This window comes from Zosterops lateralis, assembly GCF_965231275.1.
Source record: "Zosterops lateralis genome assembly, chromosome: 2".
Taxonomy (NCBI): Eukaryota; Metazoa; Chordata; class Aves; order Passeriformes; family Zosteropidae; genus Zosterops; species Zosterops lateralis.
The window spans coordinates 22,124,505-22,412,862 of record NC_139763.1 but is presented as its reverse complement, the minus strand read 5'-3'; the positions used below and the strand labels follow the sequence as shown (position 1 = coordinate 22,412,862).

Below are 288,358 nucleotides of genomic sequence, written 5' to 3'. Positions count from 1 at the left end.
AAGTGGTTCAGAGCTTAGTCCATCCTGAAGCTTACACAATCCTCCAAACCATTTTTGCCAGCAGCCTGAATCAATGCCAAGTATTGAATGTACCTAAAGCCAGAATCTTCCTAAAGCACAATCAGATATCTGATTGTGTTACTCCAGAAAAGTTATATAAGTAAAACATAAAAATTTTCCACTGCAATTGTGAAAACAAGGAAAGATTCCTGCCTAACCAGAGCTAGTCAAATGATGGGACACTTCTTTCTCTTCAACTCAACACTGGCTTGTGTATGGTAACTGCCTTCTAAAAAATCTTGGCTAATATACATACCTTGTGGCAACAAGACATCTAGATCATGGCAAAGCCAAAATGCCTTCAAAGACCTGGACTTACAATATTATTTCCACTAGTTTTTTGGTGGCTTTTTTTTTTTTTTTTTTTTTTTTTTTTTTTTTTTTTTTTTTATTCAAGTACGTGTTTCACTTGATTTCTGAGCTTTACTTGGGAGCACAGGAAATTATCATGTCCATTGAAGATTCTGAAGCTTGAGACTTTTGATACCATATACTCCAAAATTTGGTTCAGAATTCTGTTTTGTGACCTCCATTGATAATAAATTGCATTCTGACTGACAAATAGAGCAGCTGCTGTTATGGCTTAAACCCAGATAGAAAATAAATGCCATGAAGTCACTTATTCCCTCCAACACCAGTGAGATGGAGAGAATCAAAAAAGTGAGAAAACTTATGGGTTGAGGTGAAGATAGTTTAAGAAGTTAAGCAAAAGCCACACAAGCCAGCATAGGAAAACAAGGAATCTATCCACTGCTTCCCACTGGCAGAGAGGTGTTCAGCCACCTCCAGGAAAGTCAGTCTCTGTCACACATAATTGTGAATTGGGAAGACAAAAGACAAATGCCATCACTCGAACTGTGTTCCCTCTCAGTTAATTTTTCTTCACACAGATTTATATGCTGAGTATGATGCCATATGGTATGGAGTATCCTATTAGTCTTTTGGGGCAGGCTGTCCTGGTTGTGTCCCCTCCTAGCTCCTTGTGCACCCCCAGGCCTCGCTGGTGGGGTGAGGTGAGTGGTAGAAAAGGCATTGATGCTTTGTAAGTGCTGCTCAACAATAACAAAAGCGTCCCGTTGTTATCAACACTGTTTCCATAAAAATCAAAAACAGAGCTCCATACTAGCTACTATGAATAAAATTATCTTCATCCCAACCAAAACTAGCACAGTTACTTATGTTAACTGTTTTAAAAGTCTGTCATTCCACTTACTGCAGTGAAGTTAGGTCCACAGATCTTCTGGTTCTCCTCTACTCAAATACAAAATGTGTATATTCTGATGTTAAAAATATACTGCAGGCTGTTGTGGCACTCCAGCTAGGTGAACAGAACACACTTACTGTCCACTAGCCCTTACTGTCACTTACTTGTGTTTGAAACTCTCCTGGCATTTTACAGGCAATAGAGAAAGTAATGAAAATAATTTTCTGACAGATCTGCTGTTTTAGGGGATTCGTTGTTTAAAAGAAATGTTTGTCCTTTGTTAAAGAAATTATAATAATACATCTTTTCTACTGTACTTTGACTATTAGTTTCAACATAGACAATGAAGACTACAGACATGACAGAAACTTGCAAGTTACTAAAATTTTTCTTTTCATTTAAACCTTTCATTTTTATGTATCAGTCCTTAATGAAGCTCAGGAACTGGTCAATTAATAGATGCATCATATCAAGAACAAAACATTTTAAGGAATGCTGTAAACTAACAAAGTCATGGGTTGCATTAGTTTCCAGAAAAGGTTTGAATCAGAAGAAAATTATGTTCTGCAAGCAAGTTTCAAAATAGTCTTAACTTACCAGATGTCCTCCATGAATTGAGGATATTTAAAACTCTTTTAGAAATCTAGGGGTATTTTTTCATCTAGGAACTGGGTAAATTACAGAGTAGAATACTCTCAATTTACTAAATATCTGATAATTGTATCTCATCTGATTAAGCACCATTGTTTCATGTATTTGTGTCCCATTTTCAGTATATAACATGATCAATGAATTCCTCTTTTTAAATTATTTGATACATTGAGAAAAAAAAAGAAAAATACCTTGCTTTAAAACTGGATGATAATATATAGGTTTAAGAGACAGAGAATATCAAAAGAGAGGGTGGAGGAGTGGAAAAGTTGACCAGGCACAATTTGGTTATTGTTATGGATGTTGTGCTTAATAGCACTCTAAGCTATTAAATTCTGACAGCAAAAGATTCTGACTTTAAGTCAGTCATGATTTTTAACATGAACAAATACAAACAGAACAACATCTAAGTTCAAAAGTAGGTTAGTGCTATTTACCTGTAGGTGGCAGAAAATGGTATCATAAATCTTAGACTTTACTTGGCATAGCATGATGACTTTCTTTGTGTTGAAATGCAATGGGTTTTGTGAGCTACTTGGATTTTAAAGTATTTGTACATGAGCTTTGTTTCCCTGTTTTTGTTTTGTCCTCAGCAGAAGTTTTATTGTGTGTGTGAGCATCTCCATATGAATGAAGTCAGGCAGAAAGTACAAATCAGTGACTTTGAAACAGCAGCAGTCTCTCCTGAAAACAACAGGACCTGAGGACATATAAGTCTCTAAAGACACACAATCACCTTCAAGCACAGCACAGAATTCTTTAATGCTTATTCACTGAAGTTATACACTTCATATGATGACTCAAAAGAATGATTTGGTGAACCGAGACATAGATTCACTAAATAGACTGATAGTGTCAGAAAATTTAAGTTCTTATAGACTGGTAAGGTCAGAAAATTATAAGTTCTTAGGCAGAATGTATAAAATTGACTTGAAAGTTATTTGGCATGCTTCCTAGTACCAGGCACTTCTGTAGGATATTAAAGAAATTAAAACTAAGTAATTAATAAAATAGATTGTGAATTTTAAAAAATAAACCCACAGAATGGTCATTATTCTAGACACTATGAAATCAATGTAAACCATTCCAACACAAAACTGCCCCAAACCTTTCAAACTCAGATTGTTTTGTGGGTGTTCCCAAGGCATCCACTGAGACTTAACCTTCTCAATAAATTAAAGCATTATTAAAGGTTCACTAATTATCTGTGTGCTTTCTGTTGCATATCAAGAGATTATGCCCTTTAAAGCAAAATAGGAAAAAAGACACTTTGCTGTGTCAGGATAATAAAGTCTTCATTACATTCTAGCCCACTTTCTCTCTCTCTCTCTCTTTTTTTTTTTTTTTTTTTTTTTTTTTTTTTTTTTTTTTTTATGGGGAAGATATAGCAATTTTTGCTAATGTTAATAGGCAGTGGAGAGACTTAAAATAAGCATTTACCCTAAGGACATGGATTTAAGAACAAGCTCATGCATTTTTTACCCTAGAGGATGTGCTCAGTTTGTGGGTCACTGATTCAGCAAGACTGAGAAAGAAAGAGGTGACCTAAACACCACATCTTTCAATAGGAGAGAGAGAGGTTAAAGGTGAACTGTAGCCTTTACAACACTAGCTCCAATACACAAATTATGTTAACAAAACTTCTTCCTGAAGCTGATGACATTCAATGTCATTGCTGTATCAGTGCATTCTCCTTCCAAAATAGCTGGAATTTTGGTCTCTAGCAACAAACCAGACTTTTAGTTTGGGTTTTTTTCCACCCCAAAGGATGGTTTAAAAGGCTAACAAGAGGGAACAGTTGCCACATTGCTGCCAAGAATGTTAATTTACTATGGCTGGAGTCTGCACTGGGGCCTTCATGTCCTGGGCATTCTTCCCATAGCTCCCTTCTAGGAGCAAGAGTAGGGCTTCACTCACAAGTATCTTAAAGGTTTCCTCAGATTTCAGTGAGGATAAAGTTTAAACTTTTAGTTTTTGTCACCTTGTAGTTAAACTTTTTTCCAACTTGGGAAATTGGCATTTCTTGCCTTGCCCATTAACTTCCTCAGGTTTCTGAAAAGCTGCTTGTGAAAATATGACCACAAGCTTTCCTCTTGCTCTCTTATGTCTTCATGTGATATAAGAGAAAGTCTGTGAATGTTATTGTGAGATATTCCTTTCTTAATAACTCTGCTTTGGATGCAGACAGCAATAAATAAAATTGAAATTTACCTATAGTTATTTAAGATTTTCAGAGCTTCTAAACCAAGACACATAACCATCTTTTTAAGAAAAACTGATAATTTATTCACTATGATCTTCATTTTTTTTCAGAGGACAAAAATGGCTGGAAAACCAGGGAAGCCAAATCACAGAATCACAGAACCAGAGAATATTCTGAGTTGGAAAGGACCCACAAGGATCATCAAGTCCAGCTCCTGGCCCTGAACAGGACCATCCCCAAGAATCACACCACGTGCCCAAGAGCATTGTCCAAATGCTTCTTGAACTATGTCAGGCTTGGTGCTGCGACCACTTCCTTGGGGTGCCCTTTCCAGTGCCCAACCACCCACTGGGTGAAGAGCCTTTTCCTAATGTTCAGCCTAAACCTTTTTTGACACAACCTCATGCCATTCCCTGGCCACCACAGAGCAGAGATCAGTGTCTGCCCCTCTGCTTCCCTTCATGGAGAAGTTGTAACTGCAATGAAGTTTCCCCTCGGTCTCTTCCAGGCTGAACAGACCAAGTGACCTCAAGCTTCGCCTCCAGACCCTTCACCATCCTTGTTGCTCTCCTTTGGACACTCTCTAATAGTTTAATGTCTTCCTTTTATTGTGGCACCCAAACCTGCCCCCAGCACTGGAGGTGAGGCCGCCCCAGTGCAGAGCAGAGGGGACAATCCCCTCCCTTGCCTGGCTGGCCATGCTGGGCCTGATGTCCTCTGGGACACAGTTGGCCCCCCTGGCTGCCAGGGCACTGCTGGCTCATGTTCAACTTGCCATTGACCAGGACCTTCAGGTCCCTTTCTGCAGCACTGCTCTCCAGCCTCTCATTCCCCCATCTGTCTACCCAGGGTTGCCCCATCCCTGGTACAGAATCCAGCACTGCTCTTTGTTAAACTTCATGCAGCTGGTGATGGCCCATCTCTCTAATTGGTTGAGGTCTTTCTGCAGGGCCTTTATGCCTTCAAGGCAGTCAACAGCTCCTCTCAATTTACTATCACCACCAAACTTAGTATCCTGTCAAGTCCGGAGCCCATGCCATTTATGAATCTTGCTGTCTTTTCCTGATCTTGACATCATAATACTAGGGGTACTGACTTACCTCTTCCACAGTAGAAAACAGTGGTTCATGTAGTGTCTTGGAAGTCATCACCTCAGCAATATTGGAGGTCTCTCTCCAAAACCCCTTCAACTGAGATACTGAAGCCTCTTGAGGTCAGACATGAGTAAATTAGTGGTTGACAGAGCTTATGCTGGAACACTGGTTATAAAGACCCAAACCAAAGCAGAACGCCCTGCTGGTTATGAGGGAATCGAGCAATAGTTTTTGGGTACTAACAGATAAAAGAATAAGAAGTGAAATATTGAAGTAGTTAATTGTTGTAGCTCCAAAACATTAGATTTTATTCATGTTGAACTGGAATTACTTTGATGAACAGAAGTTAAGCAGTAAGCAATAATATTGCTAATTAAGCAATAGATTCTCATCTTCTTACTGCCTTAATAATTTCTCTTAATATTACTCTGTAAATAATTTTATGTGAAGTAAATTAGTTCCAGTGTAAGTCATGCAAACAACCCAGAATCTTTTACAACCCAGTTGGTAGCAGCTATAAGGAAGGAAAAGGCTTCAGAGACGAGAAAAAGGTAATCTTTGTAATGAGTCTCCAGCATCCCATTCTAGTACGATAACAACTAAGTTGAAAGTGGAAGGGGAGATCAGCTCCATATTTCTGATGTGGCATGGAGTCTATAGCATTAAAACTTAATCATGTAGACCTAAACTTTTGCTTTTGCTAGATTTGCCCGGGGAGGGGAGGGGGGGAAAAGTATCATAGACCATTAGATTTTAAATTATTTAATGATCAAGAAACAAATTTTGGAGTGAAGCAAAACTTCTTAGTTTCTTTCATTCTTTTTAGGTCTTCCTGAATATTTTTCACACAAACCTAACTTATACTGCCAGTAGTCTTCATTGTCATTATTCAGAGGGGGGAAAAATCCATTCTTTCCCTATATTAAATTAACATTCATAAAGTATGGTCTTTTTAGGTCAATTTAGCTAAAATATTTATATAATTTCAACTTTTTTTTTTTATAAGAAACCTCAAAGTACTGTGCTTCACATTTGGATTAGAAAGTGATGAATATTATGGTATTCTTCTGTGTCTCTAAACAATGAACTCCATTATTTTATTTTAATCTCCAAAAATGTGATGACTTACCCTCTTTCTCATGAAGTTTGGTACTTATATTCTGAAGGTCAGAGTAACTATGACTCTGCTCAGTCAACAATTGGAAAACACTAGATGAAACATTAAATGTGATTCAATGTTCTTCCTATAAGGAGCTGTTGCCAAGAGCACAACCGTGGGTGTAGGTATTTATTGTGTTCAGGCTTCAGTAAGCTTCATCATGATAATTAATTCATGAGATAAGGAAGGTATACATGATTAAGGTCATTTCATCACCAAACAAAAAGTGAGAAGTTGTCTCTTAGCCCTGGTGTTCGTGCTATTTATAAGTCTAAGTTCAGAGGGGAGTCTAGAAACCAAAGGCTGCTTTGATGATTTGTGCGACATGTCTTCAAATGAAGAAGCAAATATGATGGAAAGCTCCCTAGGGGGTTTCTTCTGCCTGCAGGCATAACCTCTTTTTTTCCTTGGATTTAGTTTCAATTAACTCCTCGTCAGCTATGTGCTGAGCTTAGCAAGGCACTAGAGCAGTCAACAGTCTTCATAAATTGTGACAAAAAAAAAATTAATATAATCTGAATTATTTGTCAGAGTCCATCATATCCTAGCCTTTCTTTCATGTTGTTTTGATAACCATGGGTATGATGATTCAGTATTACTTTGCATTTTTGTATGGTTATTTATGGTCCCATACAGTGCAAAAGATACTTTCTCTAACATGATCACATTTTGCATTCCTTTTTTTCAGTCACAGTGAATGGATCTCTAGATATTTAGTTTATATATTTTTATGGTCTACATTGTTTTACTTTCTACCTTTCTTTAGGTTTTCTAAGTAACATCTAAATCAGTGTATCTCCAAGACAAGAGGTAAATCACTTCTTACAGGTAGAGTCAGCAACTATTTCTATATTTTTTATTATAAAAGGGTTTGACCCAGATGACTAATTTAAATGCAGCCATAAAAGAATGTTTATCCAGAATAAGGTACATTTTAGGATGCATTTGAAAGCTGTCTGGAGCTGACTGACAAAAGGGACATCTTTAAATATTACTTCTAGCCATGATTTGATATTAAAACATGTTTTATGTACTATACCTTGATAGCCAGCCTCTGTTTTGCTTTCATAGTTTTGTTCACTATGTCAGAAACTGTGATAAGTGACACTGCCTAGGCTGTAGACTTCCACACAAAAACAAAACAAAACAAAACAAAACAAAACAAAAAAAATCAGTACTTTATCCAAGAACCTGATGATGAGACAAACTTTCTATAAACAAGCCCAAAACTAATCAGAAGGGTGTTGGCATACCTGACCTTATCCTAGCTGCTTAATGGAGTGAGAACTTAAATAAGTACTCGTAGTATAGGAAAGATAGTTAGCTGAGAAATTACTACAGAAGGCCTTTCATAGACCTGTCATGTTCCTACAGGCAATGTCCACGCATAAATTTGGCATGAATCTTCCAGAAGTCTGGTAGAAATCATTATGGAATTCTTCAGTATGTGTAGGTTTGGTTTTCTTTCATGATTAACACTTGGGAAGGTCTTAAGGAACCTAAGTGGTATTCAGCTTCTGCTTACATACCAGCTTCTGCTTACATACCAGGATACAGAGAAGTTATTGATTGAGTTGTAGAGGTATATTATATATAGATAGTTCAACTCAGAAAGATCAAAATGGAAGATGGGAACAACATGTCTCCATTCAACAACACTTCTTTTAGTAGGCAGTCTAAAATACCATTTCCCTCCAAATATTCTTTTCATTATACTCACTGTACAACTTAATGAAAACTTAATAAAGTAATAGGATTAATAATTTCTAAGCATGTTTATTATTACCTGTGCATGTTACTGCTCAAAAGGTTGAAGGTTTTCCACCATTTTAAGTATTAAAGAAGAATGCAAACAAATCCAGACTGGATTTTTTATTGGTGGTGTGGTTTAAGTCCAGCTGGAAATTAGGTACAATGTGGCTGCTCACTCAACCCTCCTCTCTTCCTCCCATGCCAGTGGAATGGGGAGAAGAATCAAAAGTAAAGCTTATAAATTCAGAAAAGAACAGCTTAATAATTAAAAACAAAGTAAAACCCAATAATAATTGTAAATAATAATAATAATAATAATAATAATAATAATAATAGACACAAACAAACAACTGATGTGCCATACGATCACTAACTACCCAGTGATCAATGCCAGGCCCCTGTTTCCAAACTGAGATCAGTCCCCCCTTCTGGATAACTCCCCTCATTTTATTTAATGGGCCTGACTTTCAATAAGGTGGAGTATCCCTTTGGCCAGTTCAGATCACCTGTCCCAGATGTGCTTCCTATCAGTTTCTTTTGTGTATGTTCTCATTGGAACAGCATGAGACACACACATAAAAATGTCCTTGATTTAGGATAAGTACAAATTAGCAAAACTCAAAAGATCAATGTGTTATCAACATTATTCTCATTCTGAATCCAAAACACTGTATCAGCTACTGGGAAGAAATGAACTATCTCAGCCAAGAGCAGGACAACTGGCTTTTGCCTAACATAGCAATGAGGATATTGTGTGATGAAATGTGGCTTAAAAAGAACTTTAAGCAAGAAATTAACATTACAGCTTGTCTTTGAGAATTTCTGCAGACCTGGTAACACCTCAGATGCCTGCAGAAGGTGCCTTGAGGATGATGGCCATTGATTTCCTATTAAAGGATTATTTTCTAAGAGATGTGTAACAACTCAATGCTATGGTAAGGGGAAGGAAAGAAGCAGTGAAGCTTCAAGATATATTTAATAGTAATAGTAGTAGTAGAAGTACCTCCAGCAGCAGCAGCAACAAGGGAGAAAATAAATTAAATTGTCTAAGACCAAGTACCACATCTACTAAAAGTGATAAATATTGGTAGCCAAGTGGCAGAGCAGGATCTAGCTATGGCAGGACTATGGATATACTTTTTTGGGGGTTTTTTTGTTTGTTTGGTTGGTTGGTTTGGTTTGTTTGTTTGGTTTGGTTTGTTTGTTTGTTTTGTTTGTTTGTTTTGTTTTGTTTGTTTTGGTGTGGGTTTTTTTATTATTATTTGTTTTGTTTTGTTTTGTTTTGTTTTGTTTTGTTTTGTTTTGTAAATCTGGCAGTGCTCAGTATTTTCATTAAAATGCCTGGATAATGGAGAAAATTATGAGTGAAAATGTTAAAATCACATTGATCAGAAAAGGAACTCAGGCTCTTTGGAAGACAGCCTCAGAGTTCAGAATGGTCCTTTGCAACTCACCATGATCATCAGTTATCTTGATACTCATGGCATCACCAAACAGATAGTACTTGCTAGGTAGGCAAGCAAAGGGGAGCAGGATTGTACTGAGGTGCATAATGAGCACTAGTAGCAATAGAAAAGCCTTTGATCTGTATAATACATTAATTTCACAAGGCATTGATGAAAAGTTTAGAATGAAAATGACATAATCAACATGACACCAAAATTACTTTGAAAATTTGAATGACAAGACAGGTTAAAGGAATTTGCCTTTGACTAAAAAAGACTGTGACTGAATTTTTCAATATAAGAAGTTGCTATAAATGAGCATGATCAATTGTTCACTATGTCCCATGAGTGCAATACATTAAGTATTCAGCTTAATTTACAGCAAAGAAGTTTTGGATAGATCAGGAAAACAGGCTTCTTAATATAAGACTAGCCAGAATAGGTTGTTAATTAGCCTATAGAAACAGTATAATTTCAAGATTTAAAAGAAGTCACAGAAGTTTCTGACATTAACAGGCTGGAAATGTTTGAACTGCCTCAAAAAAAGAAGGTAAATCATCTTTTAAGGTGAGGTTATTTGTTTTAGTTTTGGCTCTGCCCCCCCGTCCCCCCCTATTGCCATGATTTTTCTGTTTATAAAATTTAGTACTTAAAATATAAAGTTTATTTTTCTGCCTAACATTTCTGCCTAACTTTCCAGAAGCCCATGAAAATTTTTCATGTTCAAAACATCACATCTAGTTTATCAAACAATCTGGGAACTATTAGTCTTATAGAAAATTCCCAGTATCTTGCTTAGCTGCTCTTGACACAGCAGTAATAATGAAGCCAATATGCTAAACCAGATTTCTGCTAGATCAGCTACCTGCAATCACTAATGCATAGAAAGATTCTAAACTTAATTATGAAAATAAATCATACAGATGATAAATTGTAGAAATGGGCAAAAATTACATTACTAGTATATTGAACTCATTAATGAAGAACTTAGAGAAAAGGTGATGTAGAACTATGCAAAAAAATCTTTAGAAAAATATTTTGAAACCCCATAAAAACTACAGCACAAATGATGTCAGCCTTTGAAACAATACCTGAGGAGGAATTATATAACCAGACCATCATGTTGCCAGCTGGTTATCAACAGAATCTGAAGAACATATTCAAGAAGGAAATAAGCAAGCTTTAGAACTACATGCAACTCTTACTTAAACCACAGGTCATGGTAAAGCTCTTGGAGGAAGAAAATGCAGACAAAGAAACTGTGAGTCTTCCATAATGAAAGGAACAAAACAGTCCAGCTTCTGAAAAAAACCCCACAGTGAACAAGTTGGGCCAGAGACAATGACTTAGAAAGGCACCCTGAGATAAAGCATTAGAGAGGATCATTGTGATTATAGGAAAAGAGTGCGTCATATCCACCTGTAAATCTTTAGTTGAATAGGAGTTGACCAATAAAGCTGGCTATATCAGCTTAGTCATATAATAACTCGGCTGATCTTACAAGCTAAGAAGAGCTGTTTTGTCCAAGAAAATACTGGTGCTGCCTCTTTTTTAAGTTTCTATGAATCAAAAGGGGAAAAGGGATCAGATACCTTATAATACTTATATTTCCTATTGAAATCACAATGTTGTTTCAGCCAGATTCCAAAATATTTGTAATATGCAGGTAATAAAAAACGTTTGCAGTCTGCTCTTCTGATTTGTATGAGGCTAACTTATTCCTGAGGACCTATGCTACAACTCATGTTGGTAATATTAATTTCATTAAAATAGGTTGATGAATGAGAAGATAGTTGGAATGACTGTGAGAAGGCAAAAGCTGAAAGAAGTAATCATAAATTCAGGGAAAATAATTTAAAAATTGCAAAATCTAAGTAGAAAATAGGTCTCAGGAGAATGCCATGCTGACTATGTTAGACTCATATTTCTAGCTAAGTTCCTTCAGGAATGAGTATTCAGAAGTGTAGTCAAAGTAATAATACTCAGCTAATATTGCTAAATATGAAGCTTATGGAAGTTAGCATTACAATACATACATAGAAATTGGTCCCATTGCTGTTTTTTCATTCAAGTTTTTCCCATTAATACAAACTGTAATCCTCCTGTATTCTCAATCTTTTAAGTTTATCATTTAATATCACCAAAATTGAATATGTAAATGAAAAGGTTTTGTGACAGAAGAAAAAATGAAGCCAACCAAACATGGACTTAGATCTTGAGGGAAAGAACTGGAAATTTTAAACTTTATCCTTCTATAGGGCCTTACATGTTCAAACTGCTGTATGGCATTCATTAGTGAAAAATGTCTCCTTTCACCATCTCACACCAATTACTGAGAGAAGAAGCAAAATTTTAGTAGCACTAATGTACACTACACAGTACCCTGCCATATATTAATTAGCATAAGAGTAGGAAAGAAAACTGTCTTTAGGAAATATCCCAGGAGCGCAAAAGGAACAGGGAGGGTTAATCCTGTTTCAAAGTACTTCAAGGTAAGAAGAAAAAAAAGCAAAAAAATAAAAGCAAATCTTAAGAATAGATGTGATAGCAACGTTTTGGTTTTTTTTTTCTTTTCAAATTGTCATGGTGAAAGGGGAAGTATCTTTTTAATGATGAATCTTTATTCATTCTGACTTATCCTTTTGCCTGTATTCATATAAAATAGTAACAGTCTGCACCTCAATTAAGTATTATAACTAAGTCATCTTTGATTATAACCCTGATTGTTCCCCAGAGTGAGCTTGTACATCACACGTTGAGCACTGTGCCTTCCTCGGATGCCCTGCAGGGTGAAGACTGATTTCTCAAACATTTCTTGGATTCGGTCTCTTCCCCTAGGCATTCTCCTACTGGAATTTTAATGTGATTTTCCACTGGTGTGTTCTGTTTTAGAAGTCTGTGGCAACATTTCCTATTTGTTTTAATCAATTTTCCCAACTATTTTCTTTTTCAATAAGAAATGCAAAACTTCGCAATACTTTGAGGAAAAACATCTGTTCATTTGCATGGAAAAAAATTATTTTGTCTGTTATTTTTCATTCCACTAGTAATTGACAAGCAGGGAGAATTGAAGTATCTTCTGGCAGAAGGAAGAGAAATAAGAATTATTTTTTCTCACATGTATATAAAGTGAAAGATGTTGTATTTAAAAACTTTGAAACAAACAACCAAAGCCAAGATATTACAGAATCAAAGAATCACAGAATCACAGAATCACCAGGTTGGACAAGACATTCAAGATCATCAAGTCCAGCCCATGCCCTAACACCTCAACTAAATAATGGCACAGAGTGCCACATCCAGTCTTTTTTTAAACACATCCAGGGATGGTGATTGCACCACATCCCCAGGCAGACAATTCCAGTACTTGATCATTATTTCTGTAAAAAACTTTTTCCTTATATCCAGCCTATATATCCCGTGGTGCAACTTAAGACTGTGTCCTCTTGTTCTGTCAGTTGCTGCCTGGAGAAAGAGACCAACCCCCACCTGACTACAGCCGCCTTTCAGGAAGTTGTAGAGAGTGATAAGGTCACCTCTGAGTCTCTTTTTCTCCAGGCTAAACAACCCCAGCTCCCTCAGTCATTCCTCACAGGGTTTGTGTCCCAAGCCCCTCACCAGCCTTGTTGCCTCCTCTGGATGTGCTCAAGTGTCTCAAGGTCCGTCCTGAACTGAGGGGTCCAGAACTGGACACAGCACTTGAGGTGTGGCCCGACCAGTGCCCAGTACAGGGGAAGAATGACCTCCCTGCTCCTGCTGGTCACACTATTCCTGATCCAGGCCAGGATGCCATTGGCCCTCTTGGCCAGCAGGGCACACTGCTGGCTCGTGTTCAGCTGCTGTCACCAGCACCCCCAGGTCCCTTTCTGCCTGGGCACTGTCCAGCCACACCAGCCCCAGCCTATAACACTGCAGGTGGTTATTGTGGCCAAAATGCAGTAAATAGTAAAAGTAAATATCATTGAGAAATATCCAGTTTTTTGAAAGCTTGGGAGGAGAAGAGCCAAACAGATCTTATAATCAGAATTTGGACTTATTAAACTTCATCTTATTGGACTCTGCCCATCCATCCATCCAACCATTGCAGGTCTCTCTGCAGAGCCCTCCTACCTTCCAACAAATTAACACACACTCCCAGCTTAGTGTTGTCTGCAAATTTACTAATGAATGATTCAATCCCCTCATCCATGTTTCAGTTGAAATATTGAACAGAGCTGGGCCCAGCACAGACCCCTGGGGGACACCACGGATGACTGGCTGCCAGCTGGGTACAGCACCATTCACCACCATCTCTGGGCCTGGCCATCCAGCCAGTTCCTGACCCAACAAAGAGGGCTCCTGTCCAATCCATGGGCTGCCAGCTTTTCCAGGAGTGTGCTGTGGGAGACAGGGTCAAAGGCCTTGCTGGAGTCCAAGTAGACAACATCCACAGCCTTTCCTGCATCCACCAGGTGGGTCACCTGGTCGTAAAAGGAGACCAGGTTGGTCAAACATGACCTGCCCCTCCTAAACCCCTGTGCTGGCTGGGTCTGACACCCTGGCCATCCTGGAAGTGCTGTGTGATGATGCTCAGTATAAACTGTTCCATTACCTTACAGGTACTGAGGTCAGACTAATTGCCTGTAGTTACCAGGATTCTCCTTCCTACCCTTTTTGTGAATGGGTGTCACACTGACCAGCTTCCAGTCATCTGGAACCTCACCAGTGAGCCAGGACTGTTGGTAATGATGGAGAGTGGCTTCACATGTTCATCTGCCAACTCCCTCATCACCCTGGGATAGATCCCATCTCGTCTGTGACCGTTCAAAAATAATTTGCTCCAGAACAGTCATTTTCATTAAATAAAAATAAGCATGGCTTACATCCCTCAAAGCCACATATGGAAAGAGCTGTTAAATTTTTCAATAGCATGAAAGCTTAGTCCAGTAGGAAGTGTCTTTTCTCCCATCACCTCTTTGAGGCTTGAAATTTTTATGGTATGGGATACTGCTTAAAAATGTAATTCACATCTGGCTTCCGAAAATTTTAGGCATATGAAGAAAGAAAGAATATCCTAGCAAAATTCAGAGTTGATTAAGAGAAGACTGCAGCCATGTGGAAAATCATATTACCACATGCGATTAAAAAACATAGATGAAAACTTAAACAAATAGAGCAATAATTTGATGTTGATTTACCCACAGGTTCAAGGATATGCTTGAACACTATAAACTAATTCAAGGGACTAATACTGTATGCATTACTTATGCACATTCCTTCTTAACTGATTTGTAAGAAAGCTTCTTCCCTAGGAAAGAAAGTTTTTCTTTTTCTAAGAGTCCTTTACAGTCTCCTTCATATCTTTGTTAGCAAAAGGGTAAATTTGATGCCAATTGCTCTGATACGTTTTTTGCATAAGTATTTCGTAATCTGTCATTTAAGGGCTTTCTGACATAAATATTTTGAAAACCAAAAAGCAAAAGCAAGCGCAGAGAGTTCCCTGTAAAGCCACAATGCATATCTATGATATTAGACAAACAAATGATGAAAAGCAGTTATCATTAAAAAATGGTGCTTGTTGATGAATATTTCTATGTATTTCAAATAATTGAATTTTGGATGAAGGTCTCTGTGTTTTACAATAAGTCTATAGGGTATGGAAATAGCTGTGGTATTTTTTTTTCCTCTATTAATTGTCTGTTTTTCCTAGCATAATCAAAAAATCATCTCCACTTTAGAAAAAATATGAGATTACATGGAATAAGATCACAAAGGATTTAGAATTCAATATTCTGTTTTTAAGTTTACTTTGTTGCACAAACCTCACACATTTTGACTTGACTAATTAAAGAAAAAAAATCCAATAGGGATACTTTTCTTATTTTAGGTAGCAAATATTAAATCATATTTGAATTCAGAAGTAAAATCTCAATAAAATCAACAACAACAAAAAAATCAATTTGAAAGTATTTTTTCCACGTAAGTGTTTGAAATTGTGAATAATTTATGAATATGTTTTATTCTGGCATATTCAAAAACTAATTATATACTTCTAAAATCTTAGGTTTGTAAGTTTCAGTTTTCTGCCCATAAAATATACTGGTTTACTGCTCTGAGTCCTCCTACTACTGTAGCTAAATTATATTTTGCATGCATGTGAAAATACTTATTTTCAATATTTCAGTCACTTTGTCAACAGTGAAATTTAGAGCTTGGAAGGCAGCAAAAGAAACAAGTAAATTAATATATTTAGAGAACATAATCTTCTTCATTTACATCATATATAGAGGTCTCACTTGTATCTTATAGTTGCTGGTGGTATGACAAAGCTCCAAATCATTTTCTTACCTGAAAGTGAACATTAAAATGTGTCAGTGATAATCAGGTGAAACACTGAAGACTTTTTCATTGCTCATATATTCAAAGAACTGTATAATTTAAGTCCCTTGTGGAGGTGTTGGTCTGTTGTTTGTTGGTTTCGGGGTTTTTTCGTCTCTTGGTACTTAAAGGAAGTTATTTCAAAGCAATGAAATAATAAAATGGGTATATTTTTTTCCTCTGGAATCTTCAGATTTGTTTATTTAAAAGTACATATATATATAAATGCTATGAGGATATGGACACTATTTTAACAAGACTCAAGAAATATATCTAGGACTTCATGTGACCATCAGTCTTACTGTCTGGAGTATTAAAAACAGACACTTTTTGTATTTGGAACACAGGCAATGCTAACTCTGGCATTGCAATTCTGTTTGCAACCAAAATTGGTTGTTTCAGTCAGAAAAGCCAAGCTGAGAAAGTGGCAGCATACTGATCATTTCTTAATGACTTTTCATCCCAACTTCCTCAGGACATATGAGGGAGGAAAGGGACTTTGATCAGAAAGACAGTTCCTGCACAGTTGAACCTGAAAAGCAAGTTTTCACTCAGCTCAGCCATGTCATCTCCTTTTGATCTGGGCATGTGGTGGATTCAATATGCTGGACTAAAAAGCAGTGGCAATGGAAAACTGAATGTGAGGATGCTCAAAAGAGCAAGAACGAGATCCTTGTTGCGATTGGGTTTCTATGTCCTGTTACACCATATGCAATTATGCAGAGAACTAAGACATATCTTAAGATCCACTCAAGCTGTTCTAGGCTGGAGCAGCAATTTATTTAGATTTATAGAAAACATGTTAATAAAGATATCTGGATGTCAACTAGTCTGTTCCCAGAGGCAGGGTCCACTGAGAGGAGGCAACAAGTGGAGCTGGTGTAGGCAGTACTGAGCTGCCATCTGCCCAGCATGTCAACATCTGCTCTGATGTGAAGAGCAGAGACATAAAAGTCTAAAAAAAAAAAAAAAAAAAACCAAAAAAAAAAAACCAACGAAATTCCTTCCTGCTGTTCCTACATTTTGTTCTTTCTTGAGAAGTACAGTCCCTCATCTTATTGGTAAACCTTACTGTCACTGCAGTTCATTGTTAGTTACATCTATCCTAGGAAATTAAATCTGGCAGAAGCACAGTCTGAAGTACAGGCATGAGAGCATCTCATGTAGAGGTCAGCCTGCTTTCAGGCATGGCTGCAGCTTGTGCCAAATAACCTCTGTCTGGCTGCTGTTCAAAAGATAGCACAAGCCAGAGATGCTTCCCAGTATGCAAACAGTAAAACCAGAGGAAACACGAAGGTTTAGTCACACAGACAAACTCTGCTGTGCCAGGGCCACAGAACAGGATCTGGTAGGTTTTCTTATATGAGTAGTTATAGTCACTAAGAAAATGAGCCAAAATTAAAATTTTCTTTCAACTTTTCTGATCTTTGGTGATCTGGGATTGGTCATGTCCTACTTTTGGATCCGATTTCCATATTTACTGTTGAAGAAGCAGGGATACATCCTTGTCCCTCTATCAACACATCTGGTATCACAGAATTCAGGGGTCAGAGATTTTCAGTACTTAGACCAGAAGAAAAGGAGGTTCACAGCAGAACCTGAAGCTGGGTCCATTTTTTTGGAATTCTATACCAATAACTAAATCTCAGAACAGTCCTTTTTGTTACCTAACAAGGTTTATTGTTTGATTCTATCTTCATGGCATTTTGTTACAAAGGTGATGTTGCATTTGTTTCCCAAATCCCTTAGCGTGTTCTGAAATCTGTCAAATCAGTCATGATTCCATATTCATAGCACATTATAAACAACCCAGGCCAGCTAGATGCATGAATTACATGCCAAAAAGGCACAGTATAGTCACCCTAACATAGACATAACATTTCTCATAAAATTGACTGTAAACTGGAAGCAAGCATAGTGAGTTGCTTATTAAAAGAAAATTATACATTGGGATAACGAGATTGTTCATTATGTATATTATATGCAATAATTATATTAACATTGGAATCTGTTCCAAGGAGTTCCTTTTTACACTTGAAAAACGTCCTCTAAGTCTGGCATTGCCCTTCTGAATTCTTCATAATGTTGACTTCTTTCTACTCAATGACATAAGACACACTATCATCAAAATACAATTATATAACACTCCTATGGCAAATGAAACAACTACTTACATGGAAAATTAATATTAGGAGAATAACACATTGTTTGCCATCTTCTAATACAATTTTGCTCTGGAAATCTCCAAGGAAAGGTACCACTGTGAGCTGGTGCAGCTCCTTGTGGCACAGAAAAAAATGCTCTTTGAAACAGAAGACTGCTATATTAAGTGGCCACTAGGAGCCTAATTAACATTTTTCGGTCAGTACTGCTTTCTTAATCTGAGAGCCAAATCAGATTTCTATTCCAAGGCATTGCATCTAAAACAAAAAATCAAAATGAAATATTGCGTGGCCATCTTCAAATGGGCCGCTAAATACTAGTTCTTCCAAAAACTAGAGATCAGAATCACTACAAACACAGGGGGAAAAAAAGTATAAGCTTTGATCTGTGAGTATATTTTCTCTACCTACCTGCATTTTCTATTCTTTCTTACTGTCATAGCCATTTTCAAATGTCTTGAAGCACTGCTGAGGAACAAGCAACCGACAAAGATGCTGAGTAATCTTAATCTAAAATAAAACAAAATCATTATTTTTCAGTGACTCAAGACATTAGTCCTCACACAAAACCCTCTAACACTGACCAACCAGCCTTGGTATGTGCTGATTTAGCAGCATTGTGCCATTTTTGTGCTGATATCTAATGCATTATGCATAGCAAAATTTGGGGTGCATGCTGGCCCTGATGTTGAGTAGGCAAGTATATGTTCCAACAAACTGTTGTCTGACTGTATTTTTGTAGGTTTTGTGTTGTTTTTTATTACCTAGTAGCCAGGCACCTTAGAAACTCAACCATTTACTTTAGCATTTAGGAACAGCTTTTAGATTTGCTAGTCCCTAAAGTGTCTGGGGTCTTCTAAATTAATCAAGTATTTATGATAAATAAATAGTGTATTATGTGTGTGATAGATGAATTTTTCTCTCCATTTTTGGCCAGTCTAGGAACTGAGGACTGCTGTTGGATGAAAAATAGATATTGCAATACATTGCCTGAAGGGGGTTATACCAGAGAATGAAATGAGGGAGGACCTTTTCCATGGGTAGTCATACAAATGTAATTTTTTTTTTCGAATATTCTAACTGTGGGAGCTAATTTGGTTTTGAATGTTATTTGCATTTAAATACTAAGAACATTTTTCCTTCCATAACTATTTTACTTGCACAAAAATCTACATTCCATAAAATATCTAAGGATAATATTAAAATCTTTAATTAATATAATAAAGCTCCACTGCCATGGATGAAGTCACAGTGGTTGACATCAGCTAAGAATCTATCACAAAAATGAGATGTAGCTAATGGTTGTGAAATGCACTTCTTTTTGCAAATTGTGGAAGACAAAATGGGATATTTTTAGAAGCAATATTTTAAGAGACAACTTATGCATGCATGATATTAATGGCATAAGACATTAAGCTCTGAATGATTGCTTTTCCTTGATGCAGACCAATGCATTATTTTATACTTAACTGGTATCTCTGATGGCTATCTCTTCTTCCACTCCTTTATTTATGTAAGATGTTTTCTCCTTTTTCTCTTTTGCACTTTTTGTTTGTCTTGTTATTTTTAGGGTCTGAGCATCTATTCTGAAAATAGGTTTTGTCTGGAGAATGAGTCATGGCCTATCTCCTCCTCTCATCCATACAAGTGCACATGCGGAACTGAAATGTCCCTTATGTCTTCAGAGCAGGAAGAGGATCTCTTGGCAGCATGTAATTTATTTCATATAATAGAGCTCTTATCATAGGTGTGCAGTGAACAACAGCTACTTTTGACTTGTTTACAGGTGAGTTTCGTTTTGGCTTGTTTTCTTTTAAATCCCAGTGGTGATAATCTCTACTAGATTCACACTTATGACCTGCAGACTAGTGCAAAACTGTTGGGTTCCTTATTGTTTAAGAAAACACATATTTATTTATTCTTATATAGTTTTCCCCTGTTTATCATATTGTGATGTCAATATTCAGTGCATGGCCATACATTATTTTATAGACAGTGTGTTTTATGTCTCCACTGAGAACTTATCTTTCATGCTTTTTGTTGTAACAGTGAAGTTTTTGGTACCATTGTGAATTTTCTTTGTAGGCAAATAATATTTTGTTGAGTTACATCTCCATATTTCCTTTAAGCTGAGATGTGTTCATGATGGCCATCAGTTATGGTAATTACATTATCTCTTGCAATTAGGGTAGTGATCCTTTTGCTTCCTTGACACATGCTCACACATGCGATGAATACATGCATCATACATACAGGGAAGTGGCAATTCCAAAAGAAAATTTCTAGGAATATATTGGATATATTTTATAAGTAAGTGTAGCTATTTTAATCAGCTATTTTGCCTTTTTATAGAGATATATTTATGGATAAAACTTTACATTATGGATAAAACTTCACATTAAACTAGAGTTATTGAGAAGAATTAGAAAGTAGGTTTCTTTGTATAATTACATCAGCATAACCACTGTAAAGCCTAACTTACTCTTTTTAAAAATTTCAGTCATGGCCACAATATGTAAGATAACTTTTTTTGTTCCACTTTCAACTCCCACACTTCACTCAATATTTCTTCTTAAATTTGATTAGAATCTCTCAAGTAGAAGCAATTACCTTGGTTCCTTAAATTCTCAGTCAAAAAAAAAGAAGGTCTGTGAAACACAAGAAAGGAACAACTTTCAGGATGTTTTTTCTTTGTTGTAAAATCTGTCAATCACTTTCCAGGGAGGAACTGGAAAGAAGAGGAGGACATGAGGAGGGAAATGAAAAAATATGTCAAAAACAGTACATGCACTCCTGTTTGTGTTTTACATTTTTAACTTTATGGTTAAAAGTCCAAAACTATAATTATTTTAAATCTGAATAATTTGTGATCTTTTAGTCCTTTTACTTTGTCTGCACAGATCTTAGTGAAGTAAACTCTTGAGAACATTATGCTCAGCCTGTGTAAATTACAACAGTAATTCCATAGTGGATGTGTGAAGTTTGTATGCAATTATATTTTTGGACCTTAGAGTCACAGACATACACTGAAATAACAGATATGTAAGGAAATATAGCTTGTAGGTTTCTTAAAATATACAGATTTGTCCAGTGGTTCTAAGTGAATTTGAGACTAAGTTTGCATCAATTGCATATAGAAGGATCAAGACAGAGATGTAGAAGGAAAGCAAATGTATAATGCATATGCAGCATTTCAATTTATAAAAGGAATCTTATGAATACTTTATAAGCCTAATTTATAAGTGCACCCTGACTCTCTCAGTGTGCTGTTTAAATTAAAAGTTTATACATCCTGTATGGCATTCTCAGATTGTATCAACACCTCAGAGTGCTTTTTCTCATTCCTAGCAATGGAATGTGGGGTTTGTGCAGAGTAAAATGAGCCCTGATACTAAGATACACAAAGAGAATGTGGCTGTGAACTTCAAAAGTGTGTTGGCTCATTTCCTTCAATTCTTCTAATTGCTTAAAAATATAATGCATATGGGAATATTTGTCAGCTTAGTTTTAACACTACTGCTAAACACTTGATGAATAGGTTGCAGATGTCACACACAGCTAATGAAGGCCAAGACAGAGCAGTTGGGTTAAAAGGACTACATCAGTGAATGTATGATAATTTAGACCTACACTGCCTTCTCAAATAATTGTTCCTGCAAAATGAGGAGAAGGACAAAGATGATTTGATTTCTCTAAGAAGTGATAGGATGAACATCTGTCTTTATGGAAGAGTGAAACTTCAAAAATCTTAGCTTTAGAACACCTCCATTAGGAATGGCATGTTCTAAAATGTTCTAAACTCAGAGTAAATGAATTTTAAACTCCTCATCCAACAAAAAAAGCTTAAGTAGTGCCTAGAAACTTACACAAATGCATAGAATGCACTGAGGCAAGGACATACAGTATTATGGGCAAGTGTATAGATCTGTACATTCATCAAATGTCTGACTTTAGGTTCAGACATGTAATGAAGGAATCAAGGACCATGAAAACTACAGACTATCACTGAAGTTAACTAGTGTGTTTACAAAAGCACAAAACCCCATCTGTTTTACTAACAAGATATTCTGTCAGCACAAGTGACCAACAGAATGTATTCCTTTTATACATTGAAGAACACATCTTTCCAGATCTTTTCCAACTGCAATGTACTATTATAATTACTTTTAGATTTAATTTCTCTAAACTTAAGCATATCAAAATCTGATTTATTTTAGCTTTCCAGTCAAATTACTTTTTAAAGTTTTTATACCTTTTTATTTTCTTTGCTATAAATTCTAAAAGTAAATTTTTATCCTAAGAAAATTTCAAACCCTGGTTATCTTTTTTTTGTATTAAAATGGTTTCATAGAAGGTTGTTTTATCCTGTTTTCCAGTGTCTACATCTTCAACCAAATTTGGCAACATAGCCTCTTTTCTAAAGAAACACTGAAGAATTAAATTCTTCATGGGCATGACACTACAAAATCAAGTTCATATGATTCAAATAAAGTATATTTGATTGTGAGTCTGTATTATTTCAGTTACATAAACCAGCAATAACACTGACCTTTTTCCTCTTTCTTCACTTTTAAAAATTGAACAGCAATGCATTAAATGAAGGTGTGTTTAATTAGGAAATGTGATAACAGGAGCAAATATAATTATTTTAATCACTGAAGCATTGTCTGTCTGGCTAGTAAAAATTTAATTGAAGATTTGGGCAAATCTGGGGTATGTCTCAACAGGAAGGGAAAATCTAGTGGTGGTGCCTCTAGAATGCTCCCGAAGAATAAGCAAAGTAATGCCTGTAGGCAAAGGGAATAACAAACAAGAGACAAATGTACAGAGATTTGATGCCAAATAAACACTGTGATGATGATTATTAAAAGCCTCTAAAGAGAGGTATTTGAGAGTAGTCTGTGAATTTTTCTTATAACACAGTGAATAGAATAGTCCCAGAGCGGTGAGGTAATAAAGCTCCTACAGAGCAAAGGTAGAGCCTGGGTTCTCACCCCTGTGCAAACTAAGTCACGTGATTCCCAACACACAGATTCAGATCTCTGATCTCTCAGCTTAGGGAGCTGCCACCAATGAGGATCCTTTAACTGGTTTGGACTTATGAATACTCAAGCTGCAAAGTCAAACACCTATGGTAAAAACCATAGGTCTTAGAAGATCCACTAGAGATAGTTATATTTTATGTTTCTACTGGTGAGAGTAAAAGCAATAATTTCTATTTCATCAAAATGTAGAGAAAGATCTCTCAGCTGAATGTTTTTGAGTCCATAACCCTTTGGAGGAAGATGACATTTTCTATGGAAATCTCTGCTACACTATTAGATTAAAATACATGAGGCAGGTACATACTGAAGGACATAATATATGCATGATAGAATAAAAGAGAAATGTCACTGTAGCACAAAGAGGTTACTAGAGGTTATTCTCTTAAGATCTTTCAATCTGGGGGAGGTGGAGAGAGAGGCAACTTTTATATCAAAAGGTCATTTTGGTCTAGAAGTCTAGAGCTATTCAGCTAGACAACCTGTTTTCCTCTCTGTGTTTGTTCCATTCTTTCAAGCCTATGTCTTTAGCACTCAGGACCATTTGGAATGAAATGTTTACTTTTGAATGTCAAATAATTGCTTTTTTCCTCTTTAATGAATATGGATAGATATATATATATATATGCAAAAATAGATATATTATGAAAACATGCATGCATATAATGCATGCATATATACATAGAATCACTGAGGTTAAAAAAGACCCTTGAGATCATTGAGTAAACCCAGAAATGCCAAATCCACCACTAAGTCATGTCCCTAAGTCCCACATATCTTTGGAATACCTCCAGGGGTGGCAATTCCACCACTGCCCTTGGCAGCCTGTTCCACAGCTTGACAATCCTTTCAGTGAAGAAATTTTTCCCAATATATAATCTAGAGCACCTCTGGCTCTAATTGAGGTTCTTTGTCCTGTGTTATCACGTATGACCTGGGACAAGAGATTGACCCTGACTTTGGCATATTCTCCTTTTACATGGTTGCAGGGAGCCAATAGGGTCTCGCCCAACCCTTCTTTTCTCCAAGCTAAAAAACCCCAGCTTCCTCAGCAACTCCTTGTAAGATTTGTACTCCAGACCATTCCCCACCTCCGCTGCACTTTTGTACACATGGTCCAGAGCCTCAATGTCTTTCTTGTAATGAGTGGCCCAAAACTGAACACAGCACTCAAGGCGTGGCCTCAGCAGTACTGAGAACAAGGGGATGATCACTGCTCTGGTCCAGCCAACCACACTATTTCTGACACAGGCCAGGCTGCCTCTGGCCTTCTTGTCCACCTGGACACATGCTAGGTCATTTTCAGCCATTGTCAAACAGCACCCCCAGATCCTTTTCCACTGAACATCTTTCCAGTCACTCTTCCCCAGCCTGTAGAGTTGCATGGGGTTGTTGTGACCCAGTGGAAGGACCTGGCTCTTGGCCTCATTGAACCTCAGGCAATTGCCCTCAGCTCACTGAGGCTCATCCAGTGCAGATCCCTCTATAGAGTCTTCATTCCCTCCAGCAGATCTACAAACATCCTGCCCAACTTGGTGTCATCTTCAAACTGACTGAGGGTTTACTTGACCCCCTTGTCCAAATCATTCATGAAGATGTTACACAGGACTGGTCCCAACACTGAGCCCTGGGGAACATTCACCACCACTCTCTGGGCCTCAGCATCCAGCCAGTTTTTCACTCAGCAAAGAGTATGCCTGTCTAAGCCATGGGCTGCCAGCTTCTCCACTGGAATGCTGTTGTAGAAGATCAGGTTGGTCAAGCAGGACCTGCCTGTCTTAAACCCATGCTGACTGGGCCTGATCCCCTGTACATGCCATGTGATGACACTCAAGATGAGCTCCTCCACGACCTTCCCTGTTACCAAGGTCAGGCCTTTAGTACTCAGGATCCAGCTTTCAACCCTTATTGGAGGTTGGTGTCAGTTTTTAACATCCAGTCAACAGACACCTCCCTGGTCAAACAGGACTCCTGGTAAATAATGGAAAATGGCTCAGTGGCACTTACACCAGCTTCCCCAGTACCTCAGGGTGGATGGATCCCATCCAGTCCCATAGACTTTTTGGATTATGAGGGTTTCATGCTGGTCCCCATCTATCTCATTCCAGCTCAGGGGCAGGGTAACCCAAGAACAATTGCTCTTACCGTTAAAGATTGAGGTAAAGAAAGCATTAATTTAACTCAAGTCTTTTTCTCATTCTTTGTCACTATAGTTGTGGTTTTCCCCCACAACCAATAAAAGAGGGAGATTTTCCTTAGTCCCTCCCTTTTTTTATTTTTCTGATGCATTTACAGAAATGGTTTTTATTGCTTTTTATGCCAGTAGAGAGATTAAGTTCGAGTTAAGAATGGGCCCTTTTAATTTTCTCCCTGCATAAACTCTTAATATCCTTGTAGTCCTTTCAGGTTGCCTGCCCCTTCTTCTAAAGAGCATAAAACCTCATTTTTTCCCCTGAGTATATAGATAATATTTATCTTGTACCTTGAATTAATTTAATTTATTAATTGTTATTTAATGTTATATTAACCTGACTAATTTGAATACAATACTGTGAATTTGATAGTATTGAGAAACAGGAGTCCACATTCATCAAGATTTTAAATATCATTATGGATGAGCTATACAAAATATTTTCCTCTTCTCAACAACTATTGTATGACCTAATGCATTTTTTAATTATATCTACTGTAATAGAAATAAATATGGGGTTTGGGAAATTTTTGCTTTTAAGCAAAATAAGAAAATTATCCCTGGAGTCTTTGCCTTCCCTCCCTCTGGTCACACTTTTCAGTTTTTGTTAGTATCCTATTAAAAGCAACAGCAAAAGGATTAATATTTTCATAGTGCTTTTATGTAAGTGCTTACATGAGATCACTAGGGGTGCAACTCTTTCATTTATATTTTCATTTCTTTCTTTTTTCTGAAATGAGAAATAATGGTTTGTTTTTCTCTAGGAAGGCAAAGTTGATGGTTATATTGCTATCACAGTTCTCAGCATTCTTGTGAGAAAGGATTTGTCTGAAATTCCTATTTAGACAAACAAACCCCACAAAACCCAAAACTGTGAAAATTCATTTTCAAGGCATTTCCCAAGAGAGTAAGTTTGACATATTATACTCCTCTACCTTAGGAGATTTAAAGCTGAATCAAATTTGGAAAAGTGAGGTTGTATTTTATGGTGAAAATTTCACAATACAGCCATATGTCCCTAAAGTCCTTAAAGAATGATGGTTGTCCTGATAGCTATCTTATGGTTTCTAAAAAATGATTAATTGCTTTTGAGATTTATACATCTGGTACTAAAAATGCATGAAATGTTATGTCTGGCTGTTTTTCGTTAGAAGAAAACCCTTCTCTTAGCAGACCTGGACATGATGTAAAACAATATTGCAACTCAATGTTTCAATGGCATGAAAGATTGGAAGCATTTTTCAGCTAGGACCTAACAGCTCCTAAAGCTTGTCCTCACAAAGTATAAGGTAATGTAAAATTACTGTCTATGGTCTTCACATCTGAACTACTTTTTGACAGACAGTTAAATATTTCCCCAAATTAGGTCGAACATAAATTAAGCATTTATTGAAAACAACAACAACCACCATATTTAAAAAAAAAAAAAAAAAAAAAAAAAAAAAAAAAAAAAAAACTTTCTAGATTTGATTTCAACATTTTGAGAAATAATGAATTCACTACATCAATTGACAAGTTGTCCTAGCAACAAAATTCCATTCCAAACATGCATGCTTTCTCATTTGAATTTATCTAGCTTGAAATTTAATACTTCCAGATTACAAACACCCTGCCAAATTGAAGATCTTCTGGAAATTTCCTTTATCATAGAGGTGGCATCAGAACCAAGCATAGAGACTACTCTCTGCTTCTACTTGACATCCCTCTAAACAGGTGCACAAGACTGGTTCTCACACAAGACTGGTGCACAAGGGAGAGCTTCAAGTACAGGTACCTTTCTGTACACTGGGAGAGCTAACCTGGCAAGTGCCTTCCAGCCTGGGGCAAAGGATACATCTGCTGGAAATGAGGACATGGTTCTCTCACAGGTCACCAGAGAGAAGAGATCAGTGCTGCTCCTCTGCTTCCCCTCTCGAGGAAGCCGTAGACTGCTACAATGTGTTAGGTGTGTTCCTAGTTCTGGCTCAAAAGTTAACATGTCTAAAATTAACATGTCCAAACTGAGGATATTGTCTGGGTGTGTGATAAAGGCTCTTGTGGCCAGCCTGGCTGTCTAAGCCCAGCTGTGGGAAAGAGCCTCTATGCTGACATGTATTTCTATATTCTCAGTAGCCAACCCTCATCCTGCTCAGGCAGAGTGGGACAGGTAGGATGAGTCCCTTGGCACTGCCTGTGTTTGTATGGGGGTTCTATATGTCTGTCTGCATTACCTGTGCAACTGGCAGTTAACTGAACAATAATGTACTGAACAATGTGGTGTGCATGTGAGGTGTGCAGGCACACTCACTGCTGGTTGGAATAGGGGGCATGCCTCCTGTCTGCAAGATTTGCCAACTCCAAACCAATATGTTTGCTTCTGCACCAGAAACTCATTTACTGTGGACCCATCCCATATGATCCCAAATGTTTTCAAAGCTGTGGCTTACCAGGACAGTTTATTCTGTGCAAAAGGACTCTTTATGTTTGGGTGGCACTTAAGTGACTCTAGTCACTTTTGTTACTGATTGGTGCAAAATTCTCTCACTTTTCTCTCAAAGATACAGTCAATAAAATACAGAGCAATATCCAGGGAGGAGTGGTCATATCTTGGACAGGGTAACTTTGGGATGGAGGCGTCGATATTACAATTAGATAACAATGAACAAAGCTCATTGGAGGAGAACAATTTTACCACAGCTGCTGACTCACCAGCAGGCCATCTCCCCTGTCTGCCCTGGCTGATAGATGCTGGGCCACTTCTCAGCTGCAAAGAAACATTGAGTTCCCCTCCCTGCAAGGATTTCAACAGAGCTGGGCCACGGTGTCTCCACTCTGCTGCTGTCTCTGTTTCGTCCACCTTAGCAGGTGCTATGGATGCAAATCATGGGTGTGAGGAATCATCATTAAATAGCTTCTGAGCATGCAAACTGCATTCCATCCAGGGACCAGCAACTATATTTTACCCTGTAATTCTTGTATCATTATAACTTCTGTTAAGATGCAAATATAACTTCTCAGTTTCCTCTAATTTTATCCCCAGTCCATTACTAGGAATTTAATTTTTTTTCTACGTTTAATTTTATCATGACAAGCTTATACTAAACAGGTTATTCTATTTCGTCTTTTTTATATATTGGCACAACATTAATTTTTGTTCCAGATGTTTCCTGAACATCCTCCATGTTTCAATACTTTTGAAAATCAACCTTGACAGTGTAGAGAACTCCTCTGACACTTCTGTTATAATTCTTTGATGCAAATTACATAGACATGTGGATGTTACATCCAAGTGAGAGGGAGAGGGAGAGTTTAACATCTTTCAGAGTATCTTTTGTAATGGAAATTTTTTTATCATGAACTATGAAGGGACTATATTATCTGGATGTTCCTGAAAAGAGAACAGAGACACTGAAGGAAACCTTTTACTTTGTCCACTGATAACCATTGTGGATTCATTATACTTAATTTTATTCCATGTTCAAACACAAAGAAGCTATGCTCCAAACAGAAAAACTAACCATATATTTTCCTTGCTTATTTGCTACCCTGGAAGCATTGTGTCCATAGCTTAGGACAGTGTGTTGAAACAGCTTTGCCGTGATGGGCATGGATAGGAGAATTCCCAGGAGGCCTCCTGATGCTCTACAGTCACATTAACCCACAGAAAATGCGCAGCAGGAAAAAGCACAGAGACATTAATTTCACTAAGCAGCAGAAGGGTTGCAATACATTTTTCATTTTACTATGTCTTTACTTTTACACGGTGATTGGTCATATTTACACTAGAATAAAAGTGAAAAAGAAGCGGAATCAACAAAATCTGCTTGATGGATATCTTAACCCTACTCCATACACCGTAGACCTGATGTAGCCATTGCTCCCATGCACAGTGTGGAAAGATAGCACAAAAACATTGCTTCCACTTACCCTGGCTTAATGTAGGAAAAGTGATTTTTTTTTTTTTTCTCAGTCTGTAATACTTGTTTATAATTCCGAGATGCTAACTTCTTACTGTGCTGATCAGAGGGAGTACATTTAGTAATCCTGAGTTATTAAGCTTCATGTTTGAAGGGATAAAAGAGAATGAGGGAAAAAGAGAAAAAAGGATAAAAGAGTAGTCTCTTCTCTTTGTAGATTGAATGGACAGCTAGAGCTTTGCATGTATTCTATTTAGGACCCATTTCTTTGTTCGTTATTACAGGTTTGTTTTACTTTATTTTCTCTTAATTTTAGATCTTAAACAGAATTTTTTATTGGTAAAATATACAGCCATAATTGTAAAATTAAATTGGTAAAATACTGCATTTTTGTAGGTCTTCTTTTCAATGGTCATTAAGTTGTGCAGTTCTAATATTCCTGACACCAGTGGTCTTTTAAAAATAATTACAAACCCTATACTTAAAATATCATAATAATAAAGCAAATTTCCTTTAAAAACCTGAAATACATCACTGATACTTTTCCAATATTTCAAATGCTGTTTGCACTCTGGCTTGTATGTTTTAAACTTATCACAATTATACTTTTTTGTTTGTGTTTTGTGATTAATTCCATCTGCAAAGCTCACGTCTGCTGATTGTTTATGTCTGTAATCAGCTGTGCAATCAGACAACTAAAAGAGTTGAATAATTCAACTACTTTGCATGCATTTCCAAAAAAACATTGCAAGTATGGAGCAGTGTGGGGGGGGACCCGACAAAATATCATCCTATCATTAGTGAAAAATAATCAAAGACTTCTTAGCTTTTCTCAGCATTGGACTTTAGAAAAGGATAAGGCTTTGCAATGGTAATGATTCTTACTCCAAGCATTTTGAATACCCAAACAGTTCTGCATTCCTGGAGCAAGGTTCTCTGGGCACTGAAGGTGGCTCCTGACACCAAAGGGGATTCAGTGAGGTCTGAATTGCCATCTGGCCACTCTGCAGCAATCACGTGATCACTGATCAGATGCACATTTTGCTCATGCTCATTGATACCTTTTTCTTATCTTTCCCTTGGGATGATTAATGTCAGCTACTTTATGGAAGCTCTCCTAGCTTACAATAGTTTAGTTATTCATCCTGGTCCATGCAATGGGTTGGCTTTGCATTTCAGGAATCCTAGTGAATTAGCCTTAATCTTCAACATCAAAATGGATTTTTGTTCAAATCACTAGCAATAAGTGTGCCAGCATGCCGGCTGTAAACTGCGAAATACAAGGAAAAGATTCATTGTAAAACAAAGATCTAGATGGTGTTTTCCCATAAAAATCCTTGATGAGGTGATAAATTTTACCTTTTGACAAATAAAACTCAGATTCTTTTTCATTTAATTAATAGAATGCACATTTTCCCTCTTCACATTTGAAGTAGCTTTTGTGTTCCCTGGGTATCTTTTAGGTCAGAGTCTGTTACCAAAGATGAGAACTCTGTGTAATTAATAAATGCAAACAACCATGGGAACTCTGAATTCTTGGGCTTTTTGGTTTTTAATGGATTATATAAAATTTTATCAGACATTTCTTTGGATATTTTAATTTTAAGGAGAAAAGTTACGGAGCAAACCAAACAAGAACAACATTTTTTTTCTTTTTCTATGGGTACAAATCTCAACTATTAAAATAATATTGACTTGGCATGAATGGTTGAATTTTTTTGGTTATCATGGCAAATGACATTAATTCAGATATCTAGCTATACATTTGAAGAGAGCATTTTTCTTATTTCTTTTTATGTAAACCTAACAGAACTTAAAAATACCATACCAAGAAAGACACTTCATCCATGAAACCCAGCAGGGAAGATGGCATTTAATCACCAGTATTAGAGTCACATATGTGTTGAGGACTTCTTATCTTCAAAGATGAAAACTCACATGATGCATAGTGTTCAATTTTGCCAAACATATTGATCTATTGTTAGGAATTTAAATATATGTTATTCCTTGCATTTAACTTGAAGCACACACTAAGCCCAAATGTTTATACCTGGCAGAGTGACAGGAAGAGGAAGGTAACAGGGGAGAGAGAGATGGGCTAAGAGGAGATTGCCTGACTATACTTGTGTGATGTATAGCCCATTTAACAGAGGATTTTATGAGCTGCAATTACCCATGCTTCTCATGAGAGATATTTTTCCTTCATTCGAGCCATCCTAGTCAAACAAAAAATGTGTATGGCACACTTTTAGTCTTATCACTGCCACCAAAACAGGTAGGAAGTTGCTCTCATAATTTGTCATAAATCATTATAGTCTGCAGTATTTTTTAAAATTTTCTACAGAATTGCTCACATCAATTAATTGCTGATGAATTTTGCCTAGCCTGATGGCAGAAAGTGGATTGGATATTTAGCTATAGAACAAATTCAGTGCACAGAACTAATGGAAGTCTTCCAACAGAAGACAACCCTCCTAAAGCCAGATGTTTTTCTAATCTCTAATGCTAATTTGTCCTTATCAAGGTCTTAGAAACAGCACATATGAGAAAAAAATCTTATTCTGCCCTGGTTCCAAACAAGGGTTAATTTTTGCAGGAGCCAGGAGGGGGCATGGCTGAGATCCACCTCATGTTATTTCTGGGAGCAGGAGGAAGGGATTTTCTCTTCCAAGGAGAAAGTGTTTCTTCCAGTTGAGAAAATGTGGTGCAGTGAGGCATCCTATATTTTCTATTAACAGAGATTTTTTCTGTGTGAATAATACCTTTTTTCTTATACCATTTGTTATTAATATTGTTGCTGTTACTGTTTGTTTTCTTGTCTCATTGCTGTTGCCGGGAAATTGTTTTTGTCTCAACACATGATTTTACTTTTTGTGCCTCTAGTTCTCATCTCCCACCCTCTGAAGGAGAAAGGGAGTGAAAAATCGGGTGGAGTGAGTGATAGCATGGGTTTAGTGTGAGCACTAAATTGGAGAATACCATTCCTAAACCATGACCACTTGCATGTCCCTGAAGTGACTATTTTGTTTGGCAGTTACTTAACTCTTATAACCAAATGCCAAAAATGAACCAAGCAACAGCAACAAAAAAACCCCAAACAAAACCAAACCCCCCACAATACCAAACAAACCAACTAAAACTCCTATTAAAAATGTATTTTAATAACAATCAGGTTTAAGAGAAGGAAAAGTGTAAGCAGAAAGGTTTGTAAATTAATGAATTTAGAATGCAGGGTATTCTGTAAAAATAACAGGCAGACTACAAGCAATAACTGCGAGACCTCTCAAAGGATGGTCTCAATCACCTTTGTAAGAACATATCTCAGATACTCAGTGTGCATCGCTCCCATATAAGCTGTCCTAAATATGCAATTCAATTTTTGGCATGCTCAATATATCAACTAGAAGCAGATACAATAGAATTACAGATAATTTACAAATTAGTTGTACCAGGTACTGATACTAGCACAGAAGATTAGAGGTAGAGATAGCTCTAAATCTTAGTCCATGCCTGAGGTAAATGTTAATGCAGTTAGCTTGCTCTGCAAAGGATACTCCAGTTGGGTGCTGCTAAACACCCGTCTAGGTAGCCTACACCTGGAATTGTCACTTACACTTTCACTGGAAAAGGAAATGTAAATCTCCCCATGGGGTGCTCACATTACGTGTTTAGTCGTTTAAGCAGTGTGTCTTTAAAGCAAAGTTTATTGTGATAATTCCATTTTCTGGGAAAGATTGGAAACAAGCATCACAGAATCACACCATCACAGAATGACTAAGTCGGACGAGACATTCAAGATCATCAAGACCAACCCATACCCTAACACCTCAACTAAACCATGAGTGCTACATCCAGTCTTTTTCAAGACACATCCAGGGATGGTGAATGCACCACATCCCCAGGCAGACAGTTCCAGTACTTGATCATTATTTCTGTAAAAACCTTTTTTCTAAAATCCAACCTATATATCCCTTGGAACAGCTGAAGACTGTGTCCTCTCATTTTGTCAGTTCCTGCCTGGAGAAAGAGACCAACCCCCTCCTGGCTACAGCCACCTTTCAGGAAGTTGTAGAGACTCTGAGTCTCCTTTTCTCCAGGCTAAACAACCCCAGCTCCCCCAGTCATTCCTCACAGGGTTTGTGTCCCAAGCCCCTCACCAGCCTCGTTGCCTCCTCTGGACGCCCTCAAGCATCTCAAGGTCCTTCCTGAACTGAGGGGTCCAGAACTGGACACAGCACTTGAGGTGTGGCCTCACCAGTGCCCAGTACAGGGGAAGAATGACCTCCCTGCTCCTGCTGCACACACTATTCCTGATCCAAGCCAGGATGCCATTGGCCCTCTTGGCCAGCAGGGCACACTGCTGGCTCATGTTCAGCTGTTGTCACCAGTCCCCCCAGGTCCCTTTCTGCCTGGGCACTGTCCAGCCACACCAGCCCCAGCCTATAACACTGCAGGTGGTTATTGTGGCCAAAATGCAGTAAATAGCAAAGTAAATATAATTGAGAAATATCCAGGTTTTTTAAAGGTTAGAAGAAGAAGAGCCAAACAGATCTTATAATCAGAAATGTCTTCTACATCAATCAGCAGTGAACAAGCTAGTCTTATGCTCCTTCCTTCCTTCCTTCCTTCCTTCCTTCCTTCCTTCCTTCCTTCCTTCCTTCCTCCCTCCCTCCCTCCCTCCCTCATCCTCATCCTCATCCTCATCCTCATCCTCATCCTCATCCTCATCCTCATCCTCTCAGCAAAATTTCACACGGGTGTGAATTTCCCTAAGGATATAGCACTCTCTGCTGAGGTTATAAGGAGTATTAATTTCCTATCAGATACAGAATTGGCCTTAAGAAGAGCACAGATGACAGCTGTGCACCAGCTCCTTTCATGTAGATGTCAAAAAGTCCTTCGTACAGGAACAGGTTTGTAACCTGTTCCTGATATGGTTGACTCTTCACTAGGAAGTCAGAACTGAAAGGAGCCCTTTGGACAATTTCAGAAATCAAATTACTTCAACCAACAAAAATAACAATCATTTGATTAATGGAATGCATTTAGGACACATGGAAAGTGTTTAGGACAGTCCAGACAAAAAAACCAATAATTTTAAACATGGATTTCAGTCACAAATGTACTGCATAACATTGATAAAATCATTATTAAGAGTTACATAGCATAGGTTAAGGAAATATGACAGGATGAAATTACATGATTAATAAATCTCCTTACAGTAAGATTTTCTTTAAAGAGGGAGAAAATCCAGTCCACTGTTTTCCTGTCTCATATTGCACTGAAAAATATAAAATCAGTTACCTAATATGTTTGATCCAAATGCCGGGGGTCTTGCAATGTTTCAGGTGCAGTCATCTGAAATAAGAACAATGTTCAGGGCTCTAATGGGTCAGTTTACAAGGCTGCAGTCATAGGCCTCCAGGAAATCCATTTTGACTTAATCAGCTTTCCAATTTTTCAGGTAAAATATAGCAGTTATGGATCATATCCAAGAACGAGGACATAGTAATAAAAAGATTCAAAACATTTTGCATAGTGCTCACAATTTTAAATCAAGATATTATTTTAGCAAGTATTAACACTTGTTTTCCCTCATGTTCCCTCTTCCTCCCCCTTTTTTGGTACTATAATAAAAACTCTTCTCCCCTTGCTTAAAAGCACCTTATGATATCCATGTCTCTGCAGATATTCTGCAGCAAATTAAATACATGAAATATTTCTATGTGACAAAACTACTGTTTGCTGAAATTACATTCTGCTACAGCAAAAAGACACTTCTCAAGGTGCAGCACTATTAAATGTCTTTCAGCATCTTCTGAAAAGGAAAAACATTCCCTAGTGTAGCACTTACCTTCTCTTTTTCAGTGCAACTACCATGGTCCAGTGCTTGACCATGTCTCAGCTGATTAACTCAGAGCATGAGAAGCAGCAGCTGAGATAAACACTGAGAACAGAGGCTGCTCTAGTATATCACAAAGTCACTTCTCTGCATTTCTGGCAAAGTGTACAGAGATTTTTCTGAAAGTTAAGCCTAACTGTATTTCACATATTTTTGTTTACCTCTAAAGTTCATGTGCAATAGAAAAAACTGAAAACAGATATAAAACTTGTGCATTTCTGAATTTGTTTGGTTAACAGCTAGAAGGACTCATCTCATTTTCAAGGTGTCAGGCAGAGAATCGGAAGAGGCTCAGAATGATTGATCTGTGTGTGTCTTCCTCTTACTCCTATATATTTTTACTACACTGCCTTTGGAAAAAGTCATTGGGAATAAAAGTTTTTTTGTAGAAACACCATATTTACTTTCTTCTCCAAACAGGCTGCACCATTTTGTGAGGAGCTGGTGGCAATTGTATTTGTTAATCAGTTGTAGATCTGTGTGATCTCCTACTAAACACTTCCTTTTCACAAAAAGTAAGAGGGTTATCTGGACAAAGAACTTCTAGTTTGAAATTCCTAATGTTTTTCATTTTATCACATTGGAGGGTAAGATAGCAGTTTTACCTGCAGCCATGCAGTGATTTCGATTGGATACTATTACTATTAGACACATTGCCCACATTCTAGGTATTTAGGTAGAAGTAATAAATTAAATTACTAGCAAGACATCAAGATGATACAGCGGAAACTGCTTTGTCAAATTTACAAGAAACTTAATTAATCTTGGTTATCAAACTTCCAAAGTTCTCTAGATGAGGAAAAGTTGTTTCTGTCAAAGAAACCCATAATACACTTTACTCAAGTAACCATGATAGCATGGATGAAATGCAGTCAAAATCAGTATCTCCTCCTGTAGGCAAATTGCTCTAGTTGCCATAGGGGCTGGCTCTTATCTGTAGAAACCTGTGTTTCATAAAAGAGTGTCCTTGCATATGTTTTTGAGTTGAATTTTGCTTCTATTAATGCAAAAAAAATTTCCTGTCATAGTTACTGCTTTTACAGTTTTGCTAAGGACAAGTGGTAGACTTTTCTGTTTCTCTTCTTTCACTTCATTGGAGTGCTAGATCCTAGATGGTTTATACCATGGGTCAAAGTCCTGGTCTTCAGCTCCTTTCTTCTACCATTCTGTTCTTCTCCACTAAGTAATGCCCTCTCTGCTACTTTTTAAATCATAGGATGGATATTTGGATATTAGCAATGATCATGTAAATGCTTTATTTCATGTTCCAGTTTCATATTGCAGATATTCCGAGTAAAGTCACCAAGAGACTAGTGAGAGCTGGAATGTTCTCTCTCTCTGCTGAAGCTTGCTTTAATCATCAGTGTGAGCCAGCACCTACATTTTGAATATGATAGCTTAGAGCCCATAAATCAAAGGGCTGAAGAGCAAAAGAGACCAACAGACTTTCTTATGCTGACCCCTGCCCTCTATATATATGTATATTTTTTTTCCACACTGATGTAAACACAGCCCCTGGCATATGCAGTGAACCCTCCTGCCGGAGTTGGCTTCCTTGTCTCATAGAAGGGGCTTGTTGGGGTTTGGGTTTCTTTCTTGCTTTTTATTTATAGAATTTTTTTCCCCATAAGTTGCTAGGAAACTAACTACTGAGTACTTATGGGTACTTAAGAAAAAACAAAAGAAGCTGCTAAGGTAGGGAGAGGAGTGTAGCACCTGGCTAAACTTCTTTTGTCTCTTGAAGTGTCTCTCTTGGGGCCAGGTAAAGGACAGGGTGGGGGCAGCTGTGCTCTTACTCTTGACACTGGAAGGAGGAGGGTCAAGCTGCTGTTTACTTCAGGGAGAATTCACTGCCACAGCCGGAGTCCAGTCCTAGGGACCTACCACTATCTGCTCTTGTGCCCGGGAATCCTGAGCTCACCTTCTGTCCTGCTGGAGCCAGCCCCACTGTCCCACCCCCATTGCATTTTCAGCGCTGCTCTGGGTCTTTGCTACACTGCAGCCCCACACCCCCTGCTGTGGGAAGACAGATCTCTATAGTGCTAAAGGCAATCCTGCCTCTGATACATTGTAGCTGTGTTAATTATCAAAGAGTGGGAACAGCCTTGCCCTCACAGCTGGGTGTGATAAAAGAGTGAGTTAGTTGGTAGGGAGTCAGTTGGAGTCTGTTGGCTGTGCTATGAGGAGGAAGGGACAGGAGGTTGTGTGAGGGACAGATAAGGTATGAGGGACAGGCAGGGTCAGGTGGCCGTGCCAGGGATAGGAAGCAGTGAGCTGGAACTGCGGGAGAAGGAGAGAAAGAGCCAGAGCTGTGTGGAGCTGCCCAAAGGATTGCTATGTAGAGGAGGTATGAAAGACTTCTAGATAACATGGTGCTGATACTTGAGGCCTTCTGAAGTTTTTATTGAAGCACTCTGAGTGCAGTAGCCATCATGACTATAATACCCTGCCCTGCTAGGACAGGGATCTCAAAATCTCAGCTACCACCATGGAGCTTCTGGTACATCTCATCCACCAGCCTGGGATTTCCGCTCATTCCTGCCATTCCACCTTGGTGCACCTTGGGGTCCTGCAGGGGCACTGGGAACAGACTGCTTTGGGGCTTTGTGAAGCAAAGCCTCTCCTCCATCCCTTCCTGTCTTGGCCAAGAGGCTGTCATGAGTTTCCTGGTTCTGTTTTGTTGTTAATGCCATAGTTAGTGTTGTTTGTTTGCCTTGTTATATATACTAGTAAAGAGCTGTTATTCCTATCCTCCTGTCTTTGCCTGAGAGATCTTCAATTTCAAGATTATTATAATTTGGAGGGAGGGGGTTTGCATTCCTCATTCCAAGGGAGGGTCCTGCCCTCCCTTGCAGACACCTGTCTTTCTAAACCAGGACAGGCTTTAGTTTGAGTCCTTGCCCTTCTTCTGTCCTTCATCATAATAAGGTAATTAGACCCACAACTTAGACTTGTTGGCCAAAGAGGAGGTTAACATAAAGTGTTGATGAGAGTCATATTTCCCCTGAGACAGAGAAGTGTTCTGAGAGAACTCCTTTTCCTCTATTCCACTATTTCCATTAGTTTGACAAAAAAAGTAGTCCTACTTCTCAGTGCCAAAACACAGTAAATTCAGCGAAGAAACTGGTTAAATTAGGAACAAAGGCATGGAAAAAAATTATTTGAGAAAAAAAGGGTTGCTATATTTTTATTGTTTAGCATTAATCTAATATTAAAAAATCAGTAACAAATTTTTGATATGGCCTGTGGAATTTACTGTCTAGCTAGTGTTCTTGGTGTCTAAATTTTTCTAGATTTAAAAATACCACTAGATTTCTGCATGGATAACCAATATCTAGAGCTAGCAAGAAAGCAGCAAATTTCAAGCTTCATTCTTTGTTTGTTAAAGATACATATGAATTTTAAAGTAGAAGAAAATAATTGCATTTTTTCTTATTATGAATTTTCTTGCCTTTTTTTTTCTAATTTGGATTCTACTGAAGATATTTTTTGGAATATATGCAACATGACTGAGTCTGGGCAGTGGTTTCTTTGGTTTAAGTATAGCATATTTTAGAAAGACATCTAATCCAAATGAGGAATGAATATCTGAGCTTTTTTTGATCTTTATTTGTAGAAGGCAAATGCCAAGCTTCACAGAAGTCAGGCTGCATTTTAAAATTAATCCTGTTCCAAGGCAATGAATTTTTATTTGAATATATTCAATGAAACCCCATTTATGTATATCTTTGCAACCTGGAAATTCTACCAAAATTAATCCCATTGAAGTTCCAGTAAAATGTAAATCCTAATTCACTTGTGAGGTAGAAAGGAGTTTAAGTTCCAGTACAATAGTTTGTACTTCACAAACTTGTATTTTTTTCTTTTTTCTTTTTATTTATTTATTTATTTATTTATTTATTTCTTGACTGAATTTAGCTCCATTTTGCTGTGCTGATCCTATTTTCCAATGGTAAAAACTTGGTCGTTAATTTTTGCCTTTATTTTCTGGAGGCTGGAATCCTTCTCAGGGTATGCCTGAAGCACATGTTCTGTATTAAACCAACTAAAATTAAATGTATCCTTAAAATTAAGCTGATGCTTATTCTTTGCTTAATAAAAATGAATTAAGCATGTGTTAACTATTTACTGGGATTGAAATCTGCATGCTGAGTTAGAGGATAGACTTTTTGGATTAGTTTTTAACAGTCCTCTTCATAAATACACAGATGGAGCATTCAAATGTCCTGATTGCTCACATGTTCTCATGATCTGTAGCCAGGATCTGGTATGGATTTTTTTCAGTTCAGTCAGAACAGGACTTCATCTGGAAAGCAGCAGATGGAAGGAAGGGAGGGAGATCCAAGTTTTTAATCCTTTTTTTCTTTTTTTCTTTTCTGAACAGATGTTGTTGAGATGATCGAGCTACAGAGCCACAAATCCAACCAAAAACTGGATAAAGAAATATATACAAACATATGTTGATACTTGGTACATGGTTAATCAGGCAGGCTACACTCATCTACTGGTGACATGAATATCTCCCTTGAATATAATGGAATTGACAGGATTTTTAGAGCTACTGTAGAAGAAGAATTTAATTTTCTGTGCTGTTTTGATTTGTCATTCAGTTGAGAAAAGCTAACAACAGTCAAAATTACTTTAGTAACAGTTAAGTGGTTCAGCACAGGACCAGGAAGTTGGTGAACAACAAGCTGAAAAGTATATGGAAGAAATTTTACCAGAATGATGGGAAGGTTATGGCATATGGCTCAGGTTCACAGACTTTGGGGCCATAATTTCACTGCCAGATATCAGGTGGGTTACTAAATAAATGGAAAAATAATTGTATGTTATAGGGTTTGCCGATGACTTAAGGAGTATTTTTCTAATTATTAATTTTCATAAAGATAAGGCTATTAAATTAGAACTATGCTGATCTTACCATGGTGGTCATGATGAAGTAGTTCTGATTTTGACAGGGATATATTTATTGCATCTATGTCTTAAAAAAAATAAATCATTACTTCAATGATAATTCCTTCAAGGTAAAGTATAAATGAGACATCACTTCTATTTTTTTGCAGAACTCACCAGTTAAATTAATATATGCAAAACTTTGAAAAAGTTACTAATTACAGCTTATTAAAGCTTCTTCTACATAGTAACTTCCTTGTCGAAATTCAGTAATTATGAATGAAGGAGATCCCAACAGGCACCTGTTTTACACTTGAAAGCTCAGAATTACTGCTCTACAGTTAGATTTTGTGCTATGTAACATAAGTCGAAGGAGGAATTATACAACAATAGTTCTGTTAGCTTGTCTGGGAAGACCAGAAATGGAGTTCAGGTTAGATGGGAGAGGTTGTTGTCACTACACAAAGTTACGACAGCAATATCCATGGCCAGAAGAAACAATGTAATATGGAGAATACTTACACTTAATCAATATTTACTTTATTTTGGAAAAAATGCCTCCGGATCCTTAAAATAGAAAGCATTTAACTGCAAAGCATTATACTATATGTATAAAAAGATTCTGGTAAAATCTAGGTCATATCTGACTGACCGTACAAAATAAAAAGAAATGTCCTCAATTTCTTGAGATATGAACAGACTACTATAAAAGAAAATAATTAGAGTCTATATAAAAGATGTAAAAATTTGAGGTTTTTATAAATACAGAAGGAAGAAAATCTAAGCAAATTCACCATGAATATTGAAGGGTCTAATTAATTAATGTTCCTGACAAAACATTGTGAAATCTAAAACAGTTAAACACCAGGAATGCCTAGAAAATAGTTTTGTGGGGAAAATCATACACAAATGTATAGTATTAAAAAACCCACAGTCAGAGCAGCCTTCTCATAATACATGGAAATTATTTGATTTAAAATATTTCAGGCCCCTTGTCTTTATGGAGTTTGATATTTTACAAAGACTGTGAAGTACCTACCTCATGGGTACTCATTAGAAATGTAGAGATTTAAGTGCTGTATACAATAATTAATTTTATAAAACTGTCATAAAGCTATATAAATACTATAGTTTTCTTTAGGAAAGATAAAAGATATTGCTTCCATCATGTCATACATGTAATTGTGGACTCCACCAAAACCTGCCTATGTATTTAGCATTTTATAAACAGGCCCTTACCCTTGTACTGATAAGATACCAGAAAGAGACAGAAGTAAGAAGGACAGCTGACAATATAAACATTTAATGGAAATTATGGTAGCCAGAAAAATAAATTTAAAACTTTTTCTCTTAACCAAATCTGCAATTTCTGCACTTTAAAAATATATAGCAAAACTCTCTGTAGGAAAATTGGCAAAAAACAAGGGCTCAAGCACAAGATAAAAATGGAAATTAAGGACAGCCTACAGAAAGCTATTTGAATAAAGGTCTTAGGGCCATAACTTTATCAGAATTGAAGCCCTGAGACAAGACACACTTACTTCACAAGAATGAAAGAGAAGGGTGCATGACACATAGACCGTAAGAAAGATACAAAGAAATGAAATAAACAAGATGCAAAGCATTTTGGTGAAATTCTAAGATTGTGTAACTGTTGTAATCTGTTTAAGTTGTAGTGTTACGGGACAGTTCTGTACCCCTTGTTGGGTCTGAGTTTGTGGCTTTATCCCAAATGTCGTTTGCTCCCCAAGAACTGTCAGTTCTGTTAGACTCCAACACTTTTTTCCTGAAGTTTCTAAGCCACTCTTTAAATGGACCAATCTCTGTCAGAACCAGTTTTGGGGATTCCACTAAACTCTGGCATGTCATTCACCCACATAATTTGTTTTCCTTTCACTGATTTTCTATTAGTTTGAGGCTCTCCCCTGTTCTCCCCCTGCTCTCTCCTTATTGGTCAGAAGTTGCTTCTTGCCCCTTGAAACCTGCCCATTTTTAACCTGCTGTGCCCAGCGCTGGAGGTCTGTCTGTCATTGGTGATTAGGGGAAATAAATCTATTTGGCTCACACAGAGCAAAACTCTCTCTCATTGGAGCATGTTAGAAGAGCTGCTGAGAAAGCTTTGATTGCAATGCCTACAAGGGACCCCAAATTAAGTTATGTTAATATTAAATGGTCTCCTCTAAAATAGTTTTTAGATTTTGTAGAAAGGCTTTGGATGGCAATCGAACAAGTGGAGAGTTGGTTGGTGCAATTAGAAGTCATGACAGAGATGGCACAGGCCAATGCAAATGACACTTATAAACAGATCATATTGAGCTTGCCAATGGACCCGCCACCCACCCTGGAAATGATGGTGTAGGTGTGTGCAAAAAGAGCTGCCATTCTGGAGCCACAGAAGAGAGGAGAGGGATCACAAAGGATGGTTGCTGCAGCAACACCTCACAAACAGCACAATACACCACTCCATTGTTTTATTTGCAGACAGGAGGGACACATTATTATATTTCAGTGGGACAAGGGCCAGAGGGACCCCCTCTTGATTATAGAATGGGTGTTCCTCAGTCATCTACAGTCCAAAAGTATCACAAAGCCACAAGAACTGGTGGCTCAGCTAATCAGAAAAGCAAGAGGAAGGCTATGTGAACTGGTGGAGCGTGACATGGCATATATTCACTTGCCATTCAAATATCAGCAGGCAAATTACCAAAAGAGATGTTGGAGCAGTTGCTCCAAGAAAACGAGGCTCTGCAGTTTGCTTTAGATAGCTACCCTGGACAAATTTCAATTCACAGTCCAGCTCATAGATTTTTTCAATTTGGATTTTAAATTGGTTCCAAAAGAGAAATTGAGTAGGAAGCCACTTAAAGCACTGACAGTTTTCACAGACGTGTCCGAGGATCCCACTGGTCTGTGGTAACCTGGAAGGATCCTCAAACTCAGCGGTGGGAGTCAGACGTTGAGGGTTCTCCTCAAATTGCTGAGTAGCCAGGGCACTTGATAGGTTTTTCAAAACGTTCAGTTTAATCACTGATTCAGCATATGCAGCAGGGATAGTGTCTGGAGCAGAAAATTTTGTTTTAAGAGAGATCTTGAACCTAAACCTCTTTAACTTGCTCTCAAAAACAATCTATCTGATCTCTCACCAAGAGCAACCATAATATGTGATGCATGTGACATCACACACAGATCTGCCAGGCTTCATTGCAGAGGCCAATCAAAAGGCTGATGCCCTAGCTGCTCCAGTGGAAATGGCCAGCTTACCAGATCTGTTCCAGCAGGCCAAGCTGAGTCAACAGAACTTTCCTCAGAATGTGCCTCATCTGATCTGCCAATTCCATCTAAGGTGAGATGACAAGGTCATGATGACAAGGCCATTGTGGCATCATGTCTTAATTGTCAAAAGTATGCTGTCCCATCTTTAGGCTCAGGGGTCAATTTCAGAGGACTTAGTAGTTGTGAGGTATGGCAGACCAATGTCACGCACACATCCCAGTTTGATAGATTAAAGTACATGCATGTCTCTGTCAATACCTTCTCTGGAGCAGTCTATGCCTCTGCCCACATGGGGCAGAAGGCCACGGATGCCCAAAAATACCTGGTGCAAGCCTTCTCCATGCTGGGGATCCCCAAGGTCATCAAAATAGATAACGGGTCCACGTATGCCTCCAAGGCATTTGATAAGTTCCTGCAGCAATGGGGAGTAGAAGATAAAAAAGGTATCTCCTAATTCTCCACGCATCAGGCTATAATTGAAAGAACACACTAGTCCCTGAAGAGAGTCCTTGAGAGGCAGGGGAGAGTGGGGTGCTAGCACCATAACTGAGGTTGTGTAAAGCCCTTCACACTGTCAACTTCCTGAACTGCTCTTTTGAAAACCTAAACCCTCCAATGGTCTGGCACTTCAGTCAGAATATTTCCTTGCAACTGAGAGAACATCTTCCAGTCATTGTGAAAAACCCAGAGACATGGGAGGGAGGTAGAGGGCCCATATGAACTGGTAATCTGGATATGTGGATACGTGTGCATATCCATGCCCTCCAGCCTGAAATGGGTCCCTCAAAAATGAGTAAAACCCTATCTCCCCAAAACATCTAAAGGGTCAGCAAACCAACCTAAAGACGTGAGAGTGGCTTCATTAAGGAGATGCTGACGGGAAGAAGTGGAGGAACCTGAGTCCTGATCCTAAATCCATCCATCAGATGTTTTCAAGTTGTTATTGTGTAACTCTTTTTTCTTTTTTGAGGTTACCCCATCCCTAAGAATGCTGATGTACGTCTTATTGCTCCTGGCAATCTTCGTCCATCTTTGGAAGCGCGGATTGTCCCTCAACCCCGAAAGAACGTGTGGGTGACCATGTCCAGTGCATTGAAGCAAGATCATCTGTGCATGCCAATGGCAGCAGTTGAAAATCCTTTGTCGACTTGCCTGGTGGGGATCCTTTTAAACTAACCCAATTTCCTGAAAGTTTATTGAATTTATTTTCTAACCCACACCACCCTTAATTCCCCAAGAGCACCCAGTATTAAATCCTTCCTCGTACAATCCCCTCCACCAACTGATTCCATGGATGAAAGGACTCCTAGATGCAGATCAAGAGCCTCAGGAGTTTGAACTCCTTGGCTCTGCTCATGCCATCTTTTGTATTAATTTAGATTATTTACCCACTTATGGGCCTCAGAGGTTTAATAAAGTGGCACAATAGAAAAGGAAATTCACAGCTTCCCAATGCTGTGCTGCAGTAGATAAAGTTGCTACCTTCTCTACTGATGTTCCCAAAAAGCTACCCAAAGGGAATTTCATCTGTGGGGACAGAGCATGGGCAAGCATCCTCTCTCATCTTTACCTCCTCTCATGGGAGGCCCATGCACTGTAGGTCAGTTGTCTCTGTTCTCGCCTAACCAGGCCAAAATTTTGAATTGGAGCCAAAAGAAAAATTTGACCATCCAAAAAACGTAGTGTTCAACAATTAGATGAGAACTGTGACCCTGAAATTTTTCATTGGTCAAAGTCCAAAAGGGTTGCTGTCTCAGTGTTTTTGCCGTGGGTATCAGCAGCCAAAGCTCTAGGTGAATTGGGCCACCTAGAATGCTGAGTTATGAAACAGGCCAATTTAATATCAACTGCACTTAGTGACCTCCTTAAAGATGAGGAAATACCAGAAGGCCATGTTACAAAATCGAGCTGCCATTGACTTTCTCCTTCTTACACGCGGCCATGGGTGTGAGCAATTCTAGGGTCTCTGTTGTTTCAACTTGTCATCCAAGAGTGAAAGCATCTACGCTTCCATTAGAAAAATGAAGATCCTGATTGGAAACATCAAACAAAAAACTGAAGACTGGATGAGCAATATCTTTAAAAATTGGGGACTTTCGGGATGGGAAGCTTCTATTGTTAAATCAATTGTATGGTTTCTGGTAGTTGTGTTTCTTATCCTAATTTTGGAACCTTACAACTGATGGTGATAGAAGGTTTAAAGAATACTCCCACTCATATGTTGAACCATGTAGTGGTCCCAAGAGAGCAACCATGGTGGAAAGAAGTCTACTCAAAAGCTTAAGAAAGGTTCCAAAATGCTTCTTTACAATGCACTCTCTCCTTTTAAAAAGAAAAGGAGGTGATGTTGCAGTCTGTTCAAACTGTCATGTTATGGGACAGTTCTGTACCCCTTGTTGGGTCTGAGTTCGTGACTTTGTCCCCAAAATTTTTTGCTCCCCAAGAACTGTCAGTTCTGTCAGATCCCAACACCTTTTTCCTGAAGTTTCTAAGCCACTCTTTTAGTGGACCAATCTCTGTCAGAACCAGTTTCAGGGATTCCCCTAAACTCCGGTATGTCACTCATCCACATAATTTTGTTTTTCTTTCACTGATTTTCTATTAGTTTGAGGCTCTCCCCTGTTCTCCCCCTGCTCTCTCCTTATTGGTCAGAAGTCACTACTTGCCCCTTGAAACCTCCCCATTTATAACCTGCTGTGCCCAGCGCTGAGGGTCTGTCTGTCGCTGGGAATAAACCCATTTGGATCACAGACAGCAGACCTCTCTCTCAGTCCTTGCTCCCTGCCTGTGCTGGGTAAGGATGTCAGAGCCATAGAGCCAAAAAGCTCTGAGATGCCCTGCCCGCCGCTCACTTGGCGGACGTGTTCCATACAAATCGTTCCATTGTGGTGACTGAGCTAGCTTAAAGGTTCTGGCAATGGCAATATATAACCTTGTATAGCTCCTAGAGGTGATCAAGATATCAGAAAAGATAACAATGGAATTGCAGAATAATGGAGGTTTTAAGAGATATCTGGAAATCATCTCATTCAGTCTCTAAGAAAAAAAAAAAAAAACAAACACAGAAAGTACAATAGAATTCCTGTCACAAAGAAGTGGGGAAAAAAAGAAGAAAGACAACAGAATTCAAGTGGAATAGATGGGCAAATATGGTGATGCCTTAAGGTTTTAACCTTTACATTCTTCAAATCCTGTGCTGCATTAGTGCATAACTCAAAACTTCATATAAAGTATTAACTGCTGTCTTCATAGTGTGGCCAGACAAAACAATTCCTCTGGGCCTGGAACCCAAGGACACCCTACAGCCACAGGCCGTGAGAAGTATAAACAAAAATGAATTTTGTGTGGGAGAGTGAGCTGGGGGAATATGACTTCATTACCTGAAGCTGTAATTGGACAGTTAACCTCTGATATAGACCAAATAGACCAAACTTCTATCTGTCTATAAAGCTCGTGACCATTGTCCACCTTGGGTGTAGCCTCTGAGAGGCTTTTGACCACCCACGGTTGAAGGCCTTCATTAAACATCCACTTTATTCTCTTAACTTTGTCTAGCCTCTGTTCTAGGTAGCCACTCCAAAGCGTCAATGTGATGAGGAAAAGAATAAACACATTGATAGCCATACTGGTGTCAAAAACATTTTAATGGGATAAAAGGCAATCCAGAACAGATTTCTGTTTAAGATGTAAACAGTAAGTAATTCAAGTGGAAACAGAAAAAGAAGCTTCCAGTGCAGTTACAATAAATCCTCTAAATAATTCCATAGTATTCCCAGAAAATATTATGATGTGAATAGAAAAAGACTGGATTCACTTAACAGAATCTTTAACTGCTTTAATTCAGCATTTATCAAAAGGACAAACCATAAACATTCCAGACAATTTATCAAAGGTAATGTGTAAAAGACTGAGTGTTAACAGGATTTTTGTGCTCTAGTTTTGAGGAAGAGAGTAAAATATGAAAAGCAATTATAAAATCAAAATAAAATTTCATTTCATTTTTAATTTATCTCCAGTCAAGAACATGTTCATAGGCATTAGGCATCAATCATATGCTGGTAAACCAAACAGTTCTGGTCGGAAATCTTCCATGGACTTCAGCACCAGTGTTGCGTCCTTTTTAAACTCTGGTTTTAAGTTTTCATCTGGAATCATAACTGCTTGCATTCCTGCTTCCCGGGCTCCTTTGACTCCCTGAGGCGAATCTTCAAACACAAGACACTGAGAAACAAGGAGGTGAGGGAAAAAAAAAATTATAATGTTATAATGAACTTCTAATAGCTTGCTTTAAAAGAGAGAATGATCCTGAATGAAACTTAGTAGGAAAACTAAATTTTGTTCTTGGCTTAGACACCCCTAATTAGAACAAGAGCAAACCTCCCAGTTTGAACATCTGCATGGTAATTAACCTTTAATTAATTTCAATTCTAAAAACATCAATACACTTACTTAAATCCCAGAAACTGGTTATCCAGATGTTCCTAAGTGCTTTTATAGGGATGTGTTTAATCACAAGCTTAGAGTAAAATTAAGCAAGTGCCTAAATACCTTTATAAGCAAGCAATTTAACTTTTCCAAACCAACTTTACAACCTGCAAAATGGCAAAATCAGTGTTTTCACTCACAGGTATGGGATCATAAGCAAGGTATGGGGAACAATAAACTACCTAGGTCAGCAGTAGGACTTTGGATGAGTGGGGACAGACACTACTTATCAGAAGAGCGCTGTCGAAGTCATACTCTATTTGCTTAATTATTCCAAAGCAATTATGAGAAAAAACCCAAGCTATTATATCAGAAGGTTACATTTAGAGGAGGGAGAATTTAGTCAGATACAACTTCCATGCCTTACAATAGTCTGAACCATTCCAGATTGCAGTTTGGAAGCAAAGCTGTTAAAAACAATCATACATTATTTATGTGGTTTTGTAACTTAATGTCAGAATACTGAAAAATAAATAAGATAAATATATAAAAATCAAATAATCTGAAATTTTATATAATGAAAGATAATGTTTCTGAAACTCATTCCAGAAGTTATATAATGAAGCATCTCTTCCTGTCCCTTCCTGTCCATGACATGCAAATTCAAGTTTGAATTTTTGGTCATGGATAACCCAAAGCAACTTTTGGCATCCAAGGACCTGAAAAAAATCTGACCTATACTGACACATGGTTTCTAATACTTCTCCTATTCATACTGCATTTATTATCAATATTATTAGCACTGCTACTACTACTAATGCCAAAATCACTGCCACAAGTAATTTTAGTAATTGAAAACAGATGTTCGTATGGTTAGGGCAATTTTCCTCACATCTATAATCAGTGCTCTCAGGCACATGGTGTGATTCCTGAGGCTGTCCTGTGCAGGGCCAGGAGTTTGACTTTGATGATCCTTGTGAGTCCTTTCCAACTCAGAATATTCTATGATTCTATGAACATTCAACATCATACTGCACATTTTAGGTTCTCAAACACATAACTATTTTACTGCAGAACATAATGGATGCACAGTGTTTGTTTCGGCTATGCTCTAAGGGATCAAAGTGGCAACTTGCAAAAGCTTTATTACATTCAAAGAAAAATTTTTTGAAAGATGTATTAAATGTCTGCCCTATATATATCCATTTATCAGAGACTGTGGAAGGGGAAAAATGAAAGAACCTTCTCCTAATTTCCTTTCTTTTAAAAATATTGATTCTTGCCTTTCAACATGTCAGTAACAATTTGGAGTCTGCCAAGAGAAAAGTAAAAGGCGCTTACTACCTTGCATGTAACCTTGCATGAAGTAAAACTTAATGATTTTTAGTGAGCCAAAGGAATCACACCAATCTCTTTTGCACTCATTTCCTTCATACAGTCACTGCATTCCAGTTTGAATAATGTGATACTTTCAAATGTTGATCATTATCACTGTTATTAACTACAAATATGTAACCAGCTGATCCTGGAAAGCTTGGCACAATTGCTATTAGAATGGAAGTATGGCTCTGTCTATAGGTTTTGTTCTAAACAATAGCTGAGTTAATGACCTTAAGCACTCTAAGGACAATAAATGAAACTCTGACAGGCTTTGCTTTTTGAAGAATAAGCTTAAATGTTGCACAGAAGAGCATTATCAAGGCCTTTCAGAAACCTTTTCTGATCCAGCTCATACAAAAGAATGTACTTCATTGCTCTGCCTTGAAAGACCTAATTGACTTCCATGATGTCACTAAGCTTACTCTATGAGAGGAGCTGATGATTATGGAAGGCAACATCCATAATGGGAAGCTTAACTAATTCCCGGGAAGTAGACACAATTAAAACTCTTAATTACCAAAGAAACCAGGCAAACGACTCATAATTACAGTGTGTTGATTTTACAGGAAATAAGTGTACTAGGTTTTCCTTAAGTCTTTCTTCCTATTGAAACTTATCACAGCACAGTCACATTTTTAATGGATGACAAAAGGTTTACAAAGGCTCACACACAAAACAGATTTATTAATACATAGAGATGTTATAAAATCTTCACTGTCCTCGACCACCCACACACTAAATTTAGAGATTTGAAAGCAGCCAAGTTCTTTCCCATTTTGCATAAGTATTGCAACATCAGCATCACTCCAACTGAGAGACAGATGAGATTTATACAGACTTCAGCTGAGATTCTGGCTGCTTCTGTGCATTATTTCTAAAACTTGTGTCACTGATCAATACTACTCCTATGAGATCTCTCAAAAGGTCATACTAATATAGGTCAGTTCTCAGTTTGGAATGAACTAAATGCTTAAAAAAGTATAGCAAAGTATATTAATTTATATTTTACTCTATGAATCTAGAAAAAGAAAAATTAATCACTTTACCAGAGGAAGAAACAATATTACTGCAGCACCTCATTACCTCATCCTCCTACATTAAATGTAAGTAAGAATATAAGAAGAGAGTGTTAGTTAGGCTCTTGGTATGTACAGCAGGCCCTCTCTACCCTATATACTGCAAAAGTCTGGATGGAATAATTATGTGTCTAACAGAGATATCCATAAGTGTTATTGTGGTTAGTGATAACCAAGAAGGCTGGAAGGATGAAAGATTAAAATCAGTTTTAAAATTAAGGTTTTGGAAGACCTGTGAATGTAATATATATGCATAAGGAGTGCTTATCAAACAAGTATCCCTGACCACATATGACACTACTATATCAGCTTTAAAAGAGACTGTAGGATGAAACTAAAGATGCCATGATTTATATGCACAGAATTCATCTGCAAGTTTAACACTACCATCTATTGTTCTGTAAAGAAAGAATGAAAAGAAAGTTTTCATTATCTGTCTTCAAATGGCACAGAAACATTTGGTATCAGAATGTGACATATTATGTTTTGGGCTTCTTATGGATTGCATCTTAAATTCTGTAACTTCTTTATTTTTAATTGATGTTTCCCCTTTCATAATCTAATCAACTGGATTCAAAAGCATGATGGGTGATTTGTAAAATTTGCACTGTAGAAATATTTGGTACCCTTATACATTAATTTATGTATATATACACAATACAGTCTTCTGTAAATGTTTAAGGACTAATTTAAATATCATCATATCTCTAAAAAAAGCCCCAAGACAGGCTGCAGGAAGAAATTCACCAAGTACAGCCAGATCACTTGGATATCAGAATGACACTTGATTTCTGTAAACCAGGAGGTGCGCAGGCCTTTCATTCACAGATAACTTACTGACTGTTCATTGCCAGAAGTATTTTTACTTTTATCTTTGTAAAAAAGTAGCTCATACTATATGGTTAAAATTCAAAACTAAGTAGCATCTAAGAAGTAAATTATCAGTCTGAAAGATATTACTACTGCAATCATGTGGTTTGTGGTTTGTGGTTTGTTCAACAAATTTTCTAATTTTTCCTTGCTCAATTTTTTAGATTTTCAAAATAATTCCAGTACTAGCCAAGTTTGTTAGTCATGTGAGTGACCCAGAAATTTTCTAGAACCATAATATAATTCAGAATACAACACAGATCCACCATTTCCCATACAAAATGTTGAGATGCTTAAAATGTCCTGTTTGTCATTTATGGGAGGTGGTGGAAACTCACAAAAAGAGAGAGGAAACAACAATTTTAACATCATAACACAGATGTTGGACTATTTTTTAGCTCAGCTTGTGTTTTCTTCTTTCCTATGTTTTGATTTTCCAAATACCTGGGAACAAGGGGAAAATTGACCCATTTACCATCAGAGTTACTTAAACATTATTGAATGAATCCATTTTAAGCAGCTGCAATATTTGCAATTTTGGTCTCCTACTGTATTAATTCTCTGATGAATTAAGAAAAAACAATAATAAAATAATGTGATTAATGTTTCTCTCCTAATCTTTGGATTTAAACTCCTTCCAGAAATAGTTGGGAAAAATTCCAATAGTGAATACAATAATGAATCACATTTCATTTTATTTTAAGGATGTGCCAATTTGACCAGCCAGGGATAACAGAATCATATTAAATATGCTGTTAAGAAAGTAATGCAGCTTACAGCTCCACAGCTTAGTTTCATTAAGGAAAATGAAAAGTAAGCCAAGATGTTTTTAAATGTTATAACAAATGAATAAACTGGAAACTTAAAATAAAATTAATTAAGCACCAGAATAGTCAGCATACTAACTACAGCCACCATTCTTTATGAGTCAATGATTCATATTAAGAACTGTTTGGAAATTACATGCACATATGCTTTTTAATTCAGATTTTTATTAACTCACTACTAGGAGTATATTGCAGACCAATATAAAAATCAAAATATTTACCATAAAACTAACAAAACAAAAATCATTAGGCATAATTTCAAGAAAGAAAAAAGAAAAAAAGTGTTACATCTGCACATAGTTAGATCACTCTGGGTTTCTAGCTCTTACATAAATGCAACTTTACGTTTCAGACCACACTAGCAGTTCCTCTTTCACCAACCAGTTCACAGAATGTTATCTCAAGGAAGGCCAGAAGGAATAAAATGGTTTGGATCCTTGGAGAAGAAGGAGGAGAAATATCATATTTCTTGCTTGTTTTCAAGACTTGACCAAATGAAAGGAAGTGTTTCTGTGAGTGACAGTCAGCCCCAGACACAGCAGCTCTGTGAGGCAGGGAGAAGGTCACATTTACATGTGGGGTTACTCTGATCATTCCAGATGGCTGGAAAACTCTTTTCACAGAGCACTGCGTGTTTAGAGGACAGCACACTGCGAACTTTGTATGGTAACTTGTGTTGCAGGCCTCAAGAAATTCTTAGGCATTTCTTAAACAGTGTCCAATTATCCTGGCAGCAGAAATCTAACTCAATCAACTGCAGCTTGGATTAGCCATAGAGGGGTATTGTTCTTATATGGAGGACACAAGGCAAATACTCAAGATGTTCTCTACTGAGGCTACTCATATTGCATAATATGCTGGAGTTTTATGTCACTTATCTCTAAAAGTGGACTAAAAGGTAATTCTGTACAATTAAATGGTTAATTTGTGCTGCCTTTCCTTCCACATAGAACTATCTTTATCAAACCCACTGACCTCCTTGACATGTAATACACAACATATTCAAGCAATGCACCTTGCACGCAGAACTCAGAACTGTAGGACAAAATACACTGAGGGGGTTCCTGAAGGCCATTTGGAAACACCGTATTCAACACATGTCCAGACAAAGCAGGTCCTTGGCCAGGTGAGCTTTGAGCATTTCCAAGTATGCAGATTCCAGAGACCTCTTGGACACCTGTTCCCATACAGTGAAACCATATGGTGAAACCAGCTCTATGGTAAAAATGGTTTTCCAAGAATCTAGGAGTTTCTTGTGTTCCACCTTCTGCCTTTTGCCTACTGCATGATCACTCTATACTTGGAGAAGAGGCTGGGCCCATCTCATGAGCAAACACATCAGAGACACAAAACAGGTACACCCAAAGGAGGAACTGTTTTGATGAATCCAAATTTGAAGTCTCAAACTGAAACTGGAAGTAGGCAGCAAAAGTATTTCCTGAATAAAAGCAATGAACTTTTTGCCACAGGGAATGTGGACAAACCCACACGTGCAGTCTGCGAGAGCAGGTACACTTCCTGTTTGTTCTGGGTAACTGGACACCATCACCCATCACCATAACTGCCTCAGCAGGTGCTGCAGAAGGCACTTGATTCTCATGGACCAAGCTAATTTTTTAAAAATCTATTTTGGCAATAGCTTGTTTTTGTTCTAATGCCTCCTTGAGCAGTGTTATTTTCCCACACAGAAAGATCAGCCTGCATAGTGACATTTACATGAATTTTATCTAAACATTATTTAATCACTGTATAATCTTTGATGAAAGTGTTAATGACAGCCCACATATGCTTCAGACATAATATCATTTCCTAATTTCTTCAATAAAGAGAGAAAGGGTGAGAAGAGGCATTAACCTTTAAAGAGGTTTTCACTGGGAGTGCAAAAACATTATGGAAAAGGTGCTTTTTTTTCTATTCAGTACAAGCTTCTCTCTGAACTATACACAAGAGTGTCACCAGTCTGGAGTGACTTGGTGAGATATAGCTGTATTACACTTCAACTCTTCCTGGTCAGGAGGAAAAGAGCCTTTCTTTCAAAATTCAAAGCTGAAAGTTATTGTAGAAAATACTTAAAATTATTAGCATAAAAATCCAAGCACAAAGCCAGAAAATATCACCTTTAAATAAAACAAACAAAACACTAACAAAATTCTAATAATTATTTTCCATGTATTTCAACTACAGAAAAAAACCCCAAACCCAAAATTAAAAATGGCAATTCTCTCTTCTCAATATAGATTTTCACAGGAAAGCAGAAAAGAATGTACAAAACTAAGTTGGAAAAAATATTAACTCCTAAAGTTAAGAAGAATATAAATGTTCCTATTGGGCAGTATCTGAATCACAGAGGTTCATCCCTTCAGCCTACCATGTTATACCTGGCATGCCTGCCTAAAGTCAATTGTTGACGTAAACCCACAGAATGGCTGTGCAACTACTCACCTGTGGGCATTGGATTATGGTTAAGAATATCATAAATCCATAATTTATTTTTGCAACAGCATTCTAAAACTACCACATCTGAAATGAAAAGCCTCATTACATCAATAACCAGTAACTGTCCTTGTGATTTCAAAAGATGATTTCTCAGGATCTTAGTCTGCAAAGCTGCTTTGACTCTACAAGCAAATGAAACTCAGAACTCAAAATTTCTTACATAATTCTCTTTGAGTAATTATTTGTGTGCTAAATATAGTATTTCTAAAGAATGTGAAATCTACGACCAAAAGTGAAAGAATTAATTATAAAACTGATATTTCTACATACACTATGTATGATATACCCTTTTAAAACTATTTATTATGAGAAATAATTAATTCAATGGACTCACCCTCCTAACCCTGAATGAGGAATTAACTGTAAGTGCACTCAAGTTCTACTAGACCAATACATGATTATTGGTAAAAACAAAAATTTTTAATAAAAATATACTATGTATTAAGAGGAAAGGTTTTTTTAAAAAATAATAATTATTTTTTTTAGGATTCCAGTAGAGAAGTTGTGTTTTCCACATTAATCTCTAGCTTGTTTTTATCAGTTTCTTTTGTTTATTTTAGGGAAGCAATAGTTATTCAGGTATTTCAAGCTATGAAAAATTCAGAGAAGGGAAGCCAGTAAATATCAAGCAGTTTTATGTGAATCAACCATTAAAACAGACTGCTACTCTAGAAAATTTCTTTATAGTGTAGACTCCAAGCCCAAATATTTCTGTAAATAAGAAAATTAATATAGTCTTAAAATGAATTCACATGTAGAAAATTATTTAAGTCTTAATCTCAAAATATTCCAACATCCTTTTGTCAAAATTCCCCTAATATGATCTAGCTATTTTATACACCACATAGAAACACTTTTTAAAATGCATTGATGACACATGGTTATCAAGCTGTGCCTATTTTTCTATTAGGACAGTTCTACCAGATAAAAGAATGGCAACAGTCACTTCAATCAAAGGCTCTTAGCTATTATACTCAGGCATGCTTACAGGAAGAAGGTCATTTTCCATGAAAGGAAATAAGGTGTGCACATGAATCAATGCATAAGAGTAAACAATGAACAAAAATAGAAAATTGTGTTTATTTAACTCTGTGTATGCATGCATGTGGATAAATACATGGTGTATATGGTCTCCATACAGACAGTCTCTCTCCCTGTGGCATAAGGCTTATTCACTTTAAGATATATATTAGATCAGTAACTAACAGAGCTGTGACATTGGCTTAGCATGAACATTACTCTGGGAATAACAGCCATGGTATCAGCAACTAGTTACTATGCGTGTCACATAACTTCTGCCAGAGCTTTCTTTGGGTATTCAGTTCTTCAAAGAAACAAGTTTATCAGTAACTGCGTTCTCATCAGCTTTTCTCACTATAATTTTTATCTAAAACCCTCCACCATTCTGTATATTTCAACTACAAAAAATGTTCAGATTCAAGAGGGTATAAAGTTGACAGATGGCAGACTAATTCAAAAGGAAAACTACATATTTGCCTGTAAAGCAACCTCTCATGGGCAAAGTCCTCAAAATACTTCATTAGGCCATATGGTTAAGTGAAAACTATTGTTCATCCAACACAATAATGATTTTATATTAAAAGTAAGAATCACTTAGTGAATCTGCTGAAGTATCCTGCATTTGCTGACCTTCAAGAGTTAGAGTCTTTAGAAAAGGGATGAGGGTTAATTTCCAAATTAAATTGTGTCCACATCTCTGAGACTGTTTGAATTATTACTCTAAAGCTTGCTACCACATTATTCTGCTAATTATTAACTACTTATTGCTATGTAATGGACCCCACATAATACACATATATACACAGAAAATAAGCAAATTATATATAAGTATTGTATAGACTCAGAATCACATGATTCCAGGATGGCTGGTTACAGTGTGGTGTTAATAATGCCAAGGTTGTGGGTTTGATCCCTGTACTGGCCATTCACTGAAGAGGTGGACTCATGCTCCTTGTGGATCCCTTCCAGCTCAGCATATTCTGTGATTCTGTGATTCTGGGACTGAGACTGGAAGCAACCTCTGAAGGTCACCTGGGCCAACCTCTTGCTCAAGCAAGGACACCTACAGCCCAGAACAAGATCCAGACAGTGTTTGAGTATTTGAGTATCTTCAAGGAACAAGACTCCACCACCTCTCTGGGTAACCTGCAACAGTGCTCAGTCACCCTCATGGTGAAAAAGTGTTTCCTGATGCTCAGAGGCAATCTGTCTTTCAGTTTGGGTCCATTGCCTCTGGTTCTGTCACTGGGCACCACTAAAAAGTGCCTGGCTCTTTGCCTGGCTCCCTTCAGGTATTTACTTATATTAATGTTCCCCTGAGCCTTCTCTTCTCCAAGCTCACTTGGCCTTTCCTCAAGTCTGGTATGCTCAAGTCCCTTAATTATCTTGGTGTCCCTTTGCTGGACTCCCTCCAGCAGCTCAATATGTCTCTTGTACTCAGAAGTGCACAATTGCACCCAGTATTTTCCAGGTACGGCCTCACCAGTGCTGAGTAGAGGGGCAGGATCAATTCCCTCAATCTGCTAGCAAGACTCCTCCTCATCAGCCACCTTTGTTGCAATGGCACATTGCTGGCTCGTGGTCAACTCACTGTCCATCAGACATTGTAATTACTTTTTTGTCTTACCACAGGAAATCAATTGGGTTTTCTTTCCTGTTCGAAAGTGTGCACCCAGATCCTTTGGTGCACGGACAGATGGCACTATAAATGGAATTTCTAAATTTAAAGGTCTGAATGACAAATGTGAAAAAAATACAGACAAAATGTATTGCTAAGTGACCATTAGAAAGCCTATGATAAGAATATAAACCACTCTATTAGGAAGTGTCTCAGTCACCCCACTACCAATATAAACACATTTCTTCATAGTTAAGTCAAAGACAAATTGTCTTCCCTGCAAATGCCTGCAGGGAAGCACCTAAATGAGAGTTAATTTGCTTATAACACACACTTGTTTGGAACGAAATCCAAATTGTCTCTGTGTAAACACAGTCCATTCTGCTTTTCTTCTATTTAAAAACAAAATGCTCAAAGTTCTGTTTGTTCTTTCCAAGGCATCCTAGTCACCAGACTAGACATGCTAATTAAGTCTGTCTTACTCTCGTGAATCCCCACAAATGTGTATTTATATATTACTTAAATTACCATGGCATACCGGAAAGAGTGATTTTATATTGCTCTAACCATCATAACACATGACCTTAAAGAAAGTACCTCTAATACAGTAATATAATCAGTTCAGGAATAGATGCCAAGATATTGCCAAGAATCTGGACAAATTGACAAGCAGCTGAGTGCTACAAGCAGCATTTTACTGATAACTTGTAAGCCTCGGCACCCAGACATTATATAAAGATTCCCTAGGGAAACCAGACTGCAGCAGGTGTGTTAAGGTGAAAAAGTATCACTGCCACACAGTCCACTGAATTATATGTTCTGGCTAACAGGTAATATATGCTGTGACTACAGAAAATAAGAGGATAGGCTGCCTGTCAGATGAACAAGCAAAAGAGAATCTCAAACTTTGTGATTCAGTACACAGGAAATGGCTCAGGTGATCCTTTCTATCCTTTCTCTCTCTCTCTTCTTTTTTTTTATTTTTTTATTTTTTTTTTTTAAGAAGTTGTAGTGGTCTATGATATTCTATTTCTATTATATTTGAAGTCTTTGCTAATTGATTGTAGCTGCTTCTAGTGAGTTATAGGTAAGATTCATCATTGAATGGAGAAAACTGATAAATCAAATAGTAAATATGTCTAAAGACTGAGGATTGAAAATCTCATCCACACATAAAGACTGGCTCTGGGATTTATGTTCTGGGTCTGCAGGTGTTGAAGGTGTGCCTAAAAACACCTGTTTCATAGTCTTCAAAAATTTGTACTTTCTAGTCTTAGCAAGCAGAACAGTTTGAGAAAAAGTACTAAAAATTATTTTTTCTCCATTGACCCTGCATCTGCAGAAAAAAACCACTTCAATACTTTTAAAGCCAGAAAGAACAGTCTCCTCATTGACAACAAAAGTAGGAATTTAACAGGTAGTTCTACCTGTTAAATAACAAGATGATGAGTTAAAACTGGAAACAATTACTTTGTCTAGAAATATTGTTATTATATGCTCAACTAGGTCACATTTTAACTGTGTTACCAGAAGTAACAAGAAGAAAATCTTACAAAATTAAGTGACAATTGTCCCTTTGAGCTAGTTCACATAGACACTCAGTATCTTACACCTTGATGAAGATGTTGTTCACGACATTCAAAACGTTTTTCTCAATCAGATGTTCTTGTGCTTTGCAGTGGCACTGCCGCGGGCTTCCAGCCAAGGTTCTTTCATGTTTTTCTACTTCCCCTATAAACTAAAAAAGCTTTTCTCTCTGCTTTGGTTGCCTTCCTGACTACATTCCTTGAAGAAAAGGAATGCAACTCAGGTAGGCTGATCTTAATTAATAAGAATCTTTCCTTCCCATGGTTATGAACCATCATATTACTACTAATTTCAAAGAGTATGTTTGGAATACAAGCACTTAAAATTGCCAAGTTTCTACAGAGAGGGATCTGTACATTTTCATATGCAGAAATGTATACATATATTCACACACACATCAGTTTATATGATAGAAGTGTACAGGGGAAGAAGAATGTTAGGAAAAACAAGGGCTGGTGGGGGAACCCTGAAACACCCTGGGCCAGCTTCTCCCAGACACACCCTAACAGTCACACCCCCCATCAGCCTACCAGAAGTTCATTCCTGTGCTGCCTGATGGGACAGGATGAGCCCTAGCAGCCCTGTGAGGCCCTGGTCCAGCCACTCCTGGTGCCACAAGGCCAGACCCACACAGACATGCCAACAGGAGAAGCTCCATGGGTCAGGGCACCCTGTTGGGAATGTGAGACGGAGGGGGCTGGTGGGGTATCAGTAGGGGCCATCTGTTCTTGGCCATACCTGCATCAGTCTGTGTAGTCTGTCCTGTCTCCTCCAATTAAACTCCATTTCTAACAGCTTTTGTGGGCAAGGGCTTACTGTTGTGCACACACATGTGCATGAAGGTCTCAGTTTCAGTCCTGCCATGGGACCAGGAGTCCCACGTGCCCACGGTGCAGCAGTGCAGTGATGATGGTGGGCAAGTGAGGGTTGAGGGCTAGCAAAGAGCATGCTGGAGTAGCTGGTAAGTAGTTGAAGTGTCCTGGAAGCCAGGCATGACCCTATGGGCAAGAGCACAGTCAGTTCTGGCTCTTGGAGGGACGGGGTAGTAGGCACAGGGCAGCCTTGGCCAGCTGCTGTAAAGACTGTGGCATCTGGGGCTGCCCAAGAAATCTGTGTGTGCACAGGAGAGACTGTGTGGCATGATGGAAGTGCGAGACTGGGATCCAGGGACAAATGAACATCTAAATTCAGCTGCTGGAAGGATCCTTATTGCAGGGTAAATATAGGGTAGGCTTATCTCATATGTCTATGCATGAAAGTATCATAACAGTAACCCCACATGATCAACATAGGTATATGTTTGAAAACACAGATTTAAATTCTCTAAAATTCCTAGGGTTATTCATAGCTGCAAAAGTTAATGGAAGGTGTCTACACCATGAACATGTACTTGTTGAAGAAGTACAGCATTTTAAACATTTGGCAATTAAGGTGACTTTGGTTTATGTTTTCCACACTAAACAAACACACAAACAAACAAAACCCAACCAAAAAAGCCATACAAACTGTGTGGAAGACTCACAGACAAATATCTTTGCAAATAAAATGAGAGCCATGGTCAGTTAAAATAATACTGAGCGCTTTGTTGTATTTATAAAGAAATGCAAAAAGATGGTTGGCTTGTTTGGTTTTGTCAGGCAACACAAGCTTTTAATATCTCTAGTCATTCAGACCTTTGACTAAGATTTATTAACCTGTCAAACAAAAGCAATTTTACGGCATATACAACTGCAGTTCATTTTAGAACATTTATTGCTCTGTAAACAGAAAATCCAGATTCTGCTTAAACAATCTATTCCTTTTGAAGCAAGAAGGAAGGCAGGGTAGTAAGAGAAATTCTAAGTGAAAAAGAAAGAAGTATTTACAAACTTTTTTGTTCAAATATATAAAAAGAATAAAGTTAGAAATTAAAACAGACTTTCTCGGTGACTACCTCAACTGAGAAAACGTCCCCCACCTTTGGGCAGTATGGAGAGGGGAAGGGGAAACAGAATAGGGGCACAGGTCCATGTTTACTTTGCATATTTTCTGCTACACAGCTCAGATCAAATGGCTCCGAGAGATGTTTAGAAAGGAGGCAGTTTATTAGGAGACTGAAACAGAAGGAGCATGATACTTACCTGGAACATAACCAGGTTATCCAGTCTCCCTTTATAGAGACAAACATATGATGCTAGAAATGGGTTATTGCTATTTGGGGATAGAGCCTCATCTAAATAGCCTGACGAAGGGGAGGCAGCCACAGCTCCATGCCCCCAGCCTAAACAGTAGCAAAGCCAAGTACACATGTCCCAGAAGGCACCAGCAAACACACACACACAAATCAATCAATCAATCAATCAATAAATATACATACACACACACATACATATATACACACAGATACATATACATATACACAAATACACACACACATGCATATATATATACATATGCACACACACACACACACATAAAGCTAGATACACAGATCAATCCAGTTATACTCAGCGCTCCCAAGGACCCATAGGGTCCTTCAGCTGCCTCTTCTCTAGTGCTCACACATGTGAGCCTCACTCTGCCTGGCCACTGGCTCTGCAGATGCCTGGGCTGGGCCCCTATGACTCGCAGTCCCAGGCTGTGGGCTGGCACCTCATTTTGCCCAGTTGCCAGCCCCCAGATCCATGCTCACTCCTGCTGCTGGCACCATGAACACATAGTCACACACAGAGAGACCACAGACCAGATGCCCTTCAGCCAGGAAGAGTTAGAAGTGGAATTTGCTAACACAGGACAGACTGCACTGGTAAAGAGCTGTGTACGGCCAGACAAATGTGTCACTTGTTTACACATCCAATGTTTGTTATTCTCTTATCCCTCTATTTCCCTGTAATAAATCCTGATCAAACCCCAAATTCTCTTCCTCTGTATCACATATTGAGTGCTATGCCGTAGGCAGCATCTCCCCTCAGTCCAAAAGGATTGATCCAGCATTGATTTATCTTGATAGCACTTCTGGAACAGCCCTGGGAAGGCCCCAACAGGCTGTCCCTCCCTTTGAGTCCTTAATCTGAGCTTCTGTCTACCTTTGGGACTCTCTGCTGCCCTGACCATATGGAGATGGGCACCCGATGGGATGATGACTTCTGTGAGAGGCATGGGAACTGTTGGGAAAGTGTGATTTGGGATTTCCCACCTGCTGTCACCTCTCTCAGCTCTTTTGTGGGCCTGCAAATGAGCTTTTAACACAGACCCCAACATCTGTATCTGGTAGCGAATCCTCCTTAGGATCCATCCAATTCTATGCAAGTTTATGATTCTTAACATGCAAGGCCAAGAATCAAAGTACTTTCTTTTACAGGTCTTTATAACCAGGTCTTGACATGCCATACACTACGCTAAATATAGAAATCAATAGAAGAAGAAGCAATGCTCAAATCAGACATCCTATTTTTCCTTTCTTCTCAATGCTGCTATTATTCCAATGTTCAGTTTGATCCTAAAGCAATACACCACAGCATGTCACAAGCATTATTATGTCTTTATACTGCCGAGTAACTGAAATCCTTTTATTAAAATACAGCATTCTGTGATGGATTTCTTCATCCTTGGACTGACATTGAGCCTGAAGCTCTTACCAGTAATCACTTTACTTTACACAAAACCAGATCATACACTCAACTCAGACAGAGAATCTAAGGACTCAATTGACAGATTTTTAAAAATGGTGTGAAAGCTGGTGAGACTGAATTGTTCTAGCAAATAATAGATGCATTTCAAAATTTCTGAGAAAAACTACACTGAAGGCCTTTTCTAAGTATTTGACTTAAGAACATTTCATTCACCATTCATCAGCACTGTATTATTTAAACAAAATCAGAGAAACAAGGAAATTACTGCACTAAATATTAATCATCTTAAAGAAAACTAAGGCTGTCACTTACTAATATCAGCTGTAAAGAGGAGCTGTAAATATGAACATATCACTAAAACAGTCTTCTACCAGTCTACTCAAAGTCAACAATCATCTTTCAAGCATACTTGCTCTTCAACTGATGGCTAAGTTGATAAGGAAAAAAAAATAAATCAATAGACAGGAGAAAGGGACAATAATAAATTGTCCAAACACTTTAGAAGTACTAGTTAATGCAATACTAGAACAGAAGATGAAACTCTGACATCAGTGTTTCTAAAGAAAACCTCTTTACTTTGAGAGACATGCCAAAGTGCACATTTGTAGCTGACTCTTCTTTCCACTATCTTCGTGAGATTTTAAATTTAGACTCTAAATGTTTGAAGAGTTTTCCTTATAATGTTAGGTCTGTCACATCATCTACCAATCCTCCTGAGACAAAATGCTTAGCCTCAAAAAAGTAAATGCTTTTACTGTTTCAGTATATACATCATTAACTTATAGACTATCTCCTCACTCTTCATCTATACTCCCTAAAAAATGCTTGGGAAAGCCGTAAGGACAAATGGGCTACTGCACACTATTAACTCTTTATTATTTATAATGAAGGTATATAGATCACTTACTGTAGTTACAAATTCAAGTTTTCATTTTCACCTTCAAGGCCCTATATTTTCTTACCCACAATTACTTATGTCTTGCTTTTATTTCCTTCTACTCCCTAGACATCTTCTACCCTTTCAGTTAATTGCATTCTTTATCTCTTTCTCCCACTTTCAGCTGTACGTCTTATATCATGCTGACCTCTGTGCCTTGTACAATCTTCATGCCTACATTCTTCATCCTTCTCCAGCAGTATATTTAAAAATACACTCTTTCAGGAATCACTGGTACATGCTCTTCTTCCTCCCTTTCTTAATGCTGGGCTATTAACTGAAATTTGTCTTGTTTAAATCGCTTTTGCTTCTTGTCAGACCAGGGCAGCAGAGAACACAGCTGAAAACAGAGCTGTCTGATTTACTTCTTATTTCTATCAGGAATGACCTCTGTTAACTCTAGCTCTGAAGAGAATTGAGGGACAATACTTGCTTGCCATCTAAAATAGGAAATTGGGATCTTGTGCACTAAAAAAGCCACATTGTTCATTAAATGGATGCCAATTAGTGTGTGGGTATAGTGGTTAGCTTCTACGAGCTACACCTGTACTTATAGTCTTAGATATTTACATTTATTTCACAGTGCTCCAACAATTGTAAAGGGCAGGCTCCATGCCTGTGATGAGCATACATGAATATGATAAGTTTTACTCCCTCATGGCTTAATGTGTACTTAAATGTAAATATGCTGACCACACTGAGCAGCGCACAAACGTCAGGAAACCAGGGAAGCATTCCCAGATGTAATACTGGTGATAGTATCATAGAGTCATAGCATTATTCCTGACTTCTAAAACACCTGGCTACAGGAATTCCACCTTTCCAAACTTCAAATACATACTCTACACAATATTAATCTTCATGGAATTATCATATGACCATTGTACTAGTTATTATTATAATTCAAAAAATATTATCTTCTGAGGAACATCTTAAAAAAAATACAAACATTTTTTGCTGAAATGCAAAAAAAAAAAAAATCTTCCCAATGAAAATTTTTGGCCTGGAAATTTAAAAACTCACATCTGATATCAATCTTCAAATGATATATCGTAGCTAATCTAAAGACTGCAAATGCATTCTATGGTCCTTCCCAGCTTGTCTCTCCAGCTAGCTCTGCTCTTCAGATACCATACAAAAGAGTTAATCCTTTGGGTCCAGATTTCAGACAGAGATGTGACCTTGCTTGGAAGAAGTAGTGGCTCACACTTGGTGTTATTTAGGAAGGTGTTTATTCAGGGCGAAGGCCCAGGTGGTCAAAGTGTGAGTGCCTGTGAGGGTTCTTGATTGCCCTTATCAACATGGGCATTATAGATGGAAATGAGGGGGAGTGGTTTAGGTACAGGGGGGCTGGACTTTGCCAAATAGGGGTAAAAGGGGTGTGGATGATACTTGAGGCCTTGGCTAAGCCACCTGGCCTGCTAGAGCCATCAAGTACCCAGGAGTGTTCGAGATAAGATACAATAGGTCTACAGTGGCCTAGGCCAAGGCTGTTAAGAAGATACAATGGGCAAGGCCAGGCCTATTATGTGAGTTAATGACAGCGATGAACGGAAGCGAGGTGGGGGTGGATGAGCATTTACAGAAACTAGGAAACAAAGTTATACAAAAATTGAAAAACCCAATTCCACACCACTACAGCGTTCTACCTCAGGTACATGATCATTCTTTCTAAAATGAAAGGTTCTGTTTTAATTTGCTTGGGATAACTGCATTATTGAAAATGAAAAGCAGTAAGTTACATACTATCATGCTTTTTGCCCACGTACTTTTTTGAATCAGTAATATTTTGAGTCTGTAGTAGTTCTAAAGTTCAGGGTGATAGGCAATCTCTAATGTCTCCAGTCTGAGCTACAGGATGCAATAGTATGTTCTGGAGACAAACTGAATGGATCACTGTGACCAGGCATCTGCTCAGGAGAAAGAAGACAATTTCCTACTGGAGGAAAACATGTTCTGTATCAGAAGATATTTTCAGCAATGGATTAAATCTCATCAACTAGTCCTTGCTAGTCAGCAGACCTTGAGGCTTTGAAGCAACTAATCTATGAAGTGAAGAAAATACTAACATCAAAAGCCATTCCCATTACCATGCTACTGTCTTAGAAAATAGTTGTAGTTGCATTTTAAAATAATTCTGGTGCTATTCAGGGAAGTATTGACTAGTAATCCTAATCTCTATACTTGGTAAAATCTGCTGATAAAACAACATTTTGTAGGTTATCTGGGATAATATCTGTAAGACCTTTGGAGCGACAAAGTAGCCTACTGGTCAGTCAAGTGTCAAATGAAATGAAATAGTTAAAAAATGTGGCAGCACACATTATCTGGAAGAAAATAAATGACATATAAATTTTCTAACATTTGGTTTAAATACTGGACATCACTGTAAACAGCTCAGTGAAAACTCAGAACTTGGGAGACCAGTTCAATAAAAACTTAGAGTTTGGGTGATAGTGTTTATATTCACAGACATATATACAATGGTCTCACCTGGAATGCTCCATGCACCATGTCCCACAGACATTATTCTATGTTAAAATGCTTTTGATAGGAAGAGTCTGAAGAAATGTAATCAGAATGCTTATGAAGACAAAAAACCCCAAACAACCAACCATATCACTGCCCCCACCCCCACAAAAAATCCCAAACACAACCCTTTCAGATGGTGAGGTTTTGAACACACTCTAAAGAGCTTAATTTACGGAGCAAAAAATAAAAAGGGATGTGACAAGCAGAATTTACAACACTGAGTGGCAAATCAATTACTTCTTATCTTTCCCACTCATAACATATAAAAAGCTGACACTGGAACATATGCAACATATACAGAATTCACTGTCCCAGGCACACATCGATATCAAGAAAAACCACAGACCCTGTGAAAGGGTTACTATAGCCTATTTTTTTTTTGTCTGTTTTTGTTAAAAACAACTTGATATGGGAGCAATAGAATTTAAATGGATAAATTAACTCCCTCTAGCTAAAAGGTGATTATTAACCTGTGATTATTAGCTGTCATCAGAGATGGTACCAAATAAGCTGGACACTGAATCTGAGCATGAACAGCAATTTCTATCTTTAGTTATCATTTAGACAAAAATGAAAAGCCTTTTTTTTTTTTTTTTTTTTTTTTTTTTTTTTTTTTTTTAAGGAATAGGAGGGTAGCATTTCTACCACCACTTGGAATTATATTCTAGTTTAAATCAGAACCACTTCAGTCTTACTGAAGTTTAACTTGAACCATTTCTTTCTAAGCTTTGAATTATGCTATTATTCTAAGATAAAAAGATGCTGAAATGGAAGTGTTAAGCATCCTTTTTTAGCAGACAAGTCTTGATGTCTTCAGTTCTTTTGTATACTACAAGGTCTTTTATCTTTATAACACCTATCACAATAATAATGAAAAAAAAATCTCCAATACTGCTTTATGGAGTACACTTTGTAATCACCTTTTAAGTGCACTTATTTTGTGATGAAGCAATGAGTCTGAGCAAAAAGCTTTGCCCTGTTTAGACTATAAATATTTTACCAGTGTTAATTGATGGTTCTATATGTAGGTTTTCTGCAATCATGCCAGAAAGACAGACTCTTACAAATTCTTTATCACACAACAGAATAATAAGAACCCTACCATGTAATACCAACTCTCTGAAAACTGCCTACCACATCTCCGCAAAGAACAAGCAATTTAAACAAAGAGCAAAAAAATAAATTCATCATTCCCTAGCCTTAGTGCATTAAAACAACATATAACTGACTGCAGTCTTTCAGAGGTTTCCAGAGGTTTCTCCATGACAGTAATTTACAAAGAAACAACCAAAAAACATTGCCAACAATGCAATTCCTTCTTTCAAGTCTTCATTCCTTGTCCTGAAACCACTGCTTGTTACAACAAGCTCTAGGTGATTACAAAGGTAACTCTAGATACAGAGAGAATCAGTGCACTACATCTTATTGAAAGAGGATTTATTCATGCTTGCTATAAACTCTAAAGACATTAAAAAGATTTTTTGTGAAAATTCTTGTTAATTAAAATCTAATTATTCAACAACTGCTGTTTGGCATCTCTAAAAAAACACTCAAGGTCTTGAAAGTAAGAAAAGATAACTCAGTGAGCAAGTTATCATAAAACAGGGATTTTCCCCCTCGTTTTTCCTACTTACCATGCATAATTAACATGTGATAATACCCATAATGAGTTCCCTAAAACAATTAGCAACGTATCTCCAGTGACCTGCTAATCTGAATATAATGCTTTTTGAATTTGGAGGTGCACCAGTCTCTTTGTGCTTACACACTCACCTCACGTAGAAGCAAAGAAGGCTGCAGAGCATAATTTATTATTCTGCATCACATTTCATCAAGTCCCTTAGCAGCTACTTGATACATTATCAAGACAAATGCAAGGGAAAAAAAAGTATTCCTACCTCTCCACCCCCCCAAGTAGAGTACCCCAAAGACTAAGAACTAATTATAATCCTTCTTTCCTCTTCCACTCATTAAGATACCTTTAGCGAAAGCAAACCTTGACCAGGTTACTTTTTGCATGGAATTTCAATGACTTTTTTCATCTCCATAAGATAAATACATCCATAAATAAACATGCACTGCAGTAACAAGGGCAATGTCCAGAACACTTAAAAGTTAAATTACTTGCAAACCATACAACATCTCATTTTTCTTCCACAAATATATAATAAAGACTGCCAGCATGGGGAGAGGTAGGTTGGGAGAGTGGGTGAGTGCACATGTGAACACACAAGTACACATGCTTCAGAAGAAAAGGGAGAAAGTAAATCAACCATAGGAACTGAGCGCATGATAATTGAAAAAAACCCTGAAAACAAACAAACAAACAGTCTCCTTCCTTTAATTATCTTTTTAGTGGCCTATTATGAATTTAGAGGAAGTATGCCTGTGTACAGTAGTGCAGAGGACCAGACCTAAGCATGTTTTGTCTCAAATATTCAGAGTTTTGCTACAGTAATTGTGATCAGAGGAGAGGGTCACATGGAGGTGGAGCAGTGCTGTCCTGAGCCAACTTCCTGCTTGCCTTTAAGTCTTGTGCTCAGTTTCCCCACCCCAACTCATTACCTTTGTGCAGTGGTGGAGTGGTGTGTTTGTGAGCCAGCACCTTCTGATGAGGTTTTTGTGGAAGTTGTGAAGTGTATTGAACAAAACTAAGGGCTTGTTAGCTGATGCTTTGTGTAGAAATGTATTGTAAGAATTTAAGTTTGTGTTAGCCAATACCTTTTGAGTGTAAACATTGGGCTGGTTGCCATAGTTAAGAAAACTGTATAAGAAAACATAAGAGTTCCCTGACATGTGATCCAATGCCTTTGTTCTACCTGTCAAGAACCTATAACCAACATCACACTCTCTATCCACGGGTTGTGACAAGTAGATCTTCAGAAGTCCTAGATTGTGAGACATGGTGAAATACCTTTTGCTTTTTTCTCTACAGTTGGAAAGAAAGCTTCCTAGCAAGAGACCTCATCATCCAGCCTGGGAGACACAAGGACTACGTGCTTAGACTATGTAGCAGCTGAGGAAGGTGCAGGATTCAGTCACAGGCTGTTAAACAATGTGTCACTATAGATGTACATTCCACTGGAGTTCTGTATTTTTGCATCCCAAGCTGTAAAGCTTCTAGAAATATATATAAAACTATATTGTCCAGTACCTAATTACTTTAAATTGCTTAGTACACAATTAAAAATTATAATTTATTAATAATTTATTCCTTTAAATTTCTTCAGTGTTTGTCTGATATCAATAGCTTCCCCAACAGGGAGAGGAACCCATAAAAAAGTTATGCTGTTTATTATTTTTGCAATGCCCCATAATAGCAGGAATTCAAGAACTAGTTCAGCAACATATACTAAATAATCAAAAAATTACTTGCCATCTAGAAATGCCTTCAAGTCACATTGCAGAAAAAGAAAATTAAGTCTTCAGGAATTCAGGAAAAAGTTCTAGCCAAGAACCTTTCTGAGCAGAAAGCTGATGCATCATGTGGTAGCTAGGACAATTCCCAAGGAAGCCCAAATGTTGGGAGACTGAGTTTGTCAGGTTCAAAAGTGCGCAAAAAGATATTTTCCTCCATTTTTTCAGGAAGTAGTCCACACAGTGGACAAGACAAGGATAAAACTCTCTTCTGATCTGCTTTAAAAGGAAAGCAGAAGTTCCAGATTGCTGTTGTGTTCTCTATGGAGAATTTTTCTTGGCAGTGTAGAAATGTGCTGGAACTACTTTTCTAATTATGCTTTACAAAAGGCTAACTGCTAGATATTTTTAGTTCCTGATAAAAAGACACAAGCTATTAAGACTGGGCAATTTTGGATGCATACATAAAAGCAAAAAAACACCATTTCTCCAAAAAGCTACAAAATCAGAAAAAGGGAGGTTCCTTGGACTTGGCACCTCATCTTGGTTAGAAGGCAGACAAGTTGAAACATTCTGTTCCCAAGTCCATAGATACACCCTTTCAGATTTCACCTGCTATCCACTTTCAGCACTTCAGGGCATGTTTTACATGACAGAACTAAACTAATCTGGGTACACACAAATGCTGGGACATAGTTAATTTGCTTTTTAATCACTATGTACAATAAGAGTGAAACCTATGTAATCTAAATTTGTTAAGGGAGTGAACTCTGTTTTTGCTGCAAAACATTTAAGCAAGGTGTGTGTACTCAGCCTCTTGTGTGTACTCAGTGGTTTCAGCCTCTTGTGGCACTGAATCAGTCACCACCTCCCAGGGTGTACCATCCCCAGCATGACACAACTCTGCCATGGGAGAATCTTTACTGTGTTTGGAAGCTGGTCACTGTGTAGCACAGGATGCAAGGCTAACCTAACACTGGCAGAGTACAACCCTGCAGATGAGGGACAACAAGAAAACAACACCCCAGAAACACTCCAGATCTTCATTCAGTCTACTAACCACATGGCTACACTGGAGTTGGCATCAACTAATCAGACAAGGCAAGAAGTTATTTCTCTAACCCATCAAATGCCTAATTAATTAATGAACTGTAATAGACAAGAATGTCCAGTGGCTCCTGAAAAGAAAGACCAAATTCTGCTTTCTACCTCAAAATGCACCTTCAGCCAGAAAGAGTTGAAGCAACATTGATCCCCCCTCATAATAATCAGCCACTGTCATGTGTTGTATCTGCCTCTGTCAGACCACACTGTCTGAGAACAACAGTGATCATCTATCTACACACTCTTTGTCATCTCTATTCCTGAATGCAGCCTGGCACTTTAAACTTTACACTCTGACCATTACCATCACAGCTTATATCCACTGGAAAAAACAAATATCTAACACTATGCTAAAACAGCTGGTAAGAACTGTGAGTCCAAGGAAATAAGACAGCAGGGCTTGAGTAAATCAGAATGGTTTATATCATGAACAGCTATTTTGAAGGCTGTTTCAGATGAGAAAAAATTGATAGTCTAGGCTTATGCAAAGAAAGACTAGAGCCTAGTCTGAAGAAACAGCCATTGATGTATATTTGAGCTAAGCTGAAAAATGTCCGTGTTTTTACATTTAATGCCTTTATTTCTAAAATAAAATTGTGAACCGTAAACATTCAGGAAAGACTATAAGCCAATTAATTCATAAAATGGAAAAGGGACAGATTTATGGTGACTAAAACATTTGATTTGAACAGCAGGGATCCCAATTTACAGCTTACTGCACCATCTAGAATGACTGTTTGTAATTTCTGTACTTTAAATAAAGTACTTCTAAAATACATTAAAACTGCAGGTATATACAAGGAATAATAGCAACATCACTAATTAAATACCTGCTTATCTGAAAACCATAGTGAGTAAAATATATACACTACATGCATACACTAAAAATGGAGGAGTTGAGCGGGGGAAAAATAGAAGAAGTTAAAAAATGAAGGAGATAATACAAAAAAATGGTTTTAGCATGCTTTTTTACAAAAGGTAACAATAAAAATGGCCCCATTAAGTGCCAAATCAGACTTCCTTATCCTGTTTTATTTGTACAATATAGAATAAAATTACAAAATATTTGAATGTCATAATGTTCTGAATCTACTGTTCTTTCCTAATATCTTCTAGAGCAAAAATGTCTCAGAAAATTTCTCTTTGAACTTCTCCATTCTATGACAAAATGCCCACCGAGACTCATAAATCCTAATGCCATTTAATCAGTCTGAAAAAAATTTAATGAGCTCTCTCTAGATTTGGTACGGAGATTATTTGTAACTATGGGATCAATTAATTAATTAGAAATGGAAGAAACTGCAAAGAAATAGTGTTTTAAATTAAGGCAATGATTTATATCACTTGCAACTTTTTAAATAGAACAGATTGATTTTTTATAAGAGAATTATGACCATTTGTATTACTACAATCTATCCCTCTGTTTAAAAAGTGGATATAAATGGATTTATTTGCTTTTAAACTACTACTAATGTCCTTGATTTTACAGAAAAGCTATAGGCAAATCAACCAAAATACTGGAAAGAAATGCCTTAGCCTTCAATGTCCTTAAGGAGGAAGTTAATTAATCTCTGCAGTTTTGATGACAGAAGTATATTTGAAATATGTATAAATGTTGGCATGCGGATGACAGAAAGCCTCTGATTCAGTGCCATATTTAAAATAAATTTATTTGCATATTTTTTTTATTATGAAACAAAACTTCTTCAAGATACCACTGAAAAGTTATAGTTGATATATAAATATATATATATGTATAAATTATAAAAATACACACAAATGGCCTGGTTGCTATAAACTCTTTTAAATCAAAAATAAATCTTCTAGTATTTCAAATTCCAAAAGTATGATTATAAATAATGTGAGCTCTATAAATTAAAGTGGAACAGAAAAATATTTTTTCATTCAAAAGTATTTTTTTTCCCCCCTCAGATGACATTTGTGAAGTTAATCACTGAATCAAAGGATGAGTGAGATTGGAAGTGACCCCCGAATTCATCTGGTCTAACGTCCTCTGTTACACAGGACTGTGTCCAGATAAATTTTCAAAATCTCCACAACCTCCTGGACAACCTTTGTGCTTGGCCATCCTCACAGTAAAAAAAAACAAAACAGTGTTTCCTTGTGCTCAGACAGACTCCTGTGTATGTCTGTATTCATTGCTTCTGGTTCCATCACTGGGCACCACTGTCTCCTTCTTCATAACAATCTCTTCAGGTATTCATTTGTATTAATAAATACCCTATTGAGCATTCTCTTAATTAACCCCCACCACTAAAGATGTTAAACATGGTGAAACCTGTAAAACCAGGTAAAACCAGGTGCAAAACCCAGTATTCACCCCTGGCACACACCACCAAGCACTGGCACCTAACAAGATTTGTGCCACTGATCATGACCCTCTGGGCCTGGCCACTCAGCCGTTTTCAAACGATCTCACTGTCTGCTCATCCATATCATATGGGTGAGAGTGTCACAGGCACTGCTGTAGTTCAGGTAAACAACAGCCACTGCTCTCACCATGTCCATCAAGACAGTCACTTCATCAAAGAAGTTAATCAGGTTTGTCAAGCATGACTTTCCCTTGGTGTAGCCATGCTGACTACTCCTGATGGTTTGTTTGTCCTTACTGTGCCTAGAAATGCTTTTCATGACAAGTTGTCCCATCATCTTTTTCCAGGGATCGACATGAGGCTGAGAAGCCTCTAGTTCCCTGGGTCATCCTTCTTGCCTGGCTTCAACACAGCAGTGGCATTTACTGTCTCCAGCCCTTGAGCATTTCTGCCAATGGCCATGACAGATCAAAGATTACAGAAAGCGGTCTTTCAACGTCATCTTCCAGACCTCTCAGCACATGAGAGTGCATCCCATTAGGGTCCTTGTGTAGTGGTGTGTTTTTAGTTTTATTAGTTCCATGTATGCATTTGTTCCATGCTTTCATGCTGTTTTATGTAAGCTGTAGTGGTTTGTTCCTTGTACCCCCATTTTTACCCCCTTGTGGTTTACCCCATTTGCTGTCATCTGTCCATCACCTGTTATGTAACCCCCAGGTCCTGTCAGTCACTTTGGGGCCTCTCCCTGGGTCTGGAAACTTCCAGGGAGAGAGTTGAGTGATTGGAAAGGATCCCTGTTATTCCCTCCTTTGCCTTCTTGATTTGTTCTACTGTCTGTCCTTTATGTACAGAGTCATTCCTTCCATTCCCCTGGTTGGTCCCACACTGTACCCATCCCCTTGCCCCTCCCCTGCATTTAAGGTGCTGTACAGAGATGATTTGTGCTCTGTTGGGCAGACTCTCTGGGGGTGAGGTGGTCCCATGTGGACCTCAGTAAACCCCAGCTGCTGTTCACCCATCAGAGTCATTCCTTCTTTCCTCGTCATTGCTCACACTGCAGTCACAGCAAAGTCCTCACAGGATGGGGAAGGTATCCCTGGATACTGGACCCGGATACTCTCACTGCGGCCACTGTCAGGGCTGGCCAGGCAAAGTGGGACAAGGGTCCCTAGACACCACAACCACCACATCCTTGGATTTAATAATGTCCAGTTTGTTTAAGTATTCCCTGACTGTCACAATGGAGTCGAAGACAGGGATGCAACATACACATGCTTGAGGATCATGTGGCAACAGCCTCTTATTGTCTGGCAGCCCCTTTTACAGGCTTTTACAGGGTTTTTAAATTTCTCATGCATACAGACATGATTGGCCAAGGGTCTTAACTCTGCCCAGCTCACTGGCCAAAGATAAGGGTGTGTCGGTGCTTCACAGAGATTGGGTGAGGTCCTCTGATTGGATTTGAATCCTTATCCTTGTAATGTCTAGGGACTCGTTTACTTCAAGCTAGGCTGGTCGAGCTGGTGTCTGTTAAGCCAAATCATCTATGCAGATATAGTCTAGCTATATCTGTTATACCTGACCAGAATCCAAACAGAAATAATGCTACGAAAAGCGTTTTTCAATCATCTAAATAAAATATATGAAAAAGAATATAGTGTTTCAAACTCTGTGGCCTGAAATTTCTATAATATTCAAGAACACATTGTTTCTACACATGTACAGCTCCAGATGGTTTTCATACAAGTTGCATCTGTGCATTTGAGAGCAGAATTTGGAATATATATATTTTTTAAAAAAAATTATTAAAATACAAAATTTCTACTATTTAGTTTTCAGATCATATTTTGATTACCTGACTGATTTACCTAATTACTTATTTGACTATGCATTGTTGCTAGTGTTGAAAGTTCATATGGTGCTTCATGCAGCACAAGACAGGAGACCGAAGCTGAATTTGCAGGATGTATCTTTTTTGAAATTCCTGTGCTATCATTTTATCATTATGGTTATTAAGTTCCTAATTAACCAAAGACTGCAAATCAAAAGGTCAACATCTAAGAAATTTCAAGATGGATATTTATGACATCCTTCAATGGCAGCAAAGCAGATATCATATCCATTTATATATCACTTAAACACTTGCAGAAGTATGCCTACATAGCAAAAGCCACTGGCTGATTTGACACTACAGCTAAATTCTGGATTTGGTTTTCTATGCCTACATTGTATTTTTTGCTAACAGCAGCAACAAAGTTTTGAAACAAAGTTTAAAGCTCTCACTTTGTCCCTGATACTTTGTTTCACTGGGTAGTTTTGGTATGTACTAGGTTGCTCTAGCAGGCAGCTCCAGTGAAAGTTCTCTGTAGGCACTCATCAAGCAACCTCCAATGTTTAAGAATACATAAAGCTCCAAAGAACCTTATCTCGGCCTGGGATCACAGTAAATCTAACCCAATAGAAAACATTCAAATAATATACAGCATAGGTCTATGGACCTAAGCACCACCTATGATGCTCTAGCAATCTGTTTTGCTTGAGTACAATTATTTGCTTACGTGGGCATCACCTTTACCTCCTGACACTTGGCTGCAATCTTGCATGTTAATGATAAAACACTGCAGATGACACCATTACACTGCAACTGGTCACAAATGTTTTGGATAGTTTTTCATGTACTGTTTCCATTTCCTCTCTCTTGGGAATTCTGTGCATGTGTGATTTTCCCACACTTTAACATTTGTGACTTTTGTACATGAAACCAAAAAAAAAAAAAAAAAAAAAAAAAAAAAGTTATGCTGAATTATCTGCACTAAAGGAATTTGATACTGTAAACTTCTTACAAAAGAAAAATATGGATTCAAACATCTATGCCCTTCTTCAAAGAAAAGTTAACAAAATTAAAAATACAGAACTACCATATAACAATCTGTGACTTTGATTGTCTAACATACCTTTAGAGTTTAAAAATATTAAATGGAATACAGATGCTAATATTTCTTCATTTATTTTTTTCAATGCTAACACAACTAAAGGATACAAGTATCTACATAGTGTCACCAGTTCACTAGTTTACTAGTTTTGTTGCTTCCTTTTGGGTTGTTTTTTAATGTTTTTGTAGTTTTTAAGTATTACCACCTTCTTGTGGGTTTTCTGAAATAGAACCACATAAACTAAGAGTTTTGGGGAAGTGTTCTGCTCCTCCCATGAAATTATAGTTTAATTTGCCATTAGCACAGCTGACATTCAATTTCCTTGGTTATGTACATTTGGTGTATCATTTCTGAACGTGCAAACTAAGTAGATTCATATATACAGAACATCAAGAGAAATTGCAACAGAAAAAAAGCAAACCAAAACCCAAACCCAGTTTGGTTAACTCTGTTCAACAGTAAACCACTCTGCAACAAACTTAATTCACTTTGTATTTCCAGGCAATGAAAATACCATTCAGACTCTGGGTGAAAACTTGAAGTATGAATGGTGAGGAATCTTAGCTAATGATTCCATATGTATTTGTGTAGCCTTTTTTTCTCAAGAATTCTACTGAGAGAACAGTAATCACAGTCTACCTAATTCTTTTCCTTAAAATTAGCATGTAATGCATTTTTCTGCAGTAATGAAACTAACTCAAAAACTTCAGAACTTATGTTCCACTTGGGACAGAGAAGAAGTGAGAAAAATATTCTAAAGATAAAGGCAGTTTAATTTAAAATAAAAATGAAGACAATATTTTAACTAACTCTCAGTTTATGTGAAATATTCTTCCTACAGATTTCTACTTCAGAATAGTTTGTAAAGTTATATATAAGACAGGAAAACTAAACACATCTGCTATTTGAGAAAGATTGCTCAAACTGATAGTTTTAAATTGGAAACAAGAACTATGATCTCAGAGATTTAGACTGGTAGTGGAAAGATGTAGCTTCAGCAAAATATATGTCCTCTTCATAAAGAACTATATTTAATGTTTTGACACTTAAGAGGTAAATCAGCCATGAATGTATGAAAAATAAACTGATCTATGTTTAAATAATTATTTCCAAACCCTGAATACTGAAGTTAAGCTTGCAGATTTATGTGTACAGCAGAAAATCATTACAGTTTCCTGTTACTGCATGCTGCCACATGGCAAATCAGGGCAATCTGCATAACAAACTCTAGAGGTAGTGGGGGTAAATCTCTCTCTTTGACAGCACAAACATCTTTGAAAACAGGAGTTGCTGAATTTTATAATGTTTATATTAATCTAAGTCGTTATCACCTTAAAAACAAAATCCAAATACAGCCCAAACAGAAAATTCACAAATTTGTCTTTCCCCTCTTACCTTCTCTGGTGATGCAGGAGGGTCAAATCTCTTTGCACAAAGTAAAAATGGATCAGGATGTGGTTTGCCACGCTTCAACTCAGGGTCATCTCCCATCACAATATGATGAAAAAGACTAAATAATTCTTTGTGTTTGGTTGTTTTTTTCTGAAATGACTCTTTAAGGGAGCTGGTGGCAACAGCTATGGGTATATTGTGTTTGCGTAAATGATGGATCAGCTTCTGGACTCCTGCAAGACAAATATATACATCTTAGTTTTTATAGATATGCATGTAAGTTGGTATATGCATTAATGTTTATACCCAATTATAAAGCATTTAACACTACTTCAACAATGTTGTCTTACTGAATGTAATAAACCTATTTCAAACAGTCAGTGTAAAAGAAAATTCTTGCTATATCTGAAATGTTCCTTCTACACTCAAAAACCATGGAACATTCTATGTAAGTTATATACATACTTTTTCTGTTATCAAACAATGCTTTTCTCAAAATATGCCAAAATTGTGATTAACACCACTACGTAATGAGACACACTAGAAACTCATTAAGCAATATCTCCACATTATGTAAGTTTATTAGTTGAAACTCTTAGTTTGGGAGAACATTTTCTTTCATATACAGTTATGCTTCTGGGGAAAAAAAAAAATCAAAAAAATATATTCTTCTCACTGGACTGCAGAGTTTTAATTTCTGAAGTAGGTATCCAGGGGGCTCAAACCAGCCTGTAAGAGAGCTCAGTTTCTCACTTTTGCAATTACTAAAGCAAGTATCACTGGCCAGAGGAGAGCAGCTGTCAGTCACAGTTAATACCAGAGCTTTATCTATTGATGCTGTGAACCCAGAGTAATGAACACCTCAAGCCTAATGAGTAGAAACTTGAATCTGATCCAGTCTTCTAGGGAAGGTTAATGCAGTGAACAGTGAAAACACAAGCAGTCTGTGTAAGAGGGAAACATACTTTGTTATTCGGTTCAAGTTTTGAGTTTTCTCTGAAGGGGTTTTAATGGTCCTTTGCTGAAGCATTCTAAATGCTGGAGACCTTTCCCAGAAAAAAACAATTAGCATTATCTAATGAAGAACAAGTGTGGATGTCTGATTTTATCAATTCACAAGAGAAAATCCTCCATACCTGTAAAATAATTTTAGCTGCGCTTTTTGTCACTAATCCCAACTGTACTGGACACAGGATATTAATTTCAGGTAGTTTAGGTTCAAGTAGACTCCAGATGACTGGTTCTTTGTAACAACTTGAGCACAATTTTCTTTTCATCTTCCAATTACATTAATTCTTATCCTTTTCATGTCTGGTTATATAAAAATAATCTTATTCTCTTGCTCCTGATTCAGTCATTATTGTATCTGTATCTGTATCCACTCCCTTAAACAATTCCTACTCCACCTTTGCCACTTCACCACCTCTGATTTGTATTTCCCTTATGATCCAGCCATTCAATTCTATAATCAACAATGTTATCTGCCATACATTATTGCCAAGTATAGTCATATGCCCAACTTTGAGAAGTTATAAGTATTACTGATAATAAAGTGTGTAGATTAATGAATAGTTACAGTAACTAATCTACCTGTCTGGAAATAGGACTGTAGGTATGAATCTCTGCAGATTTCTCATTTATTCTCCAGAATCTAATCAAACAATTAATAACTGACATTTCCAGCTCCATGCTTGTATTTGAAGATGGCCTTTAAATACATGCACTTCTCTAATGTTAGATTTTGAGATGGACAGACATAGCAAACACTACTGCTCCTATAAGGTCAAAACATCAGCCATTTAAAAGCCTTCCTATGCTCCCTTAAGAGGTTAGACTGAGCACGTGCCCTTTTTCCCAAATGACGGTACTATGTCCTGAAATATGATGCTAAATACATGCCAGCTTTTTAGTCCAGATAGTTTATATCTTCATTCTGAATTATGTGAAGTGAGTCTATATTAAATTAATGGAAGCACTATGATTCCTTAATGTAAAGCAGTAGTATAAGTGTCTCTTCCCTAAAAAAAAAAGCATTCATGCTAAGGAATTTAATAAACTGCAATGTTTAGCAAGGCTAGCATACAGATGTGTATTTTTACTTATGTCCAAAGATTACAAGCAGAAGACTCTTCCTATCTCGTACACCCTGGCTATAATATGGTTATTTTTCTCTAATGTTGTGCTCTTTTCAATAACTAATTTTTTTCAGTCCCACTGCATCACAGCTTCAGTTCATCTCTCACTGGGTATGTTTATTGTATGTTTCTATTGGAGGTAGCCAGCTACAGAAAAGCACTGTTGCAGAAAGGTTATTTCTTCAGAGTTCTCTCTTGTATTCCTCGAGCACATCATGATTTTAGGGTGTAAATGTGTATGCATGTGTGTTTGATTTCTCTTTTTGGCTTCCCTCACAACAAGGGAGCTAAAATACAGTTGTCCCTAATATCTCCAGAGAGAAAATATTTACATTATTCAGAGAATATGTCACTTAAAAAATATTATTTGCATACATGTAAAGAGAGCAAGATAAAAAAACCCCCAAAAAACGCAGAGGTCAAATCAGCTGCCCAGAAAAAGAATTAAACTGCACTTGGAAGAATATCTAGCATAACTTTAGAAGCTCAAAACAGCACCATCTGAAAAATATTTTCATTCCACGTTTGCTTTCCTCTGTGTAAAAGCTATAGATCAGGAAAATCCATTTTTGTTTGCATCAATTACCACCAGCTTAGCTCTAAACACTTTGCCACCACATCAAATTACTGACACAATTATTGTACTAATTCAGCATATACTTCTTCATTAAGAAGATAATATCTTCCTTAGTATCTTTCTAATGCTTTTTTTAAAAGAAAACATCAACAGAAGAGGAATTGCGGATCTGTAAGAAACTTCCTCTGGCAAATAAAATGTCATTATATCTTCTATAGCTACAAGGATTTTTCAATGAAATGACAATCAAACCCAACCAATTCAAAACTCAATGGCTTTGAAGAAGTATACTTTTTCAAAGAAAATTCCCGTGATTGATCTCCCTAACTTCTAACTCACTTGTGGCTACCACATAAGGGAACAAGGCCCTTCCGTCCCAGAGGGACCCCTCTGTTAGGCTTCTTGGGAGTACCCTCCACCTCTCCTACTGAAAACTTAGTCATATAAATTAAGAGAATAAAAATTAAAGAAAGATCAAAATAAATAAGGATCTGCTTTTACAGCACAAGAATGCACTCCAAATGTGGCACACAGGCAATAAATATCTTACGCAGAACCATATAAATTCTTCAAGTAGTTATAAAAAAAATAGGAATAAATATCCCACATTGCTATCTATGGTTTATTCCCAAATGTACTCATTTTCAGATAGTCAGAGGTAAGTACTGTATCTTTATTCTATCTCTTTAAATAACAAGTTTTAGATCAACACAAAAGCTCAATATATACTAACTACAACAGTTAAGCACCAGTGACCATTGCACAGAAAAATAGGTGAAAAGAATTGTAAGCAGCGCTTCATTACAGAAGCTGCAAAGAAGGAGGACCAACTTTAAATGTCAGCATCTTTAAAACCCAATTAATCACAAATGTCAATGAAGTTACCAACTTTGAAAAAAAAAGAAAACAAATTAAACCAACGGAAAGGACCTATTTCTTCTGAGACCAGACACATTTAAAAGAAAGAGATAGGCTCTTTTGTTCTGAAAATTGTGGAAAACCATATATATTTTATTTTTTTGAAAAATGAATTCTTATCCCTCTAGTAGACTCCAGATGGGGTATTCTTCTCTTTAGATTCAGCTGATATCATAGTGACTAATATACTGGATCAACTGAGAAACTAAAAATAAGACTTATACAACAAAACCCTTGGGCTAACTGTCACATTTTCTTTCTAATTGATTAATACAAACATGTACACCAAGAGTTCAGAAAACCAAATAATGTTACACTAAAATAATCTCATGAGAATCCCAATCTAATTATCTACATGTTATTACAACACTGTTTTCTACATTATTCCTTTTAAGCTATCACATTTTATAATCAAATTACATTATTGATCATGAAGTGAAAATTAGCAAGATGAAACCCCTGAAAACTATCTCAAATTGATGGAAAGCAAAGGGAATTTTTATTTTCCTTTTAGCTTTATATAAATGTGATCTCTGTGTCATGTTAAAAAGTTTAGAACAATGAACAGCACATACATTTTTGTTACATTTTATTTTATATAATTCTAAATTTTTGTACCATCTCTTTTCTTGTATTTATCTATCCCTGAACTATTCTTAACTTGTATTGTTTCTGTATGTCGAGATTCAGATCTATTTCTTTTGAAATGGTTTCGGATAAAGAAGGAAAGACTATAAAGCCCTACTATTTTTTCAAATGTTAGTCTCCAACCAAAGTTTTGTCTATGAACATCTTACAGTAGTATACAAGAATGTTCTTCAAGATAAAGAAGAAAGTGATCCCCCTGATAAACTGGGAAAACCCGAGGGATAAGGAAGAGAATTATAGATGCTGCTTCAGGACTGAACCTTAATTTCAATTTCCTCTGTTCCCCAACTGTATATCTGGTGTGTTGCATATAGGTAAAAGCTTACAAAGGGAAGGCCTTGTAAAAATCATGGCTCAGGTTTGCTACTTTGGCTAAGTAGAAAAGGACTTTGAGAAATAGACACAGCTGAATTAGGGGTAGAAAAACAAGTCATGTAACCACTGTGTGCTTACATCACAGTTATAGTGGTTGGCTGAATTATGTTTGTTATGGTTTAAAAGTATGTAGCTGATAATGGGCTAACTGCTTAAAAAGGCCTGGATTTTTCAATAAAGCAGCTCTCCTTTGCACCTGCCTGAGGACTCTGCATCACTACAGACCCTCACTCACCCACACTGGTGTTTATATTTCTGCTTCCAGTTGATTCATTTGAAGGCACAACATCATCATAAAATCACACAGCAAGCTCTGACAGTACCTTAGCCTGAAAATCCACTATCTGATGGTCTTACGCACACTGCCAAAGTCCCAGAGTCTTCCAGCTTCAGGAAAACAGCTGGTTTCTTACTGTCAGCACAGAGTGCAGGATCAAGGTCACATAAATGCTCAGGCCTACACAGACAGCCCCCCTGTCTTCTCTATTGTCTCAATCTTAAAAAGATGAACGTAAGCTATATAAGAAAAAGCCCTCAAAAAGGAATTTCACAAGACCTTCTCTCAAGAAAATGTATACTCTGCAAATAGGACCATAATAAGTTAAACACCTAGAATTTATAAGGTAGATTCTATGAAAACTAAGCTTCAAAATTACATTACAGGATCTCCTACATGGCTGAGAAGGCCTCAAATAAACTGTCATTTTCAGTGGCATATTCTTTCACAAACACCACAGTGTACTATACGCTCTTGCCACTGCTTAGTTCTTCCCTGAGTGGCACCTAGGTGCCAATTATATCTTATTTTTAATTAATAGTATTTTATCAACAATGAAATCCCAGAAAGAAAACCAAGAAATCAATAGCTAATAGAGAAATAGCAAATGTGTGTGTGTATTGTTGCTCTTAATTTATCTGAAAGCTAACATTCTCTGCAAGGAAGGACACATAGCAGACAAATACTCATTTTCCTCAAACAAAATCCAAACAGCTCACAGCATTTTCAGATCTGCCACAACCAATGTATATTCCTTTATAGTTTACAACTAGCTAAAGTGTTAACTAACTGAAAAACATCTTGAGCAGGCTGGAAGAGAGAACCATGATATACAGTAATATTTCAGATTCTTCCAAATGATCACTGTACTTATTAAAGCAATGACAGTGTCAGATATCTAATAATCTAAGAAACAATATAACATAGGATTACTTTAGTTCAAGACAGGAAATACTAATACATATAATACCTCCATACAAATAAAACACCATAAACAGTGTATTTCTTATCCTAATTAAATGCAAGCACCAAGTAGTCAATGAAATCAGGCTATATTGTGAAGTTTCCATAGATTCTGTGTATTCCTCAGATTCAAGTGGAAGTTCAAATAAAATTATCACAGAGACCTAAAGGCTACACGTATGGAAATTATAAAATCTTTACCTAGACTTAGAGTAACCTTTTTGTCTTTCCCTCCATAGTTGTTTTTTTCAGAAAGTAAACACATGCAACTCTGAAAACAACTCAAAATAGAACATGGGTATTTTAGAACTGATACGAAGATGACTTACTATGTTCAAAAGCTTCTCTACACTTTAATTAGTTTAATAAAAATACTACTCATTTCACAGTATTACAGAATAGGTTGAGTTGGAAGGGTTCCACAAGGATCAAGTCCAACAACCTTTACTCACAGAAGCCTCAAATAATTCTGATTAAAGTAACCACTTTAGTGCTGGCCACTGCTGCTGGGTATCCTTTGACATAGTTTTGGGGACTACAAAAATACTTTATAAAAAGTGAGGTATTTAGGAAATTTTACAGATTATGTCTTATCCCTCTCCTCAGGTAGTTACTGTCTTTTTGGTAAGTGATCCAGTTACAATCCTGTGCTATATTTGTCTGTATTTTATAATCACAATCATTTGATTGCCAGTTAATTTTTGTTGTTGAAAAGATCCTCATTCTCTTTATTTATGTAAGTTATAAAGACCACTTCCCCTTGTACTATGTACTAATGAGTACTAATAGTCATATTTATTTTATTGTCAACTGTAATTATAAGCCAAAGGAAATATTTTCTTCCCGAACCTTTTGATAAGAAATGTGGTAGTTTGAAAAAATAGGAGTATGGAAATAGGTTAAAAAAATATTTTTAACAGAGAACAAAAACTGCATTTCATGGGCAACCAGATCTTTCCTTATGTGTATTTTGTTTTATCTGTACATATTTATGCTTTCTTGGGAGGGGTAGTTGGGGGCAGTGTAACTTATTTTTTTTTTTTTTAATCATTCAAAAACATCATTATTTTTAATTTTATTTTCATATCATGTTTGACTAATCTGGTAATCTGCTACCTCTTTTATCCTGCTTCCCTTTTCCTTTGCTGATGTACATGTATGGTTTGTTTCTCTTTCCCTACTATACTTTTGGAGCTTGTCTACACCATGTAGCTTGTGCTAATACAACTACACTTGCTAAGTCTTGTAGCTAGATGCAGCATATTCTGAAGAAGAAACAACATGGGCTATAGCCTCTTAAAAAGAACACTGTATTGATCAACAGATTTTCAGAACTGTGCACTGAAATATTTGTTGGAAGAACTATACCAGTCACCATATCTTTTCTTCATGTAGTTTGTGCATGAATTCATAGAATGTTTTGCATTGGAAAGGACCTTGAAAATCATCTACCTCTAACCCCCTGCCATTGGCAGGGCCAACTTTGCTAGGTCAAGCTGCTCCAAGCCCCATTCAGCCTGTCCTTGAACACTTCCAGGGATGGGACATTCATAGCTTCTCTGGGCAACCTTTTCCAGTGCCTCACCACTCTCACAGAAAATAATTTCTTCCTAATATCTAACCTAAACCTACTCCCTTTCAGTTTGAAGCCATTCCTCCTTCTCCTGTCACTACATGCCTTTGTTAAAAGTCCTTGTCCAGATTTCTTATGAGATACCAAAAGGTGCTATCAGGTCTCCTGTGAGTCTTCTCTTCTCCAGGCTGACTGATCCCTGTTCTCTCAGTCAGCCTTCAAGGAGAGATGCTTTATCCCTCTGATTATCTTTGTGGTCCTCCGTGAACTTGTTCCAACAGGTACACATGCTTCTTATGCTGCGTGCCCACAGCTGGATGTAGCACTCCAGGTGAGGTCTCAGAAAGAAAAGAACAGAAGGGCAGAATTGCCTCCCTTGACCTGCTGGCCATGCTTCTTTGGATGCAGCCCAGTTCACAGTTGGCTTTCTGGGATGTGAGCACACATTGTCAGGTTCTGTTGAGCTTCTTGTCAATCAACACCCTCAAGCTTCTCTTGCTAGGGTTGCTCTCAATCCATCCTCTGCCCTGCCTGTATTAGTGCTTGGGATTACCTCAACTCAGGTGCAGGACTTTGCACTTCGCCTTGTTGACCTTCATGAGGTTTTTCTCGACACAACTCTCTCTCAAGCCTGTCCAAGTCCCTCTGGATGGCACCTCTTCCCTTCAGCATGCTGACTGGGCCACACAGCCCAGTATCATCAGCAAATCTGCTACGGGTGCACTCAATCCCACTGCCCATGTTGCCAACAAGAATGTTAAATGGCAACGGTCAAATACAACTTTGCACTTTTCTCCACAAACATTCAGTACTCCTGCACATACATCTATCATAGCACTGCTATTCATTCACCACCACTGTATAGAGTTACATTTCTACTCACACTAAGCAGCACAAGAACAGAGGACAGCTGACTCTGTGCCAAAATAGAGGCTCTTTAGACACCCATATTCAAGACCACTTAATTTGCTGCAATGTAACACAAAACAAGCTGTCCAAGAGTGTTTAGTGTATATTTGGAAGAACAGATTCACTGCTGAGAAAAAGACTAAAAGAAATCAAAGTGGTCCATACAGTGTTTAAATTAACTATGCATACATTATACATGTCTTGATGATTTATGTCCACTTGTACACAAACTGAAATCTTAAGGATAAATATAGCTTCTGTATTAAAAAGACTACTCTTTTTTTCCAAAATCATTTACAGTTCCCACACTGAATGTGATATGACACCACATGAATGTGGTAGAGCTTTTCAAGATTTCATCACTTTCTTTAATCAAAAGAAAGTTAACACTAGTACTCAGAGCTTTGTCAGGTTGATTAGATTTCTAACCAATTCCATGATAATCCCTAAGTTCACAAAAACAAATCTATGGCAAGAAACCTCAGCAGTCTCTGAGCACAAAAAAGCACTTAGCAAAACAAAACAACCTCACTTAGAAAAAGAAGATAATGTTTGTTAACATAAGTAACAAAATTATTTTAAAATATTTTTATGTAATCTGGTGTGCTACAACAATGGCAAGCCAATCACTGGTGCTAATAATTTTATACACTTGCTCTCAATCCTGAGGCAAGGTCAGGATTTCTGCTGTGAAGGTGTCAGTGTGACAGAGGTGGGGTTTTCCACTGCTTGGTTTAATTGCCATGAATGCTTTAACTTGGTCAGCCCTGAACAGGCAGTTGGACTAGATGACATTTGTAGGTTCCTTCCAACTGAAAAAGTTCTATTCTATTCTATTCTATTCTATTCTATTCTATTCTATTCTATTCTATTCTATTCTATTCCATTCCATTCCATTCCATTCCATTCCATTCCATTCCTGAATCTCATGAAACTATGGAAACACAACTCTCAGATCAACCCACTTCTTTATTTGTTATGACATACTGTTTTAAAGTGCTTTTTGCAATGGTATATCATCCTTTCATGAAGCAACAAAAGTGGAGGTAGAAACTACCAGCCTAACCACGCCCCCCCCCCCCCCCCCCCCCAACTTTGGAAGGCCATGGCTATTAATAAGGAATTTTGTCTACTCATCTTATTGCTCCCTAAAAAGTATCAGAGGTCCTTCTGGTCAGAGAGACTTCCTACTCATCAAACCATTACCCTCATTTTAATCTGGACATACTGACACATGCATGACCATAGAAGAAATGTAAGTACTAAATTTTAAAATCAAAACCTGCATCAACTGTGTTGCCGATTTCCTGATAAAAAGCATGTTTGGGATGCAGTCCTTTAGGACTTGATGTAAAGACCAAATGTTTGATATCAGCCAAACAGGAAGAAGCATCATTCCGAGTTTGCAGAAAACTGGCTGATCTCTAGGGGTTACAGGCTCACTGAGCCCAGCATGGACTCACCAGAGCTTCTCACCATTAAAGCAAAAACAGCAAGGAAAAGAAAAGATCATGGTAGCAAGTCTGTTTAAATTGTCAAAGGCACAACATGAATCAAGGAAGAAATAGTTAAGCAAAGTAGACTGTTGGTTGAATGGAACTACCCAAGAAAAAAGAAATTTGGAGTGAGTTGTCACTGAAATTCGAACGGTTATTCTTTCTACTCTGTGCTTTCTGACTGGCTTCATTTGGTACTAAAATGGAGGTATGAAATTATGTCCTCCTGGCTGCAAGGGACAGTCACCTTTGAAGTATTTGAAATGGAAAATAGTTTGCATATCACATTCTGCAGTGGCTGAAGAGGAGATGCAACAACTAAATCTCAGCTATCATGAAAACAATCAGGGAATGGAAAATGCCTGAAAGGCATACACAGCCACACAATCCTTAAAGATCTGTGCTTTGTGATAGTGATGATCAGCCAAAACTCAGAGACTACAGTGAAAGAATATCAGTAGTTTCATAATCCTGACATGATTATAGCAACTGTTGGCAGTTGTATAATTTGGAGTCCCGTTTTTCTCACTCTGTATATAGTCTAGGTTTATGCAAAAGCACACCTACACCCACATAGGTAAGTATACATATGCATGGTTTTCTTCTGCTCTGCTTGTCATTTCCTCATCTTCTGACTATGCACTTCCCTGCAACATAGAAATGCCCAAAATGCATTTGCAGAAACAGAAAGCCTACTGCATTACTCTTGTAGATAACAATGTCTGTACTCTGACAGAAATATTTAGAAAAGCAGCACAGTGGCAGGCCTGTCATTTTGTAAGCGTCATCTTGGATTAATTTTTCTCCACAGAATCAAAATTACCATTCCTTAGGTTTCTTTTAGAACTAAAAATAAATCTAACTGTAAAAAAATTCTCAAATAGTAAACAGAAAATTCTACATTAGAAATGGATGGAGCCTCTTCTTAGATGAAATTTGTATTTTGACCATAGCCTGATGTATTGAAGCTTGTCTGTCAGTCTGGCCATACTGAAATAGCCAAAATTTTGTCTTCAGCCACTTATGTCTCAGAGGTGTTGTACACTAAGCGGCATGCCTGTTATATAGCCTGTGCCATGGTTTAACCCCAGCTGGACACTAAATACCACACAGCTTCTCACTTAGTACGTGTGTCCTACTTGGCGGGTCAGGAAAAATAATCAGGAAAAAAAACAGCTTGTGGGTTGAGATAAGAACAGATTAATAATCAAAACTAAGTAATAATGATAATATTAATACTACCGGTTGTAAAACAAAAGGGAGAGGGAGAGAGACAGATAAAATCTAAGAAGAGTGATGCACAAAACAATTGCTCAACACCTGTTGACTGATGGCCAGACCATCCTCCAGCCACAATTGGTCCCTCTCCTGGGTAACAACCCAGTGTCCTTGGTTCTAAGGCTGGAAAAGGATTGTTCTGTTTAACCAAACTTGAAGAGAAACTTGCTAACACTTTATATGAAGTTCAGAGTTATACACTAATGCAGTACAGAATCTGAAAAATTTGAAAGCTAAAACTTAAGGCATCAGTTTCATCCAAAATGGTCCAGCTTCAGAGAGGCCAAAATTAACTGTTTGAAGGCAGGAACATAGAAAACTTTATGTTTCTTTTGGCTAATCTGTTCCATCACCTTTCTAACTCTGTTCAAGCCAGCTCAGCCATATTATCACAGTCTTCAGCAGACATGGAATATCCACTTAACAGCATCAATTACTTCTGTTGTTTCTTTGCAGCAACTCCTCTCTGTGCCACCTAACAGACCTAATGCCAGTCTGTTCATCTGGCATTTTCCAAACCCAGATCAGGTTTTTTTGTTTGGCTTGCCAAAGATATGTTTGAAAAGTCAGTCCCAGAAGCTTGAGATGACAAACAAAAAAACCCATCAATCCAACTTTCTTGGTTTTTTGGAAAATTCAACTAGGCTTTCAGCTTCAGGTAGATATATAAGTGAGAGAGATCCAATTTGAAAAATCATTCATATAAAAGTCATTAGTGTGATAATTAAGAGGGAGAACTAGGTTGGACACACAATATACTAAAGTTTTTTAAGCAGCTGAAAATCACACTTTTTATTTTTGCTACTTGTTATTTATTCCTAACATAACACATATTTTTAACTTTCATCTTCTTAATGCATTATGAAACAAGGTATAAAAAAATCTAAAAATTAAAATATTAATGTGCTGTAGAAATTGTCAGAACAAACAAGCACATGTTCGAAAGAAAAAATGATAACTATTAAACTTGTACGGTGACGTGCAGTTATTTCACTTCTAATACTTTTTTATTAGTTCTCTCCTGGTTTGTTTTTTTTTTTTTTTTAGTGTTTGTTGGTTTGGTTTTGGTTTTGGGTGGGGTGTTGTGGTTTTTTTGTTGTTGTTGGTGTTTTTTTTTTTTTTTTTTTTTTTTTTTTTTTTTTTTTTTTGTTGGTTTTTTTTTTTTTTTCTCCCATCATAAATTACTGATATTTGCTCCAGAAACAACATTGTACCTAAAGTTAGCAGCATTCCTAGCTTTAGGTACTGATTGTGTTGCACGGCTGAAGATTTCTCTCTAAGCATTTCAAATGTAAATGTAATTAAATATGATAGAATGCTTTCACACTACAGGTAAGATTCATCCTTCATCCCCTTATCTTGAGTTACCTCGTTGAAACTACTCACTTGAGCATCCTGCACAATCACTGGTAAAAAACACATATCTCTTCAGAAGGTAAGGAAACTCACCTGTCTTAGGATAACCTGAGAAACCCTCCTTCTCCACTGACACACTCAGATACTGTACTTGAATTACAGTTTTTGGGTTAGGCAAGATTAATCCCAACAAAAAGAACCCATGGCCCAAATACTTTTAGATGTGCATGCAAATGCATTTATGCTTAACAAAGTCAGACTATGCTCATAGCCAGGTAAAACACAGCTGACAAGAACAATTATAAAGAATGTCTAGTTTACCAAACAGAATTCATGAACAGGTATCTAGTCTTTGTTCTTTTAAAACACGAAAAATGTGTTTTTGCCAAGTAAACAGGGGAAAAAAAATTCTATCAACTTTAATAGGTAAAATATTCTTTTACACAGGCAAATAAACAGGTAAATTTAGGTAATTTTTCTAAAACAAGAGCAATAAAACAATCTGTAAGAGCAACTTCTTTGTGGAAGGCGGATTACAAATTTTTACCTTGATTAGCATTTAAGTAATTCCATAAAGAGTTTATAAATGCTGCAAACAAACATACCTGGCATCAAGTCAGCACTAGGGAATAACTTCTCCAGCTTCGTTTTACTTTCAAGGAATAATTCTTCTTTGGTTATTGGAAGATCTAGAGTATCTCGAATAAGCGCTGCTGCATCTGGGGCTTGTCTACCTAGAACCGCAGATTTCAAATCCCAGCTGTAGGTCTTTCCATAACGCTCACAGATCTCACCATACACTATTGTATAGAAACCTTCAGTATCTGTAAAAAAAAATAAAAATAATAAATATATATATATGCATGTATAAATTAACATATGTACAAACAAGTAGGCAGCTGATCTTGCTAAGAGACCAGAGAAATGGTCAGAGCATGAAAGCCAGGGGCCAGAGAGCATATAGCAAAGTGGATAAAATGCCTCCTTTTATTTGCAAGGGAGAACCAAGGCTTCTACCACCACCTCAGAGGTACCCAGATTTTTCATGTTATCATTTCTGCATTAATAAAAGATAACTTAGAGTCTCAACAAATAACTATCTGGACCTGCTCTTCCATCACCTTTCTTTACTATCCAGATTAGCAAGCAATGTCTTAATTAAAATATTCATGTTTTTCATGTGAAAGAAAAGAAAGGAAAGAAGGAAATCTGGTACTTGGGGGTATGCCATTACATAGTCCATGTAAATTGAAAAAAGAAAAAAGATTTAATTATTTAAGAGTGTCTTTGAGAGGAAGCTTCCAAGTGCCTTCAAAGACATTATGGTCATTATTACAGTGCTGCTGGCACCACTGCATTTACAAGAGACTACTCAAGGAAAACACACTTTTATTTCCAGGGGATTTTAGACAAGAATAAACTTCAGCCTGAATTTTGGCAGTGATACTATCAGTTTATACGTCAAAGGTGGTGTTACATTTAAAGCTATTTTTTTTTAATTCAAACAAACAATTCGTCCTTTCCTCTCCTCCTCCCCCTACAAATTTTTGAAAAAGAAGGTCATTAACATTTATTTTAACACTAATATGGAGACAAAATGTCCTTCCAGCTCTTGTCCTAATTTCAGTAAAGATCTCAAACACTAGCTTTTCTACTAGTCTGTTTATCTCTTTAAGTAGTCTTCTCTGAAAAGTCAGCTACTACTGTTAACCATGCATAATTTCCTTCTCATGCATATCTGCGCCTCCTGTAGTTCTAAAGATATGTTTATTATCATCACACTAGAAATGGAAGGCAAAAGCAAGGAAAGAAATAAGATGTTCTTATGAGATTTACTTAGAGAAGCTAGGGACTTCATTTATCAGCATGTCCTTTGACATATAAAAATATTTTTAATGGACATAATAAAATAGTGAAATTATTCATGTGGATACTGTATCACTTTCTGAGTACATAAGAATTATGCAGGAATGATTAAATTTTAAGCTTTAAAAAGATAAGATGAAGAAAACAGTCTGAAGAATGAAGCACAGAGCCCATGACTACAACACATGCCAAGACCCTCCCTGCAGTCTGACAAATGCTCCCTACTTCACCACAGTAATCCTGAGATCAGCAGACGACTCTGAATGGAAAGCAAAGTAGAAACACAGGGGCCATTTCACCATCATGTGAACATTGAGCAGTGTAGAATACATTCTCTGCCACCTGCCAGAGCACTCTAGTCCATGTCTCCTTCCAGTAACTAGAGGGGATGTTGGGCCAAAAGATCAGATGAAGAACCAATATACTCATCTGTAATGTTTAACAGAGCAGCAAAGGGTTCACAAAAACCTCTTACCTTAAAAATAGAGGCAAAACCCAAGCCACTAGTACTACTCTTTGTAAATACTCTTTAAACAACTACACTTAAGGGAAAAAAATTACAAGTGATCTTAGAGACACCTCAAATATACAGGAAAGGTATCATAACAGAAACACAGGCAAATGGGCTCTGAAAAGTGTTCCGCAGGAAGAAAGGAGAAAGAAAAAAGAACAATAAAAACAATTCCTCCATTTTGCTTAAAAATGCCAGCTCGTACTCTCTGGAAGCTAGGAAGGTAAATTAAGAATACAATTTATAATATTCACAGTTCTCTCTCTCTCTTTTTTTTCTTTTTTTTTTTCTTTTTTTTTTTTTTTAATAAACTAGGGTTTTTTTTATATCAGACTCACTAGGTGAAGGGCATAAAATTCTTATCTTAAGTTTAAATTTGAAACTGAAAATCAATCCTCATCCTATTAAGTAGTATATATCAAACCAAGCAGAATTAAAACAAAGCAAGGAAACAAAAAATCTAGATCACGAGAATTTTCCTATAGGTCTCTACAATAATTACACGTTAATCTATTTGAAGTGAAAGCTTCAACTTTATAGCTAAATATACTACTTTTAATAGCCTCCTGCATTTTAAATATTACATGGCTGACTTGTGAATGAAATTTTATTTATTTTCCTTAAAAAAAACTTAACAATGCCCAGACTGCAGACCTAAGAGCAGTCTTTTATGCAATGTTGCAATTTGTCAATGGAAGAGCACTCATGAACAAGTTTGAGTCAAACTTATTAAAACAGGTTATTTATTCACACTGTGTTAGAATGTAGTTTTGTAGGTGCTGAGAAACAAAACAAAAACAATCAAGCAAACAAGAATACCCCCAAATTAATCAACACATTTGAATTCTACATTTAATTTAAATATCTCTAAGTCCCACAAAACAATATATATACTTCAACAAGCAGGATGCCAGAGAGCCTTCTTTTCCTTCCTCCTCTGATTAATTATAATTAAAAGACTTGGCTTACAACACCTTCAACTGTTCTTTCAAAGAGATCATTTTCACTCTGCCTTAACTCAGCATTTGGACTCTGGGCATCAACATAGTTGCAATGAAAATTAACATAGTTTCAAGATTCACAACCTTTTGTAAGATTCTACATATTTGCATTGCTTGAAAATCAACATGATTTTAATTTTCATGAATAGATGACAAAAGCATGGGTATGGACATTTAACTTGCTTAAACAGATGTGCTCCACTACAGCACATGAATAAATGAAATCTGAGGGAAAAAATTATGCACATATACACTGTAAAATCTAACTGGAATTGAGAAGGTCACTGCTGAAAAGCTTTATTTACTACATAAATGTTTAACAGATGTTAAATGTTTCTTTTGGTTGAAGACAAAGGAAAATCTATATGTTCCCCTAATAATTAAAGATCAGTAATTAAATACTAAATAATGATACAACTTCAAGATTTCCTATGGGAAAGAAGCAATCTCAAAAAAAAAAAAATAGGCTATTTTTTCATCATTGTAACAAGAAAGAAACCACACACAGTTCAAAGGATTGATCAGAATTTAAATATATCAGTGAAGTATAAATTCATACTGCTATAAAACTACTACACAAAGTCTACTACACAAAGCCATTGATGAAATGAAACAAGCAAGAAGAATTAGAAGTTCAACTCAAGTGCCTAATTCTAGGCACCTACTGATATTTACTGTGGTATGGCCAAGACATCCACACACATCTAATGTTAAAAAGTTAATTTGGGCAAGACCCACATGTAGGCATGAAACATTCTTTTAGCCATAGCTCATCTCAATCACTAGTTTCTAGTTCCTTGTTTGTTAAGCAACAGGTTTCTTGTGTCCATACCTGTAAGGCAGATTCCTATTCACATGTACAAGAGAATCATTTTCGGTATTCAACTTAGCCAAATTTAGACAGAGTCAGTCATTTTTACCAATATTTTGGTCCAGGGCTGAGAGAGACTCATTAGATTTTGTCACCATCAATACTGAATGAACATATAGGTGACTGTGATTTTGCTTTCCCATCAGTCTTTAACATTATTCACATAATCTATTTGGACTATGCAACAGTGTAAAAAACCATACAAATTACCAAAATGCTCAGCTGGGATACCAGAGATAAATATAATTACAAACCAATATATAATTATAGAAGTGTGAATTTTTCCTTTGCTTTTTGTAACTCATTTGGTGGCATTTAGTACAGTATAAATTGTTAACTTGCAAACAAATCTATCCAAGAGCTGAAATGTGGACAACTGGGACTAGATCAATCAAGACTGGATATTTCCTGTACATATAGAGTTATAGTAATGACATTCACATTTTCTCTCACTTCTGGATTAAGATTTAGCACAGGCCTTTGTGTTTATTCTCTCACTGTATCAACTGAACAGTGTAAGAAACATGGGATTTGAACACAGGAGTAGCAAAGCCAAAATAGTGACCTATTTCAATATCAGCAAAATCATGTACTCAGAGTTTTTCCTCTCCCTCTCCCAAGCACACAGAAGACATGGCTGACCAGCTCACTGACCAGTTGTGTCAAGCCTGTGAGACTCAGGAGTAAAACAAATGCTGCAGCACTGCATGAAAGCCAGGGAATGGATGTCTTTCAGCTATGTCTCTGTACTCTAAAGAGATCTCTCATCAATCTTGCCATTCTATAACCTCTCTCCCCACAGACAGTATCTGCCTTAGCTCATTCAGTTACTCAAATGAACCAATTCTTGAAATACATGGACTTCAACAACTGAGGATGTGAGTATCAAACAGTGAGCCATTCAACACATATCCAAATGGTATATGGACTACAACAAATTTTAGGAAGCACTACTGGCAAGATAAAAGCCACATAGATATCCATGAACTTGCAAGATTCTATTGGTGGTTTTGGTAAGCAGGAAAAAAGAAAAGAATGGGAAACCAATGGCTTCTGAACAACAAACTTAGAATAGTACAAGGAACATCCTCTCAACACAAAGAAGTCAAGGTATTACTATCCACAATTTATAAATTACAGCTCCACCTCAAAAAAGGCCGAAAACCCCCACAGAACAAAAAACCACAGAAATGGTAGTTGAGGGACCATAGTCTATGCCACTGAATAAACGTTTGTGCATAACTCATTCCCTATTCTTTTTTCTCCCTTATTTCTTTCAGAGAGAATCTGAGACTTTCCTCTTACAATATCAGCAGTCAAACAAGACAGATAAAACCAATGTGAGCAATGCAAAACAGTAGCAAGTGTACAACTGGCACTGAAACAGGTCTGAAATGGCAAAAGTTAAACCACCAGAATCACTTAAGAATTAGAGCTGAAGCCTCCTGAGTTAGCTATGCAAATAGAAATTAAAGGAGATTTTTTTAAAATAAACAATCTACAGTAGACAACAATCTTGCAATTTGTGTCAAAACATCAGTTTTGCAATGCTCTCCCAACATTCTTCCATTCACACTTCCATTACTATGAAGGCTAGTTTAAAAATGCATGACTACAGTTACCCATGATGGCTAAAAGGAAAAAAAAACCCAGCAGTTTAACAGCTGACCTTGAAATCACTTACAGTAGCCCAGTAAAAGTAGGGATGAAGAAGGCAGGCAACAGAAATTACCTTTTGTTTAATAGCCTAACTGTTAGAGCACTAGCTCAGTAAACAAAACTCAATCTTTCAATCCATCCTAAGGGCCTAAGGCTGTTTTTCTAACATAGCCTGATGTTTTTTATGCTATTATGTTATGTACATATATACACTTTTGTACAGATAAACCATTTGTATGCTTGTACATATATATAAAGCATCCAGGCATTTGTTTTTATATATTTACTTATATATGGTGTATATATAGAAGTGTGTTTTACAGGCAAGTGTCTTTTAAAGAATAAACTCAGGATGAGTACTAGCCAATGAATACAAATAAACCTGGAGCCTCTTGACTTAATGGCTCATTATTAAAGGAATGTGGTTCAAAATACTTAACACTGAAAGTACACAAGGAAAAGGAATGCTCTATTCTTTACTGTATTATTCCTCCATTCTTTCCATGAACTTGTTTAGGAAGAAAAATGAAATCTAAATTTATCATCTTAGATACACCAGCGTCACAGGAGAAAATAAGCACTGGTTTCATGCATGCTCAAGTGAAATATTTGAGCCATGCCTAAATGTCAATGCTGATGTACCCAAACAGGCAAACTGAACCTAAAGGCAGTCTGAACCACCAAACCAAGGGAAATGCTGCTGCCATATTCATGTCTTATACCTTTCCTCTGATCTACTCTCATAACCAGAACCACTTAAATTCATCTTATTGTTCCCTGGAAGTTAAAGGAAGGTGAAGTATCTATTAAAATAAACATCAAGCACCAAATAATGGCTACTTCAAAATCATAAGCTACTTATAAAGAGCAAGTTATTTAGTAAATCATTTTACATGATTGATAAATCATAACTTCCAAAGAGAAAAAAATTATAATAGTTGAAAATTAAAATTACTGCTTCCAATTTAATAGAGTGATGATTTGTAAATCATTACATTTTTGATTAGGACTTAGAAAAACTCACTGAAAAGATCCATTATTCATTTTAGTAAGGAGCAGGTATAAGTCTATTCTGAAGCTTTAATTTTTGCAAATGTACTTCTTATTTTCCCTTGTACTTGAATATTAATATAAGTACACTTCAAGGTAGATGAACATGTTACATTGTGATTAGTTTACTAAGTCCAGAGAAACATGCTGCTACTGGCTAATTCAGTGCTGTTTGCTCTTCTCTGAGAGATCCTACCATGAATTGAAGTTATTGCTAACAGGTTTAAAAAGGAAGTAAATTTGATTCTCAAACAACAGCAGCTGCATGAAACTGTTCACAAATGAGTATCACATATCTGCCCCTCTGGGCTTATATTACTGGGAGAATTCTTCAATGGCAGCTACAGAGGAAACCAATTTCTCATTTTATATGCAGAGAAACGTGGTACTTCTAAGGAGGAAGGAAGAAGCTTCTGAACAAATTCAAAAGGCTTTTAGTTTACATTAATACAGCAGACATATCTAAATGCTATCTTGTATTCACATATACATCTTATCCTTCTTTTTTAATGCCCACAGTGAAGTGAAAGAAACAGATCACGAATAAAGAATGCAAACAGTCCTGATGTGAAGCTGTAAATAAATACTCTGGCACCAATGCAAAACAGCACACGAAAACGTAAAGACAAGCCTGTATTTCAATTCCAGAACATGAGGGAATCGAACTTTGAAATATAAAGGCCACATACCTAACAATACAAAGCATTCTAAAACCGTACTTATTAATCTTATACTCATCTATGTGACAGCATATCTTTAGTTTAAAAATAGAAAAGCTCTTGATTCATAGAAACTGCCTAATATGCTTTCTTAGGCCTTAACTATTAAAGACAGAACTACACAAACAGTAGTTGATATGGTGCCCATAAAACCCTGCTTGTTGGGTGGAAATCCACAATTTACAGAGAGACAGCTTCTTAAATGTGTATGAGACAACTCAAGTCATGAGCTACTATACCATGGAAATTTATAAAAGCAATGTTCTCAACCAGAGGAGCAGTTACCAGCTCAGAATACCTTATCAGCTTATGGTATATTTACAAGGATGAATTTCACCAAGGGTCTACCTCCTCTTCTTCAGATGTTGCTGATAACTCAGAGGAGCAGTTCACTGGACCAAGTGGACAAGACACAATTTGGGGAAATTAGAGCAATGGAATAAGAAATAACACCATATTTAAAAAAAAACCCCTTCCTCTACACCTGTCCCTTTTTCCTGGGATTAACTTAATTCCTAACTTCTCTACCTCCTCTCCTGCAGCAGCACAGGTAAACAGACAAGAAGGGTTGTGGTCAGCTCATCATACATCTCTGCTGCTCCTTCCTCTGCAGGAGAAGGATTCCTCCAGCACCTGGAGCATGCCCTCCCCCTCCTTCTTCACCAACCTCAATGTCTGCAGGTTTCTCTCACATATTCTAGCTCCTCTATCCTGGCTGCTGCTGTTCAGCAGGTGTTCTTCACCTTCTTAAATCTGTTACTGCAGAGGTGCTTCCACTGTCACTGATGAGCTCAGCCTTGACCAGAGGCAGGTCTGTCTTGGATCTGGCTGCCATTGGCTCCATTGGACATCGGGGAAGCTTCTTGCATTTTCTCACAGAAACCCCTGCAGCCCACCCTTCCACCCAACTCCTCTGCTGCCAAAACCTTGCCACAAAAAGCAAAGTACAAATACATACTTTCTCTGGGAAGAGTTATCTATAAGAAACATAACCTTCCTTAAAGAGACATCACAGAGCTGTTGTGTTTAATCCACAACCTAAAAGAGCAACAATGGAAAAAAAAAAACCAAAACAGTTATGAAAGGGAGAAAAAGTCAGGAAACTTTATTCCTTCCTCAAAAAGAGAGGCAACAAAATGAGGCCATAGGAAAAATTCTCTTCAGCACACCACAGGTCTCTCTTAATACCAATTTCCTTATTCTTAGAAAGCTTTCATCTTTCTAAAAATATATTCATATATTCTCAGAGTGATTATACATACATACATATATATATATATATATATATATATATATATATATATATAAAGTTTTGATCAAGCTGTAGATTCAAGATGTTTGACTTTCAGTGTTACATGTTCCTAAATCACTTTCTGTAATACTGTCAAAACGGCCGTTTCCTCAATAGTGGAAACATTTTAAAAGACAGAGTGACTTCAGTAGAAAACAAAACCATTACTTTTGTACTGTGCCCTCACACAATGTTCTAAATTTAATGGTGGCAACGTGTCAAACATACTACCATGGAGAAGGCATATAGAACTACAGATTAATAAAGACAATCTCTTCTGTCCACTCAAAAGTGCCTAAAACTTTTGTGGTACATCTCTTGATGAAGTGGTTTCTCTGCGGTGATAACACCAAGAGCAGAAAACCAAACATTATCAAATAGCTTGATTTTTCAAGAGTGAGGACATTTCATCATGGCTGACTATCTACATACAAGAGCAAAGCTACAGAAATACTGCAGAAGACCTGGTCACAATGATTCTTTAATAGTTGTAATACCAAGAACATCTTATACTAACTATAATCTAAAATACAAAAAAATAATCAGATCTTTGAGATTTATGAGGCAAGTACGATACAGCAAACTGAAAACTATGTTTTATGAGCTGCAATGACTGTTTGTTTGAAAACTGTAGAAGAAAATTTGAACCCATTATATAGATACCAATTAAAGGAATTTCTTATACAACACAACAGGGAACTTCTACATAGGTGAGCCAGAGGCTTCTCTTAAGATACATGACCACGGCCCCCACCTCCCATGTGAGACTGAGGATCAGAATAGAGGGCTATCCTCACACAGTACTGAAAGGCCTCACATGACAGCAAGAGCTGTCCTGCCTCCAGACTTGGCAGTAAGCCAGAGGCTACTCCCAACTGAGTCTCAGATCAAATACAGCCTGCAGCCCAGAGAGGGACCACCCAAAGTTAGAACTGTCACAAAGGATGGTCTTTTCGTTTCCCAATACCATTGGTAAAAGCACAGAAATACTGGAAGACTGCAACTTGCTTTAGAATATAATCAGCTTTCTTATGATTGTCAGGATGAAATAAAACTTATATTTGGCCATAGGAACTTTTAACTAAGCCCCGTTGAACCCAATGAGAGACAGGTACATAAACCATAGAATGGTTTGGGTTGAAAGGGACCTTTTAAATACAACCTATTCCAATCCCCCTGACAAGGAGGTAGGGACACCTTTCACTATATCAGTTGCTCACAGCCCCATCCAACACACAATGCTTTTGAGTTTCTGAGGTAAAATACCATTTGTATTCCAGAACCCAAATCACAAGCTGACAGATGCTGTGCCCCAAGAACACCTCATGTGGCAAAACGAACATCTATTCACAGGAAATTAGGCCAGTCTCCTTTTCAAGTGCAGTATTATACTGTATCAGTACTAGGTCTTTGTAACAATATACCCAATAAACTGCTACTTACAGAGTTTAGTACACAATAACAGATTTTTAACAGCATTCATTTTCTTTACGAGTATTTACACATGAATTCTCAGTCCTGCTGCTGAAGACCTGCATAGTTTTCATCCCAGTATGTATCTGAAATTTTGCTGTAAAGCTTTAGCCTCTCTGCAGACATGTTTTAGTCTACCTAGTAATACTAGTACAGAATTTATACTAGTTAGTTATTGGTATTAATTCTAACTATAGTTCTGTAGTTAGAATTATGACTAGTTTAGTTATTATATAACTAAAAAAATAGACTGAGTTAACTTCCATTAACTGGAAAATCTTACCAGAATATTTTAAATTAGCCTTCTGTCATGAAAATGATTGCCCAAAATTTCTACCTCCCATCATATAAAATCTCTACTTAATATGGCAGATGCAGATTAATTAGGAAGCCTGAAAAACAACAGCAAATACAAGGCATCAACTACAGTTCCTGTAAGACATGGAAGAAACACTTCAAAATTCAACATCTGATGCAAAATACCTGTGAAAGGATTTCAAATCACCTCAGTTAGAAACCACCCCAGAGACATTCATCTGCAAAATTTTCATCAACCTCTATGCTGCTGTAAGGATTTAAGAATTATGGTTGCCCGCCTCAAACACTGCTACCACTGTTACCATTGTGGTAAACTGTGTAAAGAAGCAATCACTCATCTGCAACCACTGAAGGTGTCTCCCCCAAATATACCTGCATTGATTCTTGGAACTTCGACTGTAAATTAAGCTACCTGACTGGAACCTGAGTAAAGATAAAGGTAGTACTATTGTCTGAGTGTTATCTCAGACTAGAGGGAGGTAAAAACAACTGGGGGGGAAGAATGCATCACTGATAATGGAGAAGGAAAACTAACTGAACAATACTGCTAAAATCAGCTCAGACTTAATCTGGCAGGGGCAGATCAGAACCCACTGACTCAAGAAATCCACTGACTCAAAACCTAGCAAGACTGAGCATGGGATTAATTAGTATTAGAAGTGAGGGAATCATTTAACCAATAGAATAAGAGAACCATGTAGTCAATGAACATCAATTCCTTTCTTTGCTAAAACCTATAAATAGTGAAAATTTTTCAACAACTTTGGGACACTCACTACCAAGAAGCCCAGGGTGAAGAAGGACCAATGGGATGCTGCTGGATTCATGCGTGGTGACTACATTCTGCTTAATCTGTCTGTCAGTCCGTTTGTCTCTCCCTCCTCTCTTTTTTTATCTTTCTACCTCACATTTTACTGTTAAATAAAATCTATACTACTGATTCTGGTTTATGATCCTGCTTGCACCTTAGTTCAGATAGAGGCATCTCTCAATAATCAGATTTTAACAACTGCACACAATTATTTTATTGTAAATAGAAGTGACACAGACAACACTGAAAAGTTTGGCACACGTCAGGTACCTAAAGGCTGAAGTACTGGATCTCACTTTCAAGTAAAGTATTTTAGCTTTTAAAGCTTTTCTAAGTGTCACTTTCTTGGCAAAGAGGAGATGATCAAGAAATCTTAATTCCCATGCTTGAGTCAAACTGACCTTGTATTATTTTAGCACATTATGACAACTTTAAAGTAGCATAAGGTCTTCAAACATCAAGTTCTATTTAACCTTAATACTACTATCTCTTGTTTAAAACAGGGGAAAAATAATAAAACAGCATCAGAGATGTTTTATAAGAAGACATAAAACTTATTCACACTACAATCCTGAAAGAATACTGTAATCACAAAAAGGTTCAGAGACAGAATCTCACTAACATGTCAGTGAACCCAATTCACATGAGGACTACAGGAAAAATAGAAAGCTGGAAGGAGACTCTCTGACAGTAGCTATTAGGGTTATATTTTTAGCTATCTCAAATGGGAGAGGGTGAATCTTCTTTTGCTAGAGAGTGGTTCAGGACATAATGGAAATATTATGTTATGACTGTTTTGAGTGTGACAGCTTAGAGTTACAAGAAACACTGCTGTGTATCCTACTAAATGAAATAAAAAATATGTCTTCAGAGACTCAAAGAGTGCAAGAAATTTCAGACCATCATTTCATTCTTCCATATGTGTAATATGATAAAAATAAAAAGAGATACTGAGAACCGAACTAGAAGTCATTCCTCTTTCCCTCAATCTTTCTACCCTTCTTCCTCAGTTCTGCAAGCTGAGGTCAAAGTTTACATCTTGAGACAGAAACAGTTTCAATCTCCAGTGGCTGAAATTTAATAAGCCTGACACAGGAGTTACTACGCTGGGGTGTGCTTAGTTTTGTTGTAACAGTGCTTGCAAAAGACAGGTTGGGAAATTATATGCTCAATAAGCAGATAGAAGAGATTTTAAAACATTATTTACAAAAATAGCCTAAACTTACTTCACTCTATCTAAAAACTAAAGAAGGAAAAAAAATCCAGGAGCTTTTCTCCTGCAATCAGGAAAAGTGTCTGATTTCTTTACTGAATACATTCAACCGAGCCACTGAATTTAATGACTTTTAGATAACAAGTCCTATACTTTTTGACGTATTATGTTTTTAAACTGTTAGAACATATCTTAGTCATATTGTTAGAGCTGCATAACCAGCTAAAAAGGGTAGCTTACATGTTTCCTAAATGTAAGGAAAAATAACTATGAGGTGTACAAATTCAACAATAATAAAACATCTGGTCAAACAAACACCTTTCTTTTCTGCAAGATGTGAACACACTCTAGGCCACATCTTTCTAACACCATCTGGAAAGTACTTTTCAAAGAGATTAAAAACTTTGCACAAAAAATGCAAACCTCATAATCCTTTTAGAAATACTTTTTTTTTTTTTTTTTTTTTTTTTTTTTTTTTTTTTTTTTTTTTTCTGAAGAGCAACTCTAACTATTAATAAAAGAATCCAACTGTCTAGAACATTGCAATCAGAGAAAAGAGAACTACACACTACTGACTAAGGGTCCTGTCTACACTCTCTAATACAAAGGGTTGCTTTAATCATTGACCTTGTCATAAGCGAAGAGATTGGAGATTTTCTCCTTGTGTTAGGTTGACACAGATCATGGTGGTATTGCTACAGGGCTGTGAGCCTCTCATAATTTCTGTATTCTATACAACTTTAAACTTTTGGCACTAACAAATAAGATTGAAATTACACAAAAAAATTACAGCTTTTTTCTTCAGGAGAGGGATTTCTTCTTGACAGTACTCTCTACCCTAATTATTAATTATAGAAAATCTAGCAAGTCTCTTGAGAATTTAACTCCCTACACTGGACTCACAGAGGAGTTTAAGTAGCTCTTGAACTGGAAATAGGAAGCATCTCCACTGTCCGTACTAAAACCATTAAACTGCATCATCATCATTATTTTGTGAAAAAAGAATTTCCTTGGTAGTCTGCAATTCTTTCCAAGGCTCCACTATAGACAATTAAAATGAGTAATATATTTTCCAAAATTAGACTGCCATTAAGTACAGTTATACAATAGGTGTAATCATAGATAATTATAAATTATTTTGTTGAATATATGATTTATATGATCCATGCTTCTGGGCCTACATTATCAATACCACTTTTTTATAGCTTGAAGGAAGGAAGTAGCTACTGTCATTTAAACAGAACTATAGGATATTGTAATCACTTCTTTTATTTCTACCCATGGGAAGTGCAATATCTGTAAGGTACTCCATATTGCACCTTTGATATCCTACACCTCCTAGGTACTGGGCACCTTGCCCAAGTCATAAATACAATCTTTCTGAATTATGTACTTATATGATGCTCACCTCTAAGAAAAAGAATGGCATAAAGAACAAGGGGTTTGGGAAAAGTTATTGATATGCACTATCAAATCTGCCAAGTCAAGACAACTCAGATAAAATGAGAATTTCAAGACAGTAGTAAGAATAATTTCTAGAAAAATCAGATCAAATCTCAGCTGAACCTAAATTTACAAAGGTTTGGGTTTTTTGTTTTTCTAAAGCAAGCTTGTTTTTAATTCACAACACAAGAACACTTTAAAGGAACAGGATGAGAGAAGAAAAGCACACAACATCCAACTCTGAAAGAACAAATGGGTACTGAAAGTATTTTTCATATTTTAAGTCTCCTGAGCTATACTTAGGAATGTTAGACTATCAATGTAGTTTCTCATACATAGAATTAGAATGTAAAGCAGAGAGCTGAAGTCCACAGTTTCAGTATGTAAGACAGTATGAAGAGAAAGGTAAACTAAATAACTACCGAAAAGTACCCAAAGGAAAATAGGTACTATGCCTTCTTTTTTATTACATACAAATACAGAAATATCTGGGTCAAACAGGAATACTTACATTAGTCCCTGAAAGCTACAGTTATAACAGAAGGAATAAAAAGAAAACATTAATCTATTCCATGTTGATCTACAGTATTAGAAAAGAGAATGGGATAAGACAGGAATAACTTCACAGTTTTGTGAATAAATTTAAGAATATTGGTTTTCCCCTCTAAATAGAAACTTCTAAGTTAGTACATAGAACCCCTTGTCAATTAACCAGGGGAATGAGGAAAGAAAAACTATGCTAACACACAATTTAACATCTCGTATTATTGCCTATGGGAGAGGCAGGGGAAATACAAGGATTTATGTCAAGAGTACTTTAACCAGTATAATGCAGACAGGTCCCAGCTATGGATCCTGAAATGCCAGCTCTCAAAGACAGGAGTTTTGATTAAAACTTTCAAACTTTGTTTGAAAAAGAAGGCCTAGTTTAATAAACATAAGCCCTATAATCCAGTTTTACTGTTAGCTCTCCACTATGCCAAGAGACTTCATCAAGAAATTTTTGATACATCTTTAAGGCATTTTTCTTTGACAATTTCAGAGTTACTGAAGAGCTGCTCATTATATTAATGAAAGAATCATATATATATAAATTGAAAGAATCCTCTCCTTTGTATATACACATATACACATGAAAACTGTGTCACTCTATAGCTTTATACAGGAATTGTATGTGGGATTTCTGGAATTGTTTTATAGGTTTTTAGTTATAAGTTTAGTATGGCTTGAATTTTAACCCTAGCTAGGTAAGGGCTCCCTGTCCTGGAATGTTCTTATCAGAAGTTGATAAGAGTTTCCAAGACAACCTAAGTCTCTGCCTGGAGACTGGTCTTCCCATTGTCTTTTCCCCCATCCCAATGTATCTTCTCCCCCCTCCTGTCCATCAGTCTCCCAGGCCCAAGACCTTATGAGAGGTGTCGGCCAGTGGTTGGTGGATCCCCCAGAGACTCCACCCCAATTTACCTGATTTGTTAATGTTTGTGTATTGCGGTTGGTATTAGCCACCTTGCTTTGTTTCATTGGTTTGCAACTTGTACCCACCCCTGAGATTTCTGTTGAACAAAAACCCATTGCAGACCAGGTCCTGGGTCACTCTCCTGAGGCACAGGCCTGGGACCAGGGACTGCCCCTGTGATCCCCGAATAAAACCTTTGTTCCTCGAGCCTTGAGAGTGTCCCCTCTTTCGAACCCCGTCCGTGACAGCGAAGGTAAAAGTGCTGCGGAGCCAAAGACCCACGCAAAGGTCCTGTTGAGGCGTATCAGAGCTAGCAGGGTGGTCCAGCCGACCGCTGGGCTGGCCTGAGAGACAGATATGCGAAGCAACAATTGTAGAGTCTTATAGTGCACTGGAAAATTTCCAAGCATAAGGAATATTATTTAAAGAGTTCTAGAGTATGTAAAAGAAACAGATACCTAGAAAAAAAATGAATTAACAATACAGAAAGCCTAACACTATAATGAATATATAATTCAATATAATTTCAAAGACCTTCTATTTATGAAAAGTATTTGAAACAAAAGCAACACTAACATAACATATCCAAGGTATGATATCGATATATCCAAGTCTGATATCTGCAGAATTTAGAGCAATCTTAGAAAAAACTAAACAATAAACATAAAATAAAAATAATTCTAATGCTATGACACCTCCCAAGAAGCAAGCAAAGCTAAGACATTCCCTGGGAGACCAAGATGCCATATAAAAACTGCTGTATAAAGTGCCTTTGCATACACGTGTAAGTATAAACTCTTAGACACTGTAAATGCTGCCATTAATAAGTGTAGTTACTCCTTGGAGTCCAGTGTATAGGTTTTGGAAATCACAAGCTATTTCTGCATGCTAGGACCTAGAAACACTCATGTCATATGTTATTTCAAGTCTTGTCCCAATATACGTGCAGACTGCCACCCTTCTGCACCATCCTGCTTTCCCTAGGAGAGGAATGGTCTGGAGGGCAGCAGTGGTGCCACAGCAAACTGCAGGAAGGCCTCCTTTGATGGCAGGTCAGGGTCCAGCTTGGGCAGGGGAGGCTGTGTGTGACAGCTCACAGCTACACAGAAATTTTGCACTGGCACAATGTGAGCTTATTGAAAGATACAGATGTTTCTAAGGGTATGAAGACTCATGTAATAGGCAGCTAAATCATACATTCAAAACTTATTTAAAACTTTGAATACAATTAGCAAGTAAAACTTAAACTATTTTTTTAATCCCTAAGATAGAACTTTAATTTTTTAATTATTAAAAAAATACTACAACTGGCACTTTATGAAAAGAGGTGTAAAGATGCAAAACTTTATTTTTTAACCTCAGAACCTAGCATTTTATCTTGTTACTGTTAAATCCACATACTAATTACCTGCTCTCTATAACAAGTTGCAAAAGAATGAAGGGGAATAGTTCATTTCCGTTTTGAAAAAGGTAAAGCCATGATAAACAGCAAACTATGCCAAATCAACTGACACATAAAACATTTGACATTTTAGAACATACAAAACCAGAACAGCAACATTACTTCCTGCTCTTTACTCCTAGATGCCTTCATTCATGAAAAATGAAAACATTCAAATTAAAAATGGTAGAAGGATAAATATAATAAAAATATGATCTACAACAATAATAACAGTGCAAGTTGTTAGGCAGCCGAATAGCAATTAGATATACTACAATACCTTAGTGGCCCAAATACTTTCATTTTCCTGAGACATGTTCCCCATGAAACACAGTTTTTAATTTTTAAAGACTAGAAATTTATTACATTGTGATAAGTTCTTTATGGCGCTATCTCCCCTGAGCCATAAAGCAAAGAACATTTTGTTAGTCCAGTAATAATATAATGCTATAGAGAAGACTCAGTCCTAGCATGAAAAGATCTACCATTTCACACGGTGTAATTTTTTGTAATAATGATCTTGCAGCAGAATGCTGACTTTATCCAAGGTTATGTCACTTTACAGGCATGCATGAGTATACTCTTTTGCCCTGGAGAGACAGGTCAGAGGAGGTTTCTGCATGTAAATTACAAAGCAAAGAAAAAATCTTTACCATAGAAAAATTTATTCAAATTAAATATGTCTCAGTATACTCATGCTCCACCTTAAACCATGGATTTCTTGTACTTCAAACCTTCTGTTACACTAATCCTAATTTTTTTAATTAAACATACATTATCTTTCACTTCATTCTTCTAGTACTAGTGTAATTTTTTTCCTCTTGCTTTGAAATGTTCCCAAATGACCAGTACCAGTGTCAAACTCATAAAACATCCCCACCCAAAAAATATAATCCCACTTATTACTGGGCAGTAATGAAATAAAGGTATATTCTATTAGTTTGGATATGTACTCAGTGTCAGTTTACATTGCACACAAATGGGCCGATTAAAGCAGAACATAATTTTGAAGACACAACGTTCCAAAAGAATGTCCTGACATAAATAGGCTATTTTCTGTATATGGTGGCACTGTGAAAGAGAACCCGAGTGAACTCATATTAATGCACAGCAGACAATGCATGCCCAGGGCTGAGCAGCTTGGCAGCAAACCCAGTGTGCACGAGTGCAGCACGTGTAAGCACAGGGCTGCTGTAAAGGCCTAGCACGAGCCCATCCTCTGGAGAGCAAAGGTGACACGGGGCCTATTACTGCAGGTCAGCGAGCACGCATTAATGAGCTGCAAGAACGAGACACTGTAACACTCTCCATATTATATAATTACAAAGGTCATCAGTGAATTCACATCGACGTTAGACAGAAAGACTGGGCTGACAAATAATAAAGTGGGCTTTTCTCTCAAATGCCTCACATCACCCTGAGACAAACTGCATGTGATACTTATCCAAAAGAACCACACACAGGAAAAGGCAATTCAAAAACAAACAGCAGAGAAAAAAGCAATGTTTGGAGTGCTAACCCGTAAGTGGTGCCCTGTAACGACTGAAGCACAGACTCAGACTGGCAGGGAATCTGAATCATTTATTTAAAGAAATGAGCTTTCTTTGTTTTATAACAAAGAAGGAGAGAAAAGTTTTATACACTTTTTCAAGGCACAGTATTTCCTTGGTAATTCTCACTACGTGACCCATGCCAGGTTACAATATCAGCAACACACGTGCTGTTCACTCGTCTATCAGCTTCTGGCAGGCTCCTCTCCCTGGGGCTCTGTGTGTGACACCTCCTCCCCCCAAGGTCAGGTGGAGACAAGTCTCTCTGTGCCACCATGTGCTTCTGCAGGTGTGTGCCACATTCTGTAACTCAATTATATCCTATCTCTTGCCACAGTGCCCAAAGGAAATCATTGATGAATTAGAAATAAACTTTTTTCATGAGATGCAGTCTATTAGTACTCATTTGATGACTTTTACAAAAATATGTCATATATCTCTAAAGGAAAGGAGGAAGAAAAGTAAGAATACATTTTAAAAAGAAAACAGCTATTATATACAACAATATCTTGGGAAAGTACTTGAGAAAGAGTGATGTACACTTAGACAGAAGTTTTTCCAAAATGCAGCATCAGATACTGCCAAACTACTACTGAATATGGTGTCATTGTAAGAGGAATAAAAAATTACCAAATCCTCCGAAAGAATAGAAAACATACATGGAGACAGCAATAACTGATACTGTCAAAAGGTATGCAACCCTTCAAGAAACAAAATATTGGAAAAAAAAAAAAAAGCTGAAAAAAGTTTAGAACCAATAAAAAGAAAAGAGCCACAAAAGATATATTCTTCACCAGTTATTGAAGCAAAAGAAGCAAAAGCAGAGATAAAAAAATACAGAATGGTTTTCCCCTAAGTACCAAACAAAATCTTGATTAAAGTAAACACTACCTCAACAAATCTCAGGTCAGAACAATGATTTTCTTATTATTATTATCAAAGGGGGGCGAAAAGCAGTAAGTCAAGGTCAGGAGCCTCTGAGCCATTGTAAGCTACAAAAAATATCTTGGTTATATAATTCTCAGTCTTGTGAAAGAAATTAGTATCAATCCAAAGATGTACATAAAAATGTAATAGGAGCAGCAACAATCACTAGCAGCATCACCTTCATGCCAGAGATGTCCATAATGAATGCAATAAAGTTTGAAAGGAGAAGATATTTGGCTTAAGACATTGATTTTGTATTTTTATTTAACATAGCTCCTGGTCTTAAAAGAGCAATGTCACAGTGTAAAATTTATCATCTCCATTAAGGTCCGTTGCCAATATAAAATAAAAATTTTAAAAATAGTAACAACCTCCCCCCCTCCCCCCATTAGAAGTATAAATACCAGTATTCAAGAGCAGGTCTGTGCCTCAGAAAAAATGTAACAGCAGAATTCAGAGACCAAAAACCACCCTGTCCAAATTAAGATGTTCTGAAAAATTCCACTCTCAAGAGCTCAATTAGCTTACTCACAACAAAGCTACATGAATGAATTACAGCTACTCAGAACAAGAGCTGCAGAGCTGGACCCAAGATGGTACATTGTGTAACTACTGCCAGTATGTAGAATAATAAATCCAGGGTTTTTAATGCTATTTTTCTTCCTAAGTAAGAAGAAAATTGGAATAGAGCAGCTAGAAATTGTGTTATTATAATGGAAAATTCTATGCACCTTTTTTTGTGTGTGAAATTCTGTTCCATTTATGACACCTTATTATTTACATTCAAAGCAAAATAATTGGAACTTTCTACACAAAACAGTTTATGTATGCAACAAATCCTTATCATCTACAAACAGATTTGAAAATCTGCTTTTAGGCATAAGAAGAGACTAATTTTTATAAATGGTCAAACTGCTGTATGCACCTCTAAAATCATTAAACAGAACCTTTACACTCTCAGCATTTTCAAAACACACCTCTCCCCTTACTACACACTCTCTATACAATTGCAAGTGTGTAGCAGTCAGAAGACAAAAGATTACTAAAAGGGAAAAAAGGGAAATTTTTTGAAATTGGTAGCCACTACAGAGATCAAAACCAAAACCCACAAAACCCCCTACCCTGCTGAATGCTGAACTTAGTTCTGATTTTGGATTATTCTAACCACAAACAACAAGCAACCATGTGGATGGGCAATTTGCAAATCAATCAAGGGAATAACAGAAGTCAGACTCTGGGTTAGTACGTTTGTTATATTCTTGCCAAAATTTTTCTTGCTGTTAAATTAAAATGTTAGCTTTCAAGCATATGACAAATCTTATTTGCTGTATTTATGGTTAGTTAATTTTCAATGAGGAGCTGTTTTACTTTGGTCCAAGATTCGCTCATGAAGCATCTATAGGGTATTTTAATCTAATAATCTAATATCCTTAATCTTTTCAGTTTTGCAATGGATTACAAATACTGAACATAGGGGCAAAAGAATAGTTTCCCTTCCCTCTTTGTTCCCAAAATCAGACGGAAAGTGAGAATGACAAGAAACTAAGTTTCTACTATGCAAAAGCAGAAAATAGGCTTACAAAGATTGTCAGGTTATAGCCTAAAAGATTAATTCCTGCACTTAAGGCATAACATAGACCAATCAAGAGAGGGCTGATGTTTAATTGAATTGGTGTTATTTGCTTGGATGCAGAAGAAATAGGAAGCTGTTTTAAATAAAAGTATGCACATAAGCAAACTCTAGTGTGGAACTCTCATCAGTTTTCTTTTAACAGCCATCTCCCAGGAAACTTGTGCAGTAAAATGAATGTAAGAGTATATTTTTGACTTCTGTCCTTGTGACAATGAGTAGGTAACACTGGGAAGAAAGAAAACATGCTGAAATTCTTGTGAATCTCACAACACTATGACAAATTTAATTGCAAGCTAATTTCTTCTATATTATTGACCAGAGATGACCTGTCTGGCCAGACATGCAGGAGTGTCCCAGAAGTGGCACAAAACAGAGTGGTCTTCACACAAAGGAGACCACAGCTATAAAAGCAGTAACTTCTGATCCCAGTTGCCTTAACTACTTTTCATCCCTCTAGAAAAGGTCATAAGCTGGCATATCTGTGCCTGCACAGCCCAACATGACTTTGAGTTATGGCGAAGGTATCTTGCAAAACTAAGCTGCTTTAGGAACCATCGCCCATACTTGAACACACTGACTTATCTCATGTAAAGAAACGGTTTTCCAACACTAAGGGGCACTGGCAAGGATAAAAATTTACATAAAACAATCCCTACACCTAGCAGAAATTTAAACAAAAAAATAAAAATACATGACTAAACTTCCTATTCTAAAGCGTCATGTTCTTTGCATGTTAATATAGTTCTAGTTCAGCTTTAAGCACAATGCTAATCTTATCTTCACAGCCATTTTCCTAAGTTCATTTGTCAGTTGGGAAAGGTTAATATTATACATGCAGCTTGTAGAGAATTTCAAATGTTTTCAGCCCCCTATAAGTTTAAGCACAGATCAACAAAGGCAACATTCAATCCAATCCTCTTTGTGTTTTGGTAGTAGGGTAGCTACTTGTCGTAGCTTAAAAAAAACCCACTTGTTGTAGCTTAAAAAGAAACCTATGCAGTAGGTTTATAAGACAGATCCTGGGGGGTATTACTCTAGTTGTACATTTTGTAGAAGTAAATAGACTTTTTCTTCTCTATCTTTAGCATTGATTTTGTATGTTTTTACAATGTGCTAAAATGCCAGGATCCAAACTGTATAACTATAACAACAGGACTTATTTAGGTATCAAATAACTCTAGCTTCTGTTGTGGTTGTTGTTGCTATTATTATTATTATTATCTGTTAACCCTGTACTATGTGTTGGATAAATGTACACATAAGTAGGTTTAATAATTTTAACTATACCACATACTAGCTGTTAGAACAGTACTCTTCTGTAAGAACAGACTACCACATGTTAAGAAAAAGCAATCTACTATTCTGAGAATTTAATGTTATTATTTGTTGTAGAGAATCAAGTAGAAATTTAACTTAAGAAATGTACCACTTTAATTGAAGTATTGGGGGGTGCTGTTACATTTTTGCTGTTGTTGTTATTTGGGGTTTTTTTGAGAAAGTACAGCAAGTATAACAAAAATTAAGATGTAGTTATTCATTTTCCTCTGGTTTCTACTGTACAGTGCAGCACTAATCAACTATGCTAATTAATGAGGCTGCATGAGAGGGTGAACAGTCACTGGAACAGGGTCCCCCAAGCAATCATCATGGCACCAAGGCTGTCAGAGTTCAAGGAGCATTTGGACAAGGACATTAGTCCTCTATTTTAGTTTTCAGAAGTCCTGGAAGGAGCTGTACTCAATGATCCTTGTGATTTGGGAAGAGATGGGATGCAGTTGAGCTGTGGGCTGCGGCACGTGCCTGCAGAAGCACATGGCAGCACAGGGCTGACCTGACCTTGGCAGGAGGTGTCATGCACAGAGCCCCAGGGAGAGGAGCCTGCCAGAAGAGTGAACAGCGCGTGATCACGCCATAGAAGGACATTCAAAAAATGTGTTGCTGATGTGGCAACTTGGGATAGGTCATGTAGTCAGAATTACCATATAAGGAAATACTGTGCCTTGAAAAGTGTATAAAATCGCCTCGTCTCTCTGAACAAATTATTCTGATTCCTGCTGGTCTGAGTCTGTGCCTCAGTCATTCACATTACATGTCCCTTTAACCTGAGATATTCTAGTATTCCATGTATTACAAAGCAGGATGCAAATGCTGTACATTAGCACATTTTTCTGTTACCGTGGAAGTTTCCTACAAAAAAGAAGTCCTTCAATTAATTTTACATATTAAAAAATGAGATATCTAGAGGTGGTGTCACATACTTCAATTACCAAGTGAGTGCATTGCTTTACAGTGCTAAATTCCTGGCAACTGGAACAAAACTAGGCAAAACCCCTAAGATTTCATCCAAGAGCTCAAAGGGAAAGATTAGGTAATAATAAAAAAATAAAGGTATAGATTGCATTGATTAGAAATCCAACTAGAAAAAAACAATGTTAGATAACCTTTGAAACAATGATACAGAAGGACTCAATGAAAGGGTCGAAGTATCTCCACAGGCAGTTTAGAGGCAATAACTTCAGCACTAAAAGTAAGCCGATATCTCAAGGTGGGACCCAAGGACAACTTAATCAGTCTCAATTATGTTAAGAGAGGGAGGGGGAAAATAAAACATCAGTTGATCAGACCGAGCAACACTTTCATACATTAGATAGTAAAGTATAGGATGCAGTTTCTATAGAGTAACGCCTAGATTGTTTCCAAAGTCAAGAAACTTGTGGACACCTCGGACCTCATTTAAGGATTTTACACTCACAAAGGTTTTGGAAATCTTTCTATCAGATGGTATCCTTACTCAGAAGCAAGTATGTCAATTACAGAAAGCAAGTTCATGGTGTGTTACATCAGATGAATTTAATGCTCAATTTTTCTCATCATTTTTAGATCAAATTGTATTTGTTCTACAAAATCATTGAGTTTAGGTGAAAACATCTAAAAATAGTCATGTACATTTGCAGACACTACTTTGTTGGGAAATTTTTTTGCAAAACCTGAAACTTCAGATGCTAAAAATTGCAACCAACTATGGAGGCACTTAAAAAAGTTAATAATAATAGATATACAATACCAAAACTTTTATTTGGGCTCTTTGAAAGGAAGTAATTTTTGGCTTATTTTTGTAACATCTTGAAACATGTATGTTATTCATTTTATCACCTCCAATGAAAACTATATGACACAATAAAATTTTCATAAGAAAATTATGGGGTTCTTATATAGGTTAACATCAATATGACCATTTGTCTCATTCAGAAGATTTACAGTAGAGCAGTTGGGCAGAATGAATCTAATTTGTGCCTTTTATCATTCTTTCCCCCAAATTATTCCAAATTTCTTGAAACATTTAGGAATCTTGGGAAAGCCCAAGCAGTCTCCTGACTGCCTTTTTGCCTCCCAAGGGTCACTGCTCATCATGAAACAAATGTTTCACCAAAAATGTTGAAGGTTTTATAGTATTCAGAGGCTGAAACATACTGAAGTCCTCTGAAATTAAGTGCACATTATGAAAATTACCAAGGTAGTGTCACTTTTACTCCTCTGTACTCGAAGATAATTTGAGTATTTTCAGTCTAATTCCTTGCAGCTGAAAGACTTCTGAAATACAATATACATTTTGCATGTATTTTTTTTTAATAGAAGAAATCATATACCTGTATCATTACCAATACTGTCCTGCTAAGGTGAATATTGTCTGCGTGAAGCATATTTCCAGCTTCTAACAGAGCAGTAGTAACTAAAAAAAACACACCTCAAACTTCTAAGAATTAAATTAAAATAACTGGTTCTGGATTATGGGATTACACACACACAAACCCGCTGTTTCCCACACTCCACACCCGCTCTCCCCGTGGTGCTGTCAGCACCACCCGCCCCTCACGGCTCTCCCGGCCCCGCTCAGCCCTCGCCAGCCACAGCAGGCGTCCCGTTCACGCTCCGCCCGGGGCTGTTACTTTAAGGCGAAATCTACCCCGGAAAGGCAGCAAGTAGCGGAAGGAGAAGAAGGAACTAACTCGTTTCCTGTTGCTTTAATCCCCTCACTCTGGTTTGAGCAGCGCCGCCCGGGGCGTTTTGGCTGCTCGCCCGGAGCGAGGAGACCCTGAAAGAGCAGCCACAGCCTGGGCCGCTCAGGCTGCGGGAGGCGGAGAGGGAAAGGAAAGGAAAGGAAGGGAAAGGAAAGCAAAGCAAAGCCTCTTGGCTGCCCGCCGCCAGCCACGGCCCCTCGCTGTCCGGGCAGGCGGGCCGGGCCTGGCAGCGCGGTGGGACCCGCGGGCGTGGAGGGGAGAGGGACTCCGGCTACGCACCCAGCAGCAGCCCGTCCATGTCAAAGATGATGTGAGTGACCGGGCGCAGCGCGGGCGCCGGGGAGGAGGAGGAGGCGGCCATGGCGAGGCAGAGCAGCGGGAGAGCAGCGGGAGCCGACGCGGATTCAGCCCGCGCGGTCACGGGCGGCGGTTTTTGGTGGCTCCCGGGGCGGGGCGGGCCGGCGGCACCTTTGCTCTGCATGGACTTTTTTAGGCAAAGTCCATTTCTCCCCTTGGGGCTTGTTCTCTTGCAGAACAGCGCTTCTTGGTCAGAGAGGTTGTGGAGCCTCCCTCTCTGGACATACTAAAGAACTATTTGGATGCAGTTCTGTGCAGGGTGCTCTGGGGTGACCCTGTGCAGGGTGCTCTGGGATGTGCAGGGTGCTCTGGGGTGGTCCTGTGCAGGGTGCTCTGGGATGTGCAGGGTGCTCTGGGATGGTCCTGTGCAGGGTGCTCTGGGATGGTCCTGTGCAGCGTGCTCTGGGATGGTCCTTTGCAGTGTGCTCTGGGGTGACCCTGTGCAGTGTGCTCTGGGGTGACCCTGTGCAGTGTGCTCTGGGGTGACCCTGTGCAGGGTGCTCTTGGATGTGCAGGGTGCTCTGGGGTGGCCCCGAGCAGGGTGCTCTGGGGTGACCTCGCTGGAGCAGAGAGGTTGTACCAGTTGACCCATGGTTGTCCCTTCCAACCAGACCTCTTTTGTGATTCCTAAATCCCGTTTGGCACTGCTGGTGGGAAAGACAGAAGATTTGCTCTCAAGTTGACACATTAGACAGTGTCTCTTCTGTGTGCCTATGTAGACATTTACAGGGGTAATATTACCACCAGACTGTAGTTGATGCAAAAAGCTGTAAATCTGTATAAAACGGTGGGGGAAGAGTAAAGTAGGAGGGGGAAAAGTAAAGTAGGGGGAGAAAAAAGTCTGTGAGGAAGGAGTAAATCTCTCTTAGAGGTTGCTGATTGCAAGAATGGTTAATTGAAGGCTGGTTTGAGTGTTGTGTGGTGTTTTTCTGAAACATTCAAGAAGTTCTGAAGTTCAGGAAACAAGACTGTTCTTGAGTTGAAGCAGAATCTTCCTGCAGGGACACATCATCCGATTTTTACTGGGCAGCTGGGAGGGCAAGAGGGCATTTACCTCATCGGTTTTCCCTTTGTATTTTTTCATGCAGGTAACTTTCCACTGGGCATCAAGATCATTGAAGCACCAGTTGCAAAGGCAGACATGAAAAGAGCTGTATCAGGCTCCCAAGGTGACATACTGGCTTGAAGACGGTACTGCTGTGCCATTCTGTGTGAGGGCAGTGGTTAGTTGCAGCTTCACATAGGGGAAGTCCTGTCTCACTTGTAGGTAGGCCTCGAAGCAATTATTTTTTCCTAACAGTGCTTTTGTTTGAATTGGCAACACTTCACCATTTTAGCAAGTTAGTGGGGGCTTTTAAAGCCTTAACTGTAGGTGTCACATAGCTATATTTGAATTTTAATTTAGCCTCTTTAAGCATCTTACCTACCCCCAAAACCTATCCCTTCCAAGTACACTCACCCTACATTTGTGTGAAATGTAGACACAGAATTCTCCTCACACCTTCTCCTGTTTGGGAAATAAGAAGAGAAATAAAACATTCTTGGCCTTTACTTGTACCTTTTGAATAATAAAACTTGACTTTCAAACAAAGTTTTTTGAGTTTTGGGTTGGTTTTCTCATGTTTATCCCGTCTCATTCTGTAATGATAATGCTGTGTAGGCCCTGTCTGTGTAGGCTAGGAAAAGGATTGTGCTCAGTACCTTCAATGTCTTTTAAAACTTCCACATGTAGTCATGGAATTGGTTCCTGCGTAGACTTAAGAAAATGACTCCTGAGCTTTCAGATCTTTTTTTTCGTAGCATTACAATATATGAGTATTAAAAATGCCCATGGCTGTTTTGTTTCTGCAATAAACACTGTGCAACAAGTCAATATTCCAGTTTTGTTTCCAGCAAATGTTTATAGTTTCTTTTGTAGCACACTTAGGTGGGAGCATAGCTAGAATCAATAGAGGTAAAATCCTAAATACAGTATGTCAAAAAAAGTGTTAACCTCTTAAAAGGAATTTGAAAAATAGTAATTTCAATACTTATAATGGTTGTGCTGTCCTAAGAAAGAATGTGATTCTGCTGTAAGAGTATACACTTGTGACAAATATTTAAAGAGGGTGGGTAGTGATGGTGTATGACAAGAGTATGTGAGGTAATTTATCAACTTTCTAATTAGCAAATATTCTAAAAAGCTGTTTTTTAATTGTATATATGGTGACAGAGTAAAACCTTTATTTGTTACTCAGAGGACGTAGCTTTTTCTTATTACCTTGATTTATTGTTCTAATTAGAAAAAAGTAATTGATCACAACTTCCATTGCTTCTAGCCTCCTAAAAAGAGGAGAAAATCACTATCTTTAGCATGTAAATTCCCAGTTCATCTGAGAAAACAAGGGTTTTGCAAATCTTCTGACTATTTAAAGTGGAAATAAGTCATAGGCAGTGTATATGAAAGTAGCCCACAAAATTAAAGTGTAATACAGAAGCTGAACATTTTTAGGGTTTAATGATCTGGCTTACAAATCCTATGGTACACATTTCAAGACTGTCACATTGCTGACAGGCTGATGACCTCAATTTTCTTTGCTTTGCTGCGGCTCATCAGTGATAATCAGTGTGATGTTAGCTTACTTGATTCTTCTAAGCTGTGTTCAAACACAGGGAAATCTTCCCAACATAGACAACTGTTTAAGCTTATTCTGCATGACTAGGTCTTTTTATGAACAGTGAAATGAAGTAAAAGTCCAAGCAACTTTTAATTCATAGTGGAGCATAGTTAACAGATAGATACGTACATAAGTAAGATAAGGTGCTGATCAAAGTTTTGTTTGAGCTGTCTTAAATAACTGTATCTAATGACTCACCAGTAGTTGGTTTTGTTGTTGGATTGTTTTTTTTTTTCTTGAAAGGGAGTGAAAATTTGATACTGAGAATTTGATACTGAGAATTGTGCAATTGATTTTTTTGTTTACTACTATTTTTTATTACTTATTTGAAGCTGACTTTGAGTTATGAGGACTTCAATAACTTTAGAGTTGTGGGAAGAATATTTTAGTTGAGGTACAGTAACTATGAACACCAATAATTAGTTATTTTCCTACAAACCTGATGTATACCTATTGAGAAGAATGAACTTGGATGTAATAACTAAGATGCAATTCTGTAACTAGACTTAAATCCTGGAAAGTCTGAAGAACACAATTAACTTAAGGTACATTTTTAAAATTAATTAAATGCTATCTGGGCATACACCAAAGCAGATATATCGTGTTATATGGTACATATATCTGGATGTCCAGGTTTTTCAACAACTGTAAATTAACTGCCTATAGATAGCCCTACTTAACACCAAACAAATCTCTTTTCTCTGGTTTCTTAATAATATGTTAAAATCTCATTGGTTTTATTGTTCTTGAATGTGAGATAAAGTGAAAATACTCAGATGCTGTGGGGTTGTTAAGTATGCAGCACAATATTTTACATACTCAGTCCTCTTAACCTTTTTTTAACTACTGTATTTGTTGGAGTTTTCTTTACTTTGAGGCTGAAAGCTTTGTACATCACTGAAATTTATGTGACTGAGTCCTTTCCTGGAGAGTAAAAGGTTCAGAATATGCTTAAGTGTTTTCATAGATAATACATTTGATTCAATAATTGCAGTTTCCTATTTCACTATTTCATATTGTGCTCAAAGCATGGATTCACATACCTATTTTTTATGCCTTTTATAGGATCATCATGCACTATGTGTTTCACACAGAAATGACTGACTTTATTTTTTGTTTTCTGCAGGCACCTTGACAAAGAGGATAAACAGATTATAATCCATTTTGGTTTGAATATTAAAAAAGAATTGAAAGACTTGAATAAATCCAGTAATGTAAAAGCTTTCATAATGATTTACATAAACAGCTGTTAAACCCACCATTAGTAACAAATTTCTTGGAATGACTTAGAATTAAATGTAAATTGAGGTATCAGCTAAGATTCTCAACAGTTGCTGTGGTTAAGCCTATAAGTCTTTAGAAAATGAAACCCCTTTCCGTGCTGGATGTCACTAAACATGAGCTTTTCACCTTAAGATTATGAATTAGTTGAATTGTATTGTTTCACTTCATGTTTTTATAGATAAAGAATGGAAGATGACCACATGTCTTAAAGCAATTAAATAGTACCAATAGCAACTCCTGATCTAGGTCATGTTTTATCGATTACGTGAGTTAAAAGGGTGTATATGCTCTTTTGATCAATCCCATGTGTCTTCTCTCAGCCAAACAAGCAGAGATAGGAGAGCCATCTACTTTCTAGATTTTGATACTGACCACCAGTTACGAGTGTGTTAGTTACAAAGGCAAGGAACTTGATGTGTTAAGCTGCAGGAGAGTGATGTGTTTCTCATATGTGTTTATCTCAATAAATTTAGATGAGGCACTATAAAAAGATTCTTAAGCAGCGATGAGAGGTAAAATTCTGAAAAAACTAACCAAGCACACAAGGAAGAACAAGGGAGTAATGCTTTGATATTTTTACATGTCAATTGCTATATTTATTGAGGGTTTGTACAACAGAACAAAGTTTCTGAAGCTGGAAAGGAAGCCTTAATATCATGCTTTAGGGCTATTTTTGCTTCTGTTAAGGTCACCATTTATTCTCCTTTATGGATTGTGACTTAGCTTGTTGACATACTTTTTGGTCTTCTTATAAAATATTGGCTGCACACAAGCAAACTGTTGAGGTGATTAGCAACGTTATTATAATGAAAATCCTGATGTGAATGGCTGGATCCTTGCTTAGCCTTAAACTATCAGAAAAATTAGTACAGAGGAGGTTGCATCCCCATATGACATGTTGTATCCTGCTTTATTTTTCCTGTGATAGGAGTTTGCTGTGTAACTTTATTTATCTAACTTCCCATTGTTACAGGAACCTAAAATGTTTGTTATTAACTTGGTTTTATTTCTTGTCTGCATTTGGATTTGATTGCTTTTTTGTTCATTTTACTGCAGTTTGATTGTTACAGGTTATAGAAAAAAATTTGTATTTGTTCTGTCATGTGGAATACACATTCCGTGAACATTTCTGAGCAAGTCATCTATCACTTGGTTGCTGGCAGTAAAGGTGAAACTGAATGCAGTCACCCTTCCAGTGGTCCCTTTCAGTCTTGGGTTCCTAAGCTCAACCTTTTCAAAGGCTATGGTAATTAGATCTTCAGATGGAGAAGAGAGAGAAGGAATTGTGATTCTCAAGGTCACAAGGTCTCTAAGTCACTGATCTGTAATGCTGCTCCATGTTCCAGTTTTATATGCATGTTCCCTACTTGGGATGCGACAAGCTGGGGAGTTGAATCTCCAGAGCTCAGACATTCTGCCTACTCTGTGGCTGTGTGCCCTTAAAAGTTTGTATCTATCTAGAAGAGTTGAGTAGAAATAAATGAATGTCTGACACTCAGCCCAGAATGTCTGCATGATCAGGGAGAACATGGTGACAGCCTGGGGAGTGCAGGGAGGCAGCTGGAGGCCAGCCATCATACAGTGCTGTGACCTTTCTTTCTTTGCAGTAATTCTGGTGGTCTCAGCTTCTAGAACTATCTAGGCAGAAAAGCAGTAGTACTGTGCTGATACATATGAGGTAGCATCTCTGATCTGGGAAGCAGAAATGGTGGATAGAGGAGAAGGGGCAATGCCAAGCACAGTTAGCCAGCTGCTAGAGTCCCCATTGCACCAGAGTTGTATTAGACAGCCAGACCGTTCCTCACTAAGGAGTCAGGACTTTTCCTTGGCTGCCAGAGTTAGTGCCTCCCAACCAAGTCATAATTCAATTTTTTGAATTCTCTTGCCCCAGAAATTACTGCCCTATTCTGCTTCTCTCATGTACAGACACACAAACACGCTGGTAGTATACCTCAGAACACGCTCTTGTGCACAGGCAATGGCAAATACACTTTGTGACCACAGCTGTGTAAGGCACTGATTAATTTTTGGGTGATGAAATAGTCCCATTACTAGACCACTTACTTTAAATTCAGCTTATGTTTACCTACCTTAAGGAATTAGGTTCAGTGTATTGTAACAAAACAGATGAGGAAATGATGTAGCTTTATTTCATATTTTAGCCATTCAATTGAAATGTACTTTGTGGAAGACCAGTAAGACCAGTAACGAATACTTATTGTCATAAAACTATTATAAAACAAGGAACACCAGTTGTAAATACTGATACTGTTAAATATTAGGGATGCCTAGAAGAATGCAATGAAGTTCAAGGCTGTCAAGCCAATCAAGCCCTGACCTTTTTCCCTAAGACAAATGCTCCATTTAATCAGATAATCTCAAACATTTCACTCTGAGTTCTGTAAGATGAATGATTACTTACACTAGGACTGCTTGAAAGTCCTAGATTTCCATTTCATGTACTTACATATAGGTAAGACCACAAGAGACATTCAAGATCTAAATGAATTTTTGTGATAGAATTGTATAGGCTTAAAATATCTGTCCAGACATAATGCCTAAATTTTTCTGAATCTTTCAGTGAATCTTCTGCTCTGCTAGGATATCCTGTGTTTTTCCTCTACTCTGTCTTTTTATTTTACAAATTTTATTTCTTTAATCTCTTGTAAGTTAAGCTGTCTGAAGCTTTTAGCATTTTGATTGTTCTTCAGCATTTTAGATTTTCTGTATCCTTAGAGAACTCCAGCATGCAGATACATTCGTTGTAGCTGTGGGTTTTATAAATGACAAATAGAAGGTCATTTTTTGCTATTAGACTGTCTTTTTAGTCCCAGATAAATCAACACATTTGAATTAACATAAGAGCTGAATCACTGTCTTTGCCATATTTTGTTTTTTACTGTTGATTAGTCAGGTTATTCCCCATGTTGTACCAGGCCAAAAGATCAAAACTTTTTGAAAAGCTCCTATTTGAAAATTTAATTTTCTTTATGGTTCACTTCTATGTGTAGTTTTACTAATTACGAGGAGTCAGTGTCATACTTCAGTGAAAGAGATCAGGGACAATATCTCTAGCCCATTAAGAGCTTATTACTTCTTCATACAGTTCAAAATCTCTTTACACATTTTTAAGTATGAAAAACTGCTATCTTGCAAGCCTAATGAGGCAGATATCTGCAAGAATCTGTGCTACAGAATGAATTGTTGTATCCTTAGTTTCAAAAATGTTGTATGTGTCATTTACACCAGTGACTGCTACAAGCAGAAGGGAGTAAGTATTATATTAGTGACTGTGTTTGACAGCCTGACTCCATAATCTGTTTTTCACTGACTTTTCCTTTTTATGACAATAATTACGCTCTCATCTGGAAAAATTAGACTAATGCAATTTTCCAAAAGCTATTAACATGACTTTTAATATTAAGATAGCTGTATATCCTAACGTGCCATGCCAAAACTGGGCTTCTGTTGTGGTCATGAAATGGGGAAGGGTTAGAGTGTAATCTGGAATTGCAGAACATGGAGGAAAGCCTTCAGGTTTCAGGGGACACAGAGCTTCACTCAGGACGTGGCATTCCTGTCAGCAAGTTTCTACCAGCTTTAATGAGGGTGATGTTTGCACCAGTACTTTCTGAAGTTTGTGGAAATAAAGTAAAACCTTGCCTGATTTCAATTTTTCAGTATTTGGATGATTGTTGATTCTTGAAGGACCTGACAAAGTGTGGGAACCTGTGTATCCATATGCTTTTTCTGACTTCATCACATCCAGGAAATAAAATAAATAATCTTGTAGATCAAATGAAAAATATCTTTCCCACCTGTTCAAACCCATCTTTCTTTAAAAATCCTGTTCATTTATGACTTGCGATAGCTTAGCCCAGTATTATTTGATAGTCATTGGAACTATGGTTATAGGAACTACAAAACCCGAATCTTTATCCTTGCATGGCATAGCCAACACATTCTTCCAGCTCAACTCCTATATGGAAGTCTTAACAAAAGTTAATCACAGCCATTAAAAAAACCTTTAGACCAAAACCTTTAGACATTGTTATAGAGTTCTATGTCTAAAAGCCTTTGGGACTTCCTCAGGACTGTATAAAGTCCTTTGCAATCCACAGATACCTACATGATTACAGAATTTTCAGAGGGAAACTTCTCACTGTTTTTTTAGATTTAGCTGAAGAATGAAGTTTAAGCATCTTTTTTCACTAAAGATTTGTTAATATTCTCTAGAATCCAATACCATTGTTTGTACAAAGTGCCTAGAACAGCAAAATAGTTCTGTTTAAATTCTAGGTATCTTTCAAAAATATCATTTGAAATTAGCTATATTCCTTGGGTTTCACTATGATAAGAGAAGATAACAAATACCCTTTGTTTCATTGTATCTCTGCTGCTGATATGTTTCATTTGTATCTAAGTAAAATACAAGTTGTTATCCAATTTATGTGGAAGCAGAAGTATTTACATGTGCACCACCATCCAGGCAGGTTAAGATAGCAGTGTATCATGTTTTGTTTTTACCAAGACAGTGTACTGTACATGGTAGAGGAACATTTAGTGGCGTGGTAAAGTTGGATCCCAAACTTCTAAAACTTTGGCAGAGATGTTTTGATGAACTGAAACAAAGGGTCTGCCTTGCTGTATCTCTGCCTTACCACTAAATTCCAGTAAATTGTCATGCATCCTTCCTCCTTTTCATCCCAAATGCTAATTAAAAACATAATGTCCTTTACCAGTTCAATGAATTGAACTTTTATACATATGAACATCCATAAATAAATTGGTAGACACCGACTCCCATTGTGACCAGAAGTCCAAAGTACCTGAAAAAAAAGTTTCTAATGTATTACGAAAAAAAAAAAAAAAGAACTCTGTGTTCATATCCATGTGGAAAAAGAAACCCAAACTACAAAAAAACCTGTTGGCCAAAATGAGTAATATAATTCATTAAGTAACATAGATCATTGGAGAATACATTACTGGGTAACGTACTACTCTATTTGCCATGGCTAAATGCAGCCTCCCTGTTGGCATTTCAGTTTTCACTCCTGCTCAAGCTTTAAAGTCAGCAAGTAATAGTCACTTTAGCCCCCTTTAGGGATGTTTAATCAAAGACGGAAAAGAAACCCAAACAAACAAACCCCTTCTATTCAGTCTTCGTTCAGTACTTAAATTTGGATATGAGAGGATGTTTATTTTTCACTCATTAACTCATAATATTTTTTCATACTGTTATAGTTGGAATGAATAGTTCTTTTTACAATGCCTTTTGGTTTTCCATATCAAATGCCTTGAATTGTCATGCTAATTAGCACAGACAAGTCTGCTTTTCATTAATTTTATCTATATTTCGTCATATAAATCCTTGTTTTATCATTACTTTCTTCTAATTTACATAATCACAAGGTTTTGAATTAATGTACCTTAATAATAGTTTGTTTTAATAAAATTTAAGTTAATTTAATTTATGCATTTAAGAGTTCGAGTGTATGTACACAAGAAATGGTGTTTTGCCAGTGGGTATTGCTTTTCATCTGTTGTATCTTTAGTATTGCTTCTTTTGTCCATATACAGGGTTTTTTTAGTACCTTTTAAAATATTATTAATCTAAAAACATTGTTAATCAAAGGGATTAAAAAGTGGTCATTTATTTTAGAGAGACTGACAAGATTTTTTAAGTATTGTCTTTATATTCACTTGTTAAAGCTTTGAATGAATGCAAGACAATAGTGCAGTTTTTCAAAGGCTTAACGTAGGGCTAGAATTTCCTATCAGTATTTGAGATAGAGGAAAGTTGGTAATTTAAAATTCTTTCAAAGTTTTTCAAGTAGAATACTATTTTTAAATAGACAGAGAAAATGCAGAAGAAAGCTCAGGACAAGATGTACTAATTTCCTGAACCACAGAAAAATGTAATTTAGACTTTGAATTTAGGCAGCTGTTCAAAAATCTTGGTTCAATTTGATTTCTCACAGTCATTGTGAGCTCTTAGGTTTTGCCTGGAAGAAAAGTCAGATTTCATACTTAGGTTGTAAGGCTTTGATTCCATTAAGTTTCATCAGTGGTGATTGTCACACATCTTTGGACATCCATCTTTCTCTTTCTGATCAAATTTCCTTGTGACAAATACATAAATTGGAATGAGGAGGACAATAGCTGAGAAGGAGGTGATATGTCAACTAGCTAGGACTTTTTGAAGTTTAATGAATGATTTTTCACATTAGGGTCCTTGGGCTTTCTAGAAGCAGTCATTTTCTGGAAGCACATATAGTTTCTAAGACAATACATATTAAAGAAACCAGGATGGGCTATAGTGTATGGTATTTATAAAAAGAGAATCTCAAAGTATTTTGTGCCTCCAATAAAAATGTTTGAAAAACACTGATCTGAGATTTCTAAAATACTTTAAAAGTTGTTTCAGTGCAGTTTGTCCAAAGTTGCTATGTAGATATTCTGTAGGAATGTTCCCCATGTGTACAGAAGGCAGAAATATACTTGAGATTCTGGCACGGCCCTTGTTTTCCAAAAATGCAATGCAAATTCACCAAAAAGTCTAACAGGAGATCTTGGTTAGGCATATCTATATATTCATTATAAGAACATGCTGAGATTGTTTCATACTAGTGACGCAGTTTCTTACCAAGAAATCCTGTCAGTTTTATATAAATTACTTTTTCAGTATTCTCCTTCTGCCCCTCCACCCTTGTGTTTCACTTTACATGGCTGGACTTTGTACCTATATACTGATAAGTGCACAGCCATCTTGTTTGCGTAGGAGAGGCAAAAACTGAAACAATTCCGTGCTGCAAGGTAAAACACCCTTTCTGCCCCAAAGTCTGTCATTTATATATAATTTAATTGTAAACATTGGGGTAATATGCAGTTGGAGTTCATATTCTTTCACAGCTCTAAGAAATTCTTCATGACAGGAAGTTAGCAATTATGAGCAATAATAACATACTCAGTGTTGTCTTTTCTGCATTAACTTAATACAATGTCTTTTTTACAATGAAAAGGAGATTGCTGAAAACATACACTCATGTCTGTAAGATACTATCAAATATAGTGGCAAATTATTTTGTAACAGAATGCACTTTGTTATCAGGTATTGCAATGGAGTAGAACATTCCCTGCCTTGAACAGATTAAAAAGAATATAAGCCTTACTTGAACTGTGAAAGCATTTTGAAGAAAATAGAAAGCAGGGTCTGTATGAACTTGAAGGTTTTCCAGCTGTGCCACAGCAGTTTTTTCTTAGCACTTAAGCTCTAGTTGTTTAAAAAGTAATGTTACAAGTGTATGTAATTTTGATTATGGAGTCTGTTTCAAGGATCAAATGGAAATGAATTGTTAAATAGTTTTGGAGCAGGATAGGTGCTGAAATAAGCTTGTAGTTTTGAAGTCACTGGTTCATGTGCAGTGTATATAATCTGAAAAAGTCCATTCAGTTCAAAGGTGGAAGCCTGCAAGACTTGACTTTTAAAGGGATATTAAATCTAATATTTTCCTTTGTAACCTCATACACATTCAGCTTGCAAACTGGGAGTAAACACAGCTACAGAGGGGAGAGTATCTGTAAGAGCAATCTCTAAGATAGAAGAAAATGGCAAAGAGTAAAAGAGGAAGGGAAAAGGTAAGGAAAAAATCATCACTTCTGGATAGGTTGTATCTGCCAGGCTTAAACAAAAACTTGCATTTGAGCAACTATACTGAGACAAGAAGAAGGAAGATGAAAGAGAAGCCTGTGTAACCAAAACAAGTGTTGGAACAGAATCTGACCATACATATTGTTTGCTATGCAGTTTTATAATGACTCATTAATAATATGTATTCCATACATCCTGTTTTCTCACAAACATGTTTTGCTTTTGCCCTTAGGATGCTCTGTAGGTGGATTTTAGTAGGACTCATGTTAAAGGCCCATCAGTCCAAGACCTGAGGCAGCTCTAACAGAGGGAGAGAGCCCCAGTGGCCAGTAGGGAGCACTGTGTACTGCTGGCCCGTGGAAGAGCCTATGTTGAGGGAAGTCATGGAAGAGGCAGGCAGCAAGGCACAGCAGCATTGGGACAGTGACTAGAGCTAGAGAGGCAGTGACAATAGCAGCACCCGGGCAAGCAGAATTGGAGGAGTCGAGCCACGGCATCCAAAAGGTATGTAGCCTCAGTTTACATCTATGGCACACTGATACGGGATTCTTGAGTAAGAAAGGATTTGAAATATGGGTAGGGCATAGTTTAGAAAGATTAGGATTGCAGAAGAATTTGTGGAGTGGCTTCTTGATTGTATGAGTGGAAGATTGGGGATGAGGAGGAATGAAATAAAAGTAGTTTAGGTGAGAAGTTTAGTTGAGAGGAGGACTACAGGACAATTGAGATGGCTTTTTAAAACGTGCTTAGCAAGAATTGTGACTATGATACTCAAGGCTTTGAACACACAAGTTTGAACAGCTTCAGGTATGCAATGACACTGATTTTGGATTTTTTTGGATTTTTTTGCACCCTGGATGAATGTTTCAAATTTGGGGCAAAAATGGCCTCTTCTTTTTGTCTACCATGCTAAGAATCAGTTGACTAGCCATATTCATAGGGTACAGAGCTCAAACAGGTCTGTTTTTCCCTGTTATTGTTTATATCCTGCACTGCTGACAGAACTGACTGTTATGATGAAGAAAATTAGAAGCCATTGACATGGGTTAGTCACTTACAAGAGTAACTCTGAGCATCACATCTCCAAGTCCTATATTATTATAATAGACAACTGGGTATGTTCTCTAATATAGCAGATGTCTAATAATAGCAGCAAAGTATTGTCCTGAAAAAAGGCATTTTGGACAAAGAAACTGATATGTCCTTTCTCATTGATGAACAGAATCCATCCTTCAAAAACATAAGGTTGTATTTTACCTAAAGGCACAAAGCAAAAGAAAATGTATTTTCTTAAAACTTACTTCAAAACATTCTCATACAATTAGAGAAGCACATTATTTGCTTCAGAAATACTGGCAGCATGCTCCAGACCAAGCCAAAAGATAATGAGACCCCTGGAGCTATTACTGAGAAACTTTCAAATGTTAATGGAAAAGCTGATGCTGGTGTACCACAAGCAAAGGTGTGCCATAAGAAAATAGAAAAATGCCTTTTCTGAATACCTTTTAGTTTATTTATCATCTTAAAATGTCTTACAAAATAAGGCAAAAATGAAATAAATTACTATAGTTTTGAGCTACCGGTAATTCATTTTGTCATGTTGGGATTTTACCTCAGCTCTTATGGGCAAAAAAATGCCATTCTGTTTTAACAGCAAGAATTTACAAGTTTCATAGAGTTCCTATGTAAGCAAGGAGTAAAGAACAAGAGAAAAAGAAAGGGAGGAAGGAACGAGCAAGAGTTTCTACTTACACAGGACAGAACAAACCCGGATACCTCTGGCTTAAATTGCTGTTTTTCCTGTATTGCTGTGATACAATATTTGCATTTCTACACTGTTTATTCAGGTATTTTTATTTTCTTTCTCTCTCTCATGATCCACTTATCCTCTTCTTGTATCATAGTCTTATATTATATAATTATAATTTTATATATTTTTAGTCTTAGAATTAATTACTGTTTCAGAAATTCTTAATTTTATGACATTCATTTTAATTTTTATTTAATTTTATGATATTTAAAGTCTATGCCTCAAATATTTTGTCAAGCTAAGTACAGTCACTTTTTTTTTTTATTGCTGGAAAAGTCGGTTATTCTTTTGTAGGATTATTGAAATTAGTCAGGGATCAAATCTTTGGAACTGGAATACTGATTTGGTTAATATGTACATGCCTTGTTCTGTAAATGTATTTGCCTTTTGTCTGCCACATTTTTTAGCAGACTTTTGATCTATGTAGTTTCCAGACAGCTATATAGCCACTATGCAACTCATCATCCTTCTTTTCTTAATGGTATAAATGTTCTTTCTAGGGTAAACATTTTCCTGGTTTGTAAGACCTCCTAATTTCATGATCCTTACATATTGTTTTCAATTTTGTTTTGCAGTGATTGTATTTTATTTCTAAGCTGTTTCATACTTTTATTGTTTAGTGAATAAAGCTAGTGGAGTATCTTTTCATTAAAGGTGGTTAGAAAATTGCATACCATCTAACTCCCCCTCTCCCCCTTTTTCTGAAGATCATTTTTCATTATGTTATTTGGGTGGAAAATAGAAATGGTGAATGGATAATTCAAAAGCTATTATCTTTCTTTTAATTTTACATTAGATGCTAAAAATTGGGTAGTTTGAGAGTTAATCTTTTGACTCAAGTCAAAATAATGCCGTAAAAATATCTCCCAGCCCAAAAGAATAAAAAAAATTTTCACCTAGAAAGTTCTAAACAGGCTATTTTTCATGTTTAAAAGTAAGGGAGAACAATTTCATTTTTAAATTGCCTCATTTAAAAAGGAAAAAAACTTTGTTTTGGTTTAAACCCACTTTTTTTTTTTTTTTTTTTTTTTTTTTTTTTTTTTTTTTTTTTCCCTGGTGGAAAGACTTTTGTCAAAAAAATTCCAAACAATTTTTTTCAAAACCATTTGCGGAATGAGGACAACATTCCATGAATATTAGTTGTAGGACAAGTAACATAAACCAGATTTTCCAGTTTTAGAAACTGTAGGGAAGGAGCTTGGTCTTTAATAAGCCACTACTTGTGTATTTTTAATTTCTCTTACCCATGCAAATTAAGAAGAAGGTGAAGCTATTTGTTTACGTCCTGTGAGCCTCCTGCTTATCACAGCAACACCATAAAGTCATTTTTTCTCAAGTTGTTTTTTGCTTAATAAGCTTTGCCATTTCTCTCCCTGGTTTTAGATCTAGGTGGATTCAATAACAGCAAAGAAATTTTTGGCTCCTGGTAATCAATGAAAGTAATTTGCCATTGGATCCATTTATTCCTTTTCATTTTAAATGTGGTTGGTTGGCTTTGGCTAACAGCCAAGAACTCAGCTGCTCACTCCCTTCCTTCCTTCCCAAAGGATATGGGGAAAAATTAGTAGGAATGTGAGTGAGAAAACTTGTAGTGAAATAAAGACAGGAAAATCCCTGTCATAGGCAAAACCATTTGGGGGATACAAGATAATGTATTGATAGGTAGCATAAATATTAAACTGGTTAGAGTATTGGGAAACAAAACAAAACAAAAAAGGACAAACATTTAATCTTACAGGAAAAACAGTTTTCCTCCCACTCTCCCAGGTTCAATTTAAGATTCCTCTCTTTTACTTTCCTAGTCTTCACAACTTCACTCCAGACATCTCCTCCTTCTGTGTTACTGCTGTAGGTTGTGCACAATCCCTTCAGGGAGGCACTGCGTGGCCAGCAAGGCTGTAGTCAGTGCTTGGCTGTTTCCCTGTGCTACTCCTTGTTGCCCCATGGACTACAGTGGTTTTGGCCATGTTCCTGATCCAGTGTGAGATTCTTCCTACTGCTCTCGCCTTTTTGTTCTTTCCTCTTCTTCCTCCTCTCCCACTGCTCCTCACAGCTTTCTCTCTGTCCTTCCTCCCCCGCCCCCCCTACCCCAGTATTTTTGACCTTTCTTAAATATGTTTCCATAAGGGCTCACCTGTGATCTGCAGTGGGTCCATTGCAGAGCTGGCTGGAACCGACTGTGTTCATCACAGAGCAGCTCCTGGTCTTTCCTCACAGAGACATCCCCTGAAGTGCTCCTCCACTGTTAAAACAACCCAACTCTTCTTCTACCTCTTATTTGGCAGGACAAACATGTGCATCTCTGTTCCATGATTAGAACAAATGAATTTCCCATGGCCAGATGGGGGTCAGAAGAATGTGTGTGATACTTGTACATGTGAGTGGTGTCATGACTGTGATGTTCACTGTTCATGTGACTTGCTGAACAGTGACCATGGACAGTAACAGTTTTTCTTGCCATGTATCAGGAACTGAAGTGTTTTTTCTTCTGTGCCGGGGACCTCATGAAGGAAGGTAACAGGATCTAGTGATCACTGGTGAGTCATAGGCTGTTTTGGTTGCCTTGTGTGTGCCGCTCACAGGAAAGTAGGCACGGAGTAGATGGGCTTAGCTCACAGTCTGTTGGCTGGTCACCTCTGACAAGAGCGTCTTGGTGTATCATCCTGCTTGAATAAATTCTGTTCTTTTAGAACTATGTTCTAAATAAAGTTTATTTTTCCAATCAGATTTGTGACTGTAACCTAAACATATATTGGCTATAGCTGACTTCAGTTAGAGAATTACCAACATTCCTATAAAAGAATCATTTTGGATCAATCACTCTTGTCTCTCTTGTTTTAGAGTAATGAAAGAATAAAATATTTAAGATGGAATATTCATAATACTGCTATACAGTCTGGAAAGGAAAGGAAAAATACCTAAATGAATCCCTTGGAGGAAAATTTCGCTAATAATACTCATAAGGAATCATCCCTGGTTCTTAAATTTCTAGTAGGAATTACTACTTACAGGATAAGAAATTGTTACACCAGTAAGGTTGATAGAGCACATCATACTAATTGAAAAACTTCATGTTTGTTTATTACAAAAGAGGTTTCTTTTCATATTTCATCCTGAGAGCATACAGGCAACCTATCATCAGGGTGGGATTTATTTCCTGTAACTGTGACTTTTGTATAAATCTAGTCTAGACTAAGAGTTAAGGCTTTCTAGTCTGTGGAAAAAGGTCATGAGCATCCCTTCCAAAATTTCTTTATAACAGCCTTAAGAAGAAACTCTTAAGGTACCTGTATCTTCCTGTATTAATTAGAAAACGCTTAGCTCATTAGCTCAGACTAAATGCCAAACTTAAAGATTAATAAATTCACATGAATTGGTTTGTACCATGAGTCCCTATTTGCTGTGGGCCCTATAGGTACTTAAATTCTACGTGAGTAAAATCACTATTGGTTGAATTTAGCCTTGTCCTAATTTTTCTATCTGGTACAATCAGCAATATTGAGAGTCCTGAAGTGTTATCAAAATGAAAGTATAAATAACAATAGTTATGGTATAAAAATAGCAGCTCTTTGAAAACAAACTAATTCAAATGCCTTTTTTCTTTAAATGAAGCCTCATTTTGGGAATACCATAACATATTGGGTCATTTTGTTGATGTGTTACTTGCTAGCCTTGTAGCCTTAAGAAAAATTAACTGGCCATTTTCCTGCAATTTTCTCTGGTAAACCACTCTGTCAAGAAAAGTGATTGTAGGCAGAGGAATATGGTGTTATAAAATCCAAAGCTTTGATCTTGACAGGCTCCAGAGGATTCCATTAAGTAATTCAGGGGAGAGAGGTGTGTTTTGGTTGAGATTGTCAGGATCTTTTTTTTTTTTTTTCTTGTTTGGTTTAGTGTTTTCCTTTGATAGATATTCAAGGGCTACCATTTCAGTGAAAAGGGTTACTTGCTTTCAGATTGAAGGAAAAAAAAATCAGTGTTAGGTGTTTGATCATGCTACTGTCCCTTTGGTGACTTACAGCAGGCCTTAAATACCAACCTTCAGATCTGTGCACTATCCCGGTGAAGGCAGTGTGTGGATGAAGTTGAGTGTTTTAGTCCAATATTACTTGTAATTAGAACTTCTGTTTAATTTTTCTTTAAACCACTGCAATGAATATGAATGAAAACTCAAAGGAGGCTTGTTTGGCTGCCATTAGGCAAAGGTGAAGAGTTTGTAACCACTCAATGAGATGAAGCTGTGGTTTCTATGTTGTCCAGTTCAAATGAATATAACCAAACTGATAATTTTATGTGTAGGGGTCACAATCTTGCAGAGCTTTACAGTCCTTATCTGCTTGCATAATTCTCAAGCACAAAATTTTAGCCACATAAGTTCTTCCACATGTCTGTTTGACACTCTAGAAGAAGGCATTGTCAAAAATAGTCGTTTCACTCAACATCTGTGTATATTACAAAAACCCTGACACAACATCTTTCAAAACTATTAAGAAAGCTAAATATGATGGCTGAGTTAAGCTAAGCCCTCAAAATATGTAAGAAAGATTTCTTTTAATTGTTTTGGAAACTTATGTCTAGTGTCCAGGAAGTGACATGACATAGTCACTAATAGTTACTCATGATCGGCTTTTTAAAAAATTATTATTCCAGAAGATTTTTTATTCTGAGGATGGTGCCTAACTGGCAGATAAGATTACTACCTGTTTTATCTCGAGGATCTTTCTTACATTACTGACCAGAGCCCATAACCAAAATCAACTTTTTAATAAGCATTTGGCTAACAGAGAATATTGTGAAACAGTAGCAGGGTGAAAATTTATGTGCTCTAATATGTGTATCTAATTATATAAGATTTTTATTACAAATCAAATAATTACATTATATCACAAAAGATTATATTTTACTCCATCCAGGTTATAATTTGCTACCTGAAAGAATGTTTATTTTTTTATTAATACTTTTATTAATGCTTTTATGTTCTGTAATTTAGTTGAGACAAAAGTGGAAAATACATGAGAGACCATTTTAAAAAGATGCCCAAACTAAACTTACATCTGATAGGGGCTCTGTGGCTTCATCTCTATTTAATTCAGATTCAATCATTATTTGCACTCAAGAAACATGATTATTTGTTTTTATGTTTTTCCCAGCTTATATTAAGTGAAATTTCTTTCTTGCAATAGAAAACTTTTAGTCAATTAAATACAGATTTTCATATATGTATATAGTTAAGATACATTCTGAAATATAATAAAAAGTTTCAGAAAAGCAGTTATATTACAGGAAAGATTCAACAGATATTACCAACTTGTAAGAGAGGAGTTAATTGAGAGAATTTAGCAAATCTTAAACTGATACCAGAAAAAATTCAATTATGTATAACATTACTTTGCCATTTCTTAAAATTTAAAAGCTTACCTTTTTTTTTTGTTTATTTCTCACTAAGCTGAAGAATTTCCCCTGTAGACTCTTAATGTAGGGCAGGGTTTTCTCTAGTTTGTTTACACTGTGATGTTTTATGACTAGAAAAATTTTTGGAGTTCGAACATTCAGTTAAGCAAGGTAATTTTTTTTTTCTTTTTTTGCATACTGCTTAAGGATAACACAGCATTTTTAATGAGGTCAATGTCTTTAAATGTTGCTTATTTCATCAGAAAATACTGTACCTTCAAGGATAAAGTATATTAAGCATTTTCTCAAAGGGTTCTGTTACATTAAAAGAGTAGTTTACAGATAAATTGCTTAATCAAAGTTAATAAAAAATGCTGAGATGTTTTAGTTGGGAAGGGATGTTTGAAAGACTTTCATTCAATTGTTCTTGTAAAGATGCATATATCTGTAGTAATCAGATGATTATCTAGCACACAGCTGGATAAACACATCATGTGGCAGGTGAGCAACTGGCTCATGGGTCAGGTACAAAGGGTTACAGGGAATGGGGTGACATCAGACTGGTGACCTGTCACTACTGGAGTTCCACAGGGCTCCATCTTAGGCCCAGTACTTTTCAACATCTTCATAAACAATGCAGGACTGGAAAGTATGCTAAATAAGCTTGCCAATGATGCTAAATTGTGAGGAGCTGTTCGCTCTTTTGAAGGCAGAGAAGCCCTGCAGAGACCTCAACAAATTAGAGGACAGGGCAGTCACCAAGCATATGAATTATAACAAGGGCATCTGCACCTGGGATGGTGCAACCCTGGATGTGCAAACATACTGGGGAAGGAGAGGCTGGAAAGCCAGGGAAGGGACCTGGGAGTCCTGGTCGATGGCAAGTTGAACATGAGCCAGCAGTGCCCTGGCAGCCAGGAGGGCCAACCCTGTCCTGGGGACATCAGGCCCAGCATGGCCAGCCGGGCAAGGGAGGGGATTGTCCCCTCTGCTCTGCACTGGGGCGGCCTCACCTCCAGTGCTGGGGGCAGGTTTGGGTACCACAGTATAAGGAAGACAAACTATAAGAGAGAGTCTAAAGGAGGGCAACAAAGATGATGAAGAGCCTTGAGGGGAAGCTTTTTGAGGAGCAGCTGAGATCACTTGGTTTGTTCATCCTGGAGAAGGGGAGACTGAGAGGAAACCTCATTGTAGTTACAGCTTCCTCATGAGGGGAAGAGGAGGAATCAGGCACATCAGATCAGGCACTGATCTCTGCTCTCTGGTGATCAGTGACAGAGCTTGAGAGAATGGCCTGAAGTTCTGTCAGGGGAGGTTTGTGTTGGATAATAAAAAAGGTTCTTCATAAAGAGGGTAGTTGGGCCCTGGAACAGGCTCCCCAAAGAAATAGTCAAAGCCCCAAGCGTGATAGAGTTCAGGAAGTGTTTGGATAATACTCTTGGGCACATGATGTTACTCTTGGGGATGTGCTGTGTGGGTCCAGGAGTTGGGCTTTGATGATCCTTGTAAGTTCCCAACTTAGGATATGCTATAGTTCTATGACAGCCGTATCTTGAGTCAGTTATGCTGATTTGAAAAAAAAAAAAAAAAAAAAAAAAAAAGCAACTCTTTGACCAGCATTTTTTTAATGCAGAAAATTAAAACTTAAAAGAAGTGTTTGGTGAAATAGTGGATTGTATCTGTTTAGGGCTTTTCTTTCATTAGTTTGTTCTTATATATTTATGCTTCAAGATTTGTTAATTCTAATAGAAAATATGTATTAGAATCCCAAAAATACAATTTGGAGATATGTAGAAAAAGTAGGACTTGTGTATGTGCCCCCACATACATGTGTATATGTGCATATTGACATGTGTGTGTGTGTCTCTGTATGCATGTCTATAGGTTCCTATACAGTGATTACAGTAGGTTGGAATAGGATATGTGAAATACAAATTCTTATGTGGCTGTTGTTGTAGATTAAGCACCTATTGAATCTATTCAATTTGTCAGCACCTTAGAAAGGAAGAAGCTACTTTTAGTTGTGTTATATCATGGAGAAATTGAAGCAGAGGTTGGAAGTTGCACTTATGTGCCCCACATGCAGAAAAGAAGGAAAAATGTTGCCAGAGGAATGTGAAACACAAGCCTTCAAAGCTGATGCCTACTGAAGGAACATCTAAAGAGTGCTATGGAAATAAAAAAATAAAATCATATTATTTCAATGCAAAATACCAAACTAAAACAAAAGTTAATTAATTAAAGTACATTGTAACAAATCTGTGAAGGTTACAAATCCATGGAGAGATACTCATTACAATGTTCTCGTCTCCAAAATGTCTTTAATGCTGACTGCCAAAAGGTAAAAGTGAGTACTAGTAAAAGGATTTTTTAACTTTTTTTTTTTTTTTTTTTTTTTTTTTAATCTTTTTTTAATCTTTTTTTAAGCATTTGAATTTGCCCTGGACAGAGAGGAAACATAAATTAGCTGGAAGCTTAATTTGATTTTGTGTTACCATTTTTGTGTTAGGTCTACACATGCCTGTGTTTTCACCAGGAGAAACCCTGGTGCAATACAGCAGGCCTTCAGCATTCTCAGAGCTTCTTTCTTCTCATGGCCTTCCCTTTTAGCTCCTTTGAATTTCTTTGCTGTTGTCTGTTCCACTCAATTTCATCCATCTGATTTTCCTTGCCTTCTATGCAAGATGCATGAAAATCTGCTGCAGAAAGAGTACACCAGAGAAATCATAGTTGTTTAGATTATTTTTTTTCCCTGTTTCCTTGTTGATTTCACTTCAGGGACATGATACCAGGTGAAGGCAAATAGCTCAATATGTGAGAGTATCTACAGATACCTCTTCAGAACAGAGAAATATCCAACAATGTCAGAGACAACCTTCAACACCTCTACTTTTGGCTGATTTACAAAATGAGAAACGGAGTTATCAAATGAGGCTACCTTCTGTAGGTCTTGCAAGCATGCGACTCTCTACATAATGTCAACAACATATAATGTCCCCTTTTTCAACATGCTCATTGCCATTGGCTTTTGAGACCTTTGCAGTCTGAACATAAGAGTAGGAACATAAGATCTGGCAACAGTTTGTTCCTGTCCTCTTGGGTCAATTTGTGTGTTAATTGTTCTCCTGGAATGCATGGGAAACAAACCACGTTTGTTTGTCCTTTCAGACAAGAAAGGTGAATCAGCACCGTGGTAGGGGCTATACAGCCTCATTAGTATGGTTATTTGATGAAGGATGAGTTAGATGTCTCCTATGCAGAAATGCATTTAGTCTTTTAGACTTACAGTTTGTGTCTTTATTTTCCATGTCTGAAATGAAGTAGATTGCTTCTTGTGGGATAAACAAAATAACAAGATACTGCAGTGATAAGGCTGGGATCTTTAGAAGCTTCTGGCTGAAGTCTAAGCCAAAACTATTGTCACCAAAATGTTCGTAAAACGTACCTTAAGCAGTAAAGAACAGCTAATATACTTATTAGTGTTTTATCTATTTGTCAACTAGCACTAAAAGAGTTAAAGCCCTCTTTGCACTTATACTTTCTGAAAGAACTGCCATAATGAATTTGGGAATTAGAAGTCCAAATCTGTTTTGGTTGATCCCTACTATTTTGATCTCTGCTCACTTATGATAGTCCCAAGTCCTATCTTCCCAGGTTCTTTCCAATCAGTTCTCTCAATTGACTATAATCATAACTCCTCAGCTTTTTCCTCCCAGACATTCCCAGTTCTCTCTCACTTCTGTTCCTCAGTTTTGTTTTCCCATTCACAGTCATCCCTTCCAGTTTCTTTATTCTCCACCGTTTCTCCTCATTTCTGCCTGCAATTCTCATTTCAACTGGTTCTCAACTTCCATTTTTACTACTAAAGTCAAAGTAAATTCTTCTAGTTCTGCCTATTTTGTTTCCTCTAAAATAATTTTACCCACCTCATTTCTTTGTGAATCTGTCTCCCTTGATGTCTAGTTTCTGTGTACCAGGTCTTTCAGTTTTGACTTCTTTATCTTCTCTACAGTTACTTTTATATGCCATAACTCACTGATTTACAAGATTTTTCTTTCTTGACTGACTATCCCCATTCTCTCTGGAAATTATTGTCTCTACCTCCTTTTCCACTCTTTCCCTTACAAATTTCTACCTTAATCCTGGTTTCTTCCACTTCTTGTTCAAGGATAATGCACAGTGCAGGTGTGAACTCATGCCTCACGCCTCACGTGCATTTGAAAAAGGCTGCCTTTATCCAGAAAAGATGGGAATCTTACTAAGAGACAGAAGAGAGTCTCTGTTCTTTTTGATATGTATGTCTAGCACAGTCCATTACAGCCTGAAGGTGCTCAGTTTCAGCCAGGGCATGGTCAGTGCAGTTTAACACAGAGATATCATGAGTTCTGATTAAGGTAAAATAGCATTCAAATCATGTATGTCTGCAAATACTCTGTTTTTGCCATAAAAGTGTATAATGGTATATTGTATTGTGTACAATACATCCTTCTTCTTGTTTTAGGTTGGATATGGCATGATCATTCTTTATAGAACTATCAATTTTTTAAATCGATTTTACTATAGACCCTAGTATTTATGATGTTTGGGAAGAACTTTTTATTAAACACTCCTTACAATAATTTCAAAGTGCATCTTTTCACCCTTTTTTCCATAATATTTGTTCCTTTCCAGAAACTTCATCTTTTTTTCCCCCATTATTGAAGAGAAATTCAGTCATTTCCTTCATTAGTGGAATTGATTAACTTTTTTTTTCTGCAGTGAGCCTTGGAGGTTTTGGTCCTAAATGATTTCAGTTTCTATGTTCCTCAAATAACATTTGTAGCTAGAAAAAACAAAAACAAAGCAAAAACCAAAAACAAGGACCAAAAAAAAGCCACAAAAACATCCCAAACCCCGTGTTAGCTGTTATGACTTATTGCTAAAAAGTGCATGTATATACGCAAAATTGCCACTGAGGTTGTACCTAGTTCTTTATTTGTCTTTTTTAAAGGCTTCATCTGTGTAAAGGAGTGGAAAGAAAAATCAGCCATATACTAAAATATGCATTTTTATTTTTAAGAAGTATGAGAGAGAGAATGTTTTTAAAAACTTTCAAGAAAAAATAAAGCCAACTAGAATTATTCAATCTTTCTTTTTCTCTTTTACTATACAAAGTGTAATAATAAGAACAAATTAGATTGACAATCTATTTATTATATTTTCCACTTGTTCTTACACACCAGGAAGAAGATGGGGCTCCTTTTACTTCTAATAATTTGCCAGTGTGCCATAAATGGTATCAAAACACACAGTGTTTCAAAGCCCAGTATAATTTTACTGATGGCTGATGATCTTGGTATTGGAGATCTGGGATGTTACGGGAACAGAACCTTAAGGTAGGATGATACTTTGGTGGAGTCATAGCTTTATATTTAGTTTTCAATGGATTTTTAATATTAAAAATTCCAGAAAATTCAGAGGTTTGATTAGGTTTTTTTATGAGTAACCAAAGTTAATAACTTTTCCAGAGATTTGAATATTCAATCCTTATTTTCTTTTTTTGACCAAAGACTTAGCAAATGCATTTATGCTGCTGAAAAGTTGCATTATAAACAGAGGATTGAGCAACCAACCAAATAAGAGTAGCTCTAGAGAACTAAAGTATAACCATCAATTTTCTTCTAAAATACACATGACACAAGTACTATGAATTAAACATATTTTGAAGCACTCATGATTTGGGACAAGCTTGTTGTTAACTAGTTGGAAATAAAGAGCTGATATTTGCCATTAATTTTTCTTCATACAGTAGTAAATATAATAATTTAAAAAATGTTAATATACTTGAATAATGCATCAGTGTGCCCTGGGTTAGATGTGATGGTTGTGTAAACAGAGCAAGTGATATCTAGCCATTGTGTTTCAGTGGTGCAAAGTCTTTGGCAAAGTTAGGTAATACATTCAGACTAAAAGCACCGTTCCTTGTTCTTGTTCCTGCTGATGTTACTTAGAAGTAAAATCTTCTCATAACTTAGAAAAAAATAAAAATCAATTAAAGCTTCTGCTTTTAAACAGGGAAAAATATGTACAACACTGATGCTTGGATCACTCCCCTCACAGGCACCATAAATACTCCAAGATCTATATTCTCTGCTGGGAGAATTTGGAATTAGATTTTTGGAATATGATGAATTTTCATCTTACTGATTGTTATCAGTAGGTGACTTTACAGATAGAAAATAATTCCATTGGAAAATTAATGTTTCTGACTATTCAGACTTAGATGCTGGGAGCACTACTGTGCCTTGAGGTCACGGTCATTAATCTCCAGGGTCAGAGATCTATTAGAGCATGCTACAGCTGCTGCCCTGTCTGCATTAGTAATTTTCATCTGTAGAACCAAGGACACAACATTTCTTCCTACAGGAACCAATTTTAATCTGCATGATGAGCCAGATCACAGACAAGTTTCCCATACAGATATGGAAGCTAGGTTGTGCCCCTGGGTCTAATATAGCAGACATAATCATGTCAGACATGTAGATATTGTTAGTATAGAGCATAACACAGAGTCATAATCATTTGAATCTCTTCTAAAAACTTACAGCACCACACAACATTATCCCTACCCCAAAAAGCTTTTGCTGGGGAGAGACAGAAGAGACACTAAGTTGGGAGTAAGGAAGCACAACCTTTCTCTAGTCTCTCTTGCCCTCATTACTGAAGCAAAAAGGTTGAAAAATTACAATTTTGGTCAAGAAATACATTAAAAAGGGTTGCAGTACTGTATGTCCAGATGTTGCAGTTTAACACTGGCCATGAAGAATAGAAGAAAGTGGGGAAAAAGATTTTTACTGCAATGTTATAGTATTTCTATTCAGTATTAACACCTAATGTAAAAATGTTTGATATGATAGTATTTGGAATTGCAGCCCACCACACTTTTCATAATTTACATACAGAAAATTTTAACTGGATTTTCTTGACCCTGTTCTTGCCTCAGATTCTGCTTACCATGCCTGTATCCAAATAATCATCTTTGTGTGTCTTTTTTCACCTGCTTGTGTTTTTCCAGAACCCCTAATATTGACAGGCTAGCAGAGGAAGGAGTGACACTTACTCAGCATATAGCAGCATCTCCACTTTGTACTCCAAGCAGAGCAGCTTTCCTGACAGGGAGATATCCTATAAGATCAGGTAAAATCCCATCACTTCATTTATATATAAATATAGTACTTTATTTACAGTAAACTGTATACAGGGTTTTTGTCTGGCCTTTCTTAATTTGTTTACCATTACTAGGTTAAATAATGGTAAATAATCAATCCTTTCAGTGACTGATCAAGCTCAACAGAGTTGATCTACATTTGAAGTATTTCATATGTATGGGGAAAGTTCACATTTCAGAAGAGTTGACACAAAGATAAAGTTATTTTAGTGAATAAAAGGTTTTTTGTTGTTGTTTTTTTGTTTTTTTTTTTGTTTAAATACTGACAAAGCAATCTGACTGTGGTTATTTAATGCCAACCATATCCTGGACTGCATCAGGCACAGCATCGCCAGCCAGGCAAGGGAGAGGATTGTCCCAGACTCTCTGTGCTAGGGTGGCCTCACCTCAGGTGCTGTGTGCACCAAACCTGACAGAGCTCAAGAAGTCTTTGGACAATACTTTGGGGCACATGGCACGACTCATGGGGATGTCCTGTGCAGGGCTGAATTCAATGATCCCTGTAGGTCCCTTCCAAGTAAGTGTATCTTATGATTCTCTGTGATTCTATGAAATTCCTCCACTATTCAATGACCCAGGCTCTTTGCCTGCCTCCACAGTTGCATTCTGGCTGCTCCCACGGTCTTGGTGGGCAGCCCAAATATTGAATGGCACAGAGATGCATCTAGAAAGACTCAGTGGAAGAACCCAATGTAAATACTTCTTCTCAGACATTTCTACTTCTACTAAACCTTTTTGTTTAGACAAATTGTTGGGTTTGTGTTTTGGTTTCCTTTTTTTTGCAGGGGGGGTGTAGGGGCAGGATGGTTCATTAAGGTACTCAAGTTATCCTCAAAACTGGGAAGAAGAGAGCAAAAAATCTCTCAGCCATTTGAAGTGTTATTTTTGTTCTCTATCTACCCATAGACAGTATAAAGTATCCTGTGAATACCTGCATTTAATTTCTCTTACTTTTAAAGTACCTGATCCAAAACCTATTTGAGTCAATGAAGATCTAGTCTGTTTATTTTAGTGTGCTGGGTCTGAGCCTCTCAGTGCTTAGCCATGCAACTTTAACATTCCCTTAACATCATTTTTAGCAAGGATCATTATACATTAATCAGATCACTTGTTCATTAGTGATAAAACATCCTGTCCTTGCTTCTGGGAATGAAAGCAAAGCAAGACTCTGGAGCCTACTTGATATGTTCTTGCTCACTCAAATCAAGTAACAAGCTTCTGCAAAAGTGCCAGCTAATATAACTTGCTAAATTTTCCATTACATTCATCTGCAAAGGAAAATTTTATATACCTGTTAAAGATACATTGCTATTAATATTTACTGTAGGTAAAGTCACAGGTCACTTTCCATTATGTTCCTTGTTCTTATTTCTGAAAAATTAACACTTGAACTAATTTTTTTCTTCACTGATCAGCTCTCAGACATACTTAATCATTTCCATGTAGGTACAAAAATTGAACTTTGTCCTACTTAAGTTATAAAATTTCTAAATATAGATTGCTTCCAAATATCAGTGAAGTACTAGTAAAGACTTATTATAGAAGACACTAGAACCATGATGTGGAAAAAATGTTAGAAATATAAAACTCCTGCTAATAGAGCTGAAGAAAAAGATTCCAAAACGCAGTATTAGATGAGACACAAGCTTAGAGAAAGGTAATGATGAAAAAAACTAATTCATGCTTCTGTACTTTCATTCTTATAATTAACAGAATTACACTGATTTCAGTTACAAGAGCTTGAAATATGTAAAAATAAATATAAATTAAAAAATGTAGATAAATATATGACTAAAGCTATCAGAAGCATTGACCAGCAAAACTACATGGAGTGAAAAACTAAAATCAGCATTTGAAGGGTAGGTTGAGCTCTCTTTAATAAACCAGTTTAACAAGTTTTTCTCATGTAACCACAAGAGATACCTGAGGGAGGATTCTGGTTGTCTACATTAGTCATGTAACTTGGGCACTGTAATCATCCAGTTGCATAATTTAAACTTCCTGAAGATACATCTGCACAGATTTGCATAGATATTCTCTGTTCTTTCTGTCTATTTTCAGTGCCAGCTCTCATCTGGAATCCTAGTAATCTAATTTTCATGAACCTGAGCTCTCAAGTTCCTCATCCTGAGAGCAGTTTATAAGCTCATTTGTGTTTCTCAGACCCTTAGTATATAGAAATGACTGTGCCTTATTTACATGTTGTCTTGTTAGCCGGTACCTGATGCTCCTTCAGTGTGCTCTCTCTGCATGCATTGGATGATGTGTCTTCATGCCACTGGAGCACCCCATCAATGCTGACAGCTCAAGCCACTTATTTACAGGATCAGATTCTCTCTTGCTGTTTCTGACCTCATGAAATTTATGTGCCCAGCAGTAAGACTGCCCTATTTGAATATGCCTTCTCTGAAAAAACCTTAAGGGCTTATAGAAAAACACATATGAGGACAGGGGAAATTCTCAAAGTAGAACTTGGGAATGATCTCACTTAGTCCTTATCTTCCTTCCCTCCCTACTTACAAGAAAAATAAATTATGCAAGCTCAACTTCTTAAAATTTTGCTATACCTTAGAAAATCTACAGAAGTGGCTACAGCTGTTTATGTGACCCCATGGTTATAAACTCAGAATTTTTTTCCATTCTCAGTTTCTGGTGTCCATACAGAAAAGACCTCACTTGGCTAAATGGATGATCATATCTTGCGACACTTAGTGTCTGATTGTAATATGTCATTTAAGTAATACCACTTAAGGCAAAAAAGACCATGCAGAGCTAATGAATGGAAATTCTTTCTTTGTATTATCCTGGTCTCATTAATTTTTATTGTATTTAGGAATGGCTGCCTTCTCACGAGTTGGTGTCTTCTTATTTTCTGCCTCTTCTGGGGGACTTTCTTCTGAAGAAATAACTTTTTCCAAACTCCTGAAGCAGAAAGGTTATGCAACAGCTCTAATAGGTAAAATTGCAGACATGCGCTGCACTGTTTTCTTTCATTTCAGTTTGAAGAACATTAGCTTCCCATATTGGCTTCGAAGGGCCTGCATTAAGCTTTTATCCCTCACAGCATAATTAATTTATTTTTCTGGAACAAAGCTGAGCACATTCCCATGCCTATGTGAAACACTAGTCAGGTAAGTACATCTAATTCACTTGTGTTGTTATAGTCTCATTTTGCAAGGTACTGAAGAAACATGATGAACAAACTGAAAAGTAGTGAAGCTGTTGAAAAGTTTTCAGTATAAACAGGAGTTTGATTACATCAGAGAGACAATGAGGGATTGATTACAGGGTACGAGTCAGCACTGTTTCACCAGAGTTCAAATTCCCATAAAGTAAATAATGTTTTACCTGGCCTACCATCTTAGTCATCAGACAGAAATGGATATTTCTAGGAAATTTCTCATATTATTTGGTAGGTATTTAATATAAAAATGTATTTCTCTCTTATTATAAAGATAGTTCAGACAAATGATCACAGCATAAATATCCAGTAATAGGCAAAAGGAATCATACTAATTAATATTAAATAGAATTGGAGTTAATATCATAAAAGTATGACATTAAAGGTTTCTGAATTCTTTTTCTTAATTTGACCAGTGACTTATTCTACGTTGCTTATATTTTAGAAGATTTTTGTGAATTTCAAATTGTACCACATAATGTGTTTCTGTACTGGAATTGCCAGGAAATGGTTGTGCAGAGAACATTATACTGGAATATTACTAAATTCATTTAGATGAAGGATGCATGCAATTTGTTTTTTAAATGAAACAGAAACTTGCAATTTTGAGAGTAATTTTTGTTAAAAATACCAGACTATTTAGCAAGGCTAACAATTCATGCCACTGTTCAAAAAATGTCTGTATTATGTAGGTAAACCAGTGTCAGTTTTCTAACTAAAAATCCTACTTAGCTATACCCAGCTCTATAAAGCATGATGTCCTAGAAGAATAAAAATAGAAAACCAGAAATTCTTATCAGAAGTTTATTTAGTGTAGGTGTATTGGAACTGTAGTACAAAAAAGCCATTCATAATTTGTCATGTTTCTTTTAAACTTAATTCCTATTTCTCCATATTCAATTAAAGACTGGGTTTTTTCTGTTTGTAGCAAGCACAGTAATACAACTCATTTTCTGGGGCTGACCCAGTTAATGTTCTTTTTTTAACTCCTTTTGCTGCAACATGACAGCTTGCCACTTAGATCTCCAGAAGTTATCTCCATGATGCTTAATGAACAATTCTTCCGAGTGGCCTGAATGATAGCTATGAGACGATAAAATGTAATATTACCATATCCTTAGAGTATAATGAAGGTTTCCAAAAATCAAGAAGTGCATTAAAATTAGGGATAAAGCATATGTAAATGACAGAAAGAAAAATTACGTAGATTTGAAGGCTAGATAGGCAGTCTGATTCACAACCAGTTCATTTTCTGCTTTTGCTGGTATTCCTATTGCATGATATTGGTCTAGGTCAGGGAGTCTTTGCTTGGTTCAGTCTAACTCAGTAGCTCCCAAACAATTAATTGTCAAATTGTGCACCAGTGATGGATTGGCATGAGGGTAATTTGAAGCCTTTCTGTTCCTCATGCCTGTAGTGTCATTTCAATTTTTTTTTTTTGCCAGTCTCCTCTCTAAGGACATTATTTTTCTTCCCTAGAGGCATTTTTGTTTCTTTTTAATTTTTTTTCTCCTCTGAATATATGCTTCCTTTTGTTTGATATGTCCCAAAATATATTTTAGCTATAAATCTACTTTATGTATACACTTTTCTACCTCATTGTTTTCCCCTGTGACATAAAGAAGATGACAACCAATAGATCTGTCAGGAAAGCACACAATCAGATCTGCAACAAAACGGATGCATAGAATCCATAATATTTCACCAGTAGGAAGAAATGCTGATGTTTTGTTGGAAAGACCTATTCATAATGCAAAAATTCTCCTTAAATTTGACAGATAGTATTTTAACTACTGCTATACTCAATTACAATTGAGTAAAGGTTAATTTTTCCTCACTATTGCTATCCAGTGTGTTGTCCAGGATCCAAAGTTTAAAATCCACCTATGTATCTTATCTCCAAAGCTAAAATACTAATTGATAAGTGGTACTTATTTCTTTCAGAATGAAGTATTGTAATGTTTGGGCACATCACAGTAGTAAGGTGTCCAATTCAAGATTGAATGAGTCTATGGAGTGGAGTTAATACAACAGTTATTTATAGAACAGTCTAAAAGTCTGTCCATGCTAATTCCATACACACTTATAATTTTTGCTATGTACTTCAAAGAAATATATTTCCTTAAGAAAGTATTTTTGTTTGCATTTCACTCCACATCTTGTATCTTGCAATTTATCTGAAAAGCACAAAACCGTTCCAAAAGAAATATATCGTTATATAAAAATCGGTCTTTGTATTGTTCCCTTTTCCACTATCTGATGGAAAAATACAGGGGAAACATGCATTTCTGTAGTGTCCCCAGGATTCTGCATTCTGAGAAATAGAGTTTCAAGTGAAATTTCTTGGCTGAATAGGACTTGCCTCTCACTTCCCCATGCCTTTCATTGAATTGCTTTCGCTCTGCAGAAATCTTAATTGTGTCTGATGGAGAGGGAAAAAAGCCTAAGTCTCAAATTATTATGGTACTCATAATTTACAATTAACAGCATAAATTTCACTCAAAAGCTTGGTAGAATCTGCTGAAATGCTTATGATGCTTGTGTGAAGTGTCCGTTCTATGGAGCATCACTTGGCAAAGAGATGAGAGCATTTTGCATTGCTCTCAGATTCAGAAGGGCCCAGAATCTAAAGCACATTACAGTAATCTGTTCAAGCACTAGCTCAAGGCAGGGGTTATTGTCACAAGGAGTGAAACAAAACATGTATTGTGGACCCAGTCATCACTTGCTTTTTCAGAGTAGTGCAGGATCTATCAAAACCTTCTACCTCCCTAGCCATTTGAGAGTGGCAATTGTGTCATTCTGTCACAGCTGCCGATATAATTTGAACTGGGGCTTCTGTTGCTTTTCCTGATAACCTGATCTCTGCTTTGTTTGGCTTAAGTTGCTTCTCAACAAATCTTTTTCTGAGGCCCAAGTTCATCTTGACATTGAACAATTTGTTGTGCTTGCTAAAGCCCTTCTGATAAAAATAGGACCTATATTTCCCCCTGTCCTGATTTCTTATTGCAAGGTTTTTCTACCCTGGCTTATAGTTGAAATCCAGTTAAAAAAAAACCACTACATGTCATTATAAGTGATCTTGAAGGTATACTTAATTTGTTTGAATTTCCTTTTCATATTTTCTTACTGAATTATAGGTGCTTTGAGATTAACATATAATAGCAATTAAAAAAAAATTAAAGCCTGAAGATCACTTATGTACATGACTATAAGCTCTCACCTTTAAATCACTTATCTAACTTGATGAAAGTTTTTTAATTTTCACTTTGTTACAGATCTGGCTTTATGATTATTCTGTTAAGATGCTCATCCAAACCTGAGAGAAAAATTGAAGCATTTCTTTTCTAAAATCTGCATCTTTGGGTTCTGGGAATGAAAACCATAGTTCCAGACTTACCAAGCCCTTTATAGCATCATTATGATTTCTGAAATTTTAGTACAATGGTGGGTACTGATTGTTTTTTAATTGACCGCAATAATTTTCACTGGACTTTGTCAAAAGTAGTGACTAGAACCATTCTGTTTACAAAAAGCAGAATACCACCTCAGGTGAGGGGCCATCTGACAGCAAAATTCTGGTGGGATGAGAAGGGTGTAGAAGTCTTTATTTCACTGCACATAAGCAGACCTGAAAATGTTTTATACCTACTTTGATGATATACAGAAGTTATTTTTAACTTAAGACCATCAAGAGATGTATGAGGACAACTGCAATCAACTAAACACTCAGATTCAAGATTTCTGCTTTTCCTCAACCTTTGCTAACAGGTGAATTAGCAATAACCTATGAATAGCATTACCTATGAATTTAGGCATATGACATTCTCATCCTGTTCCTCAGTTCTGTTATTTGTGGAAGAGAAATAAGAACATCCAGATAAATTCCTAAATTTAAAAAAAGCAGAACTGATCCCCATGTTCACCTTCTTTGGTACTACAATACTTGCACTTGTCACAGCAGAAGGAAAAAGTGCAGGATGAATATGCTGTTCTGGAGACCCAGGAGGAGACATTCAGGGATGTTTGTATCAGGACTCTATTACAGATGTGTAAAAGCTGGGATGGATTAGAAAAGGGGAGAATTCTGTATATGCCCTTTTTTTTCTATTTTGCATTTTGACTGCCATGTGTATTCTGAAGTCTCTAAAACAAATATTTAGAATTTCTTTGGGCTAAGTTATGGGAATGAAGACTTACTGGGTTTGCAGATTTTCTTGTTTATCTCTTTTATGATCACAACCTCTGAATTATGCTGGTCATGTTTAGGTGTTTGAGTCAGAAAAATAAATAAAGTTTGGCCCAGCAGTATATAATGTCATATGTTTTGTCAAGGCCAGCATGATTTTCTTAAATATTCAGCACATTTTCTGGCTGAGAAGAAAGAACATGTTTCTATCAGTAATCTATCTCAATAACCTTAACTGAATTAGAATTTTTTTTACTATTATTCATTTAGATTCAAATAACAGCTACCAGTTAGGTCTGTTACGCTAAGCAATGCATAAGCATATGGTAAGAGGTTGTACCTGAGTCATAGAATGAATTATCTAGATACTTACCATAATCAGCATGAATATAGATTATACTAGTAAAATGCAAATCAGGCTCAGTGGTTTCTTGTGTCAGACAGCATCCAACATTACTGCAGAATTAGAGTGATTTCGTAGTGGGACAAAATGCTAGGAAAGATAGTATTTGACAACAATTTACTTGTTACTGTTGGTTTTTATTTTTATATATGAAATATATAAATACAAAATAATTGGCCTCAATATATATATGTGCATTCTGAGGGATATTGGCAATTTCAGAGATTTTAAAATAATTTAAATAATAAATTCTTGATTTATTTTCTATTTGTTACTGTTTTTTTCTTCTTTCTTGTTTTTTTTTTTTTTTTCTAACTAGTCAAATTATTTGCCACAAAAATTTCAGAAAAGGTATTTTGTAATTCCATATTAGTTCTTCCTCTTCAATCAGTAGCTGCTACAAAGCAATATTTTCATATGACAACTACACTTGCTTAATTTCCAAAGTTAACTGTCTGTTAGGGCTCCGTTGCTCTTCAATGACCTGCTAGCCCACTCAGAATTTAATGTTCTTCAGCAGCAGCCATGCCAGGCTATTTCTAACTGAGATGAAGAGGCAGACATTAAAAAAAAAAAAAAAAAAAAAAAAAAAAAAAAAATCTTTGATGAAGGTTAAACAAAGAAAGTTTAAATAGAAAATAGGTATCCACACAATAAATGCTAGGAGCAGGGGGATATCAGTCAGATAGTGATGATTTCATATTTCAAATAATGCACATTAAAAGTAAGTTTGATGAATTTAACTACAAAAATGCTCCCTGTCCTTCTCTCTTTGTAGGAAAGTGGCATCTTGGGATGAACTGTGAAAGCAGTAATGACTTCTGTCACCACCCCCTCAGTCATGGATTTGATTACTTTTATGGCCTTCCCGTGACCAATTTTAGAGACTGCAAACCTGGCCAAGGCAGCGTATTTTTAAAAGGAGTTCAGAAAGACCTTGTCATCCCAATCCAAATTGCTGGAATTGCCCTTGTGTCTTTGGCAATAGTGCAGTACATTGGCCTTCTCAAAGTACCCTTCCAAGCATTGGGTTACTTCTTGTTAATAATCACAATTTCACTTGTGGTTTTGATTTTTTTCTTCTATCATTTTCGACACCTAAACTGCTTTTTAATGAGGGACCATCAGATTATCCAGCAGCCACTGTCCTATGAAAATCTTACTCAGAGGCTGACAAAAGAAGCCATGCAGTTTATTGGAAGGTAGGTTTCTAACTGTGTTTTAATTTAATGTTGGCATTTCATAATGGCTTCTGAAAATTGGAAAAAAAAAGTCTGGTGGGCACAAGGAATATGTCATTATATATATGATTGTAATTTTTTTCCTTTCCATCTATGTATCCTGATGATAAAGATTACTTAATCATAAAAGATGACTGAAGTTAATCTTTTTGGTAAGAATGACTGTTTGGTTTTCTCCCATCAGGTATGAGATTAATTTCTCTATAAAAAGGATAACATTTACATTTACAAGCTTCATAATTTATTTTTTTTTTTTACTTCAAAGATTTTAGGACTTTATTCTTAAGAATTTCATGGCAATGGACAAAAAATGATGCACAGGAAGATGTACAGGAAGATGCACAGGAATATGAGGAAGAATTTCCTTACTGTGCAAGTGACAGTGCCGTGGAACAGTTGCCCAGAGAGGTTTTGGATTCTCCCTCACTGGAGATAGTTAGGAACTGCCTGGAAATAATCCTGTGCCCTGTGCTCTGGGGTAACCCTCTTGAACAGGGAGGTTGGACCAGATGATCCCACTGTTGTCCCTTCCAGCTTTACCCATTCTCTATTCTGTGATTCTGTGAAACAAACGGGTGTTTTGAAAACAATATTTTTGATAGCTATCCCATTGGGCCACCTATATATTGGATTTACAAAACCATCCTAAGTTGTTGTTCATTCTTGCTATGTCAGTTACTTTGCCCTAATTGTCACCAAAGGGCTCTTAATGGGATTAAGTCAAAAAAGTATACAATTGTATATTCTAAAATAGAAATCAATATATTTGGAGAAAAAACATTTAATCAATTTAACTTCTAGGGGAAAAAAAAAGTGTATGCATTTTTCTCCACCACTTTTGACACAAGTTGCAGCATTTTAAAAACTACTAAATAAAAGTAAAATCATATTCTAAGATATAGAATTACTATTATCCTGAATTTCTATTCTACATCCCTGAATTACTATTCTCTAAGGAATGTAGCATTAGTTTCTGTGAATATGTACATATGGTGTCATTGCTGGATGAAAACATATACCAAGAACCTGTGGCTAAATTTTCTAAACTTAATGACTCCACAAAGCAGCTGCTTCTAGCTGTTAGCAAGAAAAAATGTTTATGTAAAATCTTGATCTCATATTACAATTTTTTATCATTTCTATCCTTATGAATATTTGATGTGGCTGTTTCTACATATTATACTGAAAAAATGGTTTTTATAACAAATTTCCTTAAATGCGTAAGTCTTCCCAACAATCAGCATTCTCATAAGTATTTATAAATTAACTAAACCATCTTCATTTCCTCTTGGCAATGGGAATAGATATAAAGATTCTTTCTCAGATATATTGTAACTAATTTGACAGTGAAGTACTTCGTTATTAACACACAAACAAACACATTTGAAAATTGTTGAGAGATTACTTGCTTAGTGACCAAGCATTTGGTGATTTCAAAAGACTCTCAAGTACATTAACTGTGTGCTGGTATATTCTTCCATTATTTACAAGTATATAAAATTCCTGTAGTGATACTGTTTTGGGTATATATGAATGTTTCACTGATTTCAATGCAATGACGATAAAATGTTTGCCTCAAAATAGGTGAGTTCAATATGGAAATCCATGGTAGAAAAGTAGTAACTCTTTAAACTATATTAATATGTGTAATGTGCACGTGTTACTGTGTAGATTAGTGTTGTTGTTTGACCCCAGTGTTTAGAGCTGGCAAAATAATGTACCATTGAAGTCAGCATAGCTTTGTTGACCCCGCTGGAGGTAAGTGGCTTTACATCATTTAGACACTTAGCCCCAAATGTCAGTGTAGTTTTCAGACAACAGTGATGTTAAATTGAAGTCAAGGTTAATAGCACATATTCATAATTTACAACAAACTTTGTTACAGGAGTGCTGCAATTACAGTGAGAATTATAACCCAGACTCTTCATAGTCAATGTTATATTGAGAGAATATCCAAAGATGTTAAAGTATTGAGAAGCAGTTAGGGCATTTGAGCAATATTAACTGTGCTCTTTAATGAATCCACATGCAAAGTATATGACCATAAACCTTACTGCTGGAGATATGAGTAATTAGATTAATATTCACTGAGCTGATTTGCCCCATGTATTAGTGTGAGCAACAAAATCAATATTTGCTTTGACACTCTAGTTCTGACATGATAGATTTCATACCTATCAACTCCAGAGCACCAGTAGACCACTGCTTTTATGACTAATCTGCTGGCTTTGGCCATTTGTAGGTGAATGGCCACCAAGAGGTGAAGGACAACAAGGTTTTTGAAAGTCATGGTGCTTGACAGAATTCTTGTTATTCCAGTTCTTTCAGTCCTTTAGTCACAGGCTTGAACACTGAATTTGTCAAACAGTTTCCTTTTCTTTAGCTGATATATTAAGTAGCAAACTCAGTCAGTTATGTACACTGTTAATCCTTGTGCACAATTTACCAGAGTGCAAACAAATTTGAAGTTCAGGTCATTGACTTCCAGACATTTTCTTTTCTAGCTGTTTCTCAGTCATTTTCAGTTCTGTGACTTTTTGCCATGTATAAACATCAAATTCTTCAGAAGGAATAAGCAGAGAAGGAGAAGTGGTGGGTAGACCTTTATGTTAAGGAATGTTTTGATTATCCAGAGCTTAATGATGGTAGTGATAAGTTTTAGTGTTTATGGGTAAGAATCAGGGGATAGGCCAATAAGGTAGACACCATGGTGGGAATGTGTTATGGACCACCCAGACAGGATGAAGAGGAAGACAAAATATTCTATAAGCAGCTGGGAGAAGTCTCACAATTTCTAGCCTTTGTTTACGATGGGGACCTCAGCTTACCAAGGCTGGATATGCAGTGCAGTGGACAGGAAACTGTGTAAGTGGTTTTGGAGTTTATGGAAGACAAATTCTTGACACAGGTGTTGAGTGAATCAACCTGAGGAGGGGCCATGCTGGACCTGTTCTCTGTGAATGGAGAAAGATTGGTGGGTGCTGCGGTGGCTGGAGGCTGTTTGGGCACAGAGATCATAAAATGATAAAGTTTTTGATTCCTAGCAAAGTAAGGAGAAGGGTTTTCAGAACTACTACCTCAGAGTGCTGGATGCTGACTTCACCCTGTGATTCTATATAATCATTATAATTTTTTATTTTAAATTCTTATAATGTCTTCATAGTGCATAGGTATGTGCTGTTGTACTTACATTGGTCTGTTTTTTGGAGAGGTGGTATTGTATTTTATCTTCCTTAGTCCAGTGCATGCATATTATAATTTTTGTTAGTTCTTTAATAGACTGAAAGAGAGCAAATACAAAATTCAATGCCCAAAAATGGCACTGGAGAAGAATGCATACAATTACAAGTGTCAGATCTGGTGTGTGAAAACAGTTAGTAGTTTAGTTGCTTACCCTAATTGTAAGTGGGCAGGTCAGCTCTGTGTATGTTAATTCTAATTGCTTTTTCCTGAGAGGAAGTGTGTTTACGTGTCAAAAATCTATCAGAATGCTCTCTTGATATTACAGTGTATTTGAAAGTCAAGTGGATGCTAATTATTTCATGTTTAATTCAATGTGATTGTTGCTTATACATCTTCAACATTCCCTTCAATGACTAACTGCACAGCAAATCCAATTTTGCAAAATGCCAGAGTCCAGTTTCTAGCGTATCAGAAGTTAACAACACAAAAACATCAGTACGTGATATAAAATGCCTCTCTGAAAAAATTCTATATGTGATCACAAGTAATAATAATATTTTTTAAAAGTCTAATGAAATCTACTTTCTAGAAAACAGTATTTAAATACAAGCATGATAGCATTTAAAAGCTGTGGTGAAGGTGAATTTGAAGAACTTTCTTGACTAGTTTTACCAGTCATAGATTGCATAATGTTCAAAATTTTATTATAACAGTTAACAAGTTTTAATTTTTCTCTTTATCTATTCTATTTTAGTCCTTGAAACATTTCTGCAACACCTATTTAAAATTTTTGTTATCTGTTCTAGGAGATTGTGGTTTAGAATTTTTCATGTATCATTACGTCTTAAGATCTAGCAGTTGTCCTATTGTACTGAAGTTACAGTTCTCAAATCAAGTGTTTTTTGAATCCTACAAGAATATTCCTTATAATTTACAGCAAATTAAAAATTATAGAGAAGAATTTGTGTATCTCTGTATACATATAATGTATATGTGCACATATATTAAAAATGTAGTAACTTATAAAATGTGGCAACTTAAAAAATGTAGCAACTCTACTGGATCTTCATGCCTTTTCTCTCAGACCTCTGAATATGCCTTTTAAACAAGAAAGTAACAGGAAGAAGGTGTGCGTTCAAATAGGGCTTTACTAAACCTTTAGAGCATCTAAAAATGATTTGGGACCTCACTAGTTCTGCAATGAATGGCAGACTGAATGTTTGTGCTTGGGATTGACATGGCTCAGGTGCAGGCCTTTGCACTTGGACTGGTTGAACTTTGTTAAATTCTCATGGGCCAAACTCTCGAGCTTGTCAGGGGCCTCCAGGTGGTGTTCCTTCCCTGCAATGTGTCAACTGCACCACTCAAGTGCACAGAAAAGCAAACAATTGCCCAAGGAGTTTTCAAAGCAGCCAAGCATTAAGAGCAGATTTGCAGGAAAAAAGTTAAAGACTTGTGTTTGAAGCACAAAGTCAGATTAGTTTTAATTGCTCTCTAACCCACTTTATACCTGAGCTGAATCCTTGAGTAGTATAAAGACACCTCGCAATGAAAAAGAACCCAGCACTTTGCAATGCAGAGGAGTCACCAGCAATGTAGTGCTTTAAGATGTTTTCAAGATCCATTAAAAACACCCTGAAGAATATCTTATGTCAGATGTATGTAATCTCTCTAGCTACTCAATAAATTGAAAGAACTGCGTGACTTGTGAGGATAAAAAAATCTCAAATCTTTTGAAACAGAGATTCTCTGTGTTTGGGCTGTGTAAAAGACAGTGGGAATACATTTTTGAAAGGAACTGTTTTTTGAGGTAGTTCAGGAGTTAAGCTGTTATTGTCACATTTCTCTCCTGCCTACTATTTTCAAAGACAGAGTAAAGGTATTCAGTTTTGATTCTCCTCAAAGTGTTTTGGTAGGAGATAAATAGCTGCCTCTGATCTTTTATAGGATATTAATTGGTGAGACACTTCTCCACCTGACAGCAAACTGCCAATGAAAAGCTGACAATTTTAGTAGGAAAAAAGGGAATGATGTAGAGGCCTTCCATATCAATTATTGATTTGATGACTCTTCATGAAAGTTAGATCTTTCTGTGAGTTTAACAAACAACAAACAAAACAAACTTGAATTATTATATCTTGAAAATACATTTGTAATGGAAGCTTTTAGGAAAGCAAATAGGCAGTTACAAGAATGTGGTGTCTCTATGGCACTAGAACATGGTTGTTTGCATGAAAACTAAATTTAGCCTGCAGTGTTAAAAGTACAAAATAATATTTGTGGTGTTTTACCCTATAATTTGTATATTAATCTCAATTCAGTGAACTGTGTTTAAGAAAATAGTCAACAATAATCCCAGACACTAAAAAAAAACAAGTGGTAAAACAAAAATCATCTGCCTTGCAGTGAAGTTCTTTAGTGAAAGGTCAGTATTACATTTATGTATATATTAATATGTAACTTTTAAGTATACATCTTTTTTTACTTCAATTGGTGATATGTCCAGTTATTTGTTGCTACAATTGTGAAATGTTCTCACATATATGACTTTTCAAATAGCAACAAACAACTTTGTTTGTATATCTTTTATGAAAAAAATTGTATATCTTTTATAAAAAAAATTGTCTTAATTTTTTTGGATCTGTATTTTATATTAATAAGGTACTACAGGACTGATGCACAAATGTTTCTAAGAGAATTAATTTTTTTTAATCCATTTTCCACATAAAAAATGTCGTATTTCTTCTGGGTTTCCTTAAAAAAAAAAAAAAAAACAAAGATTGAATTTTTAATGAAGAAAAAAATCTTTCTCAGAAACAGATATATCAAGTGAATAATATGGGTAAAATTTTCTCATTTTGTGTTTGCATATGCCAGTAGAAAAAAAGGCTTGAACCATGCAACTTGTGAAAAAACAGATCCAACCAAGAAGAGAGGAAAAATGGATCATAAATATACTAGATTAAGCGTATTTATTTTTCTTTAAGAGGAAAGTATGGCTATCAGATTAATCTCTTCTTCTAAAAGACTTTGTTTTCAAGTTCTAAATTTTAGGATTATTTTTTTGTTAATTTTGAAGAAATGTTTTTTTCATAAGCATGCCTGTATTGGGCTTCCCCTCTTTAAAGGGTGGATGAACCAACTACTTGAGGAAATACATGGTCTCCCTTTGATGTTGATGTGAATCACAGGTATTATCCACCACAGCTTGGTAAGGGAAAATATGACAAATAAAACTAAAAGTAGTCTGCAATTAGTGTGCTTTAAGTTGAGATCCAGACAAATTTTGTGGGTACTGCTTTTGTGGTTCAGCTGAGATTTACAATATGCATAATGTACTGCAAATGCTGTTAGAGCATATAGCAGTAAATTTGGCTGGTACGGCACAATTTTAAGTAAAGTAGTATAAATAATGCATAAGGAGAAGTACTTGTTTGAGCTGTGCTTTCACAGCCTGCTGGAATTGATCATAAATATCGTGTTGACAGATCACATGAACAGTAAAATTTACAGAAAGTCTATATATTGCACTCTTTCTTTTGTATCTGTTAAGGAATAGACAGAAGACAATGGAGATTGTCTGTTACTTCGAGAAGAAAATATTTTATATTAGTGTGACTTTGAGGTTATCTAGAGTCATATGCATACACATACAGAGCTTTAAAAGAAAAGATATTTGGTCATATACCATAGCCCAGAATAAAGACCCAGGTCCTCGTAACAGTTTAGTTGATCAGCTTCCAGCTTCCACATGACTTTGTGAGGAAGGAAATTGTGTTTCACATAGATATGTAGTGCTGAGGGTATGTTTTTGAGCAGCAATTGTATTCAGGTTTTTAAAAATATACTTGTAAAATGAAGAGAGATGTTTGTATTCAGAAACTGCTAGCTTTCTGCCTTTAAACAAGTCCTTTTTCAATATGTATAGCAAATAGTATTTAGATAGATTTTGTAATTTATTTTTGCTTTCAATTCAGTAAAAGAGTGGCATTTTTACTGGGTGTGTGTTTATTCAGAATTACCCTGTAATCAATTACAGCGTTCCTTTTCATCTTGTTTTGTTTTGGTGTTTGTTTGCTTGTGGGGGGACAGAGAGCCTTTTTTTTTTAACTCTATTGAAGGAAGATTTATTTGCAGAAATCTTATTATAAAATATACTAAGCGTTTGTGGTTTTGGTTTGTTTTGTTTTCCAGGAACACTGATACACCATTTCTTCTTGTCCTCTCTTATCTTCATGTCCATACTGCTCTATATGCTTCAGAAAATTTCAAAGGAAAGAGCAAGCATGGTTTATATGGTGATGCAGTGGAGGAAATGGACTGGAGTGTAGGTATGTTACATGTGCTTCTAACAGCAGTGGAAGGAATTCATGATGACGTGTGTTCACATTCACCAAACTGAGACCAGTAATTTGTATCTACAGTATATCTGTTATACTTGCCCTTTATACTTAGGGGAAAGAAACAGTCATTTAGAAAGCACAATAATCTGAGCTTTTGCAATATCTACTTTATTGCCAAATTTATTGTGTCCTACAAAAGCCCATTCCCTTCTTTGACTGTGAAGGTGGTCTATAAGCGTGGAATTAGCAGAGATATGGACATCTAACTGTGGACTTTTGAAGCTGAGTAGTTAAATTCAATCCTCTGAGCATCTGAGTGCATCTGGCCTATTCAGATTATCCTTATAAAACAATACATTCATTTAAAAAGTGACCATATAATATCAGGATCAAAATATTTTCAAATGAAGTATATAATATGCACTATTGGCATAACTAACTTGTTAATCATTTGCGTTCTCTGAATTACTGAAATCACAAAGATGAGGTCCACTTCTGTTTATGGAGAATAGTCAAAAACAGTGAATTTCCTTTCAGGGCCTTCCATTCTCTCTGAGGCTGGAGAGGAATTGGTTCTTAGATCTTTCAACAGGCTTCCTGTATCTCTAGATGTATTGAAGTGTTTCTCAGATTCCAGAGATAATCACCTGTGAAAACAAGTAACAGTTCATATTTGTAAATAATCATATGGTAGAATAGCAGTATTATAAGTGCTAAAGATGACTTTGTAGTCCTCCTTCCTGTATACCCCGAGTTGATTCTCTCCTCAATACAAGTCAATGCAAATTGGCTTTCTTCAAGAAACCTTTCTGACTAAGTATCTATAAACAGATATTTAGCTTTGGTGCATACATAAATTATGTCAGCATGTGAAGTTGAACATGTATTCTTTCATATTTTGCATCAAGAAGTCTAGCTGCAGAAACACTGGGCAAAAGGCAGTACAGCATACTTAGCGATTTATAATGTACTTACTGCAGTATTTACAGGAATGGGGAAAACGGTTGTGGGAAACTCTGACGTGCTTAGGAAGGGTTTTCAGTGTAGGAGATAACAGAACAATACTCTTGTAAATCAGGTTTCATAAAGAGAGAACAGTTTTGTTTTATTCCAGTTCTATCAACCCTGAATCTTTACCATGTCTATCAGTGGCCACCAGCATTTGGTCAATTGAGCACTTGCATTAGGTAAAAGAATGCCTGTGTTATAATTTCTGTTTGCATCCACATTGTAGCAATCTACTGGGCATTAGCTGTTTTTACTGTCTGTGTTTGGTTTCCTGTTTCTTTTTCTGTTGTGCAATATTTAGCTTATTCCAACCTAATTGGATATTTGCTGCTGCCATTACATTTTGCTGTTTTCTTGTTGCCCCAGAGAGTGTCTCTAGGGTTTAAACAGCAAGTTGGAAAGCAGGGTAGCTGACATGCTGCTGTTTTAGGCTATTTAGTGATGCAGAGGTGGTAACAGATTGAAAACCACTGCTCTTTTCCAGAATGACCACAGGCTCCTAGGAGATGTGTCAAATAAACCAATTGTAGGAAAGAAGCATGCTATTTAAATAGCTTGGGATAAACCAGAGATACAAAATTAATAGTGATAAAACAGGAAATTAGAACAAATTTAGAGGAGATACACAAGATTGCTCAGGTAGTGTCCTTTCCTATTCAATACAGGAGCATGAGGGACACTAGAGCTGGCTTATCCAGGAACAGATTCACAACTGTCACTTACTAGTATAAAAGTGGCAATTTTTCTCAGTTGGGATCTGGTTACTGAGTTTTTCTTATGTCTTGTAAGATCTTGCTGATGAGAGATGGCATATTTGCTCTAGGATGTAGAATATGTGTTTAGTTCCTCTGCTACTTTCTCCTCCATTATTAGCCTGATGAAAAAGAAAGTTATGGCTGTCATTTCCAAATGAATCTGGAGGAATAATGTAGCTTTTCTTTTTTTTTCAGTTGAAGAGAGTACTTACTTCCATTAACCTTCACTGAAAAGTCCAGTGTTAATGCATCAGCTATGTCAGAGAAAGTAGATTGATTCACTGAACTGCTGATGTCAGTAACAAGTATGTTCTTGGAAATGCCTCTGAAGGTGCTACAGTAGAGAAGTTTTAAAAACTTGTCTAGAAAAGATGAAAAAGTGAATACTGTGAGCTTTTCAGAAATGAAGATTTTATCATTTACTTGTCAGAAATTAGATTAATGTAACTTGCAAAAGCAGTAAGAACAAAATAGCCCAGATATAACAATATGTTGCAAGACTTTCTAAGTAAAGACAACACAGTACATGAGGAAAACATGAGCATATTGAAAACTACATTAATGAACAACGTCAGAAATCTTTGACCTTTGGTAGGAAAAATACACCAGCTTCAACTGTTCTAAAAGAAATTTACAGTGTTTTCTGCTGACTGAAACATGTTGTGGAAGACCCTTGTGGATGACTTAAAAAAAAGGAGTAGAAAAGAGTAGAAGTTGCAAGTAGAAGTACTGCCAGGCAGTGATGAAAAAGACATAAAGATTGAACAATGAAATGCAATGGAAACATTATTCCCCATCTGAGAGATCAGATGGAATAAAAAAGACTTTAGGTGCTATTTTCAAGAGAGAAAGCAGAAGCTTTTCTTGTAAGATGGAAAAGTCCACTCAAGACTCAGAATTCTAAATACAAAACAGTTCAATTATCAATGGTAATAATTATTAAGAATCAATGCTAAATTGGACTGCTATTCAACTGTAAGGCAATCGTCATACTAGGAGGTGAAAAGCCCCAAAGACACATGAATAAAATACTTCTTTCAATGTTTAATGTTTGTGACTTGTTAAACCAATACTGAAGAGTATGATCACAATTCACGTCAAAAATTCAAAATACAAAGCCTCCTGATAAGCTTTAGGACCATGCATGTCTATTGCTTTTTCATACGGATGTGTGTATAACAGAATTCAGGGCTGAAAGTATTCAGTTATAATGTCTGTCACTGCATGTGGCATGCCTTAGAGTATTATTCTCTGGCTAATAACATTAATTTTCTTTCAATGTAGGTTAAGCATCTTATTAATACTATTAATTATAATTCATATGAGAGCAGATGAAATAATCTTGCAGTCTAAAAATGGAAAAAATGATGAATGAATCAATGAATGCACTATCATCCTTTTCTTCCTCCCTATATTCCCTTATTTCATTCTTTTTTTCCTGATTGAGTATAGGAAGAAAAATGGATATGTTCAGAAATTGTTTTTGATGTAAATTGCATTACACTAATTTAATCCAAAACAGATCACTGCAAAGAGTTTTGGAGCCCCCTGTAGAACTGCATGCAAGCTGTGTGAAGACACACTAATCCAGCACTATTTTTGCAAATGGCTGGTTATTATTCTGTTTGCAGTAGCAGAACTACATATCAGGTCTTCTTCGTTTGTAGAATAATACCAACTGAAAGGCTTTGATGTAAAAAAGTCTCAGAAATTGTAATCTGGCACAGGCTAGGTAACTGAAAAGTGGGGGCCTTGTCTGGATGTCTTTACTGTATGAATGCCCTGAAAGCTGAAAAAACTTAACTGTCTCTCTCCCATGATCTTTTGACTTGTCTTAGGATAGTGTTAATATTACAAGAAAATATTACAGTCATCCGATGTAGGAGAGGAGAGGAAAGGAGAGGAGAGGAGAGGAGAGGAGAGGAGAGGAGAGGAGAGGAGAGGAGAGGAGAGGAGAGGAGAGGAGAGGAGAGGAATCCCGAAGTATGTTACATGTAAATTTTATTTGAAATGTATTAAAAGGTTTTATAGAATTTTATAGGAAGATTATAGCTCGGTATGTTCCCAGTACCAGAGGGATAGAAAGCTAATGAACAGTGTCCAGCAAAGGGTTATAGGAGAGACTAGAGCATTTTTAAAGAAAAAAACCTGGAGAGCTGGGACTGAAGCCCTATTCAGCCAGGAGAAGAGAGTATCTTATTGACCTACACAAATAACTGGAGGAACAGTGCAAAGAGAATGGGCCCAGGCTCTTTTTGTTTGTACCCAGTGGCAAGAAGAAATGGGCACAAATTGAAACATGTGAGGTTTCCTCTGAACATCAAAGAAAACTTTTCTACTCTGAGGATGATCACACACTAACACAGGTTGCCATAAAGGTGATGGAGTCTGGAATGGTCTAGGTCTCCAAGTGGCCCTGTTTAAGCAGCAGGCTTGCATAAGGTATCTTCCAGAGGTCCCTTCCAACAGCTACCATTCTTTGATTCTGTGAAATGCTGGAGAAAAAAAAAACAAAAAAATCTGTTCACTAAAGTCAAATCATATTTGAAACAAATTAAATGCAACCTTTGAAAACCAGTGTAGAGGAATAAAGGAACTCTAAAGCAAACAGAAGCAAGATACTGTCATGATACTCTCCTCCTCTGCTCCTCTCTATTGCAGTCCCCCCTGGAGTAATGCATTCAGGTCCAGAGGATAGCCACAGAAATAGTCAGAGGTCTGGAAACATTTTTCTCTGAAGAAAGGCTGGAAGAGCTGAGGTTGTTTAGCCTGGGGAGGGAAAGGTTCCAGGGTTATTACTGCCTTTCACTATATAGAGGGGACCTATAAAAAAAGTGGAGAGGGACTTCTTTCCAGTAACTGTCTTCACAAGACAAGGGGCAATGGTTTTAAACTGAAAGAGAGCAGGTTTAGGCTAGCTATTAGAAAGTATTTGTTTGTGATGAGGACACTGAGACACTGGACCAGATTGCCCAAAGTGTGGGTGTCCCATCACTGGCAGTCAGTGTTCAGGATCAGGTTGTACATTGCTCTGAGCAATGTGGCAGGGAGATTGGACTAGATGATCTTTGAAGGTCCCTTCTAACAAGAACCATTTTGTGATTCTCTATTACTATAGTGACTGACAAATTTTGAGGATGTTAATGGCATTCCTTACAAGGAAATAATAACCTATAACCTCTTTTTAACTAAAAATAACTAATTAAACCTTAGATATCTGAAGAAATTGAACCTCACATGAGGAACGTTTATGACTTGTTGAAGTATTTGCAATACTCTGCAACACTACTCTCTGGGGTGACATGTAGCCTATACTGAAATGCAGCAAGGGAGATGTAAACAATACTTCACTGAGGAAGGACAGCTGGGCTACAATCTAGTAGGACTAACTGAAAGTCAGACCACTTTTCAACTGTTTTTGTTTAGTTCCACTGTTATCATTATTAAGAATTGTCTATAAATACATATCTCCACAAAGCACTTTCAAAAAGGAAGAGAAGGGCAGAAGCTCCAGACTTTTGTGAAAAACATCTAATTTATTTATTCCCTAGTGTGATTTCCTAGTGTTGTAAAAGAGATTATATCAGTAATATGTGCAGGATTAAACTGTGCTCCTAATCTCTATATCACCCAGTTGTGAGATAATGAAAACTAGATCCTTACATGCCTTTTATCTGATGAATTTGTGCATGTTTGAATAGTTAATATGCTAAGTATGTGAACTTGATCACATCCTCTACTTTTAATCTTTATTCTACTCTGGAATGATGTAATTGAAGTGTCTAAGTGAAAACCATTCCAATTTAATATAAACTATTTTAATGACCCCTGTGACATCTTTTCTGTTTTAGTAATAGATGTACCACCACTTCATTAATAGATGAAAATAATGCTTTCAGAAACAAAACAAAAGTTGCTTTGGAAAATATAATATATTTAGGACACAGAAAACTGAGTTATGCCCAAAAAGACTCATAGGAATTCTTGCTCTGATGAAAGCAACATAGTCTAATGCATTCACAAAGAGAAAAAGAAGTAATTTTTTTCACATTTTAAAGTAATTGTTTTAAACTTACAATCCTTTAAGCTCTTAAAGTTGACTTATTATTTTTAATTACATAGTAATTAAAAATTAATTTTAATATTTATTTCAAGCTATTCTGGCCTGAACTTACATTCCTAGACATTGAATGTTTGGGGTTTTGGGAGGGTTTTGTGGGTTTTTTAATGTTCTTTCCAATACTGAACAGTAACTATCTTCCTTCTGGTAAACAGCATAGTATTATTAAATTTAATCAGAAAATCAATATTTCTTCTTTTACATACATGTTAGTGGTTGTTATTTTGAATTCTCATGTCTCTGAATCACTTTGCAGTGTTTGTATACTTTGAACCTCTATTTAGAAACTTATTTTATAAGGAAGAACCTAGAAATATACCACAAATCTTCTGAGAATTCTGAATTATACTAAAAATCAAAATAAGCATTATTATTAATATGAGAAGAGAAAAAGGGAAAAATTCCTATTTCTTTGAGGGAAAAAAAAAAAAAAAGAATGAGCTATCCTTAATTTTGTTTTTTCTCCAAGAAAAAATCTTGCACACCAAGGTAAGCCTAATTTATCATGGCTTTTCACCTCATTTGTAACAGTGCAACATCAATTTAAAAGATAAAGCAGAATGATGCCACATGATCAGAAGCAACAGATAAGCACTGAGCTTATCCAGCTACTGTGAATGTGACATAATGTTGGCTGAGTCTGAAAACTTAAAAATAGAATTTAAAATCTGGAGATAGATGCCTGATGCTGATATTGCATTCCTTGACCTTGCTTTTCTGAATGTATATTCATGTACATCTCAAATCTGTAAGATGTAATATTAGGCTGGTTTTCTTATCATAAAAGAAGTTCTGCCAGCACCTCTAAAGAAGGTATTAAGCCAATACAGATACTCTGTGACAAGGACAGAATTTTCCCACCCTATCTTGCCATTCTCTTCTTATCCTAGAATTAAGAGACTGTTTTTTCAGTTAAGACAATAGTTAAGGTCTTGAAGCACATTCACTCTTTAGGTCACATCTGGGAAAACTGTCAGTGTGGGTGCAGATTAAAAACATTCGTGGTTCTGCCTTTTATGATATGGATGCTTTCCAGTTACAGTCTGCTCTAAAAGCCAAACCCATTTCATATGTCACTAAGCAGCAATGACTTTCAGTCTTAACTGAATGGGACCAAATTAAAGAGGTGACTAGGTGATGAAAGGCTCCTGTTTCCCCTATGATAAGCCTCCTGATCTACCTAATCCTCCTTAACAACAGTTTCCTTTTTCTATATCACATCTTTGTATACAGCAAAGCTCTTTCTCAGAACATTATTTACAAGATTACAAGGCACATCTTAAGTGGCCATTTCTGCAGCACTTTTTAATCAGTCATGTTCAAATAATGTCTTAGTACTCCATGATGGAAAAATTCAGTGTAGTGTAGTTTGTGGTGATAGTGCTGTGTGGTTCAAAATTTGCTGCCAGCTGCTTAAGGAGTTTCATTTGCATCTGATACTGCAAGAAGTCAAATTGTCAGCACAACGTGTGATAGGTTACTGTGCATTTTTCTGTACAAAAATATAATCATGCAATATTCAAAACTGTAAAGGCTTTTTGTTAATTAGGAAGCTCATAAAATTTAGTCTAATACAAAACTAGTGACATGACATCTATTATTGTGTTAGATCAAAATGCTGTAATCAGTTGAAAAAAATCAGCATTACTCCTAGACAAGCTAATTTCCATTAGTAAGAAATAGCTCAAAGCCTGTTTTAAACTAGAAATAAGAGAGAATCCTGATGACTCTAAGCAATGAGGATAAATCCAGTCAAGGAGGATAGGGAGTTTTCTGATGAAATGTACAACCAACCTTTTGTTTAGCCTTTACCTCTGAAGTTTAATTTTACATATAAATGATATGGTTGGATTTTGCTCCTTGCTTAAAGTGGGTAGGGAAAACCATTATCAGTGAAATTAAGAACACAGCAAAGATTTAAGCCAAAATTGACCTACAGGAATACAGGTCCATATAGACACAGGTCTGAGTATGAATACTCCGATAAAGGTTGCAATAAGGAAATAAAATGCGGCTGTCTTTATTCAAATTGTAGATAATTTCCAAAGTACAGACTGGAAAAACAATTTTAAGGAAGCTGCTAAAGGTTTTACTCATCAAGTGCCTTTGCATAACAACCTTTTCAGCACAGATACTGTGAGGCTTTTAAGAAAAATTACATTTGCACTATGCTAGAAAAACTCCACATGAATTTAGTAAGCCCATCATCCTGATCGAGGGATCAGGACGTTACTTGCTTTGGCAGAAGCGTTACTGTTGTCAACATTTAACCTTCAGCCCCGAATTAGGAACATGAATTTTGCCATCCTTTTTCTTCAATAGTTGGACACTGAAAGCATTTTTTTATGTAGGTATTAACAGAGCTTGTAATCATGGCTTTATAAAGAATGGGACCGTGCTAGTAGGAGAAGGATGTTGCTGGTAGTAGTTGCATGTCTGTGAAAGATGCCTAAACATGAAACTAAGGAACAGAGAAACTGAAAATGTGTGTTTAAACCTTCTCATCCATGTCTCTTCCTTGTACCTGCAGATAGTTTTGCAGTGGATTACCCAGTGCCTTAACATAGCTGATACAGCCCATAAATGCATATGAACATGCAGAAGGCACAAATGAATATTGTAAGACTATTAAGTCAAGTACTCAAAGATAGGAAAAATCATTCTTTCTATGCTTATGTCTTGTGGTACAGCGTTTTAACATATGCTTACATGCCATTTCTTTTCCCATTGGAATCCTATCTCCTCATCACAAGAGTACCTTCTTAATGAGCAGCTTCTCAACAGTAGGTGTATTCCTCATTGTTAAATATGAATTCTCATGTTTTATTTAACACATGCTATTGAAGTTCTGTTTTGAAGATATTCAAGAAGAGATTCTTTGACATCTCTCATCTTTTCTGTGTCAGTACTTTACTACATTGTATAACAGATTTGCAAATAAGCATTTTCACAAAGCCTTTGTAAGATAGGGGAATCTCATTAATCTGTTTCCCAGAAGGCAAACTGAGACACAGAGATGATGTTCAGTTTTACCTACTGAGATGTAACTTTGTTGCTAGTTATCCACTAATCCAGATGTGGATCTATAGTAAAGCATTAGGACTTCAACTCTGCTGGCATGGGATTTGGGAAGGGGGAAAGATAAGTAATTTTTTTTCACAATCTGGATCCATGTTGGACGCTGAAAATGGTTAGAATGTGTACCTGGACTCAGAAACTCAGGTTTTCTTCTGGTCCTGGTGATTAAGTGGTATTTTTTAAGGATAATTAAATATATTTTCCAATATATGAACTATAATGATATGAACAGTTTCTGTGATGACTCAGGGAATATCTTCCAGCCTTCTACCATTTTTTTCATAGCTGACTGCTTATCAATTAGCTGTATAAAAAAAAAAAAAAAACCATAAAACTGATCATGTGCATTTCAGTTTCAGTGATGATACTGAGAATACTAGAGATTGTTTTAAAATAATCTATTATGTTATTTGGAGAGAGACATGAAGCTTTTTCATGCTTCTTTAGAAACGTATGTTAATTGTTTTACAACTGTGCTGCTTAAAAAAAGGTGAGCTAATTCTGAGTGAAAGCATTAATCATACAATAAAGCTTATGACAATATCAATTCTGTATTGTTCCTCAACAGACTGATTCCTATTGGTGAATTTCCATGCTGAATTTCATACTGCTGAATCACAAGGCTCAAATTGCAGGTGGTAGTAAGCTCTTATTGATGAGGTTTGTAGAACCACCTTTTTATTGAGTCTGGCTGGTAATTTTTCGATGGTACATTTGACTGCTAAAACAACCAAACAATATAATAGGCAGGGTTCTAATACTATTAAAGATCATTATTTTTCTAAAAAACAGTTATTTATATTACATTAAAGAAACCTTTTTATTGCTTTCTGTATAATAAAGAAATAAGATAATGAGATAAATAATGAATTTTTTAGGGCTAGGGGAAGCAATAGAGTAATGATGCAGTAACTAGTGAAAGGCAGGCTGGTAAAGTGGTAATTTTGCTCTGCAGCTTTTTCCCTCACCACTTGATTGTAAAAACAGGCATTTCTTTTTCAATTTAGGATGCTGTTTAAGAAAAACTGAAACTGAATCTTTATTTCTTTTTCCTATCATTCTTTTTTAATATTGATATTTGTGGGGCAGAGGTTGTGTATTTCACAGTGTACTCAGGTTTTACTAGTTCGAATGCTTTCTTTTTGTTTTTGCTTTCTTTTGACTTTGTATACACACTTCTATTTCTAAATCATTCTCTCTTCCTACCCATGAAACTTTCTTTATAACATTTCCTTATGAAAAGCGCATTTCAGTAACCCTGAGAACACCAAACTGATTTTGTATTACAGTAGTAAGCTCGATATCCAAAGGAACACCTGACCCCTAAGGGCTGAGTTGCTTACTTGGGATGAGCAAAAAAAGACTCCATGATAATCAAATTCTTGCCTTAGACCAGCATGAAGTTATATTCCACAGCTTTAGTGGATCTTGCAGCCTTGTGATTCCACGAGAGGGGAGGCAGAGCATCCTTCTCTCCTTTACCTCCTTTTTTTCTAACCAGCTTCCAGAGAAAATAGAAAGAAGGAGAAGGAAAAGAGGACAAAAATCTTCCTTTGTCAGCAAGTGCCCTTTTAGCAAACTACTGGATGGATTTGTCTATAATGCAACACTAATTTTGCTGATAATTAAGTAATTGATTAACTTAGGTCCTTTGGTTTATATGGTTTTATAGTACTGTTGCCCTTTCACTATTGTGAGGGTAAAGGATTTTGGCTCTTTAGGCTCTTGTATCTCAGTGGTTGAGATAGTTATGGGCTAGAAATCAAGCTTACTTTCATTTCTTATTTAGAATAGCATTTAATAACAAAGCAGGAAACAAGAAATTATACAAATGTAACTGTATTTTAATCTTAAAGAAAAGAATGGCTTAGCCCAGGAAAGCAGCATAAACTTTTTCTTCCTGTGAATCCAAATATAACTGAATGCCAGATATTCAAAAGAAATTAATACTTCAGGATGCCTCATTATTTCTAGTAGAGTCAAGGAAGATACTAGTTGAACTAGTGTGAAAAGTATAGCCAATGTATAGTTTTTCTATGTATAGTATATCACTGCGTAAAAGGCGGAAAAGTGCTTCTAATCCAGAGTTCAGTTGATTTTGACATCACAAAATCACAAAGCAGACATTAAGGAAGTAATAAATGAATATTTTTTTATTTACTTGTTTATAAGTCAAACACATATAATTTATCCTTTCCATTTGCAGACTGGACATGAGCCAGCAGTGTGAATTTACAACCCAGAAAGCCAACCATGTCCTATTTTTGCATCTAAAGCAGCATGGCCAGTAGGGCAGTGGTGTTGAATCTGCCCCACTACTCTGCACTTGGTAGATCCCACCTGGAGTGCTGCATACAGCTCTGGGGTCCTCAGCATAGGAGAGATGGGGGCCTCTCAAGGCTGGCCTAGAGGAGGTTGGTGAGGATGAGCAGAGGGCTGGAGCACCTCTCCTATCATAACAGACTGAGAGATCTGGCCTGAGAAAGAGCCTGGAGAAGAGAAGGCTCTAGGTAGAATATATAAAGGAAAATAAATTATAGGAAAGACTGGAGAAAGACTTGATATCAATACTTGTAGTGATAAGACAAACAACAAAAGTTTTAAACAGCAAAAGGGTAGATTTAGATTGGACATTGGGAAGAAATATTGGACAACGAGGGTGGTAAGACACTGGAACAGGTTGTCCAGAAAAGCTGTGAATGCTAGCTACATCATTGAGAGTGTTCAAAGGCAGATTTTGAGTAACCTGGTCTAGTGACAGATGTCCCTTCCTAAGGCAAGGGAGGTTGGAGTAGATAATTTTTGAAGGCCCCTTCCAAACCAACATCAGGACAGAGTGAGACATAATGTAACCAGCATATCCTATGGAACAAGGTTCAAACATCTTAGCAGGATGTAATGAGCAAAGTGCTGCTATGACGGCTTTTTAACCACCACTTTTTAAATAAGGCACAAAATTGGCAATTTCCTTAAAAAATAATAATAAAAAAATCCTAAAACCTTTCTACAGGACACATCTTAAATATTCTTGCCTATTTAGAGCTGGGGTAGTCAACCTCCATATCCCAAATTTTTCAGTCCAACTTTTGTGTGATTCTGCTGCAGTTTGCCAGTCTTCTTGTGCAATAACCCCCAGGTGCTACTCATGAAAAAATAGATGGCCTTGTTAAAGAGAGTTTTGAGGACTTTCTTTGCAAAAAATACTAGACAATAATTTCATATTTACCTCTCAGAATGTACACTGATTTTTGATGAGACATTTAATTACTTCCCTTGTTATATATAAACTTTAGGAATTCACGGTAAAATAGTAGAAATAATATTTTAAATAGGAGGATCTGGTATGTTAAATATATTATCAGGAAATGTATGCAAATACTCTCTTGATAATGATAGAGTTATTTCCTGTGTACAGCCAGCCATACTTTTCTAGTGCCTTCTAGAGCAGAATTCTATTTGCTGGATTGTACTAACTTCTCTCTGCATGTGATACTGAAACACCAGTGTATTACAGAGCTATTAATGTGAAATGTGAAGATTCCAAACATCTCCTGTTCAAAGACATCCTTTTATATATAAATTTTTAACTTTGATTTTTAAGTTCAGAAATTATTAGTTCATAAAAACATACATTAATAGGGAGGAACTAATTCTACCTGCCTGTGTATCCATAGGAATAGTGCTATTCCCATAAGTAAGAAATATGATGCTTGGGGCCTTCAAGTGGTTATTTGCCATCTGTTCTTTGGAGAGTTTACCTTGGCAGTAATTCCTCTCTTCCCCAAATAGTGTCTAATTACTGTTAGACTAATTTGTTTCTGTGTTATCTATGTAAATATTTCAGCTGGTCTCTGGTGTTTTTGTGAATGATCCTTTCTCATCTCACATTTAGTCTTCAGATTTATCCTAAAAAAAAAATTTCACTGTGATCCTTATATGTAAGGCAGAGCCCTTTCAGAATTTTGCCTTGCCTTCACACAGGAAAATATATTGGTCTATTTATGTAACTTCACATTACAATGAAAATGACACATAGAATTCATAATGTCAAATCTTTTAAAACACAGATTAATTAGTAATTTCACATGTAAAACCCTTCATTTTATTGTTTTATTATTATATGAGTGAAAATTAGAGAAAAGCAAAAAAGTGAGCCTAATGATCTCAGGGCCCTCTCTGATCTCATGACTCCACCATGTCTTAGGGGCATCAAACACATTGTGCCCTAAGTAGAGTTCTCAAGTATTTCCAAACCAATTTAAAACAACAATGGCGTATTTCTCTTTCCAGGCCTCAGACCAGAAAAAGGCAGGTTTGCTTTTTCTTCTTCATAGGCATCTGCTGTGCTACTGAATACTACTCTGAAATGTCAACAAAAACTCTTTTTGAATAGGCTGTGAATATTTTTTCAAGAGCACTTAGACAAATTAAGGAATCAAAGTGCCATTTCATGAGATAGTGAGTAATCTTCATGGCCTAGTAATCTATCATCTTCAGAAAGGATCCTCTGGAATTTAAGTGAGCATATATCTGTCATGTTTAACACACATACCAGAGGAAAAAAGCACCAGATCATCAATTATAGCTCTCAATGTATTTGTTTGTGGTTTGTTTTTGTTTTTGTTTTTTTTTTTTCCTGAATTCTGAATATCATCTAGAGAAGACAGAACAGAGTCTACATCACTAGTGGAAAAGTCCTTTGAGGCATTTTCATAGTCAGGTTTGCTTTCTTATTGGTAGTAACAGTGTCTATACAGAAATTCATTATCAGATAACATATTTTGGAGATGGTGATTTCACAGTAGGCTTTGAGTGTCTAGTAGCACTTGGACACAAATTTAGAGAGGTAGGTGAATTAACAAGTGTTCACGATTATCCTCATTTCAAGGAGAAAAAAAGCTGTATTGGAGGTGAATTAATGTACACCTATTTTCACGTTAGATTAGATTTGCACAATTCTAATCAGAAAACCAGGAAATTAAATTTATTGAGATGTCATGATGAATATAATTCAGTCATGATAAAACTCCTCTTAACTATATGGCACGTAATTTATAGCAAGTGTTTAAAATCTCCTTCCAAATTCAGCAAAGATTAAAAAATTTGGCTGCTGAAAAACAATAAATACGTATGCTCTAATGTCATCCAATTTTTCACAGTTTGAATTTTACTTAATAAAAGTTATAAAAATTAAATAAACAGCTGGCAAATACTTTGAGGTTTTTAGAAAAGTGCAGAGGATTAAAATAGGGGGTTAATTTTTTCTCCCTGCTTTAAATTCTTCATAACTCTTCATACATTAGTCAGGTAAAATGTTGTCATTATGCATCTGGCTCTAGGACTAAATACATTTTCAGTTTAAAACTGAGTCTGAAATTAATGTTGTAAGCTTTGTTTAAATGTTTAAAGCTTTAAAGATACAGAAAAGAATTTCCTTTGTCACTCCCCATTTATGTAATCAATCTCAATTGGCATATATTGGATTATATGTAAATACCTGAAGCCTTAAATTCACCTGACAGTCTAATTCAAAATTGAATAGTATCCCTCAGTTGTCACTATTTTTTGCCAAGGTAACACCTAAAGAAATGCCTTTCATAATTTGGAAAAAAACATGGGAGACCTCAAAGTGGGAAGTGAACAATGTCTTTTTCATTATTCATCTTAGTTGTGTGTGTGAAATGGCATCTTAGATATGTGCAGAATGAAGATGCAAATTTACCCAAAAAATTATCACAGCTGTCATGCAAAATGCAAATGCAATGGACCCTCCTAAAATTGCATGACCATCTCTCATATTTCAGCATTTTAAGCAGGCTAAAAATCAAGATTTACATTAGAAATACAGACTTATGTTCAACAGATGTAAGGTCTAAAAGTAAATTTCAAGCAATGCCTTTATTAGCTAATTTAAATACTAATAAGGAAATAGCCACTGATTAGTTATTCTTTTTGGCCTGTAATGATCCATCATTAGTGCTGCAGTACAGGAAACTTTTCCATCCTGCATTGTCTCTATTGCTGCTATACTTGCAGGTCTTCAGATATCTTAACTCTGTGCTTTATTATGCACATGTATTTATACATACCTAAAGTATCATTCCAACTTTCATGTTTAAAAAATAATTTGAACCTATATGAATAAGAAAAATAAGAGATGCGGCACTCATCTTTAGGAAAAACCTTATGCATAAGGTAAAATTTGGTTGATTTATTCAAAGCTGCTAAGCAGTGTGTGTACCTAATCTGCTGTTCACTATGCTGAAAATTTATCCTGAGGGTCTGAAAGACATATTATACTTATAAAACTGTATAAACAGTCACAAGTGAATTGCAAGTTTACAGCTTCATGCCAATCCAAATCCAAATGAAAAGCAAGTTCACACTGATAGCTTAGCTGACTCCACACCAAAGTTGCCTTCTTTTCTGTTTAAAAGACTGCTCTTTTCTGAGCACTTCCACAGTTTTACTTGTCCCACTCCGTGTCTAGGGGAATCAAGTGTTTGGTGTTCTACAGACTATCAGGACCTAAGAACTTTTTATCTGATTTCTAGTGGTAGGTAGTTATATCTGGGGCAATTGCCTTACCTTACTTCATGTTTTCAGAATTTTTGGAGACAAGTTCTCCTGTTAGGTGATCTGCATATGAAAATCTATACTTTTTGCTTTGTGTACGTTGTATGTAAATCCCTCCGTCAAGGTATCTACAATGTGCATAGCTGGAGCTGGATTGTGCTTGCACTAGACTTTCAGTGGAGGATTCATCAATCCTACCATGTTTAAAGCTGCCAACAGTGGCAGATCTGAACTGTCTTCTGAGCTGGAAAAAGACCATCAGCACACCAGAAGAGACAAGAGAAACCCACTTCAGACAGCTCTACTGTGGTTCCTGACTTAATGCCTATCAGTAGTGTGAGTGCCTTAGTTGCATTCCCAGAATTCATCCTTGTATTTAGACTTTGAAAGAAATTCAGGTCATCAAATCTAAGAGGGCTTTGCTATGGAAACATAAATATGTTAATTGTCCATGACTTCATTTACCATAAGTATGTATTCCTGTTACAAATTAAAACACTAATATAGATGAACTACTTTTCAGATGCTAAATTTTTGGCAGAATTGCATGTTGACATTGAGTATCCCACTAACATATCATAGCGGGAGCTTAGCACATTTGAGATTCCAGCTGTGTACTTTTGGAGAAGACTTCCTTGTATGGATTGTTTCCACGGTGTAACTTTGGAAATAGTAGTGTAGTAGTACTGATTTGAGGCTTTGTACTGAATGTACACTCTACTTTCTTTCTGCAGGAAGAACCTTATACCTTTTGTAATTAGTTATGCATCTATTTTCTGTTCTAGTCAGAGTTGTACTACCTAGTATTCACTTTTACTTTTGAGGTTCATATGCTAATGTCCTCCTTATGAGAATCACTTGTCTTCTTAGGTGGATGTGTCCTGTTGACTGGCTAGATAATGTGCCATAAGCATATCCTAATACTTTGTCCCAGGATTTCCACTCTACAGTGGTTGTGTTATAGCTATGAATGTTAAACAAGTTGTGTGCAGAGTGTATGTACTGTTCACCATATGTGCAGCTACTTCTTGTGTTGCTGTCAATGGTTTTATTATTTTCCATCTTTACCTCAAGTGTTGCACTCAATGACTGGGTCTGAAAGTGATAATTACTTCCCCACTGCAGAGACAAACTGATTTACATATTTATCAAAGGGAAACTGGATGGCTCTGAGCATACCACAGGAACATTTGCATATTTATAACCTGAAATATCCAAAAGCTAAAATTAAAATAGGGATGTCTTGATCTTAGTTATAAGCTTGTTTTAATACAAAGGTTTTAGTCAGTGGCTTTTGTAATCAGATCAGTGCATTAGAGTGAAGTATCTTTTCTTCATCACAGAAAATCAACATAGAGATTAAAATGATTGTTAGCTTGTGAATGATGGTATGCAGGAGCTGCAATATTAAGTTTTCATAAGGTGAAAATCTTAGCCTTTGAGCCCTGAAGAGATGATTAACTGTGGAAAAACCTTAAACTGCTGTAGCAGAAAGGGGCTCCCAAGAGGTTTACTATGTAGTAAACCTATGGGTATATAGTTGAAAGCTATCAATATATTTTCTGGTAGAAATGTGGCTTTCCAAATACTTATGCATGTAGCATTAATTTGTAGGATTTTATGCATCTATTCAAAGGCTTGCCACTCACAGAGGTGAATGCCTGGAACTAACTACAGTTTGTGATTCTGGTTAATGATGCTATTCAAAACCAAACATGAGCAGCACTAGCAAATACTGAACAGCAAATAAAAACAATAAAACCCCAACAATAATCAAACTACCTCTTCTAGGCAGTGATGTGATGGCTTATTTTCCCAGGCTGATCTATTGGAATATTTGTTCAATAACTGTCTCAAGCTTGCTGTAAGTTTCTGGATACAAGAGAGGCATGTGAAAGTTCACTGGAGTTGGAAAAGAGTGTTACATTAACAGGAATTTCCTTTACTGTCAGCTGTCTTTTCCCATGAAAGATCCTTAACTGTGATTCTCACACATGTTTTGTCTTTGAATCTGGCAATCTGCTTTAAGGCTTTCTTCATGAGTAGAGAGACTATTTTTTTTTCTAAAGCCTAGATTACACAGAGGTATTCTGTTTCCTCTACTTTTTATTTCACAATTTCAGCAATACTCTAAATGATTTTGAATTAATGCAAATAGTATTTCTTTTCTATTGATTTGAAATGATAGTTAAACTAATTTTTGAATAAAAAGCATTTTTCATATGCTTGCTTGTCTAAACCTTTGAACACTTTTCCAAATCACTAACACATTTGTAAACACACTATTGTTTTTCAGTGTTTGTAACTTGTTTACAATTGAATAGTCATTTTTATAAGCCCTCTCTCTTCATGTGGATGCATACAGTAGGAGCTTTACATGAGTCAAAACTCAGTAATTACAATCATCATTAGCAAGGCTAGTTGAAATACCATTCAGCCTGAGTTGAAGGAGTTGAATAGCAGTGTGGTGCTGTGTTTCCTTCCAAAGAACAGAATCAATTGCTCTTCTCACTTTCATGTGGCTATCACTCCACTGAAATTGGCATTTTGACATTCAGAATGAAACAATTCTTTATAATTTTACACAGCTTGAAGCAAGAATAGAGAGTAGAATATAGAGAGCATTCCTCAGTATATTTCACAAGAAGTTTCGTTTAAATTTTGGAACACTGATGCACTAATTAAAACAAGTAACATCTTAACACAGTCCTCAATCTGTTTTGTATCTTAAAAATATGTAAATGAAAGAAAAATGTCCAATGATTTAACGCCTTTGTGTGCTACAATGTTAGTCACCTACATTGCAGAATACATTCCTATAATTGCAGTGGTAGGAGTAGCTTGCTCTGAAACTCTAGTTGCTATATAGCTGCAGAAATTATGGAACTCTGTCAGCTAGATTGATTTTGATATTCAGAAATGTTGTCATTCCAAATATGTTCTGTTCAAATCAGGAAAAAATGTAACTGGTACCATCCGCATAGATCAGTACAGCAATTAATTTTTCAGACCGTGGCTTTCAAGCAAGGTATTTTAATTTAAACTCTTTCCATTTTTATTGATAATTTCCTACTCTGGGGATAGTAAACTATAGTTGCTTGAACAAAGCCATGGTTTTCCCGATGTTTTGACCTATTCATCCTACAGTTTCATATTCTGTATAAACCCTTGACAGTCAAAAATTCTGTTAAAATTTGTATTGCTTTCTGAACCCTGCAAAAGAACTCACAGGGGACACTAAGCCAGCTGAAGCCCCATTCTTCTAAAAGTTCATGACGTACGATGTATTTCCAATCATATTTTATGGGTGAAGCAATACAATTTTGCCATCATCTCTTATGCAGACATCATTTATCTGTTCACCACACTCATTAAAGTGTGTTGCTCATGGAGCTGCATGTCTAGCACTTTGGGTGCAATTCATCTTACTGTCCTTGATGTCTAATATGAAAGCATTTAGTTTTCAATTATTTGTCTACCTTCTCTTTTTTAGTCAACAGGTAAGAAAGGTCTTTTTGTAGCTGTGATTCACCTCTTTCAAGGCAGATAAAATAATTGCCATTGCAAAAAAGTAAAGGAAATGTTTGTCTTCATGATAGTATTTGCTTCCAAAAATCTTATAATATTGAATATAAAATGTAACTATCCACAGACATCCACAATGCATTCTTTGTATTTTTCTGCTCTGGTTACCATTTAGAAATACCGGTAAGTGAACGTATTTCTCGGGTTAACAGGAGTCATACCATTCAAATGCACTTAAATGAGGCATGTCTCCTGGTACCACACACTTTGCTGTTTATTTACAGTTTTCATTCTAGTAGGTGCTGGTGTTCAATATCAAAATAGAAATGGAAGGTTTGCTTGTGAGTGTGTTGTAACTGCCATACTCTGACAGTACTGTTTTTTTAATTACCACTATTAGTCCATCTGTACTGAAAAATGTTGCTGCTAAGATAAATTGTCATTTTAGTATTCATTAATTAAACCTAATGTAGACTTTTTAAAATTCTGTTTTTAAAAACCCTTTTGAAGGAAATGGAAATTTTACCATTGAGTTCAACAAGTTTTGGATGAGAATTTCTATGCATTTTATATGGCTGGATTTTTTTTCTAAAATGGGAAGCATTTGAGTGTCAGAATTCTATAATTGTTTTCGGAGCAAGTCAAGTTACTCAGCCTTGTTAAGAAAGCCATAATATCTTACATTAAATTTTAATATTAATTTTTAATTTTAAGTTTGATTATCTGTGATAATGAGACAATTTTCATTGCTTTACATATCTTCCCAAATTAATTGGGAAATCAAAGTGGCCATTATTGAATGATTCCCAATGCCTTGATTACCAGAGATCATTCAGTGTTATATACTGAGTGCCATTCTCATTTTATTTTCATTTTGTTTTATATACAAGATTAATTTGAAAGTGCAATTTCATCATGGAACATGATGTATGTAAAAAAATACTGTTGTGCACATCACTGCACATATATTTCTTTGCACAATACTATTTATTATTATTGTCGTTGTATCATAAAATAACAGCTTGATGCAGGTTGAAAGGGAACTCTGAAGGTCATGAATACCTCCATATAATTTCCTAATTTATCTTTATACTTTAATTTTTTATCATTATTGACACATTTCCAAGAGATATTGGAATCACTTAGCAAGTACATTCTCCACACAATTTCAGAAGCCAATGGGAAATTGCTTCTTTCTTTTCTGGCACTAAGTCCACCTTATGCAGCAAGCGCATGGCTTGTCAGATGGATCTGCATGATTTTTCCTCAACCCACCAACTTTAAAATGTCAGCCTTTGTAACAGATTTTCTCAGCTCTGTTGGGAAATTTCAACTCCCACGAGGCTTCAAAATTTACATAAACAAATTCTCCTACTCTTACATTTCATCTTTGCTCCTACTTTACAAAAAAGACCAACAGGTATCTACTTCAATTTAGTGGCTGATGTTCCTTTAATCATAACCCAATCATTTGAAAAATTAAGACAGCCAACCTTTTTAAAATGACAACTTTAGAATTATATAACATTAAGAGTCAACTAGAAATAGTAGCAATAAAGAAACTTAATTACTCCTTATCCAGGAAAAGAGCATGGCAACAGAAACAGTGATCTGAAAATCATGTAGAAGATTCTGTATTTCAAAGTTCTTATCTCATACTCTTTGACAAAATAATTGGGCATCAGATGATGAATTGATTCTTAATGGACAGGTTAGCAAATCAAAATTACCATTCAAATTGGACCATTCTTGAATGCTTAAGTAAAAGAATAAAGATGAAATGGTTGTGAAGACAGAATTATCTTTATATGTTCTGAGATCCCTAAGCGACAGGTTCATTGTGATGTAAAGAATTATATTCTTAAGCTTTGGTCATTTTCCAGGACCAATAATTTTAGATTCCTAATCAGTATAAAATTTACTGGAACAAGTTACAATGAGCAACTTCACTCTCATTCATACAGAAACACGCTTTAAAGAATTCAGTCTAAATAGGTTTTAGTGTAATTTATATAACTGCAAGACCCTCCACAGTGCCAAAGTAGCGTGAGGAGCCCTTTGTGAAAATGAAACATGAGTCCATGGTGCCCAAGAGGTACAAAACATATCCCTGTGGATACTTGTTTTTAGTATGTGCACCTGGGTGTGTTTATTACCTCACACATTTTGAGTTTGGTGGATGTTTTCCTATATGATGAGATATTAAGGAGTAATTATTAGGTTTGATAATGAAACCACACATACTTTAAAGGTGCTACATACATTCTCTTACTTTTTTTGGTTTTTTTCTTACTCTAACACACTGAGATTTTTTTGCTATGCTGCCTCTATAGGTTGCTAGGCAGCAAGGCTTTACCCCCAAACTGTGAGATCCACTCTTCATGCTGAGACTCTTTCCTCAGTATTATTGAATAGCCTCAGTGGCTTGAATCTTCTTGCGAAGAGATTTCCTTGATTGAGAGCAACTGCTTCCAAAAGTCACTTGCTCTCTGTGGATTAGCCCTTTTCTCTGATGTGCACAAATCCTCTCATATTGTACTTCAAGAAACCCTGCAGCAGCTGAGTCATAGTCCCGACTGCTCCAAGCCCTTTGTGGTTGTGCCCTACTGTGTGCTGCATGTGCCAATTGCTATGTTTGAGAGTTGAGAGTTTATGTGAAAGGTGATCACAAAAAGGCATAAGGATGAAAATATTTATGTGTGCCAAAGCTAATGAAAAAGTAATTTAAAGTCTCCAGTGTCCATAGGAGGCAATGAGGCTGGTGAGGGACTTGGAACACAAGCCCTGTGAGGAAAAACTGAGGGGGCTGGGGTTGTTTAGCCTGGAGAAAAGGAGACTCAGAGGTGACCTTATCACTCTCTACAACTTCCTGAAAGGTGGTCGTAGTCAGGTGAGGGTTGGTCTCTTTTTCCAGGCAACAGCTGACAGAACAAGAGGACACAGTCTTAAGCTATGCCAAAGTAAGTTCAAGTTAGGTATCAGAAAAAAAATTCTTCACTGAAAGAGTGAAATTGTCCAGCCAAGGAGATGGTGGAGTTACCATCCTTGGATGTGTTTAAAAAAAGACTGGACGTTGCACTCAGTGCCATGGTTTAGTTCATGAGGAAGTGTTAGGTAGGGTCATAGGTTGAACTTGATGATCTCAAAGGTCTTTTCCAACCTAGTAGATTCTATAATTCTCAAAGTTGTCCTTTTTTTTTTTTTTTTTTTTTTTTTTTTCACCTAGGGCAAATTCTGGATGTGCTGGAGAAGCATAATCTGAGCGATAAAACTCTTGTATACTTTACATCTGACCAAGGGGCTCATGTTGAAGAAATCTCCAGCACTGGAGAAGTCCATGGAGGATACAATGGGATATATAAAGGTGAATATTCTCTAATTTTTCTTGAAAAATGCAAGAAGAAAGCATCTCCTTGAGTTTGCACCAAAACTGTAATGTACTATGTGGCCAAGGTCACAATCTTTGATCTAATCAAAATAAAGTAAGAATGTTTGTTTTTTATTCTTTTTAATGAAATTCAATGAGTCTTCTTGTCTCTTTATGAGAGATTAATTTCTTTCCATTCTTTCACTAGATAGAGGATGTGTAATTTGTTTTCCACTCATATTTCAGGGGTCAAGATCAAATAAATCCAGCAATTTTTGGAAAGTCATTCACTCAACCACTGAAGCGTTTAGTTGTAGAGATAACAAAGTAAATTTTCCTTAGGTGTTTTTTGTTGTTGTTGTAGGTTTGTTGTTTTTTTGGGTTTTTTTGGTTTTTTTTAATATATATAGTATCATAGAACCGCAAAATCTCATAGTAGTTGAGCCTGGAAGGCATCTCCCAAGGTCTGCAGTTCCAGCCCCTGCAGAGCAGGGTCATCTGTAGCATGTTGCACAGGATTTTATCCAGCCAAGTTATGAAATTCTCCAGTGATGGAAACTTCAGAGCCTCCTTGGGCAACTTTCTCTAGTGTTTGGTCATACTCACCATAAAAAACTTTTTCATATATTTAAATGGAGTTTTCTGTGGTTTAGTTTTTGCCCATTGCCTCTTGCCTGTCAGTGGCCCCCTACTGAAAAGAGTCTGTCTCTGTCCTCAGGTAAATCCATGTAATCCCTACAGATGCATAAAATCCTACTAAGCATTTTCTTCTCCAGGATGAGCATCTCTCTCAGCCTCTCCTCATAAACTGAATGCTCCAGCTGCTTAATCATTCATCACCTTCCTTTGAACTCATTCTAGTATGCCCCATGTACCTTGTACTGGAGAGTTCTGTACTTGAACCCAGTGCTCCAGGTGTGTCTCACCCGTGCTGAGCAGAGAACAGGACTTGCCAGAAGCATTATACCTCATGCATCTCAGAGTGAGGTTGTCCTTCCTTGCCAGAAGGGCACGTTGCTGGCTCATGTTCAGCTGGTTGCTCATTAGAACCCTCCAGTTCCTCTCTGCAGGGCTTCTTTCCAGCCAGTTACTCCTCAGCGTTTGCTTTGATAGAGGTTACTGCTGTGAAGATCCAGGACTTGGTATTTCCTTTGCTGAACTTAATGGGGTTCCTTTTGGCCCATTTCTCTGAGTCTATCAAAGTCCCTTTGAATGGTAACACAACCTTACACTCTTGCCAGATTTATATTACCTGCAAAACTTCATAAAGGAAAAAAATCAGGCATATAGAGTAAGCAATAAACCATACAGAGAGAATTTCAAGCAAGAGGACCCTACAGTTTTTAGTCAGCAGGTACCTGTCTGAGAAATGACCCTTATATTTTAAGAGAGCTTCAAAGAAAATGCTACACAAGAAAAACAAGGGATGCCAAAGTTATAAGGTCTATCAGATGGGCCCCCTTGGGCTAACACCAGAGTGAAATGTATCTTGAACATTAGCACATAGGCCTTGCACAGTGATTTAAGTAATTAAGGAACCATATGGTTACATATCTGTAGCCGTAGGCACAGCCTGAGGTGTTTTAGAATCTCTAAAAAATATTTGCCTTCTAGAGTGCCAGACATAAGGTACAGGATAAATTATAAGGGAGAAAAAAAATACACTTGGGAATATGTCTTCTTGAGGAACTTCAATTAAATGGAGTCTTTTCTCTCAAGCCTTGCAAAATTTTGTGTTCATTCTTACAGTGCGGAGAAAAAATTGAACTAGATCTTGCCTGGACTAAGAAGAAAATCTGATTGATAGATTTAGTTGGGTAGTAATAGGGCTTCTTTTTTAAAAAAAGGGAAAATCTTGTGATTTGCTGTTAACACCTGTGCTGACAGATGGGTTAGAAAATAATTGGTGTAAGAAACAAAATAATTATTTGATGAGAGATATTCTTAATAAAATAAAAAGAAATCAAAAGACTCAGGCAATTAGTTGAATATACTTTTAACATTTTAAAATGTTAATTCTGCTTTATATTTCACTCCCTCCATCTCAAAATCATTCCTTAATTTATCATTAGTTATGCATCATTTTCCAAAGGACTTAAGTAGAAATGATCAATTAATTGCATAACTATTTTCATAAAAATAGTTATAGCCATTTTCATACATAAAATTTTATTCATATTAAAAGTCATGTGTGATGAAAAGTGTCTATACATCTCTTGCAGAGTTAATGAGAACCAGACCTGTGAAGCCCCAAGACTCAGACACTGATAGCAATGTGCCTAAAAAAGCAGAAGGACAATCTTTATGCTGCTTGTGCTTATGTGTGCGCACACCAGGAACTTGCTTCCTGTGGTGTGTAGTATAAAAACCTGTGAGACATGCACCTCCTTTCTCCCTCCCTCTCTCTGCTAGTCAATCTCCAATACTTACTTATCTTTTTATATCTGAGTGCTATATGAACACAAATATGAATCAACTCACTTAACCCTCTTGTCAGAGCTGGAGCAGTATGCTCAGCAATAATTGGTTCTGCCCTAAAATCAAAAGCTCTCAACCAATCTCCACAACTCCAACTCACTAATTTCTCTTGATACCTAGCCAAATAAGCACCAATAATAAAATTTAAGAGGGGTTTGGAGAGTTAAGCTAGTGCTGAAAAGCTTGATGTAAAAAGGGGAAATTGCTGTTTGAAGGTTTTATTACTCTGGATTCTAACTACAGAACAGTTCACCATAAATTTGGATAGCCCTTGAAATTAGAAACCAGAGCTAACATAGTGTTTAACCAATTGCTGTTTTACACAGTCTGGTTTATTTCTGGAGCATTCCTCTTTAGAAGACATTATATAGTAATACTGAATGATGGATGAAAATCTCTTTCCAGTGGTCTTTTTCTGACAGTTGGTTATCAGGATCTGTGTAGTAAATAAAATGCCTAAGAAGATACTAATCCTAGATGCAGTGGATCGGCTTTTCCAATGGGTGCAGTTCCGGCCAGCCCTGCCACCACTACATCCAGGGGCTCACTTTGCCAGAGGCGTGGGCAAACTCGACCACGGTGCGGATAGTGCGCAGAATAGAAAGGCGGGACTCTCAGGATGTGCAACCAAGGGATGCGTAGCCCCAAGGCAGCGCTCCGGAGAGAGACGCTGGCCTCGAAATGGCACGGCTTTTTATTGAGTGGGTTCAGGGGTGGGATTGCGTGGGACCAATTACAACCTTTTGCCATCGTATAATGAGGCAATGCACAACTTTTGAACCAATAACAAGTAACTTGGGGAGGAGGAATACATGATGAGGGGGTGGGGAAGTTATATAACTTAAAGATTGACAGGTAACCGAAAAGTGGTAAACAACTATTATGGGATGGGGTTACCAGGACAACCAAGATTTTGGCGGGAAGGTTTGAGTGGGGGGGGGAAGGAAAGTCTGAGGGAAGGAGAGAAGGAGAGGGAAGGAGAGGCCATCTTAAACAATAGAAATAAATACAAAATTATAAAACACAAATTATAAAACCAAACCGGAGCAGTGAAAACCCAATTGGAATTGAATTTAAGCACCACCACACCTAGACAGTATGATCTTGGTTTAAGATGTGAATACTGACAATTTAGATTCTACAAAGATTCTTAACATTAATTATATAATTTTTTTATATAATAAAGATGAATTTCCACTCTGAGTCTTTCTAAAGTCTGAGCATAGCCTCTATCACTTGTCCATGAGAACACAGTGCTTTCATTTACTATTTTTAAATGGGACAGTTGCAAATTTCATGGAACATCTTGAAGTTTAATAACATTTCCTCACTGATATAGCATAAAGGAGGGAAAAGTTTTAAATCTTCTGTAGCTTAGATTTTTTTGTATACTTTTACAGTGCCATTTGCGGAGGCAAAAATCAGAAGATAATTGTCTCCTCCATCTTTTATGATTTTTAACTGATAAAATTATTTTAAACTGATTTTTACTTGTCCCTAATTTCTTGTTATTTTCCTTATGTGAATTACTTCCCTTTCAAAACTGCAGTAAATATGCTGAAATAGTAAGGGGCTTAACATAAGTGTAGCATCAAGGCTACAACCTTACTATTGTTTTGGAGTATTTTTGCAAAGGGTCACAGGCTGGTTTTTTTTCTCTTTTGTTTCCTGACTGTTAGTTAGATTTTGATTTGTGACAATTCTTTGTCTCCTAACCCATGATTAATGTTCCAATAACTTTTCCTAAAGGTCTTGATTGAAACAAAAATTATTTTCGGAGATCCCTTCATTTGATTGGAAGAAATGTTAGATGAGAAACGTCCAAATGAGACATGTCTATTCCATTCACCTGTACAAGAATAGCTCAGATTAAAAATTAATAAAAAACAGTATATGAAACAACTTAAAAATCAGTAAAATAAAGAGTAAAGTTGTCATTGAAAATAAATTGTTGTTCAACCATTTTATAAAATAAGGATTAGTAACCACTCTTGATTGTTGATATTCGTGCTATAAAGTCTAGTATAGATGGGTAGAATAATTAATATATTTGTGTTTCTCTATCATTTGAGCAAATAAATTGGGTTTGAAAGCTTTGTTTTTAGAAGAATGTATGAAGGTAGTATGGTTATAATCCAGTTGATTTAAGAAAGTTATTTAAAATAGTTTTCATTATTCATTATTCATAATGTTAATAGTGATTTACTGCAGAGTTCCCCTTTATATATCATCCTTTGTAGAAGTTCTGTTGCCAGAGTTAAGTAATAGCAGTCAATTTAAACCGGGGGGGGGGGGGGGGGGAAAGATATATTCTTTTACTTATAGTTGAAATGAGGTTAAAATGGAAATTTGACATCATGTTTTGGATGACTGCAGAGAGTTATGCCTTTATTTTGCCTGCTCCTGCAGATTTTTCAGGAAAGGTGAATATAGGCTATTGTTCAATATAACACTGAAAGGTGCAACTACTCAGAAAGTGTAGATAGCTAGGCAGGAAAATACAGCCTGGTGTGTTTTGTGCTGTTTTAAAAACATTTTTAGAGGAATTTAAGAGAACAAAAATAACACAAAGGTAGGTTGCCTAGTGTTTGCCAGGCATACAGGCAACTAGGTTGGGGAGTTTTCTGTTTCTAGGTTGCCAAGTCTGAGCAAAATACAAAACTAACGAGCCAGGTCCTTAAATATCTAGATACTTTGTTTCAAAATAATTATATTTTGTGGACATTCTTTTATTAGCCATTTAGATGTTTGCTACATGTTTCAAGCAATCTTCATTTATTGTTTCTTTAAGAAAAAAAGAATGCACATATCATGTACAAAGTTTAACAGCTAGAGTTTTAAAGATGATGAATATCCAGGGATTTGTAATCATGTATTGGCATAAAGCACCTGCAGTCACTAAGCACAATTCCAATAAAAATGAACACCACGTAAGCAGAGATAATAGAAGACAGTCTTCTGCAATGACCTGTAATTCCTGCCCTGATTCCCTGCTATTCCCAGTCTCCAGACATGTAAAAAAAAAAAAAAAAAAAAAGCTTCAATTAGCCTTTTGCAAAGAAAACAGCAGTCACTTCTTCATAGACATAAGTGAGGAGAAAGCCCTGCTGTGGAATTCATTTTGCTTTTTCTACCTTACAGCAGAGCATCAGTCTGTGGAGTGTTCCTTTGTGCTTGGGTAATATACCATTTTTCTGACCTTTTCTGCTGATTCAAGAAAATTGTACTGTGAACCTAAGAGCTGTGAAAGTGACCCAATATCTAGGTTTTAAGAATTGCAACATGTGTGAGAATCAGATTTACCACATACTTTGAAATATCTCTGTCTTCAGATAACATAGGAGACAACAGTATAAGAAGACTTTATTTAAACATCCAGTCTAGCTAGCACTCTTACTAGGTTCAGACAGGCATAGAAAAATAAAAGGAACCTCATACCTAAAGCTGCCTAAGATACAGATCAACTCTTAGTGTTGTCTGTCTGTTGATACCATTCATCCATAAAGCTGCTGTCATGTGTACACAGAATTAGGATCTGGCTCATGAACTAAACACCTCCCTGGCATAGCTGTTCATTGAAAGTATGTTAATTTGAAGATATCTGTAATTTTATGGCCTTATGCTTGAATTTTTATTTGGATTTAACAACTCTCACTCAATTGGATTTTCTATGCACTATAACTCAGTCAGGTTATTAATTTCCTGCTGTGTAGCACCTAATTCCCAACAAACTTTGAAAAACTTAATCACTGTTATCCAGGGGTAGGCTCATCTTTTCTATAGAAGATGGACACAGCCTATTGACATCTACACTGATCTTGACCCAACAGCATTAACAACTGATCAGCATACTTTTGGGGGAATACTTCCTTCTGCTGAAAGGAGTTCTACATCTCACCAAATAACACTTTATGAACTTATATCTGCATTTTCTTTATATCTACATCTTATATCTACATCTTCTGTTTCAAAAATAGTATTTTACTAGAATGTAAACAAAAATAGGACATGCATCTCATTCTTGAGTTTTAGAATAGGTAGTCACACACTTCATCATGATAATGGAATTACATTTAACTCAGCAATAACAGTAAACTTTTAAGAGTATTCTAGAAGACACTCAACATTCTGTTGAGATCTGATCTTGACACTGTTTTCAAAAGAAAAATTTAAGCAATATTGTTGCTTGAAATAAGGCTGAATATTAGAAAGTCTAACTTTTCTAATGTCAGACTAGATGTCTCTCTGACTATTCAACATTATGAATTCTGATAAAGCCTGTGAAAGAAAATTAAGCAAAAATCTGATATAACAAAGAATCATGAGCTAATGGTCTTTAAGTCCCAAGAAAAGAAATAGGTAAATTTATACTAAAAAGAGTTCTCCATCTTGAAATTACTACTTACCTTTACAAGCAGTGAAAATGCTGCAGAAAACCAGGTGGATTCTGGACCCCCTTTGCTGAAATGGAAAAGATCATTGAGAAGTCAGTAAAATAGAGAGCATGTATAACAATGGGGTCAATACAAAGGTATTGACACTATGACGTGTTTTGAATGTTTAAAATGCCGACGAAACAGAACTGTTGAAAAACTTTTTTTTTTTTTTTTAACTTGCAAAAGGGAGATACAGGAAAAAAATAGTCCTGTAGTGGTTTTGACTGAACCATGAATTACCCTTTGATTAATTTAATGACAGAAGTCCAACCCATATATTCCTGGTTTTCTAGTCATTTTAATTGTATAAAATAATCTCAATTTATTTCCAAATGTCCCTGAACAGGTTTAAGACATCCAAAACCCATCTGTTTAATGGAGGTTTCTTTTTCACATGCTATATAAATTTTGAAGGTCACCCTTAAGTGCTCTACATAGGCACAACTGTGCAGGATATTGGTAATACCATTTGTGATGCCTCTTCATACAGAGTCATGTCAATTATTTATTTAGTAATGGTGAACATGCTGTCAGAGAATAAATCCATTGTCCTTCTGCCAAAGTTGTTGGGAGGACTGGGCAGTAGTTGGGAGGATGCATTTTGGAGAAGCAGTAAATGACTGCAAGTCACTGTTGAATGCAATCAGTAGATTATGCATTTGATGCAACTGTGTTGGTTTAGAATGCAAGAAGTTCTTCACAGCATCCTGAAAGTTATCATCATTGAAGTGAATTTCTTTCTAATGCATTGAATTGGAGAATTCAGTAACATATTTAAATTAGTATTTTATTCTATATTAAGTCATTAGGCATAATTTTTAATAAAATATCGTATACCGTCTCTGGGTTCATACCTGATACATGTAGGTATAACTCTTTTTTTTTTGGATTCCTGTTTTTTGGTTATAGGTTCACATATCTATGGGGCACACCATCTAGACTAATTCCTATGTGAAGATTCCAGTGAAGTGCTTTTTAATCTCATACAACTATTTTTTTTTGTGTGTAATTCAAATGCATTTTATAAGCTCTGTCTAATACATATTAGTAAATCTACAATGAGAAAGTACTAAATAAAGTAGAAAATCTAGAAAATTAAGAATAGGATAAATATGTTTAATGGAAAGATTCTAGCTAGACAGAATCTAGCTAGATTTTCAATTTGGAAATTGAATCTTATGGGGTGGCATTATCTTAGAAAAAAATTGATTTCTCAGCAAACAAAACTCATTTTTTCAGGTGGAAAATCAACAAACTGGGAAGGAGGTATTCGTGTGCCAGGTCTTCTCCGTTGGCCTGGAGTGGTACAGGCTGGTGCCTCTATTGATGAGCCAACAAGCAACATGGATATATTCCCTACCATAGTTAAACTTGCAGATGTACAGTTACCCTCTGACAGGTATGCTTTGTAGTCATCTCTGTTTTAGAGAAAGTGTCATGAGTGTTCTATACATTCTGGTGATATCTATTAAGATAGAGGTGAGAATGTAAATAAGATATTAGGTTTTGTACTTGGAATATTATGTTGTCTCTTCATATTGACATACTGATAATATTTTACAGAAATGTTGTATGAAAATACAGCTTAACTCATAAAGCAAGCCCAAAGCACCAAAAAGATAACAGAATGCCATCAGAGCAATGTACTGTCAAATCAAACTTGGAATTACTTACTAACAGCAAAAATGAATGTATCAAAGAGGGTTCTGTTCTGCATGAGTGAATTTGGTGGAAAAAGAAACTTTAAGTGTAAATTACTTTAAACTTCATTAGCTTAGCCTTGACCTTCTTAATATCACAAAACACATCAAAATACCACATAGGCTTTTCTCACAGTTTTGTTTGGTGTTTTTTAGTTTGTTTGGTTTTGTTTTTTTTTTTCCTCTGTACCTAGTTAGTCAAAATAATCCCATACAGAGTTTTACAGCCTGATAAGAAAAGCCACTGGACTTGCACAATTCATAAGAAGCTTTCCTGATGCTGCTACATCCCCAGGCTTTATCCTGTTTGAGATACACAGTCTCAGTGGCAAGGTGCCTCTGCCTAAATGATGTTGCTATCCAAATCAAGTGGAGAAACCTGTAATACTCATATCTTTTGAACACACTTATGACTCACAAACCACTTTTGAGCACAAAGCATCAAGAATCCTCATAGGAAAGCCCAGTGGTGAGCAGAGTCACTCTTCTAATTTTTGTTCATTGAGTGTTTGAAGGAAATGGCAGGGCAGGACAAGTCTAATACATGAAAAAATTAGTCAGGTTGGTCCTGAGAGATGCTCTACAGGCAGTAATTCTGTCAAACCTCAGAAGTTCTGATTGTTCTTTATGTGGCAGACCTTATGCATTTTGTTTTCATATTGCTTGAGTGAGTACTAAGTACTAATGTTTTCTTTGATCTCCTTTATAGAAATTCAAATATCTTGTGTAACTTCCACTTGTAGGTTGCTCCACTGTGATTCTTCTGTGTTAGGCTGATGCCATAAGTACTGCTTCATCTTAGATCATGGACTAGCTTGAAGTATTTTTGTTCCAGCAGCTAGGTTCTTATAGCTCAGCTGAATTCTTCCTGGGAAATAAGAAAAAATATTATAATTAATATTATATCACTGTGAGGGAGCAGGTTAAAAAGGAGTGGAAGAGATGCTCCTAGTTAATAAAGGAAAATTAGTAATGGAAAGAAAAGTCTTGCATATTCTTCTAAATCCAGCAGCTGTAGTAATGCTTGAGTACTGGAGACATTTTTCTGGAGGTGCCTTTTTCCCCATCAACAGGCTCTACAGCAAAAAGCGTTCAATAGACATGCATCTGTTAATGAACAAGTTTGCAAGACAAGAGCCTGTTACTTCAGCAAAAAAACATGAAAAACTGAAAGTGAGAAAGACTCTGTTTCTACAGAATCCCCACAGACACAGGGATTCATGCAGATGGCAGTTATCAGACAAGATAGCTTTCAGAATTCCAGGAAGTTTTCCTCCCTATCCTTTGAGAAAAGTGCTACTCTAAATAGCTTTGTTGTATACAGCTGCTCACAAAAATTTAATTCTCACATGCAACTTAAAAAAATAAACTTAGTACCTGTCTTGTAGTAATTACACTAATGTGAAAAATGTTTTATGCAATGGTAATGAAATGATACCTTCTTCATGTAAAGGTACTGAAAATCAACGTAGACCTTTTAAAAATTCTTATAAGTTTCAAAAATTTTTATAAGATGTTGCTCAAAATGCTTGAGAAAGAAGTACTTGCTGATCTGTATATCAGGAAAAAGTAATTTTTTTATAAAACTTATTGAAAAATTTGTAATTCATACCAGATCAAAAATGTAGACTGTGGTTTCTCCCCTGCCAGCTGATGTCAGCAATTCAAAGGTTTAATTTAGGGAAACAGTTAAAAGTCTTGCTTATTTTAAACCTCAATTTTTATGTAAATTGACCGATTCCTTCAAAGCATGATCAAATTGTCCAGCAGCATTTAGAGAATTTATATATATTTATGTCTATGTGTGTGTTTGCAGTTGATAAATGCATTTTTAAACAGTTAATTTTAAAATTTAAAATATCACTTCTGCCTTAAATTCTGGCATACATAATATGCTGGACAGAGATATTACCACTACTTCTGGGGACACTAGCACAAAACAACATATCTTCTCTACTTTGGCCAGACTACTCCCAAAAACAGGTATTTGTGAAGGACTGTGTTGTAGCAATTTATTCTCTTATGTCTGTTCACTTTCTCAGAAGTGAAAAAAAAAGAGTTGAGGGAATTATTCATAATGGCAAAATGTAAAATTGTTTCCTTAGGTAATATAAAAATCAAAGGGAAGAGCTCCTGAAGGTTTTTCTCCAAATTGACCAGTTGGAGGTGGCATTCAGATTTGGGGTTTTTTAAGCAGCCAATGAGCAGAGTTATAATAACTTCTCAGGAAAGTGAGGTTTGAGTTATTTTTCTGATTTTGAAATGCTTTCTAACTCAGGATTATTGATGGACATGATCTGCTACCTTTACTTCAAGGAAAAGTTACTCGATCTGAGCATGAATTTCTCTTCCATTACTGCAATGGCTATTTAAATGCAGTCCGCTGGCATCCAAGAAACAGTAAGTAAATTTGCCTGTTCACGTTTTAAATATTTAATATAATTTTTATTGCAGCTTGAAAAGAATCAGGAGGAACCCTTGGGCTATAGTAACAAAAAAGTTGTTTAAAATATCTAGCCTTTTTCCTTCTCTTTTCCTTTTGTCTTTGCTGTTACATTCCTATTCACCATTTCACTGTTTGACATTATTTGGTTGTTATGCATTAATGTTAAATATGAATGCAATACTGAGATCTATGGTATCTGAAAATGCCTTTTTTTTTAAAATCTTCATGAGAGAGAGGCTGTCCAACAGAATGAAGCAGACAAGGTTGACTCTTACCTTGTCCTAAAAATGCACAGGTAATAGGATGGTTTGCTGAATAACAGCACAAGTATGATGCTACCTTAGCTCTTTTTATTACTCAGATAGCAAAACATAGAAGAATCACTGAGTCAAAGTCATAATTATCCAAAAAATGAATATAGTATTATAGAATTCCTTTTCATGGTTTTTATGAATGACATAATTCTACTTTGTAGGCCAAGGTGAAAAGCATTTGTCACTGATTTGCTCTTTTTTAACTAACAGCTCACTGCTGGTAGCACCTTCCACATTAAGCAAAGTATATTTCCCTGTCTATGAAATCTCTGTGCTAAATGAGGTTAAACACAGATTTGTCCCATCTCAGTTGACTTTGGAACTAATGGCTTGTGTTACAGATACAAAATAATGATTCAAAACAAGCTTTGGCTTAGAATTTTTTTATTTAAAAGGGAAAATATTACCTATAATATTTATTTACCATTACTGTGCCTTTATGTCTTGCATTTGATAAATATTCATAAGGAAGAACCAAGCAATCAGACCTAGAACCATTTTGTATCTGGTGCTGGATGAAGTTATTTTGCATCATAATGAGAGAAGTGGGCAGAGAAGCTGTTTTTCTCAAGCATACACCTTTGCAAGATAATGTAACCCTTGTCTGAGGAAGGGTCATCTTTATTATTCACTGAAAAGGGAATATGATGGGAAATTAATGTGAGCAACAATGGGGGACTAGTCTACTGTATTTACATGATGAGCAACAGCAATGTAGAATGTGATTCTTCCTTTCTCCAAGGCACTCAAATTATAAAGCCCACTCAGAACCTGGCAATAACATTTTCATAACAATGGCCTGGCTTTTGTACTGAAGGTTGTTGTGGTTTAATTTCAGACAGCAACTAAGCCTGACAGAGTCACTCTGTGGCTCTTTCTGGGATGGAGGAGAGAACTGGAAAGGTAGAAGTGAGGAGACTCATTAGTTGAGATAAAGACAGTAATAGATAAAGCCTACACGTGTCAGCCAAGCAAAACAAGGAATTCATTCATTACTTCCTATTAAAAAGGCAGCTGTTTAGCTATCTCCAGGAAAGCTAGCCTCCATCACACATAGTGATGACTTGGGAAAACAAATGTCATCACTGAATATCACTCCTTCCTTCTTACTTCCACAGCTCTCTATGCTGAACATGATGTCATTTGGTCTAGGATATGCCCTGGACCAGCTGGGGTCCACTGTCCCAGCAGTGCTCCCACCAAGTGTTCCTTGTGCACCCCCAGCCTGCTCACTGGTGGAGTGGGGGCAGAAGAGCCTTGTCTGCTCGGCAGTACATAAAACATCCCTACTATCAACACTGTTTTCAGCACAAATGGGAAACACATATTAGCTACTGTGAAGAAAATTGGCTCTATTCCAGATAAAACAAGCACAATGGGTTTCTGATATTCTGCCTTTGGAGTCAGCTTCCATTGTAGTGAGAGTAGACAATAGCCAGGAATTCCTCTCTATTGTCTTATGTACCAGTCCTCTGTGATGGCTTCACACCATGTTCACCATCTTCTGCACTTCTCTGGTAATGGGCCCTAACCCAATTGTCCAACTAGGAGTGCTCATTCCTTCATTATACTTGTAGTTCCTATTGATTTCAAAGATGCACTTTTTGAAGAACAAAGCAACAGTAGCTTGGAAGAGACAGCTTACAACTGCTAAGGAAAATGTGATGGATGTATTTATTGATTAAAGTGCAAGGTAATGGTACATATATTGTGTATATGCTCTTATTATTGCATACAAAAATCATATTTCTTATTAAATTTATTTTATGGGAAATCTCAGTTTGCATATCAGTGACAACTTGCATATCCCAATATGTTTTCTAGACACTCAAAGAGTAGTATTAGCTTTAATCCTCAGGAAAAATGCATATACCAAGAATTGAGAGGAAAGCTAAATTCTGCTTAGCTATTTGGTCCCTTTTTAACTCCATCACCCCACAGTTCCCTTAGTAAATTAATCTTTGCCATTATTAGATTTCCAATGTGATTCAGTCCAGACCCCCTTTTTTTGTTTAATTTTTGACCCTTAAATATATACATGAATCAGGCATCTTTCCCTTGCTTGCAAGATTCTATTCTGACTTAAGCAGGCATGTTTCTCACATCGTTCAGGGAAGGTCAGAAACTTCAGAGTGAACAATTACCATTTTGCATTTATGTATTTAGAGGCCAAGAGTTCCTCATAACCAAATCAATACACATCTTCATTAAGTTATATTAGTTAGGCCAGTTATTGCATTCACAATGTACTTTCCCCTTCATCAGTCCTTTGAAGAAGCTTTTAGAGGATATGTGCTATGCAATGATCTTCTCAAACAAGTCTTCAGAATTTAAACCCTGTTCTTTCTACAGAGCCATGAGGAAAATAATCTGTTGGGTTTTTTTTTCTCTTCTCTTCATCTTTCTCAGCTGCAGAAATAAGCTAACACCATTTTTTCTTCATATTGCTTTGACCCACATTTTACCACATGCTAGAAAATAATGCACATAATTCTTCACATTCTGAATTAAAAAAAAAATGAATTAAATATCAGGCAATTTTCTTTTGCCCTCACAGATTGTTCATGCTGATATTTCACAGAATCACTGAGTTGGAAGGAACCCATAAGGATCACTAAGTCCAAATTGCTATAATTGCCTTGGAAACAGCCAAGATACATAGTCCTAGTCCTTGAAGGATGATTTTCTGAATATTGAAAATAAAACAGATGTAGGATCTGCCTTTGCTTTCTTGAGCTGAGCCACTCAAAATTTTGTATTGCTTTCTGTGATGTATGTTAGATGATACTTTGGCCTGTTTTAGGTCTGATCACGTGTTCTTCTGCTTGAGCAAGTTGACCAGTACTTTTGTATTTGCTAATTTTATAATTTAGCATAACTGAGTACTAAAAAACTATCAAGAGCACTGTCTCCAGTATATTACTGGCATATGAATCTATACTATTAAAAAATGCATTGCTATGACAACTTAATTGGAAGGATTAATCAGATACAGACCAAATCTATAGTCGAATGAAACTGCATCTTTCAGGTTTCACTGACTGTGTGGAAAATTTTGATTTGATAAGGAGGAAATATATTGTAATGCTGTGTAATGAACATTGAGAAATATAATGCAATGCAGTCAGTATTGTAAAGAAATAATGATATTCACAGTGTTTTGGTGCTACTGATAAAAATATACTAATGTTTCTGATAAATGCTACAGTGACTTTGCTAGCAGCACTTCACCTTTTCTGTTTCAAAATGGATTTAGTTGTTCAGTGGAATATGTCATTCAATAAACAAAAGAAAATGAGATTTTCTATGGCAAGATCAATTGAAGCAGACTAGACTGCAGCTCCAAAATAGCTTATTGTGCAAATATAATGACTTTTAAAGACAGAAATACAATTAAAAGCTTTATATAAAAATTTCTCACTTTTCTTCACTTAACAAACAAGATACATGTCAAATTGTGTTTATATTGACTTTCTTGAATGTTGTGATCTGCCTCAGTTACTGAAATTTCCGTCAAATTCTCCAATGAGGGATTCTTTATGTAACATCACAGAATTCATAGCTATTCTGATTCCTGGCTATTGCATTGTTCTCCAGCATCCAACAGTATTTCATGAGACATATTTTGTTCTGTGGCTAGGGGTTATAGGCCCTTCGTAGTAATGAATTTAAAAATTGAATTTAAAAATTGAAGGTTAAAAAAACCCAAAATGTAAATGAGAGAGAAATATTTTTGTTTGCGGTTTTCAGACTGAATATATAGGATAAATTTACAGAATAGTGTTTTGGGTCTTTTTAAGACGTTCCTCCAGATTCAGTTTGACTAAAGACATTAGTGTCATAATAAAGAGAGGACAAAGCATGAAAATCTGTTCAGAAGGGTCATCTGCTCAACTTTTGGTTTGGACAAGTGCAACCTTTCTTGTGAAATTGTGTAAAAATAAGGCCTCTTTCTGAAGAAATTACATATGAGGAATACCTTCCACACTTCCTTACCTCTCAAAAGCCCAAAGTTATGCATGCCTTAAGGGGTAGTGGGGGTTACCTTATAAATAAGAGAGCTTGCATTATTTATGGTGCCATTCTTAGCTTAATTTTTTGTAATATCACATTCAGTGTTAATAGTAAAAACTGTAAAATGAATTCATATGCTTATAACACAGACTTGTGAGCACAATATTGTACTCAGAGGAAAAACAGAGGAGTTGGAGTTTAGATAAGTAACAGAAACTGGGAAACTTCTGTAATGCTCTAGAACCAGCTTAAAATCTTTTTTCTACAGTCAAATTCTCAGTGTGAGGGTAGGTGGATCTAATGGTTCTCTCTAGCAAACAGAAATATATTAATGTGTATATAAGGGAGATTTTGAAGTGTTATGTGGTGCCAAAACACTTGTTTGTAAATGCCTGTCCTTGTTTGGTCCTCTTAGTGCATCTAAGAAATTTGATTATCCAGACATCCACAAAATAAATTAAAATTGTGTTTGCTCTGAATTGGAAAGTATTAAATTTTTTCCTATGTACTTAGTATTTTAAAGATCTCTCTTAATAATTCTTCCACTTTCTGAATATAAACAAGAAATTTCACAACATTCATTCTCTAAAGCCTCATAAGCTTTTTTTTATTATTATTACGTACTTATTAATAACAGAGGAAAATTTTCAGTGTGCTCTTTACCATAGGATGAACAAATGGTACAGCAGCTTCATTTGTAAGTTGTGGGATGTGCTTGTCATACACAGAGGACCCATTAGCAGAACCCATAGCCTTGCCTAACTTTTCCGATTCTTTTTGCTTGCTTCCCTGAGGAGCTTTTTCAAATTATGGTTTATTTGCCTTCTCTGTGGGGAACAAAGGACTTAGAAGATGTTGTTACAGATTAGTGAAGACTCACATTGATCCTGAGAATGCCAACAGTTATAGGTGCTTTCACTGCTTAACAGTACAAGGGAAGGTAAATTTAATAGAAGCTTGATCCAGAAATTTCTTCTTTTCCACAGCATCTTCAAAAGAGAGATACTACCGTGTGACTTTCACTGCTGTCAAGGAAACATTTTGTTTCCTTACAAAGAAACATCTTTTTTTGCCAAATCTTATCACACCAACCTTGTATCTTTTCTCAGAAAATAACAGATGAGAAAGGATAAAACAGAAAGAATAAACATCTAAAGGAGTAAAACTTTCCTATTGTCACAAAAAAAATTCTAGATTTCTTGCTAGAAAGAATAGACATTTTCTTTAGTCGTAGTAAAATTGATGCAGGAACATTTTTGTCTTAGAGGGCTATCCCTCCACTGAAAGACCATGGTTAAAGTCCCTTGCATTATACACACAGACCTTCAGTGATCATATCAGAGTGCTTTTTCTTCATATAAAAATAGATACCATAACATATTGTCTATTGAATTCAAAGTATCTTGACCTAAATTAGTAATATTTTTAGTGAACATGGAGAGGTTGACAGGTTTCAGTGATCATATAATGGCAAAGGCCTTTAAAGTAGATAATTCAGTGCTATTTAAACTTCAACTTTAATGTTTGCTGTCAGATATTTTGTCATGCAGTTGTGACATGTGCAAAAGAAAAATTTTAACGCATTATTTTCTGTATACTCCATAGCTAACACTTAAATAGAAAAAGGTCTCCGAGTTAGAGCAACTGTCTGATATATTTTAATTTATTTATAAATTTAGCAGTAGTCAAAACAACAACCACATAAAAGACGAGGTAAAAATGCACTGCAACATTCAAAGATTAATTTCAGCATTCCAAGTAACATTTAAAAGTGAATGTTTAACAATATCTGGAGCATTATGTTTCCAAAAATATCTTTAGTTCAATGTTGGACTTGAGCCTGCAGCATTTTGCATGTTACATTCAGAACATAGCGCTGATTCATCCTAATTTTAAAATCATTTTCAAATGGTATATGTTGTCTTAAGCAATGTTCTTCAAGGGAAGTAGTTAATGCATGCACAACCCACATGGAGTATTCTATGTGCCACAGCCTCTAACATAATATTATTACTCCTAGAAAATAAAGCAAACTATCTGTTTATTAGAGAAATTCCCTGGAAACTTGACTGTCAATAGTGAGGTGACTTCTCAGTATGGCATAAAAAGACCTTGCTATGAAAGGAGAAATAGACATGGAAGAAAACAGTGAAGGGTTGCAGGCTAGGTGCACTTGACAATACTATGGTGGAGGCCAGAGTGCATATGTGGATGATGTGCACTCTGTACCCTGCAGTTACATCTAAATTTAAGTTCTGATCAGTACTTTGGACAGAAAACACAAGCAGAATTACTCAATAATCAGTGAAACCATTCTCAGTCTGAGAAAAGCTCACATCTCAGTACATAGAGTGATCTTTCTGTTGCTTTCACACCATTTTATGTGGTCATGAAATATCAGAGGGTACGTAAAACATTGAATTTTTCAAGTATCTTTTCCTAAGGCATCTATAATTTCTTTAGATTTCTGTAACTTGTTAGTTGTTGTGTCATTCTAAGTATAGAAATTTTGTTAGTGGATTTTTATGAAAGCTTTTTGAAACTGAAAGAGACTACATTTCACTTGTAGTTTTTTATCGCCACTCTTTCAGTGACCTCCTAGTAGAAAAGCAAATTAGGTGAAATAGTATAGAACTGTGACATTTTTCACATTTATTCAAAGTTTTATTCCAAAATTTTTTGAAAATAATTCTTCAGATGCAGTTCACTCATATTCAGGAGAATTTTATGGTCTCATGGTTGTGGGACTCTAAGGTGAACGTTTTTGAGACTCAATTACTCAGTCCTCTTCAAGACTGACATTTTAAAGCAAAATAGGTTTTTAGCATTCACAGTAAAAGGGGGAAGTTAGAAATCATGGTTCACTCACAACAATAAAAGTCAACAGGACTATAAAACCTCAATAAAGATAATGATAATTTAGCACTTAGAATTAGCACTAATGCAATAAAGAAAGGGTGAACCTTTTAGTATTAGGAAATATTAGTCACCCTAAGATAATTTTGTCATTACTAGGTGTGTGCTAATTTTTCGTGTACAACCTGTTACCTGTCTGTTGAACATTAATTGTTAAATGGTTTATACATCATAGAAGCAAGGTTCTCGATCATCTCACTTGCTCAGTGAGAAGAGTAGAGTCTTCAAGACTCCATAGAATGTTCAAGATTAACCTAATTATATTATCTGGGCTTTCCTCAAGGCCATTGAATTTTTACAGACAGTTTTTCAGTCTGTAAGTCTTTCTGTATGGTCCTGTTTGGTGCAAAATAGAGACTGAATCTCAGTCCTAAAAGCTTATAGTTACCTTAGCATTAGTTCATATCCTTGACAGCAAAACTACTTAGCCACAAAGCTTTATAGCTTGGACTCAAAATCAATGTCTTGATTACTGTGTTGTTGATAATTCCAGTTTGAATTCTCTACTCTAGCTCTTTACAGAATTTAAATTTTGGAAGGTTTTAGTTGATCCACATGAGGGTTTTTTTTTGTTGTTTTGGGGTATTTTGGGGTTTTTTTTCTAACAAAGTTCACCTCTCATCCTTACCCAATGCCAAGCTCCAAATACTTTATTATCTTCCAAAAGCCAGCATTGTTAATTAATCACTTGTTGAAGCTAAAACAGTACCATGATACATAAGCAAAAAGTTAATTAGAGAGAGGTAATAATAAAGTATAAATAGTTTCATTAAGATTTTGACTTCAGCACTATGAAAGTATAAGACTGAAATATTAGAAAAGAAAGTGTGAGTAAATAAATCTATCTAAATGAAAAATTACTTATTCTCTGAAAATGATCTCTCAAAACTCTGGAATTTCTTTTGAATGTGCTTTTCTCTAATTCCAGGATGCTCTGGGAAATGTTAAAATTAGGACTCATTAGTTCTTCATGACCACGGTATCTTAGAACTGCAAATCCTTTAGTTCCATCAGAGTCTAAGTCCACTTTATCCCACAGCTGGTCATGGAGGCACTTTCATGCATTTTCTCTCTTTAATCTCTCAAATTATCCCTGTCTAGCAAATGGGAATTTGTTGCAACTACATTGCTGTTTGCTTTTGATCAGCTGTTACCTTTTTGTCTCAGACATGGTTAAGTTGTTATACAGAGCAATTCAATTCCTGGCTACTGTAAGTAGACTGTAGGTTTTAAGGCATTGATATAAAAATGAAATTTTCTGGGCTGTAGGATATTCCTCTCTGTTTTATGCAGCATATCTAAATTAGAAGCTAAAACAATTTTTTTAATATATATATATGTCTGCATCAGATGCTCTATATGATACTGTAGTTTTATTGTCTGATTTCTCAGAGCCTGATACTCACACAATTCATACATATTATATAAAAGTTTAGTATTATGATTTCCACCCATAGAGGATGATACTGATGGTATATCAGAATAATACTGAATAATACTATAATAGTATTATATAAATATATATTATATATTATATGATGTTATATTTATCTATAATATACATATATAATAATATTATATAATACTATAATACTCTATAATACTGAATGGTGGATTGTTTGTAGTATTTTTAGTTGACAAAGATTTTTTGACTCTGAAAAACAATGTAATTGTTACTAGAACCAATTTTCAGCTGTTGCCAGAGGCTCTAAGACCACATACCTTTATGATTCAGAAAGAAACTGGAGCTCTTGAACATTCAAGTCAGTTTTCAAAAAGCAGCTTACAAGAAAGCCAGAGATTAAATAAAACTTATCATTTTTTCCAGAGGAAATCAATTTTATCAGTGAGGACTATTTGTATGTATGCTGTGAAGGCATGAGCTTATGTGCAAGTGTGAAGAAAAATACATGTTTCACAGAAGTGAAGACAATTTGAATTATGCTGTGAGAGGGAAATTTTGTCTTAAAGCTGGAAATTCGCTAAAAACCCTAAATAACATATGGAAGCTTTTATCCTAACGGAGCTGATCAGAATAAGAAGACCAAGGGTAGAATCAAGGAAATAAGGCAGAGGAAAAAGTGTAGCTATTATGTCGTACTGAAACTGAGGTTTTATATAGCTGTCTTTTTTCAAAACAAATACAGAAGACATGTAAAAAGTTTTTTTAGAGTCCTGTTTGCCATGGTCACTTTTAAACTTTGAAGAAAAACTTTGAACTTCATACATTATTTTGGTTTTCATTCACTAATTTTATGTTTTGAGTAAGGAGAAGATTAGTAATCTAATGCATTCTTTAGTGGCAGAAAATACATTATATGACTCGAAATAGGGATTATAATCAAATTAAATTCATTATAAAAAGTGATTTATGATACTTGAAATATTAGAATTTTTGATATTTGAATATTTCAAAATTAGCAGAAATTACCAGTTTCTTTACCGCCATATTCTATTGGATATCATACTTTGACATTTTTATGTTTATCCTGAAAATCTTGTAAAGTGCATTAATAAGCTTATCTTAGCACAAGACTAAGTACTAAACACAAATGTCTCAGTTCATTTTCATGGTCAATGGAAATATAATCAGTCTGTGGGTAGAAAAGCAACTGGGAATTGCAAAAAAATCATACAAGAATACACCTTGTTTTCTCATATGCTTCAGTTCATTCAGCTGTGCTCTAGTGGAGCTGTTGTGTCATTTAGAAGTTATGGTGATTTCAAGAATGCTGAGTAGCTCCAAATACCAGGAGTGTGTTGTGTCTACAGAAGGCTGGCTTAGAAAACCATGCTGGTATTTACAGAGAGGCTGTAATAATCAAGAAAAAGGTGCTGAGAAATGCTTTAACTGGATTTGGGAACATGATACTAAATAGATTATACAAAGCCTATCCCTCCTGATAATTATCAAAGGCCTCACTTTTCCCCCTTTTATATTGCCAAAATATTTGAGGTCTACAGAAATGAAGTGTTTAATATCTACCAGTGCTTTTAAATGGTGATGAGAACCTGACTTTTGAAAAAAAAATTAGCCAAACCAAGCCAAACCAAAACAATAACCCCGAACTAAGTTCTGAGAAATATATTTGAATGTTTAGCAACCAGCAGGTAGAACTAAAAAAAAGTAAATATGCCACTCGTACTTCAGGAAATATTTCTGAGTACATATCTGTCAAAGCATTTAATCCAGGGGAAATGTTTGTGTTTGGAAGACAGAAAATCAACATTACTCTCTTTAACACAGCTTAAATGTGAAAAAGATACATCTTTTAATCAAGAAAATTAAGTATAAATTATTTTGAATGTTTTAAAGTAATATTCCATTAGTGGGCATTTTTCAAACTAAGATGTTGGCAAATGATTACAAGGACAATATCTAAAGGTCAAGCTTGATAAATCTGTGTTATTGCCATGGCATGGAGGAGCCAGAAACAGATTTCTGCCCCATTAACATGTGAACCTTAGAGCTTGGCTGAACCTGTCAGTGCAGTCTCTGCCTGGACACACAAGAACAGTTCTATCGTAATTATACTTGGTCTTTTCTTACTAATTTCAGGCAATTTTTTCACTTTGCAGACCAAATTGACCTCAGTTTTTTTGTTTGGTTGGTTGGTTGTTGTTGGTTTTTTGTTTGGTTTGTTTGTTTGTTTGTTTGTTTGTTTGTTTTTTGCCTCAGTGCATTGTTAGATTTTTGCACTTCAGTTGCTACATACTCAAGAAAGCTCTGTGAAGACACAGTGTGTCTCAGGGATGTAAAGAAGGCTTAAGCCATTGACATTCTTGGACATCTGGATAGCTGTGTAATGTCTCTATATATGGGTATCTTACTCCTCCTGTAAATTTTGATCTATTCCTGCAGAGCTAGTTGTGGAACCAGATAACCTTTTTTATGCTTAACATTTTGGTCTTTTTATATTTGATTAGGTGAGTAGTGGTCCAAAGTTCTGAAGTTAAAACTAGACAGATCTACGAGATTCAGCAGGACAGTCAAAGCTTTCAAAGTGGGGGTGAAGATCTGAATGGCAGGTAAATAGTTTAGCAGGTCCATCTGCCTGGCCTATCACTTGAATGCACTTTGGTAGGAAGATTTCCTATTCTTTAATCCTAACTGAATTTCAGGTTTCTTTTTATGTCTACAGAGTCTAAGTGCCAAGACCTCGGTTAGGAATTCCCTCTGGGTATTAGTAAAAAGTTTAAGAGAGAGTTTAATCTTGGCCATGTCCAGGGTAAATGGCAGCTAGTTAGAGACTTCTTTGGAAATGTTACAGAAAGTGTGTTTTAATTAATCATTAGATGAAATTGAGGTAAATGTCTGTCAACATGCAGTGCACTGTAGTATGAAGGAAGGATTGCTGCCAACCACTGCTGGATGCTAAACAAAACCTGGTTTACAGCTGAAAATCATTCATGTAATCCATTTTCTTTTCCATAGCGATGGATAAGGAATATGTGTAAGGTTATTTGCCTTGTGAAGAATAACATAAAAATGCTTAGAAGGGGCCATGGTAGTGAATAAAATAGAAAAACATTTCCTAGTCTTTCATGTTGCCATTGTCACAGATTTTATAAGAAATATTTTGACAAAGAAACCAGATAAAATTGAGAGATGGAGGCAGAGTTTGCAGAACTGTGAATTAAAAATTTAATATAAGATTCAACAGTCCAAAAACAACTACCAGTATGCAGATGTTTCTATTTCACAATATCATGTCATCACTCTTAACTGCAGTGAGGAGGAAGGGCATATATAAAATTTATATCTGTCATGTAGTGCCAAAAGCACTTTCAGTTGTTCTGAGAAAGTACAATGTGTAACTGAATGACTTCAGACTGCAAATAGTTTTATATTCTCTTTATTTATATCACTTCTTAAAATAAGGGGTTAGAGCCCTTAAAGAAAACCATAATGTATGGCAATATACTCGTTAGACCAATAAAAAGATGTAGAATTTCATTCTCAAGGATAAAGCTTTCTTTGTTTAACTTGTTTTTGTAATTGTCTTGCTTAACGTATCTTGTACCTCATACTGCCACAAGAAGTAATAATAGACGTTGGATTAAGTTTATGAGATAAGTGCCTTCTTCAAAGATACTTTAAGGCCTATTAGAATTATTAAATTGAATTATATGTGCTTACTAAAAAATAAAAGTTAGTAAAAAATAAAAGAGTAAGCCAAAGGCAACAAACATGGTTTCTACCACCTCATTCACAGCAGTGGTCTACCTACTGTGCTCCAGAAACTGGAGGGAAAAAAATCCCACCACTTTTTCCTTTTGCCACTCATGCATCACCAAAACCCCTCACCCTTCGTGACCCATGAAAATTATTGGATAGAGGTTTTAAGTCATTTTTAGGAGACATATCAAACACTGCCTGAAGTTCTAGCACTTTTGGATTTTGTTACACAAAAATCTGCAAGAAAATATAGCACAGAGAATGAAGGACAGTAGCTGCATTTTTCTCATTTGAGATGAACTCACTCCATAGCTGATTATATCTCAGCTGAGCACTATGGGCACTGTGTAGGACTATCCTATGCTGATGAATCTCTCCAGGAGGCCCAAGAGGTGGGAAAGGCTTTATTCAAATGCTGCAGCCAGGTCCAACCATCACATAGCTCAAAACCATCTGGATTTACCTGGATATATTAAGTAGTATGCCATGTATACATATACATGTATATACCATTAGACAAAAGGCAACAAGATGCACTGAGATGCTGAGTAACTGAGGAATATGTGTTTGGAGGGACAGGATGCTGCTAAGCAGACACGAGTTTAATCTTCAGAGAGGTAACATGTGAATGCTGAACATTGATTTTTCTACAAGGTAGAGTTGTCCAGTGAACAGGACTGCTCAACTTGGTAAAACTTGATTCAGGTTGCTTCTTCCTACAGGCCTTGAGACAACATTAAATAAATTCCTCACAATAAATCCATTAATATATATCAGTCTTGCAAAGAAATAAAACAAGTTTTATTAACTGGTTTATTAAGCAATAGCACAGATGGCCAAAAAATAATTTACTCATTATTTTTTGTCAAATAGTTTGAAGTAGGAGATTTGATGGAAGTTGAGCAGCATATGCAGATCCTTGCTTAAATAATTAGTTAAGCACACAGCAGCTTCAGTCATAGAATACATTGTACTTTGCTAAATTTAAGCATGGGTTTATTATTTTAGGCTAATGTAGGAATACTTTGCTGAACTCGAGGCAAACAAGATTAAATCATCAGTAAATTCACAGGGATTTTAATGTTCACTTCAATGCACCACAAGTCTACAAAAGGTGTAGAAATGGACAATGCAACAGGTAATTGAGGGATAGGGCAAACCAAATGAACTGTGAGACAGTCATCTACACCAAAATCCTTATTTAAACCCCAGAAAAAGTTTGTGAAGGATTTGTATTTGAAAAAGTTAGTAGATAAAACAACAAGTGAAAGGAGCATGCCAATAAAATGTCTCTGTCTTCTGTAATAAAGGAAATGAATGATAGTAGCACAAAAGTTACAATAGAAGACACTATACATCAAGAGAGCTCTTAGAAAATACATTGTGGAGAACAATTGTGCAGTGGCAGGGGGATGAATTGGATGACAAAAAGAAAATTCACTTGAAATAACCTGAAATGAGATTTTGTTCTTATTTTCTATAACTAGAACAGAAGAAACTGTACATTTATATGAGCAAGATACAGCATCTCGTAAGCAGTGTTGATGTAGATGTGCTGTAGTTAGTGACTGTATTTCAAAACTCATTGAAATGATCATTAAGGATAAGTAATTTTAAAAATGTATGCAGAAGTAACATATATGAACAATGAAAGCAAATCTCTCTATTCTCTGGCCGTATCAGTGAAATATGTGGGTTTTACATGTACTTGAGAGGGTTGGGCAGGACCAGTGAGGCTTTTTGGTGCCCTCAGGACTCATAACACCTTGTTATTTTAGTACACAGTGAAGATGGTGATGACAACATGTACATCTCTACAGTGTAGATGCCTACAGCTGAGCTAACCTGAGCTAGTTAATCTCATCAAAAGAGAAACAAGCATAACTCTTCTCATCCTAAGCACCTGTAACCAAGTTAAGAAGCAGATAAGTATAGGCTGGTGACATAATGACCCATAGCTTACATAAAGACCTGCAGTTGTTTGCAGTGATCCAAAATTAGGTGAGGTGACCAGATTGTCAGATTGAATGCTAAGTAGCAGCAAAGTGATGAGCAATAAATCCTATTTTAGTAACAGGAGTTTAAAACTGGAGATGCTTTGCTACCTTTTTCACAGTCTGAAAAATAGTATTATTTGTGCTAAGTGACAGGAAGAACACTATAAGAGTCTTTTGAAGTTTACTGGGAATTTTGGACTAAGGAAACTTATTTAGTGTAATTTTTTTTTCTTTTAAATCAGCAGAGATTCAAAAAAAGGGCCTGTCTACAAATATAGATAAATAAGATAACCATTAGAATGTTCAATAAAATGCAAAGAGTGGATTGGTTTTGGAACACAAAGCAGCATTTTATCCATGCATTAGTGTCATAAAAGAACTAACAAGAATGGTCAGAAAGATGTTGAAATGCAAATCCTGACTTGAGTGGCACTGTCATAAATATCTTTAAAATCTAATTAAGAAAATGCCACTCACTTTCCTTGTTCAATTTTCCTTTTAACACAAGACTAAAATTGTCATTTACATTGTCTGAGAGATCTATCAGCTCTCTGAGAATCTTTTTACTTTTTCTTGCAGGTGGTGTTGGTGATGGGACAGCTCCTATTAAGGAAGCATAGGTGTCCCTTCACAAAATCACTTTAAAAAACTTCACTATGTTTCATTTAAACCTCATTCCTTGTCACCTAATTTGTCTTAATAGCAACACAGTGGCAAAGTAATCTATCAAAGAAATCTCACAAAAACTTGTAGCAAAAGGTAATGAGTTTCCATAGATGCATACACATATTTTATTGGTATTAGACTTTTTCATGTTATAGTTTATAGTAAAGTTGTTTCTTGAGGTTTCCTCAAGAGTAGAAGACAAATGCTGCAGACCACTTTTCTGCATTTAAATGCTGCAATTCATGAAAAACATTGAAATGTCAGTGATATGGATTTGTGTTTGTTCTCCATTGAAGGACTTAAATAGCATCAAGTATCTGATTCATAATATGTAGGTCATGGGAGAAAATTCACTTTTCCTTCAGTAATAACTCACATTACTTACAGCACATTTTTGTTGGACAGAGAGCAGCCCCTTTTTTTTTTTTGAACTATGTCCTTTTACAGTGTTTTCATCCTTCTGCTATATATTTATTCCCCTTTCTCTGCTTATTTCTAAGCTTTGAGTATCACTGATAGTGAATCCCCTTTCAATCCTATTAATTGGTCAAACCCTTGTGTCTTTCCCTTCTGCAGCTGCAGAAGCTGTAATAAACTCTGACCCTCATGAGGGTTTTTCTGTCATTTGCCTTTTGTTTTTCAGTCTCACAAGTTCCTTCACTTCCACTGTTCTCTCTAGAGAAGCTTCCTATTTTAGAAGTGTGTTTGGAGTTGGGTTCTTTGTTGTTGTTGATGATGATAATTTTTTAAAGATCTTTATGGTTTCTTTCTTTACTCCTTATTTTCTTTTTGATTATATCAAAAAGAAATATATTTTTGCTCTGCATGAAACATTTGAATCACCTATTACTGTTTTTTGATGTAGTTCATTACAACCTTTTCATCTACTTCATTATTGAAGCTATTTTTTTCCCTGCTTTCTAATTTGCTTTATGAGCATCATTTTCACTCTGTTTGCCCCCTTTGTTTCTCTTCTCTTCTCTTCTCTTCTCTTCTCTTCTCTTCTCTTCTCTTCTCTTCTCTTCTCTTCTCTTCTCTTCTCTTCTCTTCTCTTCTCTTCTCTTCTCTTCTCTTCTCTTCTCTTCTCTTCTCTTCTCTTCTCTTCTCTTCTCTTCTCTTCTCTTCTCTTCTCTTCTCTTCTCTTCTCTTCTCTTCTCTTCTCTTCTCTTCTCTTCTCTTCTCTTCTCTTCTCTTCTCTCTCCTCTCCTCTCCTCTCCTCTCCTCTCCTCTCCTCTCCTCTCCTCTCCTCTCCTCTCCTCTCCTTTCTCTCTTCTCCTGATCTTCCCCATGTCATGGAGGTACCACAATCAAGGAAAGCTTCCAAAAATCTCAAATCATCTCCCAAATGCCTTCTTTGTGTTAAGTGTTTAAACCACAGCACTGGATGAACCAAAATAAGCATCAAGTGTCATTTACCTTAACTATCTCATTAAGAATTTTAATTTGCTGTCTTGAGTTTTCATATCAGAGCAGCTGCAGTTGAATTTGGGTGACACAGTTATGGACATATTATTTGATAAGTGTGAAATAACATGACTGTCAGAGAAGAGCATTTCTAGCGTGAACAGACACCATGAAAGGGTTTATATCAAGCTCAAGAAAATTGACCTAATCATCTGATACACATTTCTGCTCACAGTATTTTAGGTAGGAAAGTGTTCCCCCTGACAAGCATGACAAATACTGTTACAGTATTTTCTTGCCTTTGCTCTGCTCTGTGTCAGTGGCAGCAGAGTTATTGTTAGGCTCAGGTGGAGCTATTTATAACCTGGGATTTGCAGTGCTCCATTCCCTACCAGCATTCCCCTACTTATTCTGGGAGAGAGAGACATAAAGGGAATGAAAAGAAATTAAGTACTGGCCTTTAAAAAATACTTACTCTACTCCTAATCATATCAAGAGTATAAAACAAACTTATTATCATAGTTATTTAAGCTAATTGAGACTTCCCCCCCCCCCCCCCCCCCCGCCCCATCTTTCTGCTTCTTGTCTTTTCACTCCCCTTTATCCTGGTTTAGGTAGCAAGCTAAGGGGCAGGAATATGGCTGCAGCATGGAAGGCACAAGCCAGATTTCTTATACACTAACTCAATGAACGAGTCCTTACTTAAAAAAACCCAAACAACAACAACAGAACTACAAACAAAAAACCCTAGACAAACAAAAAACCTCAACCCCCCCCCCCCCCCCAAAAAAAAAAAACAAAAACAAAAACAAAAAAAACACCAAAAAGCCCCAGTAAAACCCTGACAAGACCCAACAAACAAATCCTGAAAATCCAGAATTATTTTGTATTAATTGAATGACAGATCTAAGTAACTTTTCTGAAAATGATGCTGCTGTTTCCATCTAAGTTCTGTATAAGGAACAGTTAAAACATATTCATCTCATCTGCATCCAGAGGACATCTTTTTCTGTTCTTGTTTCTCAGAGGAAGGAGATTCTAACAGGTTATGGCACTTCTGAAAGGTAAAGCATGTTTTTCACTGCACCATACATTTTTAAGCTGAAAATTATGAGAGAGGTGCAGGATTCTTTACTTTTTTTATCATTCACTGTCATCTAGAGAATAGCTCAATATTTCTACATCCACTTTGTATCCAACCAAAACAAGAAAATATTCCCATTACTTTACTAAAACTCTTTTCAAAATCAGACATTTTTGCTGCCTGGAGAACTGTGAAATCAAGTTTGGCTTTTGCATAAAGATCCAAACTGGAGAACTGCTGGATTTCTCTGAAATACCATTACCTTGAACAAGTCTGTGTGAAAGGGAAAATACACTTCTAGAAATGTTCTTAGGAACAAATTTGTCAGCTGTACTACAGTCCCTGCTGATCATCTGTAAGACAACATCCTGTGCTATGTCTTTTTCATGCTAAGGTTTTCATTCAGTATTTTGAAGGATTTTTACATTGTTTGCTCAGTATCAAGAAAATTGCAAATTTAGGGTTTAACATAGTTTGTAATCTTTTACTAATTTCATATTCTGGAAAATACATGCATTTTCTAATACTGGGATAAATACTGCTGTCTCATATTTCAGATGCTAAACTGCACATACGTATTTACACTAAAATCAAATTTCAGTCATTCTGTTGTTTGGTTTTTTTTCATTATATTTAGGACTGGCTGATACTGATATTTTTTCACCAAATGACTAGCAAATGTTTGTTTTCTTCAACTAAATTTTTAAAATCTCATGAAAGAAAGTCCTTTACTCTGTTTTCATTTATGCTTGGCTGGATCAATTTTCAAAATTAATTTTTTTTATCAAAAAGTTGTCTAAGTACCTTGTAAATTTATAAAAACAAAGAAAAAATAAAATAATTTGACTAGCTAAGACACTTGTCAGGAAGAGTAATTCACCTTTTTATTCTACTTTTTAAAGAAAAAACCAAATGATTATTCAGTATTCTTTGACACAGCAAAAAACTTCAGGCAACTGCTGTTACAAATTTTCTATTTTTCATTTTTAAAGTACCTTGAACAGTTATTTCTTTGATTTTGGATGTACATCTGGTAACTTAAAAATTAGGCATGGCAGTAATTTTCATATTAATTTTGAGTACTTCACTAGCATTCTGTGTGTCAAGAGCTTATTTTTTTGACATCTAAATTTTGAAAACTTTCTGAAGAAAATAATTTATAAAAAATTCCTGGAGGTGGGTTTGGTTTTGGCTGATACCAACTTGTCTAAAAATATTTGCAGAAAATATCTAGGACTTCCATTGCACGTTTGTGCATATGTTTGATTAGTATCAGAAAAATGCTCTCTGAATCTTACAGATCTGTTCTATCCACTCAGAAAAATTGCATCCACTTTATGAAAGAGGAAAATTATTGACCTCAATTTATTTTCTGTTAGTAAAATGCATTCCTGAATGACAGGAAAAAAGTATTGAAATACAAAACACAGTTTTGAATAGGTTTTTTCTTTGGCTTTTGCCATCTTTGGCAAAGTGTTTCTGCTTTGTTCCCCAGGGTGTTCTTAACCGATTAATTGATTAACTGAAAGGGTGTTCTTAATCTGTTACTGACTCCCATGGAAAACCACTACGTGAAAATCAAGACTACCTTTTTCAGTAAGCAATAAAATCAGGCTTTTCTGTTTTCAAGGACTTTTAATATAGATTGAAAATGACCAAGTGGTTTGGTTTGAGGGTTTTTCTGTCATGGTGTGGTTTTGGGTTTTGCCAGTTTCAGTATGCATCTGTTCTTTGTTTTACAGTGGTTTGTCCCATACCCCCATGTTAAACCCTTCTTGGTTTCCCCTGAGTGATTGTCAAGTGTCAATCACAATTATGGGTCCTATCCATCACTTTACAGCCTCTCCCTGTGTCTGGAAAACTCTAGTGAGAATGTCAAGTGATTGGCAGGGTTCCTGTTCTCCCCTCCCCTGGATTTATTGATTAATGCTATTGATTGTCATGTATGTTCTGGGTCACTCCCCCACTCCTTCTAGATTGGTTCCAGGCTGTCCCCTTCCCCTTTCCCCACCCCTATACTTAAGGTGCTGGAGAGAGAGAAAACTCACTTTTTCGTGGGTTCTCTCCCTGGGTGTGTACAAGTTCCTCATGGGCTTAATAAACCCCAGCTGAATTTCTCACAAGAGTCCTCTCCTCTTCTTCACCATTGCTGACGCTTCTGCCAAAGGCGAAAACCCACAGGACTGGGGACGTATCTCAGCTACAGAACCAAACCTTTCACTGCAGCTCCGGTGCCAGGGCTGGCCAGAAACGGGATGTGGGTTCCCGAAAGATGCACCACACCTCCGCATTTTTGCGTGTGTTTTTGTGGGTTTTGTTGTGGTTTTTTTCTGGTTTGGTTTGGTTTAGGCTTCTTTTTTGTGTGTGTGCCAACATTATCTTCTGTCTTCAGCATGCTATCAGCTGCTGCTTAGATGAACTGAAATTACATGGACCATTCAGCAAATATTCTTCAGACAAATCGTTAGCAGGTGTCTGGATTATTTCCATGAAATTACTACAGATGCAATTTTTCTTCCAGATCAACATGTATTCTTCTATGTTGCTATCACCTAAGCCATCCAAATATGAGGCATAACATTGCATTATAGTATGTCCTACTTTAACAGCATAATTTCTGTACCCGCAGATTCTTCCCTTTTAGGACTTTCTTCAAGAAGAAAACACTGCAAATGATCAATCAATTCTTTTTGGAGGTGATGATGAAGAATTCAGGAAAATAATTCTTTTTTATCTATTACAATTCAACAGATAATCTTGACTTTTGAACAGAATTCAGTGGAAGTTTCTCATACCACAGCTCTTACTCTAGATAATGAAGTAATGAGATTTCTTTCTTCAGCAGTCTGGGCATGGTTTCAGTGTGTCTTGTATTTTTCCTGCAGCAGTTGTTCCGTTTGATTATTAGATATTCAGGAATGTGCAATCGTTTCTGGTTTAGTGGATACTTAACACTGTAGATTTTATTCCAAATATTTTAAAATCACTGCTACTGATGGTTTTTTCATGGTTTTCACTCAAATACTATAAATTCTGCACAGTTCTTTATGCAATCCTCTTCTAGCAACAACTGATTGTTGTAGACCAACATTGTGTCTTTGAATATCACTCAGTTATCCTCCACCTACACTGGGACATGATATGTTGTCTTTTGACTGATGTAACAATATAACATAATTAGATACGCAGACACTTAAATATCTTAAAAAAAGACATTTTCATTGTAAGAACAATAAAGTTACAAATTTTTTAATTCAAATGGCATATTTTAAACTTCACATAGTCATAAAAATATGCACATAGTCATAAAAATAATATGTATAGTTTCATTATATTAACCAAATAGTATTGTCTTTCCTATATAGAGCTATATATATTTCTACAAGAATTTCACAATTGAAGCCTTTTCTACATTGTTAAATTATCTTAGAGCTGAATATATGTGATATCTGCTATGAATAAGATTAGCAGAGTACCTAAAAATTCTAAATGAACTTAGAAAGGATTCAATATAATAACAAGAGTTATCTGAAGATAGTAATTTTCAAGTGAGTTACAATTTTCATCTTCTAGTGTGTAGAAATGCTGAAAAGCATAAATTAGAGTGTGGGAGTTGACAATGGCTACAGAGCACACTTGAGCACAGAAAAGTATGTCTCAATTTCTGTTGGTCTACAACCCAAATGTCTCTCCTCAGAGGCATCTGTATTCAAGCAGGGACTAGGTCCCCAATGTACAGTGGAGAACAGCCCTGTTTAACTTGTTCTTCTACAGAAAGAAGCAACGCAATAATATGAACAAAGGAAATGACAGTAGCTGCAAACCTATAAAGCTACTGCCATAGATTAAATTCAGTGAAAATGAACCAGGCAATAATGCAACAATAACTTCTATTCACGTCAAGAACTCTTATCAGAAAACACCAGTTAGCCATCAATGATTAAGAAGGGTGTTTTTGTAACAGAAATGGTATCCCTATCCAGTGTGTTGTCACTTAATCTTGAATATATTAATATATCTTACTGAGACACTTTTATATGATCTCATGGCCTCTACTGGTATGTTGGAGCTACTATCATCTGTATGAGAGGATAAATAGCGGGGTTAATGATAATAAAAGGAATTTTCTAGAGAGATTGACCACTGAACAGCTATGTTCATAGCAGGTTTGCTTGGGCTAATGTTAACCTATCTTAATTTGAAACTATTGAGAAGTACAGCTTCTTTAGTTTTGGTTTTTCTTAACATGTAAAGGAAAGAGGTATTCTGAGAGTGAACTTATTGGACAACTCAGGGAACTGGAGAATTGCAGGAAAATAGGACTGAAATTATTTGTGAAGCTCAGGGACACAACCTTTAAGGGTGCTGCAGACTTAGAGGCTTCCTGCTGTTTCAGAAGGGGCTTGATATACTTGACTTTGGGGAAGCCCTGACAGTTTTACCACTAATTTCACTGGGAAAGAGACATACAGTTATCTTTTTATATAACAAGGGTTTACTATCCAGATGCTTTGGAGAACACAGGTACTGTTAATTACTGGGAGATTAATTTGATCCTTGTAGTTAACCTTCTGACAAAATGAGATTTTATGTCAGCTGAGAGACTGGCAGAGAGCTCTCTCTTTTTAATATCGTGCCTTATACAGTTCATCAGCTTTACCAATTAGAAGTCTGACAGATCTTTATGTCTCCTGGTATATTGCACTGGCTGCTCCACAGCCACTGACAGATAGGCTGTAGTTTTTATAATGCCTAGGAAATAGGTGTTTAAAGTCTGCTGCTGCTTCTTCAGCACAACATGCAGCTCCAGAAACACTGCTGCAGTGCAACAGATAAACATTGCACAGTAACAGGCTTTGCACTCCCAGAGCTCAGTGTTCTGCACTGCATAATCATGACATTCTGTAGCTGCTTATCTGATAAAGTACCGTCAGCTCTTCAAAACACTAGCAATGTCACTCAGACATGAGATGATGTCACACGTGCCTGGTCCTTGAACCCACGCATGATTTTGCAACGTGCTGTATGATCTGCACATAACAAAACCTAAACAAGTCTGCATTTTGTGTGGGAAAAAAAAAATAATGGTGCGACTTCCTTATTTATTTTTTTCTTTTCTCAATTTCTTACCTATATGGGCTGCTTGCACCAACTTTCATTAATTTGGAATTCCCAACTTTGTATTGCTATCTGTACGCCCTTGAGCAGACCTGGTGCTACAATACCCAATGCCAAAAAAATTGAAGCCTTTCTACACCAAAAAAAGTGCCTGAAAATTTTATTTTCAATGTCATTCAGCACAAATGTACCATGAAAGACTGATGTGTGGTAGGACAGCTTGACTACAAAGTTCTCATGTGTGTGGCCTTAATGGAATTTCTTTTAACTGACATTTTAGAAGCCATATAATTTCTTTTTCTGCTGATGTCTCTAATTGTTATAGTGTTGTGAATCAGATTCTCAGGTGTGGCAAGTGTTGCATGGTCTACCACGGCACACATTGCACTAATTGATCAAGCACTTTGATTTTTTATGTTTCTCACCATCCATCTTGCCAATTAAATATGTCTAAGGAGCCCAAACCAATGCTTAGTACAAAATTACATGCCTTCTCAAAATGTAAATTCTGAATCTCAGTAAACAAGAGGCAAATTTCTTGGAAATGTTCTGTGCATAAGTTCAAAGAAATTTAAGTGGCAATATTTGATTTTGTTTATTTTAATTTTAAGAAAACAAGAGATTCAAATGCCAGACCAATCTTTCAAAATGTTACTGGAGGTAGATGAAGGAATGTCATGTTACCTGGCCTTATCTTGCTTTGCCTTTCTTTAAATTTCCTTTCATTTTTTCCCAGTAAAATGAAAGGAAATTGCAGGACATTGCAGCTGTCACAGCCAGAGCCTTTTGAAACCTGCCACCTCCTGTTGTCTGTGCCAGCAAGTCACTCAGCCTTTAAAAGTCCTTCCCCTTTGCTGACTTCCAAGAAGCATTTAGAAGGTTCTCCCAGTCAAATGTGTATAAGAGCCATCACCTATCCGACCCCGATTTAAGTGGAAGAGAAGTGAACTAGTAGTCCCCAGGCTCTGTCATTGAATTGGTTCCTAAAGGTAAAAATCACTTCTAATGTGAAAAATGCTGTGGAATAGAAGAAGTTGTAAAGAATCTTAAGGTCACCTACTGTCCTTTAAATCCATGCTATAGTCTAGAAATGCAGCCCGTGACTCTTTAGTCTGCTGAAACATTTCTCTTTAAACCTGTTTTTATTCTTAAAAAGCTGTGTGATGTAGTTACAGCATGTAACCAGTTTATCTCTGCTCTACTCATCCCACATTTTCTAGTGCCTTCCATTCTGTTGTACTGATGAATTGAATAATAAATATTAACTACTGTAGTGCATATAAATCTTTGAAAGTCTGTTACTAGGTTAAGCTTTGTGACCTTAATAAAGTTCAACAATATACCAAAGAGAGATTTTTTCACTCAGTATTTAAAGACTTGAGGTGATTGAAAAAAAAAATCAAAATTAGATGCTGAGAAATGTAAACTGCTGATGACTACATTTTTCCAGTGTTTTTATGGCCTTAAGTGGGCAGGTAATCTGATGTTATAGATCTTAGTTGTTTATTAACCTGCTTTTATTAGGAATAAAACACAGATTTTTCTTGCTCTAATTAATTATTCTTTGTTCCATTTCTGAAGAACTATATACTTCATTGGCTGTAGGATGATGGTGTGCTTCCCTGGAAGTTCTGTTCTGTCTGCTTCTGCCTTTTCTAAGTGTTCTGTGATACTTGAGGAAAACAGTAACAATTTTTTTGTTCACAGCTTTCTTGTTAAGTGTTTTCTGATACTCCTCTGATTTGTTTGAGAGTTCTTCTTGAAAGAACCAACTGACATTTTTTATTCTTATTCCAAGAAATAACTAGAATTTTCAAACAGTGAAAATACCAACTGAAGTTACATTAGGATGGACAGTTCAGTTTTCTTTACACAGAAAATTAAGCTAAGAATGAACAGTCTATAAATGAAGAACTTTGCTTCTCATTTTGAATGTCACCTACCAATTGTGCTACTGTAACTGTTATTTAGAATTTATATTTGGAAAAATCATACATAAGCATAAGACATGAATTTAACATCCATTATTTCATGCCTTTCCATGTCCTCCCATTTAATAAAATGAGTATCCAGATGTTTGCAATGAAAGTGTGGGGTGGAGGACAATGGGTTAATACAACAAAGAGAGTAAGAGGGGGAAAAGGTAACAATAAAATTATTTTGATTAGCAAAATGAGAAGCAGACAGGGCCCAGCAGTGGGGAAATATGGTCAAGGGGCAAAAATACATTTTAATAGCCCTTGAACAAGAGTTAGTATATATTTCTGCAAATCTTCTTAGCACTGCTTATGTAAAACACAACGTTATTTGAAATATTCTATGACTTAGTTAATCAGAATTCTTCCAAAGGAATGAAATTATCATTGTTGTTTCATAAATATGTGTAGCATGAAAATCACCATGTTTTGCTTATTTTTGCTTTGCTCAATCTTGTTTTACTCTTTCAGTGTGCTGCAGTTTCTGTTAGTGCCTGTACTGTCTTTTTACCAAAAGACTGACTTTCCATGTTGATGGAATTTCCTAAGACCAGGGGACTTTCATTTTGTTACTTTATCACTTTATCACCAGCTGTTTTGTGGCTATAAATTGCAGGTGAATCTGTCTGGAAAGTCTTCTTCTTCACTCCAAACTTCAGTCCTGAGGACTCCAATGGTTGCTATGATTCTCATGTTTGCTTCTGCCATGGAGGATTCATTACACGACATGATCCCCCACTGGTCTTCGATCTGTCCAGAGACCCTGAAGAGAAAGTCCCTCTGACTCCAGAGACTGAGAGCCGTTTCCATGAAGTCCTCAGGGCCGTACACCAAGCAGTAGACAACCACACCAGATCCCTGCATGCTGTTCCTAACCAGCTGTCATGGGACAACCTTCTCTGGAAGCCATGGCTCCAGCTCTGCTGCTCATCTCTCTTTCAGTCTTGCTATTGTGACTATGAGTCAGGAGGGAGTTCACTGCAGGTGCATTTGGGATAAACAAGCTGCAATTCCCTTTCAGAAACTGGACCAGCAGAGTGTGGGTGGCTGACTTGAACCTGTGGTACAACCTTCAGAAGGTTTTGTTCTGTTGGAGGAGGACCAGTCTTCAAATACATATTGAACTAGAAGAAAATGTGCCAAGAGAGGGAAGGCAAGACACACCTTCTCTCCTCTGTCTTTATCACACAGCATGAAGGACATGTTGCCGTCCTCATTTACACATGGCTATACTTGTAGGCATTTTCTATGGGAGATAATTTCTAGACCTTCAGCTTGAGCTTTTTTCTAATGCAGCAAAGAGTTTACCTATCAGTTCTGTCAATCACAACTAATAAATGCACTTTCCTGTCCTTTTTACTCAGTGTTATCCATTAATAGGACATAGCAGTGAGTAATTGAAAACAGAAAGATAATAGTGGGAGAGGTCCTCCTATGACAGTCATTTGGAAACTGATAGATAGGTTAAGAGCAGACTTGCAACAGATCTCTATCAACAACCATGACAAATATGAAAAAAGCTGACAGATTGCCAACAGTCTAACTTTGAATGTGCCAGAAAAATGCACAGAGCTATGGTAGTGGAAGACCTTGTGTCCATATTAAAATGATGCTCCCCAGCATCCCTGCTGTCCTATTGCATGGCAGCAACCTTTGTTTCAAAGGGACACCAAGTGCACCAGCTCCATGCTTGCGTGTGTACCATAAGTCTCCATATATATATATATATATATATATATATATATGCACAAGCTGAATTCATAGCCCATAAATCCTTCAACCCCTGACATAGACACACCCTTATGATCATATTACAATTGATAAAATAAAAAATTTGGTCCATAAAGTTCCAAATCACATGATACTACAAATTTATCTTTCACTTATTTATCACACCTATTCTTCCATTGATGAAAGTAATCACAAATAATAAAATTTTGTCTTCCTTTAAATATCTTTGCCATCTTTTAAACTCTCTGAAAAGGATCTATAATTTTCTGAAAATAAGCTTGGGCTTGAGTACTTAAAGCCAAATATAACTCTGAGTTCTTAGCAAGGTCTTGGGAAATCTACTGTCCTCGAGGGCTAATTTTTGTATCCATTTTTATCTCCATCTTATTCAGGCACATTTTCTTTCCACTCCACAGGCAGAAAAACTATTTTCTTTGGCATATTGCAGATGAAAAGAAGATATCAGCAAAATACTAAAATGATTTGATGCCTGATAATAGAAGGTGACTTGTTTCTTATCAGAAAGCAGTAGTTAATTCCCACATTACAATGTATTAAAACCTGTTTGGGGCAAAAGTGATCTGTGATGATAGTAATGCTCTAGCTTCAGTCAGCCAGCATTAAGATTGTGACCCAGTTCTTATGAGCTAGTGGAGCCTTTCCTTTAAAAAAATATTGTGATAAATGGTGTATTTCTCTGTTCTGTAAACCTGGGCTTTATTTGATTTTTCCATTACAGTTTCATTCAAACTTTCACTCTCCACAAATACCCAGAAGCCTGTCCTGGGAAATGTACGTTTTCCTTGAAGTCCTATTTTTGATGTTTCACCTTGTGTTCATGATCTTAATTACATCCTCAGCAAACTCTCTGTAGGAGGCAAAGCCCCACGACCAGTATTTATCACTGAATGTACTACATAACCTTAGGAAGAAATATGCCTCTCATTTGAATACGAATATTCTTCCATGAGAGTGGCTGCCTTTCAGCATTATGGCAGGATCTGTACATCTCAAATTTTTGGTCCTCCCCATGTGGCCCTAGAACCCCTTGGGGCATGGCACTGGTGCCAGCGTGTCGCTCCTTGCAGCCAAAGGGCAGCCCAGGCTGTGGCCAGAGTGCCAGAACACCACAATGTGGAGGGATGCTCTTTCCAACTTCCACAGCTCTGCCTGTATACAGTGTACACAAAAGATTTTCAAACAAGTATTCCTGAAGAAAATAGGAAAAAAAATATGTTGCGTGTTCAGTATACAGTGCTAACTCAGACAAGAGGTTCGGTGTCATTAGATTTACTTTGTTTCCACAGTTTCTGGTCTGTGACCTTTACAGAGATCTCAATTTATATTCTCAAGGACACCCACATCAAGGTTTTTTTAATCAGGAAGATGCTTTTTGCTATTATTTCTTTTTCTTTCTTTCTGCAGGTGCAAGAATTCTTTGTTCTGCTAGGCACAACAGTTGTTCTGTGCTGCTTGATCAAAGTATCAAAATTGATGACTTTCCTACTACTCTGATTTCTTCTCGCCTGAATATGATGTTTCTTTCATACCTCTCTTGGCTTTTGATGCCATCTTTCTAATCTATTTTTGTAGAACATCCACACCCCTGAAATACTTTTCCATCTATTTCTTTAGCACTCAATCCTGTTTGCTTGTCAAATTGATTGTAATTGCTATTTTGCCCTAATCAATCAGAAAATGAAAAGTAGTCTTTGTCATAAAATTTGATTTGTAGGACTTCTTGACTCTGATAACCTCCTGTTTATTTAAGGTCCAACAGGAATTAACTTTGCATTATGAGATATAAATAATTTAAAAATACCTGAGATGCCCCAAATAATATAAAATATTTCTTGTTGATGGCACAAACTTCATATTTTCCAAAATATAATTTAGTACAACATTTAATACTTTGATATTAGCAGTAAAATATGAAATCCGTTTTTACAATTGTTCCTTTGAGAAAGATTCTGTGATGAAAAAGGCAGTATTTTTCATACTCTATGTTAATACAATTTCATTTAATACCTAAAATAAACCTTTTCTCTATTGAAAATGTATTATATCTTTTAGTACTATGTCTTTTGTTCTAAAGATGACATGTCAGATCACGGTAATTAAAGTAGTCTTGTTTATCTGCAAAATAAAATGTGAAGGACAATAGAACATTTGTGTAATGGTACTGCCTGATCTAACAAGGAAAAGTTTTGTTTTTAACAGCAGGTTATTGATGGGATATGCATGATTCACAACTAACTAACAAGGAAGGCTCAAGGAGAATGTGCTGCTCTGATACTTGGAAACTTACTTTCAATCTAGCATTTAATGAGCACTTCTCTTGTAACATGGAGCCTGTTTGTAGGATATGTCAGTTTAAACTGGGAGTTCAGCTTCAGAGGGTAGTGTATTCCTCTACAGTATTATTTAACTGTATCATATCCTAATTTGTGACAGAGCCCCTGTACAGCCCCAGAGCAAGTAATTTAACTCATTTCTCAGTTCTTCTGCTGCACTCAGGAAAGGAAAACACTATTTCTCTAACTGCTGGGAATACTGAAAGAACAGAAAATGCTGAAAGTGGTAAGCTGGTAAAGGTGAACTTTCTAGTACCTTCTCTATAGATGATACAATTTAAAAGCTAGGAAACTAGGATAGAAGATCCCCCTATACGAGAGAATATTTGAGGTTTGCAGGTGGGTTCTGTGTTTAGTGCATGTGGGATTGTGATCTGGAGGAGAGAGAATAAATGGCTAAGAAGGATACACACTTGAGTTTCAGAGAAAGTTTTAAGTCACATTTATATAATTATATTTATTCTCTTTTTTAGCAGTCAGGAAACTACATGGAATAATAAAAAATGTTTTTTTTTTTCCCAAAGGGACTGGATGTCACAGGTTCTCAGCTCTTAAAAATAGAGAAGTCCTGACTTGCCTCAAATTATGGTCAGAAAAATCAAAAGTGGAGAAAAAAAAAAAAAAAAAAAAAAGAAAAAAAAAAAAAAAAGATAAATAGGAGCTTTGGAGAGAGGTGTCAGATCTGAAACTGAGAGTTTGCAGAGAACTAAGACAATCCAGTCCATATACTTCACAGCTCAGTGAGAATCATCCCTTGCCAGCAATTGTTTATTTCACATTGTAGTAATGTGAGATCTGGGTGTTCAGATATGTGGACAATGTAAAAAAATTACTTAAGATATTACTTGATACAGGAAAAAATGGAAAAAGAAAGAAAAAGAGTACAAGCATAGCTACAAAAAAAAATATTTTCTGTTAAACTATGTTTATTAAAAATTGTTTTATGTTTTTAACATACATTACTGAAGTATTTTGTACTTACATTAGAACGTAATAGTTGTGTGCTTAAGACAGATCTTTTCATCTTTTCTGTAATTTCCCTTTCTAGCATTGCCTGTGCAGCATCTGAAATATACAGTAAGGAGCAAGAGGCAGCCCATATACACTACAAGGTGTGTGGCCAGGCACATGGGCAGGAGGAAAGGCTTAGGCAAAGCTCTGCACTGGCAATCACCAGGGAGCAAACCCCCAGTGGCTGGGGGTTGTCTCCAATCTGAAGGCAGAGATATGGAAATTGACCCTGAGATAAGCTCAGTTGGTTAAGTTGGTTAGAGAGCAGCACTAATAACACCAGCATTTGGGGTTCAATCCCCATAGGGGCCATTCACTTAAGAGTTGGACTTGATAATCCTTCTGGGTCCCTTCCAGCTAAGAATATTCTGTGATACTGGGAAATTGCTGGTTCCTCTGGGTCTGTCAGAGAGGTCCCCTATGTGACCAGCTGGACTGTCATGTGTTCTGCAATCGGGTCTTCTGATCAGAATGTCAATTGGAAATTAGTTTGGAACCCACAGGATACAGGACTCCCTGCCTCTGAATAATTATACCAAGCAGACTGCTTCTGAATCATCATACATGAGGTGACAGATCTTAGTCTGACACTCTAAAGCAGCAACCGTCTCACACTTTTTTTGCTGGAGGACCAGAAGACCTGAGCCAGGTTCTAAGAACTCCCAGTTTACAGGCTGCTAAAACTACAAATCATTCAGAGAGTCCTGGAAATACACTGGCAAATCATATGGCTTTTCCATGCTCTTCTTGGTAGCTTTTATTTACATCAAAACTAATAAGAATCTGCCTAAAATTTCACATGTACAGCAAAAAAATATTGCAGATTTTTCTTAAGACCTCCCCACAATAACTTGAACCTGTGAATTTGGTACTGGGAACAATGAGATTGTGCCAACACAAGGCACAGCAACTGAATGTTTCTTACACGTATGGAAGATGCTAAATTCCAGACTCTCTCTGGAGTTGGTGCTATACTGGTTAGTGAGATAAAGTCTGGCTCGATTATCTCTAATTGCACTGTCAAGGTTATGAAGCATTTCTGAACTTGGAAATATGAATTATAGGATTGACGATGCTTATGCAGCATCTCCTGAATGCCTAAAAAACATTCCTTTAATATAAATCATGGTAAGTTTCCTATGTAGATTAATGTTAGTCTTATCTATTAAAATGGTGCTGCAGGTACTTTCCTTGGAAAATAAAGCTATATTTGAAATAAAGCATTGTGCATGTGGGGATCAGCTCAGTTATAAAAACTGTCCAACACTTTATTTCAGTGTTAATATCTGATAAATAATATCTGTTATCTAATAATAAAACCTTTTTATGCAGATAATATTTTTTGTACCTAATTTATGTGAAAAATATTGTGAAATAGTTTAAATTATAAGGTGAAGCTCTTCATTGTGACACTTAAGAGAATTTTATATGAAATTGCTTTGGGTAGCAATATTTATTATAAAAGATTAGATACAAAGCATCTCAGAAGCCTTATGGACTCAAGTTGGGCATCAAGAGAATAACTATGGTTTAATATGGTCTCCTTGCTCACAAATGAAAAACAAAGTAATGAAGAAAAAATCCTCGAACTTTAAGAATAGCTTGCTTGTGCTATTAGTGATAAAATGAATACTTGAAGCTTGTATTATTATGTGCAAGATTTTTTTCATTTTTTTCCCTTATCTTTTATGTTATAACTCCTCCAGCCAAGCCGACTAAATACTCAGATTTAGTAACATGTGCTGATTGGTTTGTAAGTCTCATGAGAAACAGTCATTCAGTGATGTGTCATCACAGAACAAGCTTTTAAAAAGCATATTATTCTGCAAAAGCAGCTGCCTCATACCACATCTTTCTTCTCTTTGATATTTATAAAAATAAATGGAAATCCTCTCTGATGCTAAGGTTTATGCTACCAAATCACAACCCTCTTTGATTATCTTTCAAGAAAATTCAGCCACAAAAGATCAACCCCAGCAGCTAAGCACTCTGCCCTTTCTGGATTAATGACAATAATGAATGCTAGAGCTCCAGCAGCTGCAGTAATGTATACTAAAAGAATGCTGCCAACACTCTGTTTTTAAGCATTCAGTACTGGGCTATGTAGAGAGTCTCCATCTTCACATATTAAACCTCTTTGGTTTCAGCTATCTCCTGTGTTTTTCCTATTGCTCTCCAGACCCATTTTGGGGACTGTAGAAATCAAGATGTAGGAAAATGTACAGGCTGGGAATGAAAAATAAAAGATAAAAAATAGGTCTTCATCATCTGATTGAAATTGTGCCATTGGATGGTAAAAAAAAAAAAATAAAAAATTAAATCCAGAGAAATAAGAAGAGGGTAAAATTCCCTAGTGGTAGGACACTCACCTGGGCTGTGATGACAGCTTTACTATGAAACTTCAAGTCTGATTAAGTGTTTTTAATCACATGAGGAGCACATATTGCCTCTAGAGCAGAGAGGGATATACCTTATGGCTATGAAGTCACTTTCTGTCTCCATTACTCATTACCTGACCCGGTGAGGGTAGAAGTCTTTGTTTCACAGAGACAAAGCTTGTACAAAAATGGCAGAAACTACAGTATACTTCTCCTTGCCCACCCACTTTTCACACTCTGCCAGATGCTTAGGAATGCTTTGTTTTAGCTGCATGTCCCGTCTAGGAAAATGTCAAGGAGGGACGGATTGAAAGTATTATCTGTCTTCTTTGATCCCAGGCTTAGAAATACTGTGCTTGTGCAGAAAGGACCTCATTCTTGCACTGCCGGTAGTGCTCTGAAAGTAGGATCAAAGTACTTAGATGACATAGGGAGGATGTATTCCCTGCCTGCAGAAGACTTTAGAAACCACTGTAGATAGAAATATAGTTCTAGGTCTGAGATTTATTTAAGTTAAATGATGAAGGTGTCTATAACTGAGTTTGTCTCCATTTCTACCCAGGACAGACAAAAATGGAATGGGTCAATCCTAGCTTGTGTGACTTTGTGAAGATTCTATTAGTCATGTCTAATAATTCTCACTCTCTTTTTTCCCTTTATTTTTTATTTTCTTTTTGTTTTTCTTAGATAAAAGAAAAAAAAATATGACACGGATACATGTAATAAAAAATGACACAGATATGTTTAAACAGCTAATCATTTAAACATAAAACACTTTAAACATTTAATAAAATCCCATGACACTTGTTTTTGGGAGTAGAATCCTACTTCTTTCTCCTGGAATATTTGAAATATTTTTTTTAAGTAGGGAGGCATATATGAAATTTAAATGTATCATCATAGTCAGAATTTTACAACAAAGTGCCTATTTTTCACTGAAACCACTTTTTTTTAAAGGACAAATGTCTTTGTTTACTTATTTGTTTCCTTGGGGTTTATTTGCATAGATCTTCAGTTCCTTTTGTCTCTGTGATTCTCTGCAAGAGAAGAAATGTCACATTGGAAGTATTTAAAAGAAATATCATCATTATAGAGGTCAGGCAATTTGTTTTTAAGATCATATTAGTAATTTTTATGCCACTTTAATTATTTTCCTGTGATGAGCTATTTCAATTAGAATAGAGTTTGCTAATAGTAACTTAAGATCTTTTCTGATTTACATTTTAACATCAATTGTGATTGTTTTGAAAGAACTTGAAGAATACTGCTGAGGTTCTGGAAAAAAATGTCATGACATTTAAAATACAGCTTTCAACCTCTACTATGGTGGATGTTTAAGTGTTAAAACATTTACATTATTATATGCATATGACACATTTTTCATCTTCTTGTATCTTCAGAAATACTTTGCAGCCAAGCAAACATATAAACTGCACTGAATTATGCATGAAAAAATATTTTAGGGCTCCATCTGCTAGGCATTTTTTACAGTTTGTTTCTTAAGTTAAAAAATGTTTACGCTGCATTATATTAGGTATAAAACTAGTTGCAGCACCTTAATGGATCTTATTTCCTAGTATTCTGTATTATCACATGACTAAACACGTACCTTGTAAGAATACAAGCAGGAATATCCTAGTTCAGCAGGGCATTTAAACAAGGTTTGCAATTTCCACTGTGTCCAGGAATTTTGTTGGTTGAGACCACTGAAGAGAAGACTACGTAATGTATAATATTTTGCTTTTACTATCAATATCTTTAATTTACTCAAAACAAAAAATATTTTGCATGTTTTAATTGCCAGATGTTTCTAGCCTTTCCCATTCCATAATTTTAATCTATGTCCATCAGATATTTGTAAGCTTGCCCCCAGCCTTGCTATTTTTTGAAAATCCAATGCAAGTTAATATTTTTTCTGAGCTCTACATCCAATTACTTCTGTTACTAGGATACTGTTTACCATAAAGATCATGATGTAGAAAGTACTGGATAAAAAGGAATAAAAACCTAACAGAACAATGAAAAGCTTTCTGAGAGGATAAATCTAAAGGCACTGATGGTCAACTACTATCCAGCTATAAAATGTACCTTTTTACATGGGTCACAATTGGCAGAACTAAATCTGTTAGATTCCATTGTTAAAATAGGACAAAAATATTTAAATGAGAGGCAAAAAAAGCATTTTATACATGGTGATAGAAATGAGCTAAGCCCAGCATTAGCTACTGTTACTTTGGCTTATGACTTCACAGATACATAATGCTGTTGAAAGGACATCAAATAAACTAACAACCAGGAAAAATGGATTTACGTATAAAATACATGAATTTTTCAAGTAATCACAGAAAGATAAAAAAAATGAACATCAGCTCTGCTTGTACTTAGATGTGTATTATATATTGATGTATACTTGGAAGTATGTTTGAGAAGTTGTGGCAGTCTGGTGAAGTTTCCACTGATTGGCAAAGGGGGAACGTAACCCCTATTTTTAAAAAGCATAAAAAGGAAGACACAGAGAACTACAGGTCACCCAGTCTCACCTTTGTGCCTGGAAAATTCATGGAGCAGATCCTACTGGAAACTATGCTAAGGCCCATAGAAATTAAGGACGTGATTGGTGACAGTTGATGTCTTGACTAAGGGCAAATCCTGTCTGACAAGTTTGGTGGCCGCCTAGGACAGGGTTGCATCATTGGTGGTTGAGGGAGTAGTGATATCATCACCTGGACTTGTGCAAAACATTTGACACTGTTCCCCATAACATCCTGGTCTCCATACTGGGGAGATGTGGATTTGATAGATGGATCACTTGGCAGACAAGGGATTGGCTGCATGGTTGCACTCAGAGGGTTGTGGTCAATGGCTCAATGTCCAGGTGGACACCAGTGATGAGTGGTGTTCCTCAGGGCCTGATGTTCAGAGCAGCTCTGTTTAAGACCTTTATTAGCACCATGGACTTGAGTCTAGGCCTGGGTGCACTCTCACCACACCTGCCAAAAAAGAGCAAGCTGTCAGGTTTTTGGGGTTTGTTTGTTTGTTTGTTTGTTTGTTTTGTTTTGTTTTGTTGGTGTTTTGTTTTGTTTTGGTTTTTGGTTTTTTTTTTTTTATGAAAGACATTTATAGAAACTAATTCAGATTTGTTGGAATAGATGCTCTGATCTCAGACTGAAAATGTAATATATACACGTGTTTCTGATTCTGTTTAAACCACATTTGTGCTTAGGGACATGTAAGTTTGTTTTGGTATGAATTGCTAAGACAATAATTGTGCATTCTCATTTCTCTTCCTCACTGTAACTCTGCTCTTTTCCTACTTCCATTACAATGTAATATCATGATCCTAAGTACTGTCAAATAACATGCCAAATATAATGCCAAATTGCTACTACTAATATATAAGACTCTAAAGCTTCTTAAAATGTTGCTTCCAAAGGAATAACATCACTTAGAATCATAAATTAATCCTTGTTCAGTTTTGTGCTTACAAGGTTAAACTGCAAACCAGCAGCTGGGTAAGCTCATTAAAAAAGTCTCATTCTATCTACATTGGCTGCACCAAAGTCTTAAGTACAGCCATATTCAAAACTGAAGTAATTTGACATTAGCAAAATTTCAGACTCAGACTCACACACTTCTCTTACCTTTCTGCATGAATACTATAAGCATACATTTCCTTGCACTTTTTAATGAATTATTGGCACTGACTTTCTCAGACAATGCAGCAAGATGCAATATATCTAAGAAACAATATATCCAATGATGATTTATATCCATTGATGATTTCCTCTGGACAGATAACTGTCTAAATGGGCTGTGATCCTGATTGCTTGTTTCTGTCTCCAGCAATTCATAATTCATAGAAGACCACACTAGAGAAGTTAGTAATGAACCCTCAAAAAACAAAACAAAACAAAAAAAACCCCAAAACCAAAAACAAAACCAAAAACAAACAAATGAAAAATCACACAAAAAAAAAAAAAAAAAAAAAAAAAAAAAAAAAAAAAAAAAAAAAAAAACAAGGAAAGGAAGAGATATTTTTAAAGATTTTAGTGTGTCAATCTTTCTGGAACATAAAATAGTTTAAAAAAGAGAAGTTCAGAGTTAAAACAGAAGACTCTCAAATCTTTTGCATTATTAATTGCCTTAACAAAAGGGGCATGTACTTGTCAACATTAATTAGAAAATTCAAAGCATATTAATCTATTTAAGATTTATCATATTATGAGGCCTACCCAATGTAATTGATTTTTTAGAAGAGATAATATGCAATTTTTAGTGGACTGTCTACAACTTTTACAAATCACCTTAGATGAAAATCAAGCCTACTGATCACAGAGGAGTATGGTTTCTTTGTCCATGTTTCAATATTAATTTGCATTTAGTTTTGCATAATCAAAATTAATTAGAATAAATGTGACTCAAATAGTTAAGAAGTTAGTAACCTGATTTCAGCTGAAAGTTAAATTTCAGTTTCACTGAAATGTTTTCTGTATTCTTTTTGTATTTCTGTCCATCAAGTTTATGTATTCTTCATTCCATTGCAATTTTGCTCATTTTCAACATCAAAGAGAAGCAGCATTTTCTAAAGTAGAGATGAACACTTGCTAACTTTAAGAAGTGATTAACACAAGATATTCAGGCTGAAAATTCAATGAAGTGGAGGAATGAGGTTTAGGAAAAATGTTTAATCACTACTTCAGAAGATACACCAATGCAAATAAGTGAATCTGCATCTAAGTTCCCTTAACCGGTAGATGTGTCTAATAAAACACCCAAAAAATAATTTAATTCCATGTAAGTCTCCTCTATTCTCCTTGCTTTGCCTTGCCCTTTTATTCAGAGATGCTTTAACCAGAGGAAATCCTGCTACACTTACAGCTGTTTAGTGGTACTGATGACTTTTCAGTCTCTCACTACCCTGGCGTTAGAGGGAAAGCTGAAGTGGAGGTAGCAGAGAACACAGGTGCAGAGGAAGGGATTTTGTGGGCATGGCTAGAGAGGGAGCCCACGAGCTGAGTAAGGAGAAGACCTGCCAGCTGCAATGCTGATGGTGAGGGAAAGAAAGAGTTGAAGGTATGATCAAAACACCAGAACAAAATAACAAATGCACCAGAGGAAAAAAGCAGTAGTATCAGCTCCTTTTATCAAAGTAGAGAAGAGAGTAATATTTCAGCCCTAAAAAGTAAACTGAAATTTTTGATCAGTCCTCTGAATGTCAGTTTTGTAAATAGGCTTGGACTACATGGTTTCCCTGGATACATAGACTTCTTATCTCTTAAGGGTAAATGATGAAAATATAAATGGTTCATGATTAATGCAGTCAATGGTAGTCATTAAACACTAAACATTTTAGAGGAAAGGTTCTAGAGCCTTCCATGCAAAAAATAATTATCTAATTTGTTTAAAGTAATTTATTGTTAGGAGACCTTTGAAACCAGGTGCTGAAGCCATTGTGTGTTGCTACATTTTTAACTGCATTGTCTGTCTTCAGCTTTTTCTCAGTGTCCTTGTATGAGTAAGATTAATAACACTGATAGTTAAAAAGCCTTGATTTAACTTGCATAGATGTATCTGGAGATCCATGCCAGACTTCTGTTCATTTAAGATGTTGCTTGACAGCCTGATCCTTTGAACTCAATCTGTACTTGATCTTGCACCTCTATGTTGCCATGGCTCCCAGATTAAATAATATAACTATTTTGCCCTAAAGGCACACGAACAACTAACATATTTGCAAAGAGGTCTTCTTGGTTGTGCTTTCAAGTCTGGAATACTGATGCACAAAACCTCTTCATGCACAAGCATGCACATCATTAAGTTTCCTTTATAAACCTTCAGAATACCCTTTGAAAAAAAAATTAGAAAAGGATGTAAGTGGAATTTCTAAAACTCCATTAAAATAATTGTTATGGTCTCCACCCTGTTAACCTTTATGATAATATTTTCCACTGTAGCTGTTAAATTGCTTCCTGAAATGTGCCAGAACAGGTGACATTGGCAATATGTTCTTCATTTTGCCACATCTTGAATGGGTAAAAGTGATTTTAATAAGTCTTCACCAATAATTATGATCTCCTAAGAAAATACTGCCCCTATCTTTCTGTAAAATATAAGAAGGGTGAAGGGCATACCATTGTCACACCATGTGAAGTCCTTTTTGGAATATCATAAACAAAATACAACATCTACAACAATACATGTCATGTGTTAGGAATCCAGGAGCATAAATGTATTCCTAATGTAAGCAGCTTTTCTTCACAGAAAAGCATGGCAATTTGGGTAGCAGCAAAAAATTTTTCTATGAAAAGCTGGAGCTGCAGGAGGTGATGGAAAGCTTTGTGATGTCATGTAGTACATTTTAAATTATTTTTCAAATGTTTACCACATTAGTTTAGATTCAAACTGTGCAATATGCAGTCATGGTGGCAAACAGTTCCCAGCAATCACAATATTTTCAAAGAACTATCTGAAGTGAAGCAGAATATTCATCTGAAATGGGGAATTTTGTTTTTGTTATGAAACTTTTGGTTGCATAATTAAAAAAGAAAACCAGATGAAATAAATTTAATTTGATTTATTTCAAATATTAACTATTTTCATAAAATTATTTTTCTTGATCTACTCCTTTTTCTTTCTTCCTTTTGTGTTCTTCCTATTTTTATTTAGATTTTTTAAAATCATGAAAATTTGAACTTTTTTCTCTTTTTATTTTTAGAAAAACAGGAACATGTTTTAATGAAAACTTTAATTTTTGACAAAAACACTATTTTTCATTAGTGGAAAATATAAGAACAATTTTACTGCTAAGTCGGTGCTGTCATTCATCTGTTTTCTGGGGGTTAAGGGTCTTCTGTATGCCCTGAAAACATTATTGCAAGATAAAAGGAAGAATGTATGTCTGAAGCCTATAATCAGGGGTATGAATCCATATATCAACTGATAACTAGAAGGGGATCATTTTTCAATTACCAAATATTCCCAGCTATCTGTGACTTAACTCTGAGAGTTAGGTACCTTATGTTTTGCTATAAAATATAACATTCTGCTTCAACATTGCTTAAAAAGACATTTTTCAGCCAGATTTCATTTTTCTGTTCCAAGGAATACAAAGTTTTGTCTAAACTAAAGGGTGACCCTTTTTTGTGATGTTTATTAATGCTCTGTTAGTGTTCCCTGCTCTCTACAACTGTAAGATCTGTTCTTTTTAAAAAGGCTTTGGAGCATGCATTATTTCAGTGTTCAAAATACATTGTTGTTCCAGTCAATGTTTCAGTAGGGTTCTCTGTTACTGCCAGAGCACAGATAGCTCCCATTCAGCTCAGTGTTAGATAACACAGATTCTTGAACCAGATTACAGAAACAGAGAAAAACCATATAGCTGAGAAATTAGTCTCTATCATATGTAGTACTTTTACCACATTCATATCTTTGAATTTATAGGGTGTGCAAAGGTCTCTCACATGAAAGGTCCAAGATAGGGAGCAACTGTATTCTTCATGCTGGAGAAGTTCATCAGATATAGTATGGATTCCTAATGATGAGAAAGAAGGGACTCTGGTAGAAGTGATTCCCTGTGTTTCTAGTGGTTTTATCCTTGCCTTGAAAAGCAAGATAGTACCAAAATAATACTGAAATAATACTGAATAACACTGCAACAATGAAGATGAATTTCCAAATTAAACTCTAACTATTTTGCTTAACTATAATACATGTGATCTTTTAAAGAACATCTGAAATTCCATTGTTTATAAGACTGCATGACTTCCTTGCATCTACATTTTTTTGGCTGTTGATACTGTTTAAAACAGTTTATTAAGTGTAATCTACTGCCCACATCAATAGTAATATACTTAGCATTAGTCTTCCATGTTGTGTTGCAAGAGCTTTGATTCTCCTGTCTCCTCACTAGAGCTTGTTTTAGAGCTTGTTTGCCATCAATCAAGTCATCATGACATGCCACTGTTTTTTTTTTTTTCCTTTAATTCAAATATGATGCACAGCATCTCCTTATAAAAGCAGCAACAGGAACTCTACAACTCTCAGCCCCAGTGCCAGGATTTCCCTAAAAAGAGAGATCCTTTTTCAACACAGCCATAAAGCCTTAAGAAAACAGATAAATAAGATAAAGTTGTAGATTAGGGCTTGGGATTTTTGTTGGGGTTTTTTTGATTGGTTTGTTTGTCTTGGCTTGATTTGTTGTTTGGTTTTTTTTTTTAATAGAATAACTCGTCAGCCCTGTTCTACCTGGGACAACCGGAATTGCCAGCTCTGTCACTTTGATAATCAGTAACTGGAGGCAAGGTTGCTTTTTCAGCCCAAAAATCAATCTTCGGTGTTGTGGTTTCTAGTCTTTCAAACCATCACACCCTTCCCCTGTGCTTCTTTTTTTTTTTATTCCCCGGGAGCAGGCCACTTGTGGACACATTTCCCAGCAGAGCAGTATTTAGGGGCAAGGGCTGGGGGCTTTGCTCTTTCCCTGCCATTCTGACACTGAAGCAGGCAGCTGCAGGAATCTCTTGGGTCGTCCCCTTCCCAAAGTTTCAGTGTTCTCTGTTTCACTCATCCCTCACATGTTTCAAGAGAGACTCCATGTGACAGAGCAGAGGGATGGGAGGGAGGAAGGTGAAGATAGCTTTAAGGTGATGGAATTTTTCTGGCTTGCCCTACCAACTGTTTGTAAAAGGAATCATCTGATACCTCTGACCCTCTCCCATGTCCATGCCTGTCTCCCACCCCCGCAGTGGAGGAGGAATACTTTGCAAGAGACCTTTCATTGACTATGTATCGCCTACAGACTGGAGAGAAACCAAAATATTTCTCACTGGCAGAGTTTTAAAGTAGAGGAGGTTGGCGTTTTCCCATCACAAGGAGCAAGCAGGTCAGCAGGAGTAGCCAAATGGCATTACTTCTTGTAGTCACACCCCGAGAATTGGCAACTTTCAAGTGCCACCTTATACTAAACTGACCTAGCATATATTCCAGGGAAAGTTTGTATTGCTTTATAAAACTTTGATACTATGTTTGAAGGGATATCAGTGAAGTTAATCAAAGTATGAAAGAAACCTGAAAGTGAGGACAGAGGGATTAGGAATTGGCGTAAATATAACCAGGAGGAAATAAAGGAAAACTACTTGCTAAGGAAGACTCTCCAAAATGCTTTCTGAAACATAAGAGTTTAAAATGCCAGCTTTAGTTTCATCCCAAAAGAAGAAAATTAATTCAGACAATAAGGGAGGCAGCCCAGGCGCTGGTGGGTCAGGAGCCCTGTACAGCAGTTCAGGCTTGTGTTTAATTCCCCTTTCCTCAGAAAGACAGGGTGGAATGGAATCTGCATGAATGAGAACTTTATTACTAATTGTTTCTTATTTCGGTGGGATGAATTCAGCTTATTATACTGGGATGACTGTGTTGTGACAGCTGTAATTGCACTGGTGCTAACCTTAATGTAGAGGGAAACTGGTTTTTCTGATAAAGGATGCCAGACAGAGAAGAATCATTTCCCAGGTGTCTGAGAGGAGGCCATTACCCATGGAATGAAAATTTTATTTTAAGTTTGATCTCAGTAGGAAGGAAGCATTTGTATGACAAATTGAGGAAGCAGCAAGAGGATTAAACATATGCAGAATATTAAGAAACTTTCAAATAGATGGAAGCATGGAGCTTTATCTTTCAGTTGCATGGTTTGTCGCTGGAAGTGCCCTAACTAGTACAACTGATTGCACAACAGCTACCATGACTTGTGTATGCACAAGGAGCTAGTTTGCATATAAAATCAGAGCAAAATGAGAAGAGTTTAAAAACCCAGACTCTTGAATGGTAGCCTAGAAATGGATGGCAGATGGGAGAGTGTGCTGAAACACAATGTTTAGATATTGCTGGTGCTTCCAATGCTTTTGTCCAACTTAAATGCCTGTGACGCCCATTTGCTGAACAGTAGGAGGTGCCTGTGATGTTACAGCTCAGATTTCCAATGGATGCTCTGGAGCTAAGCAGAATTCACTGCAGAGACATGATTTTCCTGCATTGCCATGTTTCCTTCTCACTACAAAATCTGTTGTTCTTTTGCAAGAAACCATTCTAAGGATCTTCAAATAAGAAAATGGATTTTTCTAATGGTGCAGATTTGTTGGAATGAGTGGGAAAAAAAAAAAAAAGTGCCATGTGATGTTTTCTGACATAGTTTCAGCTGAGAGGGAAGTGGGCTGAAATCAGAACCTAGTGTAATGAATTATTACATTCCTACTATGCTGGCTTCCTGTCTGCCAATCACCATGTTACAAAAAAAAGGGACAAAAATCTGGGGTTACTATTGCTCAAAATAAAAATAACATGTTTCAATTTCCCTCCTGGACACATTCTACCCTGTGTGCAAAAATTGTGGTTTTTTGGGGGTATGTGTATTGGGGGGGGTGGGGGGGGGGGTGGTGTTCCTTTTTCATTGCTGCTGGGTTTTTTTCAGTCAAGGGAGCACTCATCTCCAATGAATGTGATTTTTGACTTGTGCTTGAATTGCAAATTACAAGACTCAGATTATGAGATGTCTGATAGTTTTTCCATTCCATGTAAAACTCTGTCTCCTTACTTACTTCACATAGCAAATTAATACTGAATTCTATAATAGATATACATAACTCAAATAACCTTGAAGTAAGGAAATTCCTTTTATTATGTCAGGTATATCCAGTATTCCCAAACTAGGTCATAAGATGCAGTATACTAACTTGCAATAAAAACTCAAGGAAAGCTTCTGATGAATGAATATTGACCGCAAATATGTGGAGATGACTTTAGAAGCACCAATTAAATCTTTTTAATGAATTTTTCAATAGTTTTTAATATTGGTCTGCATGGAATTGCTCATCTAACCATGGTAACACAATAGCCCTTATCATATAATCTTTACAAGACACCAAAAGAGTCCAGGAATCCTGTGGCCTTTTGGAGACAGATGCAGTAAAAAAATCAATTGTTTGTTGTTTTACATTTTTAGCTCTCAAGTCTCACTACTCTTCCTTGGATTCTGTGCTAATATAACATGTTCTCTGCTATAGCAGCTCTGGTTTTGTGTTTACAGCACTTATAGAAAGTTATAATGGATTTACCTTATTTGGTGGAAAATATGAATGTAAAACTGTATATACATCAACTGCGGCACTTCAATTTTGAGTTATTCTTTTGGTAATATTTGTATACATTTTGCAGTGGTAGTAAGAAGAGGAAACTCTATTAAAATTCAGTGTTAATTTTGTGAGTTTTACAGAGCACAATGTTAGTTATACAGCTCAAGAAGAGCTGTACCAAGGAAACTGTGTAGTGGTGGAAGTCTCCTGTTTGACATGTTTTTCTGTGGAAGAGAGAGAACCAAATACCTGAGAGAGTTTTAGGCACTTAGAAGTCAGTTAATTTCAATTTAATCATAATTTCATAAATTTCAGTCCATGGAACTTTAGCATCTAAATGGCTTTGGGGATGTGAGGGAAAGAGACTCAACATATTTAATGACCATGTTCAGCTACACAGATTAACACCTATAAAATGTCTCTGGGCTAAACTTACTCAACTGCAAAGGAGTCATAATTTTGCTTTATGGCATTACTTTAGAAGTTACTTTTCTTAATTAAACAGACAACTTCATTAAGTCATAGATTTTTAATTTTTTTTAGTCATATATGATTTATTGATGCTATCACAGAATCACAGAACAGCTGAGATGGGAAGGGACCTCTGGAATTCATCTAGTCCAACCCCCTGATCAAACCAAGCCACCTAGAGCCAGTTCCTAAGAACCAGGTACAGTGGTATTTGAATACCTCCAAGGATGGAGAGTCCACAATCTCCCTGGGCAAACTGTGCCAATGCTCGGTCACACTCAAAGGAAAAAAATCCTGATACTCAGAAGGAACTTCCTGTGTTTCCCTTCGTGGCTGCTGCCTCTGTCACTGGGCATCACTGAAAGAAGCCTGTATGCCTTACACATACATTCTTATACACAGGAATGTACATTTAAAAGACAAATATATACCCTTAATTAATAATCCCAGATTTATGCCTCTTGCTATCTATCTTGTTTTGTGTATCATGGAACTGATACAATTGTTGATACAATTGTCTTAAATGGATATTTTAGAATTTTTGTTATGGAAAGTATAAATAAAAAAAATAGTTGTGATTTTTATTTCCTCTTTTCTCTAAGCAATTATTCCAGTAAAATAATAATTCTGTTTCTGCAAATACGTCCTCGAATTTCAGCTGTTTTCCCACAAATGAAAAATATACATACTTTTAGTACAGATCTGAGAATGCCAAAATGGTTTCCAGCTGAAGTAAGGTATCACCAGTACTCAAGGACTTCTGTTTTGTTCCTGGATAAGAAAGTCTAATTAAAGCTGGATGTTTAATGCAGGTTTTTAATTCCTATAGAAAGTGGAATGTGAGAGAGTCAGGTGCTTCTAAAGGGCTGCACATAAAGTGTTTCCCTTCCTTGAATATCAAAACTGTTAAACTTTTGCTATAATTAGATTCAATCTCTTTTTGCTTCTTGCTCATGTAACTATACCAGTTCGATTCTTGCTAGGACGTAACTATAGGTATTTTTTCTTCATTTTACCATGTCCTAATCTCTACAGGCATTTGTGTCTCTTTTAATGATAATGTGTTGCGGTGCATTTTGAGATTTCTAAAGTTCTGTATGGTTTTTGTTATTGAGTTTCTGTAATAATTCATTCCTACCCATCGCCCTTTCCTAAATACCTGTCATTTACCCTCAATAGGCCTCTCCCAGCCCATTGTACCTTCCATTTTATCTTACCTATTGACACACCCTAGTCTTTGAGTACCCTGGCAGAGCCAAGTGGCTCAGCCAAGGCTTCAGGTATCCCCACATCCCTCTTGCCCCAAAATGGCCATGTCAATGCCCCCTGTACCTAAGTCACTCCCTCTCATTTCCAAAAGTAACGCCCATGTTCATAAGGGCAGGTATGAGCCCCAAATTCAGACTCACACTTGCACACTCGCACCGGGGCCATCGGCCTGAATAAACACCTTCCTTACCACCCTGTGTGAGTCTGCTCCTTCTTCCAGCTAAGGACATGTCTCAGCCTGAAATCTGGACCCAAAGGAATAACTGGTTTATATGGTATCTGAAGAGCAGAGCTAGCCGGGAAACCAGCTTGGAATAACCATAATAATGGTTCCTGCATGCACTTTTGTTTGTGCTGGGTTTTATGGAACAAATTATTGGTTGAAACACGCAGAGCAGAATTTCCATACAATGTCAATTTATATGTAACATGTTTTTCATAACCATCATTCATCCTACGGATCAATTTGTACATTGCACCTTATGACTTTAGGATGTTAGATTTAAAATTGCCCTTCAGATTTCTTTTCTACTTTTCATCGATCACATAGTTGGAAGAAAGAACTGTAGCACGTAGTAAATAGCAACAGCTGCAATAGCAACAGCAGCAGCAACAATGCAATTTTCCTGTCCATGCCTATGATGATATATAAGATTGCTACTTGCAAAGTGCCAGCTGCTGGCACTTCTTTTCTTCTTGAATAAAAGTGAATGAAAAAGAAATGGAACAGATTATTTCTGTGACAACCACTTACTTCATAGATATTTCAGCAAACATAAGGGCACATTCCACAGCTGAATATATTTTACCCTTGGATACATTCAATTTGTATTAATTTTAGAATTTACTCTGTTAATTAGAAAAGGTTATAAGATTAATAAGTAGTCATTGCTAATATATGCAATGGAATATAAGATTCAGTTGATTTTTTTTTGATTTTTTTTTTCTCAAAGAGCCATTAGAGATTAGTTCATACAAATCATAGTGAGCAGTATATCCCATCTTTCAAAGCTGGTCTTTATGTTCCTTTGTAATCTCTAAATAATTTCTAAAATCCTTGCTACAAAAGCCAACAAAAATCCAGCAAGCCATACCCTACCAACAAAAAAGAATACATTGAAATTTCATACACTTTTATTGTAGAGTTGATTTTCAAGTAATTCTTTGTAGATGTATAATAGCTTAGAAACACACAGAGAATACTATAGCCCATGAAATTACTTGTATTTTTAAAGAAAATGTAGTATTAACTACAGTGTGGGTTGTTTTTTTTCCAGTTTCAGGGCATTAGACTGACCCTTGGCATGTGTTCCAACCCCAGCCAACATCATGTTTGAGATTCATGATGATGACAATGGCCCAGAAGGGCAAGGTTCTCTCTATAGTTCAGCAAGATCAACATGCCCAAATTTCAGCTGACAAAAAAGAAGGTCAGACAGTGTCCTCTTGTTTGTGGCCACCCAGAGCGGGGTTCACTACAGAATGGTGTCAGGATGGCCTCTAGATAGGTGATTTCCTGATTGGATCACTTGGATATAAAAAAGGCTCTTAAGATTCAGAATTTTTTGAAGCTGGGAGGTGAATCATCCACTACAAGATGATCTCATCTCCACTGCGGGTGAAGAAGAAAGAATAAAATTTCATCATCCAACCTCTTACTTTTGCTATGGATGGAAGAGACAGGTCAGATTTCAGCTAGACCTGGAATTTTCTCACATGTCAGTCGTAGTTCAGTCACTTTAATTTGTCATGACATTTTCTTTGGCTGACACAGTGGAAAAAGAATTTCAGCTGTTTTAGATGTTTAAGAACGCAGATGCAGAAAAGAGCTCAGAAGCTCATCAGCTCTCTCTGCTACTTGTAAATTACCTAGGGATTTCCTCTGACAATTTTTTAATGAGAAAACAATTATCTAAATCTATCCTTTCCCACCAAACATGTTTATTTCAATATATAGACATCTTTTAGACTAAAAAAACACCAAATAAGCAACAAAACAGAACAAAAAAAAAAAAAAAAAAAAAAGGAAATATCCCCATGTGGACACCTAATGAATGCCAACTCACAGATCAGCTGTTTCAGAAAATAAAATATATACTGATAAATCATTTTGTACTCTCCCACATAGTTCTGGAGAATTTGTTACTGTTTGAGAGGGAGTCTAAAGGATATGTAAATAACTGTGAGTTTTACAAAATTGAAAGGTAAACTTTAGATTAATTTTTTAATTTTTATAAATTTTGTAACTTTTGAGTGGTTGCAATACATAACTTGCAAAAATCATGCAAACTAGGGTTTTAGCTGCAAAAAATGTTATTTCAAATGTTATTTGAAACTAAAGTCTGTGGGACTCTTAAGAAATTATATTAAAAAAAAAAATCACTCCTGATCCTTCAAATGCTTTGATATCATAGACTTAACTTGGCTAAAGAAATTAACATTAAAAATAACAAAGCTGAGCAAATATTTATGTAATAAGTGGAATTTGATAAATAATTTAGCTCCTGTGATTGGTATACCCTATATTTTATTAGTACATATAAGGAATATTGAAGGCAAGAGAAAAATTCTGCTCAAGGCAATTGAAACATTTCGTGGTGCAATAATTAAATTAATACCAGAAACAATTTTAGTTGCCCATTGAACCACCCTTTATTCTGTTTATTGACTTTTTCTTCCCTGATAATAAAACCTGTATTATTCCCTTTAGTTTTTGGTGCAAGTTACTGTAGTGAAATATAAGCTAAGAAACGTATGAACACCTTTTCAGGAATTCAGTCAATGATCCACATATACATCCTTTTAAACAAAACACTGTCCATCTTTTGAAGGCATAAAAAACTATGTGCATTGTGATCACTTAAGTGTGCCCACAACTTCATGTATAAAAGTAGTCTTTATTAAAAACATGTCATAGTTCTTTATGATACTGTAACGTCTTACTGCTTTATATAAATACCGATTTTAGAACTGTTATATTAGAAATTAAATATTAATACGCAATGTGCTTTCAAAACACAAGCTCAAAATGCAATTCATATTTTACTTTTAGTGCTCAGCTGAAAATCCTTGTGAGTTTTCAAAATAAATCTGGACAGCCAAACCACTGGACATATTCATTTATGAGTAGAGGCTCTCCACATTAGTCTGATGACATAACAATTAATAGACTGATTTTGCAATATAGTTTAAAAGCATCCAAACCTACTGTGATCTGGTTTATCCCTCTGCAGTGCTGTGTCACTGGGTATATGGAATGATCAAGGAAAAGGGGCTTTCTAACTGGGGACTAAACTTCCACAGATTTCAGTGAACACTTACAAAAATGATCAGTTAAAAGAGGCTTTGTGCAATGTTTAAAGGTTTATTTGCACGTTTGATTGCAATATGGTTACATGGTCATTTAAATAAAAACTTTCCATTTTGTCCTGAACGTGTATTAAATGTGCTAATTAAATATCAGCTTGTTTGTAGTGGACACAAGATAAACTAAGACTATGCATTATTTCTAAGTTATATTTGCTATATAATATATATTGTAATGTTTCTAAATTATATTGGCTTTACTCTAAAATTCTGTCTCAAAAAGAAGACATTGAGATCTCATTCAGGTTTTAGGAGGAGACTAGAGAATATAAATCTGGTTAATCATCAGGTTTAATCAGAGTGTCTGGTCAGGTGAACACTGTTTTCACTGCAGTGATTTACCCACTTTGTCTTTCACAAATAGCGATGCAGAACATTATCAGGTATCCATTTTTCCAGATGTTAAAGGTAAGTATCACCACAAAATGTGAAGTTAAATGGATTAAATTAACATCCCATATTATTTTTAAAAAACCCAGCAAGCCAACAATAGCTTCCTGAATGGCTTGAAAATTAGTATGTTTTACAAAAGCTCTGATATTAGAGCTCTGAAAACAGAGGTTTAAGTTAATGGAGAACTGCCTGTACCTACACAGAAATGTGCTGATCATTTTCAGTGCTTAAGAAGCACAGACAAAGGAATTCAATCCTCACAATATAATCCTCCTTTTTGGAGATTATGCATACAAGTTGTGTCATCCAAAGAAGCTGCTTTCTCTCTGGTTTGAAACTTTTTTTTTTTTATTTTTTAAATACACCTCTGGGGAAGACCAACCAATCTGAGATATTACAAAGAGCATGTGAGCTCACTTCCCTTCTTCCACTGACAGGAAAAAGGGAAAATACAGCAGAAATTAGGATTATGACACCTGTTCCTCTATCATCTCTCTGTCTGACAGCAATAGGAGAGATCCTTAACAACCCAGCTCAAATGGAGAGACTAAAAAAGCAGAGAGAGAACTGAGACTCAGAGCAGCATTCAGGCCTTAGGAATGATGTTAAGGAATCCCAGAAGCTACATGAGAAACAGAGTTAAGGGAGGAACAGAGTTACTGGGTTCACTCTGAATAGAAAAATATTGATTCAGAAATTTAAGGGCAGAATTAACTTGGGCTTGGAGTGAACAGCTGTGTGCTCATTAAAGATTTCTGTCTCTCTTGGTCACATGCACATACACACTTTTTCAATTTAGGTACCAATTATTTCTATTGCATCTTGCTGTTTGTTTTGCTATTTCCCCAGCAGATATTTAAGATTATTAAACATGGGAATTTGATCTTTTGATTCTTAATGTGTTATATTTTCATGTGATTACAGAAGAGTTCTGATCGAAGAGAATTCATCTCTGGCAAAGATATAAAAACAAAAAAGAAAAAAGCATTACCTCTCCTTTTATAACAGAAAACCACTGCATATACATTTACATATATAAAATATTTCTACCAGAGGCACTTTAAATTATCATTGATTCTTCTCTTTAATTCCATAAAATCTTCCCATGCCGATGCTTTACAGAGTTGTAAGTAGAAGCTGAGAGTGAAGGCATGACCTGGTCCACCATGAAGCAGTATGGTCTGGCAAGTGTACTTCTCCAAGAGAATCTATAAATGTCAAGACTGTTAACTATTTCACTGTTCATCAAACCATGTCAGGAAAGTGAGAGAGTTTGTTCTTTGAAGAGGTGCTCAATCAGCTGTGTCTGACAGCTCCTTTTTGTGCCATGAATTTATAGCTTTGGGGAGTATATTTATTTACCTTTCTTTTTCTTTTCCCCCACCATTCAGGAGCCTAGCAGGACTCTGCAAGGCACCTGGCAGGACATGCCTCTGTTGTTATGAGACCAGGTTTCAGACACCCTCAACCAAGTTGTTTCCTACTTGAGTTTGGTCACAGACATGTGGTGCCCCTTGGAAGACACAGATCTGGAGCTGTTCAGCTGAGGCAGCCCTCAGATGGCTGGGGAGCTCAACCCACCCTTGCAGTTTTTGGCATGGCTACACTTCTTTTGAGGAAAGCCCTACCAGGTAGGAAGCTTAATGAGACACACATTTTTCTGGTATCAGTGTCAGGTATTCCAACTCATGACAAGTCAAGTCTGAAGGGCCAAAATAGGGCTTATAAACATGTTTTAGATACTACTGCTGTCCTCATCCAGACATTCTGATAAGGATATTCTTAGAAGAATAATAATGTCCTGTTGCCCTCATTTAATGGTTGTGCTAAATCAAAGTGCTAATATCTGAAAAATACTATGAAAATGTGACTCTCAAATACTTGGAGAACAGTCTAATGAACAAGTGGTTATAGATCATCTAAGGGCTAGAAAAGCTCTATACAAGACTGCTATGATGCTTTATGGAGGAAAATGTTCTAGTGTGCCATCAAAAGACACATAATGTATTCTGAATAGAGTGCTACTAATGACTATGCACATACCCATACAAAAAATCTTAGTTCTCTAGTTAGAAAATGCATGTTGGAAGATGGCAATCTTTTGTGATGAGGAATTGTGGGTTTGATTCTTTACATCAGATTGCTGACCAAGGAGGTCCAGTTTTGTGCTGTTTGATCACAGTGCTAATGTACAGTTTTGTTTACCACAGTAAGCGTCCTCACATTAAGAAATTTGATTGACAAAAAAAAAAAAAATCAAGATGTTTGAGCATTAAATTAATGTGTTTTTTAAGAAGAGAGAGTTAGATGTAAACTCTGGACCAGACAGCTGTGGCCAATGAAAAAAAATCTGCACCTGATATGACATAAGTAGGGCAGAGCTGCTGAAATATCTTGTGGATGAGATAGTGTCCAGTTGGGCAGGGCAAACATCACATGATAGAAGAAGGGAGACTTGTAAGGACTGGCCAATGATAATAACAATTTCCATATGTTCTCTTTTTTTGTTCTTAGATGTTTTGATACTCCCCAGGCCATTCCTTTGCTCATGAGCAAACAGCACATCCTTATACCAAGAGGTCTTAGCTGTACCCACAGATGAAGGAGCAAAAGGAGCAAAGTCATTCTGTCTCTGTCCACACTGCTGGAAGTGCCCTGTTCTTCCTTCCAGCCCTGCATCAGGAACCTGCACCCTTCAGTTTAAATGGAGCAAATCCTTGCTTTTTTTTTTTTTTTTTTTTTTTTTTTTTTTTTTTTTTTTTTTGAGAGAGAGAGAGAGAGTTCTTCACAGTCTTCTTTGAATTTTATCAAGGAGATTTCGCAGTGACCAGAATTCCCATGATGTCTTTTCTCTGCCCACCCCCACAATGATTCCTGTGACACACCTTTTACATAGTACCACCCAGGAAAAACAACCCCCTTATGCAACTGAAATTATTGTTTCATCTTCAGTTTCTTGTTTTGCTAGAGGCTATGAAAGCTTATTATGAGCAGGTGGTGGTAGCCAAAGTCCTAGACTTTGCTTTATTATTTGTGTGCGTTTACAACCTTCCTATGTGACAGTCTCATTTAGTCAGTGCTACAGGCAATCTCTGTCTGTACTTAAAATATTTTTAACAGCTACTTGTAGGGAACAATCACAGGGGAAGGAAAAAAAACATACAAAGGGAAAAGGCAACATAGAAAAGAATTGGAGCCAGAGGAATTCATGGCTGGGGTTATTTTATTACCTAAAAGGACGCATATTTTGCAGAGTATGCAGAGTCTGCTTTTACTGATTCTATTTTTGTTGATATTTTGTTTGCTTAAAATAATTTCTCAGGAGATACCTGGTTTCAACTGGCAGCAAATTTTAGCAAAGTAGCTCTGAAACTGAAAAATTGGATTATTCTCTACAGAAGACAACTACTTTATAAAGCACATGAAATATCTGTGAATCTTGGCATTATATATTGGGTAGTGTGACAAGTTCCTATAAACTCACAGACACAACCAAGAAATAGTGCTAAGAAAATATTTTTCTCTCTCTTCAAACCTTCAGCTGGAAAGACGGGGGGTAGTATCTTTTATGTCTTTTTCTGGTACTCACTGGAATGTTCACATTTAAAATTTCTTTTATGTCCTTTTTTCCCAAAGTCCTTGTAGTGCTTATTATCTCACAAAGTTTGCCTTATCCCCTTCCTGCCACCCTGTCACCACTTCAAAAATTACTAAGCCAGGGCTGAGAAAAATCATTTGCTCTGTGTAATCCCAAAGCGAAGACCTTAAACTGGGAAACAGAAACCAATTTATAACTTCTTTACAAACTATCCCTCCCTCTGTTTCCATTATTTTCTGTAGGTTTTCTGTGCTATAGGTGCTTATAAGTATTTTGGCTGATTAGGCGGAAAGTACAGTATAGTCCAGTTTGTCATTGGACACTCCATCAGGACTGTCTCACAGCCTGCCTGTTGCTGATACTTACCTAAATCACAGTTAATTTCCTCCTTTCCTCATGCTGCAGCTTTGAGGTCATAATAGAAACAAGTTTCAGGAAATCCTAATTTCTTCAGGGATAAAATTTAGTATTTTCTTCGTCGCAGAACTGTAGGATGATGAGTAGATGATAAGATTCATGTTGTCTCCATTTTCAAAGTGTTTTTATTTGTTCAACATATTGGCTCCCTGAGGAATTTTAGGTGTATTAGAAAGGAAGACCTACTCAGGAATGTAGAAAATAATGTGGTGTTCCTCATATACCCTGTATAAGAAAATATTTCATTGTATCCAATGTGCAAGGAGATGATCATCATTTTCCCAGTCTTTTTACTCTCATGTTACAAGGCAAGAATAGCAGAAATATGTGCATCTTGCCCCTTGTACCAGTGCAAGGGTGTCCACACATGCCCACTTATTTTTCTCATCTTTCCCTTATATATCTTATCTGAATTATAAGAGGCTTTTGCTTTCTCTGTCCCTCAGTTAATTCTGAACAAATATTTGTCTACCCTGTCATGAAATCCTCCAGTAACTGGGATTTTATAACCTGACTAAGTACTCCTTTCTGGTGCTTCACTAAATATTCTTAACTCAGATAATTTCCCTCTAATTCCAAAGAGAATTTAAAAAATGAAACAAAACACCCACACAGACTTTATTGCTTGCAAGTAATTTTTACCTTACTCATCTTTGGCAAGATTCTTCTAACTTACATTTAGATGTCCATTAAAAAAAAAAAAAAATAAAGTTGTGCTGAGTCTCATTGGCTCCTTCTACACTCAATGAAGAAAATAAGCCATTTCTAGACTTCTATTCTTCTGGCTTGTTTAACTAATCAATAAGATTAATCACGACCTCGAATTTCCTACTTCACTCACTCAGCTAGAGAGGGACCTCAAGCAAATTAAGACATAGGGCTAGAGCTTTACATTTACTCTAGCAAGTTCTACCTAGAAGAGAACATAAAGAACAACGTTACTACTTTAGACTAATGAATTTCTGAATTAAAACCAGTCTTACCTATGGTATCCAGAATGAGCCAATAGCACTGCAATAGGTGCTCAAACATACAAGATTAATCTGGTATCTCGCAGTCAGTTCAAGTATGAAAAAAACCCCAAAAATTAAGAGGAGTAAAAAATAAATGAGCATAAATTAAAGATGCCCAAGGGTTTTAAAAAAAAAATATATCAGGACATTAACTATGATGAGAATGGAGAGTAGATGCATGAGATTGGGAAGAAGTGAATGAAAATTATTCTGATTCATATAATAAATGAAATAATGATCTGCTTTTAAAGAACCTAGAATTTAATTAAAAAATGAACCAAACTAAATAAATGGACTTCTAGCTGTTAAAATAAATGTGGAGTAAACTTTCCAAACACGAATATTTTCAGAGACACGGTAGTGATGTGAATACCACTAAGGTGAATATCTACACCCTTGGATTTGCCCTTTGTCTCTACTCATCTTACTGTGCAGAAGTAGCACAAGGAGTTCAAGCCATCAGAAAGTAATGTGAAGACTTCAATCAAAAAACCCCTTGGGGGACATTCAAGCCAATGAAAGAAATAAAGAAAAAGAAAAGACTTGCTTGTAAGTTTCCCTTTCATGCTGAGATAAATTTGCTCAAATTTTTGTAAAAACATAAAATAAATTTTGAAATAGTCACAGTTGCCAGTCATGAAGTTAAGCATCCAGAGTTTTTCTTTTCCTTTAATGCGGAAATTCATGGAGTCTATACCTATTTTTTAAAAAATTCCTCTTTTTCCCAGAAGCCTACCTTATTCAATGCGAGACAAGTTATGCAAAGAATCAGCAAATTTTCAGCATTTTTCTTTTATACCTTGAACAAAAGGTTCTGCTATATGGAGAATAGGCTAGAGGCTGCTTCCAGCCAACATTTCCATTGCCACTTTCAATATACACCTTGTAAACAAGGTTTGAGAATAAGATGTGGAAAGCCCATTCAAGCATCTTTAGAAAACCTTAGAAGAACATTTTTCACAGAATAAAATTTAAAATTAAATGCACTAATCAAGATAAATAGTCAAATGCTTGCAAAATGTTACACACATACATCTGACCCAGGCTAACTCTACAACTACTTTTTCCTTTTTGTGTGTATGAGATTTGAGCCAAAGACATCTGAGGAGCACTGGGATAGGTTAATTTTTAAATAAAATAAAAATACGTAAACATGAAAGAGAATAGAAGGTAAATACTATATACGCTTTAACAGAACTTGCTGCTTATTATTTCTTGTTGAGTTACTAAAAGTGGACACTTTTAAAAGTAAAAGCCTGGCTGCATATTTTTGCAGCTCACTGTGCTGAGAGGTACTGAGGCATCCTTGAGGCTGACTACTGGGAGTTATGGAATATAAAAATAACTAGAGAAGTGTGCATTTGATTTACAAAAAATAAACACCTCAGTAACTTCTGAACTGTGAATCAACAAATGAACACTACTTAGCTGTAAAAGATTGAGTTCTAAATGAAAAAAAAATATTTGCAGAATTTGTGATCACCCAGAAGAAATTTGCATTGCAGATAAGTGACACTTTGAAAGGGTCATATCAATTCTTGTCTGTGTTTCAACACTGCTGAAGCTTAATTTATGTACTGTCATTGGAGAGAGGAAAGTATAATGGATTTTTAATTATTCCAAGTTTCAAAGAGCAAATGGGAAGTAGTCCAGTTTCTAGACAAAGCAGGAAGAGAATTGAGAGTTATAAAGAGCAAATTACACAGTCATGTCCTATTAAAATTTTCTTTGGAATGTGACATTCTTATTTTTTAAAATTTTTACATTCATTTCTTGATTCACTCCCGGGCTACAATGCTCTATCACATTTTCTAAATGGTTAACAAGGGTGCATGCACCAAATTAACTCTGGTTTATTTGTATTCCCACATACTTCCCTACTTTTGGATGAGTAGGTTGACGTACCCTACAAAGGCAACAAAGCTCTGCTATTGCATTTAATATTTTGGAGGTTTATCTAGTACCTTTACTAAAGAAAGTAGAAAGTTATTCATATATTTGAAAAAGTTCTTAATTCTCAGATCGTGAAATAAGGTACCTCATTAATGGGATTTTCAAGCTAAAGTTCTTTTAGCAACTACTAGCATTTAGGATGAAGATTTAAAGTGCCAGTTGATGGTCTCGTTCTGCGTTGCTGTGGTTTTGAATCTTAAATATTTTTGTTCAGTAATAGCTGATTGATTATAAGGCAGATAGCAGTACCTTTCTATGCCTCTTTTTATTTCTTTCTATTCTCTAATAACATGATCCAGCACCTAAAAAAGGTCACAAAAAAACCTTAATAATTTTGATATGGATTTAGACCATCACAACACACAGAACATTTTTCCTCCCTAAACCTACCAGAGCTTTATCACTAAAACTAATATTTAGTATACTCACTGCTTCACCAACACACATTTTTCCAAGCCTTCCATGTCTCATTTTTTTTCTCATTCTGTTTTCATCCTACTTGCCACTTTTGACACAAAGCACATTTGACATGAGCTTTCATTAAAATAGGTAAAATTCTAAATGTTCTTTTTTAGTTCCATTCATCTAAATATAGAAAATTTTGATGATTTGACAGAGTTGGGTTGAACTCTTTGAATGGTTTGAGTATTAGAAGACATCTGGAGATCTTACAAGAAAATATTTTCTTGGGAAATTTAGAGCTGTTCTGCTTTTGGTTCTGAAATACTGAAGAAAACTCTGTTGGTGTTTCATCATTTCCAGTTCCATCTGGAACCCATAAGGCAAATTTGCATACATAAAAGTAAAATGTTATTTGAATATTTCAGACCTTCATTAAAGGCTTGGTCTAATTTCAGGTCTAATCACAGATGAAACTCTAGTGGTGTTGGGGGACACTTAGATTTGGACTAGTTCATATCTAATTTTCATCATCAGGAAGACTGCCTTCTCTTGGGAAAAGTCAATAATTAATAACTGCTGCTTTTTCTCAAGATTATTGGAAAGTGAAACTAGAAGTAAATGGATTGGATTCAAATACTTGTTAAGCCTTTTAATAGGCTTTGAAGGATTACAAGGAAGGGAAGGTAAGAATTCAAAGTTCAAAAAGTTTGCATGCACCTATTGCTGATAATTCATATGATTTAGTGCAGAAACTTCTCCAGTAGAGCGTAAGACTGGTTGTGGACTCTCCAAATGAGTCTCTACATGGCAGTGACAGCTATGCTACGACCATAAAGGAAATAAAATATGTTTTTATTACTGTGTTAAAATTTCTGAAATAGATTGCTTTCATTGTGTTTTAGAACATTACTTCATTGTGTTTCACAGTAGAAAAATTCACACTGGGACCTTTTGAACACCCTTGGTGTCTGGAGAGCTCGGGCACAATTTAGAGGGCTTGCAATTGAGCTGTCTGGGAATCCACAAAAGGAAACCCACTACTTCCATTATTTTGAGTTATTAGTGTTTGGTTCCTTTATTTTTCTAATACATACACAGTGTGTAACAGTTGATTTCTTTTCTCAAATTAGATTTAACAGTAAATGATAGCAGTTTCACCAGAAATGTTCATATACCACAGAGACTATGGCCACATCTGCTATCAATAACATAAAGTAATATCTGGGACACTCCAGAGGCTACTAAAAGTGGAAACAACATCTACAGTACCGAGTTCTCAAACCAGAAAATTATGAAATGGCAGTATCATAAAATCCACCTCTCTGAGTAATGGCAGACATGGATACAAGTCTCAGGCTCAGCCTTAAATATAATCTATTACTTCTGCTGCTGTCATTCCCTGGTGACTGCTGCTGCACTCTGCAGGATGGAGAATGCAAGCTACCACAAATGTGTGTTTGCTACTGTTGGTAGACTGTCTGTGAAAACTGCATACAAAAAGGGAAATCAGACATATGCCATCCTTCCTGGGGAAGTTTTCCACGAGGTATTTCAACCTGCTTTGAGGGAAAAGTGTGAGATGACATCTCTCTATTCAGGAAATAGTGCTGGAGATTGGGTCTGGTGAAGTTCTTTGGGAATAGAGAAAAGAAAAACAGTTAGCTTCTTCTAGTGTTCAAGATTATAGCAGATAAAAGTGGTGAGGAGTAACTAATAATAACATATATTTCAAAGATTATCTTTCAATTGAAAGAAACATTTTTTATCAAGCAAAACCACAGAATCTGAAGGTACATATATTTATTCTTACTTCTGAACATTTTTGTAATTTTCTGCAACATCACAGGTAAAAAAGATACTTCATGTGGTTGGTGATGGCCCAGCCCTGTCAGTTGAAGTCCTGCTGTTACTAAATGCATCAAGCATTTATCTTGTGGGTGCATAGAGACTAGAAAAATAAGGACCAGAATAACACAGTCAGTATGGACTGTTAAAATCAGTAGCACCTCCCACCATGTTACAGCTAACCCAGCCTTAGAGAGGTGAAAATTGTTTCCTTATACAAATACTTGTTGCTACAGAAATAAAGCTGGGAAAGATCTGTGAATTACATTGCCATCATGCACAAGTTTTAAAATAAAAGCATTTATGAGCAAGTTCTCTCAAGTCCTGACTTGAAAACCCTGAACTTCTGCTGTGATTAAAAAAAAAAAAAAAAAAAAAAAAAAAAAAAAAAAAGACATTTAAAAATTATGCCACAAAAGTGTGCAGAGAGATACCATAGGTGCTGAATATTGTTCCCAGTGCAGTGACTTAACTGGCTTGCAAACATGTAGTTATCCTATAAGGAGTTGCTGGCAAGAATGAGTGATGAGAACAAGAGATGAGAATGAAGAATTTAATCAAGATTAAGCTGGTTTTTGGAGACATAAAACTGTGGTAGACATACATTTTAATCTGATTCCAGTTTGTTTTTCCCATTTGGTGTTTTCCAGGCAATATTCAACCACTCGGGTATTATTCTATCAGGAGTTAGGTTCTCCTTCTTGTAAATTTTGATGGGAAAAAGTCCTTTGGCATTGGTCTCCCATACCCTTTATATATACTTGGTTTACTGGAAGATGTGTACTGAATACTTGTGCCAGTTATCTTCAGAAATCATCCAATCTGATCCTGATAATCTCTCCCTGGGAAGCCAGTACAGTTCTACTAACAGGCATAGTTCTGGCAAATCACTGTCAATCCCCTCTGGTTTTATCACTGCCATGACAAGTGCAATTCTTCTCTTTTCAGCAGATTGACAAGGTTCATTCTCCTTTAACTAGTCTAAACCTAGTTATGGTACTTTAACTAATAAGGTTTTCTTACTGACATCAAGAAAATTAATAAGAGTTAAAGATAAATTAATTTGCAGATGAAACCCTAGTGTCTGTTAGATCCACAGATTTGCTATCAATCATAACAGGGTTGAGAATTCCTAAATAAAAAGAAGAAAAGAAAAAAAAAAAAGAAAGAAAGAAAAGAAAAGCTTGTGGAAATATGTCAAGTAAAAAAAACTGTTTTCATTTTCTTTTTGTCATCACTAGGATATTAACCAAAGGCACCAAAGATATGATTGACAAAGTTTTTGTCTTTCTGCCTGCACTCAGAAAAAAACCCCCAAACACTACAACTGAATGCATTAAGTCTGCTTTTTGGCAAAATACACAACATGATCTGAAAGAGCATTTATTTAAAAAACCAAGATGACTTTCTGGCCAAGGTCCATATCCCTGCCTGGATTTCTTTGCTGTTCTGATCCGGACATAGGAACAGACATCAGGATCAAGAAGTTATCACATCAAAGTTGTTTTCAGTGTGTTGCAATTACAAATTCAAAGATTGATAGTATTACAGTAGAATTTATTTAGTCATTTCTATATCATTGTATGAACAGAGAACACTTTAAAAATCACCTGACTGAAAACCTAGAAGATCTAGCAATGTTCAGAAATATTTAAAAACAAAAATACAGACATTACAACTTGTAATCAAAATTGCATGAATGGAAATTTGCAGGAAAATGTTTAACACCAGAAATATGGTAAAGCTTGCTGAAAGGTGGGATTAAATCGAATAAAGTAATTGAGAGACCATTTTGATTTTTCTCTACTTCACTGGGGTGAACTTAATTTGTACCACATCTGTAAGATGGGCAGCTCTTTCATTTTACACCACTGTGTGTGTGAAGCTGCTGTAGAAAGAGAGAGAATGCAAGGAGATGACCCTCCTTGCAGCTCTGAAGGCAAAGAGGTTCCCACTCTGTGGTGGTATACAAGCTCCAAAACCTGCCATCTCTGCTGCTGGCCACACAGGAGGCTGAGGACCCTTCTGTTAGTGAGATCTCTTTCTGTTTCCCCCAAGACAAAAAAAAAACTTTATACAAGAAAACTTTATAGTCTGGGGAAAAGAAAAAGAGCCATAGGGTAAATTTCCATGTGTTCTGACTCTGTGGAGTGGTGCTCTCAGTGGATTGGAAGTGACATAGATCCTGTTCCATTGAGATTAGAGTGTAACACTAACCAAAGGGTCACATAGAGGTGAAGGAACTCCATGGAAAAACACATGGCTCTGTATAATGAAACTTAAAGTTATATGTCAGTGAAATAGATTTAATGCAGAAAGTCTCTAAAAAGTTTCTTAGAATTAGGAAGTAACACACTTCTATTGCTTTAACATAATCTGACAATAAAATTTTGTATTAAATTTCTCAGGTTTGGTTTCTCTCTGACCCGAGATTTAGATGGTGGTTCTGGTGGTTTGGGAAAGTCTTTTTTGCTCTCTGCCCTCTGAAGGCTTTGAGTCTGTGCTTGGCACAAGAATGAATTGGAGTCTCAAGGTCTTGGTTTTCTTGGTTTCTCACGTGTTTATTATTTCTTATCTTACAATTTTCTCTGTGCTGGTCGAGATGTTCACTGCTGCTCAGACACAAGATGACTCCCCCGTGATGGGAGGTTGCTTTGCTTTCATACAGATAACTACGTGCTTATTATTTACAATTTCATACCAATGCCTGGCACCTATACTAGAAGGGTCATTTCTACTTTGACCCAATTCCCTCAAATTACCCTGTGCCCATGTCACTATGGAAGATGGATGGCAAGGGAGAAGGAGAAGGACTCAGGGTACCACCCTAAATCCTCCATCTTGTTTCCCTGCACCTACATTCTAAAAACCCAAACCGACAAAACTTTCCATCTGGTGATAACTACACTACTGTCTGTTACACATTTGTGACTTGTAATTCCTCTCTATGTTGGAAGTTTTTCTCATGGACTGAAATGAAAGCCTGTGTCTTCCTGGGCTCTGTGCCAGGCAAACCCCCCTGCACAGATCCCAGACCCTCTTTCTCAGGTCCCAGGCATCTCTACCAAGGTCTGTGAGCTTCCAGGGAAACCAAAGGAATGCCCTGGACTCTGAAAAAACTGAAAATTAGAAAAATTTAATCAGAAGATATTAACAGAAATCTGGTTCTTGAAAGTCAGCTGTGATTGAATAGACATTAGGGAGTAAAGTCTTTGATAAAAACCTCTGACAGCTAATTATTATTTTCCTTAAAAGTTTCTTCTTTCAAAGCAAGGTCAATGCAGGAGGGTGTTGTGAAGACAAATAAAAAGAATGAGCTGTAATTTGACATTCTTTTCTGTAAAATTAACAGTGTGCATTTATGTCAAGGTTATAACAGCACAAATGTAATACATTACATAGGCATCTTGGTTCATTTCATGATAAACTCTGCAGCAAAAGTATCCACCCCCTAGACCATAAACCACAGTCATGAGTAGCATTTATGTATTTTAGATTGTGGAATGAATAGAAATATAGGGTAATGCATAGCCTAATATACATTCCAAAGGAGTTAGACAGTGGTTATTTATGTTGTTGACTTTATATATGTTAAAAATAATTAAAATTTGTCATCAGCCTAATATTTACTCATATTTACTCATATTCAAGTGATACAAAGAATAGGAGTAAGCTTTCCCACATGTTCTCTTGACAATTATATTGGCACAAATCCATGTACATGTGCAATTCCTTCCAAATGCATGGATTGAATTCTTTGTTCTGTGCAGTCATTGAATCATAGAATTCTTAGGGCTGGGGGGGACCTTAAAGATCCTTTAATTTCAACTCAGCTGCTGTGGGGAGGGAACCTTCCATTAAGACCAAGTTGCTTAGAGCCACATCTTGCCCAGCCTTGAACACCTCCAGGAGTGGGGTATCCATAACTCTCTGGACCACTTGTTCCAGTGCCTCACCCCCTAAGTTAAGAATTTCTTCCTAATATCTAAACTAAGCCTGTCCTCCTTCAGTTTAAGAACATTCTACCTTACTCTATCACTGCCTGCCCTTGTGGAAAGCCCCTTTCCCAAAATCAGTAGCTATTTCTCACTTATTTATAATTTCATTTATAACTCTGTTTACATATGAATGAATAAATCGGGTCAACTTTTACCAATACACTTCATCAGTACCCTGAAGAAAAATGCTCTTTATAATATGTAGAATTGGAATTATGCATTTTGTGGGGTTTTTGAACTACCATAAATTCTGTAAAGGATAATGTATTTATTAGTCCTATTAACATTAAAAATTGTGAATCAATGCCAGGAAATAAGATTTAGCAAGAATTCTCCTTCTCATGGACTGAAGCAGTTTCTCTTTGTCCTGTTAACTCTTTTGATTGAACAAGTGAAGATATCTTTTCTGACAGTATCATGCAAAAGGCTTAATTTCATTCCATCACTGATAAATATGTTGTTACCTCAAAAAAAGGTTTGTTTGTTTGTTTGTTTGTTTTAATGAAAAAATTGTAAATAAGTAGTTTGAACTCTTTAAATTTGCATGTCTGACAAATACTTTTTTATCTGGTGCAAAACAAAATGATAAATAATTTATTTCACTAAATATTATGGCACCATATTACGCAGAAAATGTCAGAATGAATAGTTAAATACATGCTACTAATAAATAAAGATATAAGCTGTTGACCCACTGAAGTAGCACATCTACAGAGTTGTGAAGTCTTTTGGAATTGAAATTTTGTCTATCACATTAGGGTGGCATCACCTCACCTTAAGGTGACTCCAGTATAGGGGTAACATTTATGCAAGGGTATCTAGACCTTAAATTTATTCCATTGCTTACTCAATGACATCTGTGGCCTCCAGAGGTTTATTCATTCCCCAGTAAAGCTGAATTTTATCAGATAACTTCATCCTAACCTCATGTGCCTACTTAGTTTTCTGTAAAGGAGACCCACATGTGTTAGTGACTGGTAAAGGTCTGTTTCGTAAATGGACCTACCACTCTTGCTGTAGGAATCACAAGATCTTCTAAGAAAGGAAAAGTGGAATGCAGAGAACACCAGATTTCTTTTTTTTTTTTTTTCTTTTTTTTTTTTTTTAGCTTTTTAACAGTAACCAAGCATCATTTCATACTATTAGTCATCTTGAGAGTGACAGTGGAAAAAAAAATGAAAATACATGTCTCTTTTCTTTAGCTCTGGTATACATCAATGTATTAAAGTAAGTCAACACCAGAATTCATACTTCAGACTGATGGATATAAGAAAGAGAATAAAATGAACTCTGGAACGTGAATGACTGACAAAAAATAGTTGAGAGAATAGCTGAGAGAATAAGGAGACATTTCAATGTAAGGGTGTATAAAATAACTATTATGTAAAACACTTTTGAGGTACTGTTTCTTGAACAGCTTTAATGGTAAACTTTCTTTTCTCTTAGGTAGTGACAATACAGAATTTAGGAGAATGCTTTATATCTCACATAAGACATAACGGATCTTGTCAGCCAAAGCCATGTGAGGCCAGGAGTATAAAGGTATATTTCATAAATAGCAAGCAATTAGCTTTTGTGTTTACTGCTTTGTACTTAAAAAAAAGTATAATGCTAGATTAGAATATTACATTTTTAAACAAATACAAAAATTAACCAGCTTAAAAGGAAGGCAAATAGAATGGATTTGTCAAATGAATGGCTATCCTGCAGGAAGCATTTTACTGAAATTTGTGTAGTATTCCTATTTTTAAATATCCTTTTTCTGAGAATGTAAAGAAATTAAACTACGTAAATGTAAAGAAATCAGTAACAAAGAAAAAATAATATGAAAAAAGAAAACTATTCCAAAAAGAATTACTAACATATCTAGGACACAAGGTATCTAGTACTGGAACATAGTCACATACATTTTTAATGAGGAATTTAATATAGGTCTGTATGTTTCTGTGTATGCATACTTACTCTTCCTTGGATGAAACACACAAATTTCATCCTTTTAAACTGTATGAAAGACAGATAATGGAAACAAGAAAGGAAATGTATACATTCTTGGAAGTAAATGAAGCTATGACTAGAACATAACGAGGCACTAAGTCATAATTCTTTTTGTTGAGACAAAAGTTTTCCCAATGGAGAGAAAACATCTGGTACTTAAAAAGCAGGGTTCTTGATTTTAGCGTCTCTTCGGACATTCAGAGATCTTTTGGCATCTCTAAATGATTGAAAATTATCAGAAGTGACAGAATGACTATCCAGAATCAATATATACTGTGAGCAGTGAAAACTACCACAAAGGAAATAGATGCATCCCTGCTTACAGAGAAACCAAAGAAAACTAGATTGAAGAAATAATGTTTGCATTTACTTTATGATCACATCTGCATTTTGCCTACTCATATGAAATATCCTCCTGGCATCCTGTTCAGACTCTAACTTGAAAAGCAGTGATTATTTTGGGCTAGAATCTAGGTTTCATAGTTTGAAAGAATAATTTATATTCTGAGAAAAGAGAGAGATTGAGATAGTCTAGAAAGTGGCAAGTCATTGAGACTGTTGACAGCTGATCCAATGACCCATGAAGTAGTCCAAGTCTGTGCTAGTAGGATCCTGTATTCTCCAAAAGTGGGTAGCCATAACCAAGCTATGAGTGGGCTGTGGTCCATTCCTGCTATGAACCATGACTGGAAATTGTTTAGGAGACCACTAGCAGACAGTGTCTTCCAGAAACCAGAATGGACCCAGATTCCTGGGCTTGGGGAGGGAACTGTTCCAGGGACTGTTCACACAGACATACACAGGGGCAGCTTTCAAGACTTGTGTCTGCTCTGTTTGCTTTGTTGAAGTCCTCCGATCTGCTGCTGATGTCTTTTTTATACCTTTCTCCCATCATCTGGCTTGCACAAAATCTTTGTGGATTGCTTCTCCGTTTCTTCAGCTCTTCTGCTAGTTTTTCGTACTGTTCCTGTTGCCTTCCCACCCTCTGCTACTGTTTATCATCATTTGCCACTCATTTTTGGGGTTCCATTCTTAGCAGAACTGCACCACCATGTTGGGATCCTGGATGATCCCAAGACATACCAGTCTCTACACAAGTAGTCAGTAGTCCAAAGCTGCCTCTGGCCTTGTATGAAGCAATGTAGCTTTAATCTATTAGCTGAAACTATTTGGCAAAATTTTATGTTGTATCATACTTCATGTCAAGACTAGCAAGGAGGGACATGACTGAAAACTTCTATCGTAGGAGAGAATTAAAAAATTAACATTGTGATTTGAAGCATTCTAAATAAACTGGATATCTGAGCAAGTGTAACAAGCTGAGTGCCTTCACAGTCCTAGGAAAATAAAAATAGGAATAAGCCCTTCTTGTGTCACGTGGTTTTTGGCAGGAGATATGGCCCTAAGTCAGCTCAGCCATAAACACTGGGTTGATGAGCCTTAGATCTTATTTATGGGCTTTCCCAGCAGGGTGACTCATCAGGATCTAAGTCGTTCTTTTTGATCTCAATAGATTTGCTCTGTCTTTAAACTGTTAGATTGCCATTTTATTTTATGTATTTAGGTGAGTTAGAAACAGTAGCAGAGAAAAACAACCAAATCTTATTAAAAAAGCCTATCAGATTGTACCAGTGAACCTAAACTATACTGGGGATGCTGTTGAAATAAACTGGCATCTTTGCTCAGCCTTCTGCAAAATTGAAGGCTTAAAATGAAAATGTCTTCTTCAAATAACACACAAAATAATTTACATGAAATGACATGATTTTTCTTATCCACATAAGCCCATCTGTGCAATACAGAATATGACAGAAATAGAAACTGTAAGGCAAGGGGGTAAAGCTATCTTTCCACCACATCAATGTTCATGTAGGTCAACAGAAGTAGCACATGAGCAATATACAGCTTTGCCGATTGACTTGGTGTGCGTGGTGGAACATATTCTGTGCCTTGGCTTGTCCATTTCTGTACTGATTTTGAAATAGTGTCACAGCTGCATGATGGTCTTGGTTAACCTCTACTGTGACTGTGCCTCTGATTTCTTTAACATAGTTTATCCCACAGCATGCCAATATGGACATAAGCAAATAAAGATAGAGAGGACACTTCAAAGCATCTTTATTCAACTAATTGCAATTAATTTTGTACAGCCATCAGAAATCTGTCCACTGAGATTCTTTTAGCATAGACTGGCAGCAGGCTGTCATGTTTGCAATTTTCCAGGCTCATATCCATTGAGAAGCTTGAGGAACTCTCTTTTGCTAAATCAAATTGTTTGCTGAATCATTTTGTACATGGCAAACTCCATAAATCAAATAATTCTCTTTCCTTTGATATATAGTTTTCAAACCAGTTGTGAAACTAGTCTCTGACTTCCACTCATTTCAGGACTAGCACAAGAATCCCTTCATATGTGTTCTACAAGTGGCTCAAATTGGATGAAAGGCAAACAGCAAATTTGCATTAAAGCTTTTGGCTCCAGTTGTCCATTTGGCTTTGGAGGTCATAATAAAATATTTTTCCCTCTGTGTTAAAAAATGTTCTTTGACCTGTAGAGGACACAGAATTGCAGTTCCAAAAGTAATACTGTGTCAGCAGCCATTTACCAATTCATAGCACAGACCATTGAGTTGCTAGAACTGGGTGTTTTGATCAAACTGATGATCTTGGTTGTTGAGGTTTCTTCCTCACACATAGAGTATGTATGATCATAACTGTTTAGACACACAAAGGATTGCTGAAGTCTGCTCCTACTGTAGTAAAGGCATATACTTTGAAATTTACTTGAAATAAGCTTTTCCTTCTGAGTTTGAAAACGGAATGAAAAGCTGTACTTTTTTCTTTTTTATCCTGCTGTGCCTAGTTACTATGCCAAGCATCTATTCACAATACCCTGTACTTTACTATGACAACAGAGGGAGACCTTCCATTTAAACGACATGATTTCCTAGGAAACTTGGTTTATCTCATAATTTGAGTGCCTTCAAGCCCCATGAAAGATCCACAGTTTGTACAATTTAACTTTTTCAAGAGTCTTTGTGACCTTGAGGCAGATCTTCAATGCTATGTGTTGTTGTGCTTGAGTTGCAGTCAATTTAAAATGCCTTAAATTCTAAGGATAAAAGGAAGTATTATATTTTAGTAGTACTATAGTGGTTTAGATATTTACAGTTAAATATAATGAGGAGGCATTGGGGGTTTTTTACCAGGTAACTGAATATTTGTTTCTTTAACTTAATTGTTGTTTCCATCAACTCTTGTTTTAGCAGAACAAATGTTACTTGATAACTGAACAAAATAATGGTGAGACAATAATGTGGAATTTATTGGCATGATCTGAGTAATGAATTACATTCCTCAATGCCAGAACAATATACAGTATAAAAACCAAGAGTATATTTTTCTTCTAAAAACCTCACAGAATCCAGAGACCTAATGTGAAATATAAAAGAGTAAGCTATATGTTTTGCTTATATCTATGTCTTTATCTTCCATCTCTTAAAATAGCAGATATGATCACATTGAATAATATTTCTTGCCTGAGAAACCCATCTATGAATTTATTTATGGATGAATATGTTTACCTACCTATCAGGCAGTTATTTCCTTATTAACCACTACATGATAAAACTTTCCATTTATTGAACTTTTCGTTAAAATACCCATAAATTTATAAACTCATTCTGAAAAAATCCAGAAATGCATTTCTGTATAATCATAGAATGAGCTGAATTGGAAGAAACCCTCAAGACTTGTGGAGTCCAACTCCTGTCCCTGCACAAGGCAATCCCCAAGAGTCACACCGTGTGCCCAAGAGCATTGTTCAAATGCCGCTTGAACTCTATGAGGCTTGGTGCTGTGACCACTTCCCTGAAGAACCTGTTCCAGTGCTCAGCCACCCTCTGGGTGAAAAACCTTTTTTAGATGGCCAACCTAAACATCCCCTGACACAACTCCAGGCTATTCCCTTGGATCAACTGTCACTGGTCACCAGAAAGATCAGTGCCTGCTCCTTCTCTTTCCCTCACAAGGAAGTTGTAACTACAGTGAGGTCTCCCCTCAGTCTCCTCTTTTCCAGGCTGAAAGACAAAGTGACCTCAGCTGCTCTTCCTATAAGCTTTCTTAAGGAACATGGAGAACTGGGAGGTGATTTGAGACAGCCAGCACCACATCACCATGGACAAGTCTTGTCTTACCAATCTAGTGGCCTTTTGTGATAGGGTGACTGCATCAGTGGACAAGGGAAGGGCTACAGATATGATTTATCTGGACTTCTTAAAGCCTTTGAGAGAGTCCTCCAGAGTATCTTGCTTTCTAAACTGCTTGGTTTCTCTGCAAATTCTCTTCTGAATTTAGGTGATTTTAAATGTCTATGTGGAAGACATATTTATTTTCTAGAATTTCAGACCCTGCTGAGGAATTAAAATTCCACTTCCAAGATATATTTTCTGTCATAGTGTTCTCTTGCATTTCAAGCTAAACTTGCCTTGGCCGGAGGCTTATTTGCCTCTCCTAAAGTGAACTTCACGTTGTATCCTGGATAGCATTTTACATCAACGTTTTACATATATGGACAAAAATAAAAACATGCACTAAGTGACCTCAAAGCTTCCCAAAATTCTTTCACCAACCTATTTATTCACTGCACAAAGGTACTTTAAACATTTTTTATTCTTGTCTAAGTGAAGTCAGAGGAGGAGAGTAGCTACTCTTTTTCAGAAAAAAAAAAAAAGAAATATTTTTGTCATTTAGGCCTCTTTTCATAATTAGTGGTGAGTACTTTTGGAAGATATGTCACTTCCGAGCCTCACTGCTGTTGTTATAAATGTTTCTGCCCCTTGGCTGCCACTGGAAACAGATGGTAGGCTGACAAGATCTATTTAAGTTCTGAGTGCCTTGAAGGAAGTAAAAGCAGTAAAGGAAGGTAATTTGAAGCATGGGGAGTATAAATCATACCTTCATCAGCATAATTGTAAAACTAGGCTTTGATCCTGGAAGAGAAATTTCTCACACAGGAATCTGTCCCTGATACCATCAGATGTGATGGTACTCTGTCAAAAAGCCTCCAGTGCAGATCCTTTTCAAAAACCCCCAAATGTTCCAAGCCTTTATCCTGCCTGAGATTCAAGAACATGCGTGTGTGTGTAACATCAACTGTCCCTTCAGCCCAGTATGACAGTTTTGACAATGATCATAATCAGATGACAAGAGAAAAGCATAAGAACAGGGGAATAATATATAGGGGTTTTCCCCTCCAATACTTGAATAATATTCACTTATTTTGAGCAGATTCTACGGATTGTTTAGGTATTTCTTAATACTGGCAGATTTCTATTCACGGGTCCATAGGAACCACTGCAATCTGCTATTGCAATCATACACCTCTTAGAAGACTATCTTTATAATCTATTTTTAGGGCTGTTGGACAGACAGTGATCAGCACATGTCAGTGAAATACAATTGTCTATGAGATGCCCAGATATCTCCTTTGGATACAAGAAGAAACCAGCTTTGGCTGGGTTTCAAGCATAGGTACTTCAATTAGGTATCTGAGGATATGAATTTTGTAACTGACATTTGCTTTTAGAAGACAGAGTACTGCCAAGTTGTCTGTCAGGGGCAATTTACAAAAGAGATAGGAATAATATTATTTAGTGTTATTATAGTTGGGTATATCCCCCAGAAAGACTTTACCAACAGATGCAGAATTTCTCAAGGTAATGACAAGCAGCAATAGAAACCAGCTTCACATTTGAAGGTGTCACTACCAACAGACTTGTTCAGGTCTGATATCAGAAATCCAGAATAATTAACCTGAATTTTCCAGCATTCAATGAACAGCTTTTTGCCTTTGTCAGAAATTCTTTAATTAGCTTAAAAGCTAATGTATTCATCAACAGGAGAATAATCCAAAAAGATAAACAGGATAATTCTACCTAATTCCTCATGCAACTATGAATTTATAAAATTTCACTCAAAGTATAATATTGTCAGTTCCTGCTGCATATCAAAGCCCAGTTTGAGCCAAACTGCTGTAATGGTATGAGATACTTCTACCCATAGTTTCTTAATGCTTTAGTCATGCTGTTCCTTTAGCCATTCCTTGTTCTACTCCTGCATGCTGACCATGCTAGGTAGGTAGCCCAGCAGAAACACAAAGAGATTTTTATTTTGCACCTGACCAAATGTGGAATTCTTCTGAATACAAAATACAGTCTCTTGCCTCAGCTAATATCCTGGTTTTGATCAAATGAAACATACACTGACAAGATTCTTGATTTCTTTCTAAATTCTCACCACTGAGCCTTAGTGCCCTGAATGTACATGGCCGCTTATGCCACGTACATTTAAACACTGTTGATGGATTAGATTTCTCCTTGAAATTGCAGTTAGAAATTTTCCATCATATCATGATAGGGCTCTTTATTTTTAATTACAGAATTGCTTGTTAATCACAATAAAAATCAAAATATATAAACCAGATGCTTTTTATTATCTATTGCTTCCCTCACCTTTCTCCTCTAGTCAAAAACACTGGGGTTTTTTTTGATTGTCTCTGGAATTGTTCATGAAGAGAGCAGAGGAAGCCTGGAAATTTTCTTCTCATAGTAGATCGCAGCTATCAGCCTGCACAAGATACTCCTCTTTGATGCTATTTACTCATTACAGTCCAGTTAAGAACACAAGCATATTTTATTAACTCATTTTTTTAGCGTTTGGAAACTGGAAACACTTATTATTAGCAAGAAAAATTGTTAATAATATTTTGGAAAAATTGAATAAGCATTATCATTAATAGTTTAGTAAATAAATTGAGAAATTGAGAAAAAAATTGAGAAAAAATAGCAACTTGCTTATATTACACTCTGCCTATATTTCAATTTTTGCACTAAAAAAGGCAAAACCTAACCTGAGGCTAAACATACTCTGGCAAATTAAACAATGCAAATCTCTGACAAAAATAGAGAATGAAGCTGTTCCTTGATTTTTATATATAAAAATAATTTCTACCTAGATATGTAACTCCTAATAGTTATGAAAGAAATAAAAGCATTAAATTTTGCATTTGTTTTTTAACCATGAAGTAAGAAATTTTTTTAATGATGATTTTAATATGAGACTATTCAAAAACTATTCAAAATAGAACCAACAGTTTTATAGAAGATAAAATAGTATGACATTTCAGAAGATAAAAAAGTTTGAGAATATTTAATAAGTACATTATTTTTTATCTTATAATTATACACATACATTTATAAGCAAATTTTTTGTTACTAGCCAGCTTGACCAGTTACCTGGAGACCATGCTAAAAGATGGAAGAAACCTGGGTCAAAGAACATGTTCAATTACTACAATAGTTTCATTTCCTGCAGAACAAAAAATATTTTACATGCTTTTAATTAAGTTAAAAGGTCAAAAAATCTAAGACTACATCTAACATCAGTTGATAAAGAAAGGTCAAAAATGTGTAATATCAAGGTACATATACACATATAAGACAGAAGTTTGTTCTATTGTAGTAAAAGGCCCTGAAAGGGGTGTATGTGACATGTCTATACTCTGCAGAGGGAAGAGTTAGAACAACGCTTCTCCTCATTAAGGCATCCCTATGACTCCAAGCAGAAAGGATATCCACATATGTAGGAGAAGGGAATACAGGTGACCTTGCCCTTGATAAGTAACAGCTTTGTTAATTACCCAATTCAGCCTTGCCCCTGATGAGTCACAGCTATAGCCAATAAAGATAAGTGTGATAAGAGGGATCAAAGAGGGGTAGCTGGTAAAGGGAAGGCACATGGAGGATCATGAAGGATTCTGAGGTGAGAGCATCACTGCTGTGAGGTCAGTCTGGGTCTGTAGTCAGAGACTGTTGTTGGAACCTGCAGTCACAGTCTATCCAGGTAAAATCCTGCATTCAGGGTCTGCAAACCAATACATGCAGTCATAATTTAGCAGAAAATAACCAGCAGTCAGAGGCTGCAAGGGAAACCTACAGCAGGAGCTTGCTGCAGCCAGAGTCAATGAATATTTGGAGTCAGGATGGCTGAGCTGTGAAGAGGAATAAACCAGGGCCCTTTTCGTGCTGTGATAAACAAGAAGTCTCTGTCTGTGCTCATTTCTACCCTCTAACAAGAGGGCTGCTGTAACACAACTACAGGTTCAGAGTAATTCCCTTAGATGAGCTCATTTCATACTTCACTGCTCACTGCAATCATTATGTGGATTAATTCTCAATGTGTATACTGTGTGGCCTTGTTCAGGAAAGGAAAAACCTTCTTAGACAAGTTCTGATTTTTGTTTTTGGAATAAGGGAGTAGGATGGAAAGGCATAAGGAAGTCAATATCTGGTTATATTTAAGCTCTCAAATATAAATTTGTCCTGTGGAATTTAGCCTTTTATATTGAGTGACCTGGACATAACTGGACTAAAACATTTCTTTGAGGATGATTCTCACTTGAAAGTCAAAGTATTTTCTTTCATTGTGGTCATTACATGAGTGAACCTTTAGAAAGCTCAAATTAACCATGAGAAGAGTTAGGAATACATTACAGAAAAAAAAAAAGAGCGACAGAGTGCATTGCTTCACCTGGTGAAAGTGCTGTTTAGTTAAATAGAACTTGACAGTCTGGGAAAGATATATTGAGAATGAGGCAAAGTTCTTGAGACTGGATAAGGTTCTTGAGACTGGAAAGAGCTAGTTTGGTTAGTAAAGTTTATGTGATTATGTCTTCAGAATTAAATTTCTGGTAGTTTTTGTTGAGAAATTTTAAGTGGAAGGATCACTAAAAGATCATGCAAACTTTTGGTTTGAACTGTAAATTTTGACTGCATTGGAGACAGGAGTAAAAATAGATACTAGTCTTGAAAACTACTTACATCTCTAGCTGTCCATTAGGCTGGTAAATTGTGTCTTATTTTAATCCTAGTTTTAGGGTCAGAAGGCTACATGACCATCTACTTAAAACACTTTAAATCATCATGTATTAAAAATATCTTGGCTCTTACATCTTCTCAATGTTTTTGAAGTCTAAATAGCTTCCATTGTGTGCATCTAACTCCTTAAATACATTGTCCTGTCATATGCACCACCTTCCTGTATATCTGGGATGATTTTATGACACTGTATCCCCTACATTTTCTTCATAAGATAAAGTCTGCCTTTGTTTGAGGTATTAATACTGATGAGATTTTTGCACTTTCCAAGTCTCATTATATTAGTCTTTAAAATATCTGCCAGAACCTTGCTTACTGAACAACAAACATCTGAAATATAATTAGGAGACTATTCCAAACCTCTCCTCTGCTCGTTGTTATGGTTGATTATCTGAAAAGAAAAAATCGTCTGGGTAGGAGAACTGGCTTAAATGAAGCCAACAGCATACATCCTTTTGACAAGACTATGACCAAAGTTTCCACAGACTAAACTGTATTGAGGTAAGATGAGATTTTTTTGAAGCAGCCTAGACCCCCAAACTGCTTACTCTTGACTAATCACCAAACCAGTTCTGACACACAGATCACAACCGACACACACACCTGGCAAACTCATATAATCACATTTAAGTGAATTTCTTCTGGTGAGGACAAATCTAACCCCAAGTTAAAAACTAATAAAAATCTGCCAGTGCTCAAAGCTGTCTAACTTTCAGGCCCACTCTCTGGTTTTGAGGCCTAGACATCTCCAGTTGCTGTCATGAAAATTGATCCCAACTAACTACATGCAGGGATTATAGTCTGGAATTTCCTGAAAGTTTTCTTTGGAAAATGGAGACAGATGAAGTCTGGGAATCTTCTACACCTCTAAGTATAAAGTACTAAATTTGAATACAGAGAAAAACATGTACAACTCCTTCTTTTACTAGATTTTAGCTTTCACTTCACTGGATACTACTGAAAATTACAAGCTGGACTCTAAATAGTGTGGAAGGATGCTGTTAATTCTACATCCTTCCTTTGAAGGCATTCCACTCTCCAAGCAACCACAAAATATTGAACCTGCTAGAGATCAAGAGCATGTGCAAGACTGACTAGACCAACAATCAGGGCATTTATCTGTCAAGCGAAGTTCAAGGTTTCTGGTTTACAGTCTCAGACTTTTATTGTTCATCTGTACAGTCATTTGGAGTTAGAGATAATAGAGCAGGACTTGCTTAACCCAGGAGAAAGTATAACAATTTTGCAGTCCCCAGCAAGATAATATTAGCGAACTGTGAGCACAGAAAATGTTTGAGATTAAATACATTGTTCAGTTAATGATCTTTGTTGGCAGCAGACCCAGAATGAAGAATGCTTAATGGGTGTACGTATCTCCTGCTGACCAGCTCTGTGAAAGATGTGGTGATGACAGCCCTTAAGTGAAAATAGGCATATGAGTAATTTTCAGGACCTAAAATGCCTAATGGGAAACAATACCAGGGAGGATAATTCTCATAATTATGAACCTGTTATGTGAACTCCGCATAAGTAAACCTGAGAGACATAAAAGCACTTATTAGGAAGATTCTGTGAATAAACAGTAGCAATGGTTATGGTTAAATGTCTTTATGTCTCCCTCTTTTATTTCTTTATTCCCTTATTCTGCCAGAAGATACCTAATGATGTACATTTTATGTTTTGCTAAGACTTCACTGTGTAACTGCTACTCTATGTTTCAACATCATGATAATTGGCACCAGTCTTAAACTCAGTGTCCTTTATGGTGTCCTAGATGTCCTACGATTTAAAATGTCGTACTAAATCAATTTCATAAAATAAAAATAATAGAATCACAGATTTACAGAGTGGTTTGTATTGGAAAGGACCTATTTCAACTCTCTTGACATGAGCAGGGACATTTTTCACTCTATCAGATTGTTTGAAGGCCACATCCAACCTGCCCTTAAAATATTTCTGTGAAGGAAGCATCCACAACTTCTCTTGGCAAAATGGCCCAATATCTTACCACCTTTACCATAAAAAAGTCTCTTTTCTTATATCCCATCTAAGCCTACCCTCTTTCAGATTAAAACCCTTGCCCCTTATCCTGTAACTAGAGATCCTGATAAAAAAACTATCCACATCTTCCTTAAAAGCTGTCTTTTAGAAATCAAACATCAATCAGGTCTCACTGAGCCTCCCTTTTTCCAGACTAAACAAACCCACCTCTCTCAGCCTTTCTTCATGGCCCTCCTCTGGACCTACTTTAACAAGCCCACATCTTTCCTGTGCTGAGGACTTAGAGCTGAATGCAGAGCTCCATGAGGAATCTCACTAGAGCAGAGTAAAAGTGCAGAATCCTCTCCCTCACCCTGCTGGCCATGCTGCTTTTGATGCAGCCCAGGCTACAGCTGACTTTTTGGGCTGCAAGCACAGAAACTCTCATGCCCCAGTTTTCATCCACCAAGATCTCCCTGTCCTTGTCTGTAGGACTGCTCACAATCCATTTACATCCCAGCTTGTATTAATATTGGGGATTACTCCATTGAGGTGTAGATCTTTGAACCTGGTCTTGTTGAGGTTCATGAGGTTCACATGGACCTGTTCCTCAAGCCTTTCAAGGTCTCTCTGGATGGCATCTCATCCTTCAAGTGTATCAGCTGCCCATGCAGCCATCTGCTAGCTTGGCAAGGGTGCACTCAATCCTACTCTCATGTCATTAATAATGATACTGATCCACATCAATCCCAATACTGCTCCCTGAGGAACACCACTTCTTACTGATATCTGTTTGGACACTGAGCCATTGATTGAAACTCTTTGATGTGGCCGTCCAGCCAATTCCTTATTCTTAACCTCAGTTCCTGATAAAGATTTGGAACAACTTTGGAACATGGGTATGGAGAGGGAAATCCATGTCATCAAGATTAATAATCCTTATACTTTTAGTATTTGAGTTCAAAATGTAATTTGTGCTCAAATATTTGCTGAAAGTTATCACAAAATTGAGATGTAACCATAGATGTGACATTTGCAAGAAATGTATCATCAATGTATCAGTATCATCATTCAAATGCATGTTTTAAATTACCTGGCCTTGTACATTTTTCTAATGCTTGTACATATGTCTGCATTTTGTGGTTTCCATCTTTATGTGTGTCCTGGTTTCAGCTAGGGTGGAGTTCATTTCTCAGTAGCTATTATAATGCTGTATTTGGTATTCAGAGTGAGAGGTGTTGATAGCACACTGATGTGTGGAGGTGCATGGGCGAATTCCAATGGTTCCTCTTATGTTATTTGTACTGTTTTATAATGTTAATGTAATTACAGTTATTGAATGGTTTCTCCCTGTTTCACCCCTCTCCTTCCCTTCCTTGGTTCATCCCCAAGTTGTTTACCCAAAGTTTGTTTTATGTCAATCATTTGGTTATATAACTCCTGGTTCTGTCCATCACACGCAGGCCTCTCCCCCGCCTAGAAACTTCTAGGCTAGGCCCAGCGTGATTGGATGGAATCAGGGGCTCCCCCTCCCCTAAGTTAAGTTATTGGTTGTTGATTTGATTGATATTTGTAGAGCCACCCCCTTTGCCCCTGTGATTGGTCCTTGCTCTACCCACCCCTTGTGTAACACCCCCTGTTAAAAGAGACCGCACGCAAGGGTCTGGTGTCTCTTCGGAGCATCTGCCCTGAGGAATAAATCCCTCTGTTGCTGAAGCCTGAAGAGTCCCGTCTCTTCTTTTGCTCACGCCGCAGCTGTGGTCCCGCTTGGCAGGCTGAAAGGCCCCCGTGTTGTGGCGGAGTCAGGGCTGACCAGTGCCGGCAGCATTTGGGCGAACAGCCACCCGTCGCACTGATATTTTGGTCTTTTGCTAAGTTGTGCTTATAATAACTCAAGGACTTTTTCTTTGTCTCATGCTCTGCCAGCGACAGCAAAAGAAACTGAGAGGGGCCATAGCTGAGACAGGTGACCTAGACTAACCAAAGGGATATTCCACATCATGGAATGTCATGCTCAGTATATAAACTGGGGGGAGTTACTCAGAATTGAGGCTGATCTGGTTTTGGGAAGGCAGGTCTGTCATCAGCAGGTTTATCAGCAGGTGATAAACAACTGTATTGTACTTGTTTTCCCCCTTATTATTATCATTAATAGCATTATTATTATAATTTACCATTATTACTGTATTTTTACTTTATTTTAGATTATTAAACTGCTCTTATCTCAATCTGCAAGTTTAACATTGATTCTCCTCCCCATATCACTGTGTTGCATGGGAGAGAGGCAGGATGAGCTAGTGGCTATGTGGTGCCTAATTTCCAGCTGGGCTTAAACCCTAACAATGTACAATGGTCAAGAGGTCATTGTACCAGAGGACCTGGAAGTTTAGATGCAAAATTGATGCTTAAGCTCTTAAGAATAAGTCTTGGTTTTCAAGGAACATTCATAAACCCAAACCAGTAAGATATGCTGGCTTCTCATACCAAAATACATAAAAATCTAATAATCATTTAATGTAAAGTAAGTTTTAGAAAATTTCTTCTAGAACTCCAAAATGAGTTGTGTACTAAAATCAGCCTTTCATGCCTAAATTTTAGAACCACTGAGCTAAGAAAATCAGAGCTAGGTAAAGTCTTTGTAAGGATTCTTGTGCACTGTTAAAAAAGTTGTAATAAGAAGATCATATTCTTATATCATATATATGCTTAGATCATATATTTAGAGTGGAAAATAAAAAAACCCTTTATTTTCCACCCTTTATAAGCAGCATATGTTTCTATCCCTTATTTATTAAAGGGAACCATAATCCTTTGTGGTTCCTTAAACAAAGTTTGCATCTGGATTTTTATTCAGCATTAATTGCTACTGGATTTGGGAATGTAAAACTTTTTAAATGCATTACCCTAACTCTTCTGTCAAAGCAGTCCCATTTTGGACTGGAAGAGAAGAACAGGTAAGATAAATGTGAAAATGTTGTACAAGATGAGCTCCCTAATTTGACATTTCTAGTATCTGTTATTTGCAGAATGCTTATCACCAAATGGCACTTCTTATGTCTAAAACTTAGCTCTTACCCATTGCTGTTTATTGCTGTTACTGAGTAGCAAGTTCATCAATTAGATACCAGATAATCAAGCTCAGCCTTCAGAAAATAAGAAACAAATAATAGTGATAATCTGTGAAGAGGCAGATAAACTGAGTTGACATAGGAATTTTCCGTAGAATCATTTGTTTGCTTTGACTAATGAGACCTTTTCTCTCTGCTTGCAATCACATTAGTCACTCAGTATGCTCTTTCTAAATTCAGCAACAAGAAAGAATCCTGCAATCAACAGCTTTCTTTACCACAAATGCTGACTTTTTGACACAGGAGATCTACTCTGCACATCCAATGAAGGAAAGAGAAAACAAAAACTAGAAGGCAATAACATAAAAGGAGGCCATGTAAAGGAAACCTCTATTCTGTTATACTTAAGAGATCATAATGTCTTCAGAAATTATAACAGCGTGATGGCTTAAATCTCTACTCTGATATGCTTTGCATGGGTAAACAACATTTCTAAATATACCTAAAAAGCAAGCTGGAAAAATGTGAATGTGATCAAAACAATACCCATTTTTAGGCAGGGAACTTAGGAGATATGAGTCACCTTTCACAGGTTTCTATAGTCCTTTTATTTAGTCATACTGGAGAAGTTGGAATCTAGATTGAGTGCCTTTTTTAAGTCCTTGAAGAGAAACAAAAATTTTAAAAAAAAAAATTGATATTACATTTTGATAATGCCATTGTTGTAATGTCATTATAATGAATATGTCGTTTGATTTTTCCATTGATGCTATTATTTCTACTGTTTTTTAGGGAAAATTATAAACTTAGGTATGCTGTTAATTAATAACAATTTGCTCATAAATATAATTTTCTTACTGTCTTTCTTGTTTTCACTTCCTTACCATCCATACGGCAAGAAAAGTCATGGACGTCCTTTGATACTTTTCATTTTTGAAAATCTGATACATTTGTACACTCTTCTGTTACAGAACTGATGGGACTGAACACATCTAAAAAAGAGACATCTAAATAATACAGGACATTCTAGCACATACTTGTCTCCTACAGAGCATCTCTAATCTTATTTGCCAAAAGCTTTCACACTCTTGTCCAAGTGATGAGCACTGTCACAGGGCTTGGTCTCACCAGGAAAGAATACAGTGCAGAGAAGGAAAAGGAAAGAAGCCTGATATGAAATGTGAGGGTACTGGGGAGTAAGAAGAAAGATAGATAATGAGATCTTGGCAAACTATGGAAAATATCCCATGGAAAAAAATGAGTCTTGCATTGCAAGGAGACAATTCTTTTCTTCCAATCATTTACCTTTATGCATGTTTAGACATGCTTTTGCAGGTGGAAAGGAGCCCATCCTACTGAAATTTGGAGCTAAGTGGAAGTGGTGTTGGTGCACTGCCTCATAGCCAAGCCTGAGTAAACACATTGTCATGTCAGCAGGATTTAGAACTACACTAAACCAGGTGCTATAGTAACTGCATAGTGTAAACACCTCTCTGGACTAAGCAAGCATTTTGTAGAACAACCCAGGGACTCAGTTACTGAAATTTCCACACACAGCTCACATTTATCTTCTCTTAAATTTATTTGTGTTGTTCATTACATTGTGGTGAGAATTACATACAACAGTATGTATATTACATAATGTGTATATTACATAATGTGTATATTACATACACTCAGTGACCTAAGGTTTGTGGGTCTTGATTACAATGCTTTCCTACACCACTGATTTTTCAAGTGGTCTTGGTCAATTCACCATGCTTGGGTTCCTCTAGAAAACAGAGAAAATAGTTTTATTCTGCAACTCTAGGTAGGGCAAACAGTGAAGGTTTGTGAAGTACAACCCTTTAATAGTTGCAACATGCTGCAGTTTTGATTTTTTTTTCTTCCAAGAAAAGAGTAGAATCCAGGGGTTTTTGTGAGTCACACAGAAGTTATATGCATTATCTTACTAAATTGAATGTAATTGATGTACATCTGTCCTTTTAAGACTCAAAAGAACATTGGGCCTGTTAGACACAGTCTGTGATTTATCAGCTAAACTAATTTTATCTCTCATTAATGGATTTTTTTTCAGTTGTTAAGTTAAATTCCATGATTGCTATCTTCATTGTTTCTTTCCAGGAGAAAAACTAATATTAAAATAATGTTGGTCATTTCCTTATATAATCTTTTTTTATTGGCAAATAAAGTTATCATTTTTTTCATCTACTCATTTAACAATGTCTTTTTTCTTCTACAGATCCATTTTCTTCCTTCAGTCGCTTCCCCTTTTACCCTATGTTTTATTCTCTATACATGCACTCCTGCTAAGACTTCTTCATCTTTGTTACTAGGTTATCCATCACAGCTGCCAGTGATTCCACCTTTTTTTGGCAGTTGGCCTCCATCCCTTTATTCTATTATTAGATACTTTAGCCTTCTCAAGTGTTAGGCACTCTCCACATCTAATATACACTAATGTACTTAGCAAAAAGAAAACATTATTATGCCTGAGTTTATTTTCCTGCAAAACAGAATAATTATCATTAAATCCAGAAATTCCTTTTTATTCTCATGGCTGAATTTCTCCCATAATATGAGATACATCTATATATCTATGTATATATATATAATTGCAGTCTATTTTTTGAGAAAATTAAAAATATCAAAGCATAAGAACAGAGAAAACAGAACAACCTTAGCCATACAGGCATAGTTACCTTTGGACAAATAATTACTTGTAATCCCTCACAAAGAATAACTATTCTTTGTCATCCACTCTGATCTTGTCATTAAATACTGAACACAAAATCAAATTCTTCAACAGGATTCATAAGAGAAAGTTATTCTAGAACAAAGTGGAAGAAATAGAGATTATTTTTTTTTTTACAGACAGACACTCAAATCCAAAGCTCAAATTGTAATCATTTGACAGTGTAACACCATTGAGAAGCTGTGATAACTCAGAATCTGCTTTTCTGCCAGTGGCTACCTGTCCATTATTACATTGCACCATAGGTTAAAACTCTGCTTTCACCAACTCTGCCTCCCTTGGAAAAAGCCTCTAATATCAAGAATAGATCCATTCACTTGAAATCCTTTTGGCTATCAGCCTCAAGAAGTTGACATCTCTAACAAAGTTCATCCTACCCAATAAATGAAATACGCACTTTATCACCTGCCAGCAGACCTCAAGACCTTTGTTACTCATCCATATACATCAGGACAAAACAGGGAATAAAGCCCAGCTGCCTTAGGAGAAAGCCATCTTGGGTGACCATTTTGTTCTCTAGATCTAAAGGAGGGGTAAATAAAGGGATATGACTGGGCTCTTTAAGAGAAAAACATTGTGAAGCTCTGCTAATGTATAGGCTCTAGTTTGTCATTCAGATAATCTAAGAAAATGGATGTCAAAGATCTTATTTCCATGATTTATGTATCCTAAACATTTCCCTCTAGCTTCCCACAACTCCTTATCATCAGTTTTAGTTCAAGTCTGGCATTGTTCAGCATACTGCTGCTTAAAAAGAGATGAAAATTCCGTTTGTACTTCTGCAAGTTTTTATTCTTGTCCACTGGTGAAGCATCGGGGAAGACATAATTAGATTGCTAGCATTTAGTGTTCCACCTCTGATTTACTTAACTGCATCTCTTTGTTCATTAACTTTATGAATATTTTTAAACAGAAAAAAAAGGAAGAAAAACTGCCAAGAGTGTGGCCAATATAGCTTTCCTTTTTCATCAAAGTAATTTTTTTTTTTCCTGGAAAATGTTATTTGTCATTCTTTTATGAATTTAGGGACCCCAAGGAATATACTATCAAACTATGGGTACCAGGTGGCTTTTTTTTTTTTTTTTTTTTTTTTTTTTTTTTTTTTTTTTTTTTCTCAACATAGCTTGACATATAGACTTGGTTATAAGAAGAAACAAAAGACCTGTATTCTCAAAAATGCCTGCATAATCTTAAATACAAGGAATGTTAAAATGAAAACAAGCCTTTAGAGTTATTCCTGGGCATCTCCTTACTATCTTCTAACCCCAGTAATAGTCGTGGGCTGCTTCATCATATTACTTATTTGATTATCTCAAATGTTTACAAGAATTCACAGTTTCAAGCTCATCCAGGATTACAGAATGATTCTTCAATATGTTATTATTAAAATATGATCAATATTTCTCAGTTTAGACATGGTTAGGTGTTTAAACAATCTATTGAATTAACTTACTACCTGTCTTCTCCCATCCTGCATTATCTGATTTGTATCAAGAAATGTTTCTTCGTTTCATAACAATTCACAAACTACATCTCATTAAAAAAATCAGTAAGATAAAATAGTTGATTATATTAAAATTTACATAACTGTAGATAAAGTAGTAAATCACTGATAATATTACAATATTGAAGTAACTTGATGAGATTACTATAAAGAATGCTTTTCGATGTTGATTGATTAAGGATTTGGAGCATCCATTTTGCTTCACATCCCTTTCAGATTTATTGTGTCAGTCTGCCACAGAATGCTGCAAGAGCAAAGAGACTCAGAGCTTGTCATTTCCAAAAGACTTTTTGGTTTGCAGTGCCTGGGTATCTGTGAAAGTTTAACCTGATAAGACCTAAAAGTTAGCTTTATGTCACACTTCTCTATTAAAATAACCTTTGGGGTGCTGAAAAATTGGCCGTGTCTTTGCAGCAAAACTGCCTATATACTCTCATTATAGCTATTAGAATATATTCCAATGGTATTTCATTGCCAAGGAAAAGTTGATTTTTATGAACAGTAATAGAAAACAGTCACAAGGCACCCCATCAAACTGGTTAAAATTAATCATGCATGAAGCATCCCTCCAGATTCCATGTGTTCCTTGTATATACAAACATTATTATCAAGGTTTCCCAGATCCGATGAAAGGAAATCAATAATTCATTAAACTTGTAATCTGGTATTTGGAATGATGGCCAACATTTCTCTCACATTTCTTTGAGAAAAGAAGATGCTGTTTCAGTCACTGCAACACCTTTGCACTGAGTCAACACAGAGCACTAATGCAGGGGCTGAAGAAATTCTGATGAGAAGGACATGTGCATAATGAATGTGTAAATGAAGGTTCATTCTCTTCATCTGTGGCGTTTGTCTGTGTAACAGATTTTTTTGAATGTTTTCACAGAAGTCAATAAATAGGTTTGGGTTTCATCTGATGTAGTATCCATACAGACAGCATCACTAAAATTCTAACAGTTCATTAACTGTCCTTTAAGACTCATGTGAAAGTGTTTTCCCCCCTCTCTGCTTCTTTTACATGTTTGGCATGCCAAAATAATGTATATCTTAGTTATTTAAGGCTTTACTGCAGCAGTGTAAATCTCCTGGTTAGCAAATACTTGCAACTGCTCAGTTGTCTCATTCAGGAATTCTTTAAGCAGCAGCTTTAAGTTAAACAAGAAGCTAAAATCTATAAATAACTTATAAAATTCTGTGGCACAGAGAAATTAGCATTGCCACTGTCCTTGGAAATTTTCTGAGACCTCTCACTGGGCCATTTTTATGGAGTTCTAAATTGCTTATAAATTCTTTTTTTATTGCTGTATGTTTTTAAAGTAGGTTTCACTGTCTGTTAAAGCAGACAGATTGGAACATGTGGACATTTTTATTTCAATCTGGTAAGTAATACAAGGACAGCAAATTCTTGCATGCGACCTACTGCCATGATTTGCCTTGATGATGAGATCTTTTGATGGATGAAAGTAAATTGTTCTTTAGTCCCATTCTGTCTTATTTTCTTTCTGTACTGGGAAAGCTAACCAAATTTTTAACAAATGCAAACTGATAAAGTATTTTATTTCTCTACTCATTTTTCTGATGTGGAAAATTAGGTCACTAGAAAGCAGACTGAGATCAATGCATTTCGATATGCAGCATGAAGCAACCTTTTGAAAGTAATATCTCTTATTTAATAATTGAGGTCAGTAATGGAAAGCTGACATCTACTTTTAGAAATCTGACTACTACCCCTGAAGCAGTTAAGCAATCTCTGATTTAAAATCTGAAAACATTTCCAGACAAAGATTCCTGAGAAACAGTCTAAGCTTTTTTAAGACAGCCATGTCTCTGATGTCTCTGACTACCACTTAGAATAGTTGCATTTAAAAGTGTCACTACTTCTTAAAAGAGGTAGCTACTGAAAGGACATTTTTTTCCCAGCTTGGAAGATTTATTCTTGTCCTTCACTGAAAATTAGATAAGAATTAATTAAATATTATCAAACACTTTCCCACTTCCAGATAGCTGTTGCAAATTGTTTATCTGTTCCCCAGATGTGAGGCAGAAAGCAAACAATGCTTTCAGATCAGACTGACAGCCTACAAGGATTGATTTTTTGGGGAAAAAAAAAAAAAAAAAAAAAAAAAAAAAAAAAAAAAAAAAAAAAAAAAAAAAAACCAAAAAAACACCACCGCTGTCTTTTTGCAGCAATAGATTTCCTAGACTCATCTGAGGACCTGACTGTGAAGCAGATGGTATTTTCTTTCCAAGGCACATTTTGGCCTTTGGGATAAAGGATTTAAGAAGGGAAAAGTAGTTAGTGTGGGGAAGCAATTGCAACCAGAGAAGAGTGAGAATTTGTGAGAGAAACATCCCAGAAGACACCAAGGTCGGTGAAGGGAGAGGAGAAGGTGCTCCAGGTGCAAGTGCAGAGATTCTCCTGCAGCCCATGGAGACCACCATGGTGAAGACCTTGGTGAGGCAGCTGTGCCCCTGCACGCTATGGAGGTCCGTGGCAGGGCAGAGATCCACCTGCAGATGGAGGACTGCGGGCTGGAGCAAGTGGATGCCTGAAGTATGTTGTCACCATGGGAAGACCACACTAGTACAGGCTCTTGGCAGGACCTGTAGCCCCACAGAGAGAGGAGACTGTGTTGGAGCAGGTTTGCTGACAGGACTTGTGACCCTGTGGGGGCCCCATGCCGGAACAGTTTGTTCCTGAAGGACTGTACCCTATGGAATGGCCCCATCTTGGGGCAGTTTGTGAAGAACTGCAGTCTGTGGGAAGGACACATGTTGGAGTTCATGGAACACTGTCTGCTGTGGGAGGAAACCCGTGCTGGAGAAGGGTAAGGCTGTGAGGAGTCCTCCTACTGAGGCAGAATAAGTGATAGAAAGGTGTGATGAACAGACAGCTGCCCCCCTTTCCCAGCTCCTTGAGCCTATGAGTGGCAGAGGTAGAGAAAACTGGGAGTAAAGTTAAGCTCAGGAAGAAAGGAAGGGAGGGGAAAAGGGGGTTTTTTTTTAAGTTTGGTTTTTAATTCTCAGTATTCTACTCTGATTTAATGATAATTGATAATAAATTAAAATAACTTCTTTAAATTGAGTCTGTTTTACCAATGCCACACAAGCCCAATTCATGTATATGCTTTTATCTACATGTTGAATTGGCTTGCATGTTTTCTTAGAGCTGATACCACTTAGAAGAAAGAAAGTCATTCACATTGGTAAATAATTTTGCACTGAGTTTTACAGTTCCTAGTTTGGTCATTAGAAAAGAACACATGACTAAAACCCAGTGCTACTGGAAAAAGTGAATTATATAACCTTTATATTGTAAATCACTTCAGGATGTGAACACAAATAATTTCTAGCAGCCACATGCTATCTATATTTAAATACAGGGGGGTTTTTTTAATTTTTTCTAAGCACTAGAAATACCAGTTTAGGTGCCCTAAAGTGTAGATTAAGGCTGCCACATGTTCAACACCTCATAGGTGATGAAAGTAGATGTTTTATCATTTTGTGGGAAAATAGTAAAAGTAGATGTGCTTTTTATTACATATCAAAATATATTTTCTGTTGCACTGTGAAATGAACTCCAGGACTGAGATTGTTTCCCTCTTACAAACAAAATATCCAATTTCTGTTATTAAAGGAAAAGCATAACATTTAATGTTTTTCATCTTGCTATCCTCAGGGTAGCAGATATGAAAGGTCAACAGTGAAACCACTTTCTAATAAAAAGATCATAAAATAGTCAATAAAAATGGAAATCAAAGAAGGCCAGAGCACTTTCTCCTACCCACTGGTTTCTCTGAACACATAACACTATAGCACATACACAAAGTTTTCACAGAGCTCTGCACTGGCCAGCAGTGGGTCTGTGTTGGAGCCAGTTGTAATTGGCCCTGTTGGACACGGGGGGAGCTTCTGGCAGCTTCACACAGAAGCCACCCCTGCAGCCTTCCCCTGCATCCCTCCCCTCCCCCCCCCCCCCCCCCGAAAAAATAATCAAGTTTGCCATGTAAATCCAACATGTTACAACAGAAATACTGAATAATATAGTGAAAGAAACAGCTGCTATAATGAGGAACACTAAGTGCAAGCAGGCAGCATTTGCCTATTGTGCTCCTGTGGTCTTTAAGGCTGGTCGTGGGACACTCACTCTTCTGTCTACACCACAGTTGTGGAAAATCTCATCTTAATCATCAGTTTTGCTTTCTGGATGTACAGACCAACCAGGACTTGTGCAGAGCAACTTGCACACTTGATCACTTGTTTTCCACCTATTTCATCTTCCTGTGTGCTAAGTCCACTTTCTAAAGTGTCTTAGAGCTACATCTCTGCCCTGTTCATGGTGATGCACCAAATCTCTCTGTGCCACATGCAAGCAGTAGGATCTGGACACATAATTTCAATGCTAGAATAGCTATGGCTGCATAGAAATCCTTTCAGGCAATCCAGCTTTAGCTCTTGAATAACAGCCATGAATTTCTGCCCAAACACTATATGTTACTGTTAAGAATATCTAGGCAGCAAGTGAAAAATCTAGCATTGATAACTTCTTCCCTCTTTCTCTTAAATATCCACAGAAATCTTGAGTGACTGTGATTTTCAGGCCTCTTTTTTGTTTCCTTTAAGGGTGAAAATTGTAGGGGGTTTAAGATAATAAGCATTTAGAAAGCATTACAAATTACATACTTAAGAATAATACTCCAGACTACCACAAAATATTTCAAGCTCCCCTTCCTGCTTGCACCTTACAGGATGATCTAAGAGAAAAGTGGAGGGGAGAGGGAGTGGAATTCCAATCAAAGATGACATTAGATTACATTCACTAAAGGAGTGTGAGCTGTTGTATCAAAAAAAGCACAAAGATTTTGCACGTATTAGCAATGTCTGGACTTGCAAAACACACTTTCCTTTATGGCTACTTTTAATGGCATGTTTGCACAGAGCAGTTCTACACAGCAGCACACCTGAGGAATGTAGGTGTGCTGCCATTAACATAGGGAAGAAAAAAACAGAAACAAACTGAACTGCAATAGTGATATGCTAAATAATTGGTTTTTCAAGACCAAACTTCTACCTGGTTAAAAAAAAGAAAAATAATAATAATAAAAAATAAAAATAGAAGTTCTAATAGTCATAAATCCAACAATGATATTAGAGGATCATAATTCAAGTTATAGACCAGCTGTTGAACACCACTACCTTTAAATTTTTCTTTTCTCACTTGTAAACTACATTGAATAAAACAAGGTCTTCTGGGCATTTTTTACACTTTATGAGTGTAATATAATCTTTAGTCTGAAATCTTGAGGTATGTTTCTGTTTAAATACACTTACTTAATTTTATTTAATTTACCCACCAAATCTTTTCATGATTGCATGGTAACATCCAAAGATAAAAAGTCTGAAGGCTATACTAAACCCATTGAATAAATAAAAATAAACAAAAATAAAAGTGTTAGTTTTGAAGGAAAAAAAGACAGTAGTTGGTAGTGACATCTCAGTAAAAAAGATAATTTTAGTGGTAGATATGATCACGATATTGGAGATTTTCTACATTTGCATTGATCTTTAAACAGTTCTGCTTTAAAAGTCATAAAGATAAAGATTTAACATCTATCTTATCTCTAGATTTTTATGTAGTACCTTCTTTTTGACTAATAAAATGTTACAATCTTGTTCCAGTCAACAAAAGTTACTCATGTTAAAGCACTTTTTACTACAGTCTGAATTATAACATACTGTTCACTAACACTTCAAAACTGCTAAACTGTATGATACAGACTTTTTATTACTTATTCTGTTGACAAAAATGTACTAGAGACACCTTGTATTTTAATGGCATTTTAATGAGGTATCATGCCTTGAATTTATGCTTGATGCAGGTTGCCTCAGCATATAATTAATAAGCACACAAATACACTTTGGTGAAGAGACTTTCAGACCCCCTAGGAATGGCCACTTACAGATTGCAGCCTGATAAACAGGAGCTTCCTTGTTTTTGCTTCTCATACATGAAACAGTTTTCACAATAAACTTCAAGTGATTTTCAATTCCAGTTCAATTTCTCCCTATATTACATTTATCAAGCTTCCTCAGCATGCTTTTCACCACAGAGTCAATCCCAAATGAGCAAAAGCAGAACTCTGCTGTCTCCATGGCACTTTTTAAATAACTGGCATACAAGACTCCTACAAGTCCAGTGTATCTCAGCCCTGCTTTCTCCACAGACTACACAGAGACAACAGCTCTGGACCCACATTGAAAGATTGGACTTCCTGACCTCCTGCACCATTCTCTGAGTCTGTGAAATACCAAAACACTAATGGTAAGAGTGGTTATGAGTGTGAAAAAGAATTAAACTGAAATTCCTACAGTTTTTTTAAGAGGGTCATGAACTTCAATTAAAGCTTTCCTATAGCTGGGATATCTGTGAGATCTTCTCTCCACAGGAGTTCACTAAGCTGTTCAACACCATGAGAGTTTCAACTATAAAGTCTCCACAGAGCAAGCAGAGAGGGGTTGTCCTCAGTGTAGTTGTCCTTTACTAGTTGTTTCTCAATGTAATTCACAATGTGAGGCTTCAGTTGAGCAGATTTGGATACTGCCAGGTTCAACAGCTGGCCTACCCAACAATGCTTCAGCTTCCTCCTGCTTCCCCTAAAAAGCCAACCTCTTCCAATCAGATAGATCATATAAAACTCATTCTCTTGGGAAGACTGGATAAAGGGAAATAAGTGAACTGTTTGAAAGTATCTTTAATAAATTAGTCTGAAGATAGATAATGATACTGTCTAAATTGCTTTCTCTTGCCTATTGTACCTCATGCCTAGGAATGGAAACATGAAAACTTAAGATTACTAAAGATTGCATTATTAACTGGCAAGCAGGTAGCAATGGAGTAGAATCTAATCAATGATGAATTTTAGTGAATTCATGGCAGGAAGTAAGACCCATTTATTTTGTTTAACATTTGATTAATTGTTTTTGATTGGTTCTAATTTTGCATTTTAATTTTCCATAATCAGCACTTAGCTGTCAGGATGACAGGTGGGTTTAGGAACTAGAAAATTAAATTAATAAACCAGTTACATAGACTTGTCTGTTTATCTATGGGATATCTGTCCTCAGAAAGTACTGTCTTCACCAATACAAAGAAACTGGAAAGATGAAAGAGTCTGGAAATAGCAGTGTACACTGTTTCACGCTGCCTGAAAATTCTATTTTTTTCTTATCCAAAGTTTAAGGCTTTTTGCTAAAAAAAAAAAAAAAAAAAAAAAAAAAAAAAAAAAAAAGACGAAGTAATTTAAGAATAGAATGAAAATGAAGGACAGCATTCTCACACGGTCTAGGCTTTTGAATTCTAGTTTTTCTTCATTTTCTTCAAAGTAGAATTTTCCAGCCTCACACTGTCAAGGTTTTTCTTTATAGAGGAAGGGAGACAAAGACTTTGTTTCTCAAAGGCTGAAAAACCTAAGTCAACAGCTCTTTAAAATTTATCAAATTTGAGTAGTCTCAAGGAAATGTTTTCAGTTTGATGAATGATTAAGATGCTTGCTCAGAATTGGTTTTGGAACATTCTGCTGGGACTGACTGTTCTTATCAGATGGATGTTCTATTTACTCCAAGTTCTTGAAAGACAAGTAAAATTTTACTACTGGGTCCACATAGGTTACCATACTTGTTGACTAAGTAGATTATATTGAAAAAAAGTATTTTCTCTGTCCATATGCTTATACAGGTATTTGCATTCATATTGCAAAATTTAATGAGATTGGGACCCTATTGTGTAACATAACACAAGTGCACATATTTAGAAAGATTTTAGAAGACAAGAAACCATTTAGTAATAATAATAGACTATTACAGGAAATTACTTCTTTTGCTTCTGAGAGGGTCATCTCAGCACAAATTTATCAGAAAGATCAGATATGAACAGGTCCACAACCTGTCCAGAATCTGATAGACCCTAAGTATAAATCGACATTTCTCTGCAGACTGAACTCATTTGTTACCCTTCTGCTCCCATAGCTTAGCACATGCTGTTGACATGCACTTCAGCCTGATTCAGTTCCTTTCTATCATCTTTTCTGATTTTCCTGTAAGGAGTCTCACCACACTGCACTATTGGTGTCTGTGGCAAAGACATATCTGTAGAAGAGTCAGGGTACAGTGCTGGTAATCACATAGAAAAGCCATTTGGGCTGCATTCTTGTTTGTTAAGCTTTTACAAGAAATCTAGCAAACTGTTTCAATGGCAGCTCTTTTCCTGGATAGCATTTGCTTTCTACAGACCCTCTATAAAAAGATCCTTGATGGTCTTGAATGTCTCATCATTAGAAGAATACATTTGGTTTTGATAAAATTTAATGGAAATAATCTCAGATGAAATTTAATATTCATTAGAAAGCAGTTGTCTGCACCCAAGGCTTTTGTTAAGGGTGACTTCAAATATTTGGATTTACTGAAAGAACACGGCCAACATCACAAGGCACCTGTGCTTGTGATAGTTTAGCAGAAGGAAATCCTGACAGGAGTTCAGGTACAATATTGTTTCTGTTGCTGCAGTAGCTGTTTGTGGCAGATGGCTATTTCTGAACATTCATGTTATGATTCTGAGGTATGGTCAAGGTGTTTTATGCACCTTTTGCCAGAACTGTAGAAATCAATTTTGTCTGTGCTTCTATTGAAACAGTTTTTCAGGGGACAATGTAGGGTCTTCCCAGACAAACTCATCTTCCAATAGACTGGGCAGAACTAGAGCCTTTTGAAGCAGCTCTGAACCCACTGTCAGAAACATCTGAAGAACCCACTGTTGGAAACATCTGAAACTGAAAACATCCCTTTAAACTGAGGGATGATGAAAAAGGGCTTACTGAGGCTTTGTCTGCACTGTGTTTCATACACTGGCTCAAACTCAGGCTTGATTTTGAAGGAAGGCTCCATCAGGCTCTGCCAACATATCACTGGCTGTGCACAAACCTCAGCTCTAACCCATCTCCTGCCCAATTCACCACCAGGCAACCTGTTCCTCTCCTACACCTTTGTTCTAGGTTTGGAGGTAGAAATGCAGTACAGGTGGTCAGTAGATTGGGCTCCAGCACAGAGCAGTGTGCTGCAGCCAGCTCCAAGCTTGTGTGGTAGAAGAGGCATAACCTTGCAGCCTGTGCAGGGCATACAAGGGAAATATTAATGGTGTTATGAGCTACATAGGTCAAATACTGTATTAATAATGGATTTTAAAACTAGCCAATGAGGTATAGGGGTGAGTTAATAAAAATCATTGAATGCTTCTAACTGAGGAATCTGAAGGCTTGCTGATAAAGCAGACAAAAAGTCAGCAGAACTTTAGAGCCATGATGGAAGGATATTTCTTAATTTTGTCCCCAGGTTTCCAGGTATTTTTATGTTTACCCAGTTTAAAATCTGGTTTTTTTCTCTCTCTTTGAAGTAAGCTAAATTGAATTTTACTTCAGAGATTATTTCAAAATAAAAAAGGAAATGGAAAGCAATTAGTAAGAAAAGTTTTTCAGATACTCAGGGAAGATAAAGACAGCAGGTCAAAGACAAATGCAACAGAAAATTCCACACAATGTGTTTTTACTGTAGCTTTCAGGTAAAGGTGAAGCCAACAGAATGCAAAATGGATTTATATAGTACAATGTCAAGCTGCCAGTGAACCATAGATAAAATCTTATTAGTATAAACAGAGAGGATACATGAACTCCTAGGTTTTTAATGATAGGGTTTCTGCTCTTGGACAATGAGCAAATGACAGTCTAAAGCAGATTTAGTAAATAGATTTATATGAAATACATTTAGTCAGAAGCATTCTTCCACCAGTAAAATAAATAATTCCATTAGCAAATGCTCACTCACCTTTATTATGTACAAATTGTTATATCATCAATACACTCTGCACTAAGTATTCATCTGCATTGTCTGGCTAATAAAAATTCTTCTTCACAGGTACAGTGCTACAGATTGCAAAGAATATCCATCAGTAGAAGTGGTTTACAAATCAAACCTAGTGGGCAAAGCAGTTTATTAGTGTGCATCTCATTCTGTAGCATGTAGGATTACCCACATGCAGCACTTGAGCTGTAGACATTTCCATTTGCAAAGGGTGATGAAAATAACTTCAGGAATGTATACTACCCATGTTTACTGCACCACAATAATACTCAGCACCCTCATGTTTAACCTCATGGCAGCTGATAGGACATAACAGTGAAGAAGTGAAATGACATGACTGAAGCACAAGTAGCTGGAACAGCTTTCTACCAATGTTCTGGTAGGGTGTGGGATATTTTCCAACCCAGAAAATAGCCTCATTAATGCACTTAAAGGTAGGCTGACCAAAGCTCTGGTTAATGTACAATTGAGAAAACTTTGGAATGAACTTAATTAGATTATATAGTTCTTTTCTATTTCAAACTTTCTCAGCTTTAGGGTATTTGGTAAAATTACTGATCTTTTAGTAAATTATTTCAAACATGCCTTGCTGCATTTTTCATTATGCAAAATATAATTTGTGTACCAGTGCATTCTACTTCAGCTCATTATTTCAGGATCACTTTAATATTAGGAAGGATTTTTATTGCCATCAGTGAAAGACAAATATTGTTCACTTTTCCCAGTAGTAGGCAAAAATATGGATTGCCAATTCATTTTTTCTTTGTGCAATTCCACAAATACCCATGTATTCTTTCTGTCATTATTGCAGAAAGTTTCTAACATGCAGGGGAATGTTCTAAAATAATAATTGAATATGGTTTCCCAATGATGAGGCAATAAAACAAATTTGATTTTGCTTATTACTTGTTTCAATTCATAGTGGCAACAGTTACAATTTTTTGCTACCTTTCTCTCTTTTGTAATAATAGATGTATGTAATGGTCAGTGGCCTCCTACAAGCAAATAATTTGGAAGAATAATACTCTGTTGCAAAAAGGATTTTTAGATGTTATTGTATGATGATTCCCTTTGTTATATTATTTTCTGAGTTCTCCTTCTTAGACAATGGCTACTTGCAGAGGACTGTGTACACTAAGAGTTTTGGTCTTATACTTTTTCTACTGAGAATTTATATTAATATTTGACAATCTTTCTCTGCTTTGGATGTTTTACCAAATTTGACTGTGGGAGCTTCAGATACCCATTAGAATTTGATTCAGTGCAGGTTTTGATTTAATCCAATAGATATGAAGCCTAAATAGCACATGTTTTAGTAAGATCATACAGGGTATTCCACTTGGTCTGTAGATACCAGAACAGAAAGCCTAAGTCTCCAAGAGGTCCTGTCCTCCATCTGCCAGACTCTACAGACTTCCTGGCTGGCACTACACCAGTGTGTTCAAGTGTAGATGTCAATATGTGAGCTAGACATTCCCATCATACCCACCACAGGTCTGATAAATACAGTCACTGGATTGTAGAAAGTTATTTAACTCATTTGTCTGTAGATACTTATATTTCACTGGATAGCTCTCTCAAGTTCATTACACTCTGTTGAGCACAGATGTTACCAGAGAGTAGTATTATTTTGCTTTATGCTATACTGGAACAGCTGATTTGCAACACATGCTTGTCTTCATATTTTCAAAAGAGAAATTTCCATCAGATGTACTGACCTCTTAACTTGATGTTGGGTTTAGTATCTGGTTTTTTGCAAAATATTAAGCAGAGTTATGAATCTTTAACAGACTTGTTTTTCTGGTTCTGATTTGAATCCAGCCATGATGCTGTTTTCTTTTCATATGTCTCTTGGAAATACCTCTTCCTACTTGACTAGCCCAAATAGACAGATTTACATGTTTTTACCATCTTTGTTCTGTGTAAATTTTCCATATTAAATCTGTTCTGGCTCTTCTATCTACTGATCTGAGTTTGTTTTTCTGGGACATTATATTGTAGTTTCAAAATGTGTGATGGTAAGCAATGTGCTTTATCACATCTGTATCTTGCAGATGTTTCTGGTTAAAATTGGAATTTTTCCTCTTTAATTTATGACAGGTTTAATTAAAGTACTTTCCTTTGGTCTAATCATTATAATGTTAGTAATTCTAAGGTATTGCTTGAGGTCCTGTGTCATGTCACAGGGACTACTTTAAAAAATGTATCTTTCCATTTATGGAATATAGGGTTTATGTTTTACAGCTACTTGCTGTTTATGATTTTAGAACTGGTGGCTTCTACTAACTCTGGCTTTTCTGTATCATCCTCTAATTTCTTTTCTTAGTCTGAGTTTGTGCAGCTAGAGTGTTTATTTTTCAGGTGTTTTTCTTCTGACCTTGAAGAGTCAATAAACAGTTTTCAGTTAAAGTATGAAAACAGTGCTTCAGGCTTCACTTGCAATATTTTTTGTCTCTTTTTCTTTTATATAACTGCTTTTAAAGATTACATATTTGACCATATGTTGCTACTTAATTGCTTTTTTTTTAACTTTTATATTTGCATTCTTTTTGCTTGTAAGCAATAGCTAGTGATTTAAGATGATGTACAAGCATTCATAAAGAAAACCAGCCAGCCACTCACTTCCCCACATTCTTCATGCCCTTTTTAATACATGCAAGTATATCCAGCGTAATGAAAAATAAACTGTTTGTTTGAAATGGGGACAGGGCTTGGGTTTGTTAGTTTTTCTGCTCCATTACTCAGCTGGAAAAAGGAACAAACAGGTACTTATTTACTTCCTGAGTTGTTCTTTGCCTGCATCTCATACTCAGATTGACTCAAGGCTTCCAACATGAAGGAACCAAATACATTTCCATGCTGTAGTATCCATTTTACAGTGGTAACCTTGGGCTGCCTGGAAACAATTTTTTAACCTCTAAATTTCTTATTTCAATTGTCACCAGTAGCATTAGGCATTAGTTGATCTACTGAAGTAAAATTCTGTCTTGGTTTTGGCTGGGATAGAGTTCTTTTTTTCTTAGTAGCTGACAAAGAAAAAAAAAAAAAAAAAAAAAAAAAAGTGGGGGGAGAAGATAAATGAGTGTTTTAAAGAGAAAGTGGAGATAGTACAAAATGAAAAGAGAAAACAGCCTTTCCTTGCCCTCACATTTTTCCAGGCTATATTTAGCAATTTTATGTAGTAATCCTACTTGTAAAATGTTACAGAGAACCTGCCTTATGGGATCACAAAGTTCAGGAGTTTAGGTGATTGACTGAATAAAGTAGGGATGCTAATTCCTGAGACGTGCATTGTGGCACAGGTCCAGGAGAGCAGGCTGAGGGGCGGGATGCAATACTGTGGCTGGGCAATAAGCCAATGAACTGCATCATTGTAATTGCAGATGAAATAATAATTATTTGTGATAGCTTGCTAATCAGTGAAAGCATGGAAAAGGCTGCTGACAAGCACCATCAAGGTAATTAAGGTGAAGCATTGAATTTGCATAAATTTACACTTTGATCACTGTTCACAAGATACTCTCTTGAAATAGACTTGACTGGTTTCAAGATGAGCACTAAATCAAAGGAAAGGAGTGCAATAACTGTACAGCATCAATAGTGCTTACAAAATGCAGATGCACCTTACATAGGCAATTATCTAAAGAATCTATTGTCCTTAATCAAAGAATGATACTCAAGTTACTTTTTCAAATTACCAAATAGTCCTAGTTAGCATTTGCCATTCTGGTTGTAGCTCTTTAATGAACATAGAAAAGTCATGAAGATGAGATCCTTGGAAAAGACGATATTTGATTATTCACTTCTCTTTAAGAAAACTCCAACCTCCTAAATGAAGACAGCTGAAAGTATCATTCCTCATACTATTTTGACATACATATGCAAGCTGTCTTGGAAAGATGCATTTAATAGGTTTCTTTAGGAGCTGCAAATATGATCCTCTCATGATCTCAGGCTCTAAGTCACTGCCTCTGAGGGAAGGTTAAGCTCTAGTCCTTCAGGTTTCTATGCAGTATCAGCTACCAGAGTAATTCTGGTGATCAGGCCTGCACCCAGAGATCTGTGGCCTGCCTTAGCTCCAGGGATTTTTTTCCCTCTGAGAAAGAGCAATGGGTGTCTCAACAGTGCAGTCTCCTAAAGGAAATAACAGTTTATGTAAAACAAAGGACTTTGAACTCTAAAAGCATGGATGCAAAGAGAAAAAATCTAGAGTGTACACATCTATTCACTCTTCTCTAAGGTTTATTACTTACTGGAAGAACCCTACTGAGACTTCTGCAGTCCTTCTTTCTGTCAACATTTCTCTACAGATCTTTCTGACAACTCATTTTCCACTCCCTTTTTTACTATGATTTTTTAAAGCTTTTTTTTCTTCCATATTTAGGGGGATCATCTTATTAAAAATAGCAATGGGCTTTAAACTAATTATGTGGTCAATCATAATTTCTGAATATCTGTATTTATAGTATATTGCTGTTTGCTCTGATTTTGACTCACATCATCCTACAGGAAACTTATCTTCCTTCTTTGCTGTGCATGTAATATTGATGCTCCTAGGTATTTCAGAATCAATACATCATAATGCAAATATTTTATATGTTTCATGTGGGTAATCACATATACGCACGAAATAATGATTTAGATGCTAAATAATTTTAGCCACCCATTCTAGAATTTTTCTATTGCCTACTTGTGTTCTTACCTCATCTTCTACCTACAGTTATGCTGCCTAAAATTAAAAGGCTACTAAAATTGTTATCTGCGTAAAGTTTTTGAATCTTATTAATTTATTGCCTTTTGTTTTATTTCTGACTTATGTATGATCATTCACTAACAAAGTTGCAAACCATGCTGTCATGTTTGTTTATTTTTTTTATTTTAGCATGCAAATTATTTTTTACTGAGATACAAAATTTTTGTAGAAATAAAATGTATTTGTCCAGTGTAGAACGTACTCAGCATGTTTTTATATTGTACTTATTTAGAAAGATGATCTCTTAAAGCTGTTGCTCTGACACAACCATGGAGCACAAAGCTTGCTTTTGCAGTGCAGCAATAAACACATCCACTTAGGTACCAGAGATTTTATACTAAGATCTCTTGGCATGCTGCATTTGTATTCCAGGCAACCTCCACACACCAATGTAATTATTTGATTAAGTGCAAGTCTCATTATTGTATATGAGAACATTCCATGCACAACTCTCCTGGTGATGCACATACTGTACATGTCTTAAAAGTGTCATCTGTTCTGTCGTTGTTTTTCACCTGCTTATTAATAAATAAATCAAGC

At 36.4% G+C, this 288,358-nt stretch overlaps 2 protein-coding genes and 1 long non-coding RNA gene across 8 annotated transcripts; 2 read left to right on the top strand and 1 right to left on the bottom strand.

Moving 5' to 3' along the window:
* The first annotated feature begins 37,372 nt into the window (after positions 1-37,372).
* LOC310906009 lies at positions 37,373-44,348 on the top strand. 2 transcript variants are annotated; one of them, XR_014589323.1, is made up of 4 exons: positions 37,373-37,465; positions 39,503-39,915; positions 43,293-43,357; positions 44,258-44,348. It is a non-coding gene; the product is annotated as an uncharacterized lncRNA (long non-coding RNA). The 2 variants fall into 2 exon arrangements; XR_014589324.1 differs by lacking the exons at positions 43,293-43,357; positions 44,258-44,348 and having other exon boundaries at positions 39,503-40,042.
* Positions 44,349-46,913: 2,565 nt separating this feature from the next.
* PUDP (pseudouridine 5'-phosphatase) lies at positions 46,914-114,959 on the bottom strand. Its single transcript, XM_083855649.1, has 4 exons — positions 114,822-114,959; positions 89,896-90,114; positions 76,789-77,018; positions 46,914-47,508 (listed from the first exon to the last, which is right to left on the bottom strand). The coding sequence occupies exons 1-4, from the start codon at positions 114,901-114,903 to the stop codon at positions 47,332-47,334; spliced, it is 708 nt and encodes a 235-aa protein (XP_083711775.1). The 5' UTR covers positions 114,904-114,959; the 3' UTR covers positions 46,914-47,331.
* Positions 114,432-219,394, top strand: STS (steroid sulfatase). Of its 5 annotated transcripts, none has more exons than XM_083855642.1 (11): positions 114,432-114,852; positions 115,988-116,068; positions 138,915-139,067; positions 140,747-140,868; positions 143,733-143,855; positions 149,451-149,874; positions 157,291-157,427; positions 179,728-179,865; positions 188,022-188,181; positions 190,761-190,882; positions 216,213-219,394. In XM_083855642.1, the coding sequence occupies exons 3-11, from the start codon at positions 138,922-138,924 to the stop codon at positions 216,593-216,595; spliced, it is 1,755 nt and encodes a 584-aa protein (XP_083711768.1). In that variant the 5' UTR covers positions 114,432-114,852; positions 115,988-116,068; positions 138,915-138,921; the 3' UTR covers positions 216,596-219,394. The 5 variants fall into 5 exon arrangements, with proteins under 5 accessions (XP_083711768.1, XP_083711767.1, XP_083711771.1 ...); XM_083855641.1 differs by having other exon boundaries at positions 115,988-116,166; XM_083855645.1 differs by lacking the exon at positions 179,728-179,865 and having other exon boundaries at positions 115,988-116,166.
* The last annotated feature ends 68,964 nt before the right edge of the window (positions 219,395-288,358 follow it).

Coding starts and splice junctions, on each gene's coding strand:
- PUDP (XM_083855649.1), bottom strand. CDS start 114,903: ATGGCCGCCTCCTCCTCCTCCCCGGCGCCCGCGCTGCGCCCGGTCACT. Junction 90,115..114,821: donor CATGGACGGGCTGCTGCTGG/GTGCGTAGCCGG, acceptor TTTTTTTTACAG/ATACTGAAGGTTTCTATACA. Junction 77,019..89,895: donor TAGTGCTGACTTGATGCCAG/GTATGTTTGTTT, acceptor TTTGTCTTGCAG/GAGTCCAGAAGCTGATCCAT.
- STS (XM_083855642.1), top strand. CDS start 138,922: ATGGGGCTCCTTTTACTTCTAATAATTTGCCAGTGTGCCATAAATGGT. Junction 140,869..143,732: donor GAGATATCCTATAAGATCAG/GTAAAATCCCAT, acceptor TATTGTATTTAG/GAATGGCTGCCTTCTCACGA. Junction 179,866..188,021: donor ATACAATGGGATATATAAAG/GTGAATATTCTC, acceptor TCATTTTTTCAG/GTGGAAAATCAACAAACTGG.